The 288,358-nt window shown below is 42.7% G+C and overlaps 1 protein-coding gene across 1 annotated transcript; it reads right to left on the reverse strand.

Annotated features, from left to right (window-relative positions):
- Positions 1 to 35,655: 35,655 nt before the first annotated feature.
- On the reverse strand, positions 35,656 to 209,340 carry plxna1a (plexin A1a). The gene is made up of 31 exons (XM_030767657.1): positions 208,162 to 209,340; positions 186,111 to 186,293; positions 143,602 to 143,733; positions 130,598 to 130,698; positions 129,941 to 130,064; positions 129,629 to 129,785; positions 129,291 to 129,390; positions 123,604 to 123,718; positions 98,140 to 98,340; positions 88,907 to 89,003; positions 86,505 to 86,692; positions 75,953 to 76,104; positions 75,162 to 75,282; positions 74,706 to 74,842; positions 73,396 to 73,563; positions 71,603 to 71,696; positions 69,952 to 70,188; positions 68,668 to 68,811; positions 65,353 to 65,587; positions 57,060 to 57,202; positions 54,119 to 54,375; positions 53,525 to 53,591; positions 48,526 to 48,672; positions 47,235 to 47,394; positions 43,968 to 44,071; positions 41,934 to 42,030; positions 39,588 to 39,778; positions 38,219 to 38,388; positions 37,502 to 37,714; positions 36,832 to 36,982; positions 35,656 to 35,751 (listed from the first exon to the last, which is right to left on the reverse strand). The coding sequence occupies exons 1-31, from the start codon at positions 209,338 to 209,340 to the stop codon at positions 35,656 to 35,658; spliced, it is 5,661 nt and encodes a 1,886-aa protein (XP_030623517.1).
- Positions 209,341 to 288,358: the final 79,018 nt, after the last annotated feature.

Here is a 288,358-nt window from a genome sequence, read left to right on the forward strand (position 1 = left end):
ATGGCTTACCAGGGGGCGGAGATGGGCAAGGACCAGCCTCACCAGGGTCTTCATCACGTGTGATGGCAGAGCCACCGGCCTGTAGCTTTTGAGGTCCTTGGGGTGGGGGGTCTTTGGCACAGGTATCAGGCCGGATGTTTTCCACAGCTGTGGCACTCTCCCCAGCTTCAGGCTCAGGTTGAAGATGTGTTTGACTATCCCACACAGCTGATCTGCACAGGACTTGAGGAGCCTTGAGCTAATGCCATCTGGACCCGCAGCCTTTCTTGCCTTGAACCTCCTGAGTTCTATCCTGACCTGGGCTGTATGCTGGAGGTTGTGAGTGGAGGGATAGGGCATTGGACAGGAAGAGCTGTGGATGTGCAGATTGGCTGTGAGCTGAATGTTGTGGGAAGGGGGAAAGAGGTGGGGGTAGGGCAGTATACAGGAGGTGCAAGCGATAGAGGTTGCAGTTGAAGGGACTGGACCGGGGGAGGGGCAGATGACTGATCAAATCTGTTGAAGAAACTGTTCAGGTCATTCACCCACTTCTGGTCTGCCACAGGCCTGTAGTTGGGTTTCTTGTAGCCAGAGATGATTTTAAGGCCATTCCAGACTCCGCTCATGTTGTTCTGCTGCAATCGATCCTCCATCTTCCTCCTGTAGCTATTTTTCCCTCCTTGATCTTCCTCCTCAGCTCCCTCTGCACATTCTTCAGCTCCTCTCTGTTCCCAGAAGTAAAAGCCCTCCATTTTTCCTTAAGGAGATCCTTTATATCAGGAGTAATCCAGGGTTTGTTATGGGAAAAACACCTTGGAATGTTTGGAATTATGGGTCTTTACACAGCTGACATACATCACAGTGTTACAGTCAAAGTGTGATCTCAGAACTTATACCCTCAGCTGAACATAATTGTGCTGAACATATTCAAGCATTCTGAGTCAGAGAAAAAGAACATATTACTTAATGGTGTAATGTCATATCAGACCAGATTCATTCTTAACCAAAACAATTTCATCTCAATGGCACTGGTATATTAAATGGGGCTAGCTCTGTGATTTCTCACTTCTCCTCCATTTACTATCCTCCACTCTCTTCTCCTCTCGGCCTTGGTACTAATGTACTGTCCACATACAGCATCCAAGCAAACAGTGATATCATGCAAGGAATCTTTCAGAGTTTGAAGTCGACATTTTTTATCAAAGATTACGTGTATATGTTTTATATACCAGACTCAGTGTAGCTTGCCTAGTGTAGTTTTAATGAAGGCTTTTTCACAGATGTGATGGTCTGTCTCTTACCCATGAATTACAAAAAGGTGAACGTATAATCACTCCCCTGACCATTTGTCCTCTCACACATTGCTCTGACATTCACGGAAAGAGAAACTTTTGTAAAAACTTCTACAAAGAGGAACGGTGCTGCCATTCTGTTTGTGGTCACGGCATATGAGGCTGCAGCAGGCCACAGAGTTTGAAGGGCACATTTCATTACTGCGTGACTCAGATGATTTATTCATCGTTCTCTGTGTATTGCCTGTGAAACTCCCTTTTTTTTCTTTACAAAAGGGCAGTGCTGTGTTCTGTCCTCAGGTCTGTGTGTCAAAAGACTGAAGGTCCCGCACACTTTAATGAGAAGCTCTGAAATTCTAGAACTCTCAAGAACAGACAGAAGCAGCCTGGAATGAAAATTCAGCACTTGTGCTTTACTCCTCTGTGCTCCCTCTCTTTCTCTCTCTCTCTCTGTCGGCCTGTTGTTTCATGTAGGTTATGTGCACATAGACTAAAATGAGCTGTATATGCATAAACTGAGGAGTAATATGTTGTCTTCAAGTCATCAGTCAAGTAAATTAGCTGAAAATGATCAGTTATTTTAGTATTTAGTAAATACTAAAGGAAGTTGCTGTTTCTGTCCAGCTGCTGAAAAATGTCAAGAACACACAATAAGCTTAAGCTTTCAACAAACTACAAAATATTTCAACTGATCTACAGATTTTATACTGTCGACTGAAAAAGCTCTGTCTTGCTGTTATACTCATTTTCAATCTTTTTTGTCCGTTTTGCCAGATTTGAGTTTGAGCAAGTTTTTTTAGGGTAGCCACACACTCAAGAAAGTTAATGAGTAATGGTCATTGTTATGAGCAACATAATATGCATCATTGCAATATGTCACTGCTAAGTTTCTGTGTCACTGCAATAGTGACTCGTACTGGCGTGTCAAGGATATCAGATTAGTGCTGATCCTGGATCCTGGAAGCATGGCATGATCCTCCATATGTGTTATGTCTTGCTGAAAAAGTTGCCCACAGTCTGTTGAAAAGTTGGTCATGGTCTATGGACAAGTCGCCCATGGTTTGGTAACAAGTCCACATTCTGGTGAAAAGAGGTGGTCAGTGATTCCACATGTATGGGAGGGGACATGTGGTAACCTACGTCCTCCCTGCACAGCATGGAAGCTGCACATGCAAGAGGGAATAGAAATGCAAGAGATTTGGCTGTGATTAAATTGTGAGAAAAAGGGGATGAATGGCAAAGTTAATTTTGTTAATGTGACCATCACTAGATATTTATTAGGGAAGCAATGGTATAGTAGGTGTCAGGCAAGACCAAGGCAGGGGACGCAAGTGCGGGCAAAACAGGATTTTAATCAAATAGATAAACAAAAGGAGCAAAAAGGAGAGTTCAGGTTCAAAACCAGCACGAATACAAATCATGGAATGATTGGAATGGCTGAGACTGGCGAAGGAGGAGGCAAGGTCGTTACAGTACCCCCCCCCCCCCCCCCCCCCCCCGACGCACGGCTCCAGCCGGGCAGCGCCGCCGACCAGGGGGCCGGCCCCACGGGCGAGGGGCTGGCCGGTCCGGATGGGCTCGATGGAAGTCCGTGATGAGGGTCGAGTCCAAAATATCCGAAGAAGGAACCCAGCTCTGCTCCTCGGGGCCGTACCCCTCCCAATCCACTAAATACTGCATGCGTCCCCGACGGCGTCTGGAGTCTAACAGATTGCGCACAGTGTAAGCTGGTGCGCCATCGATGTCCAGCGCTGGAGGTGGAACATCCCGGGGAAGCGCATCAGCCAGTGGACCAGGAATCACCGGCCTGAGGAGAGAGATGTGAAAGGTGGGTGAGATTTTATAACTGGGTGGCAACTGTAAAGTATAACTAACCGGATTGACCCTCCGGAGGACTTTGAAGGGCCCCACAAACCGGGGACTGAGCTTACGACACAGCTGGCGGAGCTTAAGATCACGTGTGGAAAGCCAAACTCTGTCCCCGGGCTGGAGTTCCGGGGGGTCCCAGCGGTGGCGATCGGCTTGGATCTTTTGGCGGCAGACGGCTCTGTGGAGGTGCACATGCGCCATTTCCCAGACTTTCTCTGCCCGCCGAAACCAATCGTCCACCGCTGGAGCTTCGTGTTGGCTTGGATTCCAGGGACACAGGGGAGGCCGGTACCCAAGCACGCACTGGAATGGGGTCAGGCCCGTGGACGAATGGCGCAGGGAATTTTGGGCGTATTCCGCCCAGGGCAAGAATTGCGACCAGTCGTGCTGGCGGCGGTAGCAATAACTGCGCAAGAACCTCCCCAGGTCCTGGATCGTCCGCTCAGCCTGGCCGTTCGATTCAGGGTGATACCCGGAAGTGAGGCTCACCGTGACCCCCAGCTTTTCCATGAAAGCTTTCCACACACGAGATGTGAACTGAGGGCCACGGTCCGATAGTATGTCCTCCGGCAGGCCAAAAACTCGGAAGACATGTGCGAAAAGGGCGTCGGCAACCTGGAGAGCAGAGGGGAGAGAAGCAAAGGGTATTACGCGACATGCCTTAGAGAACCGATCTACCACTACCAAAATTGAGGTCTTGCCATCCGAGATTGGGAGGTCGGTGATGAAGTCCACTGCAAGGTGTGACCAAGGCCTCTGTGGGATTGGCAGGGGGAATAACTTGCCAGCAGGGACCTCCCTCGGGGATTTGGTAGTGGCACAGATGGAACACGATCGCACGAAACGCCTCACGTCAGAGGCCAAGGTGGACCACCAATATTTATCTGAGATTAATTGGGTGGCTCTCGTAATGCCAGGGCGCCCAGAGGAAAGGGAGGTGTGTGCCCAGGTGATGAGTCTGTCACGGAGAGCTGTGGGGATGTAAGTCTTACCCACGGGTCGGTTCGCCGGTGCCGGTTCGCGAGCGAGACCCCTTCGAATGTCCTCCTCAATTACCCACTCAATGGGAGCGACGATCAACGAAGGGGCAATCATGGTTTTGTCGTCAGCAGGCGCATTATCCGACCCATGGATCCGTGACAGGGCATCCGCTTTCCCATTCTTTGAGCCTGGACGAAACGTGATAGTGAAGTTAAATCGTGAAAAGAAAAGGGCCCACCTGGCTTGACGCAGGTTTAACCGCTTTGCTCCTCGGATGTACTCCAGGTTGCGATGATCAGTCAGTACGAGGAATGGCTCCTGAGACCCCTCAAGGCAGTGTCTCCACTCCTCAAGCGCCAACTTCACCGCCAGCAGCTCGCGGTTGCCCACGTCATAATTCCTCTCGGCCGGGGACAGCTTCCTAGAAAAGAAGGCACAAGGGAACATTTTGGGCGGCTCACCGTGCCTCTGAGAGAGTATCGCCCCCACGCCAGTGTCAGAAGCGTCCACCTCCACAATGAACGGTTTCGTGGGGTCAGGCATTTTCAAAATGGGTGCGGAGGTGAAACGCTCCTTTAACTGGCGGAAGGCTACCGTGGCTGAATGATTCCAGGTGAGCCGCCGGGGCTGTCCCTTGAGAAGAGCCGAGAGGGGGGCAGCCACGGTGCTAAAGTTTCTGATGAAACGACGGTAGAAGTTGGCGAAGCCTAGGAAACGTTGGAGTTCTTTCACCGATGTGGGCTTCGGCCATGCTGCCACCTCATCAATCTTTTTTCCCTCCATCCTAACTCCCTCCGGTCCGATCACGTATCCTAGGAAAGAGACAGTGGTTTGATGAAACACACATTTTTCCGCCTTAACATAAAGCTGGTGTTTGAGTAACCTAGCCAAGACCAGGCGAACGTGGGCAACATGCTCGGGGAGAGAGGCAGAGTAGATAAGAATGTCATCAATATAAGCAATAACATATCTCCCGAGCATGTCTCGCAGCACATCGTTTACCATGGCTTGAAAGACAGACGGTGCGTTTGCCAAACCAAACGGCATCACTAGGTACTCATAATGGCCGGAGGTGGTGCTAAAGGCGGTCTTCCACTCGTCACCCTCCCGGATACGGATCAGGTTATAGGCGCTTCGGAGATCCAATTTGGTGTAATAACGGGCCTCCCGAAGCTGCTCTATAGCAGACAGGACCAGAGGGAGCGGGTACCGGTACTTCACCGTGACGGCATTGAGCCCCCGATAATCAATGCAAGGACACAACCCACCATCCTTTTTCTCGACAAAGAAGAACCCGGCGGCAGCTGGTGAGGTCGAGGGTCGAATGAACCCCTGCTGAAGAGCCTCGCTAATGTACTCTTCCATTGCTCGGGTCTCCTTGACAGAAAGGGGGTAAACGCGACCACGGGGAGGTGAAGTACTGGCCAGGAGGTCTATGGCACAGTCCCACGGGCGATGAGGAGGGAGACGGGTGGCTTTGTTCTTACTAAAGACCTCCAAGAGGTCATGGTATTGGAGAGGGATCACAGGAGACGAGGAAACAGGAGGACTCTCTACTGAGGTGGACGCACAGACAAGGGACAGACAACGATGACGACAAGACGGGGACCAGGCTGAAATTTCACGTTTGGACCAGGAGATGTGGGGATCGTGGACTTGTAGCCACGGCAGACCAAGGATTAGAGGATGGGTTGAAGTCGGAAGCACCAGAAACGTGAGGTCTTCCTGGTGGAGAGCCCCAACGGAGAGGTGGACGGGTTCTGTGATGTGGGTGACCTTCCCGCTGCCCAAAGGACGGCCATCCAGGGAGTGAACAGACACCGGGCAGGACAGGCGACGGAGATGAAGGCGCAGAGTCCGGGCCATGGAGGAACTGATGAAATTTCCTGCCGCTCCCGAGTCTAGCAGGGCTGTAAGAGAAGGGGAGGAATCACCGGCGCGCACCCGCACGGGAATGAGGAATGGCTTAGCAGACATGCCAAAACAGGAAGCGCTTACCTTGTTATGGGGGGTCATGTCCCGAGCAAGCGCCTCCTTCCTCATCCCGCGAGGGCGAGTAGGTCTCACAGGGCAGCTCGAAAGCGAATGACCCCCCTCCCCGCAATAAAGGCACAAACCCTGCTCGATCCGGTGGCGGTGCTCGTTCGCAGAGAGATGAAGGGCGCAGACCTCCATGGGCTCGGGCTCTGGGTCGGGAGGCAGGAAACTGGGTGGACCGGTGGGTCTGCTGAGGCGCCGGCGTTCTTGTAGACGGCGATCCAAACGAATGGACAGAGCGATGAGGGAGTCCAGACTGAAGATCTCCTCGCGACACGCCAGCTCCATCTGGAGATCTTCTCTAAGCCCTCGCCGGTAGGTGGAGCAGAGCGCTGGCTCATTCCATCCACTGGCTGCTGCAGCGATTCGGAAGGATAGGGCGTAATCAGCAGCCAAGCGATTACCCTGGACGAGGTGGAAAAGTTTCTCGCCAACCTCCCTCCCGTCAACTGGATGGTCGAACACCGCACGGAAGAGGTTCTCGAAGCGGGCGAAGCTGGCGACTTCTTCGCCTCTCCTCTCGTACACAGCGGTAGCCCATTGCCGCGCTCGGCCTGTAAGTAAATTGATAACCGTGGCTATTTTAGTAGAATCTGAGAGATGTGGGTGTTGATCGAAGTATAAGTGACACTGAGTGATGAACCCGTGACAATCTGGCGGAGAACCGTCATAATACTGTGGAAGTTTTACAGGGGAATCATGGATCCGGGAAGCTTCCACAGGCGGCGCAATCGGAGCTGGGGAGGGAGGCGGCTGATTGATGGTCAACCACTGCACATGAAGCATCAATTCGCCCAGGGTGGAGCGAAGACGGGAGAGCTCGTGCTGCTGATCCGCCACTACCCGAGCCAGGTCTGGATTCGGCGAGGGCATGGCGGGTCGCTCTGGACTCTCATCCATCGGAAGGGGAATCCCCGCTGCGTCCATTGACCGGCGAAGTCTTCTGTCAGGCAAGACCAAGGCAGGGGACGCAAGTGCGGGCAAAACAGGATTTTAATCAAATAGATAAACAAAAGGAGCTTTACAAAGCCAAAAAGGAGAGTTCAGAACCAGCACGAATACAAATCATGCACCAAACAGACGGCTCAGAGGACACAGGGAAGTGTAGACTTCGCACTGACTGATCCGACGGAGGGGTTTAAATAGGGAGAGGTGTGATGGGAAAACTAAGTGAAGGCAGGTGTGCGGGATGAGAGATCAGGCCGGTGATTAGTAGACCGGCGACGCTGATCGCGGAATGGCTGAGACTGGTGAAGGAGGAGGCGAGGTTGTTACAGTAGGTCCACATTTTGCTATGTATCAAGGTTTTTGGGCCATGGTAATGGTACAGTTTTGGTGTCTTTATATTCAAGAAAAAATAAAAACACATCACTCTTTAAACAATGAACTCTTTATTTTGCCTATAGACAAATAAAACTTTCCATTCAGAAAAATGGCAGCATGACTGACTAGGTCGACAGTGGCAAAGCAATGCTTGCAGTCTGTACTTTGTTTGTCCACAATCTTCTTACTCTAGTCATCATATTGAATGCTGAATCCAAAACGTTCCCACATAGAGGATTTGTATGATGAAGTATTAGGGCCATACTGAGGGAAAAAAAAAATCGGAGATTTCGAGAATAAGGTCATAATATCACGAGAATAAAGTTGTAGGCCTAATTCTACTAGAAACAAAGCCATCATATTACAACAATAAAGTTTTAATTTTAGGCTACGTGTTATTTTAGAGGGGAAATATCAGAAGAGCAGCCTGCCACCTGCATTAAAATGAGGGACGTGGAGCATCTTGTGAAGTTATACTTTAGTATAGGTTTAACAAATAATGATACCTGAGACAAACAGCAGTTGCCAGAAGCAGACTCAGGCTGCCATTGACTGTCCTCTGGCCCGTTTTGCTGGTTGCTGGTAATATATTTTCCTAAAAATAATGTTTTCCCCCAAAATTTTACGATTTTATTCTCGTAATATTATGATTCCTTCTCGTAAAATTACAACTTTGTTCTTGTAATATTACAACTTTTTGTCTCAATTACGACTGTATTCTCATAATATTACGCCTTTACTTTTGAAATATCAGAATTTCTTTTCCCTCAATGTGGCCCGTCATAGATTTGAAAGACAGCGGTGTCTTCAAATTAGCTTCTCTCTGTCTTGCTAGTGCTCGCCATTGTCGGAGCTGAGAGAATATTTGTTTTTAGTTTCCCTTCTCTTCTCCAGCTTGTATTTGCATACAGAGCGCTGATTGGCTCCAGGGAAATTCTTATAGGCTCCACAGATGTTCTGTGGATCTGAATGTACAACGTGCGTCTAGTCTGCGTTTAAGCAAGTTTTGGAAATTATAGAAAAATGACAGGCATATTGTAATACTGCGGTTCATATGTGCATGTTGAGCTGTAGGGGACGTACTGAACAGTTCGACAAAATCCCTAATATTTAGTAATTGGAAAGTAATTCATTCCAATGTGCCTAATGACACGACAGTCACTCATACATGTTGCCCTTCTATCTAAACAGAGAGCGTGAGAGACTGTAGGCCTACCTTTTTGCCACATATATTCACTTTCTCACTACTTTTCTTACCCATCCTCCCCTTTTCCTCATCTCCCCTGCCATTTCACTTACACTACTCCACCTCCAGCTCCACTGACCAACTGCTCCTTCCCTCGATCGCTTTCTCTCTCTTTCTCTCTTTCTGGCTCTCAGTCTTGTTCTTCCCTGATCCGTTTCTCCTTTCTGTGAACCAGCCCAAGGACTAATTAGGGCTGATGTGGAGAGCAGTACTGTCTTTTGGGTCTGTATACACTTGAAGCAGGCTTACTACAAAATGCTGGATTGAGATTCAAATTCTGCACTTCTATTATGGTGCCTCATCATTGGAAATATGGATTCTTCTGAGGTCCTGTGGAGCTCTGACAGAGGGAGCAACAGGTAGTGACTGTGGAGAGAATCATCACACTGCATTTTAATGAGCTCCAGCTACATGCATACTCCTCCTGTATTCTATTTACATCATTAGGTTGAATTGCATGATCAGCAATATGAGTACTGACACACATTTACCAGGAACACTGGGGAGAACTCTCAACAACTTCTCAAAACCTGGAAAAGTGTACCTCATAGCAGTCATTGATTTTTCTTTGAGAAGACAAGCTTCAGGGAAAACAGTTTTACATGCCCTTACGTTTGCGACATGAGTGCATCTTTTCCATGCAAGCTTTTGTTCAGAAATAAGCAGGCCAAGTCTGCCAATCATACAGTGTCGCTCAGTTCATCAGGGATTAGATCTTTTTCTCTCAGAGATGAGCCACATTCAGATCTCGGGGAGTAAAGTTATTTTAGAGCAGCTGTGACTAAGCTGTCACACACCGGAGCAGTACATTATGTGACCATATCCCACATCAGTTTCAAACAGGGGTGACTGAAATTCTCTGTGATTGAATGTTTAGGATCAAGTCACTTTGGTAGATTTCCCCACAGTACTCATCACATCACCCATCTTTGGTCGCTCTGGCGCAGAGCACTTCATCATGTATAATACAGTGTAATTTCATTTCCACACCTCCACAATTGTGAATTTCTCTGCATATCATCATTCATATACATACAAGCCATCCCCTTCCCATTGTCTGCCATGGCTGGAGCTCCATTGCTGATAACTCTACACAAACTGTCCAGTGGGAGATTCATGTCCTCGATGGCAACTGACACATTGTCAAAATGTGCTGTCCCATCACTGTGTCTGCGAGACGCCTTAGATCTAGAAGTTCTTCCAAAATGCAGAAATTATCATCAGTTCCTTGCAAAACAAACTAACTACTGAGTAGTGTCTGTAGCATCAGTGCCCGTTTCACATTCAGTCAAATAGAAATCAAATGTCAGTTCTTTGCCTGACAGTGGCTCCTTTAGTTTACTTGACAAATCTTTGATTTGCTGGGCAACTGTGTTCCTTGTCACACTAATATTGTTAAATTCTCACTTCCTCCCTGGGCACATCATGAGGGCAACTTTTGTGACGCACTCCTTACACTTATAGCTAACCTTCAAAGTATTCTCTTGGGCTCGATTAGCAACTGTCTTTTGGACAGTTTGTGTAGTGGGGCATTGATTTGGAGCATCAAACTGCACAGATATATCCAGAGGTCTGGGTAGATACCTTAAATTTTCATGCAGCCGAAGATTGCAGCTGTGCTCAGAAGTGGGGAAAGTGAGTTGTTGAGGTTGATACTGGATGCATGAGCAGAGAGAGTGCTGCTCCCCAGTGCCACAGATGCAGGAATGAACAGACCATTCCATCCATACAGGTCATTGTAATCTCTGGGATTCACTGCTTATACATGTATGATAATGCAGTGCCATTTACAGTCAAAGGATACAATATGACAAATCTGAGATGAGGCATAGGACTCTCTCAATGAGCATATTAACACAGAAAAGGAAACAATATAATTACGGGAGTACATCATTATAATTATACATATGTGATAATATTTTTAAAAGGGGATTTACAAATTTGTAAAAAAAAATATATATATAGCAAAGCATTGTTAACAGGCTTGTTTCCAAGTAATTTTATTCCAAACAGTGCAAATTGAGAAAGTGAAAAATGTTGGAATGACCGAAGACCATTGAAGAATGATGAAGAATGTTGGAGGACAAAAATGTTAAGAATGGGGGCAGCTAAGAGTGTTAAAAATGTTTCACAATCTGTAAGAAAATTAAAGAATGTTGAAGAACACCTAATAATATTAAAAATGTTGAACATTCTTACATATAGGGTTCCTGAATGCTTAAGAAAAGTGAAAAATATCGAATAATACTGAGAATGATGGAAATGGTAAGGAATGTTGAGCAACATGGAAGAACATTGAAGAACACTTCAGCATGTTAAGGGATAGTGAGTGTGAAGAATGTTAAATGAATGTTGAATGAAGTTAAATGAATGTTGAATGAAGAAGAATGTTAAGCATGTTAAAGAACACTGAGAAATACTGAAGGATAGAATGAAGACTGTTCAAGAATGCTGAAGAATGAAATAGTTAAGGATGTTTAAAAAATGTCAAGTATCATCACAAAGAATACTGAAAATGTTAAAGAATGTTAAGAATGATGAAGAATTTGATAGAACATTGAAACATTTTAAGACTGTTACATTAAAACAACAACAACAACAAAACTCAAGAATGTTGAGGAATATTAAGGATGTGTTACTTTGAAGAACGCTAAAGAACATTCAGAATTTTGAAGAATGTTAAGGAACACTGAAAAATGTCAGGAATGGTACAAATGCTAAGAATGTCGTCATGCTGCCAGTCATTGCAAAACATGTAACCGATGACCCTTGCTTAATCACTTATACCTGAAGAGACACAAGTTTTAAAAACACTTCAAGGTATTGTCATAATGACATTTACAGTTTTAAAAGGCCAATAAAGAAACTTAGGACACTTAAAGACACTTTTAAATGCTTAGGACTCATCATGACCCATTCATTATCTGCCATGCTTTCTGTAAACTTTCTGTAAAGTCTCTCCTTTCTCAAATTACTGTCATTTCATTTATTTACAGAGGGAAGGTCCATAAAATCTATAAAGCTTTACTGATACAGTGAAGGGTTTTCTTACGATAAAACCTCTGGTCTATTATGCTCCTCTCTCCCCACATACCTCTCACCACACTGATGACCCAGTGGTCATTCCTACTCTGCAAATATGGTTCTGACGCCATTTTAAGTTCTCCACTCTCCACTTTGGTTCAGTACACAAAGATCATCCATTTTCTCCATCTGTTTGGACTCCACTTTCTGCCTCTGGGCAAGGAAAGGTATTAAATGTTTTAAAGATCTGTATGTTCTACATGACTTCACCAACTCATTGTCCAATTGTAATATACATCCATCCAACGTAATGACTTCAACAACTCATCGTCCAATTGTAGTATACCTACATCCAACCTAATCCATAATTTATAAATCAAGCACTGCCTTTTTACCTTCAAAGTAACCTTAGAAAGATTTTTTATTTTTTTTTACAAACATCACAAATCTCTTCTATCTTAAATATATGACATTTTTTTCACTTCATAACAAATGTTTAAAAAAAATAGCAGAGTTTTGAATCAGGAATTAGGAAGTGAGTTAACAGAGGATTAGTCAGTCAAGGCTATAGAATGATTGTCCTGTGCCTAGATGAGTATCTTCCCACGTACAGTTTTTATTTATCGACAAAATCTGAAATGGTCCCCAGTCTTGATAATAGATGTGCTGTAAAGCACCCTGTAATTTCAGTCACATGATTGCTCAAAATTGCACAACGTTTGGCTCCACATTTTTAAAATTCTGTCTGGCATGTTCCAGATCTATTCTAAACCCTGCTCTTTCATTGCCAGTTTTAGAATCCCCAGAACTTTAGTTTCCCTGACCCCTGAACAAGATAGACATTTTCTTTGTTAGCATGCTGTCGAATATTATTTTCTCTTGGAAATATTAAACCCTCTATCTTTTTGTCAATGGCTTAAAGATGTAATTTTCTTTTTGAAGTTTGAGAACGTTTTCTCATAGAGGTTCAGTGGATTTTTTTTTTTTTTTTTTGGAAGATGGTAGCTTTTTATAAATCATTTCAGCAGCTTACAGTGGCTCCCCTCAGTATAATGATATTCTGATCAATCACATCACTACACAATATATGTAAATTCTGACTTTTTTCTTCTATTTTTCTTTCTTCTTATCATCTAGTTGTCACTCATGTCTTTTTGTTGACCTAATTATTTTATTATTCTAAGACTAGGAATAACCAGAAATAGTTGTTGGGTGGGTGAGACGTAGGGTTCAGTGAATATATGGTTGGAGGATTAGGGGTAAATAGAATGGGTATCTGGGAAATTTTGGTACCATTGTTTTCCTTACAATAAGAATATTCATGCAAAAACGAATATGAAACATACATTTTAGCTGTTAATCTTTAGATACAGTAAATCAGTTTTAGACAAATAACAAAAAGTTTTTTGTATAGCTGACCAAGAAGCTGCTTCTCTACCCTCTATGGCAGTAAAAAAGAGAACAGGTTTGTTGTTACATACATTTACTGGGCTAGTGGTAAGTGTTCCGTAACACAACCCCTGTATAATATTGTAAACAGCATTACATACCCAATGAAGCTGTTTCCCAGCTGCTGTCCTAATGGCTTGTGAAGGAGTGTAGAGCACCTCAGGTAAGAGAGCAGGAAGAGAGAGGGAGCACATGCAACAAGCTACATTAAACATGCATGGAAGGTTGTGATATCAGTTTGCTACTGCATAAGCTGGGAACAAGTACAGAGACCTCCCTGAACTTGTGTATCAGTCCTCACAAGGCAGGTTTGACAGGGGAATGACCCTCTCCTCTCTCCTGGACCTGGACCTCTTTATTATGTAAACCTCACACTTTGCTTTGACTAATGATCACTGCTTTCATAATGATCACTGCTTTCATTGATTTCTTTCTCTCTCCCTCTCTCTCTCTCTCTCTCTCTCTCTCTTTATATATATATATATATATATAGTATATAGTAGTATATAGTATATGTGTGTGCGTGTGTATGTATGTATGTATGTATGTATGTGTGTGTGTGTGTATATATATATATATATATATATATATATATATATATTAATGTCTGTCACTTCACTTGACACATTATTTAACAATGCTGCTGAATTCAGGAAATGACAAAGACAAGAATGTGACACTTGAAGCAATGTGATTTTGGTAACGTTTCATTTTACAGCCGCTAATTACCAGTTATTAACTAGGAAATGAGATGGTAATAAAATACAGTTATTTGGACAGGAAATAATAAATAATTTCCAGGTAAGTACATAGAACCTACTTGGAAACTAGATGGCAGCAACCCTAACCCTAACCTTAACCACCTAGTTTCTTGGTAGGTTTCCATGTACTTCCTAGATAATAACTTAGTGGGCTACTTACTATACATTTATAATGGGTACTTTCCGAATAACTATATTTTGTTTCCTAGTCAGTCTCTGTGTACTTTCCAGGAATTTATTAAGTATTTCCTGTTCATTTTTTTGGCACTTTCCTAATAACTGTATTTTTATTACCGTCTCACTTCCTAGTTAATACCTGGTAATAAGCAGGCTGTAAAATAAGGCGTTGTCATATCTTTTTTTTTTTTTAATTTCCTTCAGAAAACAGTGCTGAACCTTGGAGGGGATGTGTTGCAATTTCACACATCATGCTGATGTAAAAACTTCCGTAAAACTTCCACAAAACCTTCATATTTATCAATCACTCCTTTGATGGATTTGATGTTCATGTAGGCACCCTTGCTTACAGTCTCTCATACATACACACTTCACACTTACCACTTCATTTACAACATCTCACTTTATTAGCTCCATCATCAGATTAAAAGCCCATAGAAACAGACTTCCTCCATGTGCAGTATAATCTCTAAAAGCCAAGTTATCATTATAACGGGCATTAATGAACATTGCGTCTTAAAATTTTCACTTAAACATAATCAGTCATATGAGAATTCTTGCTAAATAAATTAACCATTTCACTTTAAAAACCGCAAGCACTGTCTGAGCTTTGCAGTGCTGTGTCTTTGCTCTCAGGAAACAAAAGACAATGTGACTTGGTGTAAGTTACATTAGGATCTTGTCAGACAGCCAAAACGAATGCAGGACGCAAATGCGCAATACAGGCTTTTATTTCAACAAAGGGCAAAGGTAAACAAAGAACTGGGAAGTTAGACTAGGTTGGTCTCAAAGTTCACACAAACTGGCTTCATCTCACAAGTAGATACAAACTGGATTCGTCTCACAACCGGCAAAGGTCTGTGGCTCTTAACCAAGCGTAGACTTCGCAAAGAATGTGCAAAAGTGAGGGGTTTAAATAAGGAGGAGACTTAACGAAATTAAAGGGCAAACAGGTGAAGGTGGTCAGTGATGATCAGACCGGTGATCAGTAGACCGGCGACACTGAACGCTGAGTGGCTGAAGCAGACAAGGGGGGAGGCGAGGTCGTTACAGTACCCCCCCGACGCACGGCTCCAGCCGTGGAGCGCCGCCGGCCTGGGGGGCGTCCCCGAGGGCGAAGAGCAGGACGATCTGGATGAGCCCTATGGAACTCGACAATAAGGTTGGGATCCAATATGTCTGAGCGGGAAACCCAACAACGCTCCTCGGGGCCGTACCCCTCCCAGTCCACGAGGTACTGCTTGCAGCCCCGACGGCACCTGGAGTCCAAGAGAGTGCGCATCGTGTAGGCAGGTGCGCCATCCATCTCCAGCGTGGGAGGTGGAGCGTCTGGGGGGACCGCATCAGCCAAGGGACCAGGAATCACTGGCCTGAGGACAGAAACATGAAAAGAGGGTGAAACCTTGTAATTGGGTGGCAACTGTGATGTGTAGGTGACCGGGTTGACCTTCCGGAGGACCTTGAAGGGCCCCACAAACTGAGGACTGAGTTTACGGCAAGGCAGGCGGAGCTTTAGGTCACGAGTGGAGAGCCAGACTCTGTCTCCAGGGTGGTATTCAGGTGGGTCCCGGCGGTGACGATCAGCCTGGATCTTCTGCCGGCGGACGGCTCTACGAAGATGGACATGGGCCATCTCCCAGACCCTTTCCGCCCGCCGAAACCAATCATCCACTGCCGGGGCCTCCGTCTGGCTCGGATTCCAGGGACACAGGGGAGGTTGATATCCAAGGACACATTGGAACGGCGTCAGGCCAGTGGAGGAATGACGCAAGGAGTTCTGGGCATACTCTGCCCAGGGCAGAAATTGTGACCAGTCATGTTGTCTACGGTGGCAGTAGCTGCGAAGAAACCTCCCCAGATCCTGCATGTTCCGCTCTGCCTGGCCGTTGGACTCCGGGTGGTAACCGGAGGTGAGGCTTAGCGTGACTCCCAGTCTCTCCATGAAGGCCTTCCAAACCCGTGAGGTGAACTGAGAGCCACGGTCAGAGAGCACGTCCTCCGGAAGGCCATAACAACGGAAGACGTGGTGGAAGAGGGCATCCGCAACCTGGAGAGCAGAGGGAAGAGAGGCAAAGAGAATCAGACGACAGGTCTTAGAGAATCAGTCTACCACTACCAAGACCGTGGTGTTTCCATCCGAGAGAGGGAGGTCCGTGACGAAGTCCAGGGCTATGTGAGACCAAGGTCTCTGTGGGATGGGCAGCAGCAGTAGCTTTCCTGCAGGGACCTCCCGCGGGGACTTGGTAGTGGCACAGATGGAGCGAGACCGGACATACCGCCGCACGTCAGAAGCCAAGGTGGGCCACCAATATCTTGTGGACAGGAGGTGAATGGAGCGGGTTATACCAGGGTGTCCTGAAGACGGCGAGGAATGTGCCCAAGTGATTAGTCTGTCTCTGAGAGTGGTGGGGACGTAGGTCTTACCCATGGGTTGGTTGGCTGGTGCAGGTTCCCTACGGAGCTCCCTCCGGATGTCCTCATCGAGGTTCCACTGGACTGGAGCAACGATCAGTGAGGGGGTGACGATGGTCTTTTCTTCTGAGGGAGCTCCACAGGACCCATGGATATGAGATAAGGCCCCGGCCTTGCCATTATTGGACCCTGGACGGAAGGTGATGGTGAAATTGAAGCGTGAGAAGAATAGGACCCACCTGGCTTGACGGGGGTTTAGCCTCTTTGCCGCTCGGATGTACTCCAGGTTGCGGTGGTTGGTTAGGACAAGGAAAGGCTCCTGAGATCCCTCCAGCCAGTGTCTCCACTCCTCGAGTGCCAATTTCACCGCCAGGAGCTCACAGTTGCCCACGTCATAGTTTCGCTCAACCGGGGACAGTTTCCTGGAGAAAAAGGCACAAGGAAATAGTTTTGACGGCTCACCATGTCGTAGGGACAGAATTGCCCCCACACCAGCGTCGGAAGCATCCACCTCCACGATGAATTGTTTCTGAGGGTCCGGCATTTTCAGGATCGGAGCAGAGGTGAAACGATCCTTAACCTGGCAGAAGGCAACCCTGGCTGCATTCGGATGAGATTATAGGCACTGCGGAGGTCCAATTTGGTGAAGAACTGGGACCCCCGGAGTTGCTCTATTGCTGAAGGGACCAGAGGGAGTGGGTACCGGTACTTCACTGTGATGGTGTTTAACCCCCGGTAATCGATACAGGGGCGCATACCCCCATCCCTTTTCTCCACAAAGAAAAACTCCACCGAGGCTGGAGAGGTAGAGGGGCGGATGTAACCTTGCTGCAGGGCCTCGCTGATGTATTCCTCCATGGCTCGGGTTTCCTTCAGGGAGAGGGGGTACATGCGACCGCGAGGAGGTGAAGTACCAGGGAGGAGGTCAATGGCGCAGTCCCAAGGGCAATGAGGAGGGAGACGGGTGGCGTGATCTTTGCTGAAGACTTCTGCCAGGTCATGATATTGGCTGGGGATCTCAGGAGAAGTTGCGGCTGGAGGGCTTTCGACGGATGTGGCTGCACAAACTAGCTGTAGGCACCGGTGCTGACAGGTTGAAGACCAGGCGACGACTTCTCTCTCTGTCCATGAGATGGCGGGGTTGTGGTTCTGGAGCCAAGGTAGTCCGAGGATGAGTGGGTGAAGGGAGCCAGGCAGCACTAAAAATGTGAGGACCTCATGATGGATGGCCCCCACAGTGAAACTGACAGCGCTGGTGGAGTAAGTGATTGACCCATTTCCCACAGGGTGGCCATCCAAGGCATGGACAGAGACCGGAGCTGGGAGGCGATGGAGGGTAAGTTGGAGGGCCCGGGCCAAGGCACCACAGATGAAGTTACCCGCCGCCCCCGAATCTAGCAGGGCTGAAATAGAAGAGGAGTAATCACCGGAGCGGACCGTCAGCGGCACCATGAATGGTTTTGCCGCCAGAAGTCTTCTGTCAGACAGCCGAAACGAACGCAGGACGCAAATGCGCAACACAGGCTTTTATTTCAACAAAAGGCAAAGGTAAACAAAGAACCGGGAAGTTAGACTAGGTTGGTCTCAAAGTTCACACGAACAGGCTTCGTCTCACAAGTAGATACAAGGGGGGAGGCGAGGTCGTTATAGATCTACAGGAGGGGCAAATGTCAGCTATGGACAGTTAATAACACTGGCTTAATGAATTCAGTGGACAGTGTCATAAAGCAGGATACACAGGCCTGAGACCCCCATTGAGGAAGACTAGTGTGAAAGTGGCTGAAACAGGAGCAAGCCTTCAGTGGAACACAAACAAGGGATCCCAACTTCAATTTTTACTTTTTGTCCTTACTGAAAAATTCATTCTACTAAAATCCAATAGAATGAGGGGGTTGACTGCTGCGTGATTCCTTGTTAGATCTTAAGCTTCATTGAATAGGAGTAATGAAGGCTTGCATGTATTTCAAAAGGAAGTCTCCCACACTCAATACCTTATCAGTCATAAGAACCAGATTAGACAAGGTGTATGGAAACTGGTTTATTTACAGTCTGTTTTTTTTTTTTTTTATAGACACAAGGTTTATTTACAGGCTCTAAATTTCTACTTTTATGGGACTGGAAACAGAGAGCAGAATGAAACCTTGTTGAGGCTTCCATACAGTTACCAGATGACTGGTTTATTCAGTTTGTCTGCTGCCTGGACCTGGCTCTGGTTAGTCAAGGATTTGTTGTGTTCAGACTGTAGGCCAAATGAGTGAGTCATCTATTGATGAAAACCTGTTGGTAACATGACACAGGGAATGGGTGAGCCTCCAAAGGATAGATGAAGATTTTGTGACTGACTACAAGAGATATCGCCTTTCCACCTTGATATGAAAACTTTATTACTTTGAGGTATAGTGGGGGAGTAGACAGCATTCACAGCTGTCCACAACCTGTGAGAGAGGAGGCATCGGCAACCTGTGAGAGACAGTTTAAGGCTGTCATGCCAAAATCCTATACCATATACTGTACTCCACACTAACACACAGCAGCACTACATCATGTTTCACATATTTACACTTGGTTTTTTCATTCCTCTGAGTTTTACATCAAAACAATAGGTCTTGGATGGTCAGCTACATTTGTAAGATCATTTTGTGAAGATGTCCCTTTTATGGCAACGCCTTTTGTGGGAAACGTCTAGACTTTAAAGAATGAACAGTACATGACGCAGTCAGATTTGGACACTTGGTTGCCCCTTTGTGGCCTGACCTTGCATAGGCTGTGAGATGTTCAGCAGCAGATGGTCTCATGGGTGCATTTGCGTTTGATGACTCCGTGAGTCAAGAGGGCGCTCTGAGGGGACTAGTCATATCTGCTTTCCTTCACCTTTCAGCATCAGGAACTCCAGCATCTGTCCATCTCCATTAGAGAGCAAAGACAGACAGACAGTCTTGGATAAATAGAGGAGGAATGGGAGAAGAGCATAAGAAGAGGTAGAGGAAACATGGAAGGGAAGACAGAAAGGTTGTATGTCAACTGATGTTAACAGTCACAGAGTGGAAATGCCTTCATGGACAACAAGCAAGCAACATAATATTGTTGACATCGTCAAAATCACGGCTGGGTCTTTTTGACAATGCTGACTGTCCTGATTTTTCCCTGTGTACATGTATAAATGCTTACATGTATAAATGGGCTTATCTCTCTGTATCCAAGTCATCTACATCATCCGATTTTCCGAGATTAGAAATTTTCAGTATGTATAATGTTCATCTTTCTCCACCCATTTACCCCACGGCACATGCCTTGAGCCCGCCTGCCCACATGAAGAATAAATATGACTGACCCTTCCAGACAGAGCTTGTCCAACCATCTACCAATATGATCATAGGCCTGAAAGCACCTCCTTAAATTTGTATTTCCTCCCTCCCTACCTACCACTGCGTGAAAAGAGGTGTATTCGGCCTGGAATACTCCTGTATATTCCTGGATACTCCACAGATTATCGGCTGTATCCGGCAGTTTGCAGCTCTGTTACGCGGCATGGAATACTCCTGAATATGTACCGTGTTTTGGGGTCTGCCTAGAGCCCTTAGTTGCCATGGTGAATAATCCCTTGGGGGTGCTTGGAAGGGAACATTTGCACTTCACACCTTGGGCCACCAGGTATCCTGCAATTGGTCAAAAGTCTTTCTTTGGATTGGTGGAGCAATGTCTTGCCCCTCCTCTAAAACCCTTCCCCATTGGTCCATTGTGGGTCCCCAGACATGAATTCATATGGTTTATATAATAATAATAATTATTATTATTATTATTATTTTTAATATTATTATTATTATTGGTGGTGGTGGTGTTTTATGTTCATAGGTAGATTGTATAGATAGTATGGCAAACAAAAATGAATTACACAAATTTTATTACAAATAAAGCAAATACAGTATAATATAAGGTATATAAATTGACAATTTTATATATATATATATATATATATATATATATATAATCAATGTACAATATATAACAGAATAGAATACATTAGAACAGAATATACTGTAATATCATAGTATATAATACAAATGCTTTTGGGAGCATAAATGAAACTCTAAATGTTGAGCATTCCCAAGAACAACCCAGCTTCCGTGGTCTCTATTCTGTAGCACCCCACACAGTGCAGACAACTCTGTGCTAGGCGGGAGGATCCACGCTGGCCTTCCATCCAAGATGGCGTCCTCGTCAGAAATTATGTCTACTGATGCGGTCCTCCATATGGCAACCTCTTCCTCAGTTTAGAGAACACTAGCTCTGGCCTTGTGCTGCTGCAAAACACAGTGAAAACAGAAATTAGATCGCTGAAAACAGCAAATGGAGAAAAAGTCTAAGAACTACTAGGGAAATGATGTTTTGACTTACTCTTCTCCTCCTTTGCCTCGTTCGAGTGGCGATCCTGTCCCCCTCTTTGTTCTCTGGATTCACCCGGTAACTCTTTCGGATAGTCTCAATCGGTCTTTCAGGATGCTAGAGAGAAAAAAAAACGGAGAAGAAAGGAAGATTGATTAAAAGTTCGTTTAGAATTCCAAGCACTGCTATGAAACAATCGCGACGATATAGTCTACCAACAAAACACGTCGTCTTACCTTGTCCGTGGATCATATCTGTGCGTGTTGTTTTCAGCATTATGCATTATCCGCACAGATTCCTGTAGAAGCAAAATTAATACAAGAGTTAAATTCAACCACATTAAGGGATAAAGCAGATAAAGAAATGTGAACATATCAGAATGCGCGGCAGTCAAAGACGAAAGCCGGAAGCCTACAGAAATAAACTTACCGAAACAGTTATTCCCCGCACGTCTTCTTTTCTCGGGCAGACTCCTCTTGCGCCTCTTTGATGGGACTCCATCCTGTCCAACCGCCGAATAACATTCTCCATGAACGTTCAGACATCTTCTTAAAAATGCATTTAACGGGGACACCAGTTGTTTGTTTTCGTTCAGACTCGGCGTTGGAAAAATTGGATATTCCCGGCGCACGAGTAGCCTCTCCACTCCGCTGTCCATTTCGAAAACTTAAGTGTTCTTTTGCAAGCCATCTTCAAAATGCACACTATCGACAGAATACGGAGTACAACTTCTGTAATCCTTCAGTGACTCGCTTCTCCTTACCTTACTACAGGTAACCCCTTCCCCAAAGCAAATTTCGCGCTGCAGTTGCACACAATGCTATTGGTTACTGTCACCCTAGCCATGCACGCACAGAAAACTGATTGGACAGGACTCAACCTTAGATTCTAAGTGGGTGGTTTGAAAACGGGGCGCGTCCTCGTACTGAGGAGAAACATTCCGAACAAACAAGCGAGAATCAACAACAAAAACTCCTATGCCCTGTAAACTTTTTTTTTTTAAGTCCTGTATCCTTTGTCCCGCATCCCTCATACTGAGATAATGTCCCGCATCTTCGCTGGTCGTTTGGTTTTTAACTGTCAGAAATAAAAAATATATGGATCCATTATTTTACCCGCCCGCACATGAGCATAGTTTCTAATCTATTTAATAGTGCTATGTCAAAAGCAGTAAAAATGCAACATAGGCGAGTTTTTTTAAAAGCCTTGCTTTCACCAAATGGCTGAGAGGAGAGCGTTGAGGGCGGTCATCAAGAGTCTGTGGCGGCCGTCAATCAAACTGTGCAGCTGTGGGGCCGACGAATTTCTTTGCTACGTCACAAAAACCAAACTTAGTAAAACTTTACAGATATGATGATAAACGCTGTCAGCCGACATCATGGTCAAAAAGAAAGGAAAAAGTTCTTTTATCCCTTCTGACCATGCTTCTCATCCAATAGAGATTTTGGCTTGATATAAAGATTTGCATTGAAATTGTTTTATTTTATGTAATATTTTATTTTGAGCCTTATTTATTCTTATAGTTGGATTTGGTCAGGGGTTTAACTTGAAAGACTTGAGCTGTATGATGCCTGCTGCTTTGCTTAAGTACAGTTGCCTTTGATGGGCCTGTAATGGCCAATGCATGTTGGATGTCTATCAATACAAGTGTATACAAGTGTTTCTTATTCAGTTAGACTGACATTATATCTAAGTTTTACATCATCTCTCAGCATTAGTAACAATGTCCCACATTGTCCCACACAAACTTACTACTTGTCCCCCATTTGGTCTGTTTGCATCTGGTCACCCTGTACCTTTGACCCCAAGTAAAGGACAGTTGCATAACCATCAAATATGTAATTAATGAACCTCTCATTTAGACTTTTTTTAAATTATGTTTTCAGTGTGTTTTTGTATGCTCCATTTGAAGTGTCCATTGTAATTTAGCTGCACGACAGAGCAATGACATTAAAGGCTACATGGGCCTACCACTGCTGTATTATACACCATGCAACACCTAACAAGTTTGTGTGGTTATCAAAATATCGGCTAAATATTACATATAGGCTAACTGATAGAAAGTTACAGTGAGGAAGGGTTCTATACCCAGTCCCTCCTAGACCACTGACTGTTATTAGCATTTGAAAGGCCAAGCCATCAGCTAACGACTGTGGTCACGCGGATGCCTGAAAACTGCCGTCTAACAGCTGTATTCAGACATTTGCGGGAGTTTTCAGGTCCGCATGACAAAGTTCTGCGGGCATCCGAATACCTCTGGAAAACAGCAGGTTTAGCGGAAGTTTACTTTGTCCGGATATTTCTGAATACACCACTTTTCACGCAGTGTACCTGCCTGGCAGACTTCCCAACTTCACCCAACAAGTACCAGCCCCACTTCCTTTTGAGCCTTGAAATCTTTCAAAATTTTGTCTTATATCAGGTAAAGGGGGTTTTCCTTTGCTGTTGTTGCATTTCGCACGCACATAGTAACAAACAAGTGAAATTTAAATGAACTGGACTGAATAGAGAGACAGAGAGAGAGAGAGAGAGAGAATCATTTGGGATTTGGGAAAATGTATGTTAATGAGAAAGAAGAACTAATGATACCTTGAGTACGAAGATTTGATTATGTATTCAGAAGAACTCTTTACTTTGAAGGGCCCAGTAACATCTGAGTGCCTTGGCTTAGCTTCTGAGATGACTGGACCACAAGCAAAGCCTCTTTTCTAAGCAAGCCCAAAGTTACCCTAATGATGTGCATTCTGACAGGGCCATGCTAATGTGGCTGAAGGCAGTGACAGCTTGATACAGACTTTTGGTTTTATCTCTCTGTCTTTCTCTCTGATCATTTCCCTTGCATATTTAACGTGTACTTAAGACAAAGAGTTGAATAGAGCCCATCTGAGTCTATTTTAACTGAACTACTGAGTACCTAATAATTACATTTGGCAAATGTTTATCTCCATCCTCCTCCTTTAACATAGCCCATGTTTGTATTATCAAGGCAATTGTAGAAAAAAAAAAAAAAAAAGAAAATGAAAAAGAGAACAGTCACTAATGAGGGTCATTCCAGAATTGGAGGACAATTTAGGCATCAAAACATTTGAAAAATTGACCCTTTATTTTATCATTTACTGTTATGTATTTAAGAAAAACAGGTAACAAATAGTCAAATAAGTTGATACCTCCAGCTCAAGCATCAAAGGCACACTTTTTATATTTATTTTTATGAGATGTTTTATTTCTTATGTGCTAACACATTTATTTTTTCTAATTTCAGTATTTATTTTCAAATATTCGCTCAAAAACATTATGCATCTATTTATTCAAACTATTAAAAGAACAATAAGCTAAACCCTCATGAGGTGAGAAAATCATTTCATTTATGTTATTAAAAATTATATGGTAACAGGGTTGAAATTAGAGTATCAGGGTTGTGCAAAGTAAAAGGGTTGAATGGATACATTACTTAGGATTGTAGATTGTGACCTAATTGTGACAAATAAATATTCAGGACCACAGGAATGTTGTTTAATAACATTTTATATACAGTTGTGGTCAGAGGTTTACATACACTCATCATGGACATGAATGTCATGGCAATATTGGGCTTTCAATGATTCCTTTGAACTGTTCTTTTTCTGGGGCAGAATGATTGTACAACATACATCTTTAATAGAAAAAAAAAAACAAAACAAAGAATATAGTGCACAAGTTTAATTTATTTCGGGTTTATTTTGGACATTCATGTCCATGATGAGTGTATGTAATGTTAAAGAATGTTGAATGAAGAAACTTAAACTTGCGACCAGAACTGTATCTTTTCGGTGTAGGATCAACAGGATTGCAAGGTTAGTAGTAACAGGGTTGCAGTTAAAGTTAAAGTGATAGGGTTGCAAATCAGTGCTAATGATAGCTTTTCTCAGGAGTAGATGCTAGTGGTGGAATGTAACATTACTGCCAAGGTCAAGGACAAATATAGTTATATAAATAAAGAAAGAAAACCTTTAAATTAATTTGTCTTATTCTGATCATTTTAGTCATAGGGTTGCTGTAGTTAGAGTTACACCTTCAATCAAGGCTGAAAAGATTGGAAAAATATGAAAAATAGAAGAGAGGACTTACCCTTGGTCTACCCATGGTGTTAGCAAATGGCTTGATGATAACATTTCTTCTGTGTCATGTAACTCACTGTTTTTTCTCTTCCTCTGCCAGGCTAAATAAGTTTTGGTAACAGGGTTGTGCGCATGTTGTAGGACACAAATTTAGTGCATAATTACTATTATTTAAAATATGTTGGTGACAAAAAGTAGGTACCAAAAAAAATACCAAAAAACTCATTTTAACTGTTACATTTGACATGCAAGTTGGTCTACAAGAAGGCGGACAAGAGAAAAATGCCATTTTAGGGGGTGCTCGAGAGCTTTTTGGTATTTTAAATAATATTTTGGAACCACTTTTTTTCTAAAACTATATACATTTTGTCTCAGGACAAGAAGTATAATTTACACAACAAGTGCATGTTTTCGTATTTTGTGCATGGATTATTTGAAATTTCATGGGTGGGACAGAAAATGTCCTCCAATTCTGGAATGTCCCATGAGGTAATGAGGAGTTTAGTCTGCAAAGGAAGAATATGTTTAGTCTGCAAAGGAAGAATATGTGAAGCACCTTTAGTTGCAGACACAAGACCATTTGGAGTGATTTGGCCTGCTGTGAAGTGAACAATAAAGGGAAGCCCGAATGAAATGTAAAAGCAAGAGTAACACTACAGGGGGTGAAAATATGGAAAAGTGAAGTGCACAGTTAATTCAGACAGGACCTCACAGAGGGAGAGATGACAGTAGAAAACTCCAGGGTAGCAGGGAAAAGGAGAGGGTAGGATGAAACTGGTTCACCAGACTCTGGGAAGACTATTATGAGTGCTGTAAGGAGAGAGAGGAGATGAAGTCGGAAATCACTTCACAAGTGGAACAGAAACTCAAAAGAAAAGTGGGAAAATCGAGTGCAAGGAGAGCGAGTTCAATTTCATGGAGCAAATGAAATAGGTGGTCTATCAGATTGGCCCACATCTCTCAGGAACAAACCCCCTGTTCTACACTATCATTATACTGTTTTAATTTGATTGACAGGCAGCTTGTCAAAATACAGATGTCTTATGGGAAATCCTTTGTGTATTCAGATAATGTAACACACTCTGACATCTATGCTAATGATTGTCATCAGATCAGAGTAGGTGGGTCACGCACACACCTATACACACACGCACTCACTCACACACACACACACACACACACACACACACACACACACACACACACGCACATGCACGCACACAAACACACACACACACAAACACACACTTCACCATAGATATTTCTTTTATGTCTTTTTGACCCCCAAATGTGTAATTGTTCTGAAGGGTCACACATCCACAAGTTATCTAAAAGCGTGACATATTTGGCCTATTCATTAATCAAAAGCTCTACCTTTCACAAACCTCACAGGAGTCACATATCACATTTAATGCCATTTGGAATAGCTCATAAATATATTCTTTGCTTGGTTAAATGACAAAAACAGAGCATGTCAAATGCCAAGAGTCTGAGACTTTTACAGTTTTGCTATGGATATTGTAGCGTGACTTAATATATAACTTGAGGTACAAAAGCAGCCAAATCTATAGAGCACCCCCATTCTTCTTTTATCCTGTTAAACTGCTTGTTTAAAGTTTAAAATTAAAATGTAATATAGGGATGAGGAAAAAATCTATCTATCTATCTATCTATCTATCTATCTATCTATCTATCTATCTATCTATCTATCTATCTGTCTGTCTGTCTGTCTGTCTGTCTATCTATCTATCTATCTATCTATCTATCTATCTATCTATCTATCTATCTATCTATCTATCTATCTATCTATTGTCGTGCCAATGGTATAGGGACATTCTGGTTAATGGTTCACTGTGAATATTACTTAATAACTTAACTTAATACTAATATCACTTAGCAGCAACCATAACCTTACTTCAGAAGCTGAACCCAAGTGAAATTACAGTTATTCTGAAAAACTCAACACTCTGAATACTGAACCTAGACATTTTTCAAAATAACTCTTCATTAGCCTTAACATATATTAAATAACAGCATTAAAGTAGCAAGTACAATAATACTCTTCGAATTCAACACCTCTAGCTAAGTTCCTGGATCACCACATTCAGTAACTTGGAAATAATTTATCACATAGAGTAGGAATATGAACGTACACGTTTATTACAACGATCAAATTCAAACAGTACAGAATGAATCTAATGTTGAATAAACTGCAATTAAGGCACATCCGCCATACACACACATACAACAGCATATAAACTACTCTCAAGCAGATAAACTGGCGGTATAAAAATGCTGTCTTATTTTGCTGCTATCCCTTTGGGGGTGTCTCTGCCTGAAGGGAGGAGACACTTCATGGAATTTGGAAGGTATTCATTTGAGCTCTGTTGAAATAATTTTACATAACTTTTTCCTGCTAAAGAATAGTCAAATTACATTAACTTGCTCCTATCTGCCGCATTTTATGCTTCCGAACAAGACCAAATATGGTTTCTTTTTAACAGTGTCATTGATAGCCAGAAAATTAGCTACTTGTTACTTGGCTCCTGGTTATTCTTAAGTCTTACCACGCTTTTACGACTATAGGAACGGTTATGAGTCGATATGCACAATTAATTGATAACATGGTAATGGTTACTTTCATTTTTCTGTTGCTCTACATATTTTGTGCCCAAGTGGAGCAATACAGATGGGGCCTGTGACATGGTCTGAATTCCATTCTTACGAGGAAACTAACCTCCCAAGGTGTTCTAGACTCCATCGAATTGATCGTTATCAACTTTTGACCAAATTGTACAGGGTTGCTGCACTAAATCATCGAGCCTGGTGTCTGTTGGGTGTTAAAGTGAGTGGTTTCTGTGTTGATGCGCATTGGTCCTGAACTCAGAGGGGCTTGGGCCATAAAAAAGGGTCAGAGGAACAGAGGGGAGGAAGAGAGGGTCAGAGAGAGAGAGAGAGAAACAGGGAGACATGGGGAGAGTCTGTACAAGGTTAAATCTCAGAATCACTCAGAAAAGTCTCTCCTCCAGTTGCTGCCTGACATCTATTAAGCAACTACATGTGCATGCAAAGTTTCATGAGTTTTTGAAACATGGGTGATGTTTGTTCCTGGAAAAAAAGCAGAGAGGAATAAATTTTCTTTGTTTGTGAGACAAAGCAAGAGAACCAATATATTTAAAATGAAATATAAATCAAATGGTTGTATAAAGTGGACATTAGAACAGCCCTTCCCACTCCCAAGAGTGCCATGATGATCGTAATGCTGAGATTAATCCTAATAATGACAGCTTCTGCCATTATTGTCATCCATTGCAAAGGAGGTTCAGACATGGAAATGGACTGGATTGACTTCATTATGTCTGGTACAAACCCCACAGTTAGAAGGACATTTTCAGAGATTGTTTTAGACACAGACACAGTCACAGTCCTAGCTTAGCATCTGGTTTTTTTTGGGGGGTTTTTTTGCATAGGAAGCTTGAATTCTCATAAAGTTTTCTGAAATGTTGTTTTTTATTCTCACTTCAGATTACTTTTTGAGGGCTTTCTCTGACACTCTGGCTCCAGTGTTAACTAAAGATGTCCATTTGACTCCATCACCTCTCTGACAGTACCGGGCTACAGTTTGTTAGGACATATGATCAGAATCGACCTCCTCAAGGATTACTGTTGATCAGAGACATTAATGAATATCTCAGAGATCAAAGTAATGTGTGTTACACTAGGCTGTCCCTCTGGTCAGACAAGGCCTCAGCCAGCCTTACAGAGCAGGGATGTAATCTCAGCATGAGGGGTACATGTAAATTTGAGAGTGACAGAATCGTTTACGGGCTCAGTGGTCCTGCAGTTACTGTTTCATTTTGGCTTTCTTTCAGGGGATTTTTAATTGCATCAGCCTGGGTGAAGACATATTCTCAAAACTAATGGGGAGCACTTTTTTCCCTCTCGAGACCCATTGGTTTGAGTAATGATCCAGATTGTGGCACCATTTGGTAGCCATGTGAGGAAAGCCACATCGCGGTGGTCACCCAGTCCTGTAGGTTCTCCCTCTACAACATCAGGAAGATGCGCCCCTTCCCCACACAACAAGCTACCCAACTCTTGGTCCAAACACTCATCATCTCCCGGCTTGACTACTGCAACGCCTTACTAGCTGGTTTACCAACCTGCGCTATCAGGCCGCTTCAGCTAGTACAGAATACTGCTGCACGCCTGGGATTCGACCTCCCAAAACACTCTCATGTCACTCTGCTACTTACTACACTCCACCGGCTTCCGGTAGCAGCCCCGCATCCAGTTCAAGACACTGGTGCTGGCTTATCAGGCCACAAAAGGCTCCGCCCCATCCTACCTTCAATCTCCGATAACTCCTTACACCCCAGCCAGAGGTCTCCACTCAACCACCTCTGGTCAGTTGGTGGTCCCCTCATTTCGGGATCCTGGCAGCCGTTCCTCTCTTCTCTGCCTTTGTTCCATGGTGGAATCTCTTGCCATCTTAATCATATTAATGTTCGAGACACCTTTTCAGGACCCACTGCTTCACTTCTCTTTCTGTGTTGTGGTATTTAAAAAAAAATACATGTACTAACCTTGTCCCTATGTCGCAGATTTTGTTTATTGTGGCAGAATTTACAGGGGTTTGATACTGAGATTAATTCATTTGCATGCTTATCGTGATCTTTTGCTTATGGGGTAATTTAACCTGATTGATGCACTTATTGTAAGTCGCTTTGGATAAAAGCATCTGCTAAATGCCAAGTTGTAAATTGTAACCAAACTGTTCTGTACAAGCCAGCTCAAAAAAAGAAAGCTTATTGCATCCTCAAGACAAACTGTATCAGTGGCTGACATACCACATGCAATTAGTTCTTCTCTCTTTCACTCAATATCCCTCCCATTTATTTGTTCTTACTGTATCCTTCCCTTTGCCTCCTAAATAAAGTGAAAAAAAAAGTTGAGAGAAAAGTTTGCATATTTTCTTTCTCTTAGTTAGAATGTCCATTTAGTCTTGTGTGTCTCTCCCTTTCATATCATTCAGTCAGGTGAAGTGAGCAATGGTGGTACATGGTTTCCATGACATGTGTAATGTCAGTCAGTCATCTCTCCGCTGTATTAAGAGGTGTCATCTGGTGTAATATGTCAGAGGGAAATTCCACAGTCCTCTATTAACTCCTCTTTTAACCTGTAACTACACAGACAACAGACTACAAGGCTCAACTCCTGAGGCTCATCTTCTGTGGCTAACACATCCACCCGAGAAGGCCAGCTGGCCACATCAGCCACAGTTGATGACAGGGGCAGGGTTTAAAGAGTGAATACTGGGACAGAATGCAGCTCTGCATCACTAAACAGTGCCACACAAAAACCAATCAACTCACTGAGTAATCACTTCATCCCTTTTTTGTTCTTAACGTCTTATTCTCCAACCATTTCTCACGAATAATACCAAACACCATTCTTCATTCATTGAGTCTTTCTAACTTTGAAACGAGAGAACATTGCTTCTGCCTCTATTTGAAATAACCCAAAGTTTTTGATCAAACTACGCAACTTAGATAACTGTTCATATGTACTTTTCTTCATTACATTTTTATTCTTTTTTACTCAGGCAAATGTGTTAGTATAATATAAGTAAGAGAAAAGACAACAGACAAAGTGCTACTTAGCAAAAACAGAACTTTAATCTCTCCTTGATGCATGTGTCTATTTACATGTAATAAATCTGCAAAATAGGAGAGAGCGCAGTATTTACATAATGAAGGTTTAACAGCCAACCTGTCACAGTTTATTCAAGTCTGAAACTTTTAAAAACGTATCAGAATTCATAAACTACTAAAATTCTTTAGTTTGTCTTCTCTTAAATCCACATGCTCATCCTTTTTCCTATGCTCTGTTAAATAACTGTTAAAAAGGACAGAATTTCAGTCTGAGGAAAGGGAAAACAAAAGATAGTTATACTGGGGTAGATGATGGAAACTAAAGAGAGGAAGCTGGGGCAGTGACCTGATAGCTGACTGAGCATGATGTAGTGGTGGCTTATAGGTAATGATGGACTCAGTACCAGTCAGTGGATGAAAGGGAAAAGCTGACAAGGCACTGTGTGCAGAGTGACAGCTCTATAAAAAACCACATCCTACTCATCATGCCTCAGTTCTACTGTACCAGAGGGGAAACAGGGCTTGTCCAATAACACACAGACCAGCAACATTTTACACAATTAGAGTAAAACACAGGCAGGAAAAATAAATAAATAAATAAATTTTTAAAAAACGGAGAAAATGTTTAAATGTCCAATTCAGTGCTTAGATACTAAAAATTTTACTTTTCTGAAATAGTTCTTAAGATTTCTCCGTTATACTTATTCCACCAAAAACATCAACAACAATAAAAACAAAAACAACCGCTACTAAAAACAAAGAGAGGAAAAAACACAGCACAGGAACCCAGATAACATCAGAGAAAAACACATGGCCTGAGATGTTTGAGAATTCAATATGTGGTTTAACAATCATGGTCGTCAGGATTCGGGCCCAACAGCAAGGCCTCCCAGGTGAACCAGAGTGGACTTGAGAGGGGACATATAGTGTAATGGGTGAGAACACAGTCCTGCTCGTGTGTATGGCCCTTTTGACACACAGAAATGCAGCAAACATGACAAGAGTTTTGATCTTATGATACTGTCTGAGAGATGGTGGATGGAGATGGGTGAGAAAAGGACACCCTCTCATACATAAAAATTATCCTGGGATGCAGGGAGTTCTGGGAAATGAGGGACTTTTTCATGGGACAGTTTTCCCCTACAGCCCAAATTCACCTTCATGTCCAGTTGACAACTTTCTGCTGTTACTCAAAACAATAAAATCATTTTTATGATCATTATTTAAAAAAAAAAAAAAATGGTTCATGATCTTGGTCAGCTTATGCCATGGAACTAAAGTTTTGACTATTTTCTGTAACTGTAACGTCCATGGGCAAGGGAGGGAGAGTGCCGAGGGTGCTGTAGCACCCCCTATCGACAAGGGGTGGAATACACAGTGTGTAAATAGTTGGCTCTTTCACCGTAACTAATGGGCTATCCGAACATTTGTTTTAAACTTTGAACAGCATATGATAAGGTGCCTGTCAGAAAATATATGGAAAAAAAAGATTAAAATGTGTGAATTAATTCATGTCAAGTCAAAGTGTAAGGGACGGGGTCAGCTAAACTTGGGGAGAGATTTGGCAGTGGCAGGAGCTAATCAATGGTGCAGAAAAGAATACTGGATTTTTTTCACTTCTAAAAGCCCAAAAGCAACCAGAATAGAAACAGAACAAGAGGACTCGGTGTCCAGTAGCTGTAGTGTCTGCTATACCTGGTCAATTTTCCTCCACCATACCAAGCTCTTTCACTGCTGGAGCAGATCAAGAGCAAGAGTGTTACCCTTCGCTAATGAAAGAGATAGGAGCTAAACATAGGGGGTGAGTGTAACGGTAGCCAGCTGGTACAGTGCTGTGCAGTGGCCTAACCCTGACTCCCCAACATCTTAAGATGCTTTAGCCTCCTTGCTAGCGCGCCTGACTCCCATGCCTAAGGTTGCCTGATCAAGTCCAGTGTGGGATTGTGTTTGTCTGTTGAAAACAATGTGGGTAACATTGGTGCTGTGACCCGGATGGGAGTGAGGTTTAGGAGGGGTGAGCGTAACTGTAGCCAGTGAGTACAGAACTGTGCAGTAAGTAAACCTCACTCCCCAGCACTTTAAGAGGCATGCTAGCAACCAAGGCTAATTCCTTTGGGTTTAAGCCTCTTTGCTAGCATGTCTACCTCCCATCCTGAAGCTTGCGTGTTCAAGTCCAGTGCGGGACTGTGTTTGTGCATCAGAACAATGTAAGTTACATATGTACAGTGCTGTCATTTGATTAAGGTGGTCAGATTGTCAACAGGAAGTCAAAGTAACTTGTAACATGTGTTGAAGGAAAGTGTGTAAGCGCGTGCACATACACAGTAATGTGCACATATACTTATACTGTGCAGCACCCAGTATGTGCAGCGAAAATATGTTCTCGCGCGCATGTTAACACCCAAACCACGGCTTTTAGATGTTCTCCCACATGTAAAACGTAGGATTCAAGAAAAGTAATCTGGTTGCAGAGTGGGACCAGGGATGATTTCTCATTGTATCTGAAAAGAGACAGGACAGATTTGAGCTGGGAAACTATAGGATTAAAATATTTCAAATACAGCTTTATTCAAACCATTAGTTGGATAACCCTCATTGTAGGATGAGACGAAAAAGACAGGGGAAGTTACGATTATGTGTCTCAACAGTCCCAGAAAAAGATATGTCATATGATGCCCTTGATTTCTGAGGATGCCTTTCAGGAATATTGGACAGCATCCCGGATATTTCCAGTAAGGAGAGATTGTCATTCCCAAAGGGGAATATTTTGTTCGGAGCTTTGGAGACCTGCTCCCAACTGCTTAGGAGGAAGTTATCTATATTCTCTAAAAATGACCATAAATATAAATAAAAAAGTAAAAACAAAAAACGATTTTCTTCATAGTACCCTGCTGCCTTGCTTAACCCTGAAGTTCAGTTGCCTTGATTTGACAAGTGAAAAGAAAAACTTTGAGTCTACAGTTTGTGTGACTGGCCTCTGCTCTCGTCATATTCAGAAAGCTTTCAACTACATTCCACACTTCCTTGTCTTAAAAGTCTCCTTTTCTCCTTTAATCTTTGAGGAGATGGTAGAAGGGAAGTAGCTTTTACTGTTTGAACAAATCTTACACAAGGGAAACTGGTGCAACACATGAAAAGGAGTTGATGCAACACAAATCTGTACAAAGCCATCTGATTTAAGAGAAATACAGCAAAATCCTTCAAAACTAAAACATAAGAGCAGAGTACAATATACTTGTTTTGAAACATACTCGATGTTTACATTTTCAAATCATGACAGCACAACAGGAAAAAAACAAAGATTCATGCAGTTGATGTGTGTGGTACCTCTTACTTAAAAAGGAGACTGAATAAAAGGGAGAAGAGAGAGATGTCGGGAAAATTCCCAAACAGTAAAACTCATCTTTTTTTTTCCTCCCAACTCCAATGCTAATCCCATTTTGGCTCAGGAATATCAGAGAGGGCTCTCAGGCTTCTTCCACAGCATAGTTCAAATCTGCTCATAATGACGGATTAGGAAAATTTTACAGGGCACATGATGTTAGGTCAGTGCGAGAAGTGAGGAATGACATTAGCCTTTTTGGTGTACACACACCAAGACAAGGCAATGGAGCCACATTCAAAACTTAATCCTAGCTTAATCCTATCAAAACCATGTCCAACTCCACGGAACTGGATACAGTGATTGTTCCAAACACATGAAAACAGTCGCAATGCAGGGAAAAGAGTAAAGGGCAAGAATGAATGGAATGGAAAGGAAAATTACTGCATAAAATTTATATTTGCTACATTTCACATGCTTCAAAACATATTAAAACATTCAGTACCAGAGCTGCAGTCGGATCACAGGAATAGATTTCTTGAGAAATAATGTACATTGTGTGAAACCTTGTGGCTCTTACCCCAGGGGTTGGGCACAGGGAGAATGGGTACAGGGAAAATGGGGACAGCAGTGTAGCTGTGAGGGCATGGAAGCGGAGTTCTACGTCACATGCATTGCTGCTTTGGTACCAACAGCTTTAAGGGAAAAAAATAAAAAAAAACAAACAAACAAAAAAAACATAACATCACTAAAAAATGTATAAACAAATAAAATATTCTGATTCTCTTTACTTCTGAACCAGTAAACCTTGCTCTGGGTCTGTGTTCTCTCCAGAAAGACAAGATCTATACGATTCTACCACCACATCGTTCCATTTTTTCTTTTTCTTTTTTTTTTGCAGCAAGTTTTTTTTTTTTTACTCTCAACTCATGAGTCATTAGGCAAGTCAAAGTTTAAATTAAAGCACATTTTATCAATACAAAGTGTTTTTGCACTAAACAACATTCAAATATTCAAATAAAACATGGCACAGGACAAGTTTTCTTCAATCTTTTTTCATACTTTCAGTCTGTTTCACATATCAAATTCATGTTTTAACTGTCTTCTATGTTACAATGGAAACTTTTTCATTTCATTTCTTTTCTATAAAAATGCAGTTTTTTTATATAGCTATACATATATATTTATATAATTTTTCAGATGTTCTAGTTCCTGTAAATTGTGCAAATTCAGCAGTAACACAAATGGCAGGAGACTGGAGAGAGTGGGAAGTTCAACAACAACAAAAGAAAAATTGGTAGGAAATTAAGCGCCAAAAGTGACAATAACTTTAGACTCTGAGTCCTGATGTTTAGTCCAGTCAGACGATGGAAACCCTGCCTTTAAACATCCCAGAAGGATTTTTTTTTCTTTTGTCTGAATGTCGTGACAACACTCTCTCTTAAAGAGCCACAGATCAGCACAGACAGAGGAGCTCCATGGCGGTGATGTGTGGGTTGAAGGGGTTTTGGTGTGGAGAGCAGTGCCCACCCTGAGTTCTGTGCTGTCTCCAGTGTTCTGGTTCTGTCCTCATGGTCCTCTAGTTTTGTGTCTGGGCAAGTCAGGATGATGGGGGTCAGGGGAACGGAAGGACCCAGCTGGATCTGACCTCAGCTAGTCAAGGCCATGGTGTCAATGACTTGTTCCAGTTTGCTGCGGAGTCTCTGTCGGCGAGCCTGTTCGTCCTTTTGTAGCGCAGACAGGATCTGCAGCACAGAGAGAAGTCACATCAGAGTTAAGTTAGAGATGAAAAGGTGCAAGGAAAGTCCAGTGCTATCCGTCCATCAAATAGTAATGATTCTCTGTCAGTCATGTTCAGGGGCATCAGGCCCACCATTGGACAACCAAAAAGCTGCTGTTAGTCACCCGTAGTGACTGAGGCTGGCTGAGGCTGTAGTCGGAGAGGCCAGAGTGGTATGGATTGTGGTGCAGGTCTTGTCAACCCATTTAATATATTCACCAGAGTGTTGACACAAAGCACGTACATTAAGACACGTGCAAATGCAAATGCAAAGTTACAAACACAAGCACAAATGGAGGCAAACAAAAACCCAGAATATTAACTATTTTTCACAATTTTGGATAACACAATAGACAATTCTCCAATGAGGCCCTGCCACACAGGCCTTAACAATATCATTAGCTTTTATTTACATATAGTTAGGAATCTCAGCTGCAACATTTCATGGTGCTTCTGCTTTTTTTCCCTTTCATCTTTTCATGGTCATCATTATGTTTTCTCCGCTAAAACTGAACAGGGCAAGAAAAAATCACAGAGCTATGAACCCTGGCAGGAGTAATCATACACCGGACTTAATTCTCAAGCTATAGAACTCATTTAGATCATCCAAACGGTTGTGCTATAGAGCAAAGACAAAAACACCATGTTTTTGGCTCCTGTCCCTCAGTCATGCTGTGAAGGCTATGTTTCTTTCCTGCAGATTCCTTGGCTTCAGATTGTTTCTGTTTTTGCTTTCCCTGTGGTAAAAACGTTTTGGTTTCTGTGTTTCATTTTTTATTTTCATCTCTCTTCTCCAGCCCAGAGCAGTATGTTCTGGAATGATAAAACCTGTCGGTGTCTGTGCCAGCATTAGGGGACTAGTTAGACGACACCCATAAGCAAAGTGTGTGCATGTGTGCGTGTGTGAATGCATGCGTGTTTGTGTGTGTATGTTTTCCTTAGTGGGAGGAGAACAATTTTCACGTCCCTGACTGGTTGCGTATTGGCCAAGCCTTCGGAAGAATCATTATGTAGACATACAAAGTTTCTGACATCCTGATCCCACCTCATCTTTGTACTTGGTGATGTAGGAGTAGATCTCATGAAGAGCACTCATGCTGTTGAACTGACTGAGGTGGAGTCGGGACTGCTCAGCCAGGTAGGCGCTCATGTCCTGGTCACTGATGGCAGGCATGCGGGAGATGTCAGAGTAGTATCTGTGAGGCAGGGAGATATTAAATGGGTGAACAAATAACTGTCTGATCATTCATCCCAGCTTTCTGCCTTAGAGCCTTGTCTATGCAAAAGTTTACGTTTAATTTATGATGTGTCCTAAAGTTGCATAACATTACACATATGACATCTCATAAACAAACGGGTTGTGTTTACAATGTGTTTTAATTTCCTTCATCATTGATGATATGAGTATGATTGGTGATTCAGTTCTTTGGTATCATTTGTAAACTTCACCCAACGTCGTTATCCTTATAAGTAACAAGCAGTGTGTGGTGAATTTGTAGCATTTGACCAGATTTGCAGGTAAACATTAGGAAGTAAAACCTATGTCCCAATTGGTTCCTCAAGACAACTTGTCTTGTGGAAACAGCTGGGACATAGACCCTCCCGCCTTCCCTCCACACACACACACACACACACACACACACACACACCCCTCATGGTGAACCATCATGGAAGATTTAGGAAATTATAAGAAAATGGTATAAGCTACAGCTCACCTCTCCACCCAGCTCTTGTAGTTGGGGATATCTTTAGCATAGAGAAGCTTGTTGGAGGGCGAGTCTTTCCCCAGTTTGTGCTCTGATGTGGAGCAGGAGTCCATGAATGTCTGAGCCACCACTGAAAGACAGGCGTCTGTGATACTGTTCTTGTGTATGTCAAACACAAACTGGGGGTTCTTGATGACGTTTACCCAGAACCTCAAAGGTAAGCTGCGGGAAATAAGAGGAGACTGGTTAATGCATATATGCTGCGTTACCCAGAAACTCAGCAGTGAGCTGGGCAAGAGAAGGAGGTGCTGTGTTGGTAGCAGATGGACCATACAACGCACAGAAAAACAAATGTGGAAACTCATATTACAAAGATCTCTGTCATATACAAATATGAAAACACACATTTGGTAAATAAAGTCATTGACCATGACCAAGACTCAAGGCAGACTCAAAACAGACCAGCATTTGGAGGTGTTCCGATGTGAGATTGGGTGAGTGCTCCAATCCAGACATTAGACTGGAAAAATACTGTGTATGTAAGTCTGCACTGTCCCATAATGCAGAAATCCAAAGCTAGCCAGAGTTTTAAATCTTTCACAGAGAGCAAGTTTCTATTTGTCTCCAGAATACTGCAGCCATCAGATCATGAGTAACACTGTCGCTGGCGCATTTCTGACTTGGACTCCTGAATATTCTCAAAAAGTGCAGTGACTTTGTACGCACCAGTTGCTCTTCCATGTATGTCTGACGTCAGAATCCGTTATCTGGTGCTTGTCAGCCTGCTCGTCCAGGAAATCAAACATATACTTAATGGCCAGCGGCAGAGCACTGCCCCGATGAGCGGTGCTGAATATCGTCTCAAACAGATCATCCACAAACTTCTGTAAGGTTCCCTGAGGAGGAAGAAAATGGAAGAGGAGTCAGACTTGATCATTGAGATCCTCCTTAAGGTCCCAAAAATGTGAAATATCTCAAATTTAAAAGAAGTTGTTCCTGCTTTTCATTTTTCTTGTTTCCATTTGGGATCTTTGCTAATGGACTGCACTGCATAATAATGGGCAGAGTGTTGCCTTTTTAAATACTATGCTGGACCACGCTGCTTCTGTAGTTCTGTAACAATCCTGTTGTAAACATGCATTAAATAGTTGTTGTTTCTCATGTGGACCTGTGCAGTCCAAATGGCACATCATTACATTGGTGTAGATCAAACTGAGGGGAGGATGCCATGGACAAAATTGTCCTTGGCCCTAATGTAAGTTCTACAGCCAACTTACCAAACCTCTTCTGTAATCATCACCATTACAGGCAGCAGAGTGTCATGGTTCCTATGCTGGACACGTGGAGTCATGCTCATACTGTTGACAACACCTTGTGTGGAACTGAGTGGGATACTGAGGTGTGTGTGTGTATGTGTGTGTGCATATGAGTCGAATGGGATACCGAGATGTGTGTGTGTGTGTGTGTGTGTGTGTGTGCCTGTGCTGCTGTTCAGACAGACACACTCCATAAGGTTCTCACATCAGCCAAGCACTCCTCTGTCAGCATGTACTGCAAAGCACTCCATCCACAACAAATTACCTGTCTCCCTCAACCCCCATCCGCAACCCCAGCATTACATTTATCTATCTTTTCTATTATAAATTGAAATTGACCACCCCAGAGGCGTGTAAACACCTCTCATCTCATTTCCATTTTTTCCTCCTTCCCTAATAATTATGTGGTAAAACAATCAGTTTATAGGCTGCCCAGGGTTACAGATTTAAGGGAGCTGAGGGACAATTGTCTCTGGATATCAGAAGAATGCAATATACCAAACACAAAATGTTAAAGAGACAGCCACACATATAAAGGAGCATTCTCATAACAGAACACTCTCCACAACCAGTCCTTCACAAGGCTTCACAGAAAACAAGTCAAATCTGTCTATTCAAACAAGACACAAGCCCAAAACAACATTAAACACGACAATGTGTTTTTGCCATGTAGTAATACACAGCCTGAACAATGTCAGCTGATGTAAAAGTCCTGTGTGGTATATGGTCTTTTGTAAGGTAGCCGTACAGTCTAAATTAGAGTGCATGTATTCACTCACCTTGGTAGCCAGCAGGCGGGTCAGGTAGATTTCTGACACCATCTTGCTGCCTCTGTCACCCTCACGCTGGTCCGAGTGGTCATGGTTCTTGACCAGGTGCCAGAGTTTGGTGCCACTCTCCAGGTCTGGAGTGATCATGGGGGTCCTGGAGCGGAGACTGTCTGGACTACTGGCTGTCCGCAGCATACTCTCTGACACCACGGCAGGATGGAAGAATCATTTCACTTTAACACACACAGCTACACATACACATCCATACACACTCATCTACACAAACAAACACACACGCTCACACACATAAAGACACACACTTGCACATCTACACACACACACACACACACATACACACTTGCACATCTACACACACACACACATACACACCTACACACACACACATCTACACACAGCCACTCATACACATACACACAGCCACTCATACACACACACCTATACACACTCACACGGACACCCACACACAAACCTACACACACACAAACACAGCCAGACATACACATCTACGCACACTCACAGAGTGGTTTTGATCTGTTCATGTCTGTGGTGTTGTAAATAAATAATGAAAGATGGACTTGCCTGCAAGGTTTTGGTTTCTGAATGGCTCACAGGTTTTGGCTGAACATTTGGTTTTACACCTCATTGTTATTATGGTTCTAACTCAAACCTGTAGCCATTCAGAGTTTTTCTCTTTTTTTAGGCTTATTTAATCCAAAAAGGTCTGGGTATGTATGGTTGGATGCATGAACATTACAGAGTAAAAAAAGCATGTTTGCCATGTGTGTAAATAGCACTCTGTACAGCTGTTCACAAAAAGCTATGTGCGCCCGCAGAGAAAAAGGCTATGTGTGCCCGCAGAGAAAAAGGCTATATGCACTCGCAGAGAAAAACTAATTTGCATGTTTTTTTTTTTTTTGTTTGTTTTTTATAATCTGGAACAATTAGTTTTACAAATCATTTACACTGCTCCGGAACAAAACCTCACCACACTGGGACCATACAAAGACTTTTCACAAAACACTTACAAAAGGAGAGAAAGAAAAGAAAGATAATCAATAATCAAAAGGAGAGAAAGAAATGAAAGATAATCAATAATCAAAAGGAGAGAAAGAAATGAAAGAAGGAGAAAAAGAAAAGAAAGATAATCAATAATCAAAAGGAGAGAAAGAGAGGAAAGAAGGAGAGAAAGAAATGAAAGATAATCAATAATCAAAAGGAGAGAAAGAAAGGAAAGAAGGAGAGGAAGAAAAGAAAGATGATCAATAATCAAAAGGAGAGAAAGAGAGGAAAGTTGGAGAGAGAGAAAGAAAGGAAAGATAATCGATAATCAAGCCTGAAAGAAGGGGTGAGGAGAGGTACCTCTCTCATTCATAAAATTATTGATTCAGAACAGAACATAGGGAAACAGCATTGAGAATGGCCATAGCCAGAGGAACCAGATTTACAGCTTATTTTCATCTCAAAGACTTTTATTTCTCTTCCTCTTTAGCCTGCTGGCTCTTGGTTGGCTCCCTCTTTTTTATATCGTGTAACTAATCACCTGTTACATTCTGCTCAGTGTAAGTGGAGCCTGGTACACAGTAACACCATTCTGACTGGGCTTCACTGTCCTTCTCCTCTACCTGTCCCTAAAACACACTGAAAAGCATGTCATTATTCATGAGGTGAGAGTCAAATCTGTTATGGTGGCACTTGTAAGATGCTTATCTCTCCTGTTGCTCTTATCCTTTCAGTAATGCCTGTATCTGTTTACAGCTGATTGAGACTGGTAGTCAGGGCACCTTGGCGTGAACCCCCTGAAAACCATAGTGAGAATCTTAAGGCAGTTTCCATGCCAAGAGAACTAATGCCAGTGTTTGAGAGACAGATTGTTCTGCCTGTGTCAGTGTATCTATGTCAGATTTAATGGACGTCTGGCTGCGGCTTAAGTGGGGACAGTCTCATAGTTCTTAAGGGAGAATGCTGCCATTAGACAGCACTTAGTCAACACCTTGCTCTTCTCCCTCCTCTCTCTGTGGAGGAGCAGTATATCCACTTCTTCACAACAACCTACCAGCACTGTAACCCTTTAACAATGTACAAACATGAGTGGCCAGCAGAAAAAAAAAACACAGCTACAAAAAGCAGCCAAAACATTCCTTGAAATTTTCCTTCTTTCACATGTAAAACCAATAAGAAGATTTGAAGGTTGTGAGTTTTATTAATCTCATTCCACACCTTCTTTCTCTAAAGATGAAGACTGAAATAATCTGTATCGTTATAATGTCAGCAAATGGTAATTTGTATAACCTGGATAGAGAATCACGAGTCGAGCATTTGAGTGGAGACACTCACCATATCTACTAAGTGACTTTGTGAAGGTGGAGGAGTTGGAGATGTTGTAGGCAGAGTTCTGCTTTGGAACCAGGGCGATGACAGATCCGTCCGTCACCTAAAGGAAGACAGAGTCACACCAAGTGAGTGTACGCCAAAGAAAAACAGACTGACAAATTAAGTACGTCTCAGACTTTCTGATGTATTAAAATGATTAGATTTTCTACCATTTCAGCCCCCTGAGAATGATTTGGAAGTCTATTTTGTGTCAAGATAAGACAGTGCGCTGGCTTTCTCTGACTTGTTGACCTACTGATCCAGATTTCTGACCAAATACATCTGAATGAGTGTTTCAATAATAGTGCAGTATCTCACTTTTTGTATTTAATATTGAAATCAAACTAGAATTGACACTTGCTCTCTCATGTGGTACTTGCGTCGCACTTGAAAAGGACCAATCCTTCTACAGTTTATTACGATTGCTTAAGCACAATTTTGAAAACAGGGCTCATTTTGTAAAACACTACACACAATTCACACAACCACACACACAAGTAGCAGAACACCCCAGATCTTTTCAAAAAATAAACCTTTCATTCAAAACTATACAGAAATTTATAAAAACTGAACTTTGTCACTGCGTGGCACACACATGGTTCATACGATCCAATTTTGTTTGAACCAGTTACACACTGCTGTGCTCAATCTAAAACACTTTTAACATTTCTATTTTTCTAATGATATAGTCTGGGTTTGATTTTTTCCTGAGATGTTGTGAAAGTAAAGCACATGAATATATTGACCAAACACAACACACAAGAGCAGTACTGCACACTGATGAAAATATTTTTTTTCTCTCTACATTGAAAATCAGTCAATACATCCATGCATTTCCAAAGGTGGCATTTTGCACTGAAAATCAGAATAGAACATATTCTATACAGAATATAATACATACCATAAACGCAGCAAAAACATTTGTGTAGACAAAAAAGAAAGCATGAACTGAAAAACAAAACAAAACAAAACAAAACAAAAAACCTAAGCACCATCTCTTCGCCTAGCTGGATCTGGCCATAGCACTTCGTCCACATCACAGGCTATTTCCTCTCTCATAAGACAGTGAGGGAAGAGTCTTCTTAGATGGCGAATCCATCCTTGCACAGACCCTGCACCAATTTGGTCACAGGCCTCCTCCATGGCTTGAATAAGGAGTATCCTGAAATAGGGCTGAAGATTGTAAACCCTCCACTGCCATGCCGAAAAAAGCTCCTCAATGGGGTTGAGGAAAGGAGAGTATGGTGGGAGGTACTGGAGTGAAAATTATGGATGCTGATGAAACCAGCTTTGGACCAGTGCAAATTGGTGGAAAGATACATTGTATCTAATCTGCTCTGCATCCATTTGGTCTTCTGCTGTGACAGTGTTGTGTAGTCTGTCCAAAAATGTGAGTATATGGGCTGTGTTGTAAGGACCCAAGTTGGCATGGCGGTGGGGGACCCCATCCTGCATGATTGCAGTGCACATTGTTTCTACCACGTTGGCTTGGGGCAGTCAAAATATCTTTGTGGCCAATGTTCCATTTTAGTTGAAGACCTGTTGCCTTTTTATAGTGCTTATGCCTGATTTGTGAGCTTACAATTAAGCACCTAAGTGTCTGTACACCTGACGGCCATGTTTGTTCAATTGGTTCATAAGTGTGGAATTTTGAAGTGCAGTGCCTTGAAATGGCAAAGAAGTGACATCATGTTAGATTTCTGTGTCTAATGTGGAGAAGTGTGTGTAGTGTTTTGAAAAAAGTGTGAGGCTGAGAATGTGCTTATAGTTGTGCAGATCTGGTCTGAGGTTTTGCTGATTGAGTGTCAGGTTTCAATGTGTCTTATTTTTCATTTTAGTGTGTAAGCAATCGTAAAAAAAAACTGTAATACACATCTACAGACTTCTGAGCTCAGATAAATCTAATTAAACTAACTAATTAAAAATACCACACAGGACTTTTGGCAAAAACACACTACATCATTCTGTTTCATCCTCTGCTACATTAATTAGACATACCTGATAGTGAGCGAGTGTGTTCAGGCGTTTCCAGTCACTGTCGATTTTGGTGGTGACATCCTCATCCTGTAGAATGATCCTGGCCATTCGTCCCTGCCGCCACTCTGCGACCCCCAAAAATACACACGACAAAATTCAGCCTCCTCACTATGATAATGCAGACTGTATTTATGAAAATACATGTGCTGCTGCCATTTCGAGCTCAAACTCCACAACCTTCAGCAGAAACATTAAAACAGTTCTTAAGGTTCTGTTCTCTGTGTTCTGTGAAAAATTTCCTACAAATGCACTCACTGAAATATTCAGATATTTCTAATGGAAATAACAGAATTAAAAACTAGAGACAAGAAAACATCAATCAGCACACTATTTTTCATATGCACAAGATAATAGAGTGACAACAGACAGACAATTAGATCAGATAGACAATTCAGGAAGAAGAGATACAGATGGTTAGCACCAGGCAGCCTGCAGAACTGTACAGAAGATTCTGTCTGTGTAAAAATGGGCTGTTTAAGGTAAGCTGATTCTCAGGTAGATCAAAGAAACAGGTCATCTGATAGCTGTCACAGATAAATGCACTGGTAGACTAGCACAACATTCAGAGTTGTCTGTGAAGATTCTCAGTCATCCAGGTCATAGTTACCAAGCAGGGTTAAGTCAAGGGCAACTGGACTTGGTTGTAGATTCTTGAGGACGTTTCACCTCTCATCCAAGAGGCTTCTTCAGTTCTGACTGACTGGTGGGGAGTCCCAGGTATTTGGTGTCGGTCTTTCGGATGGACCAAGGCAGAAGGCAGAAATTGGTTCATCTGAAGGATGCTCACATCAGGGAAACAAAACAGCCTCTAAATAGACGCATGGCTCAACACAGGAAGGCCAACTCCTCAGGTCAAGACTCAGCAGTGTACCTTCACCTGAAGGACAAAGGACACTCCTTCGAGGACAACAATGTGAAGGAGGCCATCTATGTCAAAGTAGAGCAACCATCACTCAACAGAGGAGGAGGTCTACCACACCACTTATCATCCACCTACAATGCTGTCCTTCATCCCTGCCCAAGAGATTTAACAACCATTTACACCTGGCCACAGGTGACTCCAACGACCTTAACGACGGTCGTTGAAACTACCTACTAAGCCACATAATGGCCTTGACAACAACCCCACAAAGTTGAAATATCTGGGACTCCCCACCAGTCAGTCAGAACTGAAGAAGCCTCTTGGATGAGAGGTGAAACATCTTCAAGAATCTACAACCAAGTCCAGTTGCCCTTGACTTAACCGTTCTCGGATAACATTCAGAGTTAGCAACTATGGGAATATATCCACAAACAGGGAACAGTATCATTCCAGCAGCAAGCATAAAACTGGACTTTTTAAACATCTCAGCTTGCTCCATTAGCATTATTCATGCAAGATCAGTGAAAAATATTAAACACATCAGAAAAAATGACTGACAGTTACACGTATTTGCATTAATTCCTTTTTTCTAGTGCAGCCTGATATTCCTGCAAATTTTGCACTGTGCTTTAGAATCAGTTAGAGAGAACTGGACCCAAAGTATTCATGAAATATAGATGTTTTGCTTTAAAAAGACAAAAACTGTTGTCTTGCATGTAAGAAAAACATTTTTGTTTTGTTTTGTTTTGGGGGTTGTTAATTGTTGAGGTTCAGACTCCAGACACTCTTTTGTAATGATGGTGACAATGGCAATGATGATGATGATCGGGAAAACACTCTTGGGTTGGCTCAATAAAAAATTCAAAATGGCAGAAAATCAAAGCAGTTTCTCATGTAGACTCTTGAGATGAAGTAGTTCATCATGAGGGGACCTATTGAAATAAGTTACACAACCGCACATAAAAGAATGCCAGATATACTTGTTTAAATGTTTGTATAATGCTATAACACCCACAATGGCCAACTGACGTCAAATCTTTTACAGAAGTACGAAACCAAGAGGTCAGATCGACTGTTGGGAAGCTGGGTGACGTCAGATGAAAGCTGAATGCCTGGTAGCAATTATGTATTCTGAAATAATGCTGGTTCATTGTAAACATTGTGGGGACTTAAGCCAAGACACAGAATTTATGCAGTTTTTTAAAGTTCAAAATTGCTTTGGTTCATATGGAGGCTGGAACTCAAGAGATCCTTTCAAGCCCAACAGCACTGAAAGCTAAGTCCACACAAATGGCCAAGTGTTAGTTTGAAAAGGTGAGTTTAAAAAAATGTGTATGCTGAAAAATACACGAATGTAAAAATGATCAGGGTGATGAGGGAGTTCTTTGAGACACTCCAAGCAACACAGTTCTTTCATGCGGCGTAGTATCAGGGTAATATCCTCAGTATCAGGGTGGCACAGGTCCCCTCCTGCCCAGTTTACAGTAGCTTAGATGACTACAATAGATGCTTAGATGCTCATTTGATGCTCAGATTCCAAATTTCCCACACAGCCTTCTTCCTCTTGAAGAACACTGCAAACCTAAGAAACTGCTCTTCCTTCATGACACAATCGATCTAATCTATGTCTTTATTTTTTCAGGACTGGACTACTGCAATGTTCACTTATCTGGAAGCGCAACAGGTCACATAAGTCACCCTCAAAGTTTAATTCCAGAGTTACAATTATGGGCCATGTGGTGGTGTGTGTTAGTTGACTCTATGTTGATGGGTTGCTGGTCTGTGTTAGTGACCTGTGTGTTGCTGGGGTGTTGCTGTGACCAGCCACGGATACATGCATACATGTACATTTATCACTCACTCTCTTACTTTCGTTCTCTCTCTCTCTCTCTCTCTCTCTCTCTTTCGTGTGTGTATATTCTATATACAACTTCGGGGTCTCTGAAATCACAGATTTCCTACTCACCCCTAGCACTCTTGGCCCCAGGCCCTGAACACACATGATGTATAATTTTAGATTTTTTGTGCTACCTGCCAGATGAAGCTTCTCCAACTATCTACCAAGGTGAACAGTGGCCTGAGAGCACCTCTTTAACCCTGCAGGCCAGCTCCCTCACGCACATACACTCCTAACCCCCCTCCTCCACACCCCCAAACCCAGCCCCACATATACAGGCCTTCACTTTTGACCCTTGGTCTCTCTGAATGTTACCTACGTCAGCCAAAGGGACCTACCCTTTTCTGCTGTACTATAAAGACGCTTTGTGACAATGTCTCACGCAAAAAAAGTACTGTGCCAATAGAGCTGTTCTGATTTTATCTGGATTATGACAAAGGACTGGGAAGACTCAATTCCACACTCTTACCTAGATCCATATCCCCAGCCTTGGGTCTCTGCGAGTACGGGCTCCCTTTGTAGACAGCGTCTAAGAGCTTCTCCTTCACCTGGGTAATGGTGTCACAGTTGAGGCACTTCACAGTCACCTCAGGAGCATTCTCATTCTCTGGGTTCACACAGTGGAGCGTCTGCAGGAACATCAAAGACATGTTTATTCTCATTCTGCTAACAGCTGACGCTCAGTCTACTGTATGCAGGCTGCAGTTTTGTCACATGTACACGTGAACAGAACACTTACACTCTCATTAAAGCACTAGTGTGTACACAGAAGGAAGATTCTCTGGAGAAGCGGTACTGAACTTTAAATGATATTCTTATGGGCGCACGTGTGTGTGTGTGTGTGTGTGTGTGTGTGTGTGTGTGTGTGTGTGTGTGTGCGTGTCCGTGCGCACAGCGGGAAAACATTTCACTGCCATTGTCTTGACATTGTGTATATGATGAATGAAAATTTGAACTTGAACATGTATGTGTGTGTGTGTGCACAGCAAGAAAACATGTCACTGCCACTGTCTTGACATTGTGTATGTGCCGAATGTGTGTGTGTGTGTGTTAGTTAGATAGACTTTATTGCCGCTGGGGGGAAATTCTTTTCCACAGCACTGTACATAGGGAGAATCAACATCACACTATCGACATCACACTGTACACACATAGGTAACATAGATGCATAGACACAACATATAGCCAGGATTCTTAGTTCCTTCTGCAAGTCATCCTGTTTAGGACTGCTATGGCTGCGGGTGTCAGGCTTTTGCCAAAACGAGCCCTTTTGCACCTCGGGGACCTGTACCTGCACCCAGAGGGCAGTACAATGAAGTGGCAGTTAAGTAGGTGTGTGCTGTCCTGTGCTATTGTGATTGCGATGCATGTGATGGCCCTACAATTGATATCTGAGAGGTTGGGTGTGGGGAGGCCTATTATCTTGGGAGCGGTATTGGTAATGTGTGTGAATTTGGCACGGTTTGTAACAGAGAGCATGTTAAAGAAACAGGTGGAACAGCATAGCAGGATGGGCTGGACAATACTCTGGTACAGCAGTAGGAGGAGATGACAGATTCCTTTGTGTGTGTGCGCGTGTGTGCGTGTGAGTGTGTGTGTGTGTGTGTGTATGTGTGTTTCTGTGTGGGTCTGTGTGTCTGTGTGTGTGTTTCTGTGTGTGAGTGTGTTTGTGTGTGCGTCTGTGTGTGCGCGTGTGTGTGTGTGAAAGTGTGTATGTGTGTGTGCGTGTTTCTGTGTGAGTGTGAGTGTGTGTTACTGACCAGGGTCTTATAGTCAATCTGCTGTCTGATGAGTTTGTCTTCACTGAGGGAGTAACGGGCCTCTCCTGTGATTGCATCAATGGGGCCTTTCTCCATCTGCTGCTTAATGGCACAGTACAACATAAACAGAGGCTCACCTGCACACTCCTGAACACAGACAGAGAGAGAGAGAGAGACAGCGAGTGAGAGAGAGAGAGAGAGGGAGACAGAGATAGAGAAAGACAGAAACAGAGAGAGAGGGAGAGAGAGAGAGAGAGAGAGAGAGAGAGATTTTTTTTGAGATTTACATTGCCTTTAATACATTAATTTATCCATCTTGATTGTGTCCATATTAAGTGATTCCTCCCCCAACCCCCTCCCCTACAGAGAAAACCCCACTCCATCCTTCCCCTTGCAACCGTACGCACAAGATATACATTCTATTGTTCATAAGGAGATACAAAGCTCTTCGTTAACAACAGAACACAACACATTTTAAACACACCAAGCATTCAAAAAAGACCTCAAATTATTAATAAGTTTAAAATAAGCAAATTCCACTCTAAGGCGAGCTGAAACCAGACATGTAAACATTGTAACTGGGTCTGTGAAACCCTCCCTCTTTATTCTATTTCTTCTTGTAAGCCAAATAGCCAGTTTAGCCTGACCAAAGATAAAATTCACCAGACACCACTTAAACTGCTGTACAGAAGTGTACCGTGGCCCCAGTATAAAGAGTCCAAAAGTGAAAGTTAAACCCAGTTTCTCTGAGAGAGAGCGAGAGAGAGAGAGAGAGAAAGTGAGAGAGACAGAGATAGAGATAGAGATAGAGAAAGACAGAAACAGAGAGAGAGAGAGAGAGAGAGACAGAGAGAGAGAGAGAGAGAGAGAAAGAGACAGAGACAGAGATGGAGACAGAGACAGAGAGAGAGAGAGGTGGCCAATGGTTTCACTTGTTTAAAGATTCTTAAAATAACAGAAAAAAATATTTTAGCACAAGTGACTTTCTTGACAATGACAGACTGAGATTTTCTACTGTGTAAATTTGTCAGCAGTATCACCATAAGGAGGGAAATTAAGAAATGAGGTAAGTCATGTTTCAAGACTGCTTTCAATTTGCTCTGTAATTTCTCTTCACAGTGAATGATCAAAATGACATTTGTGTTTTGAATATTGTTTGATGTCTGAGACACCATTAACAGCACGTTACAGAAACAAGGTGTCAAAAAGCTTTAAAACAATAACACCAGCTCACCAATCAGTTCAGCAATTACTGTCCCCCGCACCCTATACAACTGCTCTGGGTGAGGAGTTTAAATCCAGGAGGGTTGGAGTGGTAGCTGACAGAAGACAGAGGGGCAGGGTATAGACTAAAATGAAAGGCTTACAGATCTATGGTGAAAAAACACAGATGGCTGCTAAGGTACAGAGAGAAACAGTTGAGTGAGAGAGAAAAGAACTAGAACTGGGTTATGGTTCCACTTTTGACAGTTATGCTAATGTAAACATTACTGCTGGTGAGGGAGGACCTCTGATGCTGCTACCCTAGTGATGTCTACCTCTGATCGACAAGGCTGAGCTGGACAGAAGGCGTGTGGAACCTCCCGTTACTCCCCTACTCCCATCCCAGGGAGGCCAGACATTTTCCTTCCTCCTCTTCCTCTCCTCTCCCTCCCACCATATGTTCTTAACGTCTCTTCAGCATCTGCTCTAATTAAGCAGACAGCTGCTAACAAGAGGGAACACACATACATCACTCCCAGAGACCACTGCTGTCTCGTGCATGTCTGTGAAACGAGCTCTGGTCTCACATACTGCTTCATTATGGCTTCTGCCAGACTTTTGCCCACACATGAACCAGCAAACAACAAACTATATGAGTCTTACACTGTGTCTCAAATGGGCTAATGACCACTGACAGAAAAAATATCCTCTTGAAACACATTTTAATGCTCCTACACTACTCAGTACTGCCACACTAGTCAAGACAATGGATTCCTTGGGTTTGAGTTTAAGCCACTTAACTAATTGGACTTACCTCTTGATGTTGTAAACCTTCCATGTATGAGCCTTGAGGCTGCTAAAACATCAGTACACATGTAAACTATCCCTACTCACTGGAGTCCTGCAGCATAACCCCAACTCCCCTGTGAGACCAATGCGGATGAATGCCATATAATAGCTGTGTGGATGTATGTAGTGATGAGAGTGCAGTGTAATGTTCCTGCCTGGATTAGCACTAAACTCATAGGCATTATACATTAACTCTCCATCTGTTGGGCTTGGTTAGTATATCTCCAGTGTTTGAGTCCCTTGGGCCAAAGTATGTATGTATCAGAGAATGTCCAGAACAACCTTCTGTGTAAAGAAAGGCAGATCTCATGCACTCTTATGTAATCCTGTCAGAAGCAGGACTTCAGCTTTAGGACAGCTAGGACATTCTAATCCTTGACATTATTTTGTGAGAGAACAAATACATACCCCATATCATATCTGGTCCACATGATTTCCATGTATCAACAATTCTTCATGCTCAGTAGCAGACTGGCATGAGTGAGTTTTTGCTACAACTATATGTAGTGTGAAAAAGAATGTAGTGTTCTTGCTCAATTCTATGGCTTCCCTCTCAGATTGATGAGCAGTGACAGTCGGTGCTCCAAAATCACTGCTAATGTCTGCTCTACTTGGCATAGGGTTAACACAAACCTGAAAACTGCACATCACCACAGTGACAAAAGTTCTGTTTTCAGCAGGCTGGTGATCCTGATGATCAGCTAATCAAGGGCATTTGCACATGGCCGCTAACTGTCTTCTTAATTCCTTCAGAAGTAGTAAAGGTGTGCTTACTTTTCCCCCATATGACTTCTGCATTTTGCCCTACTTCTGTTGAATAAATAATGACATAGTGAAATTTGTTGCGCGTTGTCTACCAGAGGCTAGAATTGTCTAATTTTACAAGTCAGTCAGGTCCAGATAATTGTTATTTACGTCCTGATTTATGCCTCTCTTTCACTTTTTCATCCTTGAAAACGTAGAGGCCATAAGTGTGTGCTAATTGTACAGTCACTCAGAAATATGAACTGTACTAAAGATGTATGAATTTGCAAAAATTGATTAATGAAGTCAGTGAAATCTGCTATAGACAAGACAGTGATGTTTGCACTGCTGGAGCACTATCAGGACCTTTAACATTCAAATTTAAGGTCTAAATATTTTATATATATAGCTCAGATGTGAATGGAGAGGAATACAAGTTAGATTACAATAAATAGACATTGACAGTGAAGATTTGTAACAACTGGCATTGTATTTAAAGTGGATAATGTAGCACTTGTGGCTGCAATAATATAGTATTAAAAACAAGACTTAATTTCAACAATTATGTGACATGACATATTTGACATTAGTCTGACCACATTATAAAAATAACAGTTATTAAATTACGACAATGTGTTACATTATCCCATTTTTTTTATAACATTATCAGTTTGCACAAGATTAATTTTTAAGAACTTGTAGAGAATGGTGAAAGTGCTCAGAGTCGCCATGGTAATACTGATTGTGAGGTGTGTCCTTCTGTAACTTCTATTCATGTTTGTGTTTTCATGACTTGGCTGCCTTTTGGAAGGGGTTATTTGTGAGGCGTTAAAGGTTTTGAACCCTTTTTTTTTGTTTATTTCTCAGCTTTCAGAATGATTTAAATTCTACATTTGTATTTTGAGCGGCTGACTCAATTTTGGAATCCTTAAGAAGTGAAAATGCTTTCGTTCCTGTGTCTTCTGTTGATTAAAATTCGTTCAGTGGGTGCTGTGTCTCTGCATGATTGCATTAATGAAACCAAAGAGCTCCTGTGGTTTTGAGAGAGGAAGAGAGAGAGGGAGAGAGAGTAGAATGGAAGGAGGCAGAGAGAAGAATGGTAGGGGGAAAGAGAGAGACAGAGAGTGGAATGGAAGGAGGGAGAGAGAGAGTGGATGGGAAGGAAGGAGAGAGAAAGGGAGAGAGAGAGCAGAATGGAAGGAGACAGAGATAGAGTGGACTGGAAGGGAGGGGAGAGAAAGGGAGAGAGAGCGGAATGGAAGGAGATAGAGAGAGAGTGGACTGGAAGGGAGGAGAGAGAAAGGGAGAGAGAGAGAGAGAGCGGAATGGAAGGAGTGGACTGGAAGGGAGGAGAGAGAAAGGGAGAGAGAGAGCAGAACGCAAGGGGATAGAGAGAGAGTGGACTGGAAGGGAGGAGAGAGAAAGGGAGAGAGAGAGCGGAATGGAAGGAGATAGAGTTAGAGTGGACTGGAAGGGAGGGGAGAGAAAGGGAGAGAGAGAGCGGAATGGAAGGAGATAGAGAGAGAGTGGACTGGAAGGGAGGAGAGAGAAAGGGAGAGAGAGAGAGCGGAATGGAAGGAGTGGACTGGAAGGGAGGAGAGAGAAAGGGAGAGAGAGAGCAGAACGCAAGGGGATAGAGAGAGAGTGGACTGGAAGGGAGGAGAGAGAAAGGGAGAGAGAGAGCGGAATGGAAGGAGATAGAGTTAGAGTGGACTGGAAGGGAGGAGAGAGAAAGGGAGAGAGAGGAATGGAATGAGGGAGAGAGAGAAAGAGGAATGGAAGGAGGTAGGAAAAGAGGCATCCTGTGGTTCAATCATGCTCTGTGAGTGGCACTACAGGGTGAAAAACAGAATGGAGGGAGAAAGGAGGAGAGGGATAACAAAGGGAGAATGTCAAAAGAAGGACAGAGGGAGCGGTGGAAGACACAGAAGCGATATGAGGTGATGGAGAGATTTAGGGGCCAATCGGGACCTTTAGGTTAAAGTCTAGAGTCAGTCTTATAGTCTTTCCACAGAAGTGCGTAGAAATATATTGTTACAATAACTACATAGATGTACATAACTAACTCTAGGGGTTCTTGGGAAAACTGTATTTGTTTGTGGTAGTTTGTGTGTGTGTGTGTGTGTGTGTGTGTGTGTGTGTGTGTGTGTGTGAGTGTGCGAGGAGGATAATACAGACAGACTCTCTACAGACTGCTATATACCTTTAGAAACTTGTACAGGAGGAAGGTAAACCAGTTTGTCAGCATCTTCTCGGCAACAGACTCCGTTCTGAGGTAAAGAGGTAAGAGAAACAGGACAAAGACTGAGTAATGAGATATAAAGATGTTTTATTTCACATGTTGTTAGGAGAGAACCCCCAGAAGATTGCCCCCTCTAACAGGAGCCATAAACAAACAGCCCTCATTAAAACCAGACAATTACAGTAACTGTGCAACTTCTGTTATTAATTGCCAACATGTCACCTGGTGAAGACCCCCCCAAAGGATCAGCAGAAAAGGAGCAATTAATGTTCTTCATTTTTAATGGACTTCACTCCTCAGCTGGTGAAGGAGTGCTTTCCACTTGAGTCCTTTCTATTATTCAGCTATACATGCAAGATTTACTAATGCATATAACATCCAAGCATATTAGTTATTCTCAAATCATATTCTTATTGGGAAAAACAGAGAGAGTGAGGTGAGCAAGGGTGAGGAAGGCAACAGGCTTTGTCAAGGAGTTATCTGGTGTATGTGAATTATCAGGTGTATCAACATTATCAGGTGTGTGTGAATGTGTCTGTATGTGTCCTCCCTTACCTCCTCAGTAAGAGTTTGGGGTGGTTCTTGCTCTCTAGGTTCTTGTCAATAAGGTCAGAGAGCAGCTGTTTGAGGACCCCTGTGGCGTACTCCATCTCCCCCTGCAGGGCTGTCATGATGAGGGAGGCCACGTTGCCACGGTCACGCATGGAGAAGGAGCGCTGGGCCTCCAACGTACGGATAAATGTCAACAAAAAGTGTTTCTTGGTCAGGAGCTGCCCAAAAAGTGTGAGAGCCTTCTCCACATTGGCCTGGACCTGTTGGGAAGTGGAGAGGCAGTGTCAAAGGTCTGAGAGAGATAACAAAGACTTCAACAGAGACAGTTAGTTACATGTTACACTCTTGTGGGATTCCAGCCCCAGACCAGAGATTTCAATCAAACACACACATCTTAACAAACACAAAACAAATAGATAAATATGTAAATATGTAAATGTGAAACTGGATAATGTGTAAATGTCAATCAATATATGACAGTCCAACAGTAAAAACACCATTCATACTGACTTACAATACAAAATCCAAAGTCTTTTTTAAGAATTAAAATTCATTTTCCTATGCTGGCTCCTAAAGGGCATATTAGTACCAGTTAACTGAGAGCAGGCACCCAGAGAGCCCAGGGTGTCGCCCAGAGAATGGCCAGTCATTTCCTGTTTCTCCCTTGATTTACATACATGCATTAAAGCAGGACCGAACCTTTTTCATAAACACCATTCTAGGACACACATTCCAACCCCTGTGGCTCAATGAGGCCTAACCTGTAGCTACTAACCTGTATTAACTAACCTGTAGTGCTCCATCAGACTTTTGAAAGGGAGTCTCGAGAACACACAGAAGAAACCTCAAATTCTTTTTTTGACTGACACCCAAATGAATTTATTATGCCATCACGACAGAAGGAAAAAGTGAAGGAGAAGACATAAGGATGAAAGAGGAGAAGAGGAGCTCAGAAGAACTAGAGGGTGCAGCAGGACACAGACACAACCCCAGCATCTGGGAACAGAGAGGCAATGCATGACCCTCCACACACCTAAGGGTGGAGCCTGTCACATTTAATCATAGACACACAGACACACATGCATGCACACACACACATAAACATACACACCTACATGCACACACACACACACACAGACACACACACTACAAGTTCTTTCTAATATGCACAAGATAATCCAGTATACATTATGATTTACAAATTATGTGATAAATTACAAGAGAAAACAGACACAAGCACACAATGAAATCAATGAAAAAGCAACATAGGCTCTGCTTCCAACTGCAGCCTCAGAGAAATCCACCTATAAGAATTTCAGCGTTCACTCGTTTATGATGCCTCACATTTCACAAAAACCTGACACAGCCCTACTTCCTCAACAGCAGCTAATAAAGTGCCTCCATTTCTCTTTGCGGAGCAGAATGAAATTTCCACAGCCTCTTGGGAAGAGCGATTGTATAGCCGCTTGCTTTGGGGCACAGAGCAACACAGAGCAATAAAGGCCTGCATCATGTGTTCAGACACTTGATTACGCTGGGGACTGGGGGGCAAATTCTGAGGAAAACAAACCCCAGACATAACAATAAATATATGATCTACCCTGCAGGCTGGAGTGTAGGCCGCTGCTGACAGGCTCATGGAAATGAGTATACTGCTCCAGTGACGCTGTGCTGAGGCTGCTCTGTCCCATCTGGGCTGCTCAGTCACAGAACCTAACAGTTGTGTTTTATTTTTCTTATGTTATGAAAGGGTCTGATCAGGCCACAGGGCGGGACTGTAACAGCAGGGACAGGGACCATGAGTATGGGATATAGATGGTCTCCCTCATGTGTGCTATGAAGATATTGGCAATGTGAGACAACATTTGACAATATTTCCATTTGATGTCAACCAGCATCATAATTAAGACACCACACAGCCTACAGTACATCTGTGTGTTCATCTTTATTGAATCCTCTATGGTGTAAGTAAGAGGAATGTAAAACCTCTGAAATGGTAAAATAATTGGGTGAAAAATATTGTGTATTGTCCCCAAAAATGGGTGATGTTAAGTTAAGGGTTGCAGTGGACACTAAGGTGCAGTAAACATTCAGACTGGGTTTGATTACATCCCTACAAACACCCTGAACCACACCCTCCAAATACAGTAAATGCACCTCCTGAGAAACATGTCATTCCCCAAAAGCAATACTATCCTACAAACATTTTAACATTTCTTATTAGAGGCATTCCTACATGAAGAAAAGAAAAACAAAGAAATAACTTCTGAACCATGTGACAGCCTGTAATAACCCAGTCATCATGCTTATTAAGACTGTTAAAGAACCTCTGCCTTGTTTTATATTATTTTTTAAAGAGACCTCTGAATCTCATGTATTTGGGAAGTGTAGCTCTTTTTTTTTGGCCATGTGGTGTCCTCAGTCTTTGTTTTGTGCCTGTTTAGTTCATTATGGATGTATTGTTTTCACCTGTGTCTTGTTCTGTCTGTCTATTTAAGCCTCTTGTTTTCTTCAGTTCTTTGCTCAGTCTTGAGTTGTTACCTAGTGTATGATTCCTGATCAAGCCTTGTAGTAAGCTCTGTGTGTTTTCTTGGATTGTCCCCTGTTGCTGAACCTCTGTTTTTGGACTAAGGTTCTGCCCGCCATTTTCTCTGGATTTGATACTGGATATCTCTGCTTACTGGTTTTGACCTCTGCCTGGAACTGTTTACTGATTTTTGCCTGACTCCCTTGGATACCTCTGCCCTGATTCACCCATTAAAAGAATCACTTTAACTGCATTACTTTTGCCTTGCTTTCTGAATTTGGGTCTTGGACTTGGCACCAGGGTAAGGCACTGGGCTTTCAAGCCAGAGCCCTGGGTTCGATTCCCAGGTCATATGTCACACTAAATGAATGTGAAATTGTGGTGCATGTGGTGCTGTGACAGTGTACTGACCCGTACCTCCATCTCCTTAAGCACAGGGTGGTCTTCAATGCCAGGGAAGAGCACACGCATGGCGTAGGTCCTGTAGTCCAGGAAAGGAATCCCTGCACCATCCAGCTCCTGTGTCAGCTCATGAATGTCTGTCTGCAGCTCTGCAAATGCTGCCGGTGGAAAACAGAAGAACAGCTGAGTCACACGAATCTATCCACAGTCACAGTGCTCTGAGGGACCAAACGCTGCACATAGTCACAATGCTCTCCATGAATTAAATATACAGAACTGTGAATCCCTAACCCCTAAGAGTCAATACAGTCAAAATGATGAGTGATAATGCTTAAATAGTCACTGAGGAGTGTGAGACATGTGAGTGAAAACGTTTGAGTTTTAAAACCTGCTCCCCAGGCATCTTCCCCAGACAGAGACAAAGGCTGAGGTTATGTAAACTGGAGCAATATTGTGTCTGTCAGACTGTTTATCCAATCTCTGACTAATTTGGTTTGCTTTCAAATGCAGCAAAAGAAGGGGAAGAATGCACAGCACAAAGTTCATGGGAAAAGAAAGTCAATTAATTGCATCAGTGAGTAATTAATAAAGAAGGCAAGTTTTTCATGCATAATTTCCTCCAGCTGTTACTCCTTGGTGCAGTCCACTGGGATGCTGACAGTTGAACAAGGAGCTCCTTTTCTGTGTAAGGCCTTTTCTTCTACTCTTAAAAATACAACACAAATATTATTCAAAAGAAGTACTACTCAAAGAGGACCTTGGCATCCTCTCAGAGAACATGTGATGAGTCCTTTTTATTCAATGTCATTGCTGCTTCTGTTTCCTCTAAATGCTGTTGGAAAGTGGAACAAAAAAAACTTGAATTGAACCTGATCTTGAACTTCAATTTTGACCATCGTTTTCAGAATAATTCACACTTGAAAAATGATACGTTTTCATGAGAGGGCATAAAGCAAAGATGGTTTTGGGCTTTTCATTAAAATTGTGAAAGGTTTACTGATGTTGTGTCAAAACCTTTGAACGTTCTGTCAACGTCAACAAACGACGAATTTTCTTAATTGCTTCCATCCCCCTCTACCCAGCACCTTCCCAAATGCCACTTTCAAATAAACATTGGATTTCAGTAAAACACTGAAACACTTATTTCAGAAAGTGCTTAAGTGGTTGTTTTTCTTTTCTTTGTTGTCTGCTTCTGTTTCTGTCCATGCACTGACCTGTTACATAGGTAGCTGTGTTTTAGCCCTCCCCACTAGACCATTCCTGCTATCTGCACTGGCACCAGATGACTTGTTAATTAGCAATTAGCTGTGTCTCTGTTTGTTTGTTTGGATTATAGTCCTCTCCAACGGCCCACATCATGGCTCAGTAAGCTCCCAAACATCTCAAATCCTCTTCACCCTAAGGTTGGCACTTGTTGGTACCCACCCCTCAGCTGCTCTGTGCCCTTTCACTTGGCCCCGCCCTCCCATCTGTCTGCCACTCTGCTAGATTTGGCTGGCATGTCAGAAACACTCCAGCAGGTGTGGTCATGGGTGGGAGCACTGTCAGTGTCTGATTTGCCCCATCAGCATATTCAGCAAACACTTAACGGCTAAGCTCAGACTGGAGATGTATTTGAGACTTACATTTCATATATGCATACAGATATATTTTAGATATTTGTGAACAGAGGCAGATCTTCCAGTGCTGAGGCAGTTAACATTGCTTAACGGTCTCCTCTATTGCTGAACTATGCAGGTGAAAGGATTTGGGGGAACAAGAAGGAATTAGAGAGCAGCCAGAGTTTATAGTTGTGCAGATAGCACAGAGGGGCACAGATGCATAATTAGTTGCAGATGTACGCCTATATTACATGTGTGTGTTACATTATATTTATACTATGTTTCTACTACCTCTTATTATTTATACCACATGTCCATGTCACATGTTTGTATTACACATATTATATCATGTTTATACTACATTTCTTATTTGTATTACTTTCATTCATATCTTCATTGACTATATGCATGTTTATAGTACATGCTTACATTATATTATCCATATCTGATTGCCAGGATGGCGGTCACGCGGCTTGCCCCTGTACAAGCTCTGCTCCTGGGTCTATACCTCTGTCTACATTGTGTTAAAAAGTTGTCATGTCTATCCTTGTGGGGAAAAATTGCACTAAACACTTTTTCCCTTGTGGAAAAAAGAGTGCTAAAGTGCACCTCGGAGAAGTGCACTTTTTCTTTTAAAAAGTGTACTATTAATGCCCACATTTTAATCGTACTTCAGTGTGTACTAAATGTACTATTTTGGAACAAGTTATTTGAACTTAAGTATATTTAAGTTATATTTGATTCAAATTCTAATACAAATTAAATACACTAAAGACTACTTCACTGTATTATTTTGGGACAATTTAAGTAGCACTAAAAAACAATTAAGTATGTACTTCAGGAAGATTAAATAAGAGTAGTTGTAGTACTCTTTCAAAATACTTTTTGGATGTGTTAAAAAAAAGGTATATATACTGAACTACAACTTAACTGTGTCTATATTACATTTAAAAGTCACTGAAACACTTCTAGGGGTGGCATGGTGGCACAGTGGGTAGCGCTGTTGCCTCACAGCAAGAAGGTCTCAGGGTCCTTTCTGTGTGGAGTTTGCATGTTCTCTCCATGTCTGCGTGAGTCCAAAGCCATGCAGGTTAGGTGAATTGGAGATGCTAAATTGCCCCAGGTGTGAGTGTGTTTGTCTGTGTCTGCCCTGCGATGGACTGGCGACCTGTCCAGGGTGTTTCCCTGCCTTTCACCCTATGAGCACCCTCCAGCAACCCCCACGACTCTGATTAGGATAAGCGGCTCAGATAATGAGTGAGTGAGTGAAACACAGATATGTATCACTTAAGTAGGACAGAAGTATATTATTTAAAGGTGTAATGGTTCTGAAACATACAAACGTGCACGGTCTCATGTCGCAGTTCCGGAAGACGGAACCACAATCCCCTGCCCACTCCCACAACCCCAACTCACTCCCAACCACTACAGGTGCAGCCTGTTGCGCTTGCATTACATTACTAATGTAACAAAATTCATTTTTTATTTCACAATTAACACTATAACACATGTAAATCATGAAATAATTATTCTATTTAAAGTTAGGTCAAGCTCCATATTTTATGTTAGGGGTGTAAAGGTACACATATTTGGTAAACAGGATGTTCAGATCAGCGCGCGTTGTAATCCAAGTGATAATAGTGTAGCTTTAACTATGCATGTTATGTGCATAACTTTTTTATGCTCTGATGGCCAGTCGACTGAAATGTCAGCGAATTAAGTGATACTTGGCAAGATACAGTGTGCCCTCTCCTATATTTCTGTATCCAGAACTCAGCTTCCTCTCTAATTCCATAACGGAGCCGTAACTTAGCAACTGAATTAGCTCATATTCAATGATGCAGCCTTGTAAGTATGGCGACCACAAAGCCAGAGCTTGAGGACCCTCCTGTATCCTTTAGGTCTCCTGTTTGGGAACATTTCGGTTTTCCAGTAAACTGCAGTAGCAATGGGCAAAGACAAGTGGATAAGACAAAGACAGCATGCCGGCATTGTTCAACTGAAATCAGGTATGTTACTGGCAGTACGTTGAACATGATTACTCATTTGAGAAGGCATCATCCAAATGTGAATATCACCAGTACAAGAAAAAAACAGTGGAGAGCAAACTGATAATTATGGAGAGTTTGCCATTGTTTACAAGTTTTTACAAATTTACAAGTTTACAAGTAAATTCATAATAAATGAAAAGTAATTTCATGTTTTGCATGTCTTTTTTCACTATACTGAAACTGTACCGAACCATGACTTCAAAACCAAGGTACGTACCAAAACATGACTTTTGCATACCGTTACACCCCTAATATTACTGATCTCAGAAAGTGCATTTCCAAGAAACATGTCCCAAGCATACTTTCAAATAGCATTCTTCTAACAGCTATGCTTATATTCACGTATATCCAGTGGGAGCTACTATTCCTCGGAGAGAATCAGTTCACAGTCTTGGATCCATATACTTTTTCAATGCTACCTGCAGAAATACTGGCCACAGACAACACACCTGGCTACCCAACCTCCTGGAGGCATAAACCGGGTAGGAGAAGGTGACGTGCTGGTGTTCCCTCCAGGTTCAGGAGGAACCTGTACCGGCCAGCACTACTAGCACTGCTGCTGTCTAATGTCAGATCTCTTCGAAACAAAATAGACAAATTCCTCCTTCTAATTCAAACCCACAAGGACTACAAGGACTGCTCAGCCATCTGCCTAACTGAGACTTGGTGAGACTACATTGTGCCAGATCAAGCGGTAACACCACCTGGATTCTCATTCCATCATGCCAACAGGTCAGCCAAGTTATTCATGAAAACCAAAGGCGGTGGTATTTGTTTTATGGTTAACACTGGTGTACCAACACTACAATGCTAAATAACTCCTGCTCCCCGCACTTTGAATACATCAGTGTTAGATGCAAACCATCTTACCTTCAAAGAGAGTTTGTTTCAGTTGTTATGGTTGGTGTTTCCATCCCTCCGACAGCTAATTCAAACATAGCAATCAGCAAATTAGCCACCTACATCTCCTCTACGGAAAATTCTTACCCCGACGAGGCAGTCATTGTGCTTGGCAACTTTAACCACACCAACATGTCTACCGAACTCAACTATAAATAGCAGGTGTCATTCCCCAGCAGAGGATCTAACACACTCGGCCACTGCTAAGTTACAATTAGTGAAGCTTATTGTTCATTCCTGAGGGCTTCACTAGGAAAGTCTGACCATACAATGCTGCTCCTAATTCACAAATACAGACAGAAACTTAAGTCCATCAATTCAACATCCAAACTCGTCAAGTCCTGGACCACTGAAGCCACCGAAACTCTGAGAGACTGTTTCGAGTGCACTGATTGGGACATATTCAGTGCAGGTGCTGACAGCCTCAAGAAACTCACTGACTCTGTGACACCATATATCGATTGCATGGAACTGTGCACCCCCACCAAAACAGCCATAATAAACATTGATTGACCAAAGACATTCAACTTCTACTCATGAAAAAGAGCTTTCATCATTGGAGACAGGGAACAATACACTATTGCCAAATATGAGCTAAGGTCTACAATCAGGAAAGCCAAGTCAAACTATGCCATGAAAGTGGAACAACAGATTGCATTAAACGGTACAAGAACCATCTGGAAAAAACTAAAGGTGATGACAAATTACAAAAAATGTCCCTCCCAAACACCTGATATCGGTACTGACCCCCCAGACAAACTCAATGAGTTCTATGGGAGTCTCCAGCCCCACCTTACTCCCCCCCCATTACACATTCTAACATCTATGGTTATGAAGTCATTTGAGCGTATCATCATCACTAGAACACCTAGACTCACCCTGCACCTACGCCTGCATCCTATTCATTGACTTCAGCTCGGCCTTCAATAAATAAACCCGGTCAATCTCTTGAATAAACTGTTGGACGTGAACACTGACCCCTGTATCTGCTACTAGATTTGGACCTTCCCGTAAATGTAAACTGTAAATCTCTGTGATCGCACACACACACTATGAACAGTGAGCAGTGAATTTGTCCTCTGCGTTTAACCCATCCAACACACCAGACACAGGAGCAGTGGGCAGCATTCCTTGCGCACGGGGGGTATTGGGGTTAGGTGCCTTGCCCAAGGGCACACAGCCGTGGGTGTCGGAAATCAAGACAGTAACCCTTTGGTCACAAGCCCGATTCTCTAACCTCTAGACCATTGTTTCTAATGTTTCGCAGAACAGGAAAACATTAGCCTCCATAGTCCATTGTGTTTGTGATGAATAAACAAACTTGAACTTGAAGTTTAAGGTTAAAGGACATGAGAGGTCCCACTTAGACCTATGGCTAAGCAAAAGGACTACTGATGTCCATCAGTACATAATTAATACATCTGTCACTGGAATAAAGTCACAGATTACCAATGTTTTGTGAGTGAGGAGGGAAGAATAGGTATTGTATAGAGGAGTCTAAATTGAGAGTGTATCTCTCTGTCCTTGGACATATTCTGAAGGAAGTATTCGACATCGCCACATCTCATGACACCTGAGCACTGTTAATTAGCTGTATTGTTGTTTGTTAGCATTGTTAAATTAGAGGTCTGTTAAAACCTCTACTTTTTTACCCTGTTAGATCATTAATCGATAAACAAAGACCAAATTAGTTTTTGGCCACTCATCACATGAAAAGAGAATTTACAATAAAATACAATAAAAATAAGGGAAGGCTGACATTGTCTGGGATTAGATGTCTTGTCTTCATTCAGAGAAACAGCTCTGGTACTGGGATAGAGAGAATTGCCATGAAAAAGCAATGTTACAAAAAGGGAAATATTTTAGTTACAGGGACATAGATGGAACTAGCATTTTTATTTACTACAACAGAGAAATATTCCATTAAAATGGAATTCAAGCAGTTTCTAGAATGAACACTTGCTTACCAGATAACAATAACAATTTCTGTTAAATGGTGGCAGTTTTACATGAGTCAAATTTCTGAGGCTCTTCACTCCATGGAGTTCTGGGCTTATATGTAAACACCATTAAATTAAATAATTTAACTAAATTTTCAGCACTGCAGTCTCTTCACTCTCTACCGCTAAAAGCTTTTTTTTTTTTTTTTTTATATACCTGGGCTCTGACTAAAATACATTAATGATTATATATTACACCCATATGTGAAAGAACCACTAACCCAGTGCAGAGGAACCCAGAGATAACATGCAGTACACACACTGTACCTCCTCTGATCAGTTCACATAACAGTAGCCAATGCAAAAACTGTGCACATACACGTTTAAAATAATAACCATAAAATCCACCCTTTCTATCCTTGCTGTATGCTGGGAGATCTTATAATAATGTTCTCATTCTGCCATTCATGCACTGCACTAACTGGAGACTGATTCCTGTTCCATTAGCAGTTTCAGCTGGCTGGCTACGGACTGCTTTTACACCTGCCTGACAAGGTCCTGACCCCTGAGCTAGTCAGACTAAAATAATGACAATTAGTCCCACAGTGTTGCTCTGTAGGTGAGCAGAATCTGCCATGAGGAGACCCTGTTCCTGCCATGGGGAGACCCTGTTCCTGCCGTGAGGAGACCCTGTTCCTGCCATGGGGAGACTCTGTTCCTGCCGCTGTCCCTTGTTCTGCTGAAAGGCCCAGTGATCTGAAGCCATCACCATGCCACACTCATAATGGCCATACATCGTCATGGTTACAACAGAACAGGGAAACGATAACAAAGAAAGATAGCATAACATATGCAAAGGTAAGATGGACTAGTTTGAAATTCACCAGTATATCATAGATACTGGGAGAACTCTTTGATTTAGTGTCAAGACATTTTTTTTTACTGGACACCATATTTAAGCTATACACAGATCAAAATGTATACATCCACACATGATGAGCCCTGCAAATGCCAGGACATTGGAAGGACATTGTACAGTTGTACACTTATCACTTCTATGAGAACATTTCTCACCAGAAAACAAAGACTGTGATTGTGTGGTCTGGAGCAATGCAGCAAATGGCTGACAGCAATGACCTCATCAACAGATGAAATACTTTGACTTCACTGAAATGTTGAATCAAGCCAAAGCAAGATGACTCTAACACAGGGTAAACTAACAAATACACCAAGGAGGATATGATATGGCCAAATCACAAGACAAGCGCGTGCATTATGTATGCTGTCAAAAGCTCTGATATGAATTGTACAGTCCCTCTCAGAGTGTGCACAAAAACATTTTAATCCTGGGTTAAGCATATCAGTCATTTTTCAATCCTTCTACCAAATAATAGAACAGTGAATAATTGGTTTCAGTTTTTAAAATGTTTAACTCTGGATAAAGCCATTTGCTCATTTAGATTTGCAGGTTCCTGATTTTATTTATTTGTTTTAAAGCTGGAAATTACAAATGCTTTGAAAAATGAAGGGAGATGGACTCTGCCACATGTGATACATAACTATTATAACCAAGTGCACAAAATTACTAAAAATCATAGCACTGTCGAAGACGCTGGAAAAAATGTTGCATTATGAATTTTGGTCCGAATTGCGCAGCTTTGCTTTCAATGACAAATCAGTGACAGATGCTCCAGCTGGTCATAAGTCACTGTGCAGGTATCACAGAACGGGCCAAGAGAAAGGGAGAAGGAAAGATTCAGACAAAAGGAAAGTCCTCTACTCAATTCATGATAAAGACAAGTGTGAGCAGCCATACCTTCCTTACACTCCAGGGCGACTCTGGACTCCAGGTTATCCATCTGTAGCTGCAGGCGTTTGAGGGTACGATCGGCGTCGCGGGACTTGCGTTTGTAGGCGATGAGGACGACAATGATAACGAGCAGCAGTAGACCCCCTCCTCCTCCGATCCCGATAATGCCTGGTAGAGTAAGCAGGCTGTCCGAGTAGATCCGCAACATGCCAGGAGAATACTCAAAACCCCCTGCCCGGATCTGCACATACACACACACACACACACACACACACACACACACACACACACACACTCATTAGGTTACTTAGTTATGAATAATGTAGGTAGGGTGTGGAAACAGTCTTACGAATGATATTTCCTGTGAGGAGCAAAAAGTAAAAAGCATAACATCTGCATGGCACGTTTGACATAAATCTCACACAATAAGACATGTTCATAAATCTGACATGCTAATCATATGCACCAACTTTAGCAACGTAGCAATAAAATAGAAAGGAATAGAAACTGATACTAGAATTAGACACTGATCCACTGAAAAGTTCAGCTAATCAGTATTAATGTATTCTCCTGTGTTATTACTCTACTACAACATATTTATAAAGGCATTATAACAACATTAAAGGTGTATTATATAAGATTAATCTACTGTGGGAAAGCCCATATTTATTACAGTAGCCAAACAACTCCATGCTAAATATAAAACTACACAATCTAAACAATCTATATAAACTTATGAATCTCACACTAAATGTATGAAAAAAAGGTCCCTGACAGCTGTAGTGCCAATGGTGTACATACATTACAGTTAATGGTTCAGCAAGAATATTAGGCTGAATACTAATATCAATTAGCTACAATGATAGCCTTCTTTGCAAACCTGAACCCAGTGAAATTACAGTAATTCGGGAAAACTCTATTTATAGCTCAGTGCTCTGAACACTGAACCTAAACATTATTCAAAATAACTCTTCATTAGCCCTAACATATCATAAATAATAGCATTACTATAACCAGTACAGTAACACTCTTCAAATTCAATTCTCCTAGATGAGTAAGTTCCTGGCTGATCACATTCAGTAAACTAGGAAATTATTTCTCACACACTCAGAGAAGAGAAACATAAATGTCAATATCTTTTTGACCAAATTTAAATTCAAACAGTACAGAATGAACCAACCGTTGAATAAAATGGGCTTCAGATGGAGCTAAGGCACATTCTCTACATATACACACAAAATTTCTTAACGTAACACAGAAGGGCTTACACACACACAAACTTCTAAACGTAACACAGAAGGCCTAACTAGTAATAGACAGTGACAACAACCTTAATACATCCTTACCCATGTATTAATTATTACTCAGGATGAGGCACAGTCAACAAAACGAAGGTAAAAGTGGTGTTCCAGTGGAGTTACCTACACTAATGGTAGTGAGGGAAAGGAAGGGTAAGGGAAAGTTGACCTAGCGATCAGGCGCAAGAGTCTGGAACCCCACAGGCGAGGGCTTTAGCGTGGCGGATCTACTGAGTCTGTAACCCCACAGAAGAGGGCTTTAGTGTGGCAAGGGCTTTAGCGTGGAGAGGGCTTTAGCATGGCAAGGGCTTTAGCATGGCGAGGGCTTTAGCATAACGAGGGCTTTAGCGTGGCGGATCTGCTGAAGTGATGAGACTAGGCTGATGCTTCACAGGCATGAGGAGAAGTATGAATCGAGGACATCCCTTGAACCTTCTTGAACGCGTTTTCTAACTGACTGACTGACTGACTGGATAAAGATAGCAATTTGTTGGTTTTAATCTGATTTGAAAACAGGGGGTTACTATGCCTTTTAGGGTGCCTCAGCCTGAATGGAGAATGAAAGTTTGGGGAGTGTAAATTAGAATTAGGTTTAATTATTTTTTAATCTCTTCCTGAGAAATAATCTAATAACACGATCCTCATCGTTTTTGTGACATTCTACATTTCCTGGAGATATCAAATATGGCTACTCTTGCATGTATTGAACAAGAATTTAACTTAACTAGCCATCCTTGCATTATAAAGTCACATAGTTATTAATGGTTATGGGGCTTGTTTTAAGTTAATATACAAAATTATTTCATAGTATCCTGTGGATTAATCTGTCTTTTATTGTATATGATCTACACATGAATGTGGATTCAGATGATGGTGCTGTCTGAGTTGGGTTCACCACAGGGTGTTACCCTCTACCCTTAGTGATAATTTACTCTATTCAGCCTATGCCCCTGTGGTGTGGATGGTGCTACGATCACTCGTCCAGCAAAGTCTTTGTCTTGCATGAGGATGAAGGATTTTTGACTGCTGTAAATTACTATATAGAGGTGTGGCTGGGTCTAATGCCTGAGAAGGAGATGCAGAGAGCAGGAACAAGGAAGAGACAGAGAGATAGCAGATCACAGAGGCCGACAATACAAGGCCACGTTACAGGAATGACAATATGACGAGGCCATGTTACAGGAATGATGATATGAGGCCATGTTACAGGATTGACGATATAATGCCATGTTACAGGAATGACAATATGAGGCCATGTTACAGGAATGACGATATAAGGCCGTGTTACAGGAGTGACAATATGAGGCCATGTTACAGGAATGACAATATGAGGCCATGTTACAGGCCTGAGGAAAGACTCAGGAGTCAAATGAGTGTCTGTAAAAACCCACAGGGCTTTTGGCTGCTGATATACAGCTGTTCCACATAGGACTTCAACAACATCAACATCAACACACACACACACACACCAACACACGGAGGGTAAAGAAAGGTACCCAGATGTGTATACCTCATGTCTTGTGTGTGCTGGGACGGTGCTGGGATGGCTCCTATGTAGGTCAGTTTAAAAGGGAAAGGAGAGCACAGCTGTGGTCTTTTCCCCAGTGCTACCTGAAAGCAGCCCACACCAACTCACAGACACACACTTCTAATTTTCATGTGTGTTGTTTTCAGAAGAGTGAACAGCTGTATGCTGTGACAGTCAAGCACAGCATGTCCCAGAGTGAAAACTCATAACTGTGAGTGTTCTCTGTGGGCCACTGCTTGGTCATCAGGTCACACTGAATGCCATGTACAATAAGAGGTGTGCATAAAGCATATAATACTAAGCTGTAACATAGAAAATTACAGGAGCATTATAGGGTTTAAGGTTGTAATGTTTTAGGGGTAGGTTTATAACATTACAGGTGTGAATGGGTGAGGCCTGAATTGTTTTCCACAGAGTCAGATTTACAGAAGGGGAGTAAACGCTGAGAAAGCCTCTGTGAACGGGGGACAAAGTGAAAGAAGACAGTATACACACCGTGACTTTGTGTTGACCTGTGAGGTTTGGCCACTCACACAGCAGCTGAGTCTCTGACAGCGTCAAGGCACACGGAGTTTCTCCAATGAACACGGTGTAGTTTAATCTGGCACTCCCAGGGGCTGCAGGGATCAGGTTTCGGCCCTTGAACAAACACAGGGAGAGGTGTTGTTACCCAAGTCACAGTAGAGTGGGATTCTGCCATTTAGTAAATCAGGGACGTCATTTGGACCAAAAATGGAGAACAAAAATATAAAACCAGCCTCACCCAAGACTTGACTCCGCTTTGCTTTGTGGCAAGAATTTAAATTCTTTATTTTTTTTCTACATGGTGACAAAATGTTCGATGGGAATTTAATATGACTTAACCTGACGTGTCTTCACCACGTACACAATGAGACAAAATAAGGGCTTCGAGCAAATAGGCTGCAGATCCAAGAACATGAATACACGCTAGAGAAAATATTAGAGTGTATGTAGAGGACAGAGAGCACATCATGAGTGAAAAGATTCTACTTTCAAGAGGAAGAGGAGGACAAGGAAAGAAAGAATGTAACTCATGGCACCTAACCACCTGCCCCCTGCTCCTCCCTTCCACTGTTCTATCAGTTTTTCCACAATCCTCCATTACAATCTATTTCTCAGCAGGGTTTGCTTAGTCCTCTTCATGCCACTGCTAATAATTTCACCCTCATTGCCAAACCCTGATAAGATTAGATGAGAAATTAATTGCATAGTGAATTTGATGCATCTCCAAAATATCCCCGATTATTCTACCAAATTGCATTTTCTTATTTCTCATCACTTTGCTAATGTGCTGGGTAGCTTTTTTTTTTTTTTTTTTTTTTTTATCTCCTAAAATGAGTCAAGCGGGAGATCAAGCAATAAGTGAAAGGGGTTTTCGTTAATAAATTTCCATTTAACTGAGAAATATCACTCAACTTGTCTCTTCTTTCATTCACGCAGAAACAGAGAAACAAGAGGCTTTTGTTTATGTTACTAGAAAGTGCTGCATTTCTGATTAGTGTTTGATGTTTGCAAGAGTGGGGGCAGACAGAGAAAAGTACAGAATTACCTATAAAAAAAAATTAAGAACACAGTGACAACACAGAGGGAGAACACATTACTCACTGAAAGCAGGTCCTCTTAACAGGCAAAGTGCAAGCTCATTATTTCAGAATAAATGCCTGAAGAGCAACTGAAATGTGTTAAAGTGCATTAGGATGGGCTGTGCTCTAATGTGGGGCAGAGAATATATCTGATAAGAGCTGATGTTTGACTCGCCTTCAGGATGAGCGGGGAGGCAGGCTTGAGCTCCAGGACACCAGACGCACTGAGTGGCTCAAACACAGGGTCTGGGTAGTAACTGAAACTCTCGTTCACCACCACCAGGGCGTAGACATTATCCATATAGAAACCAATCTCATCTGGTCCACTGCCCAACTCTGCAAAAACCCGCTCTGAGTGTGCCACCGACGGTGCCAAGCAGACCATAGCGGAGTTATTGAAGACCGTGCAGTTCTTTGGGGGGGGGGGGGGGGGCACACAGGCAAAAATGAGTGAGCACAGAGTGAAAGATACAGGTTAGTGTTCACACAATCTCTATTCAGGTATCTCAGTACACCCATTAGTCAATCCTGGCAGTCCTGGTTTTGTTTATTTAAGGCATATGACAGTTGTTCTATGTAAAGTTCAGACTGACTCCACTGAGTCCAGGCCACAAAAGTTCCAAAACTGCAGATAGTGTCAGTGAACTGTAGGGTAGGGAAGACAGTGTCAGTGAACTGTAGGGTGGGAAGACAGTGTCAGTGAACAGTAGGGTAGGGATGACAGTGTCAGTGAACTATAGGGTAAGGAAGATAGTGAACTGTAGGGTAGGGAACACAGTGTCAGTGAACTGTAGGGTAGGGAAGACAGTGTCAGTGAACTATAGGGTAGGGAAGACAGTGTCAGTGAACTGTAGGGTAGGGAAAACAGTGTCAGTGAACTGTAGGGTAGGGAAGACAGTGTCAGTGAACTGTAGGGTAGGGAAGACAGTGTCAGTGAACTGTAGGGTAGGGAAGACAGTGTCAGTGAACTATAGGGTATGGAAGACAGTGTCAGTGAATTGTAGGGTGGGAGTGTCAGTGAACTGTAGGATGGGAAGACAGTGTCAGTGAACTGTAGGGTAGGGAACACAGTGTCAGTGAACTGTAGGGTAGGGAAGACAGTGTCAGTGAACTATAGGGTAGGGATGACAGTGTCAGTGAACTATAGGGTAAGGAAGACAGTGTCAGTGAACTGTAGGGTAGGGAAGACAGTGTCAGTGAACTGTAGGGTAGGGAAGACAGTGTCAGTGAACTGTAGGGTAGGGAAGACAGTGTCAGTGAACTGTAGGGTAGGGAAAACAGTGTCAGTGAACTGTAGGGTAGGGAAGACAGTGTCAGTGAACTGTAGGGTAGGAACGACAGTGTCAAGTGAACTGTAGGGTAGGGAACACAGTGTCAGTGAACTGTAGGGTAGGGAAGACAGTGTCAGTGAACTATAGGGTAGGGATGACAGTGTCAGTGAACTATAGGGTAAGGAAGACAGTGTCAGTGAACTGTAGGGTAGGGAAGACAGTGTCAGTGAACTGTAGGGTAGGGAAGACAGTGTCAGTGAACTATAGGGTAGGGAAGACAGTGTCAGTGAACTGTAGGGTAGGGAAAACAGTGTCAGTGAACTGTAGGGTAGGGAAGACAGTGTCAGTGAACTGTAGGGTAGGAACGACAGTGTCAAGTGAACTGTAGGGTAGGGAACACAGTGTCAGTGAACTGTAGGGTAGGGAAGACAGTGTCAGTGAACTATAGGGTAGGGAACACAGTGTCAGTGAATTGTAGGGGGGGAGTGTCAGTGAACTGTGGGGTAGGAACGACAGTGTCAGTGAACTGTAGGGTAGGGTAGGGAAGACACTCACATGTAAGGACTCAGCAGAGCCATACTTGGCACGGATCTTCGGCTCGCGAATGGTGGCCAGGTTTGTGCCACTGACGGTCAGAGGGGTCCCACCACTGCGAAAACACACATTAGTGGTCAAATAGACATTTATTACACAGCGCAAAACCGAACATGACCATGTAATAAGCATGTAATAGGAGTGTTACAATGGTTGGTGGTTGTGAAAAGCCTCAACAGAGCTAATGAAAATGGATAGCTTCTCAGAGGAGGTTTAATTTATTTAGCTTTTGAATGACTGGAACATTAGTCTGTTTGTTTTCAGTCTTGTCCTGAACACTTGTCTGTGCCTTTGTCTCACCCCCAACAAGGCCATAAAAAGCCATCCTATCTCCTGAACAAGCTGTAGAGACATATCAAAAGAATTTCACACAGACTCACTCTCACTGCTGTTCTCTGTGTGGATCTAGAACACCAACAATGCTGGCCATGGGGCTTTGTCCTTACCTTACTCTCCCTCTCTTCTAACAACTTAACATTTACTTCTTTTCATATACTGATTTGTTAATTTTCATTGAATCGCATCATTGCAGAGATGAAAGTCAAATAAGAGAGATTCACTGGGATTTGGGTGTTTTGTGTGTTTTACTGACCAAACTGGCTATTAAATATAGCTCAGGGAAATACTTGAAAATACTGAGAGGGCAGTGTGACAGTATGGAAAGAGCAGAACACCCTATAATTATATGCTTATATATTATTGTTTTATCAGTGCACAGTACAACCTTCCTTTATTAAACCAGCAGAGGGGATAGGGATGAGTACTGTGGAACCCCGAGAGAAACATGGGCTTATGCGTCTCGCTAAAAAGAACAACAGCATTGGCCAGAGGATGGAGAGGGACATTAGAGCCAAGATAGCTGAAGAACAAAGTCAACACCAGGGATTCAGTCCAGTAACCGTGTTCTTACAGTGACTTTACTCTTACTGAAGCCCTGCTCTTACGGGTTCCTGAAGCCACCAAGCCCATTCACACATATGGGAAAGCAGACAGCTCATGACATAGACACTTCACAGAGGAAAGAACTCATTACAGTGATACAATAGACACTCCACATAGAGAAGAACTCATTATAACGATACAATTGTTCATCCTCTTTTTTCTTTTTTTTTAACTGAGAGCAGCGCTACAATGAGACTTCTGTTTTTCTCCAAGGTGGAGGAGAGACTGCTAGAAAGTGAGATGCCAGGGTGCAGGGAGGACTTTTATCTGAGGACTGGATCTCTTCAAGGCAACCATAATCACACTGAGCAACAGCACTACGATGTGAGAAATGCTTTGTCCCTGTTGACTTCTCAGACTCAAGTGAAGGTGTCAATGACAGGCTTTGCACAAACAGCTGACAGGGACAGTAACAGTGGGAAAAGGGCTGTGTTGTAAAGGAAATATCTAGAGACTTTGGAAGGTCAGACTACTAAACAGATTGTAAATGTTCTCAACCAAAGTGTTACAGTGAGAGACATACATTGTTACAGTGCTGGACAAAGTGCAGTGGTATTGTTACAGTCACAGACAAAGTGCAGTGGTATCGTTACAGTCACAGACAAAGTGCAGTGGTATTGTTAAAGTAAAAAAACAGAGCAGATATATGGGTTCATGCAAGGGATTTTACTCAGTTAATCTGCTTAATGTCATATATTCAATTCATAAAACAACTAATTACGTAGACACAAAGGTAAGTAAACAAAGAGAAAAACTGCTTAAAGAAGACATTTAAAGTAAGACATAATCTCTAAGAAATGTCCAGTCCTCACCTGGCTATGCTCCAGTCTGGGTCGATGCGGAAGATGGTGGGGTCATCGGTGTAGCTGAACTTAACCTCCGGATTCCTCAGCTCACCAGCATCGATATCCACCATGACCGGAACACTGCCTGGAGTCAGACCAGCCGGAGTCACACACACGATTTCCTTGGAGCTCCTCCTGGAACGGAGAGACAGGGCGAAACATTACTGTTACAGGGGGGACTGAACCTGGAAAGCTCCAGCAGTCTCCCTCTCCACACACCACTCAACACTAATCAATACCATCATTATCAATATCTTCATAACCACTGCTATTATAATCACTGTCATCTTAATCAATACCATCACAATCACAGTCATCATACTAAATACCATCATAATCACAGTCATCATAATCAATACCATTATAATCACTGCCATTGTAATCAATACCATCATAATCGCAGTCATCATAATCAATATCATTATAATCAGTCATCATAGTCAATACCATCATAATTGCAGTCATAATCAATACCATTGTAATCACAGACACCATAATCAATACCATTATAATCACTGCAATCATAATCAATACCATCATAATCACTGCCATCATAATCAATACCATCATAATCACTGACACCATAATCAATACCATTATAATCACTGCAGCCGTAATCAATAGCATCGTAATCACTGACAGCATAATCAATACCATTATGATCAGTCATCATAATCAATACCACCATAATCAATACCATCATAATCAATACCATTATAATCACTGCCATCATAATCAATGCCATCGTAATAACTGCCATCATAATCAATACCATCACAATCACTGCCATCATAGCCATTTGAAGCTTTCCACATCATACCATAGTTTAATTTTCAAATGTGTCCACAGTGTAACATATAACTCAGATGCAGTCTAATATTTCACTGTTTTAGGGCTTTTGTATTGTCTTGTAAGAAGTGATTCCACCTTGCTGCGTTTCTACCTCTGGCTGAGGACGTGCCTGCAATGTCTCTGCAGACTCCCTCACCATGTTGCCATAGGAACCACCTATCAGAGCACAGGCCCTCAGAAGACTATACACATTATGACAACATGGTTGTCACAAACAATAGTGAAAAGATTGAAGCTGAGAGGGATGAGAAAAGAAAGAGAGAGAGACAGACAGACAGACAGACAGAGACAGATAGACAGACAGATAGATAGATAGATAGATAGATAGATAGATAGATAGATAGATAGATAGATAGATAGATAGATAGATAGATAGATAGATAGATAGATAGATAGATAGAAAAACAGTCAAATAAAACACTGACTTTTCAAAGTGACATAGACTTCTGCCAATTTTGATGGACACAGAGCTGCCAGTGTTGAGGTGGATTCCTTCAATGGTGATCCTTGTCCCGCCAGATAGGGGCCCCTGGGATGGCTGCACACGGGTGAAAAAAGGACTCTGGGGAGCAGCAGAGGAAGAGAGTCAAACAGAAATATATACATATAATGTTCTGAAGCTGAAGTTGTAGATTTACACTTTGTCATTTGAATACTGATAGCACTCAGGAAAGTTAAGCTAAACAACATTCCACTTTCATTCTGAGCACTAAACTAGCAAATATTATGAACAAATGTACACATAAATTCTTTTTTTGGTCACCAATAATTAATAAGGTTATGTTCACCCACCCTTCAGTACATGTTCACTACCAACAGCATGCATGATATTGAATATCAAACAGAGCTGCATAACATGAGCTTTTCTCCTTGGTCCTTACCACGAATGTGAAGGCACGAGGAGAGAGAGCTCTGTAGTCTGCCTGGCAGTCCCTCACACACACCTCTACCTGAGCGTCCTGCACACGGTAGCCTGTGGCATCATTCAGCTGGCACACAATCCTGCCAGTCATCAATAAAAGACAAATTATACAATGAAAAATTGTGTGTGTGTGTGTGTGTGTGTGTGTATGTACACACACACTCACACACACACACACACACATTAAACTCTTCAGTAAAGGTTTTCTATTCTGCCTCAGATATGAGGGAAGATATAGGTATAGCTGTAAAAACATTTCAGAGAACAGAATATCAATATGTTATCAATTAGTAACACCACTTGTACAGATTTATTACTAATCTGTTAAACATTAGTTACAGCAATTCTGCAGCTTTGAATTGTTGGGGCAAGAAGCCTTGAAATGGTGAAGGTCTTTAGTACTGCCAGGACAAGAGAAACTGCCTAATACACAGTAATTCATCCCAGTACTATAAAAGGATGTGTAATAAAAGGAGAGGAAGTGAGAAGGGTCTGAACAGAATGAAAAACATGTGGAGTTGGCAAACGAAAAGAATTACTGGGACAAAAAAGAAAAGCATTACTGGGACAAAAAGAGAGACAGGGGACTATCATGATCAGAGTATACACTCTGAAAGTGGAGAATAGTGAATGGAGATATGCGAGGAGAGCAGAGAAGATGTAACTGTATGTATGAGTATATATTCTGAAAGAGGAGAAGAGTGAACAGGGAATAGTGAGAACAGTGGAGCAGATTTAACTGAATCCCACCTCTCTGCACTGATGTACTCTTCCTCTATGGGAATGCACGGCACCTTTCCCAGACGCACTCCATTCTGAATGTCACGGAACTGAAGGCCCAAGTTCTCCCCAGTGATGGTAAGCTTGGTTCCACCCTGCTTCGGACCTGTCTCAGGAAACAACTGCAAGACAGCACAAACCCAAGAAATCAAAGATCACAGAATATGACAGAGAACACAGGGGAAAACAGAAGAGACAGGCAGTTCTCCTGAGTAGGAAGTCTGTAAGATTGACTAGAGTAAGGGTGTTCAGTATGTTGAGTGTGTGAAAATGGCTGAGGAGGTCTTACACACTGTCTTGTGAACATCTGTAACAAAACAAAATGGAAATATTATCAACTGGACAACACTGAAAACATCCTCTTCATACATCCATTGTGTAATTAGCTGGCCCTCAGAATTACAGCACAGATATCTGTCTGTCTGCCAGTGAAGATGAATGATTTCTTCATGGATATTTTGAGTATCTGCATCTGTGGAGCTAATCTGTGCTCAGTCTTCATTTTAAAAGTAGGCCTCTTTTACCCTAAATTTCCATATCACTCATATTAATGTCTGCTAGAACAGAAGAACTGAGAGATGGTGGAGAGAAGAACCTACCAGTCTGTACCAGCAAATGCATCTAACTCTAACCAAAAATTCTGACACCAGGCAGAATAATGAAGAGGAATCACTCGGAGGTAAAAGATGGCACAGACCTCTTTCTGCCCCTCAATCCTAACACCACGCCTATTCTCTAATTATGACTTATTACCTCAGCCTCCTGCACCAGCACAGGTGACAGGCAACATGGTAATATGATTTATTTATCTGGATTATTCTCCATAACGAGGACATGGGCAGTATGACAAAACAAATATGGTAACTGATGTGTACTGTTAGCAGTTGGAGGTGTGTGTGATCATGAGGACATTATAGGGTGGAATCTCGGTGTGTGGACTGACCAAGTTGAGTCACGCTCACAGCTGGCACATCATGTCTGTCAAACTTGTCTTGGAGACTATAAGGCACTGAAAATACCATAAACACATGTTCCCAGAGTGTCGTGTGATTACAGTGTGTGGTCTGGTTACAGTATGTGGTTTGGTTACAGTGTGTGGTCTGGTTACATTGTGGGTTTAGATTACAGTGTGCTGTCTGGTTACAGTGTGTGGTCTGGTTAGTGTGGGCTCCAGTTACAGTGTGTGGTCTGATTACAGTGTGTGGTCTGGTTGCAGTGTGTTGTCTGGATAGTGTGTGGGCTCTGGTTGTAGTGTGTTGTCTGGCTACAGTGTGGGTTTAGATTACAGTGTGTTGTCTAGTTGCAATGTGGGCTTAGATTACAGTGTGTGGTCTGGTTACAGTGTGTGGTTTGGTTGCAGTGCAGGCTCTTGTTACAGTGTTGACTTGTTACAGTGTGGGTTTAGATTACAGTGCATGGTCTGGTTACAGTGTGGGCTCTGGTTACAGTGCACTGACTTGTTACAATGTGGGTTCAGATTACAGTGTGTGGTCTGGTTCCAGTGTGGGCTCTGGTTACAGTGCACTGACTTGTTACAATGTGGGTTCAGATTACAGTGTGTAGTCTGGTTCCAGTGTGTGGTCTGGTTCCAGTGCAGGCTCTTGTTACAGTGCGCTGACTTGTTACTGTGTGGGTTTAGATTACAGTGTGTGGTCTGGTTCCAGTGTGGGTTTAGATTACAGTTTGTTGCCTGGTTGCAGTGTTGGGTCTGGCTACAGTGTTGGTTTAGGTTAGAGTGTGAGGTCTGGTTACAGTGCTGAGTCTGGTTACAGTGTGGGCTCTGGTTATAGCCCTTTGGCTTTGTGAGACTGTCACATGGTCACAGTGGCTGGGTCCATGTGATAAGATCTATGGGAGTCAGAGCAAAATACAGCACTGGAATCTGGACTGGTTAACAGCCTTCTCAAAATAACATCATATATTACACCGAAATATATCTCTGTTTAAAGAACTACAGAGAACAGATATCATCAATGTAAATGCTGGCGAAGAGCCCATATCCATGTCAGCAGGAGACAGATGAGGGCAAAACTGTTGGGAGGAGGAGGAGCACAAGCAGTGCTAATGGGAGAAGTATGCAGCTGGAAGGTCAACGCCAAACGTAAATGCAAAACACATCATCCACTGATCAGCCAGAACCCTGAGTGAAGACAGATGCTACAACATAGTGATGAGAGGATGAAAAAAACACTAAATGCAGTTTTTCCCCAAGGAACTTTATATACAGTAAAGTAAATCTCTAAGTTTCCTAAGCAGCACAGGGTAATAACACATTTCAAAAGTATACGTAATAATGCCAATTAAAGAGCGGTGGACTGTTACAGGCCTCATGCTAATTTTCATGTTCAGACCATTTTTTTCTCTTTCCTAGAGGCAAAAGAAAAGCAAAGGGGGAGGTACAGAATGCTTTGGAATAGCAGAGGTATGATGGGAAAGTGGGACAACTGTACGCCCTATGGTCCTACGCTACCGACCCAATCTAATTTGCCCCCCTACATGCCACAGCACACTGTCTCTGTGCTGCGTCTGTGTGTCCATCTGTGCCTCATTAGCAAGAACTGGCTTTCGTCACAGCTGAAGGGACGTCTGGATGGTGGGGGTTTACTGTGCCACATCCAACCAAAAAAAACCACGTGTTAAGCATTTGTACTGGCAAAGAGAGTGAAGGAGCATACACACAGGCTAACAAGACAATGCAAAAAAGACTGAGCAAAAGACCTTATTAGATCTCAGAGAAATCCTTTAGCAAAAGTTATTTTGTACACCAAGCGGTTCTAGTTATGAGAATCATAACTTAACAGTCCTTCAATTCCAGATCTGCTCAGAACCATTTTGAGCTATAAGATTCCATGACTGTGAGTAGGAAGAGTTTTGTGTGAACGTGAACATGAAGCAATCAGAATGATCTATTCCATCCTTTCCTGTGGTGAGATATTTCTTCATGCTACTGAGGCAATGAAGTGCCCTACCAAAGGACAGCACAGAATCTTAGGCTGCACTCTCTGATTTCTACACCATCTTCTAAACCACTGAACTTTTGAAGCCTTTTATAATACAGAATTTCAGTGTGCTTGACATTTAGTGGAGTGCTTTTCTGTAGTGTTAAAAACCTTCTCAAACGGTTCTCATTCTCCTCACTACTCAAATTTTCTTGATTGGTTTCCCATGCTCTGAACCAGTCCTGCGACCACAGGGTAAGACATTGATTGGTTCTATGTGAAGGGGCCTACTGGTGAAGAGCCAGCGGGGGAGAGTGGGACAGCCTTTAATTGGATTCCAAGGGGTTGTTTTGCATGGAGCTACAAAACGAACACAGAAAATGAGAGGGGAGAAAATAGTGCTGATGAGGAACAATAAACCTCCACACAGGCCCTTCCTTCATCCTCTCTTTGCCTTGGGAGTGTTACTTGAAAACTGGCTCTGGGTCCAGAAAGGTCAGTAGCTCCACATCAAATAAATAAACAAATAAAAAAAAAAACAACACATATATAACCCTCTCATTTCTGATGGTCAAATAAAAAAATAAACACATATATAACACCCTCATTTCTGATGGTCAAATCGGAGGAAGCTTGCTCTCGCTCAACCACTAAATAAAAAACGAGGCCAAGACGCCACATGTGTATTTTCCATACTTCACTGTTGAAGCCAGTCAGCACTGCAAGGCTGTCCACAGAGTTGGACTGAATCAGAATCAGAGTCAGAATCAGAATCTACTTTATTGCCAAGTAGGTTGCCCCTACAAGGATTTTTTTTGGTATGATGGCACTCTATACAACACAACATTGAAGTGCAATAGTAATACAAGCAACAAGTAATCTAAACCGACAAGGATAAAAAAAAAAAGTGCAGAGGCTGTGCAATGTGCATTAATACTAAGGCACTGTAATGCAATAAATTAAGAGAGGTAGAAAATGTATATATATATATAAATATATATATAAGTAATGTGGACACAGTGTGAACGATGTGCAAAAAGTGTGCGTATGTGTAGAGAGTCAGTGGTCTGGTGGGGGGGGGCGGTGGGGGTGGTGGGGGGGGGGGGGGGGGGGGGGGGGGGGCAGTGTCTCTGTCAGTGGAGGTCAGAGGGCTTGTTGAGGAATTCAACTGCTGAGGGGAAGAAGCTGTAGCATGTAGTTTTGGTCTTGACAGACCTCAGTGGCTTGCCGGAGGGTAGTGTTTTGAAAAGTCTGTATCTGGGATGGGAAGGGTCAGCCACAATAGGAGAGAGAAAGAGAGAGAGAGAGAAGGGTGGCCTATACAGGGAGATGAAACCTCCCCTTCATTAACTGTCTATTATGACATTGGGCTGGTCTATTATGACATTGATAGGATAAAGGTTTATACAGCTGGAGAACTGACAGCACATGATCATGGTCACGATCACATGATCACTCCCACCTCTTTCTGTGACAGCACATGACTCACGGTACACTCCCACCTCTTTCTGTGACAGCACATGACTCACGGTACACGCCCACCTCTTTCTGTGACAGCACATGACTCACGGTACACTCCCACCTCTTTCTGTGACAGCACATGACTCACGGTACACGCCCACCTCTTTCTGTGACAGCACATGACTCACGGTACACGCCCACCTCTTTCTGTGACACACATGACTCACGGTACACGCCCACCTCTTTCTGTGACACACATGACTCACGGTACACGCCCACCTCTTTCTGTGACAGCACATGACTCACGGTACACGCCCACCTCTTTCTGTGACAGCACATGACTCACGGTACACGCCCACCTCTTTCTGTGACAGCACATGACTCACGGTACACGCCCACCTCTTTCTGTGACACACATGACTCACGGTACACGCCCACCTCTTTCTGTGACACACATCACTCACGGTACACGCCCACCTCTTTCGGTGACAGCACATGATTCACGGTACACGCTCAGCTCTTAGCTTCCATTATTTTGGGGCAAGGAGGAGGTGATGGGGAACTTAACCGAGAGGAACCCAGGCTCTCCAAGCCTGAGTCGGGGACAGCTCTGACGTCAATGGGCTATTTCAGACAAGGCTTAAAACAGAGCAGAATGAGAGCAACATAAAGAGAATTCAATTACTCTCTCCACTCCGGGGCTTCTCCACAGAGAAGACAGACAGAGAAAGAAAATCCCAGTTAAATACTCAGCACCAAATGAGCTTATCTGCCTGCTAATGTAGTGTGTAACAGCTCAGACACAGGCAGAGAAGGGATAGAGAGACAGAGAGAGAGAGAGAGAGAGAGAGGGCGCTAAACAAAGGATGGCTGACTGACGGCTGCTGACTAAGGCAATGATAAACCAACTGATAAAGTTTACATGGAGTAAGGAGTTTATACATGAATAAGACATCTCACTCGTTCAGTAAATATCGCTGTTTGGATCTCCCAAGAACCCTGTCAGCACCACAAATAGGAGCAATACATTATGCCTCATACACTGTAGAAAAAATTACCTGTAAAATTACAGTAATTTACTTGCATCAATTTACCAAGTAACATGCTGTTTATTTACAGTATTCGCACTGTATAAAATCATGATATTTTACTGTCTCTAAGTACAAATACAACTACAATACTATGCTATACTTTACAATACGATGATTACTGCATTTATACAGTTTGTTTGTTTTTTTACTTCCCCTTGAATTTCTAATTTACAACTCATAACTGCATTTTTAATTTATAACTGCAGTGTTACAGTCCCCCATTGTTACGTACAATACAAAACCTTCATGATGGCTGGTGATCTTGTAGGCGTTAAGCTATACAGTAGATTACTAAGAATTGACAGAAGCACATAATCATGACAAAAGAGGGTAATCTTAAAATTTATTTATTTTTTTTTGTTTCATGTTATATATATATATATATATATATATATATATATATATATATATATATATATATATATATATATCATAAATACCCCCCCCCCGTCTCTCTCGCTCTATCTCTCTCTCTTTCTCTCTCTCCTCTCTGTTTTTGCCACTCTGAATACCCAAGCATACACCCATCACACCACCCTTCTCTTTCAGCCTAACCCGCCAGCCTATTCATGGCTGGTCCAGTTGCTTGGTTACGGTACAGACAGGTCTGAGGAGGGCAGATTCCAAATCTTTTTTTTTTTTTTTTTGTTAAGGATAGAGAGCTGAACTAGGGCTCCTCAGACACCTCCACCTACGCCTTGCTTTGTTTTCCTCCAGCCCACTGGTTTTAGTTCTGTGTTACAGAGAGATAAGTAAGGCACGAGACAGGCATGAGCGAAAGGATTAGCCATCATGGCACTGCCAATTAGTCAATATCTGGGGCTTATCTCATGCAGAGGTGCTGGCATAGACAAGCATGTTAGCCTAGCCCTGGCAGAGTGCTGTAAAAAAGAGAGGATTCTATAGATCTGCTTAGCACCCGGAATACTCCTTGTTTGTAAGGAGGAGAAAGAGGCCCAGGGCCTTTTGTTGTGCTGGGTGCAGTAAGCTTCTAGCATTCCCCTGGGGGAGTTAAACAATGAGAAGAGGAGCCAATCTGCGTTTTAATAAGGCCGTATTCAAACTAATTTGACAAATGTGAGCCACCACTGGTATGGTGAAATACAAACACAAGAGCCTTGGATAAAAGCTTACAGATCATGTATATGAAGGGCATCTTATTCCTGATGAGTGATGACCAATATTTAATATTGTTATTTAACCCTTCAGTGTGGGAGTTCTTTTAACAGTTATACCCGTCGCTGCGTACGTTTTTTTGCTCGTGCGCCAGCGTTCCACAATAAAATTCGAGAAGCTGTTACTTTGATTTCATACTTGTATTTGCTCAGTCGCTAAGTTAAACAAAAAAAATTGTCTGCGCAATGCTGAATGCCACTGGCCTGAAACTGCTGTGGTGAAACTCTGGTGGTGTAAAGCTGCGGCTCTGCAGACGTGGATATGAACCTGTCGGTTTGAAACTAACATTATAAAGCAATGTATAATCTAAGCCGTTTCCCACAGTTTGCTCGGAAATCAACTGGACAGTATTTTATCTTCTTATGTCTATGGTAGGCTATTTTAATTGTATTGAACAACGTCGCTGCGTCACATAACTTGCAAGCCACGTGGCACACCGCTATACAGTAGGCTAGCATACAAGGCAACAATACACACGTCAAAAGGGTCGGCTCATTTCAGGAGCATTACGTTTAAAACCCAAGCCGTTTCCCACAGTTGGCTGCAGGCGAAAGACGTTGTGTTCCTCAAACCAACAGGAGCTGCTGCTGCTGAAAATGTAAAAAAAAAAAAAAGCAAATGGACTACCATCTCCTGTAAGTACGAATCCTGTTTTTCATGATATAAATGTTGAAATGTTCCACTATGCAGGGAAAAATGATGTAGCCTCATAAGCAAAATCTGAGACTGGTGCTATTTGTAAAACAGTGAAAAATTAGTTGAAGTGAGAATGATGTAGGATTGTGAGAAAATGGACTTTATGTCTTTTTCTAATTAATCATTGCAGAGATTACAGTCAAAAAGGTTTTACAAAGCACCTGCTATATGTTTTATGTCATAATATTATATGTTATATTACATGTCAGTATGATTGGAATGATTGGAAGCTGTCACACAAACTAGAGAGGATCTTAAAGAAAATATTTATTCAAAACATCCCAGTCACACTTTCACACACATACATACTATACTAAATACTAGGCTTACAACTGCTACTACTGCTACAAAACTACTTCTATATAAGTACTATACTATAACTACTAAGTACTGCTACAAACTACAACTATATAACTACAATAAATAATATGCTAAAACACTACAACTACACAACAGTACTACTTCCACTATTACTACACTACTACCTCCAACTACTATTTAAACTCTACAACTAAACAACAACAACAACAACAACTACTACGCGCAACTGCTACTACTGCTACTACTACTAAGAGCTACTACTACTACTACTACTACTAAGTCCTACTACCAATAACATTTATTGATGAATATAATTTAGATTATTCTTTCTAATGATATTCTATTTTCTTTTGTGTTGCAGGTCTGAGAAGAGATCTAAAAATGCTTGAGGGTATGATACTCTTGAAAACAGGGGAACAAACTCAATGGTGTGTTGCAGGGAACACACATGTACTTTGTCAGCCTCCTCTGCTGTGGATGTCTGGTGGTATTCTAACACACTTTGAACCTCCGCCTCGTTCTACTGCCTTGTCGTTCAGTGGTCATCACTGGTGTGGGGAAGTGACGGGCAGCGAGGCCGAGGGGATTGTCCAATGCAGGCCGTCCACCAGATGATGAACGCCGAGGAGTGTGGAATTCCTCTAATAGCTGGTGGATCATATTCACACGAAATTGGTGATAGGTGAGCACCTGTCCTGTGAGCCTGCGATGGAGTACGTAACTATTGAAAGTGGCCACGTCCACAAGATGGAAAAAAAGTTTTCTGTACCACGACCTGCATTTCAGCTTTGTGCACATTTTTTTTTTCAAACTGTGGCATCCCCTTTCTTGTGGGCCTTACGGTGCCACACGCCCCAGTTTGGTTGTCCAGTAGGTGCTGGAAGAGGGCAGGACTTGAGTACCAGTTGTCCATGAAGACGGTATGCCCTTGGTTTAGATAGGGCTGCAAAAGAGTGAGGACAACCGCTCCAGACATCCCAACACCATCAAATGGAAGAATATCTGTGGAGCTCCCAGTATATACGATTAAGTCTTGGACATAACCTGTCAGGACATCACACAGCACAAACAGCTTCACCTCAAATCTGTGCCACTTTGAGGGGATATACTGTTTAAAAGACAGTCATCCTTTCCATTTCAAGATGGATTCATCGATGCAGAGGTCCTTGTGGGGGTAGAAAACGTGGGAGAATGACTTTAAAATTGAGTTCAGAATATTTCTAATTTTGTGAAGGGGGTCTGAGGAGGGGCTGGAGTCACTGAAGTGGAGTGCGCGGAGGAGGAGTAAGAAACGGTCCTGGGAAAAGACTATAGGGAAAAAAGGGGTGGACAGCATGGGGTCTGCAGTCCAGTAGTCCCTCATATTATTCTTCTTGACAAGACCCATAATCATTACTGTGGCGAGGAAGGTGTAGATCTCAGCCACTGAGGTGTCCACCCATCTCCCAATCTTTCCCACACCCCCTGACTTCTCTCTCAGGATCTCTGCATATTTATTTGTTTCATTAGCAATGACACCCACTGTGGATGTATTTAGGAACAATTTAAAACACTCTGCTTCCCTAACCTCATGTGGATGGGTCCTCACTCCAGACTGGGAACCATCAAATGTCACTGGACTGGGTGTGAACTGTCCTGTCCTCCAGGATCAATTCTCACTGTCCTCTGACGCCACCTCAAAATATTCAGGGTCATCCAAGGCAGTCAGATTCTCAGGTGATTCTTCCTCAGAAGAATCACTCTGCTCAGCTCTCAGAACATTTTCTGCGTCAGAGTGCTCCTGAAAGATCTGTCTAATCTGATCATCTGTGAGTTTTACTCTGCTCTTTGATGTTTTAAGTTTCTCCATTTTTTTTAAAAAAATAAAGATGTTATTCACCCAAATGTGTGCTTCTCAGTAAGACAACATTAGCCCCGATGCTGGTGTTACTCGTTTGACTTTGACTTTGACTTTGACTCGTGACTCGATTGACAGGATGATAACAATTGTTGTACAACTGCACGAGCTATGGTAGCTATGGTTACAGTGCCATAGTAGTTATGAATGAATAATAAGGGAGAAGATAAATACTCGATGAAGATGGTTTACAAATGTGTGTAACGAAAACAACAGCTTGGCAATGTAAAGAGCACTGGCTTGATTAATCAAAACAATATACATACACAATATTATGGATGCGTTTATTGTGAGGAAATCTGAGTTGTTTACACTTTTTGACCGTCATTTGCCGGTATTGCTTTGACGCACATCAAGTATGCCCGATAGTTGCGCAACATGACAACATGTGTTTATACAGCGTTGCACGACAAACAGCTAGTATGCACTTCTTCGTTGCATCTGTAATGCTCTCGAGTGTACTGCATAGCCTTCGCTATGTCCGCCATGTTTTGTGTGATTTAGTTATCGACTCGTAAAAAAAGTATATAAGTATAAAGTAGCATAAAGTAAAAGTATAAAGTATACATACGTATAAAGTACAAGTATAAAAGTGTACAGATGATGGCATATCGACTGTAATCTTGAATCACCATTAACTTGAATTGTTGCGTCACGAGTTAGAATACATTAGAATGTTCATTGTTTATTATTCCAAATCACACCGGTTTGACAATAAGCTTCCAATAGAAAGTAGTCAGCGGCACACCTGTGCGACGCTACGCACTGCAGGGTTAATGCTGATCATTTTCAAAACTCACCACATATCAAGCCACATTCCTTCATGTGGCTGTTCAGACTTTTCAAGCAGGTGATAGTACAATTTATGTGAAAACAACATATAACCTGAGAAATATTTGGTCTGTTGAATTGAATTCCATTCAGTTCTACTCAGTGCTCACCTTGCTGATTTTCGGATGGGTGCACCGGCTGTTCCCAGTGGTAGGGTGCATCCACATGCTGTCTGGTGAGCACTCCTGCCTCAAAGAACACTTCTTCTCGTGAACGCACCATCCACACTCAAACCTGGGGTCAGCCTTCAGACACATGCCACAGCTGTCCCTCAGAGCAAAGCATTTATACAGGTGAGCTGAGAACAGAGGAGAGGAGAAACCAAAAAATACACAGCTTTAAGAATAACTGATAACAACCAAGAATAACAACAACAAGCAAAAAAAAAAAAAAAACAGGTTAGACTCAGTCTAGCTTAGCCTAGCTTCAGTCACAGAGGGCTTTTTTGCGAACTGATGCATGTCCTGAGGGTAAAACAAAATGTTAATTGCAAATGTCACTATCAAAGAGTTAAAAACAAAAGCTGTTTGACTCCCTCCCTGGTTACAAAGGAAAAAAAAGTTTTAAAATGTTTGAAAAGAAAGTAAGGTAAAGGGAAAAAAAACACCTAGTTCCCAAGAGAAATTTCATGTCACACTTGAGAATTAGTTGATGGAACTATAATCTTTCCCTTAATAAAAAAATTTAAAAAAAAAAAAAAAAAAAAGGGAGACAGACTCGTTTCCCCTGGGCTTCTTGTTCCCCTGGGCCTGAAGGAGCTGAAGAATGCAGTCACATTGTGTCAGCGTTCTCAACAGCCGCAGGACTTCAAAGGAGATGGCATATCCATCCGCTAGAGCCAGCTGCTAATCTCATTAGCCATGGCTAATCTTAAAAGTAGCACAGTGCTAATTAAACTGAACCAAATGAATGATTTAATTACATTAACATTTCCACTTTACATCAGGGCAAAGCTGAGCGTTCCCGGCCAGCCTGGCACTCAAGGCTGATTTATACTTCTGCATAGGCTCTACGCGGAGCCTACACCATAGCCTACGCGAGTGGCCTTCGCTGTTGTGAGCATTTATACTTCTGCGTAGCGTGTCTGCATTGCTCTGTAATTACATTGCCAAAACACTAGTTTGCAATGGGATTTCTATGCCACTGTGTTGATTTTTCTTCATGCATTACACACAATTGCGTGAATAATGTTAAATAAAAAGTCGGAATTCAGTCCTTGAACAGCAATATTTGTAAAACAAGTTTTGTGTTCAAAAGGACTAGTTTCTAAACTTTGAGGGACAAACAAAGGGGCCTCCCAAAATAATGAGCGCTCAGTTTTCCATTTTGCCAAAAATGTTCGATGGTGACTGAAACTGAGCGGATCATGTCGGAGTTAGAGCTAATAATTGCTGAACAACAGTTATTTTTACTGAAATTACTGCAACACAGAAAAGAGAGAAGACGTTGAAGGAGATGGTGTGTACGACCATTGAACCGATTGAGGCAGAAGGAGGGTAATGCGACCAAGCGGACCAATCACAGTTGTTGCGGTCTGTGTTGACACGTGTCGCAGCGATGCATAGTTTTATTTCTGGAGAGGTGCGCGTCAGGCTACAGCATAGGCTACGGCATAGGGTATGCGGCTACACAGAGCCTACGGCGTACCTCTGGCGTAGATTCGACGCAGATGTATAAATTGGCCTTCACATATAAATCAGCAGTATACAAGGGAAGGGAGAGAGGGAAGAGAGAGAGGGAAGGTGGAGGGCAGCAGAGAGCAGAAGATGGAGAGAGATTGAGAACAGGCTGAGAAAGATTTGTGTTGAACATTAGCAGAGGTAATCTGCGACACAAACCTCACAGCAGGTTTCATCTGTATAACAGTGTTGTCAGTCTCTGATGAATGCTTCAGTGGATTAAACAATGTGTGAAATAGTGATCACCATCACAGTGCACTGACTGGATGAGTTCAGAGCACAGTATTCCAGAGATTCCATGGAAACTGAAGTTAAGGTGATAGCAGCACTATCAGAGGGCTGTCAAATTCTCCTTATTTTCCCTAAAAGCAGAAAACCATAGCATCACCCTGCACAGCCCTTCTGATATACAGCCTGAAAATATGACATAAAGAAACCACCATGCCTCTTTCTTTGAAAAAACTAGGGTAATACTGGTCACAGACAGGAGAATTAGAAGCTGCCTCAAACCGTATTTTTCATGACCCCATCCATCCGTTTACTCATTTCTTTCTTTTTTTCAAGGCTGGATTTGTGCCTCACATTATTTTTGTTGCAGTAGACTAAAGTAAGTGCAAACAGCATAGCAGATAAGTGTTATTGAAGCCAGTGGGCCCTGGCTACAGGAGAAAGCATGCGTAAATCTGTTTTAATTCTCCCTGAAAGACATGATAGAGAGGGGCAGAAAATCTCCAGCCCCTCTGCTGACACCAACAACAGAGGGATACCGAGAAAGAGCAGAGACACTGTGGAAAAGGAAAAACAGAGAGAGGGAGAGAGACGATAAAAAATACCTTGTATGTTGTAGGGGTTGTCGATGACAAAGTCTCCATTCCACATCACGGACAGGTCCACAGGCAGGTCACCGATGTCATTGCCTTCATAGTCATACTGTGGAGAGACAGTAAAGACTTGTTACAATGGATCTAAAACCTGTTCACTATAAGCTCTGAGTTTGGACCAAAAAAATTCCCCCCAAAAACAAATCCTTTTTATCTCTCACTGGCCTTTGATAAGGGGTGCTCTAGTTATGGGAATTCACTGTAAGCTTGTTATTGTCCTAAAAGAATCATCCTAAAAAATATTTTCAGAAAGAGTTTCTGTAACCAAACTAAAAGCAATCCATTTGGTAACCTGGACTGGGCCAGAGTCCATATGATATGAAGGTTCATTGTCAAAATGAAGAATCTGCACATTCCTACAATATCTGTCCAGTATCTGAGAACGCACCATAATTCCGAATGTATTGTTTACATGAAAGCGATCATATAGTTTGTGCACATGTCGTACAATCGGAATTCATTGCAACCACGAAGAAATTACCTTGCACCGTCCTGTACAATGTAGTTGAAGGCTACATAAAAATCTCTAAGCCTGTCTAAAAATCTCTAAGCCACTCTAATGTTAGAGTGGTCAAAAGAACATTTACTTTCAGGTACTGTAAAGAGCCAGGGCAGCGATAGCTTCACTTCAGGTCAGTGATTTGATCAGTTAATTACTTACAACAACTGTAACTTTAATTATCATTATAATTAAAAATTACATCATCTCTGCATGGAATATTCTCCAAAGCTTGCTTAAATAGCTCGTTGTTGCGGGATTTGCACCAAGACTATTCTTTATTTGAGAATGTTCAAGACAAGCGTGTCTGCCATGTACTTTAAACTCTTAAACTCTGGCTGTGTCCGAAGTGGCATACTGGCCCAGTATACACTGTGTACACTACTCCCCACCCTAGTATACAATATGGTATGCAAATATGAGAACTTTCATATAGTGTACTACACAGTCAAATGACTGCCATTGTTCGCCATATTTTCTTTTTTTTTTTAATTTTTAGAGAGTTGGGAATCACCGCTTTGCATCATGTGACACAGTATCCAACGAAGTGAGCTCTGGTTGTGTCCTGCAATTTTTTACCAGATTAGTGCATCATCCGGGTAACTGTCATATACTGCAAAATTTTTATTTTTCACATACTGTATTGTACTTACAACTTTTATGTCAAGATTAGTATTTAGTATGCCATTTCGGACGCAGCCTCTGTCATGCATCGTAAAACATCAATACGCCGTTACTTCGCGTAATGAACATGCACATAAAAAGTTCCAAGTGCAGAGGACAATCCGATTGAGCGTTTACATGGCTAATATCTTCCTATCAAATAGATTATCAGAAATCTACACTACGTCTTTAAATCCGATTGAATTCTCGATCGGACTGGGGTATTGCATTCCGATCGAGGTGTTTACACGAGGTATTTTCAATCCGATTGAGTTTGAATCTGATTATTACCGAAATATTAGGCTCCATGTAAATGCACCTAGTGGCGCACAATGCAATTACAACTATTTTTGCAGAGGTGCTTATTCTGATCTCTGCTATTCAGAAACTGAACAAGACTCACAGAGACCTGGGTTTGAATCCCAGTAGTGGTGCTGCCAGCTGGGTTAGGCATCCATACAGGCACAGTTAAATGACCAAGGGATCATCTCCCCATCCCTGTAACAGCCACTGTTGGTCAGGCACTAGATTGTTGATGGATGGAGAGAGAGCATGGCATGAACCTCTACATGTGTTATGGTGTTCCAGAAAAGTCCTCCATGGTCTTGTGAAAAGCAGAGACATGAAGTCTTCATCCGCTCTGCCCATCGTAGGGATTATATATAAATGTGCACAGACAAGCACACTGACCATTGCAAAGAGGCCCTCAGAACATACGCATGAAAAGAAAATCCACTTTCACCATGCAGATTTTGGCTAGGGCTAAGGGATCTGTCTCTCTCTTATTATAAAGCCTATCCAAACTGAAGAGTCTGTTTACTGGCACACTAACAGTATATAAAGCATACAGTACAAAAAGTATGGAAGTGAGTAAAGGAGGCTTGGAGTGAGGTGAGAAAGAGAAACAGAAAGATAGAGAAAGGGAGAGAGAGAGAGAGAGAGAGAGGGAGAGAAATCTAAATTACAGAATGGAAGTCACTGCTGGAATATATAGTGAGATTTAGGTGTGAAGAGTGGAGTGGAGTAAATGAAATTGGCATTTCCAATTTGTTCTTTGACACCTCTCATTTTGCCAAAGAGCTCTCCTTCCACAGATAGCTCTGCACCCAAACACAGCTTTGGGCCAGGGATCCCCTCACCCAATGCCAAACCCCTGTCTAAAGTCAAACTGTTTAAATGACCATATCTGTGATCGGTAATGACCTCTATATGGGCTTGTATGATGGCAATGTCACTATGCTACTGTACCAGACACCACCAAACCTCTAAATCCATGCAAGTGTGCCTGTTTACAGATAAGGGCTGGTCAAGACTGCATGGCAATCAGAGTGTGTGTGTGTATGTGTATGTGTGTGTGTGTGTGTGTGTGTGTGTGTGTGTGCATGACTGAGGTTGTGTTTGTGTGTGTGTGTGTGTGTGTGTGTGTGTGTGTGTGTGTGTGTGTGTGTGTGTGTGTGGTGTCCATGACAGACTGACAGTTATTGTGAAGGACACTCCAGTCATATTGACTAATAATACCACTGCATTATTGTGGTTGGTCACAAGGCTTTGACAGTAAAGTTTAGAAATCCTCTCTGCGACAAGACTCTACACAAACCTCACTGACACACACATTCCTGCATAAACGCAGATTTGCCCTTTGACCTTTGCCCTAACCCCCCTCCCACACACACACACACACACACACACACACACACACACAGACACACACACACGCACACGCACAGCATGGATTCATTAACCTTTAAAGGCCTTGTTTAGTTCCCCCACAGTGCAGTGCCAACCCTAACAACAGGACTGCCTGTTTTCTCAGAGTGGTCTCCCAAACATCTCTATGTTTAAATCATGTCACCATTTTGACTTTGGGGCAGGGACACGGCAGGTAGCCAATCATCCTCTGGCACGGACTCCAGAGTTCACAAAGTGACTACAGTCATCCAACCAAACCGCAGACTGCGAGTGGACGTGATGTTGCTGAGAGAGCCGTTCTTCCCTGCGGTTGGTCATGAGACCTGAGTCACTCGTCGGCAGGGGAGGTGGAAGGAACAGCGTGGGGAAGACATCCTCCTCTGCTGTGGAGTGGATGAATAATAGTGCTCATTACTCCCCTCAGGTCATTGTGGAGACACCGTGTGGGTAATTAATTGCAGGTGTGAGTGGTGAGAACCCATGAGGCTGCGGAGCCAAAGCCTGAGTACAAGGTGACCAGAACCATCTTCATGACCTAATTAAGAACGACTAGGAACCAGCATATTCTTCACGTTCCTCTGCCCACTGAACGCTCACAGCCAAGGGCCTGGTTCACTGCTCTGGGCTCCACTACACAAACCAGACATACAAAACTATGATAAACAATAATAAACCATATTACAGACCAAGACTGGCCTTGCCCTCATTAACTATGAATAGGAAAATAGCCAAGAACGCATTTCTCTACATCGATAAAAACGTGCAAAAAATGGGCGGTGCCCAGCAGTTCACCAGTCACCAAATCAGCTTCCCACAAACCCACCTGGCAAGTCAAACCTCCATACATCAGAGACAGGGAGAGGAAGAGGCAAGAGAGGAGAGATAAGGGACAGGAACAAGAAAGCAAGTCAGGGGATTCCGTATGGGCACAATTCAAAAGTGCCGATGTTAACAAAACAAAGCAACTGCTGGTGTATATAGGGGAAGTCTTTCACACAGGTAACCCTTAAGTAATCAGTCATTCTGAAAGGATAACTGAACAGGTGGTTAAAAAGAACACTGAATGTACGAGGGGGTAGAAACCTCCACCTCCACCAACACTCAGAGCTTGGGAGAGAAGACGCTTTGGGCTCATCAGTAACGTACAGCACTCTACTGGTTTTTCACTTTTAGGTGGGGAACTCAGTGGTATTTGTAATTGTCTGATCCAAACGCATTTAAGGTGAAACAGTAGTTCACAACATACCTTTACTGTAGTGAGTGGATTCCACTGATTGAGTATTTCCATGTCATAATTTACCATTATACTACTATTTTATGAGTATATCATGCATAAAATTGTCAGCACATGATTTCACTGCAAAAGGTTACAATAAATAAGTTAAACACATGCGTCATTGATTATGGCACTGTCTTTGTGATGTCTTGAGGAGATGGTCATGAAATATGATATATGAAATATGAAATCGGTGTTGTGCTGTGACAGTAAAAAAGTCTAACTCAAGCTCCACCTGTGTGTCATTCATGTGTATCATTTGTTTCATATGTATCAGCAACCAGCTCCACCATTAACACAATGCCTGCTATTACTCCATTCCTTTTTACAGACATCTATGCCTCTAAAAATGTTATACTTAGCCTAAAAAGTTTCTGTGATATGCTCTAAGGCAAAATTTTCCATTTTCTCTAAGCCTGCCTGTCTACCTGTTTGCCTGTCTGTCTGTCTGTCTGTCTGTCTTTCTCTTCCCAATATGCCACTAGCTTTCTGTGTGGATGTAATTCTGGATAAGGCACCATTGCAGAGGGGAGAAAAAGATTTAAATGACGGCATGTCTGTGGAGCAACCAGACCAAAATATAAAATGCTCTTTTCATTTTTATGCTTCATTTATACTGCAATAAATATCATATCAGTGTTATTTTGAATCAGAGCAATGTGTCGTCATGTTCAGTTAACTGTAGAGGAAATTAAAGTTTCTAAACATAAAAACATTATGCAGATAATGTGACATTGAACGACAATGTTTAATGAGTGACTGAAGAATACAGTGATGTTTCAGAGTGGAATGTGTCTTTAAGGAAAGGAAGCATTATATTCTACTGTTTAGGGTTGGGTGCAATTGCAAAAGCATGGATAAGGTTTAAGGGGAACACACCATACTGAGATGAGACTGACTCATGCTGTGTAGGTTTACTGAAGTCATCAGACACAATAACGAAAAGTCAGCTCTAACCCTTTAGCAGACAGCATCTGGCAATGGCTGGCTCTTTATCATGTTAGCACCAACTCATCCACATATACACCTCATCTTCCTTATATACAGAGGGAGAAAGAGAGAAAAGACGAGTGCAGAAGGTGACGGACTGTTGGACTGATACAGGCCGTGTAACTTTTCTACAGGTTTGTTTATCTATCATATAACTTGAAGTCTGATAAAGAAGTCCTTTAAAAATAACTTTCATGCAAAGGACAAATAAAGTATAGTAAGGTATAAAGTTCTGATGGCTTAATCTGTTTCATATACCACTATTCAGTAAAAGGTGAAAAGAGAACCTTATAAAAGCATTGTGAGGAAGACAGAACAATGACTGTAGTGCATTGACCCCAGTCTACTGTCAACATTCATGTTCATCCAGGGTCATTGAACTCATTAAAACCCCACAGCAGGAGACAAACGAACACTAAATGCACCTACACATCTAAAGAATCTGTTTGTTTTTTTCAATTTTCTCTTTATCTTCTACCAAGCACAGCCTCCACTACATGTTTTCACCTCTAATGAATGAACCACGCAAGATCAGCAGTTCCTTCTCCCTCTCTGCCCTCAGATTCCTTACATCTCTTCAGCCCTCTCCTTCCTTGCCTTGTTTTTTTGCTGTTGTTGTTTTTTTATTCTTTCTTTCTATTCCTCCAGGGAGGCAGTGGCTGCATCTGCAGTCAGCCATCGCTCTCCAGCATGCCTGCAATTCATCATCATTTTATCTGTGTTGGATTTAATTGAATCCTGTAAAACTCTCCCCATAGCCCTTGTTTCCACATGCAAAGAACCACTTCACCCCCCTCCATCACTTAGTGTGTGTGTGTGTGTTTTTCTTATTTGTCTTTTTTTTCAGAGCCTCATTTATCCATGTGGAGGGTAATACTGTGAGTGTGGGATCTTATCAGTCTGTCTTGTTCTTCCCCTGGGCCTGGCGACAACACAGAGAAACTGATTTCTGGCCCCTGCTCCATTTCTGCACTCTCTCTCTCTCTCTCTCTCTCTCTCTCTCCCTCTCTCTCTCTCTCCTCTCAGGCATAACCATTATTTCACTGTCTTGACCAAAACATAAACTCTTTCAGAATTCTCTTTTGCACTCAGAACTCGGATGAATATAACGTACCTTTCACACACAGAATCACCTTAGGGTGTCAAAGCTCACCTAACCTTCATGTAAAGAAGAGTGAAGACAAAGAAAGGAAACTTTGAGTGTTGTGGATAAAAGAATGTGGCTGACACAAAACTGTATTGTTATAAGCATTTGTTAGGAACTGCATTACCCAGAATCCTATGTGCCTGGTCGCAGGTGTGTGATGTCAAGGTACAGTGTGGATTCATGCAGAGTTGGTCAGTAAAACGGCTGACTAGAACCTTCTCCTGGTTGTGATTATTTCACAAAACGAAACATAACAAAAACCACAGCAAATCAAGGCCGTTAATAAACGAAATTAAGCTCTCAGTGCTGACAGCCCAGGCCTGTAAAGCAAACTCCTCTGTTCCCAGCACTCAAACACACCCTGACAGCTGGGAACTCCCTCTGTGAGGCAAAGTGGACCTGTAATGATTCACCTCCTCTTTGTAAGCGGTGTCTCCTCTTTACACAATCGATTAGCTCTAGACTGCCCTTCATCTAACTCTCCATCCCGTGCTCCTGAGACCCCATCCATGTTTTGTTAACTTCTCTGTCTTCGTTTCAAGACAGGGTAAGAGGATGTGAAGAGAAGAGAGAAGAGACAGACAGAGTGAGAAAGAGATAGCTAGGAAGGAACAAATCAATCGATCATGGTCTAATCATATTCCTCTATCATTTGGCCCACTCAAACCTAACAACAAAACCCACTACAGCAGGGATGGATCTGCTGCTGTGTGGAGATCCTGGTCACTGGTCTGTTCTTCATTCTTGGGCTGCAGTGTCAGGCGTGAGTTATCACAGAGTGACCATCCCTAACACTCTGTGCATATACCTCTGTGCCCCCTGTCAGAGCACACAGACATTCTGTGACTTTAGGCAGGGCAGTCCTAATTGAAAGACACATGGAAGTACCCAAAACTGGCCAAATCAAATCCATTCCCACCCTGTTGACAAAATGCACAAATGAAACAGTCAAAACTCTCTGACAAGCTTATAACAATGGACCTCTCACTTATGGGCCAAACCCTGTTACATTAAACGTACTCTGTCTCCTTTTGATGGTGTTCTCATTCAAAAGTGAACAGGCTCCATGCTGAAAATCACGGCAGGCTAAGTAAGTAAGTGGTAATTGTTGGTGTTAAATGGCATAATTGCAGCGTGAATATGAACAGGGCTGTAATTACCAGCACTTATTAGGACTGACAGTCTGGCCAGCAACTGCCACACACACCAATCTCTGCCTGCATTCTCCAGATCCACACACACCAGTCCCTGCTGTGTTCTCCAGATCCACACACACCAGTCCCTGCCTGCATTCTCCAGATCCACACACACCAGTCCCTGCCTGCATTCTCCAGATCCACACACACCAGTCCCTGCCTGTGTTCTCCAGATCCACACACACCAGTCCCTGCCTTCACTCCCCAAGATCCACACACACCAGTCCCTGCCTTCACTCCCCAGATCCACACACACCAGTCCCTGCCTGTGTTCTCCAGATCCACACAAACCTGTCTTCGTTTCTCTCCAGATCCACATCATTCCATACACAGTTCGCCAAACTGACAGAACAGGGCATTTACTAGTCTAAATCTAAGACAGGGTACATAGTGATGCCAACTATCAGGTGGGGAGAAACAGGCTCTAATGTTTTTTCCACAGTCACTCTGTGTCCCAGACTAAGACCCTCAACCCCAAAGTCTTCTCTGTATACTGTTACTGGGTCCCCACACAGCGCTCTAACACCCCCTAAAACTCAACTCTGATAAAATTCTGATAAATCTTGAATGCAATTAAAGTCAGACTGGAAACACGCACTGAAAATCTACTAATTTATAATAATCATAAACATACTCAAGAGCAAAGGGAGACACTGGTGTGACTGACTCGCTTCAGTGCCGTTACAGGAAAATCAGATCAGGTTCTTGTTCTTTTCTTTCAGAAAAGCACAAAAGTTCTTCCTCTCTGCCTGTTTCTCTCTGTCTATTTCTTAAATGAGAGATGACACATTCAGCTTTCCAACTGGTTGTTTTCCAGACCTCTGCCTGGGTGTTAAAGTTAATATCACCACAGCTGCTTCCTGCTGTAACAGAGAGAGAAAGAGAGAGAGAGAGAGAGAGAGAGAGAGAGAGAGAGAGAGAGAGAGAGAGAGAGAGAAGTGCGCCAAAGAGGCAAAATGCTGCTGATTTGAAACGGCTGGGACAGCACACAGTTGATAAAAGCCCTCTTTATCCAGACAACTCTGCACGCTTTTAGCTGCATAATTAGCTTCCCTTTCAGAGAGAAAGAAGAACTAGGAAGAGACAGAATCCTGTAACAGACATCAATAAAGAAGAGCCGCTCAACACCATGGCACTGTCAAACACACAAGGCTGTTTTCTGACAGTAGTGACTGCTCTCAACACTGCCGATAAACACTATTGGTCAATGCTGCTGATAGGCATTGTTGACCAGTAGTGTTTAGCACAGATCCAGACAAAGGCCTTGCAAGTCCAGCCTGACAAAGTTCAGTGATTACTCAGGCCTTAGTTTCCAGGCACATAATAAGGATTTGAGATTTGAGATTGGAAAACAGTCAGTTTCTGATGTTTCAGACATAACTGATGCAGAAAAGAGTTGATTTTTTGACCAAGTCTATGTAGTGGGAGCAGCTTTCCTTTAGAGAAAATGTGGATATGTGCTATCTATTTAACACCATTACCTAAATCTCTACACACAGCACCTCTCCTCACAAAGTTAGGTTTGTGTGTTTTAATAAAGTTTAATTAAGTTTATGCATTTTAATTGATTCAAGTTCGTGTGGTGTTTATTTACTGTTTATGTTTATGTGTGTGTGTGTGTGTGTGTGTGTGTGTGTGTGTGTGTGTGTGTGTGCGTGTGTGCGTAAGTGCTTAAGTGTCTGTATGTGTGTCTGTGTGTGCGTTTGTGTATGTAAAGAGACTCACCACAGTCTTTTGACACTGGATGCTGGTGCTGTTGAAGCGAAGGGCTGTAACACTGTGCTCCTTGCCCTGAATGTAAAAGATGCACTCATAGTTGCGCTGACCGGACTGTGGCTGTGGAAGGTTCTGGGCCAACAGTGTAATGGGTTTCATCATGCCCACAGGGATGTAGATCTGGGTGGATGGCAGGATCTGAGGACACTCCTGTCATCACCACAGAGACAAGAAAAGAAATAAGGTTAGCATACACACCAGCATTTAGTATCTGCATTCAGTTCACACAAATAAAGGAGAAAATGCAAAGTAAAGGGACAGAGAGAGAGAGGGAGAGAACACAGAGATAGAGTGTACTGCCCTCCTAATGGTGTTTTGTAACCAAAATTAGACAGCCAGCCAAACTCCCTCAATAAGCAACACGAGAGTCAGGACGTAGCTTTCTAGCTCCAAGTTTAATGCGGACTCTTGTAGAACATGTTGACAAAGTAAGAGAGTAAAACTGAAACAATAGAAATGTGCATACTTATATACGGATAACAAATGTATAGCCATATGTTTGTCAAGCACTACATATAAAGCCAAAACAGAACAAACTGCGCTCAAAATATTGTAAATGTGAATTATATACTACAGGGGCACGACGTAACATGTCTTATAGTACGGGCACCTATCAGCCAGTATCTAACTTTAATCAAATATAAGCGTAGAAACGTCCCATCGACAATCAAGATTCGTCAACACTGAAAGGTAACCTTACAAACAATAAAAGATTACTCACAGGCAATGCTTACGATGGGGCAAATGGAAGAATTACGACAGATGTTAGGATGCTATGTTGATCTGCTTAGATCTCCCTTACAACTGAAGCGTGTAGTCCGCTTCCTGTTTCCTGTTCATACTGCTGCAATACCACATTTGACCAGAAGGTGGTGCTAAAACAACTAAAACATTAGACCAACTGCCTGGAGGGCAGAATACTCCCCGCCTGGCGTCTGTGATGCCACTATTAAATATTTACACTATCTTGCACGTTAATTTGACTTTCGGTCATCTTTAGCCAAAAGAAGGATGACCTCTGAGACGGGTCTCAGGAATGTCCTTGGACTTCCCTGGGCTGTGGTCCTTACTTCGACCTTGCGCACCTTTCCATCCTGGTTTGGAAAGGTGGATGCTACCAGTGCCATGGGCCACTCGTTCCTTGCAACTTGGCTATCTTTCAACAGCACTATATCGCCTTCCTGTAGGTTGGGGCATCTTCGACCCACTTGCGGCGACTCTGCAGTGTCGGGAGGTACTCATGTCTCAATCGGGTCCAGAACGTGTTGGCAAGGGCTTGCACCTGTCGCCATTGGCTTCGGTGGAGGTCCTTGTCGGAGAAATCTCCGGGTGGAGGGGGAACACCGACCTTTTGTGTAAGCAGCATTGCAGGTGTCAAGATAAAGGGGGCGCCTGAATCAGTAGAGACTGGAACAAGGGGTCTGGCGTTAATGATGGTAGAAACTTCGGACATGAGTGTGCACAGGACTTCGTGGGAGAGGCAAATATGTTTTTGTAGCAGCATGGAGTCAAGTATTCGGCGAGCTACTCCAATCATTCGCTCCCAGGAACCTCTCCATGTGCGAAGAATGAGGGGGGTTGAACTCCCAGGAGCAGCCCTGCTCGCTTAGGTATCTCTGGATACTGGATCCTTGTTGCTGGTTGGTCAGTCCAAGCTCATTGCTGGCGCCAACGAAGTTTGTTCCACAATCTGATCTCAGTTGCTTTGCAGGTCCACGGATTGCAAAGAACCGCCTCAGAGCGTTGATACAACTAGAGGTGTCCATGGACTCGATTACCTCGATATGCACTGCTCTAGTGCTCATGCAGGTAAACAATATCGCCCAATGCTTGCTCTCAGCATGCCCGCCTCATGTGCGCCTTGCAGTGACTTTCCAAGGCCCAAAGACATCCAGTAGGTGAATGGGGGAGATGTGCTGAGGCGCTCAGGTGGCAAGTCTGCCGCGGAGCTTTCGACAGGTGATGCACTTGTGTACGACTGAGCTGACAAGCCTTTTGCATCCAATGATCCACAGGCCAGAAGATCTGATGGCCCCTTCGGTGAAATGGCGGCCTTGATGTTTCACCAGCTTGTGGTGGTGGCATACTAGCAGAGCAGAGACATAGCTGTGTTAAGGTAGAACCAGGGGGGATTTTTCAGCATGTTCCAGTGGTGCATGTTTGAGTCTGCCTCCAATTCTCATGAGGCCTTTTTCAAGCACAGGACTGTTTGAAGAGTGGGCTGCTCTTGGGCAGGGTTTTGCGATCGGCAAGGGCAGTGAATTCCATTGGGAAGGCTTCTTTCTGTACTGCATTTATGATGACATCCTTAGCTTGACAAAGTTCATCAGGAGTGCGGGGTTGTTTGCACCGACGCCACCCTTTACATCCTTTGGCACATTCTGTAGACTTGTGAGATCGAGCCATTTGGATGAGGAGGGCAACAGCTCTCAACAGTGAGTCCCATGTAGAGAAGCGCTTGAACCGGTCCGTGGTGAGGTTTTGCCTTTAAAATTGTGTGTGGAAGCTTGACACCTCAGGCCGCACTTCGTCATCGAGTTCGGGACCGATGAGCTCAAAGGACTCAGGTTTCTCTTGCAGGCCCTCATATGGTCTATGAAGGAAAGCTGGTCCGCTGAACCATGTCGTTTTTGCAAGGTGCAATGCAGGGACAGCCCTGGACACATGATCAGCCAGATTGTGCTCCGTTGGTACGTAGAACCACTGCTCTGGCTTGGTTGACTTGGTTGACTGACGTATCCGCTGCTGACGTATTTTGCACATACACATAGAAGCGCTTTACCTCATTATGTATGTATCCAAGGACTACCCTGCTATCGCAGTAAAACTTTACTGCATCCATCTTGAGGTCAATCTCATCAAGGAGGAGTTCTGCCATTTCTACTGCTAGAACTGCAGCACAAAGTTCGAGCCTAGGGATGGTAGGCTCAGACTGAGGAGCTAGCTTGGCTTTCCCTAGGATGAAGCCGACATTGCTGTTTCCATCTTTGTTGATGGCCCTGAGGTAAGCCACTGCACCAATAGCCTTGGTGGAGGCATCGGAAAACACACACAGTTCTGTGCGTCTTGCCTTGGAGAGGGAATCTGGTATGTAGGTACGTGGGATATGCAGCTGCTTCAACTCCTGGAGTGAGTCTCGCCAGACTACCCAATCATACTGGGATGCTCCACTCTTGGAGGAGAAACAATCAGATGTGTCGCTGGTGAGTTCCCGCAGTAGAGCTCTTCCTTGTACAGTGACTAGAGAGACGAAACCAAGGGGATCGAAGACACTGTTTACGGTGGACAGGACCCCACGCCACGTGAATGGCTTGTCACTCGCTGACACTCTGAAGGTAAATGCGTCATTAGCTATCTCCCAGCACAACCCAAGACTCCGCTGTATAGGTATGGTCTCTCCGCTGAGGTCCAAATCCTTTATGACTTGAGCATGATCCTCTGGTGGGAAAGCTTTCATTACGGCTGGGCTGTTGGAAACGATCTTGTGAAGGTGGAGGGTTGACTCAGCAAGAGATGCTTGGGTCCTCTGGAGAAGACTGATGGCTTCTGTGTCTGTGGGCAGGGACATGAGCCCGTCGTCCACATAGAAATGTCTCTCTACGAACTGTTGTGTGTCTTTACCATATTTGTTTTCACCCTCTTTGGCAGCACACCTAAGCCCATAGATGGCAATGGAAGGCAAAGGGCTAGTGCCAAAAACATGGACCTTCATCCAGTACTCAATGATGTCCTTTGTCGGATCATTATCCCTGAACCATAAGAACCTCAGGAAGTTGCGATGGTCCTCTCTGACAAGAAAGCAGTGGAACATTTTTTGGATGTCTGCCATGATTGCCACTTGCTCCTTACGGAAACGGATGAGGACTCCTAACAGGCTGTTATTGAGGTCGGGGCCTGACAACAGCACATTGTTTAGGGAGACGCCACCTTCCTGCGCGCTGGAATCGAACACCACCCTAATTTGGTCAGGTTTTTGAGGGTGGTAGACACCAAATGTTGGCAGGTACCAACACTCCTCACCTTCCATCAGAGGAGGGGCTGGCTCGGCGTGATCGTTCTCGAAAATCTTTTCCATAAAGGCTATGAACTGTTGTTTCATCACCGGTTTCCTGTTTAGGGTTTGACACAATGAGGTAAGGCGAGTAAGTGCTTGTTTGCGGTTGTTCGGGAGTCATCCTCGTGGCACCTTGAAGGGTAGTGGAGCAACCCAGTTGTTTTTCTCATCCCTGTACACTTCTTGAGTCCATAATCTTTAAAAAGGCAATATCTTCAATGGATAGAGCGAGCTTGTTGTCGTTTTCAGCTGTTTGCAACACACTGTGACCCAGATTATGCTCTGTGACTCTCTCCAGGTTGGATTTTTGTGTGCTGACGAGACTATCCCGTTGCTCCCCGCCGTGACACACTCTCTCTTTCAGGTCCATGAAGCTGTTGCAGGGTGTGAAGTAGGAAGGGCGTCCGTTCTCTAACACGTGGGTCTTGAAGGTGCTCACGCTAGGCTTATGGGCGTTCCCAAGGCACACTTCCCCAACGACAACCCAGCCCAAATCCAATCTCTGAGCGAAGGGGGCATTGTGTGGTCCATTAATCTGCTGTCTCACCTTATGTACTCTTGCAATGTCTCTCCCTAGCAAAAGAAGGATTTGGGCATTTGTATCAAGTTCCAGGATGTGACTTGCCACAGATTTCAGATGAGGATGGAAGAGAGCTACCTTTGGAGTTGGTATTTCTGACCTGTTGGTGGGAATTTGATTACACTCGATCAGTGGTGGTAACGCAAGGGTAGCTCCTCCATTCACCGGCTCAATCTGGAAGCTGTCCGCCTTTCTGCCAGACATGTTGACGACTCCAGCACATGTTCTTAACGAGTAAGGAGAAGAGTGGCTCCTGACATCAAACAGATCGAAGAATTCCGGCCTTGCCAATGAGCGATTGCTCTGCTCATTGAGTATGGCGCACATATTGATTGCCCTCTCGCGCTGCCCCTGGGGAAACACTCGAACCAGACATATTTTAGAACTGGACATTGCTGGCTGCCCTTCACCACAAATCTCAGTGCAATGTGAGGTGACAGTAGGTGCAGACGTAAGATCTTCTCCCTCCTCGCTGTGCTCTGGTGCCGGAGTTGGGACTTTAAGTGCATAGCTGTGACATGGCGATCACTCTCACACTCGCTGCATTTCACAGAAACTTTACAATCCTTGGCTAAATGGGAGATTGATGCACAACACCTGTAGCATATTCCATTTTCATGGAGGAAGGCCTTTCTCTCGTCAAGTGGTTTTGCCCTGAATCCACAGCACTTTCTTAATGGGTGTGGTTTGTGATGGATTGGACAGTTCTTTCCTGGATTCTCAACTTGCTTCGGAGAGATGCTTGTGTCATGTTCAGTGTCTGGGGAGATGTCTGTCTTGTGGACTGATGCTGGGATTCTCCCTGTCCAATAGACTGGTTTATCTCTCACAGGAGGACTGCTATTGCTGGGGAGAGCGAAGCTTGGGTCGTTCCTGATGTGTGCTTCATGGCAGATAAATGCAGCAAAGAAGGAGAATGGGGGAAAGAGGCCATTATGTTCGTCTTTGAACCTGGACCCTTGAGATATCCATTTCTCCTGAAGTGCATGTGGGAGTTTCTCTACTATGGGACTAATGCCGCGAGCAGTGTCCAGGAAAGCCAACCCGGGCAGGTATCCATCCATGCAGACTGAAACTCCATAAGGAGGTCTCCAAGCTCCCTAAGTTTGATATGGTCCTTACTGGAGATCCTAGGAAGCAAATCCAGTTTCTTGAAAAGAGCACTTTCGACTACCTCAGGTGAAGCATAACACTTACACAGTCTATCCCATGCTTTCCTCAGTGTTGCCTCAGGATTATTGACATGCGCCTGACAAATCCTTTTGACATGGTGGGATGATTCCTTGCCTAGCCACTTGGTCAAGAGGTCCAATTCTTCACTGGCTGAAAGGTCGAGACCTCTGATGGCATTGAGGAAGAAAGACTGCCATGCCCTAAAGCTCTCAGGTCGATCATCAAACTGGTTGAGCCCTGTAGTCACTAGCTCCCGACGTGCTAAGTACTTAACAAAGTCTGTCATCACAGGGGTCTTAACTGGGTCAGCTGATGTGGCGTGGTAATGAGGGGTATAGGGTTGAGCTGAGGGGTTCATATTTTGGATATGTGGCTTAGTGTGTAGCCTCTTAGGTCTTATTGGCATGGGAAAGTGCTTTGGAGGGTGGCAAGTCGAAAGACGGGGCATGCTCTGTAGGCAATTTGACAGGCCTCTGGGTAGAGGGGTTAGATTGCATAACTCCATATGCAGTTCCCCATGTGACTAGGCTGTCGTCTGGTCGGATGGGGTAAGGCGCAGGGACATCATGAAGTGAGGTTATGTGTAACTCATTCTGTCGTTTTACATATGCACTTGTGCGATCATCAATCTCTCTCTTTAAAGACATCTTACTGCCCTTGCTGCAAGGTGCTCTAACTAGCTCTTCAGCTGCCTCCAAGACCTCTGCCTGTGCCATGGCAGCAGCTGCCTCTCTTTGGAGAGCCAAAGTTCCCAATTCAGCATCCAGTCTCGCCTTCTCCAGAAGCACCTGTGCATCCTCCATTTTCTGTCTCGCCTCTCTCTCAGCCTGCTCCAGTTTCAACTCAGCTTCTCTCTCAGCCTGTTCCAGTTTCAACTTAGCCTCTCCCTCTGCAAATGATGCGCGTACACGTGCTGCCTCTGCCCTTGCACGGGCCCTTGCTGCTGCACTGGCTGAGGATGAAGATGTGTGATCGCTGCTTACGCTGACTTGAGAGGTTCTGTCGTTCTCTTCGGCTGGATCCATGATGCAGTTTACAAGCTGTGTTTGATCTGTTGTAGTGGTTGATGTTGCATCAGCTGGTCACTTGCCTTTTTACTGTACTGCCCTCCTAATGGTGTTTTGTAACCAAAATTAGACAGCCAGCCAAACTCCCTTAGTAAGCAACATGAGAGTCAGGACGTAGCTTTCTAGCTCCAAGTTTAATGCGGACTCTTGTAGAACATGTTGACAAAGTAAGAGAGTAAAACTGAAACAATAGAAATGTGCATACTTATATGCGGATAACAAATGTATAGCCATATGTTTGTCAAGCACTACATATAAAGCCAAAACAGAACAAACTGCGCTCAAAATATTGTAAATGTGAATTATATACTACAGGGGCACGACGTAACATGTCTTATAGTACGGGCACCTATTAGCCAGTATCTAACTTTAATCAAATATAAGCGTAGAAACGTCCCATCGACAATCAAGATTCGTCAACACTGAAAGGTAACCTTACAAACAATAAAAGATTACTCACAGGCAATGCATACGATGGGGCAAATGGAAAAATTACGACAGATGTTAGGATGCTATGTTGATCTGCTTAGATCTCCCTTACAACTGAAGCGTGTAATCCGCTTCCTGTTTCCTGTTCATACTGCTGCAATACCACATTTGACCAGAAGGTGGTGCTAAAACAACTAAAACATTAGACCAACTGCCTGGAGGGCAGAATACTCCCCGCCTGGCGTCTGTGATGCCACTATTAAATATTTACACTATCTTGCACGTTAATTTGACTTTCGGTCATCTTTAGCCAAAAGAAGGATGACCTCTGAGACGGGTAAAACAACTAAAACAGGGCAGAATAGAGAGAGAGACAGAGAGACAGAGACTGTATCATGGCAACATGATCACCAACTGAACGATCCACCTCAGACAATTATGAAAACACTATCACAGCCAATTATGAAAACCATATAACAGATGACTATGAAAACACTATCAGGAACAATTATAAAAAAAAAAAAAAAAAAACACTATCACAGACAATTAGGGAAACACTATCACAGATAACTATGAAATAAATATCACAGACGATTCTGAAAACACTGGTGAAAACACTATTAAAACACAAGCTTTGAACCCGGTCCATCCAGTCTGTGATCCCTGCAACAGTAGCATCGGTCGGGAATGAGGGGTTACATTACAGTAAAATACCAGATGACTGTTAGAGTTAGAGTAACAGATGACTGTTAGTGTTAGAGTAAAATACCAGATGACTGTTAGAGTTAGAGTAAAATACCAGATGACTGTTAGAGTTAGAGTAAAATACCAGATGACTGTTAGTGTTGAGTAAAATAACAGATGACTGCTGGTGTTGAGTAAAATAACAGATGACTGTTAGAGTTAGAACAGATGACTGTTAGAGTTAGAGTAACAGATGACTGCTGGTGTTGAGTAAAATAACAGATGACTGTTAGAGTTAGAACATATGACTGTTAGAGTTAGAGTGATAGATGACTGTTAGTGTTGAGTAAAATAACAGATGACTGTTAGTGTTAGAGTAAAATAACAGATGACTGTTAGAATTAGAGCAGATGACTGTTAGAGTCAGAGTGATAGATGACTGTTATTTTTGAGTAAAATAACAGATGACGGTTAGAGTAAAATAACAGATGACTGTTAGAGCTAGAGTGAAATAAGAGAAGACTGTTAGTGTTTGCTTTTCTGCAATAAATTTCAATCACAGGTCTGTGGTAAAGTCATTATCCCGTTTTATCTCCAATCCAAATAGTCTTAGCAATGCCAAAGACTGTAACCCCAAACAACAGTCATTTTATTCATTGTAACAGCACAAACCCCATTCCAGGTGCATGGACATAGACCACTTAGAGATTTCTGTGTAGAGGATGTAGAGATTTCTGACTGTGGATTCCCAGTGTAACACAGTAACTTAGCTTTTATTCCAGTTTCTTTTAACTTCATTTTCTACTCAGTTTTCCATATCTGACTGAATGGAGTGGGAAGTCTCTGGAACACTGAGAGTATTATTAAAATCCGTGGATGCGAGGTAGTTGGCGGAGAGACGGCTCTGTAAACAAGCCTGATGGGAAAGTCTTGTGCACACCTCTCTGACACTGCACGGCTGCACTGGAATGGGAATTTAATTGCCTTGGGGTGTCAGTCTCGTTATTAATACACATTCAGCTCCCTCTCTCTCTGTTCTCCTGTTGCTGAGTAAATAGACTGTGATGTAATTTCTCAGAGCATTGCAACAGGAACAGTGTTTGCTCAGTCACTCTGCAGTACGCATAAATGAGGGATTAAGAAGTAGGGAGAAAAAAAGCAGTTTGCCCCAAGCCCTTAGTCAGTGAAATTCTTAGTCAGACAGAGAGTGGTGTGTGTTTCAGCTCTGAACCAACATGCCTTCCTAATACTTATGATGTATTGTTATTACAAGCAGAAACATTTTCCTTCTTGAAACATGTTTGATAAAAAAAAATATTCTAAATATCTAATGAATTTGCTTTTCAAATAAAGAAGATTAATGAAAAATTCTCTGCTGTTCACTACACATTAGTGGTTTTAGCACTGCAGGACAGCGTCAGTGAAATACCGCAGAATCTCTGAGAAACTAAACAAGGAAATATGTATCTGTGTCTAAGGGCACTTTAATCATCATTAGCTGTGCATCCTCTGTTTGTTCAACCATTCTCTTCCCACTCTGTTTACCCTATTTGTGTGTCAGTTTATTTTTGGCTAAACAAGCATTAAATCAAATTTAGGTAATAAGTTAAATGTGCAATTTGATTGGGAAAACAATCAAAGAATGTAAGGCTCTCTGGGTGAAAGGAGAAAAATGGTGCCCAGTGAATGAATCTCTGGGGCTCTGGGAGAGTGATATCAGTCATGCTGAGCAAGCTGACAGAGGCACAGAGTCACTGTTCTCACAGCACTGATGTTCATTTAGCAATGCACAACACACAGGTGGCCTACTGATAGCCATAAACAGCAGCTTCAATGAACTGCCTCCATGGCCTGATAGGAAACGGACTTCTGAAAAGATGGGGGAACACAGATTCTAAAAGAATGGAAATACAAAGCAAGAGGAGGCAAAAGTCTGTGAAATGAACACTCCTTATAGCTTGTCCTTGGCCTCTCTCTTTCTCTCTCTCTGTCTCTTTCTATGCGCAGATGCATAGGTATGTGTCTGACAGTTTGTCTGTCTGCCTACACCATTCCTATTGAACAAATGTACAGTACTGGCCCCTGGACTCCCCCACTACATCATCACCAACCACCATCAGCATGGTCAGCAATAACCAGGACTCCTAGAATGTTCCAGCTCTCCCCCAGATGCCATTTTCCCACTAGACCAAACATTAGAGTCAGATCAGCCCAGCCCATTTCTCCTCCAAACCCAACAACCATTCAGGAATGTTTCCAATGTTTCAGTCATTGTTTTTTGGCCAACCAATTTAGACAGTTGGGCTGAAGTACACAAACACTTGATTTCCATATACACAACTGGCTGCTACATTAAACAATGAGGAATGAAAAACATAATAAAACAAAAAAATAGTACTCCCACCCCCAAAGACCAGAGCTGAATACTCCTTAGGCAGACTTGCTTTTTCAGCCAAGATCTACCAAGATCAAGACTTAGTATCAGTGAGACAAAGACTCTAAATCTGGAGCAGCGATAACAAGGAACTGCAAAGTGAGCTGCCAGAGAGAGCAAGGGAAAAAAAAGAAGAAAAGGATCCTGAAAAACTATTTCATTAACCATCCTGACAAGTGTCAAAACAGAGTGTAAAGTGCAGATTAGATCAAACTGCACAGCTGCCAAGTACAATGGAACACTGGATTACCAGGGGGATTCCTTTGAAGTTTTTTCCCTCTCTTTTTTGTTGCTCTGAATGTGCTCTTTATTTGCTTTAAAATAACTGCAACTCAGGGGCGAGAGGCTGTATTCCAGGCTATAGTGCTTGGCTCACTCTCTCACTGCAGTGAGACAACCACTGACCTAAGGACACTCAGAGAGCTATAACATACACATGCTTAAGATGGCAGAGAATAGAGATGGATCACCAGGAGGCTGACTCACACATCCAAATCCATACATCATTACTTTGGTGCTCATATGGATATCCAACTGATAAATGTCTTTCTGTTTTGTCCTACTAATTGCCACACTGAACCACACTGTACCACACTACACCACACTGAGCCACACTACACCACACTGCACCACACTACACCACACTGTACCACACTACACCACACTACACCACACTCTACCACACTCTACCACACTACACCACACTGAACCACACTGTACCACACTACACCACACTGTACCACACTGTACCACACTGAACCACACTGTACCACACTACACCACACTACACCACACTGTACCAAACTGAACCACACTACATCACACTACACCACACTGAGCCACACTGCACCACACTGTACCACACTACACCACACTGTACCACACTGAGCCACACTGAACCACACTACACCACACTGTACGACACTGTACCACACTACACCACACTGTACCACACTGAACCACACTGTACCACACTACACCACACTACACCACACTGTACCAAACTGAACCACACTACATCACACTACACCACACTGTACCACACTACACCACACTGTACCACACTGAGCCACACTGAACCACACTACACCACACTGTACCACACTGTACCACACTACACCACACTGTACCACGCTGAACCACACTGTACCACACTACACCACACTACACCACACTGTACCAAACTGAACCACACTACACCACACTGTACCACACTGCACCACACTGCACCACACTGTACCACACTACACCACACTGTACCACACTGAGCCACACTGAACCACACTACACCACACTGTACCACACTGTACCACACTACACCACACTGTACCACACTGAGCCACACTGTACCACACTACACCACACTGTACCACACTACACCACACTGTACCACACTGAACCACACTACACCACACTGTACCACACTACACCACACTGTACCACACTGTACCACACTACACCACACTGTACCACACTGCACCACACTGTACCACACTGTACCACACTGCACCACACTGCACCACACTGCACCACACTACACCACACTACACCACACTACATCAAACTATACCACACTGTACAACACTACACCACACTACATCACACTGTACCACACTGTACCACACTCATTCTCTGCGCTGCCATACACTCTCACTGCAGAAAAATAATACTAACAATGATGTAAATAAAGAAGATAAATCAGAAGAAGATGAAAACTAACCATTACCATTGGGTTCCTGCACTTTGTGGACTGTAGTTAATTTATATTGCAGCTTAATTCACGGTTCACAGGTAACTTCTTTTCTTTTTGTTTAAGGTGAAAACCATATTATAACACATATTCCATATGCAAAGGCTTATAAAAATTAAATTAAAGAAAAACAAGCAATCTCTACCCTCCAGTGACGGCCATTTGGTGATTCCCAACGTACCCAAGCTTGCAAAAAAACCAGGGCAAAAAAGATCTGCGAAGGCTGAGAAAACCCAAACTAAACGGAGAAAAAAGGCAACTCAATAGAAAGATGTGAAATTAGCCGATATATCATGCCTTGGTTTTTATTTGTTGTTCGTCAGTGTTCAGATTAGGAAATAAGATCAAAAAGCATTAAAACTTAAAACTTAAACTTAAAAGTATTTCAAAACAGTTTGTATCACATGTTCTGTGATGAAGAATTTGTGAAATTTATGTGATGTTCTTCACTGAATTCTGAATAGTGAATGTTCTGAATGTTCATTTAGAAAAGTTGCCATTGTTAACTGTTGAATTCATGACGTTTTAGAAGTTCAGGTAACAATAAGAATATTATAAACAATAAAGAAGGATTGTGAATGTTTGTAATAGTTACTTTTTAGTTCTAGTGTAAACAAAGAGAAAAAGTTTTCCTGAGTGTTTTTTGAACATGAAAAGATGTTAATGTCTTTGAGGTGAAAAAAAAAATAAAATTAATAAAAACAAAACAGAACACAGTCGTGTACTGTGTTGTACTATATAGAAACAGCTAATCTGGTATTTTTGTGGTATCATGTGGTGTACTGTAGTATTATGTGGTGCAATGTGGTACAGTGTGGTGTAGTGTGGTACAGTGTGGTACAGTGTGGTACGGTGTGGTGTAGTGTGGTACAGTGTGGTGTAGTGTGGTGTAGTGGGCTACAGTGTGGTGTAGTGTGGTGTAGTGTGGTATAGTGTGGTGCAGTGTGGTACAGTGTGGTGTAGTGTGGTACAGTGTGGTGTAGTGTGGTACAGTGTGGTGTAGTGTGGTACGGTGTGGTACGGTGTGGTACAGTGCGGTTCAGTGTGGTACAGAGTGGTGTAGTGTGGTGTAGTGTGGTACAGTGTGGTGTAGTGTGGTACAGTGTGGTGTAGTGTGGTTCAGTGTGGTGTAGTGTGGTACAGTGTGGTATAGTGTGGTGCAGTGTGGTACAGTGTGGTACAGTGTGGTGTAGCGTGGTACAGTGTGGTACGGTGTGGTGTAGTGTGGTACAGTGTGGTGTAGTGTGGTGTAGTGGGCTACAGTGTGGTGTAGTGTGGTGTAGTGTGGTATAGTGTGGTGCAGTGTGGTACAGTGTGGTGTAGTGTGGTACAGTGTGGTACAGTGTGGTGTAGTGTGGTACAGTGTGGTGTAGTGTGGTACGGTGTGGTACGGTGTGGTACAGTGCGGTTCAGTGTGGTACAGAGTGGTGTAGTGTGGTGTAGTGTGGTACAGTGTGGTGTAGTGTGGTACAGTGTGGTGTAGTGTGGTGTAGTGTGGTACAGTGTGGTGTAGTGTGGTACAGTGTGGTACAGTGTGGTGTAGTGTGGCTCAGTGTGGTTCAGTTTGGTACAGTGTGGTGTAGTGTGGTACAGTGTGGCGTAGTGTGGTTCAATGTGGTGTAGTGTGGTACAGTGTGGTACAGTGTGGTGTAGTGTGGTACAGTGTGGTTCAGTGTGGTGTAGTGTGGTACAGTGTGGTACAGTGTGGTGCAGTGTGGTACAGTGTGGTATAGTGTGGTGCAGTGTGGTATAGTGTGGTGTAGTGTGGTACAGTGTGGTGTCGTGTGGTGTAGTGTGGTACAGTGTGGTGTAGTGTGGTTCAGTGTGGTACAGTGTGATGTAGTGTGGTACAGTGTGGTGTAGTGTGATGTAGTGTGGTACAGTGTGGTGTAGTGTGGTACAGTGTGGTGTAATGTGGTACAGTGTGGTATAGTGTGGTGCAGTGTGGTACAGTGTGGTGTAGTGTGGTACAATGTGGTACAATGTGCTGTAGTGTGGTACAGTGTGGTGTAGTGTGGTTCAGTGTGGTACAGTGTGGTGTAGTGTGGTACAGTGTGGTACAGTGTGGTGTAGTGTGGTACAGTGTGGTGTAGTGTGGTACAGTGTGGTTCAGTGTGGTACAGTGTGGTTCAGTGTGGTACAGTGTGGTGAAGTGTGGTACAGTGTGGTACAGTGTCGTACAGTGTGGTTCAATGTGGTACAGTGTGGTATAGTGTGGTACAGTGTGGTGTAGTGTGGTACAGTCTGGTGTCATGTGGTACAGTGTGGTACAGTGTGGTGTAGTGTGGTACAGTGTGGTGTAGTGTGGTACAGTGTGGTACAGTGTGGTGTAGTGTGGTACAGTGTGGTTCAGTGTGGTACAGTGTGGTTCAGTGTGGTACAGTGTGGTGTAGTGTGGTGAAGTGTGGTACAGTGTGGTACAGTGTCGTACAGTGTGGTTCAATGTGGTACAGTGTGGTATAGTGTGGTACAGTGTGGTGTAGTGTGGTACAGTCTGGTGTCATGTGGTACAGTGTGGTACAGTGTGGTGTAGTGTGGTACAGTCTGGTGTCATGTGGTACAGTGTGGTACAGTGTGGTGTAGTGTGGTACAGTGTGGTTCAGTGTGGTACAGTGTGGTGTAGTGTGGTTCAGTGTGGTTCAGTGTGGTTCAGTGTGGTGTAGTGTGGTGTAGTGTGGTGAAGTGTGGTACAGTGTGGTACAGTGTGGTACAGTGTGGTTCAGTGTGGTACAGTATGGTGTAGTGTGGTGCGGTGTGGTGCAGTGTGGTACAGTGTGGTACAGTGTGGTTCAGTGTGCTACAGTGTGGTACGGTGTGGTGCAGTGTGGTACAGTGTGGTGTAGTGTGGTGTAGTGGGCTACAGTGTGGTGTAGTGTGGTGTAGTGTGGTATAGTGTGGTGTAGTGTGGTGCAGTGTGGTACAGTGTGGTACAGTGTGGTGTAGTGTGGTACAGTGTGGTATAGTGTGGTGCAGTGTGGTACAGTGTGGTCTAGTGTGGTACAGTGTTGTGTAGTGTGGTACAGTGTGGTATAGTGTGGTGCAGTGTGGTGCAGTGTGGTACAGTGTGGTATAGTGTGGTGTCATGTGGTACAGTGTGGTATAGTGTGGTGCAGTGTGGTACAGTGCAGTGTGGTATAGTCTGGTGTAGTGTGGTACAGTGTGGTGCAGTGTGGAAATTAGTAGGACCCATTCCGGGTCAATACCCAAAGCAGACTGCTGCATTTTTGGTATGATGGAGGGTAAATATGTTAAGGCTAAGGTGCATTTGTTGAGAGACATAAAGAATGAAGAATAGTGCTTTTCTTTCCTCGCTCCCATCACTAGATGTTGTGTTTATTTTGTTCAAATGGGCCTCAAGCTATGCCCCAACTAGCTGCACATTTCTACAGCTCTTTCATTTTTTCTCCAAAACAAGCTGTGAGCGTTAGACCCAGTGGACAATGAAAACACAGCAAGACACAACTCTATTTCTGTACTCATATTTACCTCCAGTCCACAATGCCTGTGCTACAGGCTGAACGTACTAGACCGGCCCTCAAGGTCAGATATGCAGGCAACACACTAACAGCAACAAGTAACAAGGTCTACTCAGCTGGTGTATTACAGACAGACAGATAGATAGTTAGACAGATAGGTAAATAAAAAGATAAACAGACAGCCAACAGATAGACAGATCAGTAGATAGATAGATAGATAGATAGATAGATAGATAGATAGATAGATAGATAGATAGATAGATAGATAGATAGATAGACAGACAAACAAACAGACAGACAGGTTGTTTCAAAAGGTGTCAGCAGTAAGGCTTAATGAGGTTACCAGAATGCCACAAATGTGCCAAATCAATTGGGTCTTTATACCTATTCAGTTCATGTGACCTGAAGGTTGACAAATGAAAGGCTCCATTAGGGGAGCAGGGAGGGGCCTCTGTTTCAAAACATGACTCATTTTCTCTGTAAGTCCCACAGCACAACTCCAACCAGTTATCGGAAGCTGAGCTACTTCCTGTAACCTCACTGGGCCAGCTTGCCAGGGCCTGGCCAGTGAGTGAGGGATGAGGTGTCACCCCAAAGTGACAAAGAGCCTTTGAAGGATGGATGCTTCTCTGAGTGGGGAGGGGAACAACACAGGCTGGGGTCACCCTCACAGTGGCTTTATACATTCCTGTTGCAGACCAGTGGAGCAGCTCGTATGTGGAGAACAAGACAGTGCTGACAAAGAAACGGATTGAAAAGAAGGCGAGAGAGAGAGGTCTGATGTGCTGACTACATCCCTCTTGGCAGATAACAAGACCCAGCATAGTCCATAACTTTCAACAACCTTGTAAAAAGCCAATGTTTGTTCCCCTGGACTTATGCCAAATACGTTCTGTAAATAGGTCCAGGAGAGAGAAAGGGAATGAGAGATATGGGTGCATTGTATCATATCTATGTCAAAACCCCCAGCTCTGGACAACTCAGTTTGTGTTGTTGGAGGAGTGTGTGGAAAGGACTGTACTGCTCATTAGAGGAGAGCCTATATTTGAGTCTTTATTTATAAAGGTGATTACCCATTTTGTTTCACTCATTCCTGTCAAAGCACTGTCTTGGAATCAATAAGAAAACAGGGAGCAATGAGATAAGCTAAACTCACCAGTGTTGTGGATCACTTTGTCACAGATATTTTTGCCTGTTCCTGGTTGTGTGTGATTCCTCAGACAAAGAGAAAATAATGAGAACTGAAGCAGGTGATCTAACACCGTGTGCATGCTCCCGAACAGTGAGGGAGCCAATACTCCTGCAATGAAGAACATGTGGAATGCAGTTTGACCAACATTACTTTAATGTCCTGTTTGTTAAATCAGCACATCTCAGTCTATATGTCAGAGCATGTCTGTGTGGAGGGCCAGAGCATGACCATGCTGCTGTATAATTAGACAGTCTTTGTCTTGCTGACTGGCAAAGGCTGAACGCTGAAATGAGGCAACTGACTAACTCATCTCCACTCAGAGGAGCCTGGAGTAGAATGAAAAGGATTTCAAAGCATGAAAAGGCTTTAAAGTGTCCGCCCACTCAGCGCTCAGACCTTGAAAAGCAGTATGACCATCCAGGGATGCTAGCCACTGATGACTGCTTTCCATGTTCATTAGAATTGACTGCTTTACTCCAGGGTCACCAAGACTACAGCACCTGGCATTACTAACTTTGTATTTAAATAGTAGTGTAACAGCTACATCCTCTTCCTTCCACAGCTTTACCAAGATATTTGAGCTTTAGGTGGCTAAATTTGGACTTCAGGTGATAAAATGTGTTTGTGGTCTTTAGATGATGGAATTAAAAAAACTATAGTCAACATCTGAGGTCAGGACACTTTGACTTCACCATGAGAACAAGCTAGACAGGGAAATGGGATGCTTTGGGTCGAGTGAGACATCAGCGCAGCAACTAGTCAACTTCACATAATGTTCTGACACAGAGTACACAACACAAAACTAGCGTTCTGACACAGAGTACACAACACAAAACTAGCGTTCTGACACAGAGTACACAACACAAAACTAACGTTCTGACTCAGAGTACACAACGCAAAACTAAACTCACCAGAACTCTGATGGTTCCCTGTCTGTGCATGGACTTGAATGTATAGGTAGTTCAAGGGAATGAGACTTGTGGCATTTATATTAGAAGACAAACAAAGAAGTAAAATTTGGCAGGTTTCAAAATAAAAAAAATAATAAATGAATAAAAAAAAAAGCTACCCAAAACCAAAGTGTCCATTAAAATGATGTTAGCTGCATGAACTCGTCATGACATCTTTGGGGACTATTTAGCATTAACAAGTGAGATAGGTCTAGTGTTAAAGGACACTTGTGTAAATCCTGTTTGTGACTTTAAAACCATTTAGCCTCTTATCAGGGCTTCGTACAGTTTTCGTACATTTTGTCTTACTAGCCAAATCATGATGTTTACGTCCAAAATGACAGTCATTCGCAAAAACAAACTGCAATGACAGGGAAAGAAAAAACTGAGGGGACATTGTCACTTTGGAAAGGACAGAAATCAGACTCAGATGGACCAGTTGGCAACATTTAAAACACAATAAGAAACATGGGATGCCTGTCTTTACATCTTTGGGTGAAGCCCAAATCTTTGAAAGAGCCTGCCTCTTTTTGACTCTGGAATGTAAAATTCATCTTCAGTCTCCATTAGGCAGACAGACACAGAGGCATCTGGAAATTAAGGTTTAATACACTTTGAATCATTAAAGTCACAGATCAGTGGGAGCTTCATATCCCTGCTCAAGTTTGGTGCCAGGAGGAACAAGAGCACCGAGTCACCAAGCCAATCCCCACATCAGGTGAAAGATCATGGCAGGGTAGGCCATCTCTGCTTATTGATTTTCTAATTAACTGACTGAAAGAGCAAGCTGACATTGTAGTCCACTGAGGACAGCACAGTAGGTGGAGGTCGCTGGCTTTAAACACAGAGTCACATGGGAAAGGTAAGACAGCTGGGGGAGAACGCTGCCCAGAGATGTTGGCGAGATGATCAAGAGTTTGACCAAACAAGAGCTTGATTTCTTTGGCATGTGTGATGCAGCTTTGTCCCTGGCAGGTGGATAGTGGGTCCAGCTTCATGAAACTAACTCAAACGTGTTTCAGAGGACACCACAATCTCATTTTCTCACAGTCCTGAAGAGAGTGCACAAGAGACTGATTCAGTTGACTCCCACCCAGCTCCCAGGAGAATCTACTCCCCCCACCCCCATATCTCAAACTGTATGTGCAGTCCTCCATTTGTGTAAGTTTATTGGGGTAAATACAAATATGCCTTATCACTGAACCATGAGGCTGGAGCTCCTTAGTGAGATCCTGGCTCATAACTTATTTATCATACACCATTATTATATAGTACAGCTCCCCTGTTAATAGGACCCAAATCAGGAGAAAGAAACTGCTTAATGCTCCAGGACTCCCAGATTCATCATCCTTAAAAACAGTGCCACTTATAATGGTTATGAACTAGATTAAAATTACCCTCCTATCCTAACTTTCCTCTCCTGGAGGTTTAACAGTGGTGTCTATCAGAGCATGCAGCAAAAAGAACATATTTCAGAGAGAATACTGATGAGGATAAGCAAGACAACTAAAGCCATTCGATGGCATTACCCTCCAGAGTCAGGATCAGAATCTGCATATTCAAGGCATGTAACAGATTTGCTAGGGGTCTGACCAAACAGGCATAGATGGACCATACCTAATACTGCACTTTGCAACAGGTACCTGCATATTCCCTGTTCATGACATGTTCATAGTATCACAATGTATCAGACAAACTGAATGCAAAACAGGGGAAAGAAAACCATACAAAGCTCAAAGGATTTTTTCAACAGAACAAACTCAAGAAGAAATACTGTCAAAGACACCCAATGCTTAAGACAAATGCCAGATGTCTTAAGATTGGACAGAATAAAGAGAGAGAAATAGAAGAGAGAGACTCAAGGGAGAGAGTATACACAACTATACATTTCCGTCAAGCCAAATGACATAAATGCATTACGCTCCTTGACCACCTGCCTGTGTGACAATCAACTAAGGAAACCCAAATGCAGAACACAACTCAGGTTTAGAATGAAGGAGGGTTTATTGACAAGTTGTAGTATGGAGATGGAAACAGGCAGAGGAAATGAAGGTAGCAGGCAAGGAAGCGGATGATGAGCGAGGTTGCAGAGTGGAGCTGTGAGCGAGGCGGAGTAGTGGGACTAAGGAGACGGAGCTGAAGGGTGACAGGCAGGCGAAGGGCACACTGGAGATGCGGAGTGGCACAGAGGTAATCCTTTCAAGAGAGAACAGGCAGATAAACACTGATATGCAAACTACAAAAAAAACAATAGAATACAATGAGAGACCGAGAAGCGAGTTCTACCACACAGGCTGAAACAACGATCTGGCGACGAGTGGATGAAACACCGGGGTTTAAATACTGTGACGTGATGAGGTGACTGATCGCAGGGGTGTAGGCAATCTGGAAGTGTAGAGAGACAGAGAGAGGCCACACCCACAACACACACACGCACAACTGAGAAGACAAACCAACAGGGGGAGCACAGGGAAAGGGAAACACTAGAAACTTAAGGAATAGACTGACAAAATAGCCTTAACCATGACAGCCTGTCAGCAATCACTCAATGGATGAGTAATATATTTTTTTAAAGTTAAACGACGACAAGACTGAAATACTATTAGTTGGCCTCAAACTCAGAAGAGACACACTTTCTACCAGACTAAGACACTTAGGCCATCAAAACAAACTAGAAGTCATAGGCCTGGATGGAATTTTAGACTCATATTTCAGTTTTAAACCCCACATAAGCAAGGTAACCAAAGCAGCCTTCTTCCACCTAAGAAGTGTTGCAAGAATACGCCCATTTTTAACTCAACAGGATGCTGAGAAGCTCATTTATGCTTTTATTTCAAGCAGACTGGACTACTGCAATGCTCTTTGTACTGGTCTTCCAAAAAAGTCAATTGAGAATCTACGGCTAATTCAGAACTCTTAATGGTTTAGCAATGTTCCTTCACAAGCCCTTAGGTCCTCTATGGCAGGTCTTTTAAACATTCCACAAGTCCCCAAAAATAAAACTGGGGAAGCTGCCTTTATCCACTCTGCACCTAAACTGTGGAACACCCTACCAAGAAGTATTAGATAGGCAGGCCCAGTAGACAGTTTTAAACGGCAACTAAAATCATACCTTTTTGGTCCAGCGTACTATTAGCACTTTTCTCTATTGTTTTGATGGTTTTTATTCATTTTATCCATTCCTCATTTTTTTTACAATTTCATTTCAGTTTTTATTTATTCTTTTTTTATTTCATTTGATCTATTCCTTTAACAATTTTACTCTAAACTCTTTTATTCATTAATTTTGATGATCTTTCCTGTTTTATGCCCCTTGAATTATGTGGTTTATCCTTGCTTTTTTATTGTGTGGTTTATTTACCAGTATTTTATTTATTTTATTACTTTTTATTATTATCATTATTATCATTATTTTCTTTCTGCTGAAATGTAAAAGCACTTTGAGCTACATTCTTTGTATGAAAAGTACTATATAAATAAAGTATTATTATTATTATTATTATTATTATTATTATTATTATTATTAAAGGGACAAAGTGGAGAAGAGAGAGAGCACTGAGGCATGGTAAATCATACCATAGCCACTGCCATCAGCCCAGGAAAACACAAGTATACTGGTGCCTGTGATAGTAACTGTATTGGAGATTGTTTTGGTAACTGTACTGGAGACTGTATTGGAGATTGTATTGGTGACTGTACCAGAGATTGTTATCCTAGTCACGGGTCACAGAGGGTGCTAGAGCCTATCCCAGCACTCATAGGGTGAAAGGCGGGGAAACACCCTGGACAGGTCGCCAATCGCAGGGCAGACACACAGACAAACACATTCACACACACATTCATACCTAGGGGCAATTTAGTGTCTCCAATTCGCCTAACCTGCATGTCTCTGGACTGTGGGAGGAAACCAGAGCTCCCGGAGGAAACCCACACAGACACGGGGAAAACATGCAAACTCCACGAAGAAAGGACCCTGGCCGCCTGGCTGGGGAAACAAACCTGGAACCTTCTTGCTGTGAGGCAGCAGCGCTACAATCAGAGATTGTCAGAGATTGTATTGGAGATTATATTGGTGACTGTAGTGGAGATTGATTTGGCGACTGCACTGGAGATTGTTTTGGAGACTGTATTGGAGATTGTACTGGAGACTGTATTGGTGAAAATACTGGCAACTGTATTGATTGACGATTTCATTACAGCAGGCTGCTCATAATGAAAACTATGTCCATGATTTCTGAGGACCAGTCCTTACCAGTGTTAATGTGTTGGTTATATTTTCATGTCAATGTGTGGGTTATAATAGCCTTAGACCTTGTGAGGTGCCTCCTCGTGAATACACCTTGTGAATAGCCCCTAGACCTTGTGAGGTGCCTCCTCGTGTCACCTCCTGTGAGAACACATGACAGTACTTCCAACATGAACATATATAATTGTTAATTTCAAAATTCAGACAATTTGAGTGTGTTTTAGGTCATTACAGAAAATAAGCTAAAGATTCAAATGTCCAATCCAACAAAATACATGAGGTGCTTATAAATATGGGCAGACTTCAAGCCACACACCAAAGGAAGTAATTGGACAGCACTCAACATCTTGTCCTGAGTGGCAGAACAAATTTGTTCATTGTCATTATTTGTTTGTTCATTTCTCCTCATGGACTTCTCAAGTATGGCTTACTCCAACAATTTTCCGCCTGGTCAAATTTAATGCATTCCTCAGTTCATCCTCCGCTAAGCCAAATGCTGATGTATACATATTTGATTAGGAAACTCTACTGATTACACGCTGTGAGTGGTGTTTTTATTTTTGTGTGGATGCAAGGCTATGAACACTGGAGAGGGACATGCAGATAAGGATGAAGTGTTGAGATTGAGTCTGAATAAAAACAGGACCCTCAGTCTAAAGGCATAGAACATAGGAATAGTTTCCTGTTTCAAAAACAATGATGTGGATGGGATGTTTTTTGTGTTTGTCTGTGGTCAACAAAGAGGAGAACTGGAAGCTAAGATAAATGGAGTAACTTCAGAACATTAAAAAAAGGGGGAGGCGAGGGAAGAGAGAGAGAGAGAGACAGAGAGAGAGAGGGAGAGGGAGAGAGAAAGTCTCTGGGTCTTAGTGATAGCGTGTTTCAGCATTTTAACCCAAAGACAATGCAGAGCACCAGGCCTTCCACAATGATCCTCTGTCACTGTCCTTTTTCATTCTTTCATTGTTTTATTCTTTCATCCTCACACCTTTCCTATAAACCACCCATTGCACACCACACCCACTCATCGCCCACATGGCGTCTCATGTCGAAAAATCTCTCTCTCCCTCTCTCTCAGCGATTAGACCCTGCTTAAAACCCTACATTGTCACCTTAATCAACATAATTTTCTTTTTGAGACAGAGCTGTGTGAATACATGTATGTGTGCATAAGTATATCTGTGTGAGTGGGTGTGTGTGTGTGTGTGTGTGTGTGTGTGTGTGTCAGTGCATAGTGTGTATGTGTGTTTGCGTGCACGTGTGCAGTGAGCCAGAGTCTCAAGCTCCCGGAACAGAGACAGGAGCACAGGCACTAATTGGATCAGGCTGGGATACTTCATGACCAATTAATATCATAAATAAGCCGAAACCTAAAGCATGCACTATGGAGATGCAGAACTGCAGTGGGAGAGAGAGATAAAGCGAAAGGAGAGCAGGTGCGTGGGGTAAACAGGCGGTTTCTTACATAGACCCCCCACTCCCTCCCCTCCATGTGTGTGTGTTTGTGTGTGTGTGTGAGACAAAGAGAGAGAGAAAGAAAAAAGGGAAAGCGTTTACATTGAGAACTTAATGCTTGCCTATAGGCACTTTCTGACCGAACAGTTCTAGGGTCTAATTTCATAGGAACTACCCCCTGGGGAGCTTCCCCTAGAACTACATACGTTCTAGGGCTTTTTTTCTGTTTGCATTCGCACCGCCATTAGGAACGCTGAAGTGACATAAGGCGGCCGATGGTACAGCAGCTAAGAGATGTTGTTTTTACGACTAACCAGGATAGATGCACATTTTTAAGTACAAATGTAATGACTTTTAAGACCTTTTAAATCCCCCCAAAGGCAAAAAAATACCATTACTGCAGCAAAAGAAATCGACAAACTAGACTACAGTATACACAATTAATGAGTTTTATTGAATTTGAATGACAGAAATATTGAGTGCACATTAGATAACATATAATTGCCTTCTCATTGATGAAAATAAAACTGTATGGCGATAGACCCAGTTCAATGGAAAAAAACGTCCCCCTGCATTTATGCATTTACCACCGCAGTAGCAGTGAGTGACTCGATGGGCAATACTTTTCGGGTGCTAGCATAGCGCTTGTGCCTGACGCTTGCTCGCAGCATCGTGGGTTTTTTTTTTCTTTTTCCCTGCCGCAGCCTTCAAATCTCAAGCTGGATAAACACATACTTATTTAAGATTAAAATGCGGATTACAGCCACACAAGCCGACACACAAGTACCTACCGAAGCGGAGTGTACGCTACCTCTTCAATGTACAAATATACATTGGACGTTGCAAAAATGGTCATTGTTGGGGGATATAAAATACCGGTAAAATAAAACATAAAACCATGTCTCCCCTCCTACAATTCCAGACAGTTTAAGACATTTTAGACATGAATATCAAAAACTAAATGTAATACGTTCTAAGACTTTATATTTTGCACGGATCTTTAAAAATGGCAGATGCAATCATCTATGCCTGCGTCTGGACCAATGGCTGTACACCTACGTCACAAGGTTCCTATTACGCTGCAAAAGTACCTACCCTGAAGTAGGAGCTAAAAAGGCCCCTCAAAACGGCGTTCTAAGAACTATAATCGTTCTAAGTTCCTGCAGCGCGAACACGCAAAAAAGGGGGTACTTTCTCCAACAGTTCTAAGAACTATGGAAAAGTTCCTCCGGTGCGAAAGCGCCTTATTTTATGAGTGTGAGTCCATGTGAATGTGTGTGTGAGACAGAAAGTGTGTGCGGCACGTGTATGTCTCTGGTATTCTTGTTTAAGTCTAGTGGAGAGAAAGCAGCAGACCTAGATTGTTATTGGATTTTATGCAAATGTAGCATTTGGAAATGTAGAACACACTATAATTTGCATAGTCATTCAGTATGTGCTGTTTATAGGTGCATAAATCCCCAGCACCCCCCTATACTACTAGTCCCTCTGCATGGCACTCCATCTCACTCATCAGCATGTACACAGCAGGCCTTAGAGTGAATGTGTGTGTGTGTGTGTGTGTGTGTGTGTGTGTGCGCGTGCAAACAACGTGTGAGAGAAAGCAAGTAAGTAGCCAGACATTCTATTTATGTATGAATGCTTACCAGTGTATGTGTGCAGCACACTGTTGTAAATTAAAAAGGCCTACCTCTGTCCTGCCCTGGACTGTTTATGTGAGAGTGAATGAGTGAGTGAAAAGGTGTGGTCTGACTGTCTGTCAGTGTGTGTGTGTGTGTCTGTCAGTGTGTGTGTGTGTCTGTCAGTGTGTGTGTCTGTCAGTTGGAGTGTCTGTCTATCAGTGTGTTTCTGTCCATCTCGGTGTGTGTGTCCCTTGGTTTCTGTATTTGTCTTATGCGAGAAGCTAACAACACGAAGACTGACCTCTGACATGTTCACTCTGCCCTCCTGAAAGGAGCAGTCATTGGCATTGTGGGTACACATGTGGCGGTACTTGCACCAGTGGCAGGGGAAGGATCCATTCACACACGAAAGACACCTGCAGAGAGATGGGGAGAGACAGAGAGTGAGTTTGAAACAGAGGAAGCCCTTTTTTAGAAATAAACAAATAAATAATTAATTAATAGATGGCTCACTTAAACAATATGACTGTTTCTTTTAACATTTTTCATGTTTTAATAATGAAAAAAGTGATACAGGTAGATGTGCGTGGAGATCTACTCAGTACTAATCTACATGGCCAGGGTCTATGAATAAAAGCATCATTTTTCATTTCTCCTCATTATTTCTGATTTTATCAAGACTCCATCTTCTCCTTTTTTTTTATCTTATTAATGTCACTTTCCAACTCACAGCAGCAAGAGGTGGCAGAGAGCTGTAAGTAAGGGGCAGGTGAAGAGAAAAAAGGAAGGATGAAGGATGTGTCAGAAAAGAGAGAACCAAAGCTTTCATAAATTACAGATGAAAAGGAGGAGAGATGACGAGGAAAAGAGAGAGAAAAAGAGAAGGTCAAAAAGGAAGGAGAGCCCTCGTTCACACACACCCTCACACACACACACACACACACACACACACACACACACACACCCTCACACACACACACACCCTCACACACACACACACACACACACACACACAAGCAAGCAATGTTCTAAGCAATGTTAGCTGCTTTTCTCTAGTCTAACAGCACTAATCAGGTTTTCGCACACCTTCATATCCAGCATTGTTAATCCATCTGTAATGAGCAATCTAACAAACTGACAATCTCACATAACCTGTTCTGTATGTTACATACATGGCCTGTAACACATGTTTATATATATATATATATATATATATATATATATATATATATATATATATATATATATGTGTGTGTGTGTGTGTGTGTGTATGTGTGTGTGTGTGTGTATAACATAGAGGAGTATCAGATTATAATCTCATCAAATAAAAGAGCATAACTCTAACAGCTGTAACTCTTAATGTAAAAAACAGACTCATTTAGATCAATTACACTGCTTTAAATTTGCCAGCATCCTCCACTGACAACACAACTGGAACATGGCCAGCATCCTCCACTGACAACACAACTGAAACATGGCCAGCATCCTCCACTGACAACACGGCTCTGTCTACTCTGAACTTTTACCAGACCAAAAGTCTGAATGCTAATGTGGCTTAATGTTCCAAAACAGCGATCAATGATCATCAAATTTCAAATTTAACATATCAAAAAATCAAAACCAAAATCCAAGGAATACAGCTTTTATCTTACAGTGAACAGCGCTTTCCCGTCCCGCAATATGCACAGCTGAAATGCAAGGCACCTAACCCCTAACCGCTCCACGGGCACTTCACTGTGGCTTCCCACTGCTCCGGGGGTGTGTGTGTGTGTGTGTGTGTGTGTGTGTGTGCTTGCATGTTCATCATCACTACCTTGGATGGGTCAAATTTCCCCATTGTGTGGACAATTACTTACTTACTTCCATAGCATAAATCGATAGCGTATATCTATCAATCTTTGCTACCCTATCGAGAAATACAACCACTACCGGAAGTAGGTTGTGCTACCTTAAAGGCCAAAGGAGGTCGGTAATTCTTTTTTTTTTTTTACCTGATCTGAGAATGGTTCTAAGCTAATTACATTATTGTTTTCATTAATTCATCCAACAGCAATTTCGAAAATGCTGTCAACTAAATTTTAATAATAGGCGTAGTCTACTTACAATTTATCAAGCACATAAACTGTATGTATTTTGACAGTCTAGTTTACATGCTGATGTAAATTTGTAGTCTAGTTTGTCCATCAACACACGCTAATCAATACCTACGTAAAACTTTAAGTATCATATTTTTCTGGTCTAAACCTTATCAGAAAAGTAGCCTACGATTCTGAGATGTCGAGGGGGAAAACGTAATATTACGAGAATAAAGTTGTAATTGAGAAAAAATTACAACTTAAAATTACGACTTTATTCTCTTAAGATTATGACTTTTTCTCGAAAAAATTACTTTATTCCCATAATATTATGACTTTTTTCTAAGAAAATTACGACTTTATTCTCGTAATATTACAACTTCTTTCACATAATATTGCAACCTTTATCCCCAAAATCTCAGATTTTTCCCCCCTCACTGGCCCTGATACTCCATTGTAGAAACACTACCAGGATATAACTATAGAATGTTCTGATAGTCTGAATTATTTACCAGAATTTTATTTATTTATTTATTTATTTATAGGAAGTGCTACCAACATAAACCTACAGGTGGCTGATTTTCCATAGTCTGAAATAGCTTATCAGAAAGTGCTACCTACATAAACCTACAGGTAACCTTCTAACAATTAGCCTTCCGCCAAGTAGGATGAAATGATGGGTTGCCCGCTAAACTCACGTCACATGATCTAATTGTGATGTGTACATGCGCAGTAGGACCGCTTGATAGGTAGAACACTGACCTACTGTGGACGTAGCCTCAGTTGGACTAAGCTGTTCTGTCAGAATTTTCAGAATGTTCCGAACTCTATCAAACATTAAGTATTACGCTGCTTGCCTAAACACGGTTGTATAAAATGATAATGGTTGGAATGCTTAAGAATTAGTTTGATTTTTAGTTTGACAATGTGCCATTGCAATGTAAAATAAACCCACCTAACAATGGTATATAAACAGATTCAAATATATCATTAGTTGAATATTAACCCATTACATCTAAGGTAGACCTGTTGTTGTCCACAGAGCCAGGCAGAGTGATCTGGCTCTTATAAGAAAAGTTTGGGGAGCCATGACATACAGAATCAGCACTGATTAGTTGTTCTGTATATGATCATTGAAACAGGCCATTGCAATGCAATACGAAAAAAAAAAAAAAAAAACACAATGAAAGGTTTCCTTTAAAAAGTAAATAACTATTTTGCAACATTCACTCATCTTCTCAAAATATTCAGTGAACGGCAATCTAATCAAGTAAACCTTCCTTAGGTTGAGAGCTAGTAACAAGTTAATGTTAAATAGCTGATGCTGAGCTAACATGTTTGTTAACCATCTATAGGTGCGAACGTTAACTTGTCTTTCACATCACCAAGTGACTGACTGACCTATCTGGGTGCGTTTTGAGGTGCTTGATGAAATTTGATGTGGTCGAACCAGCATCCTTTAATTTGATACCGCACACCTTGCATTTAGCCATTCTTTTGTTTGGGCCTTGTGTGAAGGCATTATAGTCAAAGGTTATCACGAATGGCATAGCAGCTGCAGGTGTGCTCACCATGGTTATGGTGTTGTTTCTGCAGCTTACATCTTGGCCGTAAAGTTATGCATGATAATAAGGGAGGGAATGACATCCAGCTTGTCAGACATTTCCTTAATGTTAATACGCCAAAAAATAAAAAATAAAATAAAGATTGTTCACAAGTCCCAAATCTCAAGTCTGAGAGGAGTCTCAACTTTTTTGAGGATAAGTCTCAAGTCACTGTCTGTGCGACTTAATACTCCCTGTCAGATTTACAGAGACCTTAGAGAAACTGATTTACAGAAATTGAAATCATTAGTGATTAGTTATTAGTTAGACTTAGAAATAAAACCATATACAGAGTGGGTAAACCACACACACACACAGCTGATAAGGGTTCACTAATCTCACAGGAGGACAAAATACACAACTGTTTTTAACGTGAGCAGGACAGAAGTGATAGGCCTGCCAAATGGCAGTAATGTATAAATGTCATTCATCGGTGTGTGTGTGTGTGAGTGTACGATCTTTACCACTATACAAGTCTAATTTTAAAGTTATCAATTTTACAAATGAGAAAAAGCCAAAATTCTCTTCAAAACATTACAACGAGAGGGACCCCACACAAACACGGGGAGAACATGCATACTCCACACAGATACCCCCTTTTCCACCAACAGGGAATGGGTTCTTGAATCGGTTCCTTTCAGGATTCTTTAAACTTTGGTGCCTTCTAGCAAACTAGCCCTCGTTTCAACCAGTTTTGAGCCAAACCATTGTTATCAAGGGTGCGTCATCAACAGAGGGCGTTGCACAATGCACAACGGAAATAAACAGCAGTTGCAAGATGGCGGATTGCATTGTTTACCTGCGAGCTTTTGTTATTGCAGATATTTGTTTTCAAAAAAAAAAAAAAAAACAACAAGCATGGACCAACTACTAGGACGTAAAAGACTATGACATGCAAGGGGAGTATGTGAAAGTATGTGAAAAGGTTTTCGTTGCAGAATAGCCTACATGATTGTAAATGAATGACATGCCCTGATCTCATCACCGAATGACAGGTCAGACAGCCCGTATCACAACTGTAGCATACTCAGTAACCAAGCCAGTCCAGTCTTCCGTTCTTTGTTTGCATTGAAACGGAATATGTAGTAAACCACAAAATATTGCCATATTTTAGGCTATTCACCAAGTACACTTTAACCAGAAGTAGTGCAAAACGCATGCCTTGTCACAACAAATGCACAATACAATGCTGTCACAACACTAGCTGGGTTTCCATCCAACTATTTAATGCAGATTAACGCTTAAACTTTGCATCAAAGCTTTTAAATCGCATAAGAAATTAATTCGCTGGAAAGAGGTGATTAGCATAGGTTAAAATGATACTGGTTGATGGAAAAAGGTTTAGTCACATCAACAAGGGGTTTGTTGTGATTTTATCACGTACTTCCATTAAAGTTGTCCTAGACAAGTTTTAAACCCACACATGTTCACAGCTCCCCCTGTGATGAGGAGAGTGTACATTTTTAATCCGCATAGCACAGCTGATAGAAATGCGCACAAATGCATTTCTTTAGCCGAATTTTCATAAATGTGCTTAAAATATGCGAATGCGTTAGGTTGAAAACCAGCTACTATCCCCTGTTGAAGGTTTAAATCACTGGAACTATAAAGTCAAAACCAAACTTGTTAATTTGCTAATACAGATGTCAGTCAAACCCAATAAGCATTAGGCTGTACAAATAAAAAATTAGAACACATTTTCTCTACTTCAGGAGCATTTGTGATGATATTTTAGTTATGTTATCAACCAATTTAACAAACAGTAACATGTTTTGCTTTTTTTTTGTATTCAATTAAATAATTCCATCCTAATTTGGGGGGCCTATGCATCTTTTGGGTGGGCCTAGGCCCGTCAGGCCTGTCCATTGGCTACGTGCCTGATCATATCTTATGCAGTTCTATGGCCGGTAGAAAAATTTTTTGGCAGGTAAATTTTTTCAGTTTACCAGCCATTGGCAGATAGATGCAGAGTCTCTTCCTCCATGTCCATGTTCCCCCTATATTCCCGTTCTCTCCCTCTCTCCCTCATTCTCCTTTGGTTATTAATGCATTGGTGCTCTTGCATGCTTGATTAAGCCGTACCACTGATCCCTCTCATGTTAAACTGTTATATTGTTGGGTGAATGGAAAGAACTGGGGTATGGTGTGGCACAGTGAACTAGCAGTGAGATCTCTGATGCTTTGGCAACACACACACGCGCACACACACACACACACACACACCCATGCAAGTATACACACACGAAATACACACACACACACACACACACGCATAAAGAGACCCAATTACATCTGCTTCATAAGCTTACGATGGATGTACGCTGCAGTTGTAGAAGACAAAGTCCACACTTGCAAACTTCTTCCCCGTTTCTTTAGACCTCAGATGGAGCTTCACCACACGCTTGTCACCTACACAGAGAAACCAGCACAGCCAAAATTAGCAATGTCCCAAAACAAGCTAAATAAGCTTTATGCGCGCGCGCACACACACACACACACACACACGCACAAAAACTCACATACAAATGTTCCTGAAACTGAAAGGTTTTGATGTTGTATATCAGTGATGTGGATACTACTACTACAGTGTGAATGGTGCATACAGCATTTTTCCAACCAGGAAACAGTGTGAGTGTGTGTGTCTCACCCTGGTTGCGTGTGATGGGGGCGATGTCACGGGCAGAGGGGGAGAGGCAGTAAATGCGTCCAGCCATGATGTGACCCTCTGTCTCAGTGAAGTTATCGAACGAACAGTTGACTCCTGCCACCGCCAAGTTAGGTACATTCTGTGCCTCTAACACCAGCTACACAAAAGAGGGATTTTACACACACACTCATATATACACTCACTCCATTCATACACACACACACACACATATACGCACACGCAAGTATGCACACACAAACTCATGCATGCACTCACACACTCACACACACACACACACACACACATACACACCTGTACTTCAGACATGGTGACTGAGATGTTGCTGGGCTGTACACTGAGTTGGACACACTGCTCCACTTTAGATGCAAACCGCTGGGGCTCGTCTGCCCTATCACAGCGGTCTTTCTTCGAACAGCTATGGAGACATAGAGAGAGAGAGAGAGAGAGAGAGAGAGAGAGAGAGAGAGAGAGAGAGAGGGAGAGAAACAGAAGGAGCGAGAGAGAGAGATGGATTTAATAACCCATGTCAGAGTCAGTGAAGGTGGAGAAATGGTTACTTTTTTATTTCTTATTTTATTTTCTTATGTATATTAGACTGTGAAGAAAAATATTGTTTAGAGCAGAAAGTGAATTAGAGAGACATTTGATTTTAGGTGTTTCAGTGCCTATAAAAGTCAGCTGACATCATCTTTAAGGAGAGCAGTCAAATAAATGGTGAAATATAATAATCCTGAAATGGTCTGGACAATAAAGGCATATATCTGGACAATCCGATAAACTGGGGGGTAATCTGCGATATAAAGGTATATGTCTGAACAGTGATAGTAATCTCAATTAATCTGTGAGATCAGTGAATATATCTGAATAATGAAAACAATCCGTAATAATCTGGGATTGAAAGGAAGTGTTCTTAGTGTTGCAATGTGAGGTAGTCTGTACAATACTCACACACTGTGTAAAACACACCAGCCGCAGTGGGGATCTCCAGAACCAAGACACTCATTACAACTTGTGTACTGTTCACAGCTCTCCACCGGAACTCTGCTCACCTACACACACGCGCACGCACACACACACACACACACAAATACAGACAAAGGTCATATTAGAGACAACTGAAAAACTGCTGAGACTAACCAATCCTGTGAATACACCGTCAATGTGTGTGTGTGTGTGTGTGTGTGTTTGTGTGTGGAGACACACACAGTACTCTGAGTGTGCCATGAAAATTCGCAAAGTAAAAACTGGAGAGTGTAGCTTGGTCTTCAGGATGACTTGTAGTGCTGAACTCACACACCCACACACACATACACAACCTTGTGCAGGAGTAGGCAGGTGTGTCTGAGCAGAACCAGCAGCACCAGTACATGAACTGTCACTGACCTCAGAACAGCTTTGCCCACCTGCATGAGAACAGATATCGCTCAGTCCCCAGACTGAAGCAGAGATTCTGTTTGCACTGCTGCCTACTACTACATCTGGAGTCAGGTATGAGGGCCAATCCATTTAATGGTAGTGTTGGATCATTAAATTGCCTGAGCCTTGCAGGAGAGCAATTACAGAGGAAGAGAGGAGGAAGAGAGAGGGCTGGAGGACTGCCAAAGAAGAGGAAGATGGGGAGATAATAGAGGAAGAGAGAGAGAGAGAGAGAGAGAGAGAGAGAGAGAGAGAGAGAGAGAGAGAGAGAGAGAGAATAAGAATTGTAGCTATGATGGTTGGATGCAGGAATGAGGAACTCTTTGAGAACAGATAAATGGATAGATGAGTAAATGGATGGACACAGAAGAAAGGAGAGGAAGAAAATTGTAAAAGGTGCAAAGAGGATGAAAAGCCCTGGAGACGGCATGACGACATATCCTGTCTGAGAGAAACAATGAGCTTTTGACTGAATCAGTCTGCTCAGGTGAGAGAAAAAAGAGAATCCATTCACTTTCCAGGGGGCAGGTGAAGAAAAATGAGAGAATTATTTAAGAGAAAAACCATCCACAGCATGAGTCACGTTTATCTTGGTCACAGCGGAAAACACCGCAGTAAGATGGAGAGGTGCTTTTACCTATACTTAAGATACTTTTTCTAAACTCTTAACACAGCAACACAACTACATCACACAATTAGCCAAATAGTTAATTTTTTTTTTTTTGCTCAAAACCACATTTTGTTCATTAAATACCAACTAGATTTCAAAATGCCAAAATAAAAAACGTTCCCTACATACTCTGAGTCTATCTAAACATGGCAAACCCAACTCAATTTCGAATCATTCTTTCAAAACACCAGCACATGTTTTCTATACAAGAGGAACACACAATCATAGAACAATGACTTTCAAAATCCTAACAGTTGATGGCATTACAAAAACTGCATTACTTTTCATGTTTCAGTTCTACAGGTACCCGCATACAACAGACAATATTAATCCATTGGCTTTTTTTTATAGTTCAGTTTCCTTTAACTATAAACCACTCTACTTTTTTTTTGGTTGAGTGTCAAATGTGTGCATTTTTGGCAACATATTATCTAAAAGTGAGTGAATCATCTTTACTTCATAGAATGTACAGCTGAAAAAAACAGTAAGTGACAGAGCTGCTGCAGTAAAAGCTTTATTAGCAACATGGAATTGCAGCCAGTGATCAACAAAATATCCAACATACATGGCCTTTGGTTCCAAATGTGTAAAAATCAAATACACAAATACAGTAAAAAAGCCACAGCTACTCTTCTGCCTGGTCTAGCTACTCCTCTCCCTGGTCCTCTTCCTCATTCAACTATTCCTCTCCCTTGTCCAGACATTATTTTTTCTCTGCTCCTCTGTGTTGTTCTGTATCCACATTGAGCAAAACCAATCCAAAAAGTCCCCTTTTACTGTGTATGTCCATGTAATTGAAAGAACTTTAACACCTGGCTATGTTTCCGATTGAGATTGAAATCAGCTGTGTTTGGTCTATTTTACACAACTTACAGTGAATCAGCTATTTCTCAATGTTTCAATGATCTGTTCATTCATGAAAATGCTCATCAGATGTTTCAGAATAACTTTTGAGCTGCTGTTATTGTAGAAGTAGAGGCTTTATACTATATTTAAGGTTTTGAACATTAGGTTTTCATTTCTGGCATGCTGTGTGCAAACATTTGTAAATAAGACAAGAAAGATCCATAATTCTGGTATTTTACGATTGCTTACACACTAAAATGAAAAATAAGACACATTGAAACCTGACACTCAATCAGCAAAACCTCAGACCAGATCTGCACAACTATAAGCACATTCTCAGCCTCACACTTTTTTCAAAACACTACACACACTTCTCCACATTAGACACAGAAATCTAACATGATGTCACTTCTTTGCCATTTCAAGGCACTGCACTTCAAAATTCCACACTTATGAACCAATTGAACAAACATGGCCGTCAGGTGTACAGACACTTAGGTGCTTAATTGTAAGCTCACAAATCAGGCATAAGCACTATAAAAAGGCAACAGGTCTTCAACTAAAATGGAACATTGGCCACAAAGATATTTTGACTGCCCCAAGCCAACGTGGTAGAAACAATGTGCACTGCAATCATGCAGGATGGGGTCCCCCACCGCCATGCCAACTTGGGTCCTTACAACACAGCCCATATACTCACATTTTTGGACAGACTACACAACACTGTCACAGCAGAAGACCAAATGGATGCAGAGCAGATTAGATACAATGTATCTTTCCACCAATTTGCACTGGTCCAAAGCTGGTTTCATCAGCATCCATAATTTTCACTCCAGTACCTCCCACCATACTCTCCTTTCCTCAACCCCATTGAGGAGCTTTTTTCGGCATGGCAGTGGAGGGTTTACAATCTTCAGCCCTATTTCAGGATACTCCTTATTCAAGCCATGGAGGAGGCCTGTGACCAAATTGGTGCAGGGTCTGTGCAAGGATGGATTCGCCATCTAAGAAGACTCTTCCCTCACTGTCTTGTGAGAGAGGAAATAGCCTGTGATGTGAAGTGCTATGGCTAGATCTAGCTAAGCGAAGAGATGATGCTTAGGTTTTTTTGTTTTGTTTTGTTTTTCAATTCATGCTTTCTTTTTTGTCTCCACAAATGTTTTTGCTGCGTTTATGGAATGTACTATATTCTATATAGAATATGTTCTATTCTAATTTTCAGTGCAAAATGCCACCTTTGGAAATGCATGGATGTATTGACTGATTTTCAATGTGGAGAGAAATAAATACTTTCATCAGTGTGCAGTACTGGTCTTGTTGTCACAGCCTGCACCTCCATTTTGTTTTGTTCGGTCTTTGTGCTCTTGTTTTGTCTGTCTCCGCCCCTCACCTGTTCCTGTTTGTCTCATTATTAACCTCGTTAATTTGAACCAATCCTGTTTAGTTCTCCCTCTATTTAAGCCCTAGTGTTTGCCTTGTCCTTTGTCTATTGTTGTTTGTGTTTTATAGCACACTGTTATGCTGCACCTTTTTGTTACTGTTTTTGGTTCCTGTTTGCACGTGTATTTTGATCTTCAGTTAAAGTCCTCCTTTTGTCACCTTCAATCTTCGTGTCTTGCACTTGGGTCCTGCACCACTCCAACAGCGTGACACTTGTGTGTTGTGTTTGGTCAATATATTCATGTGCTTTACTCTAACAACATCTCAGAAAAAAATCAAACCCAGACTATATCATTAGAAAAATAGAAATGTTAAAAGTGTTTTAGATTGAGCACAGCAGTGTGTAACTGGTTCAAACAGAATTGGATCGTATGAACCATGTGTGTGCCACGCAGTAACAAAGTTCAGTTTTTATAAATTTCTGTATAGTTTTGAATGAAAGGTTTATTTTTTGAAAAGATCTGAGGTGTTCTGCTACTTGTGTGTGTGTGTGTGGTTGTGTGAATTGTGTGTAGCGTTTTGACAAAATGAGCCCTGTTTTCAAAATTGTGCTTAAGCAATCGTAAAAAAACTGTAATTGACTGCATATTCTGTGAAAACAACATGAATTGTGTCAATGGTATGGTCCACAACAGACTGATGTTGTGCTAATTGTGTTTAGAGTTTTGAAAATGTGACAATAGATTGGACAAAAGGATGTTTGCAATTTCAAAAAACTGTAACATGAGATTACTGTAAAGATGCATTCACAATCAAGACTCTGAGAATCAGACACAGCAGCAATATGCAAATCATAATTCATAGCAAAAATCATATCACATTCATCATTGCATTATTGCGTTACACAACACAACAATCATGTTCTATTTTTCACCTCAGTGTTTAACAGTGGCTACCAGTGCTTCTGAGGACATAGTGCCTCTGTCTTAACTGCTCACTAAAAATTCCACTCTAAATAAACAGTGAATAAGATAAACACACACACACACACACACACGAGGACTCAAGCCCCTGTGGTCTCTCTCAGAGAGCAGAGATAATATCAGACCAGCTGAGAGAAGCTTGAATGAAAAAAGAGGTTCCTCCTTTATGAAGGAGGTGGGTGTGCAGTCGGGAAGGAGAGGAAGAGTTGTGGTGTTGCAGTCGTGAGGGAGAAAAGGGGTCACTGATTAACCATTCTCTCCTGTTCTGTGTGTCCAGTGGCGTGAGGCCTTATGTTGTCAGAAGCCGCTTGTGAAGATGAGGAGTCCAGAGAGACAAGTGCTATGCTACCATGGCAACCATGAGTCCAGGCTGAAGTGGTTCGTTTGATTGCTGTGCTGTGTTCCATTGATTAGGGGGTTTTCACTGACATATTAAGTACTTGGCCCACTGCAGGGACTGGATTATGTCATTCCAAACTAAACACAACAACTCCCTGGACACTGCTCTGTGTGTGTGTGTGTGTGTGTGTGTCGGCGTGTGCCGGCATGTGTGTGAGCGTGCGTGTGTGTGTGTGTGTGTGCGTGTGTGTGAACATATACATTCATAAATGTATATTCAGCCACGTACACTCATGACTGGTGGCCTTGTTCAGTAGTACACATTACTGTTTAGTTTTTCCATTAAAAGAAAACTGTACATCAGACCCTGTACATCAGACCCTGATATTGACTCACCTGTGATTTTTCACAGGAAATATGAGAACAAAATGCCTGTGAGCAGAAACTCACCATCTCTCTGTATCTCTCACTCACGCGCACACACACGCAGATAGAATTGAGGACCTGCCGGCTCACTACCTATATTGAGACGTCCGCTCCACAAATCAGATTTCAGTTAGTTGATACTTCCTTGTCACGGACTGACAGAGATGCAGAACCTGCCGCACTGTAAACCCTGACCTTCATTGAGACACTTTTAATTGGGTCTGCGGACAGGTGTATGGTTTCAGCGCTATATATTGTGTGCTTTACTGCAAACGCCCAGCTCCAGCAGGCTCAGGCACCAGACACAGACGCTATGCAATGCCAACATGGTGGCACTTATCAAAAGTGAGGAACACAGAGACCGGCATTCATAACACATGTATCACATCACTCTCTATTCTATTCCATCCCTATATCATATCATCTCTCTACATCTCTATATTTTTTATCAATTTGACGTTACCAGATGAATAGGGGACTTTTAGCCATTGTCTTGGTGACCTACAAACACCCTGTTTAAGACCATTTTATACTTTTGCACCGAATCTACGCAGTAGACTACGCCACAGCCTGACGCACACCTCCCCAGAAATGTAACTACGTGTGGCAGCGATGCCCATCCAAGCAGACCGCAACAACTGTGATTGGTCTGCTTGGTAGCATCACCCTCCTTCTGCCTCAATCGGTTCAATAGTCATACACACTATCTCCTTCAAGGTCTTCTCTCTTTTCTGCATTGCAGTAATTTCAGTAAAAGTAGCTGTTATTCAACATTTATTAGCTCCAACTCCAGTTTCAGTCGCCATTGAAAAATTTCTGGCAAAATGGCGAACTGAGCGCTCATTATTTTGACAGCTCCGTTTATTGTCCACCAAAGTTTTAGAAACTAGTCCTTCTTTTGAACGTGGAACTTCTTTTACAGATATTGCGGTGCAAAGACCAAATTCCGACTTTTTATTTAACATTATTTCTCACCATCATTTGTAATGCATGAAGAAGCTCAACACAGTGGCATAGAAACCCCACCGCAAACTAGTGCTTTGGCAACATAATTACAGAGCGACACAGATACATCCACACACAAGTATAAATGCTCACAACAGCGTAGGCCATCCATGTAGAGCCTACACAGAAGTATAAATCAGCCTTTAGAGTGTTCCGGGGGGGGGGGGCAGGGTTAACTGCACATGAATATGGGGGAACACAGGAAAATTGTCCTGTCAAGACGAGGAAGTAGAGTTTCTGATGTCTGACGCCTCACATCCACTCCACTTGCACTCTCCAATAAAAAGTTACAAATGGAAAAAGGGAAAGGTGTGGGGCTGGAGGAAAAAAAACACATGTCTCAGTGAGGGGACAAACATGCAGCTCTGTAAGGCCAGAGAAGAAAAAGTTTATGGCTGATGCTTGGATGGGACATGTGACAACCTGGAGGGTGGTAATAACACAAATGAAAATGTGGTTAAAGCTGCAATTAAGATTATGATTTGATTTTGTTTTCATTGTTCAAACCATATAAAGATACTAGTGCTTTTTCTGACGGCTTATAGCATAATAACAAACAACTAAGCCTATCCTCAGTTCTGTCTGCAGTTGTCTCAGTTCTGTCTGCAGTTGTCTGCTTAATGTTATCATGTTCACATCCTCCTAGTGTTTTAACATGGCGCATTTCTACAACATTAAGCAGAAAGAGCTGTCTTAGACAGGCTGATTTTCTTCTCCTTACATGAAAACAGTCGTCGTTATACTGGTCAAAATGTGGACGGCTTTTTCCTTAAGCATTGAAAGGATCTCAGCTCGTCCCTGCAAACCTATTACAAGCGATGAGTCAGATGTGCAATTAACTGGAGTATTGATTTTAATAACAGTTAAAATAACAGTTTACTCTGACACAGATGGGGCTAAGAAGAGTTACTCAGTGGTCCGGACCTGGCCCATGTATACCCTGTTTCTCTCTTAAACTCACATACATACACACACACACACACACACACACACACACACACACACACACACACACACACACGTGCGAGCAGTAAAAATAAACATGTTAAACTCATATAGAATGGGTGAGGTCAGGGCCAACAGTGAATTTGATCTACAGTCAAATGTTCAAATGAATTTTCTACACAGAGAAGAACACTTACTGACATTTAGCTCTGAATCGTATCTCCTTATGCATATTATACCAACCATGTAGGAGCAATTTTGTCACCAGTATTAGTGTTAACATTGCTCTAAACAGTAATGTTTCTATGTTACAATTCTGTCAGTTTTGAGTTATGTAGACGCTGGTTTGTTTATGTTTGATTTTGATGTTGCTCGTGACATGTATGCACGCGCCACTTAACGGTTTAAAAGTATACATAGTTGGAATGAGGGGGTCGGAGAGAGCTGCGTGGAGCAAAACTTTTCCTGACCGTAGTGTATGCAGATAGTGATCACAGTATTTTAGATGTGAAAAGAAATTGCTGTAGATATAGTTCAAAATAAATAAGTTTGTTTATTTTTGCACCGATTTCGTCAGTCTAATGGATACATAGTGAAAAAATACACACGAGTCAGAAACCTACGCAGCACAATGAGTTGAAAAATTATGTTACAGACCATTTTTAAATTCTTTAAAAACACACACAAAATCACAATAAATTTAGCTTTGTAACATACAATTCTGTGAGCGGTGTAAGTATTTTTCGCTGATCTTCTATCGTGGCTCACTAGCTTTAAAAAAACTCTGTTTGCTGCATCTCTTGTGGCTCTTGTGGCTGATGGTGTGAGTCAGAGCAGCACAAGAGATTGGCGTGGCCATGTGTTTCATACACTCAGTAAGAGTCAGAACTAGAGCTGATGAATTCAGAATACATATCATATGATAATACAGATTAAAAAACAGACAGAGCAGATCATCTCGGTGACAAACTAATCAGAAGGTCCCAGAACTCCACCTGTCAATCAACAAAACAGTCACAATAATCCACACAGCAACACCAATGATCGCTTCCGTCCTGAACCACAGAGAGGACTGGCCAAGGCCAAAACCTTCCTCCCCCCAGTGATCCACAACTCCCCCTCCAGATCGGACATGAATAACCTCCGCATGTGATGGCAGAGACAGACAGAGGACACACACACGCGTGCACGCACGCATGCATACACACACATACACACAAATGCACTAATACACACACACACACAATGATACAAACACACATACACACACACACACACACACACATGAATGCACACACACGCATGCATACACACAAATGCACCAATACACACACACACACACACACACACACACACACGCATGCATGCATGCATACATACACACACACACACACACACACACACACACACACACACACACACACACACACACACACACTCCATAAAAATCAATGCAGAGAGTGTAAAACCCGACCTGAATACTGAAACACCTGTGAATTCAGACCAGTGTCCTCTCGAAGAGCAGGCCAAGTCCAAACATGTCCTCCTCAGGAGCTGTGCTGATCTGGAGTCAGATCTTTTGATAGGCATTTGGACTACATGAATAGTTCATGACCAGACAAAAGCCATAATTCCACGCAGAAAACAATGCGAATAAAATGACTGAATTGGGTCATGTGCATGCCCTTTTTGACACAGTGAAGGCACAAATCATATAATGTTACTGACCGGGTAATGAAGCTTCATGGATATCATATTCAATACTATAGTATGTCGTTCCTCTAAGGAAAAAAAAAAAAACATATTAATTGATTCATGCATGTCAAACTTGAAAGACTGTCCACTGATGTGAGAAATGAATCTAATACATCCTCCAGCAGATGTGAGGACTTATATACCGCTCAGTAACACCTTGAGTGCACAGACTGGCTGAGATGAGTCACAGACACCCCTGACAGAGAAGGCCGGGGTAAGCCAAGCAGCCTGGCATTTTCTATGCTGCGCAGTCTCCCTCCTCTGTGGGGAAGCCTCTGTGGAGTTTCTGTATGTGTGTGTGCATGCATATGTGGGAGAGAGAGTAAGTGAGTGAGAGAGAGAAAATGAGAGTGTGTGTGAGAGAGAGAAAATGAGAGTGTGTGTGAGTGTGAGAGAGAGTGAGAGAGAGAGAGAGAGAGAGAGAGAGAGAGAGAGAGAGAGAGACTAGCAGCACAGGCTCATGTGTGCGTGAGGTGGAACATTTTGAGTGCCTGGGTGACCACAGCTTGACCACTCTAATTTACATTACAGTAGCACTCACCCTTAGAGGAGTGTGTTTGTGTGTGTGTGTGTGTGTGTGTGCGCGCACATACGTGTGTGTGTGTGTGTGTGTGTGTGTGTGTGTGTGTGCGCGCGCACATACGTGTGTGTGTGTGTGTGTGTGCGCGCACATACGTGTGTGCGTGTGTGTGTGTGCGCGCACATACATGTGTGCGTGTGTGTGTGCATGCACCTACCAACATTTACAGAACTGAGAGAAAATAGCTCATATGTAATTTTTTTCAATATTCTTTCATCATTGTGTAACAGTCCAGCCTTCCTATCAACCGTAACCCATTAGTTAAATCATTTAGAACACACCCATCTCAAATACAATATATACAAGCTAAAGGTACAGCAATCCACATGAAGACCATTTCTTTATCAACAGGCTAAAACCATAACTTCTTCAGTAAAATGAAGGTTACCTTACACGAAATACCTGAGAGGTAAGCTCCTTCTGCACAATCTTCCCATTTCCAGTGTCATAGCTGCTTATATGGAACTAATTTATATCAATTACAGAACATCTTTTCTTTAAAGATTTCACCACATTACAGCAGATTATCTGTAATCGAGTGGAAATTACATTGCATGTGTGTGGGAGAGAGCTCGCCTAACTGGATAGGATGAGATAAGCAGGATGAAAGAGATGATGTGTCCCCAACACCCTGTTCAAATCGCACTGTTATAATGCTTTATGAATCTGTATACATGTCTCATCTGCGTATACATACATACACACACACACACACACACACACACACACACACACACACACACACACACATATATATATATATATATATATATATATATATATATATATATATATATATATGTGTGTGTGTGTGTGTGTGTGTGTTTGTTTTGTTAACTCTGCTAATTGTGTATGCATGACATTTTTGCTTGACAGATACACTGATACACTGCTAATCGATTGTGTGTGTGTGTGTGTGTGTGTGTTAACTCCTGATTGCACATGGGTTTACACATATTGGACTGTTTATTTCTATAAAGCTTTTCTGATGTCCACATACTGACACAACATTATCTCTGTTTTAATCTTTGCACTTTCTATGACATTATCTTTCTTCCTTTTATCTTTTATTATCTCTGTAGATTTTCAGTTGTCACTTCTGTCTGTCTTTACCTCAGCAAAGTTTAGACACTACATAGTCTCTGCAGATTTTCACTTTTCTCTTCTGGCTGTCTTTACCTCAGTGAAAATCTGACAGTGCAGACTGATTTTTCTCTCAGGATGGGGAGAAGTAGCTTTCGGCTTACAAGCCGATTTGACAGGAAATGGCTACTGATATGCAGTCATCACTATCAGTCTGTCGTCAAGGACAACGGTGGTGGTGACGGGAGGAGATGACTGTTGGCGCGCAACGTCAACCTTGTCTGGTTTTTGCCTTACTAACACTGCAGGTCCTGCAGGACTGTGAGTGAGAGACGCTTCAGAATCAGTAAGGAACCATTCAGCCACAGACAGAAAGTCAGCCTGGAAAAGGGCGTGGCACACTCCCACTGATAGACTGCCATCTTCACACACCTCTCAGCTCTCACACAAGGCTCAGGGACCTTCTCTGAGTTAATAGAATGTGTGATGCTGAATAATAAAACTGCATGTCTTTTTCAGCCTCTGTAATCTGATCGTTTTTGTCCTCCTATTCTTCTATTCAGTTCTTGTTACATGATTTTTTTGAAAGGGACTCAGGCTATTTGGGTTTTTTGCTCCTTTTTTATGCCCCCTTCCAGCTTACATGTATAGCCCAAATGGACGCCTCTGGTACCAGCTCACCAATTTCTGCTCCGGCATCCTGAGCAAAACAAATGGCATTGGATGGTGGGGCTGGCTTTCTAATGATGAAAGAGACGGCCTCTAATGAGGGCTCAAGTGCTGGCTTCCCAATTAGGGCTTACAGAGCACAGGATGAAAGCAGAGCTGGGGGAGGAGGAGCTAGACAAAGGATAGAGAGAGTAACAGAGAGTAACAGAGAGTATCTCTCCTCTGTGGTTGGGGCTGAAAGAGAAAGGGATTTGGGCACCTTTCCTCCATCAACAAGGATCAGAGGAGCCCCCATCCCTAATCTTCTGTAATGAAGAGATATGTTACTGGAGGATGTGTGTGTGTGTGTGTGTGTGTGTGTGTGTGTGTGTGTGTAAGTCCGTGCATCTGAGTGTTATTTCTAGGGAGGAAAAAGGGAAGGGCTAAGCCACTGGGCTGAGGAACCAATCAGGACAAGCACTCGTTCTGTCTCGTTCTTTCCCTCACATACTATACATGTGAACACAGCACCCTATTCAGAGAACACAAAGGGAATTTATGTGTGGAAAGGGAGTCAGTGACTTGTGACACTGACTCTCCATATGTGTTTATGTTGCTTTGCAATGGTTCACTGCTCACACCGTGAGAAGATGCAGGTTTCAAATCTCTCAGCTAGACTCACTCTGATAGACTCACTCTATTCATGTGAGCATAAGGAGAAGATGACATGCCTAAATGAACAGTCAAAACTAACAGATAATGTAAGAAAAAAGCTAAGTATACCACTGTCATAAGAAAAAGCTGGAGTCACATACATGGTCAAGATGTAGTTATACGTGTGTGTGTGTGTGTGTGTGTGTGTGTGTGTGTGTGTGTGTGTGTGTAAGTGTATGTTGAGGTCTTACCTCTTTCTCTCTCAGTGTGTATATGTATGTGTCTGTGTATGTACTGTAACTGTGTGTGCATGTGCATGCGTGTGTTTGTGTATGTGTGCGTGTCAGTGTTTATTTTTACACATTTTTTAAAATTTAGTCATAGTTTTAGTCTTTTGGCTAAAATGTCCCTTAAATTTAGTCAGATATTAGTCATGTCATATTGATTCAATTTAGTAACTCACTGACTAAAATGGCACATCATTTTAGTCAACGAAAATAATATCATTGTCACAGCCTGCACCTCATTTTGGACTTTTAGTTTGAAATGTCTTGTGCTCCTGTTCCTTGTGTGTTTCCACCCCTCTGCAATTGAACTGATATCATGAAAACTGTGGGAGTACATACGGTCAGAAAAACGAAACGATAAAGAACTGCCATATATATGACCTTTTCCTCCCCAGTTCTGGCAGATTGTCTGCCATACCATACGGCCTCTTGAAGACACAAAGATGAAATGGAAGAAATGAGTGCAGATGTTTCCTTAACAATAGTTGCCTGTCTGTCAATAATGAGCATGCATTTTCTAGTGCTCCTTTGCAACAGTAAATGCTTGTCTGTGATTGGACTATTTAAATCATCCATGTTCTTTCTAAAATATTTTAGGATATAATAAACGTCTCACGATGTTTTTGTTTCATCACATTTTCGTCAATAATATAATGAAATCAAATTTACTTCTTATATCGTCATGGTGCAGTGTTTCATCTAGTCGTCAACATTGACTAAATTATAAATCCCTTCGTCAATGAATATTTTTGTCATTAATTTCGTTGATGAGATTAACACTGACGTGTGTGTGTGTGTGTGTGTGTGTGTGTGTGTGTGTGTGTGTGTGTGTGTATTGAGGTCTTACCTCTTTCTCAGTCAGTGTGTGTGTATATGTACTGTGTGTGTGTGTGTTTGTGTTTGTGTGTATAAGTGTGTGTACACTGAAGTCTTACCTCTTTCTCAGTCAGTGTGTATATGTACTGCTGGTTGGGGCTGAAGAGCATGTCTCTAAGGATAGGGCTACCCTCACTCACAGCCATGTTCTCATACAGCAAGCCTGGCTGCTTAACGGAGTTCACCAGAATCTGAAAAACCACAGGGAGTCATATCAGTTAGCCATGTCAGTTTGTCATGTCAGTTAGTAATGTCTCATAGTCATGTCAGTTAGTCATGTCTGTTAGCCATGTCAGTTAGTCAAGTCTGTTAATCATGACAGTCAGTCATATCAGTTAGCCATGTTTGTTAGTCAAGTCTGTTAGCTATGTCAGTTAGTCAAGTCTGTTAATCATGACAGTTAGTCATGTCTGTTAGTTATGTCTGTTAGGTAGGTCAGTTAGCAGACAGGGGGGAAATGCAAAAATGTTTCCCAGTGAACTGGTAACAAAGGGTGTTCTTTGACCAAGTAAAATTGGGATCTGGTCTAGTCTTTCTTACGTGTACCATATACGAAATTTACATCAACAGACATATCAACACAGACTCTCATTCTCACGCGCGCACACACACAAGTATGCAAAGCTCATGCATCTGAACATGAGCTGTGTACTCTAAGAACAGTGTGCTTTTCACACTCAAACATCCAGGAGTTTGTTCCACTACCATAATAGTCAAATGTAATATCACCTTTAGGAGTGTGTGTGTGTGTGTGTGTGTGTGCATGTGTATGTATATGTATATGTGTGTGCACAAACTTCTATCACACAGTTCATTGCTTTATGACAACATATGACACAAGTCTCAATCTCACAGTGGGATGCTGACAATCCCTAGGTTTCTGGAACATAAATTCTGTGTTAGTAACACAGCATGCCGAGAGACTCATCAGCGCAGTGAACAGCCACTGTCAGCACATTAGGACAGAGCCTTCAGCTTGGCCTCCACACACTCTGTTCACTGCCACACAGCTCTGATTCAAACTGCCATTTAAAGGAGTCTCTGCACCTCTGAGAGGGGAGGAAGCCAAACCATTGTAAGACAAATGCTCCTTGGGCAGTATTACAGGAAATGTGTTTTCCACCTCCTCACTCCTGTGTTTACCACCTCCTTGCCCAATGAAGGAGCTGACTGCCACCCTGACTCCTCCTTCTCCTGCTCTTCCTGGTGCTGCAAGGTTATAGGGTCACGCCTTCCACGTTTGGTTGTAATTCAGGGCCTGATGAAAAGCCCCCCCCCCCATACACAAGCCATCACCTTTGATCTATGAGGCTGATGAAGAGAGGAGGGGGGGGGGTGCAGGTTTCTTAGAAACCTGAGAATGAGTGACTGGGGAGGTGTGCAATAACTTATATAACGAAGTGTAACTGTAAGTAAGAAGACTGGGGTTGAACTTCCATAGATTGTGTATCAGGGGTCAAACTGCTCCTGAGGGGGGCTGAGTGATAAAGCATTTTGGGAGTTTGGGCTTTGTGGTTTGGTTTCTCTCATTCGTCCAAGTTTCATTCAGCACTGTCCCCACTGGATGAGCTTCATTAAAGTCTCGTCACCGATAAAACTGCCAAGGACGGCAGCCAAACAGGGATCAGAGAATTCCCCACTGTGGCAGACGGCGGGAGAAAAAGGGAAAGGATCAATTCTCTATGTAAAACACACCTTATCAAGTACACTCATAGACAGCAAAGGTTGCACATGCGGCATGAGGAAGTGTGTCAGTTTTCTTCCTCTTGACACAGGAACAGAAAAAAAATTCTTTTTCCTGATCCCTTCTTGCGGTTTGGGCAAAACTGCCAAAGAGTGTTTTACAAGGGAAACTACTTCCCGAACACTGCTGCATCTTTTCCGCCGCAGTTTAACGGCCTACATCTGCAGGGCTGAGTGTATCAGGGACAAAGACTAATGAGGTTGTTTTATTCATATTTCAGCAGGGATCAGCAAAAGTGAGTCTTGCATATTTCATTCACACCCTGTCTGAGAGACTGGATCTACCGTTCAAACGACGACATCTTGGCTAAGTGCCCACTTTTTATGCATGCCCGAAAAAAGAGCAAAGGAGAGACACACTGCAATTCTGTTTGTCTTGCCTCATAAAGATGTCAGGAGAGAGAGGTGAACAAAGGAGAGTGGAAAACAAAAACAAATTCGATTGCCCCTGGTGACTGGTTTTTAAACCCCAGGAGGGTGACACCCGGGCTGGCTGCACTCACTCTTACTGTCCCTAGAGTAGATATCATGTCACTCACACTGAGTCACTGCACTTCACAAAATTTTGTTTTGCTGGCCTTTGTCCAACTGAGATTTCATTTCCTTGTATCCAACTTCCTATCTACCACCATAGAGGACCTGTTTACTATCACACAGAACACACTCTTGGTTGAATGTCAATGCACAAAGTACTAAGTTTATTTTGTCTTTTAGCAACTTGTGCCTTTGGTAGTTCCTGAGCTTTGCCCGTGGAGCATTGGTCTAATTCAGTCTACAGTGGTCCTGTGATCCCCTAGTGGTCCTCTAGTCTTCCTCATTTACTGTCTCTGATCCAGACAGGACACTGTGAGGGCATTAGATAATGATATGAAACAAGGAACCACAGATTAATTCACACCCCCTGTTGTGTGCCTCTGAGCCTCTGCTCTCCAAGATGAAGCATAATTAAGGCTGACCAGGGCTCAGCAGCAGGTCATGCCCGGTGAAGAGTTTGGACAGCTAAAATGGTCCGTTAATCCATTAGTCCGTTAGTCCAAGATCTTCTCCCCTATCAGAGACAGTTTAAAATTTTTAAGGCTAAATGTTTGTGTGTGCAGAGTTATAGCAGAGGGCTGGAGACAGCATTAGACATGGGTCTTAAGATAAAAACAAGATTCAGTCTTTTCTGATCCCACTATGAACTCATGACCTGAATTTGTACTTTTCATGTCAGACTTCCATGCAACAGAACACCCCAGAGGAAATACCTGTGGAGGTTAAGGCGACTGACTTTGTCACACAACCCGTTTTCCCATTGCTATGGTCTATGGGAACCCCTTCAAATGTAAGTTGTTGAAAATCTATTTAGTGTAGTTTGGAAAGGGACAGAGACATTTGGCTAATTGAATCAAAAACGGTGTACTCTCCAGAAGAGACTGGAACCAATTTCATTAGGTGCTCTTTGCCAGTTATAACACACAAACCATGAGGCAGCCCTAGAGGTGGGGTTAGGGGGGGTTGCCCTGACCTCAATGTGCTAGTTTGATCAATACAGGATGCAAGGCCAGAGTGATTGTGGGTTCAATACTTCCTTTTCCCCTTGCCTGAAACATGATCTTCTGTGGACTTACCTTACACCCAGCACACACTGCATGCTACATGACTCAACATTGTTCCTTTTACACAACATATGATATTTCAGCACTGTACCTCCTTATTAGTCTTTTCACCAGACTAATATCTGAGTGTACTGGTAGAACAGGTACAGGTGCATTTTAATAGTACTTTGCTGTTTTGATGGACAAATATGTTTCAGTTCAACATCATGCGGCTTTTGGAATGCACCACTATCCTTTTTATTGTTGTAACACATGCTTAACATCACTGTACAGGTATTACTTTAAAGGAAAGCAGATTGGGAGGGGTGGAACTGCACCATCAGCGGAATGAGGCAGCGCTCTGAGTGAGTGTTGCCAGTCTGTGCCTTTGACCCTCTCTGGAGGTCATCCAAGGCATCGCACAGCACCTGCTGATGCCACAGTCTGCACCTTATCCACCAGACAAAGAAAGAGAGACAAGAAGCCTGTACATAGAAATTCATTCAGCGAGATCAGCACGACAGATTAATCAGCGAAATTAATCATCCTCTGTTCGCTGCTCTACTGGCAACACAACAGGAAGTCAGCCAAAAGTGGATTGTGGACAGGTGGGTCTCTTAGAAGGCCTGGTAACGGCCCGTCGGGGCTCAGCCTTCAGTGGGCCTGGAGCTGCACGCCTGGTAGGGACATTGTCATTAATAAGGGGAAGAAAATGAGAGCCTGTGTCAGTGAATTTATGAATAAATTAGCCTCCTCTTGGAGATACTTCAGATCAGCGTCACATCTGTTCGCTCTTATGCTACACAGCCCAGGCTGGCACTTCCAAGCAACTGAAAACATTGAGCAATAAAGAGACAGTGAGAGAGAGAGAGAGAGAGAGAGACAGAGGAAGAAAAGAAGAGAGAGAAAAATAGATAGGCGATGCTTAGTCTCCAGGGAATGCCTAGCATGTCTCAGCCTCCACCCTTTTTAATCTTTCAGGCCTCTCATCAGGTACAAGTCTCTCCTGTGTCTCTCACCTCCGCTGCAGCTACAAGCGCCACTCGCTCGCTTTTGACATAACTAGGTCTCTCTGTGAATAATAAACCAGCCACCAGACTCCTGCCTTTGATATGCCAGCCACTGAAGTGGAGATCTGCATCTGATTGAGCACAATCACCCGGCTAATTAATAAGACAGAAAGGGCTATGCGTGACTGCTGCTAGTCCGACCATGCTGCTGTCTCTGCCCGTCCCAACTGGTCCCCTCAGGTACCCCTTTTCCACTGACGTGGTGCCGCTGCCTAATCGAGCACCGGGGCCGTGCTTTTCCACTGAAAAAATACTGGTGCCGGTGCCAAAACCTGGCATCGGCACGGCACCACAGAATTGCTGGTCCTAAAAGTTGGAACCACTGACATCAGAGGCTATGCAAATAAAAACCACGCGAGAACCAATCATTTCACTGTTTGATGTGTTTGTTACGTGACGTTCTCTAGAGAGGCGGGAGTAACAAAAAAAGTCTGATGAAGATAGTGGTAAGTTAAAGGCTATATGTCGCATGAAAATATGTATATGATTAAAAGATGTATAGGCAACAATTTGTGTCAACATCAACACGGGCTGTTGTTTACATGTTACATGAACGTAGTCGGACCCGGAGCAGTAGAAAAAACTCTCTTGGTTCTGGCTGATGCAACTAGACCACTGCAGACCTTCATTTAAACACTTGTTTAAATTTTTGAGCTAGGTGACAGACTTACTATTTTCATGGATTTTGCCTCCAAAATGAAAAGTTTTAGGGCAAAATTCGTGAGTTGTTTCACTGTGTGGAAGCCTAGTGTAAAAGTAAATTTATAAAAAGCAAGCAGATGCGTTCTGTCCGACATTATTTTTTCCCCACTGAAATTACCCAAACTTTTGCTACGTAGCGTTCGGTTAAAGGCACCAAGGCAGCACTGGCTCCGCACCGGCACCGACGTCCTAGTGGAAAAGAACTAAGGATTATCCATCCAAGCCTGCATACAGCTCCCACAAGACCAGCTAAAGAAAGGAGATGGACTTGGCTCTCAGAGTCTCAGCACTGACTGAAACGATGACAGGAGAACTGCCTTTTTTGTCTTTGGTAAGAGCTGAAAAGTTCAGAATATATTTGACACTGCTGACCTAAGTATCTGATGAATATTTTAGGAACAGGAATTCCACCCCACATGTGATGACACCACAAATAACAGAATGAGTTTGACTTTTCCCACATTTAATATTCCACTGCCAGTGAAACGGAGCTGACGGTAAAAAGGTGTGATGTAATGTTACTTTGTTCATTCGCTTTTATAAGACGGCTTTGTAAACTCGCCAACTATTAGCCCCCCAGGAGCAAAGCAGGTCTTAGCACAAAGAGTTGACTCTTTACTTAATAAACTTAGCACAGAGAGCTGATCCTTTACTTGATAAACTTAGCACAGAGAGCTGATCCTTTTCTTAAAAATGTCTAAGAAGACATTCTTAAGAAGACACCAGTTCTCCTAGTATGATTAAAGTCCTCTCCATTACCACACACACAACACAGCCACACACTAGTGATAACAAACTTACCACACACACAACACAGCCACACACTAGTGATAACAAACTTACCACACACACAACACAGCAACACACTAGTGATAACAGACTTAACACACACACAACACAGCAACACACTAGTTATAACAGATTTACCACACACACACAACACAGCCACACACTAGTAATAACAAACTTACTCACTATGACTGAGACATACTGAGTTCGTTATCATATATAGTCACAATGTTAGAAATCAGTTTATACCTTCATAAGGCTGCCTGACAGTTAAGATCAGTCAATGTGAGTGTGTTGACACAATATGATAATGCTCTCTTTAGAAACAGTTCTTCAACCAACAGTGGAATCTGACATTAGGATGTAGCCAGTGATGGACAGGAGGTATGCTAATATTGTGCTGGAGACATAACACGACAAAGCTTTGCCATCTGAAATACTGTCTCCATAAGCTTCCTTCTTCATAAGCCCCCTTATTCCAGCTGTGTGTTTTTAAAGTTTTTCATTTTAATAAATAACTTTTTTAAACCAGGTTCAACCAATCTTACTATCCCTCAGAAATGTATTACTCTGAACCCAAACACACAGAACCCAAGTACTGCCAACTCTAAACACTCAAAATTAGACTGAATCCCTTCAATTATTAATTCGACTGGAAATGGTTGATTTCAACCAATTTTACCAATAATGTAAAAATACCGAAAGATCACAATTCAATTCCAATAATAATTGTAATTTTGACACCAACATATGCGTAGGAGGGAGGATTTGTCTGATAAAAGTCGATCTCTTGCTATATGAAAAGACCTTTTAAAAGGATTAGAAACACTTCACATTTTCCTCCTTTCTGTATGTACAACAATTTCATCCTTTTCACAGACAACCAAACCATCTCCACATACTGAGTGCAGTGCAGTTGAAAATAAGTCCAACGAGTTGATTAGCGTTGTTCTTTTGTCTCAACTGTGCTTCCTTCAAAATCCTCCTGCTTTTAAAATAAGGGCAAAGAAGAAACTAGCTCCATATTTGTAGCAGCAGGTGAGAGACCAAAAACTCTTCAAAGACTTATACCCCACTGGTGCAACACAAACACACTCCTTAGCACAGATATGTTATAAGGAGGAAAACAAGTGCATCTCCAAGGTATGGGACGGTGTGGCCAGCTTAACTCTGAAACAGTTCTGCTTATAGGGAACCAGGACTAATCACAGGGTTACCAGGGACTAAACACAGGGTTACCAGGAAGAGATCTCCAGACAGTTGGCCTAGAGCCCTTCACAACCTCAGTCATGAGTGTTTCATTATGATATCAACTGCCAGAGTGCAGCTAAGGCTCACTTTCTCTCTCCCCAAACCACTGGTCCAACCTGAAATATGTCACCTCACTGGGTCTGTGGGTTCCATGGAACATTGAAGCCAGGTAGGAGGGTCCCTTTGTTTTTCTCTTTCTCTTTCTCTCTCTCTCCCTTTGACTCAATCCTGTCACACACACACCTACACACACACACGCGCGCACACACACACACACACAAACCTCCTCCTCTGCTTTCTTTAACACTCAAATGTACACTAGCAGTTAAGCAAGACAGACTGCGCAGTTCAAACTAGGTAAGGAAAAATATGAGTTTGCCCTGCAGTGAGTATGAAAACTGCTCCCTAGCCATATCCATTTGTCAGAAGTTGCTCTATGGAGTTGCAGGACCACTCCTCATGCACTCAGGCCTGTCATTCAGGCCAGCTATACAAAGAATACAGAACAAATGGGCTCTGTGAACCTGCGCAAAGCCCTGTGATGCTTATAGTCATTAGGAGTGCCACTAGAAACAGTTTAGTTAAGTACCGATCATACCAGTGCATATATCACAGTGGGATTAATAATGCAGGGCTCAGAGAGCTCATTTGTAAAGTTGAATGGCACAGTTCCATCATGCCCTTACCACGGCATGTTAAAACACAAAGAAGTCAGTTTGGTTCTGTTCCTCCAGCTAACTGCTACACGTCAGCATAAACAGATACCTGTGTGTACCAATGGGTCTTTAGTCATTTAGTCATTCTATAGGCACTTTTTTACAGCAGTGGAGTATGATCTAAAACATCGGGGTTGCGCTGCCCAGCGCGCCATGGGGGTTGCGCCTTGCCTGTTCCTGTATCCTCTTCCCCGGCCCAGCTCAGCTCCCTAGCCGACGTCTCGCCTGTTTGGAGAGTGTGCTCCGTTCCCGTTCCCTGTGCCTGTTTGGAAAGTCCGCTCCGGTGTCTGTTCCAACCAACCCCCCCACCTGCTTAGCCGCAGAGGGGACCCGTTTGCAACAGCACCATCGGTCTGCCTTACCACTGGGTCACCCCTCTGTGCGCGCCCCACCCACCCGGTCTGTTCTAGACTTTGTTTTGTTTTGGGGGACGTCTGGGAGCCGTCCCTTTGGGGGGGGGGGGGGGATCTCTGTCACAGCCTGCACCTCATCTTTGGACTTTTAGTTTGAAGTGTCTTGTGCTCCTGTTCCGTGTGTTTCCACCCCTCACCTGATCCCATTTGTTCCATTTATTAACCTCGTTTTTCCCCTTGTTAATTTGCCCCAATCATGTTTGCTCTGTTCTCCTTTTGTATTTAAGCCCTTGTGTTTGACCTGTCCTTCGTCTACCGTTGTTTGTGTTTGGCTTACACTCTGTTAGGCTGCACCCTTTTTGTTCCTGTTTGCACCCGTTTATTTATCTTCATTTTGTAAATAAAGTCCTCCTTTTGTCACCATCGTGTCTTGTGCTTGGATCCACCACCACTGCACTCCTGACACACAGCCTGGTGGAGCATACATGGTGAACTGAGCTGATGTCTGTCTGTGGGTGAATACTTTAACCGTTGCACACACAGCTCTGCTCAAAAATATAGGACATTAGTGCAAACAGAGCATGGCTCCCCATGTCTTTACAATCACGTATGCACGCAGAACTGTAGGGGAAAGACACTCACATTAAAACTCACCAATTTGCAATAAGTTTGTGAATTATCTGTCATCGTTTAGAGGTGTTGTGCCAATGGTATGAGGAAAATCTGGTTAATAGTTCACTGTGAATATTAGACTTTAATACTAATATCACTTAGCTGTAACCATAACCTGAACCCAGTGAAATTACAGACATTCTGGAAAAACTCTATAGCACAGCGCTCTGAGCACAAACTAGAAATTATTCTGAATACCCCTTCACTAGCCGTACATATAATAAATAACAGCATTAAAGTAGCAGGTACAATAATACTCTTCGAATTCAATACTTCTTGCTAAAAAAGTTCCTGGATCACCACACTCAGTAACTAGGAAATCATTTATCACGTACTCAGAGTAGGAATATGGACGTACGCATTTATTACAATGATCAAATTCAACCGGTACAGAATGAATCTAATGTTAAATTGGAAGTCAGGTGGAATTAAGGCACATCCGCTATACACGCACGTACAACAGCATCTAATCTACTAACAAGAAGACAAACAACTAACGGCAGACAATCACAGTATCCTCGTTACCTAAAGTATGTATGAATGAACAACTACGCAAGTATGAGGCATTACTCACAAAGAGGCACGCTTAACCAACAGAACTATCTGAGTGATGTTCTAGTATAATTACTTACTCTAAAGGTAGTGAGGAGAGGAAGGGGAAGAGAAAGAGCAGGCCCCACCACAGTCAGGTATGGCAGTCTGGAGATGTAGAAGGCTTGCTGAACGACGTTTCGAGATGCAGCTCTTCGGTAATGATCAAACTGGACCAATTCTTCAGAGAGACAAGCAGGGACAAGGTACGGTGACGCGGCGACCGGAAAACAAAAGAACGCACTAGAGACTAGCAAGGTGTTTGCCTTTTTATCTGTTATGAAAAAAAGGGCGTATTGCCATCTCTCTTGGGGTGTCTCCTGCCCAAGGGGGGAGACACCCCTTGGAACTTAGAAAGTTTCAAACGGAAAACAAAGTTTCAAACGAAGCCCGCTGCGTATAATTTTACCTAACTTTTTTCACTAAAGAGGAGTAAAATTACATTAATTTGTTCGTATCAGTCACATTTTACGCTTTTGAACAAAATCAAAAATGGTTTCTTTCATTAAGAACACCAGAATTACCTCGATGGTCATAAAACTGGCTGCTTGTGACTTGGTTTATGGTTTATTTCCAAGTTATACCGCGCTTTTATGACTATAGGGATGGTTATGGTTTGAACACATATTTTTTTATAAGGGCGCATGGTTAGTTTAACTTTTCTTTTTGTTTTACCTAGTTCGCGCCCAAATGGAGTGATGTAGAAGGGGTCTGTGGCATGGTCCAAATTCTATTCTCACCGGAAACTAATTTCTCGAGTCGCTTTAGTGCTTATTACAATCAAACGTTATCAGCATTTGGCCAAATGGTTTGGTGGTTGCGGCGCTAAAACATCGAGCCTGGCGTCTATTAGGTGTTACAGCAAGTGATTTCTGCTTTGGTATGCATTGGTCCTGTATGCAGGGGGGCCTTAGCCATACAGAGAGAACTGAGATCAAAGGGGATAGGGATAGAGAGGCAGAGTGAGAGTGATGGAAACAGATGAGGAAGGGTGTAAAAGAGGGAGGGAGTTTACACAACTGCAACTTTAATTTCTAAGGAACACTAAAGGTTGATGAATGTCCTTTTCTTTATGAAAGCTGCATAGTGTCCGCCCGACAGAGGAGACAGGAAACCTGCTGACAAAGTTTGTTTTATCTTCAAACAAATATAGAAGATGATGGTGTGTCTTCAGTTTTATGCTCTCCATTGGCTTGGGAGGTGGGAGAGAGAATAAAACATCACACCAGAGACACAGAGAGATCACTGTCCTTGAAAACTCACCCCAGCAGATCAGCTAAAATGCTTTCCTTTGGCTCACAGAGTCAAATCACCAGAGACCTGCCTCATCATTATTTCATCTCAAAGGAATCACCTCTACCAAGAAACCAGGGCATGGAGCCGCTCTGCAGCGTGTTCTCAGGGAGGTAGGGCTGAGGGATAATATTCTCACTAAGAGTCATTGTCATAGTTGGGGTTCGGTGATGCACAGCACAGTCAGTCATGGGAGAAATACACAGGTGGACCACCATATAACCAAATCGACAAAACACAACCTTTCAGCGAATCAAAGTGGACAAAACCACCTCTAGATGAATCGAAGACTTTGGCAACCATTTCTCTGGTCATTGGAGTAATGTGTGAGTGTGAGGCGTTTTATTGACAGCTTTGTGTTTCACATCAGACCATTTGAACTGCACTGTGTACTATTTATTTACTTCTGTTATACATGTTTGTTTTGATATCTCTCTATACTTCATATTGTTTCAATAAAGCTGAACAATAACAGGTCATAAAAGAAAAATCGATTTGTCCTACAGTTCCCCAGTACAGTCCTACAGTTCTCCAGTATGGCCACAACACTTGGTTGTGGCCATACTGGTAATAAAGACAGTTTTATATTCAATTTTCACTGAATCCCAGGAGAATTCTCATTGGGAGGAATACAGTGGGGCTTACTCCAACATTAGCCATTCAGCACGGAAACAGTCAACATTAATCTGAATGACTACAGGAAAATCAGACTGCAACTGCAGCTTATAGGCTTCCACTGGAACATCACTTGAATAACCAGCTAGGGGAGGTTTCTGTTCTCCAGCAGGAAGAGGTTGCACAAAATCAGAACTGACTCAGAGTGGAGCTTCCAACACAGGCCATACTTTCATCATATGAAACAGTCTGCCTTCAGCAAGCCCCCAGACCTACACCACATGGATGACAGTGTCAGACTTCCTCTCGTTGGGAAGCATTATTAAGCATGAATTTACAGTCATGTATAATGGTCTGAATTTCAAAACTTCTTCACTGGAACTCATAACTTATGTATGTATATGTGCTAGCTCTGGACGGGGTGATAAGAAATGGCAGTCTACTGAATGTAAACATGTGGTTTGGGCTGTGGAAGGGTCCCGCCAGACTGAACTCCAGCATACCCTTTCCCCTCTTTTCAAATTCTCCCTTCACTGGCTCTCTAGGTCCTGACTATGCAAAGCAATCAGAGTGATACACTGGGCTTGTCCTCCCTCTTCATATGACCCTCTCCACTTCAGTATTTTTGGTGTTTTGGACCTGGGTACAATGGGTCTTTAATGAAGCAGCAAGAAAGAGACTGAGAGAGAGAGCAAGAGAAAGAGTAAGAGAATGAGTGAAGAGAGAGAGAAGAGTAGAGAGAGAGAGAGAGAGAGAGTGTGAATGAGGGTGAGAGATTGAAAGAGTGAGGGAGAGAGAGAGGAAGAAGGAGAGAGAGTAAGTGAGTGTGAGAGAGAGAGTGAGAGTATGTGTGTGTGTGTGTGTGAGAGAGAGAGAGAGAGAGAGAGAGAGAGAGAGAGATTGATGGAGGCGAGAGAGAGAGTAAAGAGAGAAAAATGAGCATGAGAGAGAGAAAGAGTGAGAGAGAGCTTGAAACAGAGACAGAGAGATTAAGAGAGAGAGAGTATTGTGGAGCACCATAAACAGAAGTGTGCAGTATCACGTGACTAGGCTTTTTGATAGCACTGTTCTACTGCCTGTGGTTTGATAAATGTTCTCTCTGTCCTGTGACAACGCAGAATCTATGAGATGAGTACAGAAACTTGCATTATCACTGGTGGCCAATGGCTCTTTTGTAAATGAGTCATAACTATCTGTGTTAAATTCTTTTCCCTTTTCTAACCACACAAGGATTCTGTTACATAGAAAAAGACCTCACCAGCTTTTTCAAGGATAATGCACTGGACAGTGAACTGATGCAAACCATGAACTAAGCAAACCAGGTCATGTTAGACAGGCTGGATCTTTACTACAGGTGGTGAGAGCAGTAAGTGTTGGTGTTGTGCATTGGCCCGAGATGGAGTTTGGACTTGACTCAACACTGAAGGGTGGGGAAGGGAAATCTTCTCATAACTGTTGCTGCAGTGGCATTTCCTACCAGCAGAGGGTGACAGACGAGGTACAGAACCAAACGCTCAGCATGTCTGATTTTGTGGTCACAAGCCAGGAAATTAAAACAATCCATCAACATTATAGCTTTTAATCCACATGTTCTCTGCAAATACCTATTTCTCCTCCACCTCCCTCCTCCCTCCTCTTTTCTTCTGTACATTCTCTTTCCCATCCTCTCTCTTTTTCCACTCCAGGCTTTTTGTTCTACATTACAATAGACAGTAAATCATTAAACCACTGCAGCGAGTAAAAGGGCTCCTCTGTGACAGGAGACACTGTAATTGAGCAATGCCACGAGTCACAGTGAGGAGTCAGAGCCAGGAGTCACGGTCAGGAGTGAGAAATGATGAGAGAGAAGCATATTGTTGTATGACATTGACTAGGCCCTGTATAACTTGAGTTAATGGGAATAGAGAGTTGGCACTGGTCCACAAAGTTCAACAAAGGTGAACAAGGAATTCCATTGGGTCAAACTTCAGGAGGGCCCTCAAGTGAATTTCAGGGGCAAGCTGAGGGAGCAAGAGATGCAAAAAGATCAAAGAGGAGCTTGGAGCACCTTCTTGTGAAAGGTATGTATATCGTATCTCCGAACAATATAATCCTTGCATAGTGAAACAGCAATACGTTAATGAGGACTGTGCCAACAAAAACAAGCATGAACAGATTGAATTTTCAAGAATATCCTTGTCAAGGAACTTTCTCTGGACTGTATCAAAGCCACTCAACAGTAGTAATCCAAGACAGAAGACTAACTAGCCCAAATATTTACACTATATCAATATAATCTGCCAACATATAAGATCCAGATCATCAAAGCTAAGCACTGAGCGAAATGCCTGCGCTGCTAATATCACCACAGCGTCACAGGCACACACCACATCAGCACACTCAGCCTAGAAAAGCCATCGCTAACTCTGTCACCACTGTCACCCATTCCCGTCAGTTCGCCTCCTCTCGCCTCCTGTGATGGGATGCTGTGCAGAGAGGAGGTGTGGAGGCTGTGATAAGAGGGCTGGGCCATATGGCTGCATGCCTCTGTACTCAGATGTGTAATTACAAAGGAAAGAATAAGGCCTGGCTCCTATGGGACCAGCAGTGCTAATTATACAGCCACCAGAGCTTCAAACTGCCATTTACAGCTGCCATATGCAATTGCACTACAGCACATTCTACATGTCGTCTACCACTCTGAAATGACCCAGTGACCCCCACACAACCCCCCAGCCCCACTTCCCACCCCTGCCAGCGAGTGAGGAGGAGGGTGGGGACAAGAGTATGGGCAGTGTGTTTGAAAGAGTGCTTTAACAGTTTTACCGCACACCCACACGAACACACACAATGCATGTACATACCCACATATATACTTGCCCCACACACAGCTCACACAAGCATGAATTCTGCTTCACAGTGACAGGGGATGTGATCCTGGGAGAAATAAAATGGACCAAAGTCCATGGGAAAACACAAGCCACAAAATCTGGGGAGGGGGTTAGCAGTGAAACCAGAAAAGGAAAATGAGTCACTCTGTGGTCTGGGGAGGAATGTCTTAACATACACAGCACGGAGACAACATTTAACTTGTCCTGAAATTCAAAGAGCCTGCTGTGATCCAGAGTGTGTGAAGTCTCTCGTGTTTTTAATGGGTATTTACCATGACAGGGTAGAGAAATATGACTGACTTCTCCTTTCTAAAAATGGCAACAGGAACACCTGCATAGATTCACACTCACACAACTGGTGAGGTGATGTATGTGTGGAGCTAATAGATTTACTGAGCTGGTATGTGCCTGACCTGGGACAGGACCAGTCCACTGCAGTGTGTGTGTTGGCAGTGATGGTGACTGCCAGCCTTCTGCTCTGACTACCTGACACACCTGACTCCCACACAGCTGCTGTCTACTCTCTGTAAGACACATTTATTCTAATCATGCCAAAGCATTGTGACATTTCCCATTCACACACAATACAAAGAAGCATCATTGCAGTCTCTCCTGGTCTTTCACAGGTAAGACACCAGCAGGGTGACACACCACACATGCCATGGTCACATATGTAACCTATTTCTTAGTGTCTAAAACACCATGTGAGCAAACACTGTGGAGGTGTGAGAAGGTGTATTACCATCTTAAAGAAGAGGAGGAGAGGAGAGGAGAGGAGAGGAGAGGAGAGGAGAGGAGAGGAGAGGAGAGGAGAGGAGAGGAGAGGAGAGGAGAGCGACTGATGTTGCAGATAAGTAGCTCCTCTCTAACATGGGTCAATAAACCTCCACTCACTCCTATCCCTCCCAAATCTTCTCTGAGGCAAGAGAGGGCAGGAGAGAGAGAGGTGCGTGATTGGCAGAGACTCTGAGAGATTAGAGGGCTGAAGGATGGGTCACAGGAAGCTAGCCAGCACCTCACGCTGAGTCTGACCTGCCTTGTCCAGCAGGAGGCCAAACACAGGGCTGCCATGTTAGTAAATATGGTCCAGTTAAAGTGCTGGGGATAGGTCCAGGTAGACGAACAAACAGTTTTCTCTCTCCAGTTCTCTCAGAGCTGCCAGGCCACTGTCAGAACATGTCACACCACCTTCGGAGAGCTGTGAAGGCCTGGGTTTGTGATTAACATGTTCACACCACCTTCGGAGAGCGGTGAAGGCCTGGGTTTGTGATTGGTCAGGGCTGAGAGGGAAAGTGCCTCACATGCTTTCTACACTGTGATGCCGCCCTACTCGCCATCCTGCCATGAGTCATGGTCATTCAGCTGAGACCTGAAAAACACAGTCTTAGCTGTTGATGATGATGACAATTAATTAAGTGAATGTGAAGTTATTGACTTTACATGCTTTCAAAAGGATGCTATAGTTATTTCTTTGATAGTTTTGGTTGAGCATTCAGAACTTCTTTTGGTTTTGTTTTGTTGTCTTTTTTATCTTTTTTTGTCTTTCTCAATGCTGTAAAGATGAAATGAGGGAAACATGACCACAGTGTAATGTTGAAGCCAGATATACGCATCAAAATCTCTACACTTTGCTGACACCACAGGTTAACCCCAAATTAGACCCTTTTACCATGAAGCTTACTGTGATCCCATGATGAGAGTCTGTTTGGTTTCTACCAGAGCTGGTACCAGTCAGAGAAAGTCCCCAGCACACTGCAGCTCTATCAACAAATTACACAGGTCGTTGCTAGGGATTAGTGAGTTTGAGGTGGAGAGATTGTTTGCTGGAACACGGTCAATATGGACCAAGAACACTCAAGAAAATTCTCCTGCCGCCCGCCATGAGTGGCCCAAACCCCAGGCCAGATGCCAGCAAGCAGCTCAGGGTCCACAGTCCAGCAGTGTGTAGAGCGACCCACAGAGCAGGTAAGACATATGATTCTCCCAAGAGGAACACCTGGAAAAAACCATGCATGTGCTACACAGCAGTGCGTGGGTCAAACTCCAGATGGGAAATAATCCTCTGACATTTCAAAAAGAGTTCTCACTGTGAAAAAAATTTATCCATCCCAGTGAGAATCGGGACAAAGCCGAGAGACAGGCCAAATGAGGGAAGGCAACTGCAGCTGCTGTCCCTTGCCAATCCCTGCCGGTACCTAAACACAGCCAACACAACACGACGCAGAATAAATCTAAAGAAGGTATAGCACCCTCCATACCAGGGAACCAAAGACAAAGTCAAAACTGCCATGCACATCATAAACCTCGAGGAGCAGGAGAGAGGGGAAACAAATTGAACGCTCATAAAATGAGATAAACCACAGGAATTTGATAATAAATATGTCAAATATTTCTCTGTCCATGGTGATTCCTGGTCTAGCCATTCAAGCTTGGAAGGGACTGCTCTGGCTGTTTCACACACACACACACACACACACACACAACACACACACACACACACGCATGCACACACACAGGCATACATATTCACACACACACACATCCCATAACCATTAATCTTTTGTGGGAAGGTCAGAGACACTCAGAGTGGCCTTAACCATTTCATTCTTTCATAAAGTTAAAAACCCAGTCTACTACTCAACTTTCTCATCTTCAGCTCATTCTGTGCTCTCTGTTTACACAACAGCCTCCAACATGGGTGTGCATGCTTAAGAAACCCACGCACACACAAACTTTTTTTCAGTGCACAAGACTTCAGTGCAGAACTTGAAGAAATTTATAGGAAATCCAAGTAGCAGAAAACCTTTGTTCCCACTCTAACTTTCGTTTGATGATAGAAAAGGAGGAGGGAGGAGGGGGGAGATGAGGAGAGCCAAACCACATCTCAGAGGCAACAGGCTTGTGTGTGGCTGGTATTTCCTGCCTGTGGCTCCCAGCTGCCAAATAGACAGAGGAGATAGAGGAGCTTCAGCATGATCAGAGACACACACAGTACGCATGCCGAGTGACCTTTCACGCTATATCTGGCCACACTCCCTTTACTGGCCTGACATTGTTTGTTCCACTTGGATATGAGGTTAGTCAGTTTGGTAAACTCTACAGTGATCTGTCAATAGACACACAGTCATCAAGATTAGAGTCAGCTACTGCTGGCTGACCCCAGTATCTGTGCCCTTCATTATGAATGCAGTGAGCTTCTGCTCCACTAAAGTACACATAACTGAGCCATTGTTACCCGCACAGTACTTATTAAATCTAACCAACACTGGCGCAAACAGTGGGTGCATTCTTCTTGTCCTTCAGAAAAAAATCCCTAACCTATGAACAGACAAGATCCTTAACACACCAACATCCCCAGATCATCACCACTAGCACCCAAACTGGTCAGAGCTATGATCAGCTGGTAAACCACACTCTCATGTCCTGCTGCACATTCTGGCCCCATTCTGGCCATTGTCACATATGGACAGAAGAGCTTATGCCATATTCCAAATCCACCCACCGATAACCAGGAGTCTCCCAGGTGCAGTAGCTGAATGCACTGCTGTGGAGGCAGCAGCATGTCATGGGCCTGCCTGATCCCTCTGTAGAGGTAAAGGAACACCCCCCAGGCATACTCCACAGGAGCAAGAGAGAAGCACAGAGCAAGAATCATAAAAACAGTAATCCGCCCATCTCGGTCGCTAGATTTCTCTATAAGGAGAAGACTTTATAAGGACACATTATCCTTAACACTAATACAGCTGTTAATGGGGGGAACAAAAGAAGAAAAGTTGTGAGGGATGAAAGGTTGATAAATCATCAGTGTGGCTGTGCAAAATCATCCGTGGTGAGTCAGATCGGATGGAGCCAAGACTGTAGATGTGTAGAGAGCTACAAACAGATCTCTCCGGTCCTTTCCATTCTGCAAGCTGTCCTTCCCACTGTTTTCCTGCTCTCTCTCAGTAGGCTAGATCATCTTAAACGTCCTGTCTAAAAGCAGTTGATGCTGCTATTATGAGCAAGGACATTTTAGACCAGAAAACAGGGACCGGTGCCAAGAGTTCTGTCCCTGAGTCCCTGAAGACATAACCATTAAAACATCAGATTCATGAGAAATCTTATCTCCACCTCCTCACAGCAATGCCCTATCCTCTCATCTCCACCTCCTCACAGCAATGTCCTCTCCTCTCATCTCCACCTCCTCACAGCAATATCCTCTCCTCTCATCTCCACCTCCACACAGCATCGTCCTCTCCTCTCATCTCCACCTCCACACAGCACTGTTCTCTCCTCTCATCTCCACCTCCACACAGCACTGTTCTCTCCTCTCATCTCCACCTCCACACAGCAATGCCATCTCCACTCATTCCTCTCATTGCTCTCAGTCTGTTTCCATCATGTGGATTAATACTAAACTGATCGAAAGGCCTTCGCTGGCATAGAGAATTAAACTCTTTTTATCACCCAGAACAGTGTGCTCACACACTGCCAACTCAAATAAATACACAGCAGAGATGAATTCCTCCTGAGCTTTCATAAAAGCAGAGAACAGATCTTCTTTGACCTTGATTCCTTTTGTGTTTTTCCATTCTACGTCTCTGAAATCAGGTTTGCACAATTTACCATTCACATAACATTGCAACAGGAAAGACCACTGTGTCTTCACTGGCCTCAGCCAAATATGACAAAATATTAATGTTGCCCCTTTAAAAAAAAAAAAGAAAAGAAAAGAAGTTTAAAAAGCTGAAAAAGTGACTCCATGATAAAGGCGTGTGTGATTGTACCTGTTGTCGCCTGGTTACAGCAGACACAGAGGCAGTACCACCCGGTTACAAAAGACACAGCAGCAGTACCTAGCAAAGCTCAGGGCTGTTAACCACTCTGCACCCCGACATTCCTGCAGTCACTCTCACTTCCACAGAGAAGCACCACCATCTGACCTCTAACCAACATTCTGCCTGGACCCATTCTCCCTGTCTGGATTGGTCAGTGGGAACAACATTTAGGCAACAGCATAAAAAAGATATTCAGTCAACTCCTAAACCAGTCACTGGACTCTGAAGCACTTTAATTGGATACATGCCACTCCAGTTTACCCATGTCTTTACAAGTACAGCGACAGACTTCAACAGTGAAAGAGCACACCACTGTCACTGTCACTCTTGTTTCTCCTCTTTTTTTCCTCTCTATGACATCTTTTTCATCCACCCTTTTTCTTCCACAATTTTCCTTTCTTTGATTTCCCCTTTATTTTTAATACTGTGGAGCTAGATGCTTTAATTGCAAGAACAATTGATATGTTCCACCACGTAATATTCAGTTAACAGCATCCTCTTGGTGCTACCGATACAACATTTAATATTTTCTCAGTGAATGAAAAGCTGTAACTCATAAAAGTGACAGTGGAGGCTGAGCTGAGAATGAATGAGGGAAGATATCAAGTTTAAATCAGAACATTGCCTAATAGGGTCACTATAAACCCCAAGCATAGCCTGGGTGATTTCATCTGCATCATAAACGTCTGTGCCCAAAGCTGACAGCTGGGATATCTAACCGTACTCCACTTGTCCCCATAACTCAACGACTCAGACGAACACCCTCAGGTCTTTGGCCACTATCAGAGGCTCCGGGGTCTATTTAAAGACTGTCAGAGTGAATGGAGCGCATCTCATGACTTTTTCGAAAGGTACACTTAATTTCTTGCATCACCGTTCCAGACCTTTTCATTATTCCTCGCTGACAAGCTGCTAGTGGCAGCCTCAGTAACAAGCTCCCTGACCTTTGGAGGAGCAGGGGTCTACAGGGCACGGTGCTCTTTAGCCTCTGCCCTGCAACATTTAACTAAAAACTTAGGGATCCAAAAGACACATTAACAACACAAAATCTTTCCAGAAAAAGTTTCAGAAATGGACGAGGGGACACCGCTGCTGTACTGGCAGTGGTAAATGCTATCAGCAAAGATGAAGACAAAACCTCTCTAAATTTTTCACTAAAATTTGTGCTGTTTAATCTTCAAAGGCTGTCTGAAAACCTCTCTGTAATGCTGAGAGGTTTAGCTGACCGATCAGTCCAAAGTATACTGAATTCCACCATATTAAAATCCGCAGCATGTGCAATGTTTTGTTGTAACATCATCAAATGATTATGTTAGTGGTTGAAAATTTGCTCTGTCAGTTTGACATTTCGTACATGTGTACCATCTGAGCTGGGAGTGCCGTAATCTACACTGAACTGTCAGTTAGTCTATGTACTACCCAGTGGGGAAAAAGGGCTTTGTTTATTGGTTTGTTTGAGCAGATTCTCTGTGCACTTTGCAAATGTGGAAAGAAAGAAGTGAAAAAATTCAGTGACAGCAACATGATGTTAAATGGGTTAAATCTTGTCTTTAAACTGATTTGTTGTTGTGGGATTTTGTTCTTCTTTTTTTAACAAGAGCTAACATTATTTTCTTGGTAAGGTTTTTGGGGCCGTGTCATTTCTTACTCACACAAGGGCACTCAAACACACTCAGGCTGCTCTCCCAGTGCTGGGTCACACAGTGTTGGTCACAGCAGTGGCTGATTGATCAGAGTTTGGTCAGCATCTCCTCTGAGATGTGAGGAGATAGCAGAGTTCAGCTGTGACTGAGACACGGGGCGCATTTCATGGAGCATCTCAGCGGAAAAACGGTTTGCAGCCAGTAGTTTTTTGCAGAGATGCAGCTGCAAGGCAGAAGCAGCTCAAATTGCAGAGCTGCAATTAACACTGAGTGATAGCAAATAATCCAATCCAAAGCTCCAACAGGTTTCCAATAAGCCAATATGGTCTCTTTTCTTCCTAAATAACATCTATGTCAATGAGAGCTTAGGTGATGTCATGCACTCAGTCCTATGCCCTGTGATCGACTCTGGCCAAAGGGTTGATCCAGAATCCAAACGCTATACACAGTGAATATACTGACCACCTCCCCATCAGTCTAAAACCACTCAGCCATCCACTCAGCCTGATTAATGACAAACATCACATAAATATGTAAAAATAAAATAATTCTTGTCTTGGGACATGCAGTTTGGAAATGCCAGTCGTCCTTAGATCAGTGTTTAGGCTTAGGGTGTTTACTGCTACCGTCTGAGCTGATGATGTCACAAGTATTACTCTCAGTAGGTAATTTGTTATTTTTTTAACGGGGGGATGGTCCAATGGCCGACAAGGGGAATGTCCAAGTGGTCACTGACACTACTCCATAGAGTATATAGGGGGATGGCAGGTTAACAAGGGGGATGCATTTTGGTCATTTTGCCAACAAGGGGGCTGTCACACCCCCTCATCCCCCTACAAATCGCCTACTTCTCAAGGCTGATACCCATGGAGATGGGATGTGTAACGGCATCGTAGCACTCCTGCTCTATTCCTTTCTTTCACCTATTCTTGCCAGTCTGTAATAGAGAGAATGTGTGCCTGGCATGCATTGGGGCTGATAGGATGTGTCTCATTTTAAATGCAGACGATAAAGGGCGTTCAGTCACAAAGACGCCGTCATGACCCAACGATGTTATGTAAACATCAAAACCAAAGCAGTCATTCATCTATCTGATCACATCAAACTGATTTCAGTCACTTCAAAATTACTACCACTGTATCATTCAGTACCATACAATGGCACTAAAAATGTCCATTAACATGACAAAAATGCAGGATTGAGAGAAACAAGTATAAAACTTTAACCCACCTCCCCCTGACTCTGGCACAAGATAACAATTTGTACTCAATTTAGACAAGTCACTCTGTAACACCTGGCATTCTGTAATAGGATTGGGCGGTATCAAGGTATTGCGGTATACCGGGGTATTTAGAAATACCAAAGGAATGAGTTTCAATACCATCAAAAATACAGACGCTTCTCTCTTTCTACATCCTGATACGAATATGCTGTATTGAGGTGGGGTATTGTAGTCCACAGCAGGCACCACCAGAGGTCAGTCTACTGGTAACAAAGATGGCGACGGCGAGTGGTGGAGATAACGTAGGGCTAGTAAAAAACAAAAATGTTTCTGCCCCTGTCTGGGAGTATTTTGTGTTTCGTCCCGATGATAAAGGTGAGCCAGCCAATCCGGACGAAGCTGTGTGTACTATTTGCTATTCTTATACAAATATAAAACGAAATGAATTTATTTCAGCATGGAACTTAGCCAACAGAAAAATTATTTGTGGTGACCACTCGCACACAACACTGATATCGCCCATGATTTTATGTGTTTACATTCACACTACTGTTAGTAGATTGGTTAACTACATTCCCCATACACCCTAGGGGGTGATTATGCTGTGTGCTCTGCGACAACGAGGATGTGAAATGGTGTTGAAATAAACGAAGAGTGATCTTTCTAAAGCTGCGTCCAAAACCGCATACTACATACTGCACACTAAACTTGCATTGAAGTACTTAGTGCGGAGTACGTACTAAAAGATTTTAGACAGGAAAGTATGCTAGAATTTGGATGCACTAATGAGGTAATCAAATTGCACCACATTTTTGTGTGAGCTTTATAATCGCGGTTTAATGACAACTACCTGTAAACGGACACAGCAGTACATTTAAACACCACATCAGAAACGCCCCTTTTTTCCATATAGCCTTATGGGATTGAAAAGTGTCCAGTGCTTGCATACTTCGTTTTTCCAACGGAAGTAGTATGTCATCCGGGTACTATTCGCATACTACTCTATGCATACTATGTATTTGGACGTACTACTAATGGTGGCGTACTGTTTTGACGTACTATTTAGTACGTTAGTAAGCGGTTTTGGACGCAGCCTAATTCTTCAAAAAGGAGTTTCCCTAACGCCCAGCTTTCACACTGGTGACCCCGTTATGCTCGGACGACTCCTGAGTTCACAGTGCACGATGGCCAACGCATTTTCACTCAAATTTTAACTAGCTTAATTAAATATGATTAGATATGGAATCATGAAAATATTGCCAAATACAACTGTAGCCCCATGCTAATATTTTGTTTGTTTTCTTTGTGTCTGTTTGTTCTCCTTTATTTTAAAAATGTTCGGAAATGCATGAAAATGTACTGAGAGTGTGCTATGCCGAAAGTCATTTATTTTATAGTCTGTATTTGATTCTACAAGATTTGGTTTCTGTACTTGGCTGATTAATTGGCTGAAACATTTAATTTGACCAATGACAGGACCAGAACCTGTTGCGGGGGGAGGGAGTTCAGTTAGAGGAGAGAGAAGAGACGAGAAAAGATAGCGGGTGGTTAGCCTAATCTCGCAGAGTTGAGAGCAAAACATTTAAATGATATTAACTCCATGTCTAGGCTGTTGGAGTTGAGAGTAACTGATAAGTTGTCAGATAGATGACTATGTTATCAGTGACTGTGTATATCTTTAAAGTTAATTTAGTATAGAGAATTAATGAATCAACGGACAGCCGCGAGAGAGAGCGAGTGTGGGCGAGGGACAACGTGACAGAACTCTGCTACCATCCCTCTGCAACAACGTTGAACAATTCGACGGAGCTCTGCTACCATCCCTCTGCAATTTGTGATTTCACAAAGGAAACATTGGATTTTGGTTCATAGGAAAGTGATTTCTTTATCGGGAGAAAATTAGAAAAGAAGAATAATTCTGTGCTTTAATTTTATTTTATTGAAATTTCATTTATACTTTGGGAAGTAAATACTTTTACTTATGTTATATTTGATGGAGTGCCATTATTCATATTCATAGTTAATTAAAATGACAGGAAATAGAAACCTGCCATCAAAACATTAGGCTATACATATATTGTACGCACATTATTTAAAAAGAACACAGGACGTCCCTAAGAGTTAGGTTAATTTGAATAGTCTGCCCATCACTGTGGCATAGGGGCATTACACATCTTTATCATCAGATGACCTCTTCTAACTATGAAACCAGTTTATTAGCCACATGATTTTATTCAACTGCCAGTCTGCCGCCACCACCACCTGCACATCATCTCTGTTCTGCCCCCTGATTGGTATCCACTGCGGCAGTCTCGTTGGGTCTTCCAGCAGGGTATGCTGAGTCTGGAAGAAGGGCACTTATTCCCTATCTATTCATTTTTCTATGTGCCATAAGTATTTAAACCCAGCAAGACCTGTCTAAGTAGACTAACTGCATATTAGACACACAGCATTGTAGGCTAGACAATGTCGTACATACTACGACTTCTATCACCAGCAGCGTTTTTTTTGTTGTTTTTTTTTTTTAATAACAGCCTATTCTGCAACACCAGTCACTCTGTAACTCCAGTCACTCTAACACCAGCTAGCCTCTGTTCACAACCACAAAACAGTTCTGAACACGACATCACTTTCAAATCCAAAGGCATTAGTCTTAATGAATGTCCCAGTACCTGCTCAAGAGGTTGACGCTTAACAAGGATATTGATTATTAAGCTCATTGGCTGGGGGCTACAGGTGATTGATGATTTCATCAAGGCCTTGCTGATGAACAAACGCCTCCAACATTATAACCAGAGCAGATTATATATGACCAATCACCTGCAACCTTACAACCTCAGGAGATTATATATACGAAGACAAGCCAGCATTTTAGCATAATAGGGACAAAGGTTGAATACAGTCACCTGGGCCCAGACACTTGGCTGTCTTCCTGGGAAAATGTCATTTTTCATAACTTGTTAAGAGGCTAACAGAGATGCAGAAAATCAGAAAATGTCATCTAAAAATGCACAAAGGCCCCAACAAGTGAACATGGGCAAAGATTTTAAACAGGATAATTACGCCAAATTATAAAGTAAGAATGTCACTTCACCTGTCTCCTTTGAGTGACACCAGTTTTCACAGTGAAGGTGCTCACTGCCACGGGAGTGTGCCAGTCTGTGTGTGGCACAGGCCTGGGCTAAGTGCTCTGGCACAAACTGTTACTTCACTTCAGATCAGACAGACTGTATGTGTGTCAGAGAGACATCTCTGAGAACTGACAGGAACTGTTTTAAGACATCAGCGTAACAGAGTGGCAGAGATTCATAATGTTAGACACCACAACAGGCACTGAACAGAGGAACAGCCCTACTCTTGCAGAAGAGCACTTATTGCCTCATTCCTTCGTGACTTTATTTATTTATTTATAAAATTTTTTGTAAAAAACTGTTCAGGGAATGCCTAATGCCTTTTTTTCTTACAGATTTACTGTTGGACAAAAAGTCATGTTTGCACATTGCACTGCAACTGTCTTTTTTTTTTTTATTCTGCACTTTACAGAACAGGGAACGCAGCACCATAAATTCACTGATTTTACTTTTGATTATTGTTGCATTCATTTTTAATTAGACTTACAGAGAATAATTGTTTTTCTAGAGTTGAATAAAACAGAAAAATAGTGATAAATTCCTTTGATTTCGTTAAAAAGAAAACATAGTCTATTCATTTTCAAGGTGTATATTTGCAGCATGTACATTCAGAGGACTCACTGAATATGTGATACTTTAATCTTAGTTTTATTGCATCTCATATTGCCGTCGCAATATGTTAGTGTGTGTGTTTGTGTGTATGCACTTGTACAGCTATCCTTGTGAAGACCAGTTTGAGTTTTAGACCTTGGGAGCGAGGACATTTTGAGAAAGTGAGGACATTTGGTTGGTCCTCACTTCTTCAAAGGGCTGTTTGAGGGTTAAGACATGGTTTTAGGGTTCAGGTTAAAATTAGGTTTAGGTTAGGTTAGGGTAAGAGTTAGGTTTAGACATTCAGTTGTGATGGTTGTGGTTAGGGTATTGGGCTAGGGAATGCATTATGTCAATGAGTGTTCTCACAAAGGTGAAAGTACAAGTGTGGGTGTGTGGTGGTTTCATATTCTGTGGTTAGTTTTGCTCATCCTAGACAAGCACCAATTATGTGACGGTCGGTCACCAGCTCGTACCATAAAGGGGGAGACGCACACGAAAACAGTTCAAAATCTAGTTCTTTTTAATATCCAAAACATATAGACAAAGGATTAAGAAAGTGAGTTGAGGGAGCGAAGTGGGAGCACAATCACACTGAGCTGGGATGGACCGGTATCCACTAAAACACCAATGCGTGTCTCCCCGGAATGGTGCCAGGAGGGTCTGCAAATAGGCTCATCCCACAGGTTTCAGGAGCCCCAAGTCTGCTAATCAACAGGTTAGAGAAAACAAAACAAACAAAAACATAATCGCCACCAGTAGGGGTAGTCAGTGCTGCCTAGCTGCTATCATTTAGGCGGCCACCAGGACCGGGGAACGTGACAGTGTGTGTGAGCGTGTACGTGTGTGTGTGTGTGCGCACACATCTGCTCCACAGGACACCTCCACAATCCAGAGCTGCATAAATGACCTTATTAAATTTCATTGCATTAAGCCACTTTTATGAATTTAACGCAGTCCCTGCACCATTGTTTGTGTGTAAATTAGATTAGAGCAACACTTTGCCTTTTTCCTCTGCTTCCTTCAAGTCTTTCAGTTATTTCTGGAGAGCAATGATACAGTGATTTTAACAGTGAGAGACAGATTTTGTCCATACCATTAGATCCAGAGAACATTCCGGATTCCCAATTAAAGGCAATTCATTAGAATCTATACATGTGAATGTCTAGGGACAATGGTGCCTTGCCTTTCCTATGACTACTCTCAAAATCCGTCTTGTTAAAGAGCAGAGGAAATTTCAGTGATTTGAGATCTAAAAAGGCAGTGAAGTAAGTTTACAGCTTACAACTTATATGTCTTGTAATATATTTGTGTGTGTGTGTGTGTGTGTGTGTGTGTGTGTGTGTGTGTGTGTGTGTGTGTGTGTTTGTGTGGCAATGGAGAACATGTGGGACTGTGTGTGTAACTTTGCAGGCTGAGAGTAAGCAGAACTGTGAGGGAGGAGAGAGAGGGTGAGACCTGAGTATTGAACAAACAGCCAGGCAGGACACCAGGCCTATTTAGCAGCTCTGACAAGACCAGTGGCTGTGCGCGAACACCCAGACACACACACACACACCAGGCTTACTGGACAGGAACTGAGCACATCTCACATTTTCAGCCCCAGTCCTGCACTCTCCTGGATGCATGCACACACATGTACACTCACACATACATGAATTCATGTAGACATGCACACACATTTGCTTGAGCAGAATTAGGGTCTGTTACGTCGTTTTCCTGTCACTGCGGTTTCCTGGACACAGGGATGATTCTCAGCTTTGTCTCAGGTGGTTGGTTAATGCTGCAACCTATTCACTGGAATCTAGTACAAACACACACCCCTATTATACACAGGCTAGGGGCAGAGAACATCACCCAAAGTATCTGTAGGCAGCTCCCAATGTAGTCATGACGGCAACTACGGTACAAAAATCCAAACCTGCGAATACTTCTGGATGTGTGACTGTGTCTGTCTGTGTCTGTGTGTGTGTGTGTGTGTGTGTAAAGGGCTGGATACTTGTTTCATTACCAGAGGGAGGTACAGGAGAAATGCATGCATTCCTTAAGTCTAGCTGCTTCCCACGCATTACAGTCTCTCAACAGACACAACTCAGTGATGGTTAGAATGAGAACAATGACCCACACAGAAGATGCATGACAATCAGCAAAAACCACATTCCAGAGAATATCACCCAAACTGACCTTAATCACACCAAAAAAATATGATGCTGACAGAAGACCCTCCTGCCCAGCCCAAATCAACTCCTAGCCACAGCCTCAGCCCCACACAGCTCTGAACCTCTCTCCTGGCAAATATGGCTACAGGAGGCCATTAGCATGGAAATGAACCTAAAGTTTGTCAACCAAGTGCCCTCTGCTTATGCTCAGAGACAAACAGGGGACAGAGAGAGGGAGAGAGACAGAGAAACAGAGGGGGAGGTGGTATCTTGCAAAGTCAATGCAGTGTATTTGTTTTCACTCTACAGGGAGGACAGTTGGTTATTTGATTAAAATCTAAAACCTTGGCTCATATGACATCACCTCATGAGTGAAGTACCCATTACAACATAATGTGGAATTAAAAGAGTTCCAAATTCTTTAAGTGACATAACTGGGTTACAGAAAGACATCAGAAGGAAACATTCAGCAGGGGCTTTTGGGTCTGTCTATAGCATTATATCAGAGCTGTGTCACAAACACAGAGGCTATACATTAGCTGCAAGCAGGACCTGGGTTTGATCAATACCTAGCCAAGCTTGCATGTACGGCTTGAGAAGCAGTGTGTCCACTCTAATCCTTCTCCCCTTCTCTCAACGCAGATATAAATAACAGTCCATCTCTTCTGTGAACGTCAAGGTCAGCTCCTGATTGGTTTGTAATCGACACCCCTCATCGAGAGCAAATACTGCTTAAGTACACTGAAGTCAGGCTGTGCATCATCACTGCAATATGCGCGATATGGAAACAGATATGGAGCTGGTGCAAAAACAGCACGAAATGAGCAACATCCACGGTGACTCACTACATGAACAGTATATTAGCCAAGACACTCTGTACACTTCAATTCCTGTGAGCTGCCTGTTTAAAAGAGTGAAGCTCCTACAGACAGGAGTGAAACCAATCACAGCTCAACATTACTGATGAGAAAACTCTTCTTAAAACATCTTAACAGTGAGTAAGCTGTTCAGAAACACATCCAAGGAGTGTGGAGAGAGAGGAGCAGTGGTCAAGTATTTGTGTGTTCAAGTAAGAGACAGCTGAGGGCAGACAGACTGGTCTGACCCAGCTGGACCGCCCCCTGACTGGACCTGATGGGAACAGTGCCCTTCAGCTGGCAGCGGAGTGAGACATGAGTTGTGTTTCACACGCTGTACTTTTTAATTGGCTGTAACAAATACACAGAAATTAAAAACAAATTCTCCTGCAAGTTTATAAAAATTCATCTCACATTTCATAGCCTTAAGGGTAATGCACTGATGCCAGATTGATTAGAGAAAAGAGAGACTGAGTAAAACTAACGACAGAATATGTAACCACCAGACACACTCACACAGATGACTATATTACACTGTACACCTCATATGCCTCTCTCTGCCATTTGCTTTTCCCAAGAGGTAGATCTCTCTCTCTCTCTCTCTCTCTCTCTCTCTCTCTCTCTTGTCCTTTCTCCCTCCGCTCACACTCACTGTCAGCCGAGGTGGCTAGCTAATCGAGTTAGTGGTAGAGATGACACATTCTTCCTGATGATTTGGGGGCGGAGCAGGGTCTCTGTGACCAAGCTGCAGTGCCGGAGAAGACACGGTAAAGTTCATTCCACATTGTCACATTCCACACTGTCACATTTCATGCCTCTGTACCTCCGCCGCTGTGCTTCAAACTCAGGTATAAGTGTCCTTTCTTTCTTTCTTTCTTTCTATAGCCCTCCCTCTACACTTCAGTTCTTCATGTGCAGAAATAAACATTCTCATTTTTCCTACAGATTCCTGCAATGAAAAGCTGTTAGTGTAGTGCTCAGTCTGGCTCTTGACTCTGAGTTGCTGGTCTATGTAAATGCTTGCGATGGTCTATGTGAATGCATGGGCTGAGTTGCTGGTCTTGGTGAATGCATGGGCTGCTTTGGCTGATCTGTGTTAGAGCATGTGAAAACTCCAGGCTTGAGGATGAAATTGTCTGTGCATGGAGATGATGGAGAAACCAAGTGATGAAAGAATGGCTTAACCCATTTTTCACACCCCTCCTTTTTTTGCAGCACTGAAACAGGCTACAGTTTCTTGGCTCTCTGAGCTATTTTCTTTTTGCAAGCCATTTCCCCAATGTCTCAACCTTCTTTCTAATGATTTTCTCTGTCCTGGAAGAGCATGACCCTCCTTATGCAGCCCCAGTCACTGGACTCAGTCATGCCTTTAATGGATGCCACATAAAACATGCTCAGCTCTAAATCTGAGTGTTCACACTCAAACTGTAACACACCAGGGAAATACTGTAGTTTTGTACACTCCACAAAATGTCTGTGGTTTTCTCTTTCTCTATCTCTGAAAGAGAGTGTGTGTGTGTGTGTGTGTGTGTGTGTATTATGGAATCCACACTGTGAGAATGTGGAACAGTTAGCACTGCCAACACACTAATCATTCTACAGTTATCACAGTAACCTGTTCACTGATTTGCACTGGTCCCATAAGAGGGCTCTAAGGCCCCTGAGGGTTGTTTCATTTAAACATTTGTTTATAAATGTGTAACTCTGTTTAAGTTTATAAGTGTTGCCACACGTTCACAGAGAAAGTAGCAGTTTTAGAACACATCAGTGAAAGTCATCTTCCAGTCCAAGACAAAAAAAGAAAACCCTAACAGACATGTTTAGTTATTCAGATACAGCTATGATAAACATGTTCAGGGCACATGAACACACAAACACACACACACACACACACACACACACATTTACTGATGTCTGTTGAGAGGGAAGAGGACTTTGTTCCACACCAAGATACTGATCTAATCTCGATTAGTACATAGATATTTTACAGAGAGAACGAGAGAGGGAGAGGGAGCTCAAGTTTAGCCTGACACTTCATAAGGGCCTCATACGATGTGTAGATGGCAGGTGGTTTGGAGAGAGGAGGAGAGACATAGAGAGAGAAGGAGGAGAGACATAGAAAGAGAAGGAGAGTCACAGTGAGAGCAGGAAAGTCATAATGAGAGGAGGAGTCATAGAACCACTGAATCCTGAATGAGGTGCCTCCATAAACAGACAAACAGATTTGCCAAAGAGAAAAGTGATGAAGAAGCGGAGGTGAGAGACAAAATGAGAGAAAAATAAGACATAAATAATGAGAAAAAAAGAAACAGAGAGAAGTAAAATCAAAGCAAGTGAAAAGTGAGTGAAAAGAACCGTGAGGCATGGCATTATTTCAGCTGGCCGCACTGAGACAGCATGACAGCAGACATTATGCAAATACGGAGTGTCATACGGCATCATCATTTAACAACATTGTAAACAGTAATCATGTTTAAAGAGAGGAGGGAAAGAGAACAACAGTACTTTTTATCCAGCAATCTCTAATCCAATAAGCCAACATCATTTCCTTCACAAGGTTTGCTAAACGTTTTCTCTATGTAATCGAAAAAAAGGACACTAACAGACAGCACAAACAGCAAAAAGAGACATTTATCACTTTCATTGTGCCTTTCTATGTGTGGATTCTTAATTGTAGACAATAATTTGATTTGTTTTTTTGGAGGGAGGCACTGCGGTCTCTTAAAACAATTAAATTAAATTAAATTAAATGTATTTATTTATTTATTTATTTTCAGTAAACAGGTTTGAACACCATTAAATATAAAGATTTGCCAGCCATGTCATATAACAGACCTTACTCATTATACGATAATAAATTACTGTTTCATCATACTACTCTGACAGTAATTCACAAAAGCTGTTAAGATGGTGTGAATGGAACAATATGTATCGGGTGTTCAGTTCAAAGACATAAATTAGTGACAGGATGGAATTGTAGTATTGGTGAGTAATTAGATTTTTCTTTACAGACATCATGTCTTGCTACAGGACAGAGAGCAGCCCCCACAACAACAGCTGAAACACGTGCTAAAGCAAACAGTGACTTACAGGAACAGAGAAACACGTGCTAAAGCAAACAGTGACTTACAGGAACAGAGAAACACGTGCTAAAGCAAACAGTGACTTACAGGAACAGAGAAACACGTGCTAAAGCAAACAGTGACTTACAGGAACTTACAGGGTGGTTGTAAAGGAGAGGAATAAATGGGGGAAAGATGGTCTTCACAGAGAGGAAAGTGAAGAGGAGGGGGGAAAGGCTGGGGCTGGTGATCTGTCGGTCGGTCAGCATGCCAGTGCGGCACACGCTACGGGGGTTCCTGTCAGACATGACAGTCTGCATAGAGTCGGCTCTCTGCAACTGTCACCCAGCACTTCATCCAATTAGGAGGTTAAACAAAGAGAGAGCCGACAGGAGGCCGGCCCCACTCAGAGGGATGAGTGCACTCAGTTTCTCAGGAAACTTTCACACAAGTGTGTCCACACCCATCCAGCTCTCAGCAGCATGACCTCTGACCTCGCCACTCATCACAGCCACACAGCCATCAACTCTCTGTAACGATTAGCCATGCATAATCACACAAAACAATTTGAAAAGACATTTGAAACAGGTTCATCATGAAGAGCCAGGAGACAGATTAAGACTGGCACACCAGCCAACTACCCAGAAAACTAATCAATCATCCAATCAGTTAACCAGTCAACCAACCAACAAACCAATCAAACAACCAATCAACCGATCAGCTAAATAATCAACCAACCAACAAACTAATCAAACAACCAACCAGCTGATCAGTTTACCAGCCAAGCAGCTAATCAGCCAACCAACCAATCAAACAGCTAACCAACCGTTAGATCACAGTAAAATTGGAAAAAATGGAGTGGCCAGGTAAACCAGCAGGACCAGATGTACCAGGTCAAAAGGTGACCTGCGCCTTGAGGACCTGGTCTCCATCAGCAAAGAATGTTTTAGGCTCCTATTGCTCTGGAGCTCCTCTCCATAATCCCTGTGCTCCATACTGAGGGATTGGGAAGCATGCTCTCTGGCAGCCAGACAGGAGGGCGGACTGCTAAAACTGCCAGAGTAATTGGATTCTCTATCTACCCTTCTACCCTGCCACCATTCAAGAGGTGTGGATCCAACTCAGACAGATGGTCCACAGGGAGGGCGATCAGAATACCTCTCTCTCTCTCTCTCTCTCTCTCTCTCTCTCCACCCCTATGAAGTAAGACAGGCAAGAGGAGAGACAGGTCATTGAGGGTGAATACCTTCAATGAGGCAGAAAAGACAAAGAGATACATGAGACCATGGCAAGGGCTGACAATGAAAAAGACAGTAAGAATGAGAAAGACACTTAATCAAATGCTTCAATTTCCTCATTTGGTAAATGCTGACAAACCTGTCTGGAGTAGGACACAGCCATGGTCTCATGGCAGCATGTCCACTGAACTGAGATACTGGAGTCCGACAGTACAGAATACGAGTCCACAGCAACCACACGTCACAGTCAGAGATGTGAAATCACTACACATTCTTCTAAATACTAATACAAATGGAGAACTTGTAGAGGAGGAGACTATTGACCTTTCCATGTGTTCTTAAATCTGTAAATTTCTAATCTCTCCTTTCATATGGATTATTAGGCCTAATCATTATCCATTTATTTCAGCACTTGAAAAGCCACTTTAAAGGGTTGGATTAACCCCCATGTTCTGTTTCATCAAAGCAGTGTTAAAGCCTGTCTGCTCTCCCAGCACACTGCTCCCCATCTGGCTTCAAACACAGATGTTAATGAAGAGTATGGGAATAATGCAATGGGAAAAATGCCAGAGAAGCTAAAACACTGTGGAAGCATGGGAACACATCTCTCTGTCAGGCAGAAGGAATTCTGGGAGCAGGCAATGAAATGCTTTACATCAGGATGCACCAGGGCACACACGCTTCAGCTCACAATCAATTCAGTTAGATACCATGAACAGCGGCTGAAAAAGTCATCCATTCTGTGGAGCGGAAATAAGCAGCAGACATAATGATCAGCGGAGACAAGCCTGTGACCACCAAAACAATGCTCTCAAACAACCCTAAAACTCTGTTCCTTATTCAACAAGAGGCCACTGTTCTTGATTATTCCAGACTGGAAGACACAGGCTTAACTAGCATTAAGACAGAAGCAGACTGTTGGGGGTCATACAACCAGGGGTCAAAATGTCAACTCATAACAGTAGAATCACTTGAAGATAAGTGGGCAGTGGTCATAGGATTCAGAGGTGACTAAGGCAATGAACAATTACAGCAGAAGGGAAATGAATTTAAGCAATTAAGTCTGGCTCTGGGTCAGGTAATGGTAACACTACAGTAGTTGGAAGGGACTGGTGTAGTCCTGAGTTAGAGTCTGCCTAAAAACCTAACTGGACTCATTTGGTGTGGACTAAGCTTTCACATCACGCTATCTGTGCTCAGACGAATGTCAAGGACTACAGCACCAGTCTATTAGTCCAACATCCAGATATTATCTCACTGTGACTCTTTAATGGATAGATTGTGGAATGCTTTATGCGAATGGAATGAACATATCCCAGGACACAGCAAATGATTATGCATTCATGATTTTGATCTTGTGTGAAAAAGGAGTGTTAATCACAGCCTCTGCTCTGCTTTTCATCACATTCACATCACAACACAACACAAAGACTCACTCTGTGTCATTTCAACCAAAACATCTCGTTTTTTCTCAGATGGTCACCAGAAAGCCTCAGTCTGTGTGAGTGAAAATCTTACTCACATAGAAAACACACACACACGCGCACACACATACACACACATGTACACACACGCACGCACACACACACACACAAAACAAAAGAGAATACACAGTTGACCCCTTGGGGACACACTCGCATGAATGTCAGGGAGCACAAAACAAAGGGAATGTAGGCTTCAGTACTGTCACTGCACAGATGGTTAAAGCAATAGAGTGGTAGAAAGATTTAATTGTCAACAATTGTTTAACTGTTGACCTCTTGGTCAGGGTGCATGTCTATATATGTCAGACAGGACTGAAGAGGGAAAAAGGAGAGAGGTGAGGCTTCATTGATTCCCACACTGACCAGTGGGAGCTCTCTGTTGTGCTGAGTATGTTCTATGTGAGTCTGTCTCCTCTCTCCACTTTCACGGCCATGTAAGAAGCATGTGGGGCCCAGACAGGCTCTCCCCGGCGCCGTGCCAATGACATCCACAGGTTGTCAGTCAAGCGCCTGCTGGCCTGGGACACGGGTGGCTTTACTGCACACGCTCAAGACTGAGGTCTGTCAAGAGGCGAGCCAAGAGTGTACCGTTTAATTAGGGAAGGTCTAGTCATGAAAGCGTACAGGCAGCTCCATGTGTGCTCTACAGCGGGAAATTACATTCTCACCAGTGGCTTGCCTTTTTGTGGCACACACTGTTCATTCAACAATGGACTCAAAAGCCCGGGGAGAGAGAGAGCCTTGTTTGATGGAGGGGTAGACGACAATTCTCTTGTTCTGTTTTTCCCATTGAAAGGCCGAGAGTGGCACTTTGATATTATGTGCAGTAATCTAGTACCAATCTGAGCACAATGAAGCTTGGCAACGCAAGCCTAAACAGATGGGAGTACTGTGCTACCTCTGGATACATTCTCTCTTTCTCACTCTCTTTCTCTCTGGTTTGCAAAGGAATGCTAATTCAGTCAGCACCTCCTCCCGCAGTACAGAGGAAAAAATCTCCCCCAACATCAAACACAGAGGAAAAAAGACTGGGGTGTGCTGCAATGTTCCAGACGTGGCCTGAATCTCTCTAGGCTTCTGACACACAGCCCTCATGCTGCAATGAGACGGATGTGCAAGGCAATCACATGCAGTGTATAGCAACCAGACATCAAAGGCCTGAGTCTATTTCAGATCCATAGGATTTGTGCGTGTGCGTGTGTGCGTGTGAATACCTGCATGTGTATCTTTATGTCAACATACAGAATAACTCACAAACTCTGGAGTTAAACAGATGGACATTGACAAACTTATGCAAATAGCTTGTAATTGCAGGGTGTGTGGGTATCAGTGATGTGTAACAGTCTGAGTGAGACAGTTTGCATCTAAAAGCTCAGCCTGATTGCACTGGCCTCTTGATGCATACTTGATAATCACACCAGCCCTGAAGCAGCATTCAACCCAGCACCTCCAATAACAAACCACACACCACAATGTCACCTACACTCCCACACTAAACTGGCTCACATCTGAACCACCAGGGCACACCTCCATGCCTCCTGTTCCACTAAGTTACACTATGTTACACTGTGCTACACCGTGATGCACTGTAACGCACTCTGCTACACTGTCTCGGACTGTGTTATCCTGCATTACACTGTATTTTACTGTGTGACACTGTAATACACTATGTTTAACCATATTAAACTGTGTTATACTGTATTGCACTATAATACACAGTGCTTAACCATATTAAATTGTCTTTTACTATGTTACATATGTATTTTACTGTGTTTCAGTGTATCAGTGTAACATAGTATAATTGTGTTACACTGTGTTAAACTACACTAGCCGTGGTCACAAAAGATTAAGCGTGTAATGTGAGTTGTGTAATGTGAGTTGTGAGTAGAGGATTACAGTTAGAGGTAAAGCACTGAGGCCAATGCATTCAGTCACATCTGTTTTATACAAAATGCTGCAATGTGAAGGTAACCTAAACACAAGGCTTTTTGTCTTTACAGTTTCATCGGACCGTATTTGTTTAATACAATATGATATTTCATTAGAGAGATTTAAAATAAGTACTTGAAGGATACTTCCTCTGAAAATGAGAGATGGTCAGTATGGGCTGATTCATGAACGTTGTCTCAGAAAACTGCACAGCCGCTACAGGGTGACTGACTGACCCCTTTCAGCTGTTCAGCTTCAACGGATTTTGAGTCTAATCCCAGACCAAAAGGGGAAGATTAGCCAAGCCAGCCCTTGTGACACAGCAGTGGCCTTCACAATGGGAAACACATTTTCAGACAGAGAGACGTTCATTCAGAAGAGCCACAAAGAAATTCTCGCACATTAAGGTCAACAGCTACAGGACAGCCACTACAGACCCTAACTACTCTCCTTTACCACCCCCCACCACCCCCCCCCCCCCCCCCCCAGGCTTCTGTCTGCCCTGACAGTAATGGTCTGGACCTTAGCAACAGGCAAAAACAACACTGACCACAGTAACACTGTATACTCATGCAAAAAAAACAAAACCGGTTTTTATCACAGATATGACACATTGTCAGATCTGTTAAGCAGCAATAACATTGTTTGTCCTGGATAGAGACACGCTACAGTCTGATTTTACATAACAAATGAACTGAACCTGAGGCTGCAAAGGAAAAACTCATTAACGTCAGATTACAACAGCATAAATGTCAGGAATAAACTTGAGCTTATGACTGTGTTCCTTGGTCTACAGTAGAGTTTCCCCAGTTAAGTTTAGCCCTGACTGCGCAGTGAAAGACAGAGCTGAGCGTGTTGTTTTTAACCCAACACTGAACAGGGGAAGGAGCCCATTTGGATTCCAGAGGTCTGGCCGGCAGCCCATGTGTAAGGGGCCTGGGCAAACAGAGCGGGGCTGCACAGCAGAGACGGGCTGAGTCGGCCAAGGCTGCACATGCACAGATTAGCAGAGCACTAGGTGCCTTGTTGCCACAGCGACAGGAGCCTGAGGAACCACTCCTCCAATGACATGTTCTCCAGAGACCAAAACCCTACATACGGTTAGTGTGTTCAGAGTGAATTAATGAGCTTAACAGCAATCTCACTGGCACATATTTACTCTAGAATAATAACATTTACTCAGATTAACTAAAATCAACCAGAAGATGATTCTCACTCCTACATCAGCACCTTGATTTGAGAACAGGCAGTGGAAATGGATACAGCTTGTGTAAGACATGGGTATATTGGTCTGTTGCATTAAAGTAAATGCCGGTGCCCCAAGATAAGATAATGACCACAGTATGGTGCTGATGGAGGGGACTGTGTCTACTCTGAGGGATGGACAGATGGCAGGAACGAGAGGAAAAGGGGGATGAACAGCTGCTGCAGCTCTACACTGCAGGAACAGGACAGAAACACGTCTGCAGTTGTTGAACAGCGGATTGGCATCAAGGGCAGCCACAGATGTCAGGCCATAGCTGTTGATTGGGGCAGCTGTTCCTGGCATCAGGTAAGATTCCCGCTCATTCGCCATGGACACAGCTGCACAGGCACACAACACTCCTGACACACAGACGGTCGCAGCTTACTTCCACCGCTCTTTTACAGACACACATATTGTGACACAGTGAGAGAATAAGAATATTTTTATAGGTGATGACAAACACACACACACACGCATACATACAGACCAGACAGACACACATATATACAGACACACAAAATTCATGGATGAGGGCTCAGCAAGAGAGCACAATGGGCTCTTAATGGCAGTCCACTGACCGCTGACTGTCCCCATAGTTGCAGTGTGGTGTCATGTCTGAGAGATGCATCCACAGCTGCCAGGCACAATATTCACCACCTCATCAGCATCTAAAGCCAACCAGGCAGAACATAGCAGAACACACAACTGGCCATCCTTCTGGCTTAAGTGCACATCTGTATGAAGGCAAGCTACTAGGAGCGCATGTTGACTTCTTAGCATGCTCAGCGATAACAGGGCATTCTCTGTGTCTTACACCCTGCACATGGTAGTGAGCTAATCACTGTTTGCTTTCCATCACCATTTAGGCTGTGCGCTTTGCATTAGTCCAAGTATCTAAGTCACAGTAGCCTCCGTAAAAAGGCATTCTTTTTCACCTGAGGACAACTAGGGCAAGAGACTTATTGTGGAGCACTCCAGCATTGAGTCAAACCTGAGCTTAAAAGTGGCCAAACACCTGATTACAAATCTGTGTTGTTTTCATGTGTGTCCCGTGTGTGGTGCTACTGAAAGCTTTGTGCTTGCTCTAGCACTTTCACACAGACTCTACTGAGTTAGTCTCCACACAGACAGGGAGCATCACAAAATACCCGACTCTTTCTCCATGAAAGAAAGGGAACAGGCTGAACTTAAAGTCAGAAAGTCACTGTATGTAGCCCTCAAAAGATTCAAGTAACTTCAGAGCGCTTCAGTGAGCATGAATTCATTTTTCATACTAAAACATGCCATCCAGTTTTACAATCTCACTGTTCATGACAAGAGGACCTGATGGACTCTCTTTCCTCACTTTGCTCTTTCCATAAACCAGCATGGTGTCTGGGGACTAATACCTACAGTTACACCAAAGCCAAAACAAGTCCACCACAGAACGAAACCCACATAAAACCCAAACAAACACACAGATACCAAAACCCACAAACATACAGACATCAAAACCCACACTGAAACCCAAACCCACACAAATACACAGGTACCAAAACCCACACTGACACAAAACCCACACAAACAAACAGACACCAAAACCCACACAAACACCAAAACCTACACACACATACAGACAATCAGGTTTTCAGGTTAATTTTGACCTGATATCCAGCTCAGTGTAGTGACAATGTTATGGTGTCAATCATTAATCTCTCTCAGCCATGATTCCCACACTTCCTGCACTCCTTTCACCCTCGTTGCTTCCAAATGTTAGCGTTAATTACCATTCGTTGGGAAATTAGCTCAAATCAGATCATGCCTCTTAATTAAAGTGACATTTAAACGACAGTGTGGGGTACACTCGTGGCTGCACTAACGTGCTAATTAGCATCACAGCAGTGATAAATGATAAGTGACCAGGCAGCTTTTCAATGGGCTGTGAGTCTCTCCCAGCGAGGTGTGACTGTGCCCTGTTCTATGTGTAAAAAGAGGTTTTACTGTAATTTTGTGTGGTGTGAAGTGACTGTGGACATCACAGTCTGTACGCGGTGGGCAGCCCGGTGGACATTATTCATGAGTGTTGTAATTGGCAGTTGGAGTATCTGCCGGGGTCTCAGGGGAACAGGCACCTAGCGGATACATGCTAAGAAATGACTAGATGTGAAAAAGCCTGTTGGCATGTCACTCACTACGTTACATATAGATCACCTTAACTCCTCCCTCATCTAAGTAACCAACAGAAGATTCTAACAGTGAGAGAGAGTATCTTTAATGTCTCGTCTTTAAACACTAAACAGGCTGTCAAAATACAGAGTAGTGAACTTTTCCCCCAGCAGCGTCGCGTGGTGGTGGGGGGGGTCCTCTCTAGTTATGAGTACAACATGAGATGTTTTTGAGGCTTTCTGATCTCTCTGTTCTTTGGCCGAGCATTGAACTCTATGAACTCTATTATATCATAGACACTGACCTCATGCCCTACTAAGTCCATGGAGACTCAGACACTCAGTAGATTTACACACACACACACACGCACACACACAAACACATACACACACGCGCGCACACACGCACACACATGCACACACATGCACACACACACACACACGCACACACACGTGTATTTAGTATTACATAAGTAATACTAAATACCAATGTCTGCGATGGACTGGCGACCTGTCTGAGGTGTTTCCCCTCCTTTCGCTCTATGAGCGCTGGGATAGGCTCCAGCACCCCCGCGACCCTAATTAGGATAAGCGGCTTAGATTATGAGTGAGTGAGTCAGTGAGTGAGTGAGATGAGTAAATACAAAGGTGTCTTTTAACCTTTTTCCAATGTACGGCTTTATAATATTACAGTACACATGAAGCTAGCACTGATACAAACCACAAGAGTCACCACAAACACATGAGAGAAAGAAACAACACAGGCATACACATACACACACAACCACCATATTACAAGCAACAAATGCACACAAACACACTCATGCACACTCATGTAAAGCCCTCCATCCAGCTGTCCCAGGCAGTAAGATTTATGTCTGTGATTATACAGTCATACAGACGAATCAATACAGCTCTACAGCAGCACCCAAGAGGATGGGTGGGACCCTGGAGGAATTACAATGAGCCACCATCAATAGACTGAATCTTTACATTTGGTTAGGGGCACGACACACACTTTACCTCAAACTGAACAGCAATAAAACAAGAATGCCAGCAGCAACCCACACTCCACAACACACTGGCCCTACTCACTCTGTGAGGAGCCTTAGGGCCAGGAGAGACACAGAGGAAATGACAGACTCTATGGACAGGGCTGGAGGGGAGGAGAGAGCTACTGGTAGAGAGGTGAGAGAGATACTCTTGAGGAGGTAAGAGAGATACTGGTGAGGTGAGAATGATACTGGTGGGGAGGAGAGAGATACTGGTGAGGAGGTGAGAGAGATACTAGTGGGGAGGAGAGAGATACTGGTGAGGAGGTGAGATAGATACTCATGACGAGGTGAGAGAGATACTGGTGAGGAGGTGAGAGAGATACTAGTGGGGAGGAGAGAGATACTGGTGTGGAGGTAAGAGAAATGCTGGTGGGTAGGAGAGAGATTATGGTGGGTAAAGGAGAGATACTGGAGCTGCCCATGCAGGATGAGATGAGAATGGGGTTTCATGGTAGAGTGCAAGGCAGATGTGTGGGACACACTCATTTACTTCAGAGTAAATGTATCACTGCTTATAATATTAATTCATTTATACACACACACACACACACACACACACACACACACACACACACACGCACACACTCTCTCCTTCACCTCCTCACAGACACACATACTTACACACAGACATATATATCTATGAAAAGAAACACCTTCTCTTTCACCCTATACACACAGACACACACTTGCTCAGAAAGGTGTACTGTACATGGTCCATTGATTTCTGTCTAATGATGGGGGTAGCCAGCAGGAAGAGAGGGAGTCTGAGGGAAATGTGACTCTGATCATGGGATATAGTTTCAGCTCCGCTGACTCCACACCTCTCCTCCTCCTCTGATCTCCCTCTCCTCCTCTGTTCTCCCTCTCCTCCTCTGTTCTCCCTCTCTCCTTCTGTTCTTCCCCCTCCCTTTGTTCTCCCTCTCTCCCTCTGGTCTCCCTCCCTCCCTCTGTTCTCCCTCCCCCCCTTTGTTCTCCCTCCCTCTGTTTGTTCTCCCTCTCTTTCGCTGCTCTCCTGCCATCATCTGCTCTCATACTCCCTCCAGTCCACAGAAAAAACCTCAGGCAGGGGTCAAACCCAAGGACTACAGGACTGAGTTTCAGCAGACCTCAGCAATGGGCCATCTGAGCAAGAACCCAAAGAGTGTGTGTGTGTGTGTGTGTGTGTGTGTGTGTGTTTTTGTGAGTGTGTGTGTGTGTGTGTGTGTGTGTGTGTGTGTGTGTGTGTGTGTGTGTGTTTTTGTGAGTGTAATATGGAATTACTGTTTGCAGTGCATTTCTTTAAACCATCCAGCAGATTTAAAGTTGACATTTTGTGACACTCAGACAAGCTCACGTAGCATACGCATTATAAAGGGATAAGTGTATTAAAATCATTTACCTAGAGACACAAACTGATGCCAGACCACTCTAATTTATCAAATGTCACAAAGGACTGCAAAAAGAAACCAGAGACAAAACAGTTCCACACACTCTTGACAAAACCAATAAAACCTGCAGGGTGTCACCCAGAGTCACCTGAGACTACAGATGTGAAAAACACTGTCAGCTTGCTTTATCAGTTCAGCTTGAAGAACAGCATACATCTGTGTCCTTTTCCTGACTGGCGCTTAAATGGTTAATTATGTGAGCACAAGGAAGACAATTGTTCTATTCACATTTGGCATCTGTAGAACTTCAGTCAAGAGCTAGACTGAGGCCCCTGACTCTCCCCTCCCATGAGCACCATGGTGAAGACTAAAGCTGGTTACCTTCTTCATCCTCCCGTTGCGTGTGCCAACAAACGCCACGGTGTGACCCCGGTAGTCATAGGCTGTGACGGAGGTCATGCCATCATCCTTGTCCACAAAGAGTGGCATGCCCTCAATGGTGGTGGTCCCGCCCAGCGGCTGGTTAAAGTCCTGTCCACAGAAATTGTCATCAATCTGCAGAGGCTGTGGATGAGACGAGAGGAAACAGAGCAGCATGTCTGAGCAGGTGTTAAGACAATAGTTTATTCCAAAAGAAATATTGTTGGTGAAGATTTTTCCAGCACACAGCAACTGGTTAATGATGTATAAGGTGACCAGGTGAATACATCCAGTCAAAAGATTTGAGGTGAGTTTGCGTCGACCTGCAAACACTGCAACTGAGCCCAGGTCACACAAACCAAAGCAGAAAACCCTGACCACACAGACAGAGGGGCAGCGGGCTTGAGTTGAAGTTTGTCTGCGCAGTCAGGGAGCTTGGGCTCAGTGCGAGTTGGCTTGTGTCAGTCCTCTTTTGGGTTTAATTGGAAACAGGGTCAGTGTGAGCTCATGGTTCCATTTTTGGTTCATTTTGTGGAGCGGGAGGTTATGAACACCATTAATAAAAGAATATGAATATCATTAATAAAATGATATGAACATCTTCAATAAAATGATATGAATACTGTTAATAAAAGGATATGAATATCATTAATAAATGCAGAAGTGAAATGTGTTTGCACCATTAGTTACTAAACATACACAGCACCAAAAAAACAAAAACTCATGGCAATCATTTTAACTCTCATCATGCTCACAAGTGATACGTGCTGCCTCTCAAAGCCATGCGTGATCATGACTGAAACATGTTAACACAAGATTATCACCACTGCCTGAATTAACCACCTCCCGAGTCTTTGATCACATCTGTAACAAAGCTAATTAAGCACAAGAAAACTCATTTCATTCATTACAGGCAAACGTACAGCAGTTTCCATCAGAATCAATCAGTTAAACACCTGACCATGTGAGAAAAATTACACACTTAAAAAGGAAAAGGATGAGCCTGTTATTAGAAGACGGTGTGGACGTGCAGGAGAAGCATAGCCTAGTCTAAGTTCTCTCTTCTATCTTTTTAGACATTATCACCAAAAACAACCACCACAGATGCCCAGACAACCTCCTCCCTTGCTCTGGCTCTGAGACTGGCCTCATTAGCAGAGACAAGTGCATCCATGACCTGGGCTGCCCCATACTGCTGCCCACTGCAGTCCCTCATCTTTCACCCAGTGAGGGGTGGCACAGCTGCCAAAGGTATCTCTCCAGTGGAGAGGGACGCTCACACCAGTAGACCTATAAAAGAGCAAAACTGTGTCCTGTGGCATAGGAGACTGAGACCTTCCCTCACCCACAGGACAGGGGAGACACGTACAGAGGCAGACAGAAGAGTGGACCAGATGGGGTAAAATATCAGGACAGCTTGCAGAGACCCTTCTGCTTTTCCCTGCTGGTTCATCAAGCCATTTATGCAGGTACAGATGAAGTTAGTATTGTTTGTGTTACAAACTCAGTGAATAATGCCAATGAGGAACACTGGATTTTGTCTACAGTAATGATGTCATCAGAGGTGGACAAAGTACACAACTCCATTATTTGAGTCAAAGTATAGATACTCCTGGTCAAATATTACTCCAATACAAGTGGAAGTCAAATTTTTACTTGAGTTAAAGTACTGGAGTACTTGCTTTTAAAAATACTTAAGTATTCAAAAGTACATTTTCTTTTTAATGTCAGCACATTGTTGTATTGTTGCCACAATGCATTTACAGAACCTAATGACTCTGAAAGAACCTAATGAATGCACTGACCTGCTTGTAGAACCTGTAGGATAAAAAGCTTGTGGAATATGCTACAAAGCCTATAGAAACACAGTTGAATCGACAAAAGGACAGCCATTGACGTTATCATTTTTTTTCATTTCAAAGCCCTACCCCACCCCCACAAAACAGCATGGCAGTGTTCTGACACAGCTCTGCCAGCATGTGTGTGTTTGTGTGTGTGTGTGTTCTGTAAAACAGAAACAATTATAGTTTTTTATTCTTATCTTTTTCATCATCATCATCATCATCATAATCATCATAATTAAGAAGTATACAAGTTCAGTGTTTAAAAAGCCAAAATGAGAAAATGACCATGGAACATTTAGTGAAAGTTTTCTCATATATTTCTGAGAGGACTTTAGTCAGTAACATTAACATGGCATTTTCACTAGCTATTAGTATCCATCAGCAGTGGATTCACACAGGACCCGGAGTTATGTCCCAGCTGGTTCCCAATACGCGTTCACACACTGTGTTAACAGCAGCAGTTGTGGTCTGTCTCTGTCACCAAATTCGTCACACATTCACAAGCATATTACTCACGATTTTCAAGTCGCATCTCATATCTTCTGCAGCAAACATGATTGTATACCACCTACAAAAAAAAGTTAGGCGAACACAGCCCATGAAAGCGTACAGGAACCAGTTAGCTTGAAAACCAGTTGAGACACAACATCAGTTCAAATACGAAAATTTGGTGGGCAAATCCATAAAAATCCAATGCAGCACAGACTTTGAACTTAACTGACAACGTAGGAGTAGTTTAGTGTGATTGGTTTTTCTCCTGTGATGATCACAATATGGACTATCACATCTTAGAAAAGAAAATTCGTCCACTAACTTCAAAGCTATGCCTCAAGGAAGTGAATAATGAGAACCTTAGTGGAGTCAAAAGTGCAATATTTGTCTTTCAAATGCAGTGGAGTAAAGCCATAAATTTCCAGAAAAGTTTGATACTCAAGTAAAGTCAAATACTCAAAAATGTACTTAAGTACAGCACTCAAGTTAATGTACAATGTTACTGTCCACCTCTGGATGTCATTCATGCTGAAACAACAGTAAAATATCAAGAATGCTTACAAAAGAAAATTCAAGTAAACCAAATAATAAAGACAAGTCACTAACTTTAAACAGAACATTGCAGGCCAGACAAAAATTATTAGTTATTCAAATGTAGTTTTTTATAATATATTTGTTTTCAAGTGACTGAAGAGTCAATTAGAACCCTCTGAGAGTGCTCTAATCCTCCGCACTCCTAACCCTCCTCCTTAGAACCACGGAAGCTGCATGGCAACCACCCAGGGTGGGTGACCATGGCTGGCAGCAATACATAGCTATCTATGCATCTCTGGCTCTGGTTCCCTCCCTGGCTTGTTTGTTTTGTGTTTTGTTTTCTTTCTTTGTCCTCCTTTCACTCAAAATAAAACACTCATTTTGATGTGAAAAAGAGAGATAGAATGATTAGGTAGCAGACAGGCATACTCTCTGCAGCGATACGCTGCTAGAGCACAAGGTGGAGGTCCTACCAGGTCTCCTATGACCCAAAGTCAAAACCAGCTCTGTTCTCAACAAAGCAGCTCAAAATCAGACCACTGTGCTAAGGCACACAGACAAGTCACACAGCACAGCCACTTTAAGACTCCAGATCATATGGTGTCTATGTACCATTTATGTGTAAAGCGTGTCCAGTCTGAGATGTCTTATAAAGAATTCCTGACAGCCACACGATATAAGTCATAAAGGAGACTGAAAGACCTTAGTATGATGGCAATAAGGACCGGCAGCTCCTGAGAGAAGACCCATGTGTTATTAATTAGGTATTTTATATTAAACATTACAGAGATGGGTTAGCCCGGGCAGCATATTTCACTGGCAGTTCGAGAAATTAATCGAGAAATTAAGCAATGGTATCACCACAGCTGACCAGTGCATCTGAGCATAGACATTGCTCCCCTGTCTAAACTGCTCCACCCTCTCTGTCTTCCCTCTCTCTATGCCTTCATGTGCTGTAATCAACAGCAATGTGACTTGATAGAGGAGGCGCTGATAGACAGCCACTGGTCTCAGAGGGTTTACTCGGTCAAACATCCTCACGAGAGCTCCGCTTTACAGAGAGAGCAATGCTACAGGCTTCAGCCCAATACACAGCTGACATCACTGGACTGATGCAACAGTAATGAGGATTTGCCATCACTGTGTGTGTGTGTGTGTCTATGTCTGTGAGTGAGCACCTATCTGTGCCAGTGCGTATTTGCATGTGTGTGAATATCGGAGACAAACATAAAATGTAGGTTGAGAAAAGGCGGCAGCCTTTTGCTGGCAGGCCAAGAAAATAATTGTCTTTCCGAGGCAGAATCTACACAGTCATAGGAGTGAGCGGCACTCTGGCTGGGAGCCAGGCCCTGTTTTGATTTACAGCGTGGGAGACAGTGCTGCATCACCGCCTGTTCTTTGTGTCTTCCACTCGGCCAGTTTTGGCTTTCTAATTATTTCTTAATGGCACTTCCTCAGACGTACGGCAAAATTCAGACAGGGCTTTGGCTTTGTCAACACAGGCAAACAGAAAACAACTGATCTCTGAAAGCATCTTATGCTTCTGTATAAACACACACACAGCCAATCAGCATGTCGCCAGCCTGGAGGGCAAAATATGGGAGTTTATAAGTGGCATGGTTGGTCATGCCTCAGACAGAACTATGATGCCCTATGAAAAACAGATCATACACAGCAAAAAAAAAAACAGGACCTGACAGCACACAGATTCAAATATATTTTTTAATTTTATTTGGCATAGACCAGAGACAGAATGACAGCCAGTCATTTGCTGAGGTTACTGTATTTAAATGGCAAAACTAAACAAGATGTGTTTGCAGCCATAAACATGTTTAGATCCACACATCCAACTAGGAGAGCTGAGACTGCCACACACAACACAGGGTCTGAAATACTATACGAGTACCTATGATTCCATAACATTGCTACCCCTTTTACTTTCCTTTTTTTTTCCTGGCACTAGGGTTTGTCCTCATCACATCAGTTTCTATACACACTTCGATTGATATAAGCCCATAAATATATACTTTTAATTCATGCATACCCAACCACTGTGGTACCAACTAATATACACATACACATCGACCTCTGTTACACAGCCTCTCTTATCTCTCCTCCTTTTTTTATTCGCTTCTCTTTACTTCTCCTCCTTTTATCTCCACTTCTCTTACCCCCGTGCTCACATCAGCGGAAATTTTTTGTTGCCGAATCGCTGTGTTTCAAGGCGCTGTCGCTTGCATGTCGCCTAGCTGTTAGCTTGCCAGCTAGCTTGTGGGCATTGCTAACGTAGTTTTGAGGAAGAAGGCTACAAATGTATTGACAGGAGAAGCAAAAAAAAAAGTATATACTAATAAATATTATAAATTTATATTATATGTTATATTTATTTATATGCTACAATTACATCGTCTTTGCTATATTCATTGCGGAGTTGTATGTTTACTTTGTGAAAGGCAGGCCCAATACATGCGTGAACAAATCAGGTGCATTCCCGCAGAAAAATATGTTTTGGAGGTAAATTATTTCCCTATAAATAGTGTGATCTTGCTTCAAACACTACCGTTTTCACCATGAACTGCAAAGTAACATTTGCAATCGGCCACTATCCATGCGCGGAGACAACGTTGAGAATCAGAATGCTAATATAGGAACTAAAGTTTAAGAAAGTTTACGTTTCACAGCGAGAGTATATAAGAGGAACACATCTGCCCTCTGATTGGCAGTCGCTCGACTCTGCTGCTTGTTTGCATAAAGTTGAACATTGCTCAACTTTCTTGTGTCGCCAAGTCGTGGCAATTTTGTCACCAGGCAGCTAGTCGTGCCATGTCGCTCAGTGTCGCTCAGCGACCATTGGAAATGAATGACTTCTTGTCGCTTCTTGTCGCTGCCGATGTGAACACGGGGTTGCCTCTCCTCCTTTTTTTTCTCCGCTTCTCTTACCTCTCCTCCTTTTTTTCTCTACTTCAACCTCTCAGCCTGACAGTGTGGACAGTAAAATAACAGACTAGACTCTCTCATTGGTCTTTTTTTCATTTCATCCAAAAATGCATTTTATAGTCTAGCTAGCTAACTAGCTAATTTGATCTTGAAAACATTGTCAGGTCCTATGGGTGTTTCGATTCATTGCAAATTGCTTGGTACCTTTTTGCTGTGGTATTGTTTCAGTACCAATCTTGTGATACAAAAGCTGGCCCTGCTACGCAACAACATTACAGTTTGTTCCCTACCTTTTATTAAGGTTTGAATCTGTGAAATGTTCTTGTGGACATTTGAAATAAAATAATAAGTTATGTCGGATTAACATTTGTGGCCTGGCACTGACATTCCCTCTGTAAAATAAAGACTTAGTTGTTTTTCAGATTGTGTTACATGCTACACATGTCATGAAAGTTATCCACTAATGAAGGATCATGTGACCTGCTGCTGACAATACAACCCTAAAAAGGGAGCTTCGCTGGCTAATTTGTTCATTTTTATATTATCCTTCATTTCCAAAACAATTTCATTAACTTTTTAACACTAATTGTAAAATATGTCGCTCTACACAAAAGCCGTTTGAGAAAGAGACCCAGAACGATCACCAGAAAAGAAGAAATTTAAAGAATCCAGTGGCTACATCTCAAAGGAGCTAAACTCCACCATATTAGCTGGTGTAAAACTAGCACTAGCTGAGCAAAAAGAAGAGCTGAACAAAATGAATATCAGCTGCTGTAAGACATGCATTCGATGATCTCCTCGCACCACAAATAAACGCCATCCAAATCGAACTGGATAACACAAGAGTGTCCATTGTTGAAATCAAAAAAGAAATTCAACAACAGGACAATTCTGTGGCTAGAGTCCAGATGCGATTCAATTCAAGCAGCAGCACAGTCTTACAGAAAACAGGTTCGTGTGATTATGCAGAAAATGAACGACTTCAGCAGTAAGCTTGCAGAAATGGAGGACAGAAGTCGACGATCAAACGTTCATCTGGTCGGTTTAAAGGAAGGACAGGAGGGTGGTGATGCCATAACCTTTCTAAAGGCTCACCTGCCCATATGGATCCCCACACTGAAAGGCCACGATATCGCCATAGAATGGGCTCACAGAGTGTACTCCAGACAACAATAATACCCGACCACATACCATCATCTTTAAACTGTTAAACTATGCTGATTGACAGGCTACACTCAAAGGAGGCAGGGCAGTGCACCCCACAAAACACCACCAAGACAACATCCTCTTTTTTCCAGACTACAGTGCAGTGATGACTAAGCAACGGAAAGAGATGGACCAAAGAGAACACTAAAGGTAAGCCACAATGGTCAACAGCTTCTCTTTAAATCCACCACCAAGGCGACCTGGTTTCTGCAGGATCACATTCTCCATCATTGCCTGAAGGGATGTCGTCCCATAGATACATCACTTGACACAAATCTGTAGATGCCTCACCCTGCGACCTGTGACCATCTCACTGGTAGACTCTCGGCTTGGTCTGGTTTATTTATAAACTCTACGTGAACTACCTTATCTAACCTGCTTCCATTTAAACCTTTGGTTTACTACGCATTCCAACCCTTGCCATAGCTAACTGTAGTTGATGCTTCAGAACATTCTGTTGGACAATATTTAAGGCGACAACACCAGATTTTGGATTAACCTATAACGTTGTTTGGCGAGCTGCCAGACAAAATATGCCGCTATGGAGAGGTCACATTATCTAAGTAATTTTTTTTACAGACTAGGGGATTCTGTTTTAACCCCTGCGGTTTGATAGTTCCTCACTTTCATTTGTTCTTTAATTTCTCTCTACACCCCAACTGAGTTCGACCCACTCTTCCTTCCCAAAGTAACAGAACATATACTAAATTTTCCAGAATATAATCTTATTATTGGGGCCGACATGAACACTGTCTGAATGATTTCATTTCAGACATGAATCTATGCGACAATTGGCATTTTTCAAAAGACAAACAAAGAAATTACACATTTTTTTCATACCGGCTCAAAATGTATTCTCGAATAGATTATCTTCTTTTATCCAAGGCTCTTATCTAACATATCAAAGTAGTTGACATTTCACCCATTCTGCTATTTGATCAGGGTGGCATGATGGTGCAGTGGGTAGCACTGTCGCCTCACAGCAAGAAGGTCATGGGTGCGATTCCTAGCTGGGTGCCCAGGGTCTTTTCTGTGTGGAGTTTGCATGTTGTCTGCATGGGTTTCCTCCCACTGTCCAAAGACATGCAGGTTAGGTGAACTGGAGACACTAAATTGCCCCTAGGTGTGAGTGTGTGTATCTGTCCTGTGATGGACTGGTGACCTGTCCAGGGTGTTTCCCTGCCTTTTGCCCTATGAGTGCTGCGATAGGCTCCAGCACCCCCTGCGAACCTAATCAGGATAAGTGGCTTAGATAATGAGTGTTATTTGATCACTCTCTTGTTTTTTGCAATTTGGCTGCCCCCTCTATGCCGCCCTGCTCCAAAAGATGGCGTTTTAATACGTCACTTCTTCAATGTGAAAACATTCTTTTACAACATAGAAGTAATTTACAGATTTTTATTAAAATAAATCACAATTCCACAAACCCTCAAATATTGTGGGAAGCAACTAAGTGTTTCATGAGAGGTAACTGTATTTCCTACATATCCTTTAGAAATAAATCCAGAATAAGGAGAGTTGAAGAACTAGAGGCAAAATAAGCTCTTTGGAAAATGAGCAAAAACAATCCTTTTCTCAGGACAATGCAAAAACTTTGGACTCACTAAAATCAGAATACCATACATTACAACTAGAGAAGGCTGAGTTTCTTATCCACTGCACTAAATTGAATTACTGTTATAATGGAGAGCAACCAAGTAAACTTTTAGCATTACAACTTAAACACAATGTCTACAATAACAGCTGTAAAAAGGATACTGTCTTGGTCACTAAACCCGAGGAAGTTAATGAGATTTTTAAAGATCACTATGTTAATCTCTGTAGGTCAGAGTCAACTTCAGACCAAAAGCGATGTAAACAATTTCTAGCTGGCTTAAATCTTCCAAAGCTCTGTGAATCACTAATCCAAGCGCTGGATGCTCCTATAACATTGAAGGAGCTAAAATCAGCATTGGACTCTATGCAGAAAGGGAAGTCTCCAGGTTTGGATGCCCTACCACCAGAACTTTATTCTGAACTTTGGGAAACCATTGGCCTGCTTATCCTCGACTCATTTAATTATGCAATCGAACACGGCTCTCTGCATAGGGATAAAAGTACTGCTTTAATTTCTCTACTACTAAAGAAAGGCAAAGATCCACATTCCTGCAGCAGCTTTCATCCCATCTCACTTATCTCCACTGATGCTAAGTTATATGCAGAGGTTCTTTTCCAGACGGCTTGGAATAGTTACAGAGTCAGCAGCAACAGTCTCTACAGGGGAACTGTAGACTATTGCTGCTCTGCAGGGGAACTAGACAAGGCTGCCCTCTCTCCCCATTACTCTTTGCCTTGTTCCTGGAGCCCTTAGCCAAAACCATTCAACTGGATAACACTCTCTCCCAAATTTCTGTCAATGGCCTCAAACACCATCTCTCTTTATATGCTGTTGACATCTTATTATACCTCTCCAACTTACCACACGCAATCCCTAGATGGCTCCAGATCTTCAATGACTTAGCAGCTATAAAATTAAGCAGCTATAAAATTAACTGGTCAAAATCTATCTTGATGCCTCTTAATGAAGCAGGAAGAAAGATCTCTACACCACCTAATATACCTGTAGTATCTGAATTCACATACTTAGGGATACAAATCTCCACATCTCTTCAGTATGTTGTAATACACAATAACACATTGATATTTGATAATATTAAAAATTATTCGCACAGATGGGCACCATTACACTTAACTACACAAGGTCAAATTGCAACTGTAAAAATGAATATCCTCCCTAGGTTAAATTTTATATTCTCTATGCTGCCACTCTCTCCCGCTCCACATTTTTACATTTTTCTGAACTGGACTGGCCAGTTTCCTCATTCATTTGAAACAATAAACATTCAAGAATTAAAATGTCAACACTGCAACAATCTACAGATAAAGGAGGGCACTCGCTCCCAAACTTTAAAATGTATTTTTGGGCATTCCAGATCAAATCCCTCAGAGTCTGGATGGACACTGACTCAAAGGTGATATGGCAGAGCCTAGAAAGCCAATCTATATATCCTCACCATTTACAGAATATTTTATTTACTGGAATTCCAAAAGGCCAATCTAAAATCAGACATAGTTCTATTGTTCTTAGCTTACTGAAAACCTGGTAACATTGAAAACTATATGGACAGTTTCCCCCAGATTCACTGAGCAGTCACTCATATGGAACACTACAATCTTCTAAGTGAAAATAAACTTTTCATGTGTAAATCAGGGTCCGAAAACGGGCATCCCCAACCTTATCTAAAAACCCCACACATCAATTAATACATTTTAAATTAATACACAGGGCCTATACTACAACATACCTGTTATACAAAATGGGAAGGATTTCAAGCCCCCTTTGTACACAGTGTAGTTCCGGACAAATAGGTACATACATTCACATATTCTGGGAATGCCCTCCAATATTAATGTTCTGGAATTCTGTATCAAAGATAATATCTGAGATTATCAATACAAAATTACCTTAAAAACCTTTGTTAAATGATGATCACTCTCTAGATTTCATTGTTAGTCAACAGCGGACCTTATATGCAGGACAAACTGCGGCCAAGAAACTATCTGGAAACACTGGTTTGACCCCCAACTATCCATGAACTCCAGCTGGCTTTCTGATTTCAAAAACATTGTATTACTGGAACATTCTACAGCCAAATTAAAAGGCAAAATCCTGTACCATTACCTCCCGGAACATTGTACTAGAACAGTTTGTCTCAAAAATTGATGAAAAAATGCTTGTATGCACTACTCACTAACATATGATTCCATGAGCTTACTTTCCCTGCTGTAAACAGTTCTACCTTGTTGCCCTCTGTACTTGTTTATTGACCAATAAAAATTGTGAATCACAATAAGAAAGGTATCCAGTAATGAGCCAAGCAGCCACACATGAAGCTGAGCTCCACAAATGTTTCAAGTATTTTTTATTATCGAAGTCCACTTTCCATGCCAACTGTTTAAGATCATGTTAAAATACATGTCTTTTCAGCATGCCCTTAAATGTGAATCAAAGTCTAAAATTAAACCAGATTCTTAATGTGGGCTTCATATCATTTGATCCCACAATAATCAAACTAATTTTGGAAAATATGCAGATGCATCTGAGGCACTACATAGCTGTATTGTAATAAGCTGTGTGTGTAAAAACAGTGTAACCACATACTGAGAGAAGATACAAGACTGTAACTTGTGGGGGCAAGGCACCAGATAAAGATGTTGTGTCTTCGCATTTTATATCATGACCAAAACATAGTACAGTGAAACAGTACAAAAAGAAAACTTCTGCATGTGCCCTCCATCCCTCAGGGATAGAACAGAAAGGTAGGAGCACTCACCTGAACATAGAAAACATATCACACACACACACTCTCACCTACACACACACACACACACACACACTCTCTCTCTCTCTCTCTCTCTCTCTCTCAAAGACACACACTCTCACATATACACACACTCACACACACACACACATATATTCCAAAGCACAGAGGTTTGATTATGAAACTGCCAATGACCCATACTTGCCCTCATTGAAAAAGGAAAGGATGCATACACACACACACGTACACACACACACGCGTGCACCAACACACACACGCCCACCAACGCACACACACACAATCACATACGCACTGACAGACACACACACACAGGCGCGCGTGAGCACACAGACACATTCCAAAGCACAGAGGTTTGATTATGAAGCTCCCAATGACCCAAACTTGGCCCCATTGAGAAAAGAAAAGCATGCGTTCACATGCACACACACACACACACAAACACACACACACACACAAACACTGACAGACACACACTGACAGACACACACACATGCGCACCAACACACACCCACACAGGCGCACCAACACAGCCACACACACACATAGCCAGTACTAGAAAGAAGCATAACTACTCTGAGTGAGCGGTTATGCTCAGCCTGCCCACAGACTACAACAATTCATCATTATGTTTTCAGACTGAAACACAGATCTGTCAAATTAAACACAATGCTCATCTGAAAACCCACAGACAATGTTTAGAGTGAACCATGGTCATCCCATCCCAGGAATTGTGTGGCTGTCTGGTCTGGCTGGCCCAGCTCACCACATTACTATTCCTCTGCTCTACGCCTCTTTGTCAATTTTCTGACTTTATGAATCTGATATTGCAGCCCTTTGAAATGTTTTTATTGTGGAAACTGATATCACTATGACAATAAAATTACACTTCATCGTGCAGCCCTAGTGTAAACCAACGTGAATCACAGGAGATTCTGTGAGGCATGGTATAAGTGCCAATCAGAAGTATTTCCAGCCCTAGAGTTTAAAATACAGTGTGACACAATGTACATGTCATAGTAAGAGCAAGTATGCTCACAGTATTAACAGTGCTTCACAACAACTGTTATAAACAAACTGTATGGAGAGAGTAGAGAGTTATAAACAAACTGTATGGAGAGAGTAGAGTGTTATAAACAAACTGTATGGAGAGAGTAGAGTGTTATAAACAAACTGTATGGAGAGAGTAGAGTGTTATAAACAAACTGTATGGAGAGTGTAGAGCGTTATTACAGATCAACTGTAACAGTGCAGAATACTGGCCAGTCTATGACACTGAACTCACCACACATTCTCTGTGAGGGAGCATGCTCAAAGAGAGGGCCAGAGTTCAAATTCCTCTTTAACACTCCCTATGAGACTGCAGTCAACAAACTCTGTAAAGAGCCTGTGGCAAGACTGACTGAAGACGTGTATGAAATTGTGCATTGTGTGTGAAAATATTACGGCTTTGTTCTCACTGCAGGCCATGAGCTCAGTACTGAATAGTTTCTCAGACACATGTTCTTCATCTGACTGTTCATATTCATCTTTACGAATTATTCATATGTAACATCTGTGCAAACTGCCCTTCATCCTGAAATGACCTGCGTGCACAGATCTCTGATGGCTGATGTCAGGGATGTTGTCTCTGTCCTGTTCAGAGTGTCTCAAGTTTTCAAATAAACGAGCAACTTTTCACAGTTTGTGCCCTCTCCAAGGATACCACTCTACGCTCCTCACACCAGCCAGATTTGGCATTCCAATTCCTCCAATTTGTGAACAACAAATTTGATCAACCTCTTGGTCTCAAACAGTTGTCAGCCAACATCGCTGTGTTTCCCAGATTTATCTCTTTGAAACCTTGGCAGTTGAAAGCACTGGGGCACCAGTCTGCTCCCTCACCATGTTGCCTCTCATTGTTCCCAACTTTTCCTCTATTCTCACTCCACAAACACACCTACCCACACTGACGCTGACGTCTCTGAATCACCTCAGATATATCTCATTCTCTCAGACCTTTCTGTATTTTCTCATCATTTTCATGCATTCTCTCCACATCTCAACTATCCCTATCCCATCCAGAGGAGGACCCAGTCTGGGTTCATCTCAATGTTTCCTCTTATTTCAGCCACAGGCAGATTTTCCCTGTACTGTCACCTCAGTACTGCTTACTGTGGGTCTCTGGCCCAGTCTCCTGTAAAGCATCCCTGAGACAATGTCCATTGCAAAAAATTCTATAAAAATAAATCTGGATTAAATCATGGGAGAGATGGCAGACCTCACTCTTGTCTCTAATGTGACTATCAGTAAAGGTTGTCTACGTTTTTTCTAAAACATTTTCTTCAAAAATATTGTTTAGTGTCAACATTTGTCTGAGAGAAGAGACTGAAAATTGAACCATTTTTAGTTGTGCTGTGCCAAAAAAGTCAAAGTCCCCTTCAGTTTTTGATGATGCTGATGCTTTCAATGCTGTGGTATCAGCTCATGCTTTCCCAGTTTAATCTGGATAATCTGTAATAAAGGGCCTCAGAAAACACTAAGCCAATTACAGTAAAGTCTCACTTTTCTCACCTCAATATGATAAAAAAAAAAAATCTACAGCAGGGGTTTTTAACCTTTTTCGACAATGACCCCCCCCCCCCTCCCTTCTAGGTTTGACCTCAAGGCCCCCCCCCCCCCCCCCCCCTTTTCATTGTATTTGCTAGTTTGCGCCCTTTTAAAAATCTCCTAATCTTACACCCCACAGGTTGAATACCCCTGCTCTACAGCATACAGTTCACATGCCCTGATTTATGTTACCGCAGCAAAGAAATTACACTTATCAATAAAACAACATCTGTTCATCAGCACCGGCAATCCACTGTGCCTAAAATCTAGATTCTTATGCCCTGACTGTTCATATTCATTTTAAAAAGTTATCAAAATCTGATTTCAGTGTGAACTGACCTTCATCCTTAAATGGCCCAAATGTGCAAATGAAAGACATCACTTCTGTGTCGTGATTTAGCCATGTTAATTAAAGAGCCAACTGACACAGTGGTTCTTACACTTATTTGAGTGACTCTTGCACTTTTCATTTTTCTAAGACTGAATAATTGATTGTTCTGGGTCCCGCCGCTAACAGGTTGTATGGGTTTGGATATATATATATATATATATATATATATATATATATATATATATGTATATATATATATATATATATATATGTATACATAAATGTGGCCAAGTCCGGAACCAAAAAAGTACAACTGAGTATGTGTGTGTGCACCTGTGGGTTTCGGTTTTTGTTTTGGGGGTGTTTTCTTGTTGTTGTTTTTGGTGTTGTTGTTGCTGTTGTTTTTCTGTGTGTGTGTGTGGGGGGGGGGGTGTTGTTGTTTTTGTTTTTTGGGTGTTTTTTTGTAATTGCTAACGCTATTTATGGGAAAATTGGCACAAACTCACTTTAATGTACAATGTGAATCCAAATGCATAGTTGTGGGCCAGGTTTACACTGCAGCCTCAGTCCCTGTGTTACATCACCTCCCTTTAATGCATGTGGATAATACTGGGAGTGAATGACAGCAAAAATGGATCAGCCAAGGAACAGTTTGAAGTTTCTTTCTTTGACTGACATGATCTGTTTGGGGTTTTTTTGCAGTTGATGTTCAATGTTACAGCAGCTGTTCGGAATTTTATCTCCCGGTTTGTGAATGCCGTAGCGTTTTTTCTATTCTCCAGCACTGGGCCGTACCCTAAAAAACTCAGATAGCTTGTGATGCTGCCAGAGGAGACAGTCCGCCCCAGTATGTACTTCATTGGAAACCATTCCAAACAACCTTCCAAACCATTCCAAACGGCCCTCCAAACCATTCCAAACAACCTACCAAACCATTCCAGTCTTCAAGCCTCTAACACTTATCAATGACTGAATGTTTTCATTCAAAAGCATGCCTGCTTTTTTCAAAGCTTCAGACCCAGTTCTAAGCAACAAATGAGTGAGAAAAATATTGCCGCATAATCCAGCATTACCTAGTTACTGCCAGCTATCCAGCCCAAAGCTGCTCAACCCAACACAAACCTGCCCAACCCAGTTCTAACCTAGTCAAATGCTGTCTAACCCAGCAAAAATTTGCATATTATTATGCAATATTTTATATCTGTATATCCAGGAGTGATTACATTAACTTACACTAAGGTTCCAGGTGTTTCCATATGATTACTGTCACTGTTACATGTATGTAAAACATTCTGAAGTGTAATCTTAACCTATGAGTGTCTAAGGTTTGAATCAAGCTTTGCCACACTGGCTAACCCTAGAGGGGCCATGGTTCTTCTGCCTGTCTCTCTGACAGGTAGTGCAGATACAACGAGACTTTAGCAATCGCTCACCTAGGTTCACCTTCAGCGACCTCTCACGTAGGTTCACCTAGATTCCATGAAGTCTGCTAGATCTTATCAATTTATAAATGAAGACACATGGGCATGAGAGAGGGTGGCCTACACCCTCCTTAGCTGACATTGGGGTTATAAGTGACAGGGAACAGAAATACAAGGGAGCTGGCCACTAAGGGAGCAAAATGGGATAAAATAGCAAATATGAGAAAACAGAGACTCTTAAACTTCATACCTCAATTAATGCAAAAAAAAATGGTTATATTAAATCAGATTTTCCAAACAGCTTGTTTTGGTGGAGAAAATTACTTGTTTGCCTAGTCCTTAATTGTGGATGGATATGAAATAGACTAACGCTCTGTGGATGCATCTCATTGCTCACCACCACAGGAAAGAACAAATACAGCTGCATACGCCGCCTGGTAAACAGCTACTAAAGCTGTGTGTGATCAGAACCAACCGCCCCCACACACATTCTCACACACACGACAACGTCCCCATACAAACACACATCAATAAATAATTACATCGACAATTAGATCAGGGCCCAGTGAGCCTGGCTCGTTAAGAGATTTGCAACCTACATGCAGTTGGCTGGTGAAAGGTTGAGTGTGTGTGTGTGTGCGCCTGTTAGATGGCAGGAGGGTAAGGAGGTCATTTTTCTTTTGATTTCATTTTATCGGCCAACTTTATCGATTTGAAATTACACTCTCAGCTCAAAACGGATGCAGCATTTCTTCATCTTCAAGCACAAACACACACACAAACACAAGCGCGCGCACACACACACACATACTCAAGTGCATACACTCACGTACATAAACTCACATACATCCTGTACTGTAGACTGTAAAAGTTTTGAAAAACACAGGTACTAATATAAATATGGAAAAACATACATATGTGGAATTGGAGAACCGGTGTTTCCAGTTATCTTTCACCTTCAGCCCAGCGTTATCTGTGACGTCCTCTCCCACAGATACTTTATGAGTCATTTTCATTTCTGGACAGGGCCATTTACCATAGGCACATTTTTAATGGTGACAAGATTACTCAGCATGAACGGGGGTCTAACTGCGCTATCCTGGCCAGTCTATGGAATATGATGGAAACTTGGTCATTCTTAAAGCATGTAGACTTGATGAGGTTTAAGCTTAAGCACTGTGTCTTTAATATATTAGATAGCTCTGAATCAATAAGAACGACACAGTGGAGACATGACATTAAAAGCTGTTAGCAGGTGTTAAGACTAGCTATTCTTTTTCACTTTTCTGACCCTGTGGAGGAGAGAGGAAAAATGTTCAAGAAGAAAAAAAGTATGGAGGGATGTGGCAAGAGGACAGGGAAATTCAACAAAAGATGAATGAAGTTCAGAATCCTGATTTAATCAGAAGAGTCTCCTACAGGAGCTGAGATTAAAAGGCATGGTGATATCTCAGAGAAAAAAGAGCCAAACACTTAGAAGATAAGTGCTTACAATGAGAACCAGCAGATGTGATCCAGAGTTAGACATTCATTAATGCAATTGTGAAGAGACAGAGGATGGAAAAAATTAATGCTGATTTCATTCATGCCAACAGTTTTTCAGACAATTTTCTCCCGCAACGCAGAGAAAAACATTTTGGATCCAACGCACCGGAGGTTAATATTAATACTTTACCTATACCACAGTTTTTGTTTGTGTGTGTGTGTATGTGTATGTGTGTGTATGCTTGTTTGTTTGTTTGTTTGTTTGCTTGTTTGTTTGTTTCTGTGGAGAGGGGGAGCATTGTGAGTGTGTTTTATCGTAACCATTACTCTTATTATGCCAATAACGTCTCCAGAGATCATGTTGAAAGGCCTATTAGCAATGCTAATTCAGCTGGGAGAGGGGAGACACTCTGAGATTCTTTTTATAGTCACAATACAAGACTTTAGAAAAGGGCCCACAGCTGGCGTGGAAGGTGACCTACAACTTAAAAAACTTCCACAGTTACGGTGGCCATAAATCCAGTGGAGTAAGAGGGCATTTTTATTTGCAAACCCACAAGACAGGCTGAAAAGCAACATTATTTTCCTCTGCAACAAAAGCCTGACTCCAGTGCCCTGAGGGATAGTCCTGAAATAGACTTTCAGTCATTAGTTATCAGTGTGCACTGATAGAATGCAGTGAATAGATGCAGTGAGTACTGAGATAGAGAATAGATGCAGTGAGTACTGAGATAGAGAATAGATGCAGTGAGGACTGAGATAGAGAATAGATGCAGTGAGTAGTGAGATATAAAATAGATACAGTGTACACTGAGATAGAGAATAGATGAAGTGAGTACTGAGATAGAGAACAGATGCAGTGAGTACTGAGACAGAGAATAGATGCAGTGAGTACTGAGATAGAAAATAGATGCAGTGAGAACTGAGATAGAGAATATATGCAGTGAGTACTGAGAGGAAGAACAGATGCAGTGTACACTGAGATAGAGAATAGATGCAGTGAGCAGTGAGATAGAGAATAGATGCAGTGAGTACTAAGATAGACAATAGATGCAATGAGTAGTGAGATAGAGAATAGATACAGTGTGCACTGAGATAGAGAATAGATGCAGTGTGCACTGAGATAGAGAACAGATGCAGTGAGTACTGAGATAGAGAATAGATGCAGTGTGTACTGAGATGGAGAATAGATACAGTGTGCACTGAGATAGAGAATAGATACAGTGTGCACTGAGATAGAGAATAGATACAGTGAGTAGTGAGATAGAGAATAGATACAGTGTGCACTGAGATAGAGAATAGATGCAGTGAGTAGTGAGATAGAGAATAGATACAGTGTGCACTGAGATAGAGAATAGATGCAGTGAGTACTGAGATAGAGAATACATGCAGTGAGTACTGAGATAGAGAATAGATGCAGTGTGTACTGAGATGGAGAACAGATGCAGTGAGTAGTGAGATAGAGAATAGATGCAGTGTGTATTGAGATAGAGAATAAATGCAGTGAGCAGTGAGATAGACAATAGATGTAGTGTGTACTGAGATAGAGAATAGATACAGTGAGTAGTGAGATAGAGAATAGATACAGTGTGCACTGAGATAGAGAATAGATGCAGTGTGCACTGAGATAGAGAATAGATGCAGTGAGTAGTGAGATAGAGAATAGATGCAGTGTGCACTGAGCTAGAAAATACATGCAGTGAGTACTGAGATAGAGAATAGATGCAGTGTGTACTGAGATAGAGAATAGATGCAGTGTGTACTGAGAGGAAGAACGGATGCAGTGAGTACTAAGAGAATAGATGCAGTAAGTAGTGAGATAGAGAATAGATGCAGTGTGCACTGAGATAGAAAATACATGCAGTGAGTACTGAGATAGAGAATAGATGCAGTGTGTACTGAGATAGAGAATAGATGCAGTGTGTACTGAGAGGAAGAACGGATGCAGTGAGTACTAAGAGAATAGATGCAGTAAGTAGTGAGATAGAGAATAGATGCAGTGTGCACTGAGATAGAGAATAGATGCAGTAAGTAGTGAGATAGAGAATAGATGTAGTGTGTACTGAGAGGGAGAACAGATGCAGTGAGTAGTGAGATAGAGAATAGATGCAGTGTGTACTGAGAGGGAGAACAGATGCAGTGAGTAGTGAGATAGAGAATAGATACAGTGTACACTGAGATAGAGAATAGATGCAGTGAGTACTAAGATAGAGAATAGATGCAGTGAGTACTAAGATAGAGAATAGATGCAGTGAGTACTAAGATAGAGAATAGACTCAGTGTCTAGTTATTTAACAAGGCAGCATCTTGCTGAGCTGAGACACTAAAGAGGAGGATTATTAACCATACATTAACTGCACATGAGCAGCTCTCTGACAGTGCTCTGATGCGGTCTCACTGACGGCTATACAGTCTGTGCTCATAATGACTGTGTGGACTGCTGAACAGAAAGGCTGTGTGAAATCATTATTTTTTCCTGGTGACATGTCCTTGATTGATTGTAAGCACTGTACCAGATGGTCATCAAGTTCCATCATGTAGTCTGTCTCATTTATGTACAGCCACAGTTTCACCAGGGCCTACAGGACAGGTGGGCAGAACAGAGATGTCGGAAACTCTCCCGACAGTCAGTCAGACAGACAGACAGATAGTGAGACAGAGAGACAGACTGCCAGTCAGAAATACAAGCAGTCAGACAGACAGTTAGTCAGTCAGTTATACAGACAGGCAGACAGTCATAGACAGACAATCAGACTGTCAGTCCATCAGTAATACAGTCAGGCAGACAGTCAGATTGACAGTAAAACAAAGAGTAAGACAGACAGGCAGGCAGACTGTCAATCAGTAAGTCTGGCAGACAGACAGTCACTCATTCTGTCCCTCTAAATACTTTGGATTTCTGTTTGTGGTGGGTAGAAAGGAAAACATTCCAGTCTTATAAGCAGTGTGAGAGGACTGAGGGAATTTTGATGGGAGGCTGATTATGATTGAGTACAAATGAATAACACAAAGTGAGTGGATGAGAATTATTCATGAGCCAGAGGGATCTTTGCTGAAGGAGGACCCTCGCAGCATTGTCTTTTCATCCGGCTCAGTCAGGCATGCTGCAGTCATTACCTAGGCAGATTGCCTCAGGCCCATCATTATAACAGCCACAGTTATTATCACTAATACTGACACCGGCCATTTGTCGATATGGACCACAGCACCTGCCTCTCTGGCTGTAGCAGGACAAAGCTGAGAAGCAGGCACCACCCATCACACACACAGCCAGGCTGGGCTGTGAGGGAGCTCAGACGTGGAGCCGATGGCAGAGATCACAGGGATCAGAGTAAACTCTCATATCTGGGTTTTGAGTCCTGTGTTTGTCATGGTGATGGTTGCAGCGTCAGCCTACAACTGGCATGACAGAAGGGCACATGTTTACAGAGTGTAATGTTCACAGACGTGTGAGTGTAAAGTTCACAGATGTGTGAGTGTAACGTTCACAGATGTGTGAGTGTAACGTTCACAGACGTGTGAGTGTAACGTTCACAGACGTGTGAGTGAAACGTTCACAGACATGTGAGTGTAACGTTCACAGACATGTGAGTGTAACGTTCACAGACGTGTGAGTGTAACGTTCACAGACGTGTGAGTGTAACGTTCACAGACATATGAGTGTAACATGAGGGGAGAACTGAGATAACACGTAGATCCTCTGATTCTCATTAGAGGATTTCTGGATTCATACTGCTCTGACAGACGCATCCTATGTCATATCTGTGACATGACAGCTGTATCTGTGACATGATGGTCATATATGCATGTGGACTACTCTGACTCTCCCCTGCTCTCACTGTTCTTATGTCTGTTCCTCTTTCTCTCTCCATCTGCCTGTTTCTCTCCATCATTAAAGCACACTCCACTTTAACTCTTTTTTTTTCCTTAGAACCTGTCCCTCTCATCATGCCTTCTATTCAATAATTTCCCTTCTACGAAAATGTAAACATTTTAGTGGCCATACACTGGCACAAACAAAGCAAGGGCACTTGCACAGTTGCAAATTCAGCACAATAGCGTGAGCATCAAGATGCGCCATGTTCCCATGGAGACAGCACAGGCACCTGGATGTAACAAATAGAATGAAATCCTAGATATTACAATTACAAATAACCTTTAGTCCGACTGGGGAATTGGTGCCCCATGTAAGAAATGTCTGTGTTGGTGATTATACCAGTTTGGTTTAACTACAATGAGGGGCGAACAGAAGCTGAGCAGAATAAATGGGCACATACATTATGCACCTTAACATCTCCAGTTCACAGGCATCATCTTAATTCTGACAGTGGACCACATGTCCCAGGGGGACAAACACAACAAAGAGCCAACAAACTCAGGACTATATAAATCAATTAATGCCTGAGGTGAGGAGACGCAGGAGGCAAGAGAGTGACAGACCGTTAATCCCTGGAACTGGACTAATGACGTGGCCTTCAGAGTGGCCCCCAGTGATCCACACAGTTAATCTGGCTTGGGCTGATGGGAACGCTTGAGCACACAACACACGCTAGATCAGACAGCATGCAGAAACACACTGCCATTGATTGTTACAAATGAACACAAGAATTGGCCTTAGGCTTAACTTGTTATGTGGATCATGACAATCATCACCTTCCATTATGCATCAATCTGAGGGAGTGAGCTGTAGGTCAGCCGCAGGAACATATGCACACAGTCACTCGGCTGTGTCACTGAAGAGCAGGACTGCTCAGCCTTGCTTGCCTGCTAAGAACTGGCGCTGTTCAGACTCACCGAATTGATGCAGGTCAGCTCCTTGTTGAGCAGCCACGGCAGGGACAGCTTGCCTTCTCCCTTGTAGCAAGACTGGATTCTCTCTTTAATCTTCTCCTTGATGCGTTTCAGCGTGAACAGACACAGGGCAGACTCTTTGGGCGGCTTAGCCCGGTTCTTTTGGCCCTGACCAAAGACAGTGAACAGAATCTCCTCTTGTTCTGAGATGCCTAAGGATCGTGCCAGCCTGGCACCTGGCCGGCTGAGGTAAGCATCCTGTACCAGACGGTACTCCACCCCGTCCTTGGTGCAGCCAATGGGGAACTCCACGTAGGAGTAGAACTTGGGGTCGTCCACACAAAGCCGTACAATCTTTGAGGTGAAGAACTGTTCTCCACTGGCATCAGGGGAGGTGAGCTGGGTGTCCAGCTGAAGGGTCAAATAGTAGATGAACTGCTCACTACTGAAGCCATAAACATAGTAGATGTCGAATGTTGGGAATTTGGAGAGTGTGTCTGAAGGGATTTTGAGCTGTGAGGACACAAACTCATCCTGGTAGACGAAACTGAACATGTCTGCATTCTCCTCATTGACCATGAGCTTACGGCTAGAAAGTGTAGGGAAGTACTCTGACTTACCCTCAATGGGGGTCCCCACAAACAGCTTCCCACTGCCCCCACCCTGAGAGCCACTGATGACTACACCCGACATTGTGCCCGCCTCCGCAACACTGGAAAGGTAGTGCTCTTTGCGATGGTGCGGCTCGCCTAGTTTAAACAGGTCGTCCAAACGCAGGAACTGACAGATGCCCTGTGAGGTACTGCCGCAGGCGATCAGCCGGTTCTGCCCAGAGTCCAAGAGCAGCAGTTTGTTGACGTTGTTGGTCTGAGACAATTCATGTGGACAGGACTGCACACCGGGTGGTGGGTAACACTTCTCATTGTCCACCACAGGACCAGTCACATGGCTGCGCAGCCTGGTCAGATTACTGGACAGCTTGTAGATCCAATTCACAGCACCAACGTACACATCCCCAGTTTTGTTGTTGACGACCAAATGCGTGAGTCCTCCCTCAGGTGGAGAAAAGGTGCGGAAGAGGGTGGGAGCAGCTCCATCGGCTATGCCTAAAAGGAGGAAGGAGAAGAGGAGGAGATGGAAGCTCCTGACAGGTGGTGCAGGGCGGGCGCCCCTGAGCAGCATGTTTGCGATCACTATGAATGACAAGCAGTGCCTGTGATTTTACACTCCTGGTCACGCCTTCAAAAAAATCGTTTACGTGGCTCTGAGGTGAGGACAGCGTCTTAGTGCCCTGTTCTCCTTTCTGCTCTCTGCCTGGATGGAACTGTCCTCTACACCATCACCCACGGCAACGAGAAGGCCAGTCCTGCGAGGGAAAACACACATCATGATTGAGCAGATTGAGCAGTCCCTATTGATCTGCCAGGCGTCTTAAGGTTCTGCCAACCACAGAAAAACAAGTCATAATAGATAAACATTAATATATTACAACAGGGCCTAGAGGAGAATCCTATACAGGGTTTAATGAGCATGTCGAGTGACAGTACTTTAAACATTTGACTGATGAAACTTCTCATGCTTTCAGAACCTTCATGCTGTCTGCACCAATTCAACTAGCACTTCAGAAAGCTGACTACAGAGAACAGGAGAGCACAAAGAAAGTGATGCTATTAAAAAGAAGACTTGTTCAACCAGTCACCTTGAAGCTACACCATGAGTTCCTCAAATCATTCCCCTTACCCTTGTATGGTGAAGCTGTTCAGTTTGACCCCATTTAAAACTAAAGTTGCCCTCTTGAACAGTGGAGGAATGAACAGGTTTAAAATGTTATACTTTGACAGGCCACTAATCACATGCACTCCTGACAGAACAGTGGGGAGGACAAAACCCATAACTGTACTTAGTGCTCCCAAAGCCACCCACTCAGTACCATCTTTATACAGTATCTCATTGCACAGTCATAAGGAGTAAGAGGTTTTCTGTAATTCACTGTTTAGTCCTGTGGACTGACTGGTTTAGATGAGAGTACGTACAGTAACTCTGTGTAGGCAGGTACATATTTTTTCCATAGCCAGTCTCTGTGCACGTTTTGGACAGTTCTCTCGTGCGATCATTTTTCAGTGGACTAATGGAAAAAACAATTTGAAAATAAGATTATTTAATAAGACCCAGGGGAAATGGCAAAAATAATTACTGTATACAAGTACACCTGAGTATGCTTAATATCTCAATTAATTGTACCTGACCTGTGCTTGAGAAATGAAAGCTAATCTGTCCATGTTTTGACTTATCTGGGACAAAAATGTGCGGATGAGCAGCGAAAAGATCTTCAAAGCTACACACAAAAGTCCATCAGATACAATATTCACCACAACAAAAACAACCTGAAATAAAACAGTGTCATAGTTTTATGTATGATTCACAGAAGGGCAGAGGGGGGAAGGAGAGAAAAGGAATCAGTGTGAAAATAGATAAAGCGCATGCTGTGTAGACAAAAAATAGCCAAAGAAAAACTGAAGCAAAGGTGTGGGTTCCCAGAGAACTGTTCTAGTTTCAGAGGATAGGGCAATTAGGTGATCCTGTCTGCGCACTGAAAGCACCTGCAGTCCCAGTCTGTGGCAAGTATAAGGAGAAAATAAATGAATCAATTAAAGAAGGATCAGGAAAAGCATGGCAGTTTTTGGACAGCTAAACCTGCCTTCTCAGATAATGGCCATGGAGCCACAGGGCCTGCACTGATTTATTGCTTGTGGCATATCAATTACAGCACTGCCCACCAAAAACTGCCCCTCACACTTAAGCAAATTTATACACATGGCATCTTTAACATGGAGGTCACATCTCTGGGCCATGCAGGGGATCCAAGCTTCAGCAAGGGCCACAACGTGAGCACCGGGGGAGGCGCAGAGTAACAGCCTCCATATTAAACACATCTTACACACACAGACACACACACACACACACACACACACACACATATTAAATATAGAAACACACAAAAGAAAACAACAACCACAAAAAAAAATCTCTTTCAGCTCAGTTTAAGCCGTGACAGTAAACCTGAATGTGGTTCTGTTCTCATTTAAAAGATAGATCTGTATTTGGCACAGCCTCACCATGCAGCAGAACTACAGTACTTCAATACAGAAAGAGAGAGAGAGAGAGAGAGAGAGAGTGCGCGAGCAAGCAAGCAAGCAAGCATGTTACACAAAACAATAACTTGCTTACCAGAGGGGAATGACATGCAAAGCACTGCCTGGAAATGGCAGTCATTTCATTTAGTTTCACAAGACGACAATATAACAGCTCAAGTTTGTTTCTGCCAAGGAAGCTAAACGTCTGTGGTGTTGAGTGTTGAACGCTAAATAACAGATGAAAGCCTGTGCATGGCAGTCATGAAGCATGCAGTGGAACAGTCACCCTCACACAGGGCATGGCCTCCCTGCTTTGACATGGAAAGGCGCTCTTCATGGCAGAAGGGAAGAAAATGCAAAATAAAGAGCTTAACAAATACAAAGGTGACAGAAAGTGCAATATCTGCTGTTTGTCAGATTAGACAGCCAGTATGTATATTTTTTATTCTAACACAAGGAGAATGACAGAGCAAGACAGTGGGATTAAGGTGTTTTGATGTGTCTTCTTCAGTATCAGAGCTTAAAGGAGAGACTGATCATTTGTATATCCTGAGAGAGTGGAGGAGTGAATGAAAAAAGCCTCAACCCTGTCTCCACACAGGCAGGGCTCATCTCACTGCACATCCATAACCAGCACATTGCCATAATTGGCTGCAAAAGGTTTACAGTCCAAGTTTAAATCCATGTGGCCACGTTCCCCCAGCTAGGATGTTGTAGAGTGGGTGGTGTTTAAAAGCAGTGTTTAAAGGGTGGTGTAGAGTGGTTAGAGGGTCGTGTAGAGTGAGTGATGTTTAGAGGGTGGTGCAGAGTGTTTAGGGGTGGTGTAGAGTGAGTGATGTTTAGGGGGTGGTACAGAGTGAGTGATGTTTAGAGGATGGTGTTTAGAGGCAGCGTAGAGCAGGAGTTTTCAGACCTGGGGGGCGCAAGCACCTGTGAAGGAGGGCGCAACATTTGGAGATTTTTAGCCACAAACTGGCAAGTCCAGTGAAAAAAAAGGGGGGGGGGGGGGATTAGAGGCCGGTGTAGAGTGAGTGGTGTCTACAGCATGGTGTAGAGTGGGCAGCGTTTAGGGGTGATGTTTAGAGGGTGGCGTAGTGTGTTTAGAGGGTGGTGTGGCATGTTTAGAAGGTGCCGTTTAGATGGTGGTGTAGGATGAGTGGTATTTAGAGCATGGTGTAGAGTGGGCAGTGTTTAGGGGTGATGTTTAGAGGGTGGCATAGTGTGTTTAGAGGGTGGTGTGGCATGTTTAGAAGGTGCCGTTTAGATGGTGGTGTAGGATGAGTGGTATTTAGAGCATGGTGTAGAGTGGGCAGTGTTTAGGGGTGATGTAACCTGCTTCGCACCCTGCGCTCTCAAGATTCTGGACTATTAGTTGTTCCAAGAGTTAAAAAGAAGCCCGCTGGCAACCGAGCCTTTTCCGACCACTCTCCCTTCCTCTGGAATGGTTTACCTACAGAAGTTAGAGAGGCAAACTCTCTCAATACCTTTAAAACAAAACTAAAGACTTATCTATTTTCTCGAACCTATGCATGATATAATTTTGATTTGACTTTGTTATAGACATGTAAAGCCCTTTGAGACTATAAATAGTGATATTGGCCTCTAAATAAATATTATTATTATTATTATGTTTAGAGGGTGGTGTGGCCTAAAGAGACTTGGGCTTTCAGTTTGAGTCACCCCCTGAATCTGTGCCCACAGAGCATTTCCGCAGTCACTTAACAGTGTCCCCACACTGATACACTGGCAGCTCCCCAGGATTAATGCCTACTTTACTGTGTGTCCGAGAACTGTTTTATGCCTGAGTGAGCAGTATTAAAAGGTGGACTGCATTAAGACAAACCGATGCTATATCAGCTGATAAGGATGGTTATCCAGATCAAGGGCAAAGCAGTGTTAAATTCTGACAAAGTGCTCCAAATGAAAGCCCATCAAAGGATATTTCCAGTTCCTGTCCTGTAAGTGTAAATGTTTCTATTGTTTTGGGACTTGCCTTAGTCCTACTCAGCCCACACAGACAGTGAGTACAGTGCCATGCCTTTCCAGAAGAACCACATGAGAACACCTCTGAACATGTTGGTCATGGCACAGCAGAGTCAAAGCCCATGTGGCTTTGAGCACTTAAGTAGACGAACACACACACATCCAGAAACAGCCCTTCTCACATTCACACACTAGGGTAAGACTTGATTGAATGTTAAATGCTTTTAAGCCATTTAGCAGTAAAACAAAACCGTGATGGAAGGGCCCATCCATAAACATCAAATCTTGCAGACAAAACAAAACCATCAGACCCATTTTTCCATTATCTGACCTCTAAGTCTGTGTTACTGTTCCCTCAGCACCAACAAAAGCATTTCAACAGCACTGCGTCCAAATTCAGCCATCAACAAAAAGGTTTTTCTTCCTCATGGGAAGTCCTGAATTGTTTCCATTTGCATAGAATAGAAGAATGTCAGTCATTTCTTGCTCTTTTTCATTCCAGCGAGATCTCATGGCAGATTGGTGTCTGGTGGACTCCTAAACACCGAGGAGGCGTACAGAAAGAAGTGATTTTCTTAAATGGTACAATTACAACAGTGCCGTTGCTAAGTCGGCTATAATTATCTACGGCAAATTCCATACAAAAAGACTGGCTCACTAGACCAAGTCTGCACTACACACTCAGTCTATTGTAGATGAGGGTTTCTCTAAAGAACAGGGAAAAAGGACAGCCTTTTAATCCCATGATAGTTCTCTAAAGAACGGGGGAAAGGAAAGTCTTTTAATTCCATAACAGTTCTCTAAAGGACAGGGAAAACAGACAATTTTTTTATCCCATAATAGTCCTCTAAAGAACAGGGAAAAAGAACAGTCTTTTAATCCCATAACGGTTCTCTAAAGAACAGGGGAAAAGGACAGTCCTTTGATTCCCAAATAGAACAGGTAAAAACTCCTTTAATCCCACAACAGTCACACAAGAGCTCATGCTTCTACCTGCTTTCAACAGCCCATTGGGCATGGGGCATTTTCTGGCAAATTTACCCCGAATCCTGTGTGTGTGTGTGTCTGTGTCTGTGTGTGTGTGTCTGTGTGTGTTTGTGTGTGTGTCTGTGTGCGTGTGAATGAATGCATGTAAAAAGAGAGAGAGGGTGTTCTATGTACATTGACACACACTTACACAGCAGGGCAGAAGTCTTTTTAATACAGATATTTTGCATGCCTGAGAGGTGACAAAATCAATGATAAGAGTGCCTGAGTGTGTGTGTGTGTGTGTGTGTGTGTGTTTTCTCTCCCTCCGTGTCATCTGTCTGACCTTTGCAGTCAGATCTCTTTGGTTCTTGCCGTATGCGTTTGAGCTAACACAATTACATCCAACTAATGAACAGAGCACCAGGATAAAATGCCCTGAATGGAAGCTTCCGCTCTGCATCTCAATCTCTTTTAAAGGGTACATTTGCATCTTTAATAGAAATGAAATTCCTCATTAAATTGGCAGCAGCTGATGAGATGTGTGTGAGGATAGAGAGAAAGCAAATGGCATATTTAAATCAACAGCTTTTACCTCACCAGCACCGCTCTCCCCAGCATGACAGTACACTCACACGCTAACCACGCCAGCTCTCAAAGAGCAACATCTCGACTCATGTGGTAAAAATGTACTTATCTTCTAATCCAGTATACGTCTCTATAGCTCAGCTCCTAATGCCTGGAATTAGAACTGAGTCACGCTAAACCTGATCTCACAGCCTCAGTTACAGGGGCCATCTCATCTTAAGTGTTTGACATAAGCAAAAGAGAATATTGAATTAGAATTGCAAATGTTTCATTGAAACTGGTCCTTTAACCAGTCACATAACGTAACCAGTCACATTCACTTCTGTGGGATGACACTAAAGCTCGAAGTTCAGCCCTTCTCTGATATTTTTTTTCCTCAGAGCAGGAGTGCATTGCTGAAACAGTCAGCAGTGGAACAGCAGCTGGCAGGGACACCCAGAGATCGTAGAGTGTCTGAGAATCACCAGGAGAAATATCTCAGGCCCTCCACTCAGCGTCAGGCTTTGTCCATGATGTGCTGGAAAACTGTAAGCAGACTGCAGATGTGTTCCTGATTAGGGCCAGACTGGGGGTGGAGGAGGTGTCACTGCTGCATTCCACCCATGTTTGACCACTGCCACAGGCAAAATGGAGCTAGCCTGGCCTCCTGACAAAACAGCTCTTACAGGAATGTATAAAGTGGAGAGCTGCTGATAGTCAGGGACAGATTTGTGCTCAGGTTAAGTAAGTAGTCCCTCCATTCTCTGCTAAACAAACATACTTCTGTAAACCCTTCATTGTAGTTTGATGGTATACAGTTTCTCAGGCTGCCCGGGCCAGGTCTGGCTCATTTTTATCTGATTGATTTGATGTGCTAGCTCAAGCTGAGATTTCCACATGTGTACTCCCACATCAGCTGTGTGTTCAGATGAGCAGAAGTGTGGTACAGTTTAAGTTACCCTGTTCTGTGTGTTGAACAGTTCAAGTTACCCTGTTCTGTGTGTTGAACAGTTTAAGTTACCCTGTTCTGTGTGGCGACCAGTTTAAGTTACCCTGTTCTGTGTGGCGACCAGTTTAAGTTACCCTGTCCTGTGTGGCAACCAGTTTAAGTTACCCTGTCCTGTGTGGCAACCAGTTTAAGTTACCCTGTCCTGTGTGGCGACTAGTTTAAATTACCAGGTTCTGTGTGGTGACCAGTTTAAGTTACCCTGTCCTGTGTGGTGACCAGTTTAAGTTACCCTGTCCTGTGTGGTGACCAGTTTAAGTTACCCTGTCCTGTGTGGCGACCAGTTTAAGTTACCCTGTTCTGTGTGGCGACCAGTTTAAGTTACCCTGTTCTGTGTGTTGAACAGTTTAAGTTACCCTGTCCTGTGTGGTGACTAGTTTAAATTACCAGGTTCTGTGTGGTGACCAGTTTAAGTTACCCTGTCCTGTGTGGTGACCAGTTTAAGTTACCCTGTCCTGTGTGGTGACTAGTTTAAGTTACCCTGTCCTGTGTGGTGACCAGTTTAAGTTACCCTGTCCTGTGTGGTGACCAGTTTAAGTTACCCTGTTCTGTGTGTTGACCAGCTTAAGTTACCCTGTCCTGTGTGGTGACCAGCTCAGACGGGTAAGGCACACTGCAGACCTCACAGCTCAGTGACTCCACTTAAAGGATCAGTTCAGAAGCTAACCCCACATTAACTCTGGCACTTGACCAATGAAAAAGTGGAGAATTCACATAGCTTGGATTCACATTACACAGCACATACAATGAATTTCACTTTGTCTGTCAGTGGGAAAAGTTCATCAATGTCAGTGGAGGAAAAAAACAGGGCCTGGCATAGTCTTGTCCTTCCTTATAGATGCTGTAGGGGTTACCAGACCCGTAGCCCATACTACCCATAATTCCCTGCTTGACCTCACGGGTAATCTGAACCCATCTTCTCAGCTTTCACTGTAATGGTATTGGATACAGCAGTGAAACCAGATACTAGATACAGTGATGATGCAACTTCGCCTTAAAACCGCAGAAAAATCCAAATTCTTTCTCTCTAGCAGTGGGTGTCTCTGGTGGGTGTTCCTACCTGCATAAAGAGACACCTTTACTCTCTGGCAATGGATCTCTCGGACGGTGGATTCCACTTGCATAAAGAGATACCATCATCATGCGGAACAAAGGAACAAAAAGAAAGGCTTACACACTACACTCACATTCCACACATACCTCTCGCCTGTGCGCCTGCGCACAGCATCTCTCTCTCGCTCCTCCTCTCTTCAGTGCGCAGCTGCGCACACGCCCACATATGCACACTCTCTCTCTCTCTCTCTCTCTCTCCCCCTCTTTCTCACACACACACACACACACACACACACACACACACACACACACACACACGCATCTTTGCTCTTACACTCATTCAGTCTTACACTGAATACTTGTACATAGCCTCATTACCATCATATTACCATGTGTGCCTGGATCGTTCTATTTGCTGCTGATTATTGATTGTACCATATCAGTATTAGCTAAGTAGAGTTGATTATATTAATAAATAGTATCTTTGGAATAAACTGTTGTCCTGTCTGTTTTGCTGCAGTATTCACTGAATGCCAACCTCTGCCATCAAAGTACTCCAATTTCCTTCATTGACCTGGTTGTTCATGACTGTTAATTTTAGTAGTTTAATTATCAGGTATTAAACACCAAAATTAATGGTTAATAATTGTATGAGACTGATTTATATGAGACTGATTTGATAATCCTATTGCACCTACATCTTTTGGTGGCCCCGTATTAGGATTGCTATTGTATCTACATCTTTTGGTGCCCTGTGTGAGGATTGCTATTGTACCTACAATGCACTCATTGCTGTAGTAGCAATGTCATTAGTGGGTAGAACCCCTCTCTCTCTCTCTCTCTCTCTCTCTCTCTCTCCCTCCCTCCTTTCAATTCTTTTCTTATTGCAATAAGAAGTGAAAGAGGTGTGCTCTATTTTAATATTTTAGGACAAAATTTACTAAAAACAACAAAAGACAGCACCTAATTTGTTCATGCTGGCATAGTGCTTTATTATTCCATTAGGGGGATACATGCCTCTCCAACATATTAAACACTCCATGCAATTATGCCTCAATTATGTTAGTCAAGCACTAAAGAATAAGATTAAATACACAAATCCATCTGTTTGCATGATCCCTGTCCCTCTTTTGTGCTTATTTCAATGCTCCTTCCTGCTGACATTCCCCTAGGAACACCACAAGTCACATATTTATTCAAGTACTCTCTTAATATCAGCAAACCTCTTTCTAGCATCTGTGTTAATCAATTCCTGTGATTCTTTAGCTTGTTTTCACAGCTTTACATGTAATAAGATAACAGCAAACCTCCAGTAAATCTGACCCACAGTCCTTTACCATGAAAAGAGTGTGGAACAAAGAAAATCTTAATACATTAAATCACTTTTTTAAAACACTTACTGGACATAACAGCTTCACATCATACATCATTCTGGTTATTGATCTCTACAGAGAATAATGTCGCTTCATACTGTTGTTCATGTACAAAATGAATAAGATTTCAGGAAAAGTGTATTCAGGCCTTGCATTCAATATCTTCAGTGGAATTTATGCATTTCCCATCTGTCATTCTATCCACACAAACTGGCCTTGACTGGAGTAAGTCTATTGCTTGTACATCCTACTGCATTCATGGAAATTTTGAATTCCTCACAAACCAACAAAACAGCTATGATTCTCCTAACTTATAACTCAGCAGAAACACCAGTAATGCTGAAACAAAGTGCAAGATCTATCGGCTTTGAAAGCTAAACTTCAGGACTGTCCTCTAACTACAGGTTAAACTGTGTGTGTGTGTACTGTGTTGGACCAGTCCCCAATGAGACCAAAACCTTCTCACCTGCAGAGCGTCAGTGGCATATCATGGAGTGAAACTGATTATTTTTGCAGTACTTGTTGTTTGTATAGTATAGTTTGTAAAGTGTTTGTGAGAGCAGTGACAGCACTCTTGCAAAAACACCTAATACTTTCAGTTAGATTTGTATTCTGAGATTATTGTATTCTGAGATCATTGTATTCTGAGGTTACTGTATTCTGAGATCATTGTATTCTGAGGTTACTGTATTCTGAGATCATTCAGAGTTGAAAATTACACAGGTGTAGAATTACACATCCCAAAATGACAAAATACTGAGTTTAATTTCAAATACCAGACACTGTTTTGCAACTGAGTAGCTAAACTGGCTTTAACTCTGTAGAAAAGCCATCAAAACATTCACCAAAATTTTACATCATATAATACGTAAAATAGCACTCCTTCATATATTACCATATTATATTATCTTAAACTAGCTATATACCCGCTTGTGTTGTTAACTAAAGCCTGTTTAGTTGACAGAGGTGTGAGTTTTTGATTGGCTATCTAACGCTGAAATTGTTATCAACTTACAGTCACACCTCTCTGTAGTCAGAGGACATCCATCTCCATACCCATACACACTGCTGTGCCCCTGGGGTGAAGAGCCATATTTACAGGCATGTCTGCAGTAAAGCAGCCTGAACCCCAATGGTCATGAGTTCACATTCATCACTCTTACCACATTACCACTCCCAACGTTCATTTTCCATATGCATATACACCATCAGTGTCATTGCTGACGGTGTGTGATTGCTCTAGTTTAATAAAGGTCATCTCTTTGAGTATATCACTTTCACTGTCCTCTTTGTGCTCTGGCCTGCGCGTTGCATGGCTTACAGGCTTTCAGACTATTTTTGGCAGGTGAGTGGAGCCATACTTTGGCAGCCCAAACAGAAACACTGGGACAGGCTATTGTTCCAGCCATGTTTGCTCTTCCTTTACTGCCTGTGGATTGACACATAGGCAGACCAAAGTGGACAGGAAGATAGGAATAATGCATCTGAGACTATAAACTTCTGGGCGAGAGTGAGCAGTTAGCAAACGGAGACAGCACAAATACACATTCTACTACTGGGTCATGTGCACACACATTTGTACACAGTACACAACCATTCAATGTCTGTTTGATCTTGATAAAGCAGTCAGGCTGAATGCACTGGCAAATGCACATGTGGCTTCATTAGGCCCAGAGTCCTGCAGCAACACCCAAAAGTCCTGTAGCTCTGTTGGCCTTCCTACAGGCACAGCCATGTTCACTTCCCCAAGGTCAGAGGACAGAGAAAGACAGAGTCAGAGATATTTGTGCTGGGAGAGCGGGTATAAAACAGTCTACCCTGATCAGCACAGCAGCTTGTATGTTCCACACACAAGAGGATCATAATCACAATTATACAGAGACCCAGTTCACCAGGTCACACACACACACACGTACATACACACACACACACACACACACACACACACACACACACACACACACACACACAAGCGCACACACACACACACACGCGCATGCGCACGCATACAAGCACAAAAGCCCAGAAACACACACACACACACACATATATGCATGCGCGCACACACACACACACACACACATAAACATACACGAACACATACCCACACACTCAAGATGTAATGAAGGAATCACATGTAGCAAGTCTCTGCATAAACACACACCTTCTCTTATTCATACTCTGCATAATCATCTAGTTTCATCGTGTTCTGCTGGGCATGAAAACTTACACGAGAGCTCCCGTCCAACAAGGAGCCTACAGACCTGATAGATGTTAAGGGACCCTTCTGTCCTTGTCTTCTCCCGCACATGGTTTAATTTATCTCTTAGCTCTGCCAAGGATGTTGGCTTGAGCAATGTGTGTGTAAAAGACACAAGATTATAAATTATTTATATTAAATTACTGTATTGTTGTTATTTAGGCAATAAATTATCAATCAAGACATTTAAGAAAAGGCCAAATGCTCTGTGTTAATCATAAATAGTCATGTACATCCCATTAACACAATGGGCTGCTTCTCCTTAAAGCCACTTTTCCAGACCCTGCCAAAAGAGGTGACAAAACAAACACACAGACACACACAGTGAGAAAGACCCTGGACTTCCCAGTTATTCACACATCCCTCCAACCGCTGACACAGAGTCCCATTCCACACAATGGTATAATGGTTTTACAAGAGAGGAGCTGTGAATGGAACCACCTGAACCCTCACACAAACAAGCTAATCCACTGATGCACTGGACACACTCACAAAACAACGCACTCTTCAGCACCTTACAAATCACACACACACACACACACACACAGAAATCCTTTTACAGAGGTACAAAAACATGCCCCCCCACCCAACCTCCGCTGCACTTTGAGGGTCCTGAAGTGAAAGAATAACAGAGGGAAAGGAATGTGACCTCTGACCCCTGCCCACAATCCATCACAGAGAGAGCCCCACTCGTTGTGAAAGTAATCACTTCCAGAGCGTGTAAGACAGACCAGGCAGGGGAAGAGGTGGGCCCCACGGCCTGCTGGGGGGGTCTCTCAGAGCCAGCTCTGCCAAACAAATTGCACAGATGATATTTCAGCACAACAAAACACGACAGGGCCGTGTTTCTGACCTGGGTCCTCAGCTCTGTGAAACAGAATAAGTAACAGACAGCCATGAGTCTGGACCAGAGCCCATGTTAAATCTGAGGGAGAAGCTGTGCTCTGTGCTGAGTCTGAGAAGTGAAATCAGCAGAGGAATGTTAAACACTGGTCTATCCAGGCGATTTGACAAACAGCTCTTAATATGACTCCTGACTTAAATGCTCTGCGTTGCTCTGTTGCTCTGCTTATCTTTGATGGTTTAGGATTTAGCACTTGTACTGTCTGCGTCTTGTTGTATGACACAAATGTCTAATGTGTCTTGGAACTATTCACGGGATCCTATGCTTATAAACGATGTGAGAGTAAATGTATGTTGTAATCTAGAAAATATTAAATGATGATTTTCCTTTTTCTGTGAACATCACTTAAACTGCACTTCTATAGCCCTGACATGACCTGGCCCAACTGCCCCTCATGCTTACCCCATGCTGGGGCTTAATGTCAGGGGAGAAGGGAAGATGAAAGGAGGCGGGGTCTGGGCAGGGTCAACTGAGACACTACACTGCTTTGGGCCCTCTAAGGAGAATCTTCACACCAGTGAGGTTAGAGCAGCTAAAAGCATGTACTGAATCTGATTCTACTCCAATCCCTGTCTTAAATTTCACAAGCAAACAGAAAATAAACTGAGCTCAGATGAAGACCAGTGCAGCCTCTACAGCTGTGAAGTGAAATTGCCAATTCAGTAAGAAATCTAAAGAGTCTTGGGTAATAGCTGCAGTTTGGTCAAAAGAAGAGCGTGGAATTTACGCAGGGAATCATAAACTGGGTCCTGCCACACTAATATCACTCTGTGTTTCACTGCTGTGGTGCTTCCAAATGTTTTAAAGGCGAAGTCCACCCTCTCTGACATATGAACACTGACTTGGGCATCTGTCAGGAACTCAGATGGGTTTTTTAACCAATAACTTGCCTCTTGTGTATATTTATCAAAAAATGCAAATTCTTCATCATTACTGAAAATGTAATTGAAATTATATCTTAGCGCTGAAATGAATGTCTTTTCAAAATCATTTAATGGGTTGTATAAAACATCTGACATCTCATTTGTAATCTAAACAATACTGTCCACACAGGAGGCAGGACAAAGACTAGCATCACGGATGAAGATGACCACCATCATTCACTGAGGTACTTTCTGGGTTTCGGAATGTTTGCATCAGAAAATGGTGATGGCTAATGGTTTTGTTTCAAGTACATGATACACTGGCCAAAACGTGAAAAAGTATTGTGTGTTTCTCTGAACAGAACGCCCACTCTCCATCACCATCAGCTTTTAACACATTTCATTTGTCTGTCAGCTGACAGCAGGGCATCCGCACATACCCTTTGTAACAGATTCACTCTGAGCAAGATCTGAACCTCTGCCCTCAAGGCAGGGAGCCAAACCTCATAGCGATTGAGCTAACGGCTAAAACCCAGAGCCCAGAAGAGCAGGAGACTTATTCATAGCACTGCCCTCAGCTCCTTCATCTCCACTGCTCCTCTCCCACTATAGAAAGGCTTCTCCAGGAGAAAATGTCTACCACCCACTAAGGGATCAATACATCCATTGAGATCTTTTAATGAGCTATTCATTAACAGATTACCACACACTAACTCTCAGCTGCGCTCACATTCCTCTGCTCCCTCACAACAACACTCTGGAAGGAAAGCCCATTAGACTACAGTAAAACCAGGGTGAGAAACTGTTGCTACACCACATTTCTGAAATGGCCTCCTTTCTGTCCTTTACTGCTCTAAATTACCTTTGAGGGTAGAACTATGCTAATCTGGTTCACAGCATTAACCTTGACTTCAAATAAACTGGGCGGACAGTTCAGTTCAGCACAGTCCATCTCAATCCAGCACAGTCCAGCACTCGTGTCGTGATCCACCATATAGTCTCAGAGACCATTCAGACTTAGGAAAAGCGCAAATGAAAGATAACAATTTTGAAATGAAAGATAATCGTTTTGAAATTACAGATAATAATTTTGAAATGAAAGATTCTAAGGGGCTTGAAGTGAACATCACACTTTTTAAATAGGATTTGGCGGGGGGGGGGGGGGGGGGGTTGTCATTTAGGAAAATAGAATTGATTTAGTCAACAGTACTTTTGGTTTGTGTCCTTTTGTATGCTACAATACAGCATACAAAAAGCATGTCTGACTAACAGCAAAGTGCAGTCCACTCTCCTCACCACAATAGTAACCTGTCGTTTGTAAAGAGTCCTGGTCAGGCCTTCTCTGAATGTTCCCATCTCAATTAACACCAACTGAAACAACCTGTTAACATGCAAACTTCTGACACTCATTGTGTTTTGTTGACAAAACAGTAACTCACTTGACAACTAAGTGCTCAGATGCTCTAAACTCTCAACAGACATTTGAATCCTTGCTGGGATAAATGTTCACGCCCAGTTGACAGGTGTCCTGATAAAAGGGAGAATTTGTTACTACCTTAGGGAGACAAGGTTAAATGAAACTGGTGACATGTGGTGCTGACTTCCAGACTAATTGACAGCCATTTTGTCTCAAATTAACACCCAACAAGCTAGCCAGACTACACATCCATTTTATGTCCAAACATTCAGCTCTTTTGTTCATATGTCTGGTGTGCAGGGCAGGAATTTCACGAATGGCACAACAGCCATGATCGTCGTTGCTCCTCTCTCTGGCCTTGATGCCCCTTTGAAAATCGCATGTTCATTGGCCAACGTCGCCTTGGTGCCCTGCACAGCTGCCTTTATTTTTTTTCTGCTTAATGAAGCTGACTGAAGCAGCGAATTTTTTTTGTCTGCCCCACTCGTGTCAAAAAATTCTCCCCGGCATCAGAACTGTGTGCAAACATTCTAGAGCACTTCGTGGCGCTAATCTTTGGTTGTTTGTAATCAATAATATGCAAGTGTGACAGAATCCTGTGTGACATTTGTGAAGTTGTCTGTGATGCACTGTGGAAAGTGACAGCGTGCGTCAAAAGAAGATCAAAGGAGTAACAGTCAGCAATGAAAAACAAGATAAGGTAAGAATTTTAGATACATTATCAGCGAGGAGGCTTTGGAAATCAGTATATAGCCTAAAGGAGCTATATTGTCACCGATTCATTCCCTAATGTTACTTTAACAAGCTATAATTTGCCGTGATGTTTAGATTTTGATAATGTTTGATAACCAAGCTAACACTACAGAAGTATACCTATCAGGACATCTTGAAGCCCAGCAACCTTACAGGGATGGTTAAGTGACCAAAATATTGTGTACCTCCCCTTTTTATGTTGCAGTCACATGAGCCGGGCCATAACAATATAAACTAATGAATAAATTGTTGGGATGAAAATTGTGGTTTTCTTGCTCTATAAGTATTACACTGTCTACTAAAAAGCCATTAATGCATCTAGCCATTCAGTAAATAATCTTAAATATATATACTTATCCTTTTTTTTTTTTACTTGATGGCCTTGATGCCATTGCATGTGGCCTTAGTGGCCAAGTGGCCTTGCCCTTAAAATGATTAAATTCCATGCCTGCTGGTGTGGTGCTAAAAATATCATATTTTGTCACTTTTGAGGGAAAAAAAAACTTGAGTTGTCGTTTTGAAAGCATGACCTAGTTTTTGTTGTGCTAATCGATATATTTCAATCCAGAACAGTGTTTTTCTTGCATCCTGTTCACTACTAGTTCACTATTCGTCTAGCTTACGAGAGCAGTCTAGTGTTGTGTGCATTATTAAAAACTGTGTTAGCACAGTGCACAGCTATCTGAGGAAGCGCCCCTCACCTGCAGTGTCTGGTGTCTGAGGAAGCGCCCCTCACCTGCAGTGTCTGGTGTCTGAGCAGGAAAGCCTAAATTAAACGATCTGTACAACAAATAGACCGTTATTCACTTTACACTGCCAGAAAACATGAACATAAATCCTGTCATCAAAAAAATGGAAAATAAGGGGACTGAGGAGGGAGATGATACGGTAGCAAGCAGGCAGAAATCATACTCTCTCCCTCTCTCTCTCTCTCTCTCTCACACACACACACACACTTCACTATTGGCATTTTACTTTTAGAACTACAGATTTCAACTATTTCTTTCCTTTTCACACTGTCAAGGAAACTGCTTGTGTCATGCCGTGTGTTTTTCCCGCGGTGCGGGCCAGCTGTGTGCTTGTATGGGGTTTCCCTGATGTGACCACTTTCACCATGACATGAATTGTCTGATACTGGAGAAAGCTGATTCAGCGACAAATTACTCTACATTCATCATTCCACAAATCATTACTCTTATGATGGAGAAGGGGTGTGTGTGTGTGTGTGTGTGTATGTGTGTTAGAGAGAGAAAGAAAGAGAGAGACAAAGTCTTCCGTAACTGTTGGCTCTGTAACTTTAACTATGACAAAATAGCTAATGTTATCTTGACCTAGTTCTCTAGTTCCCCAGTCTATTTTAGCGGAATTTCCCAGAACCTCACAGTCATACACAACCATGTAAATGAATGTCTGAAGACCATTCTAAAATTAATCATTTAGCTAACAATTTACTACTTGCTCTCCTGGACCTTTAAATCTAAGGTCCAAAATTAGCACCAGATTTGTTATTCAGATTATGACATATTCAACAAAACACAATCTGTAATCTGGTCCTCATGCTGGATGGACTCTTATAAAATTCTGTCCTCCTTTGTCTTCCTTTACTTTCTTTCGCAACAGCGTGTCTTCCCCACACCCTTATCAGGCAGGGATCCAATGAATTCTATCTGCTAGCAGAGGACTGCATCACTACTACTTCCTCTAGGATTTGAAGCCATTAATAGATGACAGCAGGTGGGTTTATCACATTGGTTAAAGGTGGTGTAGGAGATCCTGGCTCCAGATTAGAGATTACAGTAACACCAGCCAGCTACTACTTAGAGCATGTAGAGTGAATGAGTTGTAAATGTATTGAGCTGAGTACATTCTGCATGTTCCAAAGCTAACGTTATTCCTTCCTCCCCAAATTCACTCTGAAGAGATTGTTTATTTAGAACCCTCTGCTGAGACTAGCCTGGGAAGCTTCGCCTCTGGCAACATCAAGTCTCTAATGAGAGCAGACGTACTTAGTGTCACACTGTCTGTGTGTGTATGAGAGAGACAGAGACAGAGAGAGAAAATTCAGGAAAGCTGAGCATTAATGGTGGCAAGGGAGCTGAGTAAGTGCATTTACATGCTTATGTGTGATGTACCTGTGTGTGTATGTGTGAGTGTGTGTGATGGGGGGGGGGTACTGTAGACTGAGAGATCCAGTTCAAATGACACAGAATAGCTTATGTTTCTAGAACTCAACATAAAATACAATGACAATAATCAGACAATTACCTTTTCCATTTATTTGCACATTGCCTCTGTAGCTGCATGGTTCAATACCTTTGTCAAGTGTGTCTTAGGTTAACCATGTTTGTTTTTGCGCCTAGAACACATAGAGGAAATGCATTTAAATTTTAGGGTTTAACAGACATGCAGACACAGAGAGAGAGAGAGAGAGAGAGAGGATTGACGTGGCAGGCAGTGTCCTTTTTTAGCCATGTCACGTAGTACATTCTGTAGTATACTCTGGTCATGCCATCTCCCTGTCAGTCTGTCAGTCCCTGAAGAGTTTGTGGAGAGAGACATAATGAATTAGAGATGTATGTGAAAACGCACTTAGTCCACATGTTGAATAATTAACCTCTGATAGATCACTCCCTGAGAGCTTGTCCTGGCAGCAGCTTGAAGATAAACTAAAAAGAGGGGCATTAAAGTGATGCAGATTAGACAAGTGAGAGGGAGAAACTGTCAAGAACCAAACTAGAGTATGAACTGCAAGGCTAATACTGCCAGTCATTCACATCGGACTGTACACCTAAGTCACCTCTGCTACCAGCAGCGGCAATAGTTTGGTTGATATCTGAAGCTGTAAGCATTCTATGGCACATAGACAGTTGTGATGGAGTGTTTGTGAGAGGCTTTAGAACACGACCCGACTGCTCAACAGACACGCAGAGTGACGTGCGGAAGGAGGTGACACTGACAAGCTCAAGGGTGAGGGTGTCAGGGACACTTAAAATATCTGTCAATCATTTTAGCTGCAGGTCTGCGCAGACCATAACGGTTCAAGCAGCGATTAATTTCAGCTCGTGGTTATATTGCTTCCCACACTGACACACGGACCCATCGAAAGAATTCGATTGCTCTCGAAAGAGCTTCTCTTTCGTAAAGCTATAGCCTGTTGTTAGTGGCCTTTCAAATTCAGTGATGATTTCGTAGTTACTCAAGCATATTTGATGGGGGGTGGGGGTTCCATACAAAACACAAAGTCCAAATCACAAGTAAATTGTTAAAATTCAGATATTATACAGTAGTTCAGGAGATAAAATGTGAATTTTGATACTGAACATCAAAATGATGAACAACACTCAATTTTGAAAGGTATTGGTGAAGGCAGCTCGAAACAGGCTACATAACTGGAGCACGGGGATCACGTCCCGCGTGCTCCTTGCTCTTGTAAACAATGGATATAGAATACATGTTGATGGAAGTTTGGGAAGACACGTTCAGGTACCCTGCAGGTAACCTACAATGAACCTCAACAACTCTAACATAACTAATGTTTGATGAGTAGTGTTTCAGAGTTTTTGTTAAAGCTCAAACCCTCTGTTCACTCCATTAAAGTAGCAATAGTTTGCATTGTTCGATTTCTTTCTCAAGGGTTTTTTGAGCGGCCTGATTAATGGTGACTGCAAGCAGCTGAAGAGTGGAATTTAAAATAACTACATTGCGTTAAAGGTTAAGCTGAAGTATGCCATCCATTACAGGCTGCCTGAGCACTTCATTATATCTTACTTCCTCAGTAAAATGTTTTGTTCCCTACCCAAGTGAATGAACATGGGATCACCTTTAATTTGAAAATAGCCCATCTCGTCGTTAAAGATGAAACAGCCGGAGGAAGGCGTCAATTAATTGGCCATCTAATGAACAAACATACTATAAGAATACTGTAGTCATGCATCAGTAGGAGAAAAATCTGCTAACGAGCCATATGAAGTGTTTTGAGAGAACCGCATGATGGGCGCATGCAGTGACCCACACGTTGCCAGGCTCTTGTTGATGCAGATGTCATGGGCAGAGATGAAAGGATCTTTTCATTCAAACGCAGCGGTTCACCCGTAGTTCTTCGGTGAGCTAACTAAACACGAATCAGACACTCACCGTAAACACACACACGCACACGCACATAACACGCGCACCTGAACATACGACCACAACTGAGAATCTCTCTTTCACACACAAACGCACTCACACACTGAGAAAATGTGCTGCAGTTCGGACTAACTACAGCCTACCGTAAACTGCAAACCTTGCAAAAAGATCAGAACGATTTGTATAAGTATTTGACAAAGTGTACGTTAATGAGAACACTAGATACGGAGAGCAGCCAACGACGACTACATCACCGAAACAGTTTTGAGCATAATTTTTAATATCCTGGCAGCACGTGAAAACATAAGTGTGAACTTTAAAACAGACGTCGCAATTTAACTAACACGTTAAAAACACAACATAGCGTATTAACTGAACCAGATAGCCCATTTATCTATAATACGACTGACCATGCTGTGGTGTCCCGTCCTAATTTAATAAATATTAGTTATCAACACCGTTTTAATCAACACTTTCCACTACAACCCCAGCCAACACCACGTTTTCTTGGCCAGCTAATGCTTAACATACAAGCAGATACTGCTCAATAAATAAGGTGAATTTTCAGCAGACAACAGAATGAAAACTACTGAATAATTCTAATTTAAGTAGTAAAATTTTGCAATATACTATTGGTAACAGCAGCTACGATACGATGCGGCGTATCCCTTGCCTTTTGCAGTCTATAACATTTATGCTATAAAAACAACGGTGATACCATTCGAACACTGAGGATGTACAGATACCTTGGCAAAGGATTAGGAATTTTCTGAGGGTTTGTGAACACGACGGTTGATACGACTCACTCGACGTGTAAGAACGCCCCAGTACGCACAGTTGCTGTTTGTTTCTTCTCTCAGTTTAGCAGTTAAAGCAATAACAATGTAAACAAGTTACATACAAGCCAACAGACCAATGCACAATATTGCTACATGATGCACAAACAAGACTGTATTCAGTGCGTCAAAAAACAGACAGAGAACTGTCATTGCTGCAGATAAACGTCGAAACCCACTCGTTTGTAAGATACTGAAAACACGCGGAATTGTGCTATAGAAGAAACAGTGGGACAGATACATCGACAGAGCAGGAATGGGAAAAGGGGGGGGGGGGGGGGGGGTCAAACGAATTGCTCTCCAAAAACCCGATTCTCTAAATGACAAATCGGTTAAAATTCACGCCTTTTGGTTATTACTTACCTTCGTTAATGGTCCTCAGTTTTGTTATCATTGCCATTTTAAATTCTCAAAGTTGTGTGCATTTTTAAGAGCTCTGACTTGACTCGTCTCGTCTCAAGCTCCGTGCTCACTTTCAGGATTGGAAGTCTCTCAACAGCATGAATGAAGTGGAATGCCGTCTGTGCTCCCAGTGGCTAGGCAGCCCGGCTCTGACTGAGCGAAATGCGCTGCGAACATTCAACTATTTCCCATCACATCTAGGCGGCGACGTTGCGCAGACAAAGCTGTGCGTAAAACATTCAGGAAGGCGTCAGTGTGAATGTAAACCATAACACTTTCTATCATGCGATTCCAAATAATGTCATTGTGCCACATTTACTGCAGCTAATTCTATTAGATCTTTTCTTCTGCACTAAGACTGGTCTGACAGAAAGACACTATAAAGTAAATGCTAAATCAATGCAAATTTAATTAAATGCTTTTTAAAGGGGAGCCATGCTTTCCAACAGTGGGTTAAATTAAATTCTCAGCCGATGACACATAAAAAATAAAAGCTATACTACAACATTTTGAAAAGTCTCAGGTTGTGATTATCACAAAGTCTTTATGCAGTCTCTAGATGGAGATCACAACCGAGGGTTGTGTGGTGACAAAGGATATTAATTCTGTAAGTTTCAGGCTGCTTCAAAAGTCTTTCATTTGCAATGCTATAACTACCTCTTATGTGTTGGGCATGTAAGGCGGTATTTGTGAGTGAATCCAATGGGCAATGGAGATTAGAGACAATGCAGAGAGCACTAACGAAGAGAATTATTCTAAAACGGACACTTTGCAGAGCAAGATGGGACGAACCAGAGTTCAGATTGTAAACGTACATCGTTGCTCATATGAAATGATAAAGTCGGAGCAGGATCAAAGCGATTGGGGTGAATGAGCTGAAGTAAGATTTGTATTTGATAAGCAGCTGCTCTTTCCAAATGTCAGCGTGTGCCAAACTCTGTTCTGTCATTTTCCCTGATACATACAATCCCAAATTCTGTCCCATCGCGGTCCCTGATGCAACGATCTTTGGCAGACATGACAGAGAGCAGCCAAACTGTGGACACAGGAACAATATATGTGGCACATACGTAAACTGGTTTTATGTATTTTTGCTTTGAGCTGAAAAGACCACGGAAGTGACGGTTTGCACTGTGGGCTCGCGTTGCGCTCCTTAGTCAGCACAGCAGTATCCTGAAGTATAAAATTCATCTCAGAATATCAGAAATATCAGGATAAATCAGTTCTGAGCTGTTTGCGTTCCTCAGTGATTAATCTTATTGTTTTGGGGGGGTTTTAACCCTCTCTCATGGCTTAAGTTCGGGATAAGGCGGTTAGAGAAACAACTGGTTGGCAGCGCTAGAGTTGCCTAGGAAACCAGGCAGACCAGTCCATATAATCAATCGTGTTTCAACACTCAGGATGAAATACTATGGAACCCCTAAGACGCCATCAGTTTACATGTGAATTTTGATCCCTTTGTTTTCACGTGATAACGTGTTATTTTTCTTTGTTTTCTCGAGATCTTTGCCATTATCAAAAAATAACGAAATAAGGAAACTTTGTTTTCCCGTGATAATGACATAATTAAGTCGTTATCATGGGAAAATAGTTCATTTCTCGAGATCTCGAATTAATTATGTCGTTATCTCGACATAAAATACAATGTACTGTACATATTTTGCATATTTACATATTTTTGGGGGCAGCTAACCGGAAGTATTGCTTAGTCACTGAAGAATGCAGGCAGCTCAAACTTGTTTCATTTTGATATTTCAGAACTAATTCTTTCTGCAGAATACATCACCATCAAACTCCACCGTTATTCCTTGGGTTAACAGACACCGACACACTGTCCATGTCCATAAACAGAGAGAAGCAATAAGAAAGTCTGGAATGACACAACACATGGTATTATGTGGTACTGTGTGGTATTATGTGGTATTGTGTGGTACAGTGTGATATTATGTGGCACAGTGTGGTATTATGTGGTATAGTGTGGTACAGTGTAGAATTATGTGGTATCATGTGGTATACTGTGGTAGGTGTTTGTGGTTTTCTGTGGTGTTATGTGGTACTATGTGTGGTAATATGTGGTGTTATGTGGTACTGTGTGGTATTATGTGGCAATTAGTAGGACCCTGAAAAAAGGGTGAAGGACAAAGTGCAAAGTCAAGAATGCATCTAATTGCTGTGAATGTGTCTGTGTCCCACTGACCTGATTTTGTAGACTTCTGCAATGCACCTCTGGCACTGACCGGGGACATACCATGTGAGGCAGCCGACACTTAATCATGCCAAGTTCTTCACCCATTACATAAACCCTTTAGTGTCACAGTTTGCCTGAATTTCATCAACCCTCTTATTGGCCAACAGTTAAAAAAAAATAGAAACAGCAGATGATAAAGGGAGAACAGCTGAATGAATCAGTGTGAAAAACGAGTGGTTAGTGTATCCAGAGGACAAACTTTGTAAACAGTTCAGGTCCTTGCTTCAGTGCTTTACCTTAAAAACAGTGAATTTCGCTTGTCTATGAATTAATATATTATATATTAGCCTTACGTTAGCAGGCAAAATAAATCCTGAGTTTGAATATGTTAATGTCACACTAAAATGATCAAATCAGTGCCGTGTAATTTCCCAAACCACTGGTCTCCTGACAACACCTCTTAATGTCTTTAAAACCACCCCTCTAAAACACTGATGAGACAGACTGACTGAAATTCCAGTGTTGCCAGTTGAAAGGTCTAGACACTCTGGAATCACGTTCTGGGAGAGCTTTGAAGGGTTTGTTGAGTCCATCTACTCCTGAGAGGGCCAAAGGGGTGTGACCCGAGGTTGTATATATTTGAGGGCCAGGATGATGTGAATAGTTAAGCCTCCTCTGGAGCTGAGAGTAGAATGGCCCAATTTGGCTGTATCACATCTCTTCTGAAACAGGTAACCAAACACAGAGTGTAGTAGACACGACGTTTAGATGAACAAGAAACCAAATTATCTGTAAACAAAGATATGTCTGTGGTGGAATTAAGAGAGTGGGGTGACTGTTGCTGAGGCAAAAAAACAGTTTATGACAGGCCAGTGTTATCTATACAAATGATCTCTTTATGTGTGAGACTGTTAGGTGGTGATGGAATGAGTCTCCCGTGTAATGAGCTCTGTGATAGCAGAGACAATTGCTTCTCACATCAAAAATCACTATCTCTTCGAAAGGATAGTTATCTATTTTGCTTTCTCTCTCACTCCAACCCAACACTTCTTCATGGCTTAGAGTATTTGTGTAAGAGATGCCATGTGTAGGTGTATGATGGCATGGATGGCAAGTGTATGTGAGGAGTAATGAACGATGAGTGTATGTGAGGAGTAATGGATGGCAGGTGTATGTAAGGAGTAATGGACGGCAGATGTGTGTGAGGAGTAATGGATGGTGAGTGCATGTGAGGAGTAATGGACGGCAGGTGTAGGTGAGGAGTAATGGACGGCAGGTGTATGTGAGTAATGGACGGTGAGTGTATGTGAGGAGTAATGGACGGTAGGTGAATGGTTAGAAAGTAGAGCCTTGACAGGGAGATGTGACCCCAGTGTCAACCAGAAGTCTTAATCTCCCTGAAGAAAAAAAAAAAGAAGAAAATAATTAAATATAATCCCTCATTCCCTGTTATCTCGTTTATTCCATAGTACTTACCAAAATGATGTATCAAAATACCTGGTAGCTCCTTACAACACAATGCTTAGTTGAAGATCTCTTGAATACTTTGGTTCTGTCTTGAATACCTTCGTTCTGTCTTAGATATTTTGGTTCTGTCTTGGATACTTTGGTTCTGTCTGGGACACTTTGGTTCTGTCTTGGATACAGTGGAACCTGCTTATAGTGATCACGGTTATAGCGATTAACCGCTTATATGGATCGAAAAGCTTGGGACAGAAGCATTCCTATACAAATACAGTACTGTATAATTCGCTTATAGTGATCAAGTAGTCCGCTTACAATGTTCATTTTGGATCTTTTTATATATGAAAATATATAGATAAAAATTAAAACTACGGTAATCCTTTTTAAAAAAACTTTACTTTGATAGGCCCACTTTGCCTCGTGGTAACCCGTGGTAAACCTGTGCACGCAGAATTAGCCACTTGAGGCTAATTCTGCGTGCACAGAAATCAAGACAGGAAAAAGGAAAGTAATTTTCTCTCAGTGACAAACGTAGACTCATTGAAGCTTATGTTCCTCAGAATATTTTAAGGATACGTTTCCCCAGAATATTTTAAGGATAAGTTTGATGTTCCTCAGAATATTTTAAGGATAAGTTTGATTTCAAACTCAGTTCGGCATTGATAGCCTACAGTTTATTTTTAATTCTGTTAAAAATGGAGAAATGCACTGAAGCTCCAGCCAAGCCATGGCTTTGCCTGTATTTGCTCTGCTGTCATTACTGTATTTTGTAAACTGCACAATACTTTTACGCTTTAGCCTAATTATAATTTGAACAACAATAAGCTATATTTTATATACAGTGCTGTACTGTATTATAGTGTATTTGAATTATATACAGTTCAGTCATTTAATTTGTACATTACTGTAATTTGAAAAGCGTTTGAAACAGCCATAGGCCTACTGTATTTTGAAAGAGTCCATAAAATTCTGTAAATAGCAATGTCCGTTTCATTACTTTATATTCATGTAATAAGTACAGGCATGTCAATTAGATGGTAATCTGCATGAGAAATAAAGAAAAAGAAAAAAAATTGATGGTCCACTTATAGTAATCAATTTCACCTGGACAGATGTGATGGCTATAAGCCGTTTCCATTGTACTTTGGTTGTCTTGGATACTTTGGCTGTCTTGGATACTTCATTGCTGTCTTGAATACTTTGGTTCTGCCTTAGATACTTTGGTTCTGTCTTGGATGTTTCCAATTTGAGTTTAAGGAAATATGCTACAAGCTGTTACTCAATTTAAGACCAATAAAATACACTTTTCTTGTGATGCCTTGTAAGCAAGTGAGTTGGTTGGGATAACCAATTGCGTAACATACGATAGAGTTGATACCACGACTGACTGAGTGCCACAGTACTCATCAAAGATTTCTCATATTCAGTTACATTATTAATGAATATATAACTTACTATTACACACATTCACCTGTAATGAAAGGCAGTCTCTGGCCTACACGGTCATAATCTGATACTTAAGCCATTGTCTGGAGTTGTTTGGTATGCAGTAGGTGATTTGTTATTTTTTTTACAGGGGTATGGCCCAGTGGTCACTGACACTCCTCTATAAAGTATAGAGGGGGATGGCAGGTAAAGAAGGGCGATGCATGCTGCTCATTTTGGTAGCAAGGGGGGTGGCATCCCACCCTCATCCTCCAACAAATTGCCTACTGTTGGTATGTATGTATTTCATAAACGGATTTAACAGAGAGATTCAGCTGTCTCTATATTTATCAGCTCCCAGTTTCTTTGGGCCCACATCACACTGTCAGTATTGTTTGGATACAAAGTGCTTGAATTACTCATCTGATAATATTCTTTAATACGCTCTGTAAAATATACACTCATTTTAATTATGCATAGTATCTACCAAGGTAGCAAGTACGAGTCTGTTTCAGTGTTTAATTTTTTCCTAAAATCTTCTTTGTTTAGCTTTGAGTATGATTAGGAACTAGGACTTTTTAGTTGTTTGGTCTCAGCTAGCAGTTTTCTTATTTGCTGGTTATTGAAAAATGACACAACAGATGTTTCCTGGCCCAAAAATAATTTCCACATGTTCATTTACAATGTCAGTGTTTTGTTCACTGAAACACTGACCAGCAGTGACCAGAAATACTGAATCAGAGTCATCTGCTCCGCCAAGCCATGATGGAGCCTGTGCTGATGGTATAGAGAAATTCTGGTTAATGGTGCACTGTGAATATTAGACTTAATACTAATATCACTTACTGTGACTACAACCTTATTTCAGAACCTGAACCCAGTGAAATTGCAGTTATTCTGAAAAACTATATTTATAGCTCAGCACTCTGAACACTGGACCTAGAAATGTTTTAATTTACTCTTCATTAGCCTTAACATATATTAAATAACAGCATTAAAGTAGCAAATACAAAAATGCTGTTTGAATTCAATACTCCTAGCTAGATCCTGGATCACCACATTCATTGGAAATGATTTACCATGTACTCAAAGAGCAGAAATGTAAAAATTAATTGCAACAATCAAATTCAAACTAACGAAACTCTGGGCTAAGCTGTACTGAACCGTACGGTTGCAGGGGGTCTGGCATTTTATCTGCCATTTTTATTTGGAAATGGGGGGTGCTGCAATCATTTTGGGGGTGTCTCTGCCTAGAGGGAGGAGACACGCCTTGAAATTTGGGGAGTTTTAATCTGAGCTCAGTCTAAATAGTTTTGCATGACTTTTTTGAGTTATGGGATAGTAAACTTATATTAACCTAGTCATATTCACAGCATGTTATTTTTCTGAGCGATATCAAATATGATAAATATGCTATAATAAATATGCTCTAATATTGCGAATGGCTTAGGTTCACTGACAGCTTGAGAATCAGCTGTTGGTTAATTGGCCAGTGGTTATTTAAAAACCCTATTGCATGTCTATTGCTATATATATATATATATATATATATATATATATATATATATATATATATATAAGGGGTGGAGCTGAATCCGAATACAGTATTTGGCAAAGGACAAATAGTGGGTTTTTATGAATATTTAATTCGAATATTTATTTCATACAAATATTTAAAAAAAATTTGTTTTCGGGAAGAAGAAAAAAAACATGTCAAATAGCTTGTGTTCCTCATTACAAAAGAGTATTAGGGCCACATTGAGGAAAAAAAATCTGAGATTTCGAGAATAAGGTCATAATATTACGAGAATAAAGTTGTAATTTTCAGAAAAGCAGAAGAGGATCAGAAGAGCAACCTGCCCCAACGTGGTGCTGATGTGCCAAAAGATCAAGAACATTTCGTTATTTGTGAAACCTAAAGAATAACTTCACAAGATGCTCCACGTTCCTCGTTTTAACGCAGACAGCAGGCTGCAGGCTGCTCTTCTGATATTTCCCCTCTAAAATAACACACAGTCTAAAAGAATGACTTTATTCTTGTGATATCATGACTTTTTCTTGTAAAATTACGACTTTATTCTCACAGTGTTATAACTTTCTCTTGTAAAATTACGACTTTATTCTCAGTGCAATTTCCTCCATATCCGTGTGATTCTTTCTTTGGAATAGTTTCTTGCACAATCTTTTCAAAGTCCTGATACTTTTGATAATGTGGTGCTGATGTGCCAGAAGCTGAAGTATTTTGTTATTCATGAAACCTATACTAAAAGTTATAAGTTTATAAGATGCTCCACGTAGGTTAGCCTATGTTAACTCTGGCAGTGCAGTTACTAGCTAGTTTACCTACACGCCGTGCTCACTTTTCAGTCAGCCTGTGTGTCATACAGTTGCACCTTCCAATTAGAGTGGGTGGTGGTGGGGTTCACACTGTTCACATACGCCTTTATTAGTTTAGAGTTTAGTTTATTGGCTTGAGTGTGGATTAGGAACTGAATTTTAGGTTTAAAATGATTTTCTTTTCAATGATGTTTGTGGTTGTACATGTTTATTGCTGGGTTTATGAAAACCATAAACCAATATTACATTTAAATGTTCACAGTTTTTATAATAGTTCATTGCAGAACACTTATATTAGCACTTTAATATCCTAAAATTAGACGTGTAATAAAAACAAAATCAGGACTGTTATGCCTATTTCCACTTTTCTTTGAATACAAATACTTTTGCTGCCTCAACAAATACAGAGATAAATACAAATGCTGGGCTCTCTGCACATCCCATATATATATGTGTGTGTGTGTGTGTGCATATGCATACATACATACATATTTACTAAGAGTATATACCTGGCTATGTACTCTTTTTATGTCTTCTGCCATATAAAGAGTCAAAGAGACAGTGGGGGAGGAAGAGAGGGTCAGAGAGAGAGAGAAATGGGGGGGCACAGGGTGAATGAAATATTTAACCTCAGAATCACTGAAATATTTATATGCCCATTGCAATATAAAAGTCTCTCCTCCAATTGCCACTTGACAACAGACATCCCTAGCATCCAAAGTAATGCAACAAAAATGGGAAATTGCAAAAAAAAAAAAAAAAAAACATGTATCCAGCCACATGTGGCTCCAAAACTGTGCTTCAGGTGTCATGTGTGAAGGCTTAACTTGTATCGTTACAGAAGGCTGCACAGAGTTAAACACAGCACTCAGAGATGTTTTCAGTGCCTCTTAGCTCATATCTCTCTGGTCCAGCATTGCCTTGATGTCAGCTACCCATTTCATCCGTATCCTCCAACATCCAATCATAATTAAAATCTTGTAGGAAAGCGGCGCAGAGGAAACTAATTAGCAACAAACTCTATTTTTCTTCAAGACAAATCAAATATGAGAGAAGGAGTCAGCTTTCCTCAAGCCTCTGTGATGTGTTGGGGTGCGGGGGTGTGCGATGGAGACAGAGACCATGAGAAAAAGAAAACATTATTTTATGGTGCTACTTTTTGATTAGGGTAAACATCACAGATATCCTCGCTGATTGTTACAACTCATGCTGTTTAGTTGTGCAAGTTGGCGGTGTCTCACCACCTAAATGAGCACACCCTTCAGTGAGACGCGAGCAAGGTCCTGGACCAAGCGTAGGAGTAAGGACATTAGATGTGCTTTAAAGAAAAGTTGCTGTAATAGAATAGCTTCATTTTTCCTTTTTGTTTTTCCTGGCTGAATAAGTCTGTGTGTGTGTGTGTGTGTGTGTGTGTAAAATCAACAGTAATACTTTTTTCATTGGACCGTTTTGTTCAAATCTTTATTGTTTTTTAGCACCATTGCATGATGCATGCCCTAAAAAGGTAAAAAGAGGTGTCACTTGAAACATTCTAACTTTAACAGGTGCATTTTTATCTTAATCTCTACCTGTAGCTCTGCAGGTGTCTCTGAAAACCTCATCCCACCAAAGATATGGAAAGTTTCCCATGTGTCTGACACTGCTTCTGCATGCTCTGATACACACAGGTAACAACACTTCAGCTCTGATGTACAGGGATTCGCACAGTGATACATAATGATCGAACACTACACTAACCAATCAGTACCTTCACCTGTGTTTTAGAACTAATGAAACCTACATAAACACATTTAAGATTAGGAAGGTTATTTTTTTAAAGCATGTGGATGTTTCCAGCTTCCACCACAAAAAAGATTTTTGACTGTTATTTCATTCTGCCTGTTGCTAAGTCAGACCTTACATCATTAGTTGATAATCCCCGAAATCTATATTTTGTGTGATGGATCGCAACCTCATCAGAAAGGATCAGGATTGACCAAGCCAACCATATGTCGCCACTCCCTGATCATCATCTACATAAGCCTTTCATTTGATTCCATTTGAAGTGTTAGTGGTGGTGATGTGGTGCAGCTGTGCAGGAACAAGGCTGGTTCCATCCCTGTAACACAGTCTTGTCCTGTCCATGTGGCATGTGGCACTGTTTTTATCATGCAAGCACAGGAAGTCCTCAATTCACAGAGTACATACTACACTGCTGTGGAGCACAGGCTGTGTGTTTGGTAGCACATCATTGTTTTATGTTGGTAATGGCATTGTGTTACCGTGGATAAGCATAAAACCTATATTATATTCTTTACATGTAAACCCATATTCAGCTTTGTGTGGTGGCAGTTGCCCCATTGTGCATGAGGAGAACAGTGGAGTCAGTGTTCGTGGTATCACTACAGCATCCTGTTCTGGCCTCTGTGCTTCCACATGACTTCTCAAGTCATGAGAGGAGGAAGCCTGGGGTGAATCGCTGCATGCATCTGTAGCAGTTCAAGTGGGTACTGTATTGACAAATCCTAAGGGACCAGACACAGAACGTGTGTGTGCGTGTGTGTGTGCATGTGTGTCTGTTAAAGAGAGAGAGAGAGAGAGAGTTCACTGCCTGTCAGCTACCATGACTTTATTCGTCCTTGCTGTAGTATCTTGTTATTTCTGGCTTGTATATCTAACGAGACTTATGCTACGTGGTCTGAGGAGAGGATGAGGAATGTGGCATGAAAGCTGTGGTATGAAGTGGGGAACAAGAGCTGTTTTATCCTTGAGTTGCAGCCTGCTTGTCTGGCACTTTCCTGCAATGCCTCTGGTGACAAGAGACAGTAAGGTACATTCTGTAGGTAAGAGGAGCAGGTTTAATTGTGAAGAGTGAGATTCTCCTCTCATCCTTTTCACCTCCCTCTCTCAACATGGTGTGACAGTCTGACAGGGAGTGAGAGTTAAGCAGATGCCATGGCTCTTATCCCTACACTACCATGTTAGCTGTGTAGAGTAGAAATGGACAGCAATTCAGCCATGATAAAGACAGTGATCAGGCTGTTTCAGCCTTCAACAGTTTTGGCTCTTCCCTTCTGTTTCCTTCCCGTTTTAGCTCCCCCTTTCAGTTTCATTTCTTTCTCTCTCTCAGATCTGGCTATAACATGAAGTCTTACTTGTACCTTTATTTACTGTCAAATAGTGCTAACAGAACTTTAACAGTCTCAACTGCAGTCTCAGTTTTAATGCTTTCATAGAGTAAAGTGTCAGTGTAGAATACCTTGCCAGACTGTCTGAAAAGCTGTCCTGCTGCTCCCTCTCTGTTTGTCCGAGAATGCCACACAAGTTTGAGAATGCCGCACATTGGAGAACAGTAAGGTGGACATTTTCAGGCACCTTACAGATTTTTTTCAGTTTCTAGAACGAATGTATTTAACCATACACAGTCCTTTCAAAATTATGATCAGTAGAGAAAGATGTCAGTTCAGAGAGGTGATAAAGAAAATTTTCTCTGAGGATTGGGACTAAATGGAGATCATTTTCACTAAAGCCTGACTTATGACTGTGATAGACAACTCTTAGTTCACGGTGTGTGTGTGTGTGTATGTGTGGCGTGCGTGTGTGTGTTTTGTTTGTGCGAGTGGAACGTGCGCAAAATGTGATCGTGCACACCTGGCTGAAAGCATTCTATCCCCAGTCTCCTGCCTGTAAAGCCCAGTAAGGTGGGCAGCGTGCAGAGTTGTGGACCAATTTACCTCGAGTGCCAGCAGTTATCTAAATGCTAAGTGATGATGTAATGGCACTCAGAGTCTTGCCATAAAAACAGGGCTGCTGAGAGCCGAATTGTCTCAAAGGCAGACAGTCCACAGTGAAACATTAGACATGCAAAATGCAGCAGAGGTGGCACATTCAGACAAAATAGCAGGACTACAGTGTGTCAGGGGATGGATGGAACACAGGAGTAGCTCGGTCTGAAGCAGAGGCCCCTTCAGAGAGGAGAGAGCAAAGACGGACGCTGTGAAGAGGCAGAAATGACAGTCAGAACATCCACAGCAGCTGAATGTGTGTGCAGAGTGCATACAGGGTGAAAACAGAGCAGGCCTGTGAGCATGGGGAAACATTGGAGACAGCTGAATAAGAACACCATCCACTGAATAAGAACACTATTACTCCAACAACCAAGATGCATCTCAAGCACTGCACTTATTTTTTTAATTTTACAGTAAATGACAATGCTTTTGAAGGGTTTGACCAAAAAGAAAACCACAACAAAAGTAAATGTCCAGTACTGAATGCTTGACATAAAAACACCAAGAACACAGCCTCACAGATAGAGGACATCTATCACATAAACAGGGAAGCAGCTGGGACAATGATTTAAAGACATTCCTAATCAAAGTCAGTCGTAATAACCACTGTGTTGGTGAGTCCATGGACTTTTGTGTCATTCATTATGGAAGCAGTAGCAGCTGACTCCTTAAAGACAATAAGCTGTGTGCTTGGGAGTGCAGTGGAAAAGCCATTAGCCCATGTTGGAGAAATGGAAGAAGGCCTCTGAATGTTGAAGCCCACGGAAGAGGGCCTCAGTATACCAAAAAAGGGAAAATGCAAGGTCAGCAAAAAATGAAGGCAATATGAACAGGGTAAAATCTAGGTCATAGTGAGAGGGAAGCATAAGTAATGGCTAGGATGTAGTTGCTTCAGTTTCCGCCTTGCATGGACTAGCCCCATTGCTTGATAGTTAACACCTGCGTTAAGGGTAGAGTATCTGAGGTGAGATGGGAACATGGTTGAGCATCCGAGGTAAGATGAGGACATGGTTGAATATTATTTTTTATTTAACCAAAAAAGGAAAACTTAAGAAATAGTGGTGTATAGAACAATGAATTCTGGGAAAATCCGGGGAAAATTCTGGAAGTGAGGGGGTTGGACCGTGCAAAAACGGATGATGTAAGGAGTGTTACCATATAACCGTGTCATGTGCTTATTGGATGCATAGGTTTAGCATATCGATAAAATTTTAGATATAAGTAAGTGATTTTCTGTATTAGATTCAGCCACTCCCAGGACTGGCTCCATTTGTTGTATGCTTTGAATACATGCAATAAACGTATACTGCATAAGACTCATCGAGACTTTTTCTGTTCTTGAGACTTAGAATTTTACTGAAGATGCAACATTGGAGAAAGACTAAAGTGTGGTGTTGGGACTCAGTCATATCTGGCCCTGACTTGGCAGTCTCTCCCACACCCACCAATTAGCAGTAGCAGCACTTCTGGCTTTGCTGGCTGTCCAAAAAAACATGATTGGTGGTGTTTGTGGGTGGAAATCCAGCAGGGGACTGGTCTGCTGCTGGTGGTGGGAAGATTTGGAGGATATAGCATGGACCCTCTGCTTTAATGTAAAAATGTGTGGTTGGTTTGAGGTGCTAGTACTACTTACATTAAAGAAATTTAAACTTTGAAAACCTTGTTTCAAGCTGATTTTCACTTCTACATACCACTGCTACTACTGCTACTGGAAGAGATGAATGTTTGAATCTGTCTTACAGTCTTCAATCATGTTCTAAATATGTAGTCTTAAATTTAATGTACATGAAATTTATACATACATACATACATACATACATATGGTGGGGGGGGGGGTTCTCTGAGCCCTGTTATGGTAATGTTAATGTTGTGATAGACTCTGAGCCCAGTTATGGTAATGTTACTGTTAATGTTATAGTTGGGATAGACTCTGAACCCTGTTATAGTAATGTTAATGTTAATCAGAGCACTAATACATCAGAAAGTATCTTGTTACAAATTACAAATCCTTGCTCATCAAATGTATCAAAATAAAATACTGGTGTCAGAAAATGTATTTAATTAAAATACAAGCAATTTGTAACTTGAAAATACAAAAATACATACAAAATTATCTATAACACCATTTTAGAAATTTAGCAGATGCCTTTTTCAGGAGTGATTTACAGTAAGTGCAACAGTAGAGTAAGCTAATTTCCTAGATCTCTAACTTTACAAGCAATCATTTGAATAAGAGATTAACTGCAATAAAAAAAATGCCTAAATTTAGCTGTTAGACATTATTTTTTCCTTAGGAACAAAAGAAGCTAGCCTGATTTACTGATAATGAAGACTTCCATAAGACTAACCACAAGATGCCACTGTCCCACGCTGTCTGAGTGTGCCTGTGACATGAGCTAGAATGCCACTAGCAAGCTAGAAAATAAATTCACAAGTTTTAGACCACAGCTATTTGCTAATTGCTCTATTCTTCTGCCCTATAATGACATTCAGTGAGCAATATCTGAGAGTATATTATACTACATACTTTACCTTATATGCAGTGGTTCTCAACTACAGACCTCAGGGCCCACTGCCCCGCACGTCTTTGTTTTAACTCTTCATTAACTAAGCTAATCAAGGGCTTGATGATTAATTTATCAGTGGAATCAGGTGTGTCAGTCCTGAGATCAGGAGAGTTGAAACAAAGACGGGCAGGACAGTGGGCTTGAGGTGGAAACATTAGACCAGAATGAGTGGTTTTTATTTACTTCATTCAACTTAGTTAAAGACCAATTGTCCAATCACCAAATGCAGAACAGTGCCCTGCTATGTAACAAAGACCTCCAGGTGGTTGGGTGGATGACTGTCTCTAGTTGAGGAGGTGAAACCGTGGGTGGGAGTTCAGGCGAAGTCTTTTGCACCTGCGGTACAACCGCTGTAGGCTCTGGGAGATCCACTGACTCCGGAGGTAAGCTGCTCATTAGCCCTCGGGCCTTGTCCCTCACTTTGTCTCCCACCTTACCCTCCAGGAAATCCTGAGCTGAGTCAGATTGCCTGACTCTGATTTGTTCAATGTGTCATTTGAAACTTTGTCCATTTCCAGCTAGCACTGTATACAATAGTGGGCCTATATAGCTGGCGATCATCGCAGGGACCCACTTTGGACCATAGCTGTAATTTTGGACATAGACTTTGTCACCCACTGAGAAATTTCTCAGTTTTGTGCTTTCATCATGCCACTCTTTTTTGTTTTAACTGTTTCTGCTGTACCTTTGTTTTCAGGGCAGGGAGGATTAAATCAAAGGTGGAGACAATCTCGTCATTATCTGTGGGGTGATGCGATAGCTGAATAAGAACCATGACAGTCTGGTTTCCAGTGTGTTACTCTTCATCTTTCGCATTCCTTCTTTGAAGCTCTGAATGGCCTGCTCGGCTAAGCCATTCAAGATAATAATAACTCTGGCTCCCCAGAGTGGGCACCCATCGCATACACTTAGCTCTGTTCTTCTTTGATGGTAGGGCCGGAGCTGGGGGTCTACTTCCTTGGGCCACCCCCACAGAATCTATTCATGAATCTGAGACATTATTGGATCTCAGGCTAATCTGATTTGCTTCCACAGGTGCATCATCCAATACATCCAGCATTAGCACCTGGTCAACTTTCCGGTCCTCATGTCTATCATCTGGAACTGGCAGCCTGCTTAAAGCATCAGTATTGGCGTGGTGCTTGCCAGGTCAATACGCTATAGTGTATTCATAGGCCCTAAGAAGAACTGCCCATCCTCGCACTGTAGGTGGTCCCATTTAGGGAACTGGCTTTTTCTTACTAAAAAGGAATATCTGTGGCTTATGGTCAGTACAAATTGTAAAAGACCGGCCATATAAAGTATTTGTGAAACTTTTGTATCCCACACATCACTGCCAACTCTTCCTTATCTAACTGAGAATATCACTTCTCCGCAGATGTGAGAGTACGGGACATGAACCTGACTGATTTTTCACTGCCGTCCTCCATCCAATGTGCCAACACCACCCCCACGCCATAGGGTGAGGTGTCACAGGACAGCACCAATTCCCGGTCCACTGAATAGTGCACTAACACCTCTGCAGACCACATTAAAACGTTTGAATCTGGCATATGGAACGGACCGTGTTCTGAAAAATAGGGGCACTACATCTGGATATACAGGGATTTTGGCTATAATCTCTCTTAAGGTGCCTAATTCCTCTTTAAAGAGTTTGTTAGCACCTTCTGTAGTGCTTCTTGTTGTGTCTTTATGTGGTGTACCCTTTTTTTAGTTTTTAGTTGGCCCCATTGTAATTTTTTGTCCTCTAACCATCCTCTGCCTAGCAGGTTAGGCCCCTCCCATTTCACTACTACCAGGGGCAGTTTCTTTCTTTTCCCCTGATATGCCGCCATGACTTTGGTGTGGCCTAGTATTTCAATAAACTGATCTGTATAAGTCTCCAATTTAATATTAGTGGTCCTCAAGTTTGGCCTTTTCATTGGTTTCCATGTCTCACTGAAATGTCTTTCATTCATTACTGTCAGGCTTCATCCAGTGTCAATCTTAAAATCTACTATTTTACTATTTTACTCCATTTCTACAGTATATGGCTCTACTCTTTTTGGAGTTCCCCCATTCAATTGTCCTACATGAACAGCTCAATGTGAACACTTCCTCTGATCCATCACTTTCACTTTGGTTACTTTGTCCTTACTTTGTTTGAGCAATGCTTTGAACTCCGCCTTTGTCCATTTTGTTTTGGGTTTCCTTGCTATCTCCCCCATTTTTATTTCTATTTCTGCATGCTCTGGCAACATACCCCGTTTTTGCCCCACACGTGACATTTCTCAGTTTTAAACCAGCATTCCCCAGCTGTGTGGTTGGGGCCTTTACATCTATAACAGTCTCTAATTTCCGATCTATCATCCGGTTTCCTGAATCCATGCTGTCTATTTTCCTTGCTATTCCTCAATTTATAATTTATCAATTTATGTCAGAGCTGTGTTTTTCTGTTGTGCCACAAACATTTTGAGAAACGCACTTTTTGTTTTAAGTGTGCTGTACGAACCATCCACTGTCTGCCTCAAGAAACCAGACATTTTGGTCTAGTTAGGCAAAGTTAGCCCTGCGTGTAATAGTCAATTAAAATGCTTTTCCTTTTCCATCCCCTTTTGTAATTAATAGTTGTAAGCCTTTGCATGATCATTATTGATTAGTCTTATATGTACAGCAAACAGCATGCATCATGTGAGAGATGTGCTCATTGAATATGTTTTGTTCATGAATGCTAGGTGTAATTACTCTTGCTATTTCTGTTTAGAATGTCATAGGTTATAATGTGGCTCCACGGTTTCTGTGTGAGTGTATGAACACAGGTCAATTCCCCTCCTGGAATCGCAACCTTATCGTGGTGGAGGGGTTTGTGAGTCCCTGTGATCCTGGGAGCTGTGCTGCCTGGAGCATTAAGCTCCTGGTAGGGTCACCCAAGGCAGAGAGGTCCCAGGTGAGGGGCCAGACAAAAAGCGATTCAGAAGAGCCCTTATGAACAGCACACACGAAGAAACAGGCACCTCGCCCGGAATAGGGAGACCGGGGCCACCTCCTGGAGCCAGGCCTGGGAGGGGAGCTCGTCGGCGAGCGCCTGGTGGCTGGACCTGCCACGGGGTCCGGCCGGGCTCAGCCCGAACGAGCAACGTGGGGCTGCCCTCTCGTGGGCCCACCACCTGCGAGGGGAGAAATAGGGGCCGGGTGCGATGCCACACGGGTGGCAGGATGGGGCGAGGGCCCCAGCGGACTGGACTTACGGTGCAGAAACTGGCTTTTGGTACGTGGAATGTCACCTCTCTGGGGGGGAAGGAGCTGGAACTTGTGCGGGAGGTGGAGCGATACCAACTAGATATAGTTGGGCTCACTTCTACGCACAGTCTTGGCTCTGGAACCAAACTCCTGGATGGGGGCTGGACTCTGTCCTTCTCTGGAGTTGCCTGGGGCGAGAGGCGGCGGGCAGGTGTGGGGTTACTTGTTAGCCCCCGACTGAGCGCCGCCGTGGTGGAGTTTGTCCCGGTGAACGAAAGGGTTGCCTCACTGCGCCTTCGGGTTGCAGGGGGGAAATCTCTGACTGTCGTGACGGCGTACGCGCCGAACGGCAGCTCAGAGTACCCAGCCTTCCTAGATACACTGGAAAGTGTCCTAGTGAAGACACCATCTGGGGACTCTGTAGTTCTACTGGGAGACTTCAATGCTCACGTTGGCAATGATGGAGAGACTTGGAGGGGAGTGATTGGGAGGAACGGCCTACCTGATCTGAACCCGAGTGGTGCTTTGTTATTGGACTTCTGTGCGAGTCATGGATTGTCCATAACAAACACCATGTTCGAGCATAAGGTAGCTCATAAGTGTACCTGGTACCAGAGCTCCTTAGGCCAACGGTCGATGATCGACTTTGTAGTTGTCTCATCAGACCTGCGGCCGTATGTGCTGGACACTCGGGTGAAGAGAGGGGCAGAGCTGTCAACTGATCACCACCTGGTGGTGAGTTGGATCAGATGGCGGGGGAGGCTGCCAGACAGACCTGGTAAACCCAAGCGCATAGTGAGGGTGAACTGGGAACGGCTGGCTGAGGACCCTGTGCGGAAGATCTTCAACTCACACCTCCGGCGGAGCTCCTCCCTGATCCCGAGGGAGGCTGGGGACATGGAGTCTGAATGGACCCTGTTCAGAGCCTCCATTGTTGAAGCGGCAGCATTGAGCTGTGGCCAGACGGTCGTTGGTGCCTGTCGTGGCGGCAACCCAAGGACCCGGTGGTGGACGCCACCGGTGAGGGAAGCCGTCAGGCTGAAGAAGGAGGCCTTCCGGGCTTGGCTAGCTCGGGGGACTCCGGAATTGGCTGAGGGGTACCGGCATGCCAAAAGGGCAGCAGCAACGGCTGTCATGGAAGCAAAAACTCGGGTATGGGAGGAGTTTGGGGAGGCCATGGAAAAGGACTTTCGGTTGGCCTCAAAGAGGTTCTGGCAAACCGTCAGGCGACTCAGGAAGGGCAGGCAGGGCCTCGTCCAGGCTGTTCTCAGCAGGGACGGGGAGGTCCTGACCTCAACTGAGGATGTGGTCGGACGGTGGAAGGAACACTTTGAGGAGCTCCTAAATCCGACTGACACGCCCTCCATAGAGGAGGCAGGGCCAGAAGAATCAGGAGGGTCGTCACCCATCTCTCTGGCAGAGGTCACTGAGGCAGTTAGAAAACTCCACAGTGGCAAGGCGCCAGGGGTGGATGAGATCCGCCCTGAAATGCTGAAGGCTTTGGATGTTGTTGGGCTGTCATGGCTGACACGCCTCTTCAACGTCGCGTGGGAGTCAGGGACAGTGCCTGTGGAGTGGCAGACGGGGGTGGTGGTCCCCATTTTTAAAAAAGGGGACCGGAGAGTGTGCTCCAACTATCGGGGTATCACACTACTCAGCCTCCCTGGGAAAGCCTACTCTAGGGTATTGGAAAGGAGACTGCGGCCGATTGTCGAACCTCGGATACAGGAGGAACAATGTGGATTCCGTCCTGGCCGTGGAACAACGGACCAGCTGTTCACCCTCGCACGGATACTGGAGGGATCATGGGAATTTGCCAATCCAGTCTACATGTGTTTTGTGGACCTGGAGAAGGCTTACGATCGTGTCCCCCGGGGTGTCCTGTGGGGGGTACTGCAGGAGTATGGGGTGCCGGGTTCGCTGCTGCGAGCCATTCGGTCCCTGTACAGCCGCAGTGAGAGCTGTGTCCGTATTCTCGGCACAAAGTCAAGCTCATTCCCGGTGAGTGTTGGACTCCGCCAGGGCTGTACCTTGTCTCCGATCTTGTTCTTAATTTTCATGGACAGGATCTCAAGGCGCAGTCGGGGTGAGGAGGGTGTCCAGTACGGTGGCCTTAGGATTGCATCTCTGCTTTTTGCAGATGATGTGGTTCTGTTGGCCTCATCAAACTGTGACCTCCAGCACACATTGGGGCGGTTTGCAGCCGAGTGTGAAGCGGTCGGGATGAGGATCAGCACCTCCAAGTCCGAGGCCATGGTCCTATGCCGGAAAAAGGTGGCTTGCCCCCTCCGAGTTGGGACTGAGTTCCTGCCTCAGGTGGAGGAGTTCAAGTATCTTGGGGTCTTGTTCACGAGTGAGGGTAAAATGGAGCGGGAGATCGACAGACGGATCGGGGCGGCGGCGGCAGTCATGCGGTCGTTGTACCGGACCGTCGTGGTGAAGAAGGAGCTGAGTCAGAAGGCAAGGCTCTCAATTTACCAGTCGATCTTTGTTCCAACCCTCACCTATGGTCACGAACTCTGGGTAGTGACCGAAAGAATGAGATCGCGGATACAAGCGGCGGAAATGAGCTTCCTCCGCAGGGTGGCTGGGCGCACCCTTAGGGATAGGGTGAGGAGCTCGGACACCCGGGAGGAGCTTGGAGTAGAGCCGCTGCTCCTCCGCATTGAAAGGAGTCAGTTGAGGTGGTTCGGGCATCTCGTCAGGATGCCTCCTGGGCGCCTCCCTATGGAGGTGTTCCGGGCGCGACCAACTGGGAGGAGACCCCGGGGAAGACCCAGGACACGTTGGGAGAAATATATATCTCGGCTGGCCTGGGAACGCCTTGGGATCCCCCAGGAGGAGCTGGTGGATGTAGCCGGGGAAAGGGATGTCTGGGCGACCCTCCTCAGCCTGCTGCCACCGCGACCCGGTCCCGGATAAGCGGGAGAAAATGGATGGATGGATGGATGTATGAACACAATGATTGGTGGCAGAATTGGCTGCAATGTAAGGGGCACCAGCTAAAATCTTGCCTAGGGCACCAAGTTGGTCGTGATTGAGTCTGAGCAATGTTATAGTAATGTTAATGTCAATATTACAGGTGTGATGGACTCTGAGCCCTGTTATGGTAATGTTAATGTTATGGTTGTGATAGACTCTGATATTAACATTAATAATGTTTACATTAATGTTATAGTTGTGATGGACTCTTAGCCCTGTTATAGTAATGTTATAGTTGTGATGGACCCTGGACCCTGTTGTAGTAATGGGTTTACTGACACATCAGGGAGTGAGGAACAGAGGGTTTTGTTTGGAAGAGTGTGTCAAATTTCCAAAGAGGCTGGATGCAAGTGCAAAAACTGAGGTTCTTTATTAAAGATCAGGGTGCTAAGGTACAAAATATGAGGATAAAACACAGGAGCAATTAGGTAGGTCTACAGATGCAAATCGCTAGGTCTTTACTTAAGACTTCACAAGTAGTGGTACCTATACAGCAGGAGTAATTGGGGAGATGCGGAACAGACACACTGAACTAACACAAACAGGTGCAGACGATGATGGGGAGATGCGCCTGGTGATCAGTAGATTGACGATGCTGAACTCTGAATGGTGGAACCAGAGGAGGGAGGAGACAGGGTCGTTACAAAGAGTGAAAAGCAGTTATGGATGGTGTACCTATGTTTTTGTCATGCTGTGTCGCCCAAACTCCCTATATCCACACCTCTGAAGCTTGGAATTATTGTCAAGCATAATCAATGGGTTACTAATATAATTATTGTGTTGAAGAATTAAAAGGCTCAATTTCCTGATGGGACTGAATTGAAATAGGGCAGTAAGTCACTACTGTATGAACTGTCTGACTTTTTTTGCGAGCTGTAGATGTGAGTGAATAATCGAAACCTGGCTGGCCTTCAGAAGTCAGTGATGAAATTCCTCTGCTGCAGTTTGTGATGCTGGCAGCTCTATCTCATCAGTCCAGTGTAGTTACATAAACAGGCAGATAAGACATTAAGGTCATCTAATGGGACATGAGTGTGACGCTTTGCTCACTACTGCTAAAATTAAAGATCTCTGAGCTGCACTCTAACAGAAAACAGATGTCACCTTTTGTCATGTTTAATGGGCCTGTGTGCATTACCAGGTTCTGGCCTCTATCTAAGATGAATGCATTTGGAACATTGATTGTTTCCCTGCAGTGAGGTTGTATTGTTTAGTCTGAGGCAAGGGGCTGTTTTGTATCCACAGTTCAACTAAGACTCATGACAGATAGTACCACCTTTTCTTTTCACGTGCAGGAGAAATGCACAGTATCACATTACAGCAAGGGAGGGACTGATTTTCCCTTAATTGGATGAACTCGGTCGAAATGTTGGCCTCTGTTCTGTCTCAGGGGGTTGACCAGTCTTACAGAGAGTGTTTCTCCAGATAAGGTCAGTGTTTGCCTTTGAAAAAAGAGACCTTTACATTAATAGGCCCAATTAGCCATAAACCATGAGCGTTCTCTTTGTCACCAGCACAGTTAAGGGAGATGGATATCTGTGAGTCATCGACTGAATTAAGTCTGTGTGAAATATCCCTCGACGCTGAAGTTTTCTTCAGTCACTCACGCTTTACAGTTAGAGACATGTATGTCTGTATAATTCTATGGTCGCTATCATAGCAAAAGTAGCTAACAATGGTGAGGGGTTTCTTAAAAAAAAAAAAATTCTCACATGTGTATTCATCCTTGTATGTGACTTATGAAATGAAATCTCTATACTATAATTTCACTGTAGGTATCATATAACTAATGAGCATTGTGAAAGCACTTCTTTCTAGTCTTAACAATGATATCATCAATTCTGGTTATTTTTAACAAGAGTGTGTGAAAAGATCAAATGAGTCAGAAGTGAGATCTCAGTGTTTGTTACTAGATTCAGCCCCAGTAGACCAGAACATCCATCACCAGCAAATGTTGTGTAAGGGGAAATCTTCAAATGAATGCTCGCTTTTAAACAAGAATTTAGCAAATATAACCAAAAGGGGGGACTGGATTGATTTATGTATCAGTGAGAATGTTATCATACTGAGGTAATGCATCAGTGAGAATGTTAGTATACTGAGGTAATGCATCAGTGAGAATGTTAGTATACTGTGGTAATGCATCAGTGAGAATGTTTTTATACTGAGGTAATGTAAATGCTTTGCAATTCATTCATAACTTTCCATATGACTGTCATCATATTACAACAAAACATACTCACATAAAACATCTGCATAAAAGAGACATTTTTACAGTGAAATTTGAAACCAGGCCTTTGTGGTCACCATCTTGTGCTATATATGACCTTTAAATTTAATAGATTTAAGAGAGTAAACAAAGCATAGACAGACAGAACTATACAGAGGAGAAAACAGAACAGTGAGAAGTTGCGAGTGATGACACACACACACACACACAATCTGACACACTCCTCCTGTGCCAGCCTGGTTCCCCCTGGCCTGTGATGCATGATACTTTGGGAGAGAATCATGTTACCTCTTCATTAACACCCATCCACCGCTTCCCGACACATCAGCCCTGAAATGAGCCAGTACGACACCTCTTTTCTCTCCATTCATCTTCCCTTGTTTTCCCGTTCTCTTTCTCTCTCATTCCCTTCTCCCTGCTTTCAATACCTGACATATGCCAGCTCTTCTGCCATTTATTCATTTGTTTCTCACTTCTTTATATTTTCACAGTTCTATCGCACAGTCTGTGCTCCCTCTTCTCCCTTCTCTTGCTCCTCCCTTTCTTTCACGAGGTCTTCATGCTGAGCATGGCTTTGAATTGTAAAGGATTGCATAAGCATTAAACTGGGCAAGGTTACACTGACAAAAGCTGTGAAGCTGTGTTCTGTGTTGACAGTGCATCCTGTAAAGACTCAGATGCCTACAGGTACGCAACAGAGAGAGTTGAAGAGGAGCTCTTCACATGTGTGACTGGCTGCTAGCCTGCAGCTTCATTAGCATCAATTACCCTAACATCCTGCCTTCTGTACGTTCAATTTCTCCTCCATGTCCATTCTATCACACTATGGCACTGAACTTTGCTGGGACTGTTTTCTGTTCTCCACAAGATTATTCCGCCAAAGGAAGGAAAGCCTAGGTAAAGGGGAAGGGGTGTTCAAGGAATATGAAAAACAGTGCAGTCTCCACTAAGGATAAATGCATTCTCCCATTTAGTTTGCTAAAATAAATGACCTTCTCCAGTCTGTGGCATCAGTTGGAAGTGAAGGACTGATCTTATGGGGAATGTCTCTGCGTGTCTCATATGAGATATGAAATGGCTGCCCATGATTCAGATATATTTTAGACTTACGCATCTCCTCAGTGAAGAGAAGTCTCTTTAAGGGCTCAGTGTTCACTCTCTCTGACAGAAGGGCCAGAGGGAAAAGTGGAACTGAATAAATGAATAAAATATGGTGTGATTAGCCCAGTGAAAAGCCAGCAGAAGAATGAGGCAAGCAGCCAGTGACAAATGGAGGATGCTTCCATGCTCCTTGAGTGACAGGCCAATCATGAGCGTGTTTCCTCAGTGGGGCAATGGCTCGCTGAGAGTTATTAATTGAAATGCATTTGCTGGGGAGGCAGTGGGCAGCAGTGCTATCTAATACCCATCAAAGCAATTACAGCTGAGCCTGGCTTTTTCTGAACGCAAATGCTACATGCAACAGCCATTTGAGAAAAACAACATAATCTTACACACTGCGCAGCTGTTTCCAAAAACATGATAAATCTGAGCCATGATTTTGCTGTAGTGTTCTCAGCGGCCTGGGAGCCCTGGGCATTGTGACTGATTTCACATGAGTCACAGGAATCACAAGCCCTGGCCCTGAGAGTGGCAGGCTGGTCTCAGCTGTGTTCTCATGATCTGTCTGAGCTGATTGGCATCGGGCTGGGGGTGCGGGTGGGGGGTGGGGGTGGGGGGCAAGCCTTATTCATTTTGCATATAAAGAGAGGCAGAGGAGTTGCCTGGATATGTCCCAGTAGACGCACAGTTTTCTACGCATGTGGGCCAGTCTATGGAAATACCTGAATAACACCTTCACTTCCTTTAAGCCCCACTAACTCAACTTTGTTTTACTGAGTTTGTTCTCACTACAATATCTCAGACAATTCATTCACTGGAAAATAAACTATTACCAAATTTAAACTCATTCACACACACTGTTGCGTAAAATAAGGCCTAAAGCTACTTCAGTGAAGACTTTCAGTGAAGAGTTTATGTATGCATGGTCTCAGTTTGCATTATGTCATGCCTAAACCCTAATATTTACAAATACAATAACGCAACGATGTGTTACACCCCTGTGCACATATGTTTCCATCCTCAGATATAGTACAACATTTGTATCAGAACAGTTTACACACTGTCATACACCATTCTATGGACCGCCGTCATGAAAAAATGTCACTCAAATCTGCTCTCCTCCCTGCATGCATTTGTTTATGTAAAGTCAGAGGAGTCTGTTTATGTGAATGTGTCTTTTGTAAACAAATGATTAGAAAAGAAAATTTGAAGTCAATTCAAAACAGAGCTTTTCTCCTAGTGATGAGAACTGAAGCGAGGCAGAGGTGTGTTAGGCTGCGTGACTGAGTGGTTATGGAGGAAGAACACAGCCATTGAGGACAGGCACTTCTGCTCTTTATTAAAACCAGACATATGTAGCGTCCGGGCGACCAAGTGTGAAATTCAATTCTCAGTCCCGAAAGAGCGTTTTTATTAAAGGCATGCTATCAGCCGGAGATCAGCCCAGCAGAGAACAGAGCAGTCAGACCCCTTTCACTGCACCTGAACCTCTGCCCCTGGTCAGATACCTCCAGGGTCCGTACGGTCATGAAAAATTGTCGGAAAAGTCGTAGAATTTGAAAATAGCAATTTCCAGGCCAGGAGAAGGTTTGGAAAAATAAATAAACCCAGAAAATTTTGAAAAAGTCATGAAAATTTGCTTCACAGATACCTGTTTAATAGAGTATATGTGGTTCAGTAGGGCTGTATCGAATGCCACTTTTTGCCAATCAAATTTTAGCCAAGCTTTTTCGAACGAAGCATCAAATGTCTCTGACGTGACATCATCGTTTTGGCCTGTTGTTTCGGAATACTCTACTTTCTACTCAGTTATATGAAAGAGATGATGAATATGAGGAACTACTTTTTTTAAAGTTTAACACTCTTTAATAGACATTATTTACATTATTTGATCCAGAGTTTGCTGTCTTTGTGGTGTCTACGGTTGGCATTCCTTCCATAGCTGAGGATGCCTAAACATTCAGAAATAAGCTTAAAATGCTTCCAATCCAGGGATTTTTATGACTTTTTTTGATCCAGGATTGAGCATCACAAATGTACGTTATTAGTTTATGCGCGAATTCATGACGCCTTGATAGAGAGCAACACGAGACTTTTGTTACTGAAATTCAAAAAGTGCAAATGTATTTACTGGCAAAATTGTTTGTTAAATGATAATAAAAGTAGGCCACTTTGACATCTAAATTTCTTGTATTTCAGTAGCAATAACCTTAAAACTGCAACCGAGTACTGATCCTAATCATAGAATACTTAATTTCACAACCAAATGCCAATTCAATGAACGAATCTTAAAATTTTTCAGCACAACCCTGGTACAGTTAAGATCGACTGAGAAAAGCCATATTGGTAAAACAATAGATCAGTCACGTCACTTTACTTTATGTTGTTCTCTGCGTGGGGTAACGTCAGACTCCGACATGAGCTGCAGCGTGAACTGTAACGAAATGTAAATTCGCTCAGTGCCAGGAAAATGGCGATTTAATCATGTCTGGCTTCAAACCGCTTCTCATTAATTTAAGTTAAAATATACTGTGGTAAATTTTTACATGGATTTTTATTCCTATTTTTCATGTACACACAGACTTTTCAGAGCATGAGGCAAAATGAAATCAAATTCTGTGTCCATAAAGCTTTGGGTGACTAAGCCCAGTGGGACTGGATTCTTCTGTGTAAAACAGCAGAATTCATATACATACCCCATCTCCACCTTCAGGCAGTAAGTCATTTCAGGAATGAGTTCTGGACAAATGTAATCCCGCCACAGTGAAGGTGGTTACATTGTTCCAGTGAAACGACCCTGTCTTTGCCTGTTCAGGAAAAAACAGCAGCAGTCTTAAACTCTTCTGACAAGTGTGCCCTTTTTACGCGTGAGGAGGAGGAGGGAACACCAAATATCCAATGACAGCACTCAGAAAATGCTCTCACTGGTGTATTTATAATACATCCTCTGGATCCACTCATGTGGGTCAAGGCCACAGCTCAGAGAGAGAGAGAAAGAGAGAGAGGGACAAAGAGAGACAGACAGAGAGGGAGAGATGGACAGAGAAGTTCAATTCAATTCAATTCAATTTTATTTGTATAGCGCTTTTTACAATCAAAATTGTCTCAAAGCAGGTTTACAGCGATCAGTACCTAAACCCCCTGTGAGCAAGCCCAAGGCGACAGTGACAAGGAAACACTCTCTAAAGCAGTGGATAGGACTTTGGGAAGAACCAAGAACCAAGTGAAAGACTGGAAAGAATAATCACACCAAGGTCTTTTACTGCTGCAAATGGTGAAACAGAAAGGCCATCCAGAGTTACTATGTAATCAGAGAGCTTACTCCTAGCTCCATGTGGTCCTAGCATAAGTACTTCTGTCTTGTCAGAATTAAGTAGTAGGGAGTTGACAAGCATCCAATGTCTAATGTCCTTTTCACAGTCTTCAGTTTTAGTAAGCTGGTGCCTCTCATCTGGCTTTGCTGAAATATACAACTGTGTGTCATCAGCATAGCAGTGGAAGCTAATACCATGTTTATGAATAATATTACCAAGGGGTAGCATGTATAAAGAAAAAAGCAGTGGGCCTAAAACAGAACCTTGTAGAACTCCAGACTCCTGAACCAGGAAAGGGCCATTCCCTTAACCCCAACAACATTTTCTAATCTGTCAAGGAGAATAGTATGATCAGTGGTGTCAAAAGCTGCTCTAAGGTCAAGTAACACAAGCAAGGAGACACAACCCTGATCAGTGGCCAGTAGTAGGTCATTTACTACTTTAACCAGTCCTGTCTCTATGCTATGATGAGGCCTAAATCCTGACTGATATATTTCATGAATATTACTCCTATGTAGGTATGAGAATAACTGCTGTGCTACAGCCTTTTCTAGGATTTTGGAGATAAAGGGGAGGTTTGATATTGGCCTATAGTTAGACAGCAAACAAGGGTCGAGGTCAGATTTTTTTATCAGGGGTTTGATAATGGCTAGTTTAAAAGATTTAGGTACATAGCCAGTGCTAAGGGAGGAGCTGATTATTTTTAGAAGAGGCTTGATTGCTTCTGGTAGAATCTGTTTGAAGACGTGTGTCAGTAAGGGATCTAATCCTATGGAGTCTGAGGCCTCTCAGCCACTTTTGAGCTCTGAACCATGTAAACACAGGTGTTGGCTACACATAGGTGATTAAAGCATTCAGAAATTTCATGTGGTTTGACTACTGAATTGTTATAACTTTGGACTGACACTATTTTTTTCAAAGTCAGTGGCCTACACAATGAATATTGATGAGGTAGGTGTCAACACACCTGTAACAGTCCCCCGCCCCACTGTCAAAGGTAACGGCCCATCAGTCTGGAATGTCATTGTGACCTGTCATTGTGTTTGGAAAGTCAGTGTGAGTTGTAAGAAAAAAAGAGACAATAAAGGCCTTTTCACAGTTCATTGAATATGCTGTATTCAAACCCAAAGATACAATAGATAACAGAAGTTCACGTTTCAAGTTTATTGTCATATACTTGATAACAATGCAACATCATTACTAGTAATGCATTACAATAGCCTACACTGATGAGACTAACTGTCACAGTAAGGGCAGTATAATCTCCATGAATCTGATTTATTTGGCTCCAATGATTACAACACTCTTATTTTGTATAGCACACACTATTACACTACAGGAGCCTGATATGTTACTCTGAACACGGAGGAAAAAAAACATTGCATCCAACTACTTCCGCTGTGTGCAATCCGTCGTCGTACCACTACTTCCCCCATTCATTTTCAATCGGAAAATAACCGATTAAAAACGGCAATAAAAAAACAACAAGTGGACCAATCAAACCAACAGCAGTCAACATCATAATAAAATTGAATCCAACTATCTGCTGCCGCTGTGTGCAAACCCTCCGAGCCGTAAAACTTTCCCCACTCATTTTCAGTGGGAAAGTAACAGTGTCTTTTGTTGCCATAACAACAGCTAACAGGCTAGTTATGCTAACGACAAGCAGTAAATGCAAACACTTACCAGAAACTCCTAGGATCCGTCCAATTTGACTCAAAACAGATAGATGCATGCTTGTGTCATCGTGTAGCTCCTTGGTCAGTGTAAAAACAACCCAAACATGTGCTCTTGTTTACAGGACTCAAATTGGGCGTTTCCAAGCATTTTCTTGCCTCGTACTGACCCAATAACAACTCGCGAATTACTAGGCCGTTATCATATGAATAGATCTATTTGCTAATGGGTGGACCATCAAGAGCTACTTTCTGACTCAGAGACTGAAATGTGCATGTTGTTCTTTTTAATCCCCTTACATAGTTCTACAAAATAAATTCACATTTTATCTATATACATTTTAAAGTAGACCGTTGAAGGTTTCGGATGATATGCTTTTCATGTTTCTAGGACAAAAACTGGCTGAGTTTTCGAAGCGGTTTGTCGAAATTTCTGTTTCATTCCGCCCATGGGATGGCAGACTCCAAAGGGCTAATACACAAGTGGTTGATTTTGATGAGGAATTTAATGACATTAGTTCGGTCGCTTGAAGGGGAGTAAAACATTCTAATCGATGTTCTGATATAGTTATATTGTTACCTACAGGGTTGGTTATCAGATTGTCTGGCTTTAAATTTATGGTCTGAATTTTTTGTCTGATGCTTTCAATTTTGCCATTGAAAAATTTCATAGAGTCGTTGCTACTTGATGCTGTGCATGTTTTGTGGTGGTCTTATTCCTAGTTAATTTTGCTACAGTATTAAATAAAAAGGATTATTTTTGTTATCTTCTATTAGAGTGGAAAGATATGTTGATCTAGCAGCACTAAGAGCTTTTCTAAGGGGCTAAGGGGCTATCCATGCTATTTAAGTTTGACAGAATCTACGTTGTAATTTTCGAGTGGTCTGTTTTAAGGTACATGCGTGATCCTTGTACCAGGTTGCTAGTTTTTCCCCTCGAATTATTTTTCTTTTAAGTGGAGCTACGTTATCTAAAGTATGGCGAAACATTGACTCTAAACATTCGGTCGCCTGATCAAGTTCAGAGGGGTCTGACACTGATCCAATTAAAGTTGATAACTCTGGGAGATTGTTGATAAAACTCTGTGTAGCAGCTGACGTGAATGTACGTTTGACACGATAGCATGGCAAGGTGCATGTATTATTACTAAGACACATTTTAAACGAGATGAGACAATGATCTGAGATGGTTTCAGACTGTGGAAGTGTAACTATATTTTCTATATTTAATCCAAACGTTAGTATTAGAGTGTGCAACCACCATTATGAGTGGGTCCTATGACATTCTGATTAATCCCTACGGAATCTAAAATGGACACGAATGCTGTTTTCAGAGGATCTAAGGAAACAACTAGGTTTGAGACAAAATCCGCAAATTCACAGAGGAAATCAGAGTATGGCCCTGGGGGTCTGTAATCATAATTAGTGGAATCAGCTAGGTAGACATATTTTATGGGGCTATATATGTTATGTTAGTATAAAGAGCTTCAAGCGCACTCAGTTTATGTCCAGGTTTTTGTGTGACGGATAGGAGAATGAGACTACAGTGAAATGAGTTGACCAGATTCCGGACAGGTAAAACTCAGCATTGTATATGAGGCTATTCCCAATACTAAGCCTCCCACCTGTCTGGTCTCTACAGTTTTGTTAAGATCTGGACTCCTGACATGGCCTGGAGGAAACCGTTGTCTTTGAGGAAGTTGGGGTGTGTGTGTGCGCGTGTGCTCATTTGCAGCCAGATTGTCTTTAATATGCTGAAAGCGCTGATGGGGCTGTGTGGTGTGAAAGGAAACACTGATCAATAGGACAGATAGACCTAATACAGGAATATTTGCCCTGGGAGGAAGTGGGGGTGGAGAGATAATATCATTTGATTTGTGAAGGGGAAATGTTTATTTTAGGACAGATGAACTGTGACCCAACCTGCCAGAGCCTTTCATCTTGAGAGTGAGCTAAGTGGAATCTGAGGGGAAAAAGTGCCCATTCAAATAGAGCCACTGACTGCAAATACACCATGCTGACATGACACCACTTTCCACAACACATATTACTTGACACAACATATATTACTTTACACAACACATATTACTTTACACAACACGTCACTTTACACAACACATATTGCTTTATACAGCACATATTACTTTACATAAAACATTGTTACAGGTCCCAAGGGGTTGGGGTCCCATGAACAGGTAATAATTGAAAATGACCTGTTAGAAACAGGGGAAAAGAGAGAAAAGACAAGGAGAGCCCTAGTGGAAATTCCAGTTCAAGACCAGTAGAAAATCCCAGTAGACATCCAGTTGAAATCCAGTAGAAAACCAATAGCAATTTTAACTGCTTCCTATTGGTTTTTATAGGGAAACTGAAACACATTCAACTGGTTTCATAACTGGTTTCTACTGGAATGCCCAGTAGAAAAACCAATAGAAATTTCTACTGGAATGTATTGGTCTGGTTCCAGTCGAAAAACAACTGATAGAAACTGCTGGTCTCAAATGGTCTGTATTGGTTGAACTGGTCTCAAATGGTCAGTATTGGTTGAACTGGTCTCAGATGGTCTGTATTGGTTAAACTGGTCTCAGACGGTCTGTATTGGTTTTAGCTGGAGAAAACTGGGTTATTGTGTCTGAAATGTTACAGTTGGTATTTAAATGGATTTAAACTCATTTCAATTAGTGGAACCTGGAATTATAGTGAATACATCACGGCATTTAATTTATGTTGTAACAGTTTACTTCCACCACGTCCACACAGGCCCAGAACACACATACCTTTGTATATTGTAATCTATATATACACCTTGATAATAACAATTTAACAGAGAATACTGAAATATAGGCAACAAGGTAATGTATAGGGAATACCTTTATTGTCATCATAAATGTACAACGAGATTCAGAGTGCAGTATCAAGCTACATAGAAGGAATTAAAATATAACTACAAAATGTAAACATAAAGAAAATATAGAAACATAACAATACGAATATAAAATCATTTTTAAGTGGCAATGCATTGCCTCAGGAAATGTTTTGTTTGACTGATTTAATAGGCTATACAGTACGTTGGAGGGTGGAAATTTCTAAAAATTTAAACGGCAGAGTCAAATTCTAGGCTACTTAATAGGCCTAAACATGGTTAACTAAGCATACAACATTCGCTGGTAATGGTACAATACAGAATTTCACTTTTAAAATCATACTCTGTCGTTCTTAATGGCAGTGACCACCAATTCAGCGCTGCATTTGTCGTTCTTAATCGCGGTGACCTCCCTGGTGGGTGACGCTGTTTCTGTCCTTATTTCGGGGAGGGGGCCCTCTTGTTCTCCGCTGTCGTAGCGAGTTCTCGATCTTCAGCTACATTATATACAATCCGTAACTATGTACTCACTAAACGCATTAACAGCAGCGGGCATACTCAATATAAAGTCGTATCTACAAACAGCTGATATTTGGCCAGCCTAACGTTATGGTTAACTAAAAACGAACAGTAACAAGCATGTGCTACATTGAATATACAGTCTGGGACACACAGGAATTGATTCGGTAATGTTATCACCTGCCTATAGTCTTTAACTATTTAACTATCAATATAACTCTACTAACATACAAGCCCACGAAGTGAGTAGTTGTTTTTGTCATATGTAAAAGTTAAAGTAAGTTAAGTAAGATATGTTAAACACTTAATGCAATGAGTAGCTTACCAGTAGTGTGGGGGATTATGGGATATCAAGTTGCCGGTCGTACACCCACTGGCCTAATTCTCCGGTTAGAAAGAATGCAGCTCTTCCAAGGAGATTATATTGACAATTTATTTGTAATTTGTCTGTGGTTTCTAAACAAGAAATAAACAATGTACAATTAGCGCAATATACCAAACAAACAGGCATTGTCAACTGACAGAAATGTAAAAGAAACAGAATCAGAATGCAGCAACGACTACACCACTAGATGGCAGCGGAAGGCATCATGTGTTATAAGGTACAATACGACATGACTAAGCAATTATACATTGCGACAGTTTGCCGTTAGGAAATTATGTAGTCGAGTTACAGGTAAAGTGCACACAACAAATCTCAATGAATATTAGCGGATAACAACATAACCGTCATGAATATTGAATTAACTGAGTGGTAAAACAGGCAGATTGTTCATGCACTTTGGGCTAACTGCTCTCGTACCCGCACCAGTTATGCTAACATGCTGTACGATATATATAAGGAATAAACGGCAGTCTGACATATGCAAACATAAGCGTGCATGTAATACAATGATAAATGAGCAGAGTAGACAACACTTACGGTGTCACTGACGCACAACAGAATAGAAATGATGTTTCAGCAGAACTACGTAACAGGACCAACAGTGTCTCCGTACAACTTTGAAGTGCGCACTAAGGAAAAAGCAAACTTTGCGCATGTACAAACGTTAACAGGGGATCTTAAAGGGACAATGTCCTTTAACAACGGTAGGGAATTTTGTACAGCCGCCCCCAAATTTACTCATTGAATTTGCACAACAACATAAAGTCCCTGCCCAATTACTAGGTTATACTATTTACATCTTTGGGGACTTCTGGCAGTTCAAAGGAGTTTGGCAACTGGGCGTAAATATGTGTTGCCTTTGATGTTCACTTCAGCAGTCCGTATCTTTCCATCATCACTTGCAATCACCCTACTGACTCGTCCAACAGGCCACATAGCTCGAGGGAGTTGAGTATCCATCACAAGGACAACCTGTCCAATGGAGAGGTCTCTGGTGCAGCTCTTCCACTTATGCCGTAGCTGAAGGTTGGGCAGGTATCTTCTGATAAACTGGCTCCAGAAGTGGTCTGCAATGACCTGACTGTGTTGGTAGCGTCGTCAACCCAGCAAAGCATCAGATCCATACAGGGCCTGCAGAAGGGAGGCGTCACACCACCCCATCAATAGCAAGTTGGGTATGACTGGGTCTGGGTCTGCCACGTCCGATGATACATATCCAAGGGGTGTTGAATTTAATATTCCTTCTACCTCCACTAGCACTGTCATTAGAACCTCCTCTGGCACGGGCTGCTCCTGCAGTACCACTTGAAGGGCAGCCTTGACAGATTTTATCTCCCTTTCCCAGGCTCCTCTAAAGTGTGGTGCATGGGGTGGATTGTATCTGAAAGAGATTCTTTGTCCTGCCAGCTGTTCTATGAGGGAAGGTTCAAGTCTAGCAAGGGCTTCTTTGAGTTCTCTGTCTCCTCCCCGGAAATTAGTACCCTGGTCGCAGAGAAGCTCAAATGGTTTCCCTCGTCTGGCCACAAATCTGCGGAGGGGAAGGAGGAATGAATCGGTGTCCATATGGCAGAGGAGGTCGAAATGGAAGCACCTTGTAGTAAAGCACTTGAATATGATTCCCCACCTCTTTTCCTGTCTTCTGCTTATTTTCACAATGTAAGGGCCAAAGCAGTTGACTCCTGTGGACCAGAAAGGTGGCTGATTCAAGTGGAGCCGAGCAGCTGATAGGTCAGCCATTTGGAGAACTGTAGGTCCTTTACACCACCTGCAACATTCTGTGCACTGCTTCTGGTGTTTTCGGATGGCCTGATGGCCCCACAGTATCCAATATGACCTCCTGAGCTCTGCAAAGACCCTCTCTGGACCGGGGTGAAGGAGTCGATTATCACAGTCTTTGATCAACATCGAGTTACAATGTGATCAGGTGAGAGGAGGATGGGATGGAGAGTGTCTTCTTCCAGCTCTTCAGCTTTACGGAGTCGACCACCAACTCTCATCAGTCCAAGAGTTTCATCCAGGACAGGTGAGAGTGAGTTAAGACTGCTGCTTGGACGTACAGACTTGCCCGCCTTGAGTGTTTTCACCTCCTCAGGGAAGCTCTCAAGTTGTGCTCTCTTCAGCAGGGCCACTTCAGCTTCAATGCGTTCAGATGCAGTCATAGATACCGAGGCCGCCCCATGGAGTGCCTGATGAGTGGTGAGTAGTAGGTTATCCCACGATTCGCAGGCACCCAGGTCAGGACATGATGCATCAGTGGTGGAAACCGTGCCACAGAAAGTGCTTTGTCGGAGCTCCACTGCATCTTCCGCAATACTGGTGGGGCAAACTGGCCAGTGTTCAGGATGACACTGAAGGAAAAAGGGACCATAGTGCCACTGATTGGGCTGTGAAAGCTGGACTAAACTTGAACCCCTGGTTATGTCGTCAGCTGGGTTGTGCTTAGAATCTACATACCTCCAGTTCGCAACTTCTGCCAGCTCTTGAATTTCGGCGATACATGTTCCTACAAATACCTTGTATTGCAGGGACTCAGGCTGGACCTACTTCAGTATGGTGGCGGAATCTGACCACAAGATGGTGCGTCTAATGGGTAGTGTAAGCTCTGAGTTGAGGACTTTGGCAAGTTGAGCTCTGTTTAGTGCTGCACTCAATTCCAGACGTGGGATTGATAACTGGCGCTTGGGTGCAACCCGTGATCGAGCCATGACAAAGGAGACATGGGCGTGACCAGCATCATCCACTACCCGCAGGTAAGCAACAGATCCATACGCTTTCTCTAATGCATCACAAAACACATGTAGCTCCACTTCTTCATTTGTGATGTTGAATGTTGGAGTGTAACGTCGGGGAATAGTTACGTTTTGCAGGTCACGCAGCTCAGATTCCCATGCCTGTCATACTGGAAGTAGCTCGTCCTGAATGGGCTCATCCCATTGGCGTTCAGTCCGCCACAATGTCTGCACAAGTATTTTAGCCCTGGTGGTGTATGGGATTATAAACCCCATGGGATCATACTGGCTAGCAAGCACACGATACACCGTCCTCATTGTGGGCTCTGACCTAGAGATGTACCTGTGTTTTTAGCCCAATACATCGGAGAGACAGTGCCAGCAAAGGCCGAGAGTGGACTCTTGGGGCTCCATTTTGTCTGCTGAGCCATAGTTCACTTGTCTCTGATCTGGCCTCAGAGGGGAGATGTTACTGGCCCACTGCCTGATATCAAAGCCACCTTTGATAAACAAAGCTCTCATTTTGTCAATGAGTGCTCTGGCCTGCTGGGGACACAGTAGAGACTGAAGGCAGTTGTCCACATAGAAAGCTGTTAAGAGTGACTCCATCACATCTTCGTTGCCCTCTACATGGTCCCTGACGTGCCTTTGGACTGCATAGGTGGCGCAGAGGGGGCTACACGTGGTCCCAAATGGTAATACCCGCCACTCATATATATCAGGCTTGCGGTCTCGTTCCATGTCCCGCCATAAGAAGCGTAAGAAATGCTGATCTTGGGGGAGAAGCCTCACCTGGTGAAACACTGCACGAATGTCACCACTGATGGCAACACCATGCTCTCTGAACCTGAGCAGTACTCCCAGTAATGGTGGACCTAAGGTGGGACCAGGCATTAGATTGTGTTACGGTTGAGTCCCTGATACATGAAAGAGCAGCTGAACACCACTCTTGCCTTCTCATTATTGTAAACCATATGATGGGGGATATACCAGGAGCCACGGGAATTCTCAGCTTCCTCACTGGAGATCTTCACAGCATATCCAGCCTGCTCCAGCTTGTGGGTCTCCCTGTTGTAAATGGCAGTCTGCTCCGGACTGTTTGCCAGCCGTCGCTCGGTCCCTTTCAGGAGAGCCATCACAGCAGAAGGTGGAGCATGAAGCATGGCATTATCTTTCCTCCAGAGAAGAGGGGTTGCGTATCTCTTCACACCATCCACATTGATGCGTACTGCGTCCTTCTCCAACAGCGCATATCCTGCCTCCTGCAGTGCTATATGTGAAGCCCCCTGCTGGCGCTATTCCTATTGTTTAAGTGTATAGTTTTGAGTTCCTGTCAGCCATTTTGTTAAAACTTTCATGGGGAATGCAGCAATTTTACATCCTCTTGCATCCACTTCTTTTTGTGCCTTTGAGGATCATAATCTGTAAGTAGTGTGTTTCTTAAATTGTTGTTCGTCATATGTTGTTGCTATTTTGAAGATGTTTACACTTTTTAGTTTTACATTTTGCTATGGTTGAGAATGTTATGCGAAGCTGCTGTTTTCATAAAGCGGGCCGAACTATGTTACATTTTTTATAATATTTACAGTTTTGTGTGTTGTGTTCATCAGCTGTAATAATTACAGTACTGTCTGTTTATGTTTGGGCATTTCTGTGGCATTAATACTGGGTAGCATTCACTTATTTTGAGTGTGTAGCATTATGTGCATTTAGTGAAGCCACATCGGCTGAAGACTTAGATGTCTGGTTGCTTGGTAATTTATTTAGTAGGAGAACTTTATTACGAGAAGTTGATTATACTTTTGTACTATTTTGCAGTTTCACAAAAAAGGTCACTCCATTAAATACAGCTGAAGCAAACTCCTGTCTCGGCTACTTTTTGGAGGAATGTTTAGCTCGCTGCATAGCTGTGTACGCAAACGCACAGTGAGGGCAGAAGAGCGCAAGTGCAACCTTGTTCTCCTTTGAATGTGTAATCCCCTTCTCATTCTGGCAAGGGAGGGTGTCAAGCTGCCACAATTTCTCGACATGGTGCCGTAGCTCTTGTGCTGGAGATAGAAAGGAGGAGTGAAGGCAGGAAGTCTGTCCAAGGGGCTGTTGAAGGAAGGTTGCTGGCCCTTGGATGGCCCATCCTAGCTGGGTACATATGGCAATGGGGCTGCCCGGTGAACCCATACGGACTAGACATATGGCTGTGATCAAATGTGGGTTGTCGGACCCAATGAGGATCATAGGTTTTGCATTGCTGAAGGCTTTAATGGGGACATCCTTCAGGTAATTGTACCTTCTCTTGAGAGCATCAGCTGGGCATGACTGTTCGGCAAAGTTTAGCTCTGCAGCAGTGAATGCACTCTTGAGTTTGTGTCTGATCCTCAGGTTCGACATGGCAGATATCTCGAGTGACACTGACTCCCCCTTTAAGTGGACAATGTCCTGCCTGATTGTTCTCAGAGTGGGGAATTCACTTTCTCCTTTCAGGCCAAGGTGCTCAACAGCAGCTGGCAGGATGATAGATCTCTCGGAACCGTCGTCAAGCAAGGCGTGTGTGTCGAGGGTCTTTATTCCATGTCGTAGACGAGCAGGGACAACTTTGAGCATCACTTGGCGCGAGTGGCTAACTTGGTCCCTGTAGACAACTGTGGATGCAGTACTGACGGTCAACACACTTGGGTGTGCTGTTGTTGCTACCTCATGCAAAGTGAGTAGGTGTTGCTCACCACATGTCGAGCAGGGCTTTTTTAGAGTGCAACTGTCAGGCTTGTGACCTCTGCCACACCTCCAACACCTCCTGTGTTGTTTAATCCAATCTGCCTTCTGGGAGGTGCTCAGTGCGGTGAAGTCTGAGCAGCCACTGAGAAAACGTTCATGGTTCTTGCAATATGGACAGAAGGGCTTGAAACGTTCATGCTTCTTTGGAGGTGATACAGATGGTAGATTTGATGGAGATGGAATATTCTGCTCTGTATTCAATAACACCGTAGTGGGTTTTCCCTTTGCGTACTTGGGGGGGCTTTGGCTCACGGCATAGACTTTCCCCTTGTATCCCCTCTGAGGCTCGGCAAGAGATCTGGAGGGCTTGAGCTTTAATTTCCATCCATGCAGCTAGGTCGACCAAGGTGTATGTTCTAGCTGACCCGCTCGTAATGATGCCTCGCTTCAGACAGTGTTCCACAAAGGAATCTCTGTAGTTCACTGGCAGTTTGCTGAGCAGGGTGTCAACGTGTGAGCCACACTGGAGCTCATACCTGGCAGGCCCATCAGTTGAATTTAGCAGGCCGACTAGTGAGTTGACGGCAGTACTGAAGTCTTCAAAGCCTTGAGCGTCTCCTAGTCAGACAGCAAGAGCTTGATGAAGAGCCTTCAATTCGCTTTGGATGAATGATCGCGGTTGGCCATATCTCTGTTCTAGGGCTCGCATCGCACTGCTGTACGGTTGTGGACTGTTAATATACCTCTTTGCTATCTGATGGGCGGCAGGAAGCTTCAGCAGATCTAGCAGAACCTGAAACTTGTAATCCTCTGTCAGGTGTCGATGAGGACCTTATACAGTGTCCAAACCTTTCTTCAGCACAATGAAATCACTCTCCTTTCCTGAGGAGAAAGCTAGCTTAGGTTTGGGATTCCCGTATGATGAAGCTATTGCCATCTCCTTCAAGCTAGGGGCTCCATGGTCAACTGTAGTGTAGGAAATAGGAGGGGGAGCTGGATAAGAGTATGGGTACCTGGGGTAAGGCTCATAAGGTTGGTTAAATGGCAGTACTGCCTGAGGCTGATAGGCTGGCCGGGGAAGTGCAGAGTACTGTGGATGTGGCTCAGAGTACTGTGCATGTTTCTGTGGCTCTAGCTTATGCTGTACCGGAGGTTGCACAAGTAGATGCGGCTGCACAGGTGAAGGTGGCTGCACAGGTGAAGGTGGCTGCACTGGTTGAGGAGGTAGCACGGGTAGAGCCTGGAACTGTGGAGAGAGGGGGACACTGACTGGGACTCCTGGAGACTGAGGCTGCAGCTGTCCAAGTTCCCGACGAGGTTCGGTCAGCAATCCAGTAGTAGCTAAGGTCTAGTGATGTATAGCTAGAGCTGGCAGAGATGCTGACCTGTGGTCTGACCTGAACAGTTGAGCCGCTAGTGGAGTAGGCTGAGTGGGTGGAGGAGACATAAATGGATATGTCGGCTGGCGCATATAGGTATGACCAGTTGGCTCAGTCCATGAGAGCTGGGGAGCTAACCCAGGATCATAAAGAGGTCTCCCTGGAGGGCGGATAGTAGTAGCCGTTGAGTGAGCAAAGGGAGAGTGTGGCAGGCTAGTGCTACGCTGCTGATAGGGAGAGGTTGAATATGAGTCCTCATGGGGAAAACTGAGAGAACTTGGAGAGTAGGACCTTCTTTTAGCATCCTCCATTACTATCTGTAGCTCTCTCAATTCATTGCTCAGGTCTCTCCACCGTTTCTCAAGATGTTGTAGGATTACATGGTCCTTGTAGATAGGTCCAGAAGTTGCAGGTGAGACGTAACTGGGGCTACATTCGTGGCCTGTACATGATGTTACCTTATCTGAAGACATCACATCACCTGTGGACGGGACAGGCTGGTGTGGATGACTAAGCACGTAGTCCTCTAGGTAGGTTGGGGGATGCCGTCTACGGCTGGAGCGAGGATCAGGCAGACGTGCTTCATCTTGGACATCTCTGGAAGTAGCCATGACACAGCAGATGTACAGTCCGGCTTGAAGGACCACTTGTGGGGGATTATGGGATATCAAGTTGCCGGTCGTACACCCACTGGCCTAATTCTCCGGTTAGAAAGAACGCAGCTCTTCCAAGGAGATTATATTGACAATTTATTTGTAATTTGTCTGTGGTTTCTAAACAAGAAATAAACAATGTACAATTAGCGCAATATACCAAACAAACAGGCATTGTCAACTGACAGAAACGTAAAAGAAACAAACAGAATCAGAATGCAGCAACGACTACACCACTAGATGGCAGCGGAAGGCATCATGTGTTATAAGGTACAATACGACATGACTAAGCAATTATACATTGCGACAGTTTGCCGTTAGGAAATTATGTAGTCGAGTTACAGGTAAAGTGCACACAACAAATCTCAATGAATATTAGCGGATAACAACATAACCATCATGAATATTACATTAACTGAGTGGTAAAACGGGCAGATTGTTCATGCACTTTGGGCTAACTGCTCTCGTACCCGCACCAGTCATGCTAACATGCTGTACAATATATATAAGGAATAAACGGCAGTCTGACATATGCAAACATAAGCGTACATGTAATACAATGATAAATGAGCAGAGTAGACAACACTTACGGTGTCACTAACGCACAACAGAATAGAAATGATGTTTCAGCAGAACTACGTAACAGGACCAACAGTGTCTCCGTACAACTTTGAAGTGCGCACTAAGGAAAAAGCAAACTTTGCGCATGTACAAACTTTAACAGGGGATCTTAAAGGGACAATGTTCTTTAACAACGGTAGGGAATTTTGTACAAGTAGCAAAACCTGGCCTTGGTTAAAGGCTCCGTCGTCCAATCACCCAGTATTTGGTAGTTTTTTTCAAAATCGAAAATTTCTTTATACGAGAAATGGGAACAACAGCCCGATAATTATCTTCCAAGTACCTTACCAGAGCAAACTACTTTTTTTTTTACTGTGAACTAAGGCTAACTGTAGGCTGTAACTGTAAAGCTGCGTTTTAACCGAAGCGAAATTCGCGGGTTTTGATTGCTTGCCTTCGTGCGACGTTACAGCAAGGATTTTTGAACACACCAATCCGATTACTCAAGAAGGGCTAGAAGCCACGCCCGCTTCCCAGGTATCTCTTCAGTCAAGAAAGAGGACAAGATGATCGTATAATCAAAATGCTTGCTCTGATGTAATATAATTGTTTCAGTAAGTAGTGATCATGTCCAAATAAATAGTGTGTGCACTTCTTTGGTCAGTTTATAGCCGGCAAAATACAATTGATAAAAATTGACCAGTAGGAGGGCAGAAAACTTTCTTTAAGCAATATACAACTTTAAAAATTAGTGTTTTTAAACTCAATATGAATTCATGTTCAATTTAAAAACACTTATTTTTAAAAGAAACACTAATGGTTAAAACGTTTTACAAATGACTTGACATTTTCAAAAAACAATGTATTCTCTTTAGTGCACTTTGTACGCTGTTAATTGATGAATCAAACAATTCATTTCATAATATTTCATTATTTTTGAGTGCATTCTCAATTTACAGCACTTTCTCTCCAAGTGCAGGTATTGGGGATGTTAGACCAGTTGAGACCAATTGTTACCAGATGAAATGAATAGCAGACAACACCAGTTACATCCTATTGGTTTCAAGTGGGATGAACTGGTGAAGCAGCCACTGCCCATGGCTTTGTTGGTCTAAATGGGTTTTAAATGGTTTCAACTGGTATTCTTAACTGGGCAAACCAGTAGAATCTGAAAATCCAGTGGGAACCAATTGAAACCAGTACAGACCATTTGAGACCAGTTCATCCCAATATAGCTACTGGATTTTCAGCTGGAATTTCCACTAGGGAGAGAGTGTTTGCTGTGTTCTTCAGTTCTGCTTGTCAGCATCTTTCATTTAAATAACAAATTCTTTTTTATTCTCTTATTTGTCTTTGGCATCTTTACAAATTCTCAATGGTAGAAAAATACTTACTTTGACTTTTCCTTGCAACAGGTTTCACATATTCTCCATAAACTCAAAAGAAATAGTCGAGTAGTTGGAGACAGGAGAAAAGAGAGAAATAACAAAGAGGGAGAGTGTTTGCTGAGTTCTTCAGTTCTGCTCGTCAGCATCTTTTATTCACAGTTTTTGCTGATTGCTTACACACTCTTAAGTGAATGCCTAGACAAAGGCACCAAAACTTTAACTTTTGTAACCATGCCTTAAACAAAGGCACCAAAACTACAAACACATTTTCTGCTTTGCACTTTGTTTGCAATTCTGCAACACACTGTTTGCCAAACACTACACACTGTTTCTTACATTAGGCACATGGTTCATGGATGAAACCTCTTGTGATCATTGGCAAAACATTTCTATTAGAAATGCAAAACATACCTGAAACTGGCAACACCCAAACACACATATGAAAACACTTGTACAGTAATTGAACACCAATCAGTCTGAGCCTTAGCACTACAAATAGACTTCAGGTAAGCTTTTGGTGGGGGTAGGGTGTCAGTGGGGGCTCCTGCAAAGAGTCTGCAAGGTGTTCTCCATCACCATGCTACCCAAGGTCACTACAACTCAGCACACATAATCACATTTCTGGATGCACTACATACGTGTGCTGGAGAGAACAGAGCAACCCAGGTTTGTTGTGATCTGGGATAACGTTAGTTTCCATCACGCTGCTCTGGTCTGAGACTGGTTCACCAACAACAATAACTTCACAGTTGTATACTTGCCCCGTTACTCCCCATTTCTAAGTCCTACTGAGGAATTCTTTTCAGCTTGGCATTAGAAAGTGTATGATCACCAACCACATGCCCGCCTGCCTCTTCTGCAAGCAATGGAAGAGGCATGTGGAGTGATAAGAGAGACATGTATTTGTTTTTTACATTTTTATCACTTATTTTAAATGCTGTACATGTTTCAGTTTCCTATTTTTAACACGGCTTTTGGGGACGGACTTTTATGTGCACCTTTATGTTTAAATGTGGAGGAACGGAGATGACGTGTTACCTGTTGTCTGAGCGCGTGGATAGGAGAGCAAGTCGGCGTTTGGAGGTCTCGGAGACACGGAATTACCAGCAGTTTGACAAACAGTTGATCTACCTTTCTGGTTATGGATCATACTTTTAAGAAAAATCACTGGATTACTGCAAGACAAGGACCTTTTTTTTCTAAACAGGACGCTCTGGTGAGAATGCATGGTTTTTTTGTTTGTTTATAGTCCACGGCATCTCATCACGCTCAAGCCCAATATTAGACGATTCTGTTTTCGTTTGGAACTTTATTCATCTAGGGGAATATACACTTGTCATACGAACTGTGGGACTGGTTGGACTTTGAGTGTGGTTATTATCCTGTAACATTGTATTTTGCTAAATTTGTTTGTGTTAAGCGTCGGCTTCCCGACACTTGCTCCCTGGAGTGCTCGTCCAAATTGGACACAATCTAATTTGATTTATATTAATATGTGTAATTTGCGCAGCAATCAGAGTCTCTTATGTACAATTTTACCAGAATTACAGTGAACAAAGGGAGAGATTTTCAGTTGCTTCTATATTGCTTTCAATCATTTTTGTAGGCCCTGCTGGTAGCATCTGTAGGCAGCAGATATCAGATCCGCCCATACCTTAATTTTGCGTTGTGCTGTTCTCCTTAAATTTTAAGGCGAATTGTTACAGCGTAACATATTGTATTGATTACTGTACTGCAATTCTGTTTTTCTTTGTGATTTCTTGTTGTTGTTGTTAAAAAATAAGCTGTATATATTTTTCTTCTGAAGGCTTTCTTTTTTGTGTGTTCATTGAAATGAGAGTAGATGTACTGGAACAATCTTTTACAGGAGCCTGAGAAAATTAAGGTATACAAAATACTAAAGACAGAAGTGTTTTGTATAAAGAACATCAGTGTGTTATTGCTGCTTTCAAAGAGTAATTCAAATGGTGCATGTGTGTATCATTTTGTTGCAAAAATGCCATTTTGAAAAAGGATTGTTAGGTTTTGATTGCAGAGTTTAATTTTGACATAGAAGTGAAATATTTATCTCTGAGTGTTGTGTCTTATTTGGCTCGTGTGTACAGTTTTGACACATTGAGCCAAGTTCCGCAACAAGTGTGTAAACAATCATAAAAAAACTGTAAGAGGGAGAGTGTTTGCTTGAAGCAAAACATCAGCTTTCTACACTACCTACCGTAGGCTCCCTCTCCCCCCCTGAGGTGAAAACTAGAATAGCATTCATTTGAAAGTATTGTTGGGCTAAAAATCAAACACAACAATATTCAAGACAATAAAAGTCCGTTAATTCAGTACATCGCAAAACTGTGACCATACATTTAGTGGGCGTCACACGCTCTCCTACAAGAAAAATGGCTCCTGACATAAATACTCTCCAGACGATTTATACCCCAAATGTCTGGTAATGGTAAGCACTCAAGGTAAGTTCCTATATTTAGTACACACATGTGGGAATACTGTGAGGCATTACTGCTGGGTAGGGTAATGTTTGATATGGTAACGTCTGGTATGGATGTATGACGTGATAAGGTGGGACCGATGTCACCAACATAGAGGGCACACCTCAAACTGCTAAACTATTAACTGCAGAGTATGGCTGCAATCTCGGCTGACGTAATGTTTGGCAGATGAATGTCTGTGTTGTTTTTCTTGCTCGGGTCGACCTTCTAACTGACTGTGTGTGATTATCAGTTGTGGGGGTCAGGGTAGGTGGAAAAGGCATGTCTTCACGTGTAGGCTCAACACTCTGTACCTGCTTGCCATCACCCTCTGATAGCTTATCCTCCTCAAGTAGGTCATCCTCTATTATTTCCTCTAGCCCTCTAGGTTCTCCGATTTCCTTTCTAGATGTCTCCACTCTAACTCTTTCCTTTTCTCTTGCAGGTTCAGCGTGATGAGAACTTTGAGGATTACTGGTAAGTACATTGTTCTCCTGTCTGTACCCATTTTCTGTAGCCATTCACGGCTAGTACTGGTACCTGGGAGTTTCATCATCATCCGAGTCTGTCTCGCTCTGTTGGACAAATGGCATTTCACTCTCAGGCACTTTGTGTCTGTTATTTCTCCTTTTCTTTCTGGGTTCTAATGGCTTTACTGGTGCAGGTGAGTCTGCAGGTAGGTCATTAACCAGATGTAGCAGGTTTCGGTGTAGAACACGTGACCCTGACCCATCTGTCTCCAAGACCACTCTGTACACTGGTCTGTCATTGACTCTTTCTTTTACAACATAGACTGTGTTTTCCCAACAGGCCCTCAGCTTCCCAGGTCCACCTCTCTCTCCCAGATTACGTACAAGAACTCTGTCGCCTGGTTCCAAGATGGCCCCCCTCACATGGTGGTTGTAGTACTTTTTCCCTCGGGCGCTGGACTGTTTGCTACTCTCCAACGCAATCCGGTGAACTTCAGTCATTCTCTTGGTCCAACTCTGCATAGCACCTTGGGGTCTGAGATAGCTCGTTAGTGTTCAGCCTGAACATGAGGTCAACTGGGAGGTTCAGACGGCGGCCATATAATAGGTAGAAAGGTGAGTATCCTCCTATAACGCATATGGGGATTTGTATTTGACAATCCAGCCCCTAACCAGCAGATCTTGGATGTATTCCTTCATATGATGTATGTGTCATTTTACATATGCACCACTATTCGGCACTGTGCCGCCGCTGTTACTGTGATTGTGTGTATGGAGCCTCTTGGCTTTTCTTCAGTAAAAAGAGAACTTCCCATACCGGTACGACGTGTGTCAATGTTATTTTTCATATGGTCATCAAAAGATAGCCCACAAAAAAAAACACTTCACCTCTTTGTACAGAGGTTTTGGCACCAAAGTGTATGATTTCTGAACTGGAATATCATCTTCGAGGGTGATGGACATCTTTAAGCTTGGAATGCATTCCATGTCATCTTCATCTCAAGCAAAGGCCAGCCACTCCTCATGGAGCATGTTCTTGACAATCCTTTGCTGTTCGTCATCAAGATGACTTACATCAATTGGAGGGTCTCATTTTACGACCGAATTGGCTCTGCTACTACTCAGATCAGTAAGTGGCTCGACACTGTTCACTTTAACCCTCTCTGGCTGTCTGGACATTTCAGTCTGTTCAGTTTCTATTATTTTTGCAATAGACTGAATGCTTTCAAGTGCAGTCCTACGAGGGAGAATCACGTCATGCCTTGCATGGTTCCCGGTGGGGACTCTGACAAATGCAACCCCTGCATTGCAGACTTCAATCAAACCATCCCCCATGTCGAGCTGTTGTGGTCGGACATCATCTTGGTGGGGTTCAAATAACACAACCAGCTCAGTGAGGTCTAGGTTAGCTGGCACCTTGCATTTGACACGTGTAACTTGGCCCATAAGAACGACAATGTCCTGTCGCCCAACTTTGACCAAGGCATGACCAACGTCAGCAACTTCATCTGTGTCTCACAATAATAGAGACACAGATTTTGTCCCTTGATCAGCTGCTCAATCACACTGAACCCTAGAAGCAGATATTCTAGCGACATACTTCCGACCAGGAATGGCACTTGGATTGACAGGTTAGGATCACTGTTGCTGGGGAGGTTTACAGTCACCTCGACCCATCCATCATGGGGCACGGGAGCTTCATTTACTGCAAGGATGTTGAGAGGCTTGGTTCCTAACAGTTCGTTCAGTGACCAAATCCTCCGGTCAGGTAAGTATGTTTGTCTCCGTTTGTGATCCAGGATACTGACCTGTGCACCAGTAGCGCAGTAACAGCGTAACCATTTGTGTAACTTTTGAGCAGGCAATTATTTCTCAGTAGAGCTGCCACTTTGTCATGTGCAGGTTGAATTTCACTAGGCGTTTGAGGTGAGACTGTACAGTTGGCACCGATGCGTTCACTTCGGGTTGTCTCGGCTTGGTCGCAGATAGAAGCTGTCTGTTAGGGTTGGCTCCTGGTTGTCCCTCTGCTGAGGATTGGGACCCGTTTCCCATCCGTCCTTTCCTCTTCAGGCATCTTACAACTTTTTGACCTACTTCTACACAGCCAAAACAGTGAGTGCAAGGGGTGAAGCCCTGATCTTGGACAGCCGCATGGTCTCTCTTCCCTTCGAAATGGCGGTCTTTTCACTGCACAACGACATGAGTGTTCTGTGGCCTTTGTTTGTTTCAGGGACTCAATGATGCTTGTCAAAGCCTCAACCTGGGTGCTTAACTCCTGTGTCGTTTTCGTTTTATTTTTCTGCTTGGTATCAGGGGTCATCTCTGATGTGACTTGTCATGCCAATGGGATGAGGAAAATCTAGTTAATGATCCTCTGCGAATATTAGACTTAATACTAATATCACTTAGCTGTGACCACAACCTTATTTCAGAACCTGAACTCGGTGAAATTACAGTTAAAAAAAAAACTAGTAAGTTAGGTGGAATTTAGGCACATTTGCTATTCACACACATACAACAGCATCTAAACTACTCACAAGAAGACAAACTACTAATTGTACACAATAACAACATCCTCGTTGCCTAAAGTATGTATGAATGAATAACTACGCGAGTATGAGGCATTACTCACGAAGAGGCACGCTTAACCAAAAGAACTACCTGAGTGATGTTCTAGTGGAGTTACTTACACACAAAAGGGTAATGAGGGAAGGAGAGAAAAGGGATGAGGAAGAAGAGCAGGCCCAGCTACATTCAGGTATGAGAGACAGGAGTTACCGAGGTTGGCAGTGGGAGACCGTGAGTGAGACTTCATGTCAGTGCCGGGAAAGTCTTTTAGCGTCACGGATCTTCCGTAGTGATGAGGCTGGACTGATTCTCCGTGGAGACAAGCAGGTCAGAACGGGCAGACTATTACATTACAGCTGATACAACGAGCTCAACTGACACTTAGCCGGACTGTAGCGTATCAAAACCGAAAGCTGAACTGTAGGATAGCAGGGAGTCTGGCATTTTATCCGATTTGCAGATGGGGGATGCTGCTATCCTTTTGGGGGTGTCTCTGCCTGAAGGGAGGAGACATTCCTTGGAATTTAGAAAGTATTCATTTGAGCTCAGTTGAAATAATTTTACATAACTTTTTCCCATTAAAGTATAGTAAAATTATGTATCTGCCGCATTTTATGCTTCACAAACAAGACCAAATATGATTTCTTTATCATTAAAAACAGCACAGTTACACAGATGGTCATAAATTTAGCTGCTCGTGACTTGGCACCTGGTTATATTTCATTCTTACCATGCTTTTATGACTATAGGAATGGTTATGGCTCATTACGCATACTTATTTGATAACGTCATATGGTTAGTTTAATTTTTCTTTTGTCTTACGTAGTTTGTGCCCAAGTGGAGCAATGCAGATGGGGCCTGTGACATGGTCCGAATTCCATTCTCAGCAGGAACTAACCTCCCGAGGTGATCTACTTTCCCTTGCAATTAAAGGTTATTAGCATTTGACCAAATGATCTGGGGGTTACTCTGCTAAAACATCAAGCCTGGTGTCTGTTAGGTGTTACAGTCAGGGGTTTCTGTTTTGGTGTCCATTGGTCCTGAACGCAGGGAGGCCTGGGCCATAAAAGAGAGAACGAGGACCAAAGGGGATGGGGACAGAGAGGCAGAGTGAGAGTGATAGAAATAGATAAGGAAGGGTGAAAAAGAGGGAGATAGTTTAACACTAGAAGCGCCGAGCGCCGGTCATTTGACCGCTGTGACGTCTTACTAGAAGCGCCGTGCTGGTTTGACCTATTTATACCTAGAAGCGCCGAGCGCCGGTCATTTGACCGCAGTGACCCAAAAAAAAATTAAATCTTTGCACTCGGTCAAATTTCAGGACCGTCCTTTCATGACTTTTCCTAGATTTGTGCGTTTTATCACCCGGTATCCTTAAATTTTCAAAATCACCCCGGTACAAGCTAATTTAAAGCTATTTTGCTTCTAATTCTGTGAAACTGCTGTCAGCCTCGCGTTCGGCCATGTTGTTTCCTGCCTTTCAAGGCTGCGATTCTCTTTTCTCGCAGCAGATGGCGCAAGGGTTCGCTCGTCTTTATATATATATAAAGACTCTCGAGATATATATATATATATATATATAAAACCCTGATATATATATATATATATATATATATATATATATATATATATATATATATATGGCGCAAGGGTTCGCTCGTCTTATATATATATATATATATAAAGACGAGCGAACCCTTGCGCCATATATATATATATATATATATATATATCAGGGTTTTATATATATTAATATATATCGAGAGTTATAAGAGTCATACATTAATATTACATAATGTGCAAAAATGACGACAATTTAATAACTATGAAGCGCATTTTTGTTTCATGTAGGCCTACATGGGCGTATCAATTGTCATCGATTTTTGCAGTAGCCTACTTGAACCGTGCGTAATTAGTCATCACATGACTGATAGTTCGTGTGTAAACTAGGGTAAGCTTTATTCTCATGTCATGACATTACATTATTTTAGAGCTGCAAAAATAATTTACAGTATTAAAATGCAAATGTTTTGTAAAGCGGACAAACGTATAATAAACGCATTTTTGTTTCACGTAGAGGGGCGTAACTAATTATTATATGACCTAGATAGTGAGCAGGAATTTTGCAAATGCTAATTCATTCAATATAATAACACCCTACGCAAGAGACGACACAGTATGGGTTGAACAAACTGCTGGCGCGAGAGTGCAATATCATGAGAGAAACCCCAGGGCCCACATGTTATGCCAAGGACAATATTACAAGTCCATTGGGCAGTTTAGTGTGTTTGACTGACACAGAAATGTGGTGAAAGATTCAGAAATAGAAGCAGAAACTGATCGAAATGATGATCGAAAATAAGTTCAAACTGCAGGTCTCCTTTATTTGGGAGGTATTACGGGCGGTAAAATCATAAACCCGGACGACTACTGGTCTGCTAACGTGGGAAATCCCATTTTCAGAGACGGATGTCTCGACAGAGATTCCACGATATCATGCGCTATCTGCGCTTTGATGACAAGAATGCAAGGGCTGCCCACCTTGTGACAGATAAATTAGATTTTCGATAAAGTATTGCTTCTTACACACCTAGTGAGAACATAACTGTAGATGAACAACTGTTCTCTATCAAGTTGTTACTGTGTCGTTTCACACAGAACATGGCCATTAAACTAATTTGCTATTAAATTCTGGGTGGCCGCTGACGTTGAAACAAAATACATGTTGAGCGCAATTCTCTATCTAGGGAAAGATGACATTAGGCCGGCAGTAGGCCGAAAATTTCTTCACCTCGTTGGCACTGGCAAACAATCTTTTGGTCTACGTTGAAGGGAACTTCTGAGTTGGTTGACCAAGTGATTCATGACGCGGTCGTTGGGAGGGGGTTGGGATCACACCTAGGCTATTGTTCTAGGCTGTCGGTCGAATATCTCTCCACTTGAATTGGGAACACAAAACATCGAGGTACAACATTCCCTACTTGGACAGGCTGTGTAATAGTGGTTACAGCATCCCGACACACAGGATACTAAATAACTCGAAAAGTACTTTATCTGTTTATTTACTTAGTGCATTTCACTGCATACACTATCTCGTGTATCTATCGTGTGTAATGTATACTTCTTTCTTTTTAAGTATTTACTGTAAATAAACTACACAGCTGTCGATTTACCAAAAGAAGGGCTTTTTTCGTGCTGTAATTTAGTTTCAATAAATGGTAAAAATTCGGCCATCTTATGCTACGTTAATTACTCTAAAAGCCTACACACCTGACACAGCTTTGTTTACGAAAATCCATTGCGACACACATATTTTGTAAAAACAACATCCATGCATATTTATTCATTTCCAAGCGGTGCCTACATTTTCTATTACATGTGTGGAATTAGATTTAGCTGCGACTCATGATAGACGGTGGTAGGCTACTCGTGGTATGAACTAGTTTTGGCCAAATCATTCTAGTGCGGGAAACTAACAATAGACTATGGCAATTTATTGGGAGGGGGTTGGGAGGTCTTACTCGTAGGTTGCTTGGCAGGCTAGGTGTTAGGCTTCTCATAGCCCACTGAATGCCTTGAAAAGTCGTAGTGTTTGCTTCTATCATGGCATAGAATGATCTGTTAGTTGTGGTAGATAATTAATTTATTAAAATGCAAGTGTAAAGCTTGATATGCTCGGCTGGGCTTATTACGGGGTATAAGCGATAATTTCACGGAGACAGACGAGTTCAGAACTGAAACGCTTTAGTCTACTCCTCCAGCGCCACCCAAAGCAGTCTCACACTCTAAACTTCCACAAGTTTTGATTTACACGCATTGTAATTCTCAACCAATTACTGCTTGTCTTGTCATTCCGATAGGTTGTTCTACTGAGTAAGTATAGAGTCCAGTTTATAGCTTACTCCGTCACCCGACATGTCGCCCAACAATTAGAATGTCCAAATCTGTAATCGCTCCCTACAACAGTTAACTTACAATCACAATTGTCTCTGATTTTTGCACTACCTGGACCGTGCCCTTACAATAAATTAATCACTAGGGACAACGACGTGATCATTGTCAGTCGACAACTGAATGTTGATACAGTCGGGCTACGCATTTACAGACCAACCGCAGTCTAACTCGCAACGTGTGTGACATCCCGTATAATAAACTAATTCTCCAAGGTAGAAGATTAAATGTTAAAAAACAAATACTATGGAAAAGTTGCCTGAACTAGTCTTGTTCAGATGGTTTTCTCAGTTGAATTTGATCAAGACTTCCTCGGAATTTATACCTTTGAAAACACGGTTGCCATCAAATAAATAATCAAAACATTATGTTGAATGATGGAAGGCCTGGACAACAAACGTTCTAATGAAATAATAATCGACTGCTAACACTGAAATGAATGATACATTGGCCGAACGCGAGTTGATCTTGTAAGCAAACTATTTGCTTCGTGCAAGAAGCGCCATCTAGCGATCATTATGTGTCAGTAACAGTGTCCTTGTCTAATGACTCGGCGGTCATTTGACCGCCTAGCCGCGCTTTAAGTAGGTAAAACTAGCACGGCGCTCCTAGTAGGTAGTCACAGCGGTCAAATGACCGGCACTCGGCGCTTCTAGGTATAAGTAGGTCAAACCGGCGCGGCGCTTCTAGTGTTAAACAACAGCAACTTTAGTTACTAAGGAACACTAAAGGTTAACAAATGTCCTTTTCTTTCTGAAAGCTGCACAGTGTCCGCCCGACAGACTTCTTGTGCTGATTCAAGCTTCTCACTTTGGGCTGCTGTTATCTTCTGATCTGGAGTGTGACCTAACCTACACTGCCTTTCATTTTCCTCGCTCATTACTTTGGTCACCTCATCAGATACACTATGGTCAGTAAGGAGGGGCTTTAGTTCATTCCTGACACCACCATACTTTGGAGTGAGGCCCTGACAGATGATGCGCAGGAAGACATTTTGGACATTCTGTGGGTCATACTCAATGTCAGTAATAGCGTGTCTGGATGCGAACATCACTTTTTGTTTCAGTCCAATTACCCTGTAAAGGAACTGTTGAAGTTTTTTTCACTTTCATGTTGTCTGGTGCTCATCAGCTCCTGGAAGAACTCTCTACTGCTCTTTTTGCTCAAGAGAGACTGGAGAAACTTTTCAATTCAGCCACAGTCATGTCATCTTTATAGATAAGCATATCTTTGAACTGTCCTGGCTTTATTGTGCAGAGGACGTCTTGGATGATTTCACTTTCAGTGTGGTTGGCTCTGCATCCTTCTTCAATCTGTTTGCACAGGTTGCTGTAGCTGATGTCAGACGAATGGTCCTCTACCTGATTACCATGTACTTTGAACTCTCGACGTGGTAATAATGACAGGTCTCTTAGAAGAACATGGTATCACCCCCACTATGTGAAACCCCTTCAGGCTGGTGAGTAGGTGTCATCCTGTTCTGCGCTGTGAAAGAAGGTGGTTGGGCAGGTGTAGTGGTCATGGGTGACATCTGACATGCTGCAAGCTTCCTGCCTAACTCTTCATAACTTGATAATAACCTCTGATACTCAAATGTTTGCATTTCAGTGTTAGAGCTAACTGCATCTGTACTGCTTGGTGTCAAGTTGCAATGTCCAATGGTTGAGTTAGTCTGTAACGGGTCTGTGATAGGTGGTGATGTGGGTGTCTGTGTGGGCAGATGTCTTCAACCTCAGAATTTACAGGTAAGTTCTCTGTAGTAAATACATGACCATGTTCAAGCTCACAGACAGCATCTCTCAGCTCTAGTAGCCATGAAAACACCTCATCCTCTCAATCAGGGGTGGGCAAATCCGGCCCTGGAAGGTCATGGTCCTGCTGTTTTTCTTTTCAACTAACTAAATACAATCTGTGATTGGCTGAGGAGCATGCACACCTGTTTTCAAGGTGAACATCGACATTAAAAGGTGAAAACAAAAACCGGCAGGACACTGGCCCTCCAGGACCAGATTTGCCCACCCAGGCTAGATCAAGTAACATTTTACACTGCATATAAGAACAGATGTAATTTATCTAGATGCAACTTCTTCGTTGTCCCAATTTACTGTGGAAGGGTCCAGACCCAGTACCTGAGGGATGCTCTTGACAACTTTGAAAAGTTCATCTACAGTTAAGGTGTGTAGTTTCTTCTTTACCTCCCATACCAGTCTCTTTCTCTCAGCCATGGTGGGTGATTCTCACTGAACACTTGTAGACTCGCTGCACCAAGCTAGCCGTAGAGAGGTCGAGCCCTTGGTGAATAAACAGCACCTTCAGTCCCTTGGCAAGAAGATACCCCTTCCAGTATCTAGGTAAGTAGACTCACAAACCCACAGCCTCACTGGAACTCCCTTTTTGACAGCACATCACGTCACTGGACCTGTAGACACACACCTGTCTCAGCACACACGTCACCAGTTGGGTTGTTCATATTTAGGACCGGCATCACCAGGCTGACAGCACCAATCCCAGTGGTGCCTCCAAAAATCTGTTACAGGTCCCAAGGGTTTGGGGTCCCATGAACAGGTAATAATTGTAGATGACCTGTTAGAGACAGGGGAAAAGAGAGAAATGACGAGGAGAGAGAGTGTTTTGCAGTGTTCGTCAGTTCTGCTCATCAGCATCTTTTATTTAAATAATAAATTATTTTTTCCGTCCTCTTTTCCCCTGTTTCTAACAGGGCACCTACAATTATTACCTGTTCATGAGACCCCAACCCCTTTGGACCTGTAACAACATATTATTTTACAGAACATATTTGCATCAAGGATGTGCAGAGAGCCCAGGATTTGTATTTGTATCTGTATTTGTTGAGGCAGCAAAATTATTTGTATTTGTATTCGAATAAAAGTGGAAATAGGCATAACAATCCTGTTTTTGTTTTTATTACACGTCTAATTTTAGGATATTAAAGTGCTAATATAAGTGTTCTTCAATAAATTAACCCAATAATTATTATACTTAAACTATTACAATAACTATTATAAACTATTATAATAATTATGAAAACTTAAATGTAGTACTGGCTTATGGTTTTCATAAACCCAGCAATAAACATGTACAACCATAAACATCACTGAAAAGAAAATCATTTTAAAACATTCAGTTCCTAATCCACACTCAAACCAATAAACTAAACTCTAAATTAATAAAGGCCTATGTGAACAGTGTTGCTAGAATAGCTATAAATGGTGCTCTATTTCTCCAGTGTGATATCTGCAACCATGTGACACACAGGCTGACTGAGCAGTGAGCACAGCATGTAGGTGAACTAGCTAGTAACTACACTACCAGAGCTAACATAGGCTCCTCCTCTGCTCTCTCCTCTCCACTCTCCTAGTGTCTTCCTGTCACGTCAGTTCTTCCCGAAAACAAATAATTTAAAAATACTTGTAAGAAATAAATATTCGTAAAAACCCACTATTTGTGCATTGCCAAATACTGTATTCGGATTCAGCTCCACCCCTAATATGGGTTTACACAATCCATGTGCAACTTTACACAATACATATAACTTTACATAACATGTATTACTTTAAACAATACATATTACTTTACATAACTCATATAACTTTACACAATATGTGCTACTTTGCACCACAGTGGGCATGATAGGAAGCTGTGTTAGCCTGAACCCGGAACCACAGTGACAGGACAAATCCTGGGCCATGGTTGTTTGCATTATGACAGGATTATCAGCCCTGGATTTTAGTCCAGGGAGGAAGTGGGGACGGAGAGGGAATATCATTTGATTTGTCATCATTTTTATCGTTTGATAGCACATCACAGCACCAGCAGACAGATGGTGGTGGTGTGGGAGGCTGGGACATGCTGGTTGTCACAGAGCAGAGTGCATTGGTCCCTGGACACGCCCTCTGAGCACAGTCAGGGTCTCTGTTAGGATCAACCCTGTCTCTCTCCCACTGATAATTCTCCCCCACAAAGACTTCAGTGATCTCTTCAACTCATGATCCAGCACTGAAGGTCATGCAGTTTAAAACAAGCACCATGTAACTGAAATTTAGTAGAAATACAGTAGGCCTAGTTGACAGCAGTGGAAAATCAGTTCACAACAAATGACAATATCCTGAGAAATGCTTTCCCCCATATAGCTGTGCAACACTGCACATTCCTGTAACAACAGCCACACGTAGATCAAAAAACACATCTAACACACAAACCTGCAACTTCATTCATTCACAGGGCTCTAGCTGTGATTGACACTAATTTGAAAAACCCTTGCATTGTAAGGCTGTGTCTCCTCTCTCTGTCTCTGACTCTGGGCCAGACAACAGCACACTCAAGACCACAGAACTCTGATCCTGCGTCAAGGAGTTGAATTTGTTATACATCCCCACATAACACATAATTATCACACCTGATGACATGTTAAAATGGAGATTTTGTTTTCTGTTAACATTAGGTAGATCAGTGAAATAGTCATATATTTCATGCCAATGGGACCAGCCATCTGGATGTGTCACAAACCCATTTGCCCTCTAGAATTGAATACGGTTCAGGTGACCTGTCACCAGCGCTACTAAGGGACCAAGTGTGATCTGAACAGCTGTGTAGTTGTGAGTGTTTGTGGCTGCTGTAGTTGTTGGGTGTGCAGGTATAAAAATATGTGTGTGTTTGATGAGAGTGTCATGCTACTCCTGTGGTATGTCACTTGTTTCAACTATCTGAAGCATGTCAAAAGACTATTCTTGAGTGAGGTACTTATACCAGTTCTATGTTGGCTTGAACTGTGACTCAAGTCAATGATATAGCTATATTTGGTAGCAAACTAGCCAACAGCTGACAATTTAATGGGGTGACGTTAGCTAGAAAAGTAACAGAGCTGTGTATTCAAGGCCAATTGAAACAAATATTTTAACCATAAGTATATTCATGTTTATTCATACGGGCATATTCACATCATTCTTGTTGGCAAAGAATCACATGCACTTTTCAGTAATGAACATTCTGTTTTGTCCCCTGGGTGTGCAGTGTCTCCCCTGTTTACCAACAATGGCCCACTGCATATTGTCATCATAAAGTAAAACATATTGGTTTAAATAAAACGACTGACTATTACATAAAGCCACTGGCAATAACGTACATCTGCATGTTTGAAAACAGCAGAAAACCCAACAGTCAGGAACTGTAGAAAAAATGAGGGACTCACTCTCTCTCTCTCTCTGTGCGCTGCCTACTCTTCCACACATGCTCTGTGACTCTCTCCCTTTCCCATCTTACAGAATTGAATCAACCCAGTCCTCTATAGTGTGGGTGGATAAAATGACATAAACTGGATTATGGAATTTTTAGCCAGGAGGTCTTGGCAGTTGCTGTCATCGTTGTGGACCATTGCAGTGGAAGGTCAGAGGGAGAGAGCGAACCATCTGGAGCCAGCTGCAGCAGGTGGCATGTGAAATGTGCCCGCCGAGGACATGGCACCTGGGCATCTGAGTGATTATGGCCCATGCCAGAACCACGTAGTATTACCCACTAACCGAGTGCAGAAAAAAGGCCACTGTTTGCTGCAGACAAGGTTTCAAAAGTTTTCTTTCAAACAGCTTTTCAGTGCAGTTTGCTGACTTCTTTCTGAAAGGTTTACTCCTACACAAGCAAGTCGTTTGTCCAATCAGGAGTTTCCAAATAGAGGCCAAAATAAGCGTATGCTATGGACTGAGGAAATCTACCCAGGGAAAGCACAGTGGGATTTCACTCTGGTATGTACCTCTGCTACCTTTACTATGGGCCTGAGGAGAGTACTGACAGTACGCCCTGGAGGCCACGGAAGGCAGCAGGCCTCTGCCTGTGGGAGACAGACTCAGTGAGGGAGACAGACTCAGTGATGGGCACTCAGCATTGCCAGGTGGGTGGATTCTACATTACTGCTGATACCATATCAAGGCCTCAACCCAAACAGGGTAAATGCTAAGAGAACAGTGCAGGCATCTTTCTACAGCTCTTTGGCAGCATGGTGGCTCAGTGGTTATCACTGTTGCCTCACAGCAAGAAGGTCCTGGGTCCAAATCTTGGTCATCCCAGTTCCTTTCTATGTGGATTTTGTATGTTCTCCCCGTGTTTGCGTGTGTTTTCGTGGTGTGCTCCAGTTTCCTCCCACCATCAAAGACATGTATGTTAGGGTTAATACTCCTGTCAGTGCCCTTGACCAAAAGAGAACTGGAGTTGGTCCCCAGGCAAGGCACTGCAACTGCCCACTGCTCCTAGTGTGTGTGTGTGTGAGAGAGAGAGAGGGAGAGAGTATTCATCTTTCTGTGGATATGTAAATTCCCTCATGTGGGACATGATCAGCATTGTCCCCTGTGTTCTGTGGGTGCTGTATGCACACTGGGGAAATGATCCAACATTAAAGACTGCAGAACATACTACTCAAAGATGCCACTGAGCCCAAGTATGGAAAAAAAATGCTTGGTGAATTAAATGAGTAAACATTTTGGTCAAAGAACAATCATCAGAACCACAGAGTGGTGCTATGTAGATAGAGGTGTAGGTACAATAGTAATCCTAACATGGGGGCACCAAAAGATGAGGGTACAATACGATAATCAACTCAGTCTTATATAAGTCAGTGTCATGTAAATCAGTCTCTCAAAATTATTAACCATTAATTTTAGTGTTTAATACTTCATAATTAAACTACTAAAATTAATAGAATAATCTAGTTGTAACACTGCGCTACAGTCTTAGTGAGTATTGTTGTACTAATGTATTGCAATTACACTACTAAATCTATAACCAGGTTGATGAAGGCAGTTGGAGTATTTGATGGCAGAGGTTGGCATCCAGTGAATACTGCAGCAAGAACAGACAGGACAACAGTTTATTCCAAAAATACCATTTATTAAAATAATCAACACTACTTATCAACTAATACTGATATGGTACAATCAAAAATCAGCAGCAAATAGAATGATCAAAGCACAAATGACAATAAGAGGTAGTGAGGCTATGTGTAGGTTTTACAGTGTAGGATTAGATGAGTGTATGAGTGGATTGGTGCAAGAGTGAGAGAGGAAATGTGTGTGTGTGTGTGTGTGTGTGTGTGTCGATGCACACTGAAGAGAGAAGGAGGAGCGAGGGAGAGAGACTGTGCGCATGCTGTAACGAGTCATATTACGTAGGGGGAGCATGTGACTAAAAAGCGCCCTGAAAAGCGCGGGTTACTTGTGTGTGGAAGAAAGACGGCACTGAGTTCCTTTTTGTGTTGTGCGCTTGTCAGCCGTGCCCAATAAAATATTTGTGGAGCTATTCCCCAAAATGCGTCCGTATCAGTGATGCACCACACACCACCCTGACAGTTCGGTGAGGCGGAGCAGGGACGAGCCGGTGTCTCCCAGACCCTGACACCCGCAGCTGAGTTCGTCACAATGGCGCCCGAACAGGGACCGGTCGACAAACATTTTCGACTGGTGGACTTTTATTCTCCACGGCTCCAAGCTTCATATTCTACACGCCGCATCTCGACTGTGAAGGCAAGGGCGAAGTGCTAGCTCGCCTAGGAGTTTCTGCTGTGTTTGGAGGTAATGGTAGCTGGCTAGCTAACTGCTCATGATGTTTGATTTCCCTGAATGAACTTGAACGA

The sequence above is a fragment of the Chanos chanos genome, chromosome 3, assembly GCF_902362185.1.
Source record: "Chanos chanos chromosome 3, fChaCha1.1, whole genome shotgun sequence".
Lineage (NCBI taxonomy): Eukaryota > Metazoa > Chordata > Actinopteri > Gonorynchiformes > Chanidae > Chanos > Chanos chanos.

Bases quoted from the DNA above. Each gene is read 5' to 3' on its own strand.
- plxna1a (XM_030767657.1), bottom strand. From the start codon at position 209,340: ATGCTGCTCAGGGGCGCCCGCCCTGCACCACCTGTCAGGAGCTTCCAT. The intron at 76,105-86,504 runs GTGAGCACTGAG...GCTGTCTTGCAG, and splicing joins CCCATCCGAAAATCAGCAAG to TTGTTTCCTGAGACAGGTCC. The intron at 35,752-36,831 runs GTGGGATCAGGA...TCTGTGCTGCAG, and splicing joins TCACCAAGTACAAAGATGAG to ATCCTGTCTGCGCTACAAAA.